This window comes from Hippopotamus amphibius, chromosome 3 (assembly GCF_030028045.1).
Source record: "Hippopotamus amphibius kiboko isolate mHipAmp2 chromosome 3, mHipAmp2.hap2, whole genome shotgun sequence".
Lineage (NCBI taxonomy): Eukaryota > Metazoa > Chordata > Mammalia > Artiodactyla > Hippopotamidae > Hippopotamus > Hippopotamus amphibius.
In genome coordinates, this window is record NC_080188.1 from 180,613,710 (window position 1) to 180,902,067 (window position 288,358).

The 288,358-nt window shown below is 39.7% G+C and overlaps 4 protein-coding genes and 1 long non-coding RNA gene across 13 annotated transcripts; 1 reads left to right on the forward strand and 4 right to left on the reverse strand.

The window, feature by feature from the left end:
• Nucleotides 1-24,007: 24,007 nt before the first annotated feature.
• LOC130848010 (uncharacterized) lies at nucleotides 24,008-25,621 on the reverse strand. The gene is made up of 3 exons (XR_009052509.1): nucleotides 25,496-25,621; nucleotides 24,530-24,618; nucleotides 24,008-24,029 (listed from the first exon to the last, which is right to left on the reverse strand). It is a non-coding gene; the product is annotated as an uncharacterized LOC130848010 (long non-coding RNA).
• A 9,195-nt stretch (nucleotides 25,622-34,816) lies between these two features.
• On the reverse strand, nucleotides 34,817-37,327 carry LOC130850366 (uncharacterized). Its single transcript, XM_057729856.1, has 2 exons — nucleotides 36,374-37,327; nucleotides 34,817-36,256 (listed from the first exon to the last, which is right to left on the reverse strand). The coding sequence occupies exons 1-2, from the start codon at nucleotides 36,770-36,772 to the stop codon at nucleotides 36,158-36,160; spliced, it is 498 nt and encodes a 165-aa protein (XP_057585839.1). The 5' UTR covers nucleotides 36,773-37,327; the 3' UTR covers nucleotides 34,817-36,157.
• An 18-nt stretch (nucleotides 37,328-37,345) lies between these two features.
• C3H1orf115 (chromosome 3 C1orf115 homolog) lies at nucleotides 37,346-47,053 on the reverse strand. The gene is given in 4 exon segments (XM_057729855.1): nucleotides 37,346-37,840; nucleotides 46,521-46,953; nucleotides 46,955-46,989; nucleotides 46,991-47,053. Coding segments are annotated over 4 exon segments (651 nt in total). The 3' UTR covers nucleotides 37,346-37,720.
• Nucleotides 47,054-64,618: 17,565 nt separating this feature from the next.
• On the reverse strand, nucleotides 64,619-198,594 carry MARK1 (microtubule affinity regulating kinase 1). Of its 9 annotated transcripts, none has more exons than XM_057726142.1 (18): nucleotides 198,059-198,594; nucleotides 131,482-131,685; nucleotides 130,166-130,219; nucleotides 112,898-112,946; nucleotides 111,744-111,809; nucleotides 107,954-108,024; nucleotides 103,324-103,380; nucleotides 97,557-97,793; nucleotides 97,350-97,469; nucleotides 85,861-85,960; nucleotides 84,724-84,836; nucleotides 82,016-82,169; nucleotides 81,522-81,715; nucleotides 77,869-77,969; nucleotides 76,422-76,619; nucleotides 75,216-75,467; nucleotides 68,925-68,969; nucleotides 64,619-65,260 (listed from the first exon to the last, which is right to left on the reverse strand). In XM_057726142.1, the coding sequence occupies exons 1-18, from the start codon at nucleotides 198,107-198,109 to the stop codon at nucleotides 64,906-64,908; spliced, it is 2,421 nt and encodes an 806-aa protein (XP_057582125.1). In that variant the 5' UTR covers nucleotides 198,110-198,594; the 3' UTR covers nucleotides 64,619-64,905. The 9 variants fall into 9 exon arrangements, with proteins under 9 accessions (XP_057582125.1, XP_057582127.1, XP_057582126.1 ...); XM_057726144.1 differs by having other exon boundaries at nucleotides 76,422-76,599; nucleotides 77,867-77,969; XM_057726143.1 differs by having other exon boundaries at nucleotides 76,422-76,611; nucleotides 77,867-77,969.
• A 38,670-nt stretch (nucleotides 198,595-237,264) lies between these two features.
• On the forward strand, nucleotides 237,265-238,643 carry LOC130849120 (keratin, type I cytoskeletal 19-like). Its single transcript, XM_057727741.1, has one exon. It carries the CDS (start codon nucleotides 237,313-237,315, stop codon nucleotides 238,513-238,515), a length of 1,203 nt encoding a protein of 400 aa, XP_057583724.1. The 5' UTR covers nucleotides 237,265-237,312; the 3' UTR covers nucleotides 238,516-238,643.
• Nucleotides 238,644-288,358: the final 49,715 nt, after the last annotated feature.

Below are 288,358 nucleotides of genomic sequence, written 5' to 3' on the forward strand. Positions count from 1 at the left end.
TGAGACTTGAAAAAAAAGGAGGGCTTTGGAGAGGGGCCCGTGGAGGGGATTCTGGGCCAAAGGGGCAGCACGTGCAACTCAGACTGAAGGAACAAGAGGATGTGACATGTTTGGACAGCTACTAGCAATCCAGCTTTATTAGAACGTACCTGTGTGTGCAGCCGGTAGTAGGAGTTGAGGCAAGACAGGTGGGTGGGGCCACACCACGGATGCACCTGTCTCGTCTTAATGTGGAGACACCCTGGGATTCAGAACAGCACTGAGGTGTGATCAGACTTGGGTGTTAGAAGGTCAACTTTGGCTGCTCTGAAAAGGAATAACACCAAAAGTGGCTAAATGAGAGCTAATGCCCTAGTTCAGGCTGAAGTAATCCTTTTTTTTTTTTTTTTTTTTCAGGGAAAAACAATAATGGAGATGGAGATGGGAGTACTTCCCTGGCGGGCCAGTGATTAGGACTCTGCGCTTCCACTGCTGGGAGTGTGGGTTTGATACCTGGTCGGGGAACTGCGATCCCACAAGCCTTGTGGCATGGCAAAAAAAAAAAAAGAGAGAGAGATAGACGGAGTTGGGGCTGTGGGTAGGATAGTCAGGAGACAGTTAGCAAGAGGTGGTGACAGATGGACCACTGAGACTGAGGGAGAGAAGGTGTGCACAGTGACTCCCAGCTCCCTGAGTAGCAGGCTGGGTACAGGTGGGAGGTGCCATTCCCTGAGATAAAGAATTCAAGAGAAGAAGTTGATGCGGAGAAAGATGATAAGCTCTGTGGTGAACCATGAGTGTGAGTTATATGTGGGACATCCTGGAAGAACTGGTTACCTGGACAGGTAACTTGACCTTTCTGTGCCTCCATCTCCTCAGCTGGAAAATAATGGCTATAGATCTCTAAGATATCAGCTCGAAATTCTGTATTTCCTAAATCCATGCTGGCTGGCATTGGGTCCAACAGCCAAATCAGTGAGGCACTTTGCCGTGGTGCGCACCAAGCCTCTCTTATCCTCACCCACCTTACCTAGCAGCTAGACTGCCCTGATTGCCATTTCACCGGAGCTCGGGGTCAGGGTGATTTCAGGGGAGCAGGGAAACTCCTTAGCAGTAATGTGTACAATAGCAGCCCTAGCATCTTTATTTCTAGAATTTGTGAGAGGCAATGGGAGGTTGAGGATCTATTAATCTTAGTGATTATTTGCTTTTCTTTTCCCTTTTGATTTGAGAGATTGTCTTGTCTATATTTTTCTTGTTGATTGATGAAACTTTTGTAAATTTAGAAAAATACCCTTTTATCATATGTGACTCAGAATTGTTGACTCTTCTCCCTAATTTGTCAGTTTGGGGGCAACTTCTGCTTAACAAGACATCACTGTCTGCCTAGAGGCTGTGATATATCTAAATAAAACTCAGTTGATTAGAGTACCAACACAGGAAGCAGAGAGAAAAAAAAGAGTCTAAAAGGCAAATATTGCCCTTGCTTAGCCAGGCTTTATCAGGAGTGTGGGTCCCCAGCGGCCAACAGAAGTATTGAGTAGGGCCACTCAGCAGTACCTCTCTCCTGGGGAGATGTACAAATCAGGTTATCAGAATGTGGTGATAATCCACCTTCAACTCACATAGGAAATCTTATGAGTCAAGTAGGCTATGACGTTGTAACCATCTCAAAATCTCAACAGTCTAACAAAGTCAAAGTTTACTTCTCCCTTACAGCCCAGTTCAATGCAGACCAACAACGGAGCCAGTCATTCAAGGACCCAGGCTCCTTCCAGGTTGTTGCTGTCCCCTCCATTCAGTCAGTGAAGGGAGAAAGCGAGCAAGGCTCTTGCCCCGGAGGTTTCATACTGGGCTGGTCCTGGAAGTGCTGCACATCCTTCTACTCACATCCATGAGCCAGAAGCCATTCCCACAGCCACGCGTGTAGAGCGGTATGGAGACTTGAGGGTATGCAGGCTGTTTGGGACAGAAGGAAGTATAGTCCATCTGTTCCCAGCAAGAAGAGGGAATTTGAAACTGATGATGCTAGAGATCTCTACCAGTGCTGGTGCCACACCCACAGCCCCTTTCTGAGAAAAGCCCCCTTGGGGTTATTTCTGTACAAACGTGCTGTTATACTTGCCTTCTGGCTGTGAAACCAGAAGTTAACAATAAAGGAACCAACCATCTATGAAGTGACTTGACCCAAAACCTTATTTAATAAGAAAAATCCATATTGAACAGCAACGAAGTGACCCAATTAGATCTTATGAGAAATTAGAAATGGGCAACACACACCGGAAAAGATGGTCACTGAATGGTTACCAGCCACAATGGTGATTTCTCAGGCTCACTACTATCCACTCTGCTCAAATCCTCCTCCCTCTGCCTCCCCATCTCGCTCTGAGTAGATGACCTGGGCTCCAAACTCACAGAGCAACAGAAGGCATCGGACAGGATTCCCTCAATCCCCAGCCCCTAAGTGTACACACCCTCACGCATCCCATTTGTGCACCCTTCTTCCTCGCCTCCTGTTCGTTGGGTCCCACGTCTCCCCTGCTGTCCGAGGCTCATTCAGCATTTGGTGTATGGGATTCTGCTCCTGCCCTGGGATCTACCGACTCACCAGCCAGCACATCACCACCTTTCTCTCGGGAACCTTCAGCCTCCTCTCACTGACTTAGTTCCTTTCGGCATTTGAACACACTAAGGTATTTTTCATCTTTTAAAAACTTTCCCTGACCTACCCATTCTCCTCCTCTTTACAGTCACACTTTTACATGAGTTGTCTGTAGACACCATCTATAAACACTTTCTCAACCCTCACTTATTACCCCGCACAGTCTGGTTTCCATCCTCATGCCCGGAACTGCTTCTTACCAAGGCTTGGTGCACCCCAAGAACACTTTTCTCTCTTCCCTTAGTTGCACTTAACCCTGGTGATCACTCTCTCTTTTTGATTCCAACTTATAATGTATACATATTATTTCAAACCTACAGGAAAGTTAGAAGGATAATGCAACAAACATCTATACCTCCTTCATCTAAATCTATAAATGGTCAACTTTTGCCACATTTGTTTCTCTTTATTTCTTTCCCCCTCCATCTATGTATGTATATTTCCTGAAACATTTGAAAGTGGGTTTCAGACATCATGACACTCACTTCCAAGTATCTGAGTATCTCCTAAGAATATGACCATGCTCCTAAATAACCACAAAACCATCATCACACCCAAGAAATCTGACATTAATATAATATTATCTAATATACAGTCCATACTCAACTTCCTCCAATTGTTACCAAACTCTTTTAGAGCTATTTCTTAAAATGTAGGATCAATGGATTATTCACTACATTTGGTTGTCAAGTATCTTCAGTTTCCTTTAATCTAGAATACTCACCACCACCACCACCACTTTCTCCTCTCTCTTTCTCTCTGTCCCCCTCTCTCTACCTCTTTCTTTTTTTTGTGGGGGAGGGGGTTGGGGGTGCAGGGGGATAGGGCAGTTGGGGGGGGATGGGGGATAGGGGAATGGGGGGATCGGGGGTGGGAGGGTGGGAGGGATCTACTATGACATTGATATTTTGAAGAGTCTAAATCATTTTCTTGTGAAATGTTCCATACCCTACACTGGTCTGATTGTTTCTTCATGGTTAGATTCAGGAGAAACATTTAGTAAGAAAAATGTCCAGGTGACATTTTGCACTTTTCATTGCATCATATGAGAAGACAGCTAATGTAAGTTAATCCAATTATGAGGATGCTAAGCTTGGTCACATGCTTAAGGTGATGTCCATTGTAATCAGGAAGTAATTTGTGACTTGACATTTTGAGATTATCTGAATTTTGTGTATTACAACAAAACTTCACTCAATTGTTTAGTATCCACTGATGATCCTGGCCTGTAACAATTATTGTGTTGATAGTTATGAAATGGTGGTTTTTACAATACTATCACTGCTACACTTATTACCTGGCTTTTTTATTTTTTTGTAAATAAGAGCTCTCCTCCCCCACATTTATTTCTGGTAGCATTATGGATTCATGGATTATTTTTGAAGTTCCATTAATATTTTGGATGTTCAAATTGCTCAAGTTTGACCAATGGAAGACCTTTCAATAGGGATCCTTGGGCTTCCCTGGTGGCACAGTGGTTAAGACTCTGCCTGCCAGTGCAGGGGACACGGGTTCGAGCCCTGGGCTGGGAAGAGCCCACATGCCACAGAGCGACTAAGCCCCTGCGCCACAACTACTGAGCCTGTGCTCTAGAGCCCTTGAGCCACAACTACTAAAACCCAAGTGCCTAGAGCCTGTGCTCCGCAGCAAGAGAAGCCACCAAGATAAGTCCACGCATCTCAATGAAGAGTAGCCCCCATTCACTGCAACTAGAGAAAGCCTGTGCACAGCAAAGAAGACCCACTGCAGTCAATGAATTAATTAATTAATTAATAAAATAAAGTCCAGTACTTTAAAAAAATATGGATCCTTGACCTCATTAAACTTTGAGCACTTTCTGTCTCCTAGTATAAGAAATTGTAGGCTCACTTTTAACATTCCCTGCCCCAAACCTTGAATTAACTTTTTCTTCAAGGATATCTGATTCCTTTAGAGAGAATGGTATCTAGAAACCAAGATCTGGACTATAGGTGTTCTCATTGCTGTTGGGTTGCTTCTAGGCCCATTCAGTGGGCAGAAATAGGAATTATAAGCCTTATACCACAGGGGAATTTCCTATTTTTCTCCACTCCATATTCTATCCCATTTCTTCCACAATGAAAACTTGGTCCTTGACAACATCATTATGTTCTATAATGCACACGAAAGAGATTTGTTATACAATACCGTTACTAGCAACAAATCTACTAAGTGAATTTTAAGCTTTCCAGCTGACAGAACAAGGAAATATATGTGTGTGTACTAAACCCATGTGTGTACTAAACCCATGTATCTATAGATAGCCATCTGTATCTTTATTAAGCTAAACATGAGTTCATACTGATGTCTCCATCTCTAATCCACTACCTATAGATCGCTCTAGACTCTTCCCCTTGCTGATCTGAAAACTTTTAAACAAATGGTCCCCATATGTTAGCTAGTACATTTCAGAGGTCAGAAATTAATGAATCTGATTTTCCCTTTCAGGAAAACAGTTACAGTTTGGTCCAGATCCGAGTTAACTTACAGGCATTCAGGATCAGGAGGAACGCTAGACACTCCGCAGGGGTACATGTTCTGGCTCCCCTCTTTCCACAGGTGGGATGGTGCTGGGATCCTGAGAAGACCACTAATGGCCCCAGCAAGTGCTGGAGCTGGGTACCTAGTGATGACCGCCTCCTGTGTCCTCAGAGCACCCAACCTGCAATAAACCTACCCTCTCAGAGTTGAATGCTGAGGAGTAAGAAGCTGGACATTCTCTGAATGTCACTATTTAATTTCTATTCATTTTATCCCATAACAGCAGAATAGGGCCTTTGTTTTCCAAGTCTTAACTGCTGTTGAGAAATCAGTGGTAGATTACAGGCTACAGGTATGTTTGGTCTGCACCACAGAACAGATGACTCGTTCCACGTGCACTTGAACCTCTCCCCTCTTCCAGGTTGTTCCCTTAGGAGAGGGAGCATTAAGAGGCTCCTCCCCACCCAGCTTCTAGGCATTATTGCACAACAATATGATGTTGACATTGTTACAACTTAACTTCTTGTTGCCTACACCGCGCGGCCATCGCCATGGTAATGCACTCAAGCCTCAATCCCCAACCTCCAAAGCTTTTTTTTTTTTTTTTGAGTGTTGAGACCTTTCCTGTTTTTCTGTTTCAAATTTACTCTTCCTCAGCTGAGACTATAGAATAAATCCTCCCAGGCTGAGCCTAGAAGTTCTTTAGAGAAGTACCTGCTGTACCGTATTAGTAGCCACCATTCTAGCCAGGTCAGCATCTTGAGCAAGAACCTGAGCACTGACTACCTCTCGGACCCAAAATCTGATAAAAAATTAAAGCAGGAGTACAAAGTATGCTGTCATAGTTGATTCCAACCTTAATGAATAAGAAAGCATTGTTATCACGGTTGCAGAAGAGGATTGCAACTTCTTTTCATGCATATCCAAACATAGACATATTAATATATTAATAGAAATTATTTCATTTAATTCTAATAGCATTTCATTTATCTGATGAGCATAATGGTTTTCTTCTAGACAAATGACTGCAGGGAGAGGAGTGTATATTTGCCTCCTTACCAATAGCCCTGTTTTAATGTTTATCTCAAGAGAGTTTCCAGACTTCAGGTGACACCCTCTCCCAGAGACCAATTTCATCTTCTCTTTAAGTTTGGAGCAGGGTGTTGGTGCTGAGTTTGGCCCTTGCTCGTCTTGGAGTGATGTTAAAACTGGGACCACAGAGTGAGCCACACGCTTCAGTTACATAAAGAGGGGCACACTTAAATATCCCCAAAAGGTGTGGCCCAGCCAGTGAGGAAGAGTTTGAAAAGAATGTAAAATGGAATCAAGCCATACACTGATTGCTTGAACTCAGTAAGTGCTGCATCATCTCGGCTGTGACTGCATACTCATCAGTAGTGAGAACTGGCCATTACTTACCTTGAACCCTGTGGCGTAGGGGAAAAGCCACCCCATTAATAGGACATGAACTTGAAGTTCCTTCTTGGCACAATAGCTGATAAAAGGGATCAACCTGGTAGTCCAGAGATAAGAAAAATCTTCTGGGGTATCTGTAGCTTCCGAACCCCCATCCCACCAAAGTCTTTATTCAGCTCAAAATCTCATCCACATTTGATAGTAACTCCAAAATCCAAAATTACTCAGTGAAATAACAGGCAGATTTAGAGTTAACTACAGAGATAAAATAGAACTGAAAGTTACTATATTAAAGTTAAACATAGGAAAGATCTTTGTATATTTGGTATCGTAAGTATTTGCAGTACTTCAGAGAGCTTAATATATTACAGACTAGTCGGAAATACTAGAGATTGCTATTTAAATTATATAATTGCTTACTTGATTTAGACTTTTTTAATGACTAAATGCCATACCTGAAAAATATCCTAGAATTGTAAACAGTATTGGGAGATTTAAGGGAACCTAAGCATTTCTATATTTATAAGTTTAGTTTATTAGATTACAAGAGCTTTTGAAATGCTTGGGAAGGTCTGCTTGTGAGCCAAACAACTGAAGTACTTAAAAAGAAAAACAGTAAATTGAAGAATTCAATTCTAAGTCTGTAAGGCCAAACATTAATTAAAGGTCCCCTTAAAAATAGTGGTCGTGGACACCACAATGAAGTATCACCTCACACCAGTCAGAATGGCTATCATCAAAAAATCTAGAAACAATAAATGCTGGAGAGGGTGGGGAGAAAAGGGAACCCTCCTGCACTGTTGGTGGGAATGTAAGTTGGTACAGCCACTATGGAAAACAGTTTGGAGGTTCCTTAAAAAACTCAAAATGGAACTATAATATGACCCAGTAATCCCACTACTAGGCATATATCCAGAGAAAACCATAATCCCAAAAGAAACATGTACCATAATGTTCATTGCAGCACTATTTACAATAGCCAGGACATGGAAGCAACCTAAATGCCCATCAACAGATGAATGGATAAAGAAGATGTGGTACATATATACAATGGAATAGTACTCAGCCATAAAAAGGAATGAAATTGAGTTATTTGTAATGAGGTGGATGGACCTAGATTCTGTCATACAGAGCGAAGTAAGCCAGAAAGAGAAAAACAAATACCGTATGCTAACTCGTATATATGGAATCTAAAAAAATGGTACTGATGAACCCAATGACAGGGCAAGAATAAAGATGCAGATGTAGAGAACGGACTTGAGGACACAGGGCTGGAGGGGTGCAAAGGGGAAGCTGGGATGAAGTGAGAGAGTAGCATTGACATATATACACTACCAAATGTAAACTAGATAGCTAGCGGGGAAGTTGCTGCCTAACATAGGGAGATCAACTCGATGATGGGTGATGCCTTAGAGGGCTGGGTTGGGGAGGGTGGGAGGGAGTTGCGGGAGGGAGGGGATATGGGGTCATATGTATAAACACAGCTGAGTCACTTTGGTGTACCTCCAAAACTGGCACAACAGTGTAAAGCAATTATATTCCAATAAAGAGCTTAAAAAAATAGTGATCGTGGGGGAAAAAAGTAAAATAAAAGAAGAAGCTATGTAAAGTGACCATAAAAAGGAGATTTCTGAATTTGAAAATTAAGCAAATAAAATACTAGTTAAAGTAATAATAATGGTAATGATCACAGCACCTTGCATCTTACAGGACTTTACAATTTTTGGAGTAATTTGACATTCCTTGAAATAGGGGCTGACGTTTGAGGGAAAGCTGTAAGTTGCCCCGCAGAGGTGGGAGGAGGGGAGTGGACGACCTGGAGACAGCTGTGTGTCTGTTTATAAAGTCCCCACTGAGTGGAGGGAACAAGGCAAACTCACCATGGCTCAGAATCTTCCTTTTAGCCTTTTAAAGCAGAACGTCTAACTTTTCCGTGTTCAAGAGTTGATTGGACTCAGGCCAGAGACTGATGATGATAACATCTGCTATGTTATCCACTGGCAACGAGAAATAGCTCTGCAGGCCCACAAGCTGGTGCATCAGTGTGATTAATATCTCCTCTTCCTCCCTTTGGGCACGGAACAGAGAGAACAGCCAGCTCATAGTGGTACTTGTGTGTTAGCTGGGCGCCTCCTTCAGGCTGCGAGGAGGAGACACATCCAGATTACATTAGATTTGAGGCGCCTGGCTGGGCGCGGGGGGGGCAGGTCAGGACACCCAGGGAGGTTAAGCCCCAGCTGTCAAACATGAATCCCAGGACTTCCAGAGGCTGAATAAAAAGGAACAAAATTCTGCTATTTGCAGAGGCGTGGAGACTGTCATACAGAGTGAAGTAAGTCGAAAGAGAAAAACAAATATCATATAATATCACTTATATGTGGAATCTAGAAAAATGGTACAGATGAATTTATTTGCAAAGCAGAAATAGAGACGCAGACGTATGGACACCAAGGGAGGAAGTGGGAGTGAGATGAATTGGGACACTGGGATGGACATATATATGCTATTGATACTTTGTATAAAATAGATAACTAATGAGAACCTACTGTATAGCTCAGGGAACTCTATTCAGTGCTCTGTGACCTAAATGGGAAGGAAATCCAAAAAAAGAGGGGCTATATGTATATGTATAGCTGATTCACTTTGCTGTTCAGCAGAAACTAACATAACATTGTAAAGCAACTATACTCCAATAAAAATTAATTAAAAAAAAAAAAAAAGGACTTTAAGAGGCTGATGGCTCAGAAGTCCCAGAGAACGAGTCTGGTGGGGAGAGAGCAGCTGTCATTCCAGCCCTGCTGTGTGCTCAACACTGGTCCTTAGTCTTTAGTAATGATTAAAGAGTCTCAGATCTCAAGGGGCCAAGATCCTGCTAAGGGTACACTTAAGCAAATAATAGGCAATGAGGTTATGAGGGGAAAAGAATTAGAGGCGAGGGGGCTCTTGGAGCCCACTGGACACCAGCGCCCACCGCCAACAGAGACGCCGAGGCCCGACTGATCAGAAACATTTTGCTAAATGAAGAGAGGGTGAGGGAGGAGAGTAACAGAGAACAGGACATTTTGAGGAGCCACATTCAGCACAGGCTGGCAAGTAAAGGGCAAAGGCTGGGTGTAGAGAGAGGGCTGGGATGATAAGCCAGCCCATGTAGTAGAAAACATTATACTGTATGTAAAGGAATGTGGACTTTAACCAGAGGATATAAACGATGAGTAACACCACTTACCAATAAAAGAGAAACTGGGTGGCTGGAAACATGGGAGAGATGGGACTTTTTCACTTGTACACACATTTATACCTTTTGCATTTTGAACAATGAAAATTATTACGTATTCACAATATTCAAAAATAAAAGCATTTTAAAATATAAGCATTTTTAAATTATCCTACTTACAACAAATCTAGCTGGGTATTAGGTCCTGGGTGAGCAAAACCTACCCTATCAGCTTCTAACGTATGAGGTGTTTTCAACGCTTTGTATCCCATCAGAGACACAGCCCACCTGTGGGTAGATTCCCAATGTCCAAGATGGATCAATAAGTATTTATAATATAAGCAAAATGATTGTTATCTTAGAGACATGGGCTTAGAACTTTGAAAGCACAGGTTGGGGTGAGCAACTTACTATGCCTGAAGGCTTGGGGAGTATCCTGTAAATGGCGTTTTGGTGGGAGCTAACGTGTAAACTGGGTTTTGAAGAATGCACAGGAGGTTTAAGAAATAGAAAAGAGAGGAAGAGCACCTCAAGGAGAAATATATCTTTCTGAAAAGGCCTGAAATATTCTTGGAGGAAAATAGTTTGGTATGATGATCAGGGCAGCATGGGAAAATAGTAGGAGGTGAGGCCGTCAGGCAGGATGAGACCAAATTGTGCGGGCTCTGCATGCTGTACTGGGGGGTATGGATTTCTTTCCTAAAATATTCAAATGCACCCTCATGGACACTGGGATTCTGGAAGCTGGTGAATAGGTACCTTTAGGATAGTTTATTTTTTTCCAAATAGCAGGAAAAAAAATAACTTAATGAAAAGAAATTTTTCTATTTCGCATTTTTTCTCCCCAAATTTTGATTGAAATCTCCTAGTTTCAGCTGGTTAGTACAAAAAGCAAACAAAAAACAAACAAAAAAAAAAACCAAAACAGTATAACAAGCAAATATAAATGGAAAACCTCAGAAGCAAGTAAGCTTGTTCTTATTTTCTCCTTGTCAAATATGTTCATAGTTGTGATTTTTATATTTTATATAAAATATTTCTATTACCAAGACTGTTCCTTGTTTATATGTTGGGATTAGCTAATATCAATACTTTTCATCTTTGCCATGGAAATCAAGGCTTCCTCATGGTTTGCAGGCCCAAACTCTCACCCACGGCTTGTTTTCTTTGGCTTATACAATTGGTTTTGGTTTTGGTTTTTTCAATAAGGAAGTTTCTAGCTTGTCTTCTAAAATCAGAATATCTGGTAATGCGTGGTCTATATTCTGCATGACAATAGTCAGCCAGACCTGACTGGAGCCTATTCCCTGTAGGTATCACCGCCCCCCTGTGTAGGCCCCAGTTCCAGCCCTCCCTCAGTTGAACCCCACTCACTCCTCTGAGCCTTTGGCTTTGCCCTGGTCTATGGGGCAATTGCTCCATATTTCCACCAGAGGGCGCTATGATCAGCGTTTAGGAGAGAAGGGCGGGCGGGGAGAAGATGCTGGCAGCTGGTTCCACCGGGCAGTGAAAGGAAGCCCTCCTTTCCTTCCTGGAGAGTAACTCCTAAGGTACGACTTCCCCTGACCCAACTCAGTGAAAAGTCGGGGCCAAGAGCTACTCGCAAGCCAAGTATTTTGAAATAGAAGGTGGAGAAACAAAGCACTCTTTATATTACCCTTGAGACTTGAATAATTCTTTGCACTCAATACAGCTGTCAGAGACAGAATGTTATTTGGTCCTCACAGCAATCCTGTGTCAGAAATATGATACAGTGTCTATCCCTGTACTAGTGAGACACAGAATCCCTTGTCTCGCCTAAGAGCACGCAGCCAGCAAGAAAGAGGCAGGTGCACCACCACCGTTGCTTCCTCACACTTTCCCTTTGGTGGAGGGACAAAGGCCCTGGACAAAGCCAGGGTACTAAGAATATGTGGCTGGGGGAAGGGAGCAAGGAATGGATGGACCAGAGAAAGAAGCTGAGATGTGTTTTCATAGCTAAATTCTTCCCTGTGCGGTGGCCATCCATCAGCTGGGCTTATGTGCCTACCTGTGCATCTTGGACACAGTAGAATCTCAGTTTACATTTGGTGAATACATAGATGATCCAAGGAATTCGCTGGGGCTCTTCCTGTACAGGAAGCGTACTAATATCCCTTTGATGTCAAGGGCAAAGCTGTAGGGTTCTGGGCTAATGATCCTGAGGGCCAGGGACCTTCTCTCCTCTGGCCAACCTCCTCCAATGGCTGTGGCTGCATGTCTTTGCAGCTTTAATGTTGAGGATGTTATCAGTCAAGATGCAGAATCTTGCTTCCCCTCTCAGGTTTCAGTTGCTTTTTCTCTGCATTTGTTTTCTTTGGCTGCTGCAGGGAGATTTGCTTTTCATCTGAGCTGCATGTGCTCTGCTTGGAGTAAAGGATGAAGCTGTAGCAGGATACGGTTGTCTAGAAAGGGAAGAGAATCTCTTTGATTGGGGCTGTCCTTTCCAAAACACAGCCCCTCTACAGTAAACGCCTGTTGCCATGTCTCTCCAACGTCCCTTTCTTCCATTATTCCCCCGAGATAAAAATATGTAAGGTGTCTCCTCACCCACAGTTAGTCACAAAATAACCTCTATTTCCCAGACTACCTTTCATTTTATTTATTTATTTAACCTGTCAATGTCCTGAACACATTTAGTATAATCAGAAAATAATGGCTTAGGTATGATTTACTCTACACTTGAGTTGCAAGCACTGTCATGCTCTTTTTTGAAACTGAGATGCAATTCACATACCATGAAGTTCACCATTCTAAAGTGTACAATTCAGGTTTTAGCAACTTCACCGTATTGTGCAATCTTCACCTCTCTCTCGTTCCAGAACAGTTCCTTCACCACGGAAAGAAACCCCATACCTGTCAGGACTCAGCTCCGACTCCTCCCCCACCATCCCCATCCCTTGACAAGTACTAATCTGCTTCCTGTCTTCATGGATCTGCCTCTTCTGCACATTTCATGTAAACGGAATCATACAGCATGTGGCTTTTTGTGTTTGGGGTCTTTCACTTAGTGTAATGTTCTCAGGGTTCATCCACGTTGCAGCCTGTGTCAGCACTTCATTCCTTCTTTTTTATTTTTTAATTTACTTTATTTTTTTATTTATTGGCTGCACTGGGTCTTCGTTGTTACACGCGGGCTTTCTGTAGTTGCAGAGAGCAGAGGCTACTCTTCATTGCAGTGCACGCACTTCTTATCGCGGTGGCTTCTTTTGTTGTGGAACACGGGCTTTAGGTGCATGGGCTTCAGTAGTAGTGGCACGTGGGCTCAATAATTGTGGCTCGCGGGCTCTAAAGCGCAGGCTCAGTAGTTGTGGTGCAGGGGCTTAGTTGCTCTGCACCATGTGGGATCTTCCCAGCCCAGGGCTCTCACCCGTGTCCCCTGCATTGACAGGCAGATTTTTAACCACTGAGCCACCAGGGAAGCCCCCATTCCTTCTTGTATAAATGTATGTACCACATTTTGTTTATCCATGCATCAGTTTCCACTTTGGGCTGTTATTAATAATACTGCTATGAATATTCCTGCACAAGTTTTGTAAGACCGTTTGCTTTCAATTCACTTGCACGTGTGCTGGGATGGAATTGGGGGGGAGGCGTCATATGGTAACTCTATGTTTGACTTTTTGAAGGACTACTAAACCGTTTTCCACAGTGGCTGTACCGTTTTACATTCCCCACCAGCAATATATGGATTTCCCTCCCACTTTTTCCCAGTTTTCTTGAGATATAATTGACTATAACATTGTATTAGTTTAAGGTGTACAACATAATGATTTATGTGTATATTATTAAATGATTCCTAAAATACCTTTAGTTAACATCTGTCACCTCATGTAGGTACAATTTTCTTTCTTTCTTATGATGAGAACTTTTAAGATCTACTCTCTGCAGCTTTCAAAATACAATACAGTACTCTTAACTATAGTCACCATGCAGTGCATCACATCCCTCGGACTTATTTATCTTATAACTGGAAGTTTGTACTTTTTAACCACCTTTCGTTCTTACCTCTTATCATCCAGTACTGCTTTCATCTTAAGCCAAGCAATTAAGGGATTGTCTAGATCGCGGTCCCCCACCCCTGGGCCGAGAACCTCTACTCGTCCACTGCCTGTTAGGAACCAGGCTGCACATCAGGAGGTGAGTGGCAGGTGGGAGAGCCAGCGAAGCTTCATCTGCTGTTCCCCATCGCTCGCATTACCACCTGACCATCCACATCCTGCCCCCCCCACCCCCGCCACCATCCGTGGAAAAATGGTCTTCCACAGAACCAGACCCTGGTGCCAAAAAAGTTGGGGACCACTGGTAGATGGTCTTCAGTGAACTTACATTGTCAAAGAGGTTAAACAGAGTCGAACGCTAGTTAAAATGGTAAGGACAGATTTTAATCAGTAATAGCTATTGCAATAAGGAAGAGTCCGACATGAACTGAATCCAGCATCAATCTGTACAGAGGTGGCTGGGCATTTTAAGAAGAGAATGAGAGAGTATGGAAGCAAGTGAGTGGGGGCGCAGAAGAGTCATAGAAGTGACAACTACAAAAAGTGAGAAGGGCGCTGTGCGAAAATCATCTGCGCGGCTAACTGGGGCTTATCTTCCCACAGAGGCTGGGAGACAGGGGCCCTGTCTTGAGATGTTGGCTGGAAGAAGCAGTAAATCCTTTCTTTCAGCAGCCTTGAGTTTCTCAGGCAGGTCATGAATGGGGTCTTCTAGGTATTCAGCCTTGAGCTGTTAGAAACTATGTTTTAGTGTTTGCTTCAGTCTTTTTAGGTCAAGGTTGAGGTCTAGTCAAGTCAGAGGAGCCTGGCTAGTGTTTGGTCAAAAAGAAAATGAAGCAATGCGATGGGATCTTTCTCTAGAACTATCCTCTTTTCATGTTCCCCTCAAAGTATACAGTGAAATTTAACACTGATATCATCCACTAATTTATGTTAAAATGGGCTCAATGCATCCTACTATAGAAATTCCATCAACTTAATAGACGGCTCATGTATAGCATGGCTCATTCATTGAGAAGTAGCCAGAGTTGTCTGTCTTCACGGATGTGGAATGGAAACACCGCAAGGAAATCTATATAAGGAGCAGGAACATTGTGGGTGGGGTGTCAATCTGAGACCACCCTAAATGTGTGAAACACAACAGGAAATAAATTTGCCTGAATGATGTGCTGAAACACTTGTAGACGTTAACAGAAGGAATCCTGGCTGATTTTAGATTAAAACTTCTAACAAAGAAGCTTTGGAGAATGAATGTTCTTGGGTGGAGAATGCTGCTTTATAACTAACTCCACAGTTGCTACCATTGAAAGAATCTTTCATGACAAATAGAAAGTCAAATAAACTCTCTCGCTTTGGACAAGAGCCTCTGACAACTTGAAAATGTGTATCTCTCTCTCTCTCTCTCTCTCTCAATCTCTCCCTCTCTCTCTCATTCAGTAATGAGAATGGGGAACTGGTAGATGTAGTAACGTCCTCCCCACCACACCGCATCTCTGTCTTCCCTGCACGAATCTCTTTTACTCTTATTTGCTCACCATCAACTGTTATATTGATACACATGAATTATGACTGAGCATTTGTCATATGCAAGACTCAATAGGGTTACAAAACGAATTTGGAGGTGTTCTTCTCCCTAGAAACGTACAATCAATTGTGTAAAATAAATGTATAAATAAATAAATAAATAAATAAAATACAAGGTGAAACCAGTGAATGCCACGTGGGAGTCTGGAATCTAGTGATTCAAAAGAAGGAGAGAGAGTAGCATTGACATATATACACTACCAAATGTAAAATAGATAGCTATTGGGAAGCTGCTGCATAACACAGGGAGATCAACTCGATGATGGGTGATGACTTAGAGGGGTGGGATAGGGAGGGTGGGAGGGAGTCATGGGAGGGAGGGGATATGGAGATATATGTATAAATACAGCTGGTTCACTTTGTTGTATAGCAAAAACTGGCACAAAAGTGTAAAGCAATTATATTCCAATAAAGAGCTTAAAAAAAAAAAGGAAAAATGACTTCTGGCTTGAATCAAGAGAGAGAATCCTTTCTTGTTGAAAAAAGCCAGAAAAGTACCCTTTAGTGTTTCGTTTTGCTTTGTTTTGTTTTGTTCTCTTGGCTGCTTCATGCAGCTTGCTGGATCTTAGTTTCCCAACTAGAGACCGAACCTGAGGCCCTCAGCAGTGAAAGTGCAGAGTCCTAACCACTGGACCACCAGGGAATTCCCCAAAGTACCCCTTTGAATGGAGAGCTCACCATAGTACCAGTACAGCTGTTAAGAGAAGTTTAAAATGGAAATGCATAGTCAGATTAATCTATTTTGGGGTGATCAGTGCTAGATACCCAGTTAGAGGAAGAGGGAATTTTTACATGTGTCACATCTAGGGCTTGTTTCCTTCCTTTTGCAGCTTGAATAATTCTTTTTTAAAGCCTAAAAGCCCATCATTTGTCCAATTAGTTCTCCTAATTAAAAGTATCATGATGACAAATGCTTGCTCTCATATCCTGCATTTTTCCTAATATAATTACCCTGCTTCTATATATTTCCTTCCAGTTCAAAGTTTTTACAACTTGTTTTAACACTTAAGAACAATGAGGAGGGGCTTCCCCGGTGGTGCAGTGGTTAAGAATCTGCCTGCCAATGAAAGGGACACGGGTTCAGTCCCTGGTCTGGGAAGATCCCACATGCCGCAGAGCAACTAACCCCTTGAGCCACAACTACTGAGCCTGCGCTTTAGAGCCTGAGAGCCACAACTACTGAAGCCCATGCGTGGCAACGAAGAGTAGTCACCACTCCCCGCAACTAGAGGAAGCCCACATGCAACAATGAAGACCCAACACAGCAAATAAATAAATAAATAAAAATTTTAAAAAATTTTAAAGAAAGAAAAAAAAAAAAAAGGAAAAATGAGGAAAGGACCAGCTTCCCAAAATCATATATATTGGAATGTATGTGCCTTAGGACTTTTAAATTCTTTGGGGGAAGAAAAATACTCTATAATAACCTAAATGGGAAAAGAATTTGAAAAAGAATAGATACAGGTATATGTATAACTGAATCACTTTGCTGTATACCTGAAACTAACACAACATTGTTAATCAACCATACTCCAATATAAAATAAAAATAAAAATAAAAATACATGAAATGCAGTTCCTTGTGTAGGTAAATAAGTCACATTTTAAAGCACTCAATAGCCTCATATTAATTAACTCAGAAGTCTTATAGTTTGTATTTAAATGATGTTTTATAATTGTTTTTGTCAAAAAGGTAGTGATCCTTTTGGAAAATAGTTGTCTTCCAAATTAAAATTGTAAAAACATGTATCAAAGACAAGGTTCTAGTTGTCAAATAGAATGTCGTGTACTATTTCCTAATGAAGTCACAGCAAGAGGCAATTTATTTTCAGTAGTGTTTGGCTCATTGCTGCATTATTAATACTTAACAAAGTACCTGCTGAAAACTGAACTATAAAGTTTTAGTGAATGCTAAAAAAAAACAAAAATTCTTTAGAGAAGACCTTATAGATTTTAAGTGTTATAGAGGGAGCCCACAAGCCTAGAGCCTAGAACTTTTCCAGCCAGTTTTTAGGATATTAATGAAAAAAATTCCAAAAACTCACAAGGACTCAGAATTCTGAGAGGCATCAAAATCTCCCCACGCTGGCTCTCTTTATCACAGCCTGGTGGGTGGTGTGTGGGGTAATGGTGATAGAGTGGGTTAATTAGGAGACGATACTACAATAAGGAAACATAGGCTTCATCTTAAAAATAACTTCAAGAAAGGTTCACTATTTTATCTTGGCTTGACATGGTACAGAACCCACTTCCATAATTCATTCATGGAACAAATTATATCTGGTACGTGTTAAGGATCTAATGATAAACAGGTAGAAACGATCTTGCCTTCAAGGTAGCCATGATGAGATCAATGATGTTTCCCAAGTTCTTTTAGACCAAATTGATCTCTCCCTTTTTTGCAATATCTTGAAAAGCCAAGAAAGTAATGACTCAAAGTAGAGTCTCTAGCAGTTGTAACAACAGTCATTATAAAAACAGAAGTTTGGTTTATAGCAATAACAGACTAGAAAACTGAGACACATACAAGAATATTTTTGGCAACATTATTGGTGATAGCCAGAAACAACCCAAATGTCCATCAGCAGTGGAGCAGATAAACAAATTGTGTGAGTGTGGATCAATATCCAGAGTTGCCACAGTACATTATTTTTAAATGTCTAGTTTTCAACACAAAAATTATGAGACTTGCAAAAAAGTGGGAAAGTATGACCCATACACAAGAAAAAAAAGTGGGTGACAGAAATTACCTTTGAAAGTGTTCTAATGTCAGACTGACCAGACAAATACTTCATGGCAGATATTATAAATGTGGTCAAAGAACTAAAAAGATTCTTAAAGAAACGAAGGAAGATATGATGACATTGTCTCATTAAATATAAAGTACCAATAATGAGACAGATTTTTTTTGTTTTTTTTAAAGTATAATTGACCTACAACACTATGCTAGTTCCTGTTACACGTATAGTGATTCAATATTTCAATGTCTAGTTACAATATGTCACCATATATAGATATTAAATAGTTATTGATTATAGTCCCTACACTGTACATTTCATACCCATAACTCATGCATTTTATAACTGGAGGTTTGTACCTCTTAATCCCCCTCACCTATTTCTTTCCTCCTCCCTCTCCCCTTCTTCTCTGGTATCCGCCTGTCTGCTCTCTGTATCTTTCACTCTGTTTCTGTTTTGTTATATTTGTTCATTTGTTTTGTTTTGTTAGATACCACTTATAAGTGAAAGCATGCAGTATTTGTCTTTCTCTGTCTGACATCTCACTTAGCATGATACCCTCTAGGTCCATCATGTTGTCACAAATGGCAAGATTTCATTCCTTTTTATGGATGAGTAATCTTCCACCATGTGTGTGTATATCTATGTATACCACATCTTTATCAATAAACTACTCATGGGCACTTTGGTTGCTTCAATATTTTGGCAACCAAAATATTGTGAATAATGCTTCACTCAACATAGGGGTGTATGTATCTTTTCTAGTTAGTGCTTTTTTTTTTCTTTGGATAAATACCCAGGAGTGGAATTACAGGATCCATAGACATTACTTTTTTTTTTTTTTAAGGAACAAAATGGAAACTCCAGTGTTGAAAATACAATAAAAAAAAAAATGAAAAATTTACTAGAGAGTTCAACAGTAGATTTGAACTGAAGAAAGAATCAGTAAGTTTGAGAACAGATCAATGGAGATCATTCAATCTGCAAAACAGAATAAAAATGAATGAAGAAAAATGAACAGAGCCTCAAAGAAGTGTGGGATACTGTTAACTGTATCAGCATACAAGTAATGAAAATGCCAGAGGGAGAGGAAAGAAAAGAGCAGAAAAAATATTTGAGGAAATAATAGCTGAAAACTTTGCAAATTTGATGAAAAACATCAATATACAAATATAAGAAGCCCAACATACTCCAATTAAGATAAATATAAAGAGATCCACAGCCAAACAAATTATACTCAAAATGTTGAAAGACAAAGAGAAAATCCTGAAAGAACCAAGAGAAAATGATGCATCATATATAATGGAACCACAATATGATTAACTGCTAACTTCTCCTTAAAAACAATGAAGGCAAGGAGACAATGGGATGACATATTCAAAGCGCTGAATGAAAAAAATAATCCTATCAACCATGAATTATATATCCAGAAAAACTGTCCTTCAAAAATCAAAGTGAAATAAAGACATCCTAAGATAATTAGAAACAGATATTCATTGCTAGCAGACTAATCTTAAATGCTAGAAGAAGTTCAGACTGAAAGCAGTGACACCAGACAGTAATTCAAATCCACTCAAAAAAAACAAAAAGTACTGGTAGAGGAAATTATGTAAGTAGTTATTAAAGACAGTATAATTGAGTATTTTTTCTCAGTTCTCTTAACTGATTTAAAAAGCAATTACATAAAACAGTGCATACATAAACATATTTCTGGGACTGTAACATATAAAATGTAATATGTTTGACAATAACAGCACAAAAAGTTGTGTGGGAACAAAACCGCATTGGAATAAGGAAATAACACCAGATGGTAACTTCAATCCAAAGGAACATATGAAGAAAACCAGAGATGATAAATAAGAAGCTGAATATAACAAACCCTCTAAATATACATTGTTCTCCTTTCTTCTCTCACATTTTTAAAAAGGCATAAAATTATATAAAGTAATAATTATAACAATGCTTCATTGGGTTTGTAACATATATAGACATAAGCACAGTAAGAAGAATAGCACAAAAAAGGGGAGGGTAGAGTAGAGCTATATAGAACTAACATTTCTAAACACACTAGAGTTAAGTTAGAATGAATCTGATAGAGATTCTGATAAGCTAAGATACATATTGTAAGCCTTCAGCCAAACACTAAGAAAATAACTAGGATATACACATTTAAAGGAACTACCATGTTACACTGGAAAATATTTATGTAATATAAAAGAATAAAACAGACACTTTATTTATTTATTATTTTTTGGGGGGTACACCAAGGGAACTACCATATGATCCAGTAATCCCATTATTGGGCATATACCATAATCCCAAAAGAAACTTGTACCATAATGTTTATTGCAGCACTATTTACAATAGCCAGGACATGGAAGCAACCGAAATGCCCATCAACAAATGAATGGATAAAGAAGATGTGGCATATATATACAATGGAATATTACTCAGCTATAAAAAGGGATGAGATGGAAAACAGACACTTTAGATTCAAAGATCCAGAAAGCGTTTTTAAATAAAACTGAAAAATACATCTTGCAAATAACAACCCATAAGAGCACAATAACAGCACAGAGGAGTTTGTTGGGAACGAAAGTGCATTGGAATAAGGGAATAATGCTGGTAGTAACTCCATTCCTAAAGAACAAAGGGAGAGAACCAGGATTAGTGTTAGTACAGCGTGTGTAGCTCTACTAATAATCAGGCAATACAGACTTAAAAATATGTTACTAATGATAAAGAGGGGTATCTTATGACAAAAGAATCAAGCCTCAACATATTTGAGTATTGAAATAATAGAATATATGTTCTCCAACCACAGTGCGATGAAATTGGAAAGTCAATACCAGAAAGAAATTTGGGAAATTCACGAATATGTGTAAATTAAACAAAATACTCCTAAGTAACAAATGCTTCAAAGAAAAAATTACAAGAGAAATTAGAAAACACTTTGAGATAAGTGAAAATGAAATCACAACATACCAAAACTTAGGGGATAAAGCTATAGTAGTACTTAGAAGGAACTTATATTTTTTTAAAAAAAGCAGGGTTTCAAATTAATAATCTAAACTTCTACCTTAAGACATTGGAAAAAGAAGAAAAAATAAACTTAAAGAAAGCAGAAGGAAGGGAATAATAACTATTATAGCAGAAACAAATAAAATAGAGGATAGAAAAAACAAAGAAAAGCAATGAAACCAAAAATTCAATTAAAAATAGGCAAAGGATTTGAATAGATATTATACCAAAGAAAATATAAAAATGTCCAGTAAGCACAAGAGAAGATGTCATTAGCCATTAGGGAAGTACAAATCAGAACCACAATGAGATATCACATCACACCCACCATGGTGGCTATAACCAAAAAGATAATAAATGTTGTTGAAAATGTGGAGAAATTGAAACATTCATACATTTTTGCTGGGAATGTAAAATGGTACAGTCACTATGGAAAACAGTTTGGCAACTCCACCAAATGTTATACATGGAGTTGCCATGTGACCCAGCAATTCCACCCACAGGTATACACCCAAGAAAACTGAAAACATATATCCACAGAGAACATGTACACATGCATGCCTAGTGGCATCATTCATAAGCAAAGCATAGATGTTATGACTGCGTTAATTTAACATGAGTTAAGTGGCGCACAGGGTGCTAGATAGTGAGCTGCAGTTCAACAGTGGACCACAAGGGAAACTGACATAGAGAAGTTTATTACTCACAGGTCCTAGAGGACGTACATGCAATGCCTCAAGGGTCCACTCGGGGAGGTGAAGTCAGGGTACAGACAGAGAGAGACACAAGGCCAAGGACACATGCCTCTATTAGGGTCTGAGGGTAGAGTGCTTTGGGGTTCCCAGGCTAAGGTTGGATTGGTTAATTCAAATTTAAGGAGTGGGGTTTTGTTAAATTCCACAATGGTCTTACCTAAGGGGCACATAAGGCATATAGGCTCTGGGAGACAGTGGAGACTGTTGGTCACAAAAGCTGTCGGGAAGTCACATGAGAAACTTACATTTGCTTGTGCTTCCATGGGCTGCTGTCCAGAGCATGTGCTTGCTTGGAGGAGACGGGGGTGGGGTGGGGGTGGGGTGTCAGTTTAAGGTCCCTGGAGCTGCTTGGCCAAACAAAATGGATGCCAAGGCAGCAATTCCATGGAGTAGCTTAACTCTTGACAATGAAACAACCCAAATGCCCATCAATGGTTGAGTGGCTGAACAACATGTGGTATGTTGCTGCAATGTAATATTATTCAGCCACTTAAAGGAACGGAGTACTGACACATGCTGCAACCTGGATGGACCTTGAAAACGTGTTCTTAAGTGAAAGAAGTCAGTCACGAAAGGTCACATCTTCTATGATGTCACGTATATGAAATGTCCAGAATAGGAAAATGCTCAGAAGAAGAAAGATTAGTGGTTGTCTAGGCCTGAGAGGAAATGGGGAATGATTACTAATGGGCACGTGGTTCCTTTTTGAGGTGATGAAAACATTCTAAACTCGATGTTGGTGATTTTGCACAGCCCTAGGAACACAGTAAAATGATTGAATTATGCACTTTTTCTAAAAAATATTTATTTATTTACTTATGTATTTATTTAGTTAGTTGTACCAGGTCTTAGTTGTGGCAGGCAGGCTCCTTAGTTGTGGCTCACAGGCTCCTTAGTTGAGGCAGGCATGTGGTATCTAGTTCCCTGACCAGGGATCAAACCCGGGACCCTTGCACTGGGGGCACGGAGTCTTAGCCACTGGACCACAAGGGAAGCCCCCGAATGATGCGCTTTAAATGAATAAACTCTATGGTATGTGAATGATATCTCAATCAATCTGATTTTTAAAAACACTGTCTTTATATAAAAGGCTTTTTGGCTCAGAGGATACAGCAACAACTTAGGAACAGGGCTCGCATTCTAGTTGGGAACACAGATTCCTTTCATACAAAAATAAATCAAACTGCAGTTCCATATACTAATATAAAAGGAATGACACTCTCAGAGCGATGGGATTTTCAGGTAGGAGAGGTGCCCCAGTTTTAGAAAAAGCTAGAACTTCAGCTGAGCCTGGAAAGGTGAGGAGTCATTCCTAGGAAAGTAGGGAGAAGCCAGGTGTGTGGCCTTGCAGGTGAGTCACATCATGGACCAGGCTAAAAGGATGCAAGCACGAAGGACATCTCAGAAAGTCTGGCTCCAGCTCAGGGTTTCTGAAAAGAAGCAATGGAAATTTTTTAAAGTCCATTTGGTTAGAATGGTATATTTTTGTGCTAATTTGCATTTCTTTTATTATAATGAGGATGTTGCTTATGTTTACTAGTCATTTTATTTGGGAGATGTTTGTATATTTGTGAGGTTTTCTCTTCTTTCCATTGAAATGTGTTCCTTTTTTCTTAATAATTTCACAGAGCTCTTTATAAATTGGTAAATATTCTAATTTATAATACATACATATAGGGCTTTTAAAAAATATTTAAGTCACAATTCTATCTGAATTTTGGATGGAGCTCTGGCATGGTATAGAGATTTATTTTCATTTTTTTAATATAAATAGCAAGTTGTCCCAGCATCATTCATCAAGTGATTCATCCCTTCTACATGGATTGAAAATGCCTTCTTCATCACATAGACAGTAGCTCCACGTAAATGGGTCCCATCTGTCCCCTGGTTTCTCACGCTCCCTGGCGCACCACAGTGTCATGCAATTTGGAAATCACCTTGCAAAGATTTATCTCAAAGAGAAAGCTGGAAACCTCCTACATAAGTGATAGCTGATAGAAGATTATGGTGCATGCCACACCATCACTTCACACGACGCTACGGATGACCTAGAACCATCTGGTAAATGCTCACCACAGTATCTTCGGCTGGTGGAATTACCAATGTCTTTCATTTTCCTCTTACCTTCCGTTCAAGTCTTCTGTGACTAAAATAATTCAGAAGACAAACCATAAGTGTTAATCAAACAAAACCCCTTTCAAGAGTTTAAATCCTTGAAGGTTTAAAAGAACTCGTGCACAGGTATGTCTGGGTCCTGCACCCAGAGTTATGCCATGTTCGGCAGCTGCTGGAGTTGTTTGGGCCAAAGTCCACAAGGTGGGCTCCCCCAGGGAGGTATCTCTTAGATGCCTGAGGCCTCCCATCCTGATGCGTTTAAAGCCCACGTCCTGCATCTGGTACTCCCCTCCCTCCTCCTCCTGAGACAACACCAGGGGAGTCAACCCTTAACTGCATGATGGGGTGGGTAGAAATCGGTGCACATCTTTGCCCCAGGGAGCTGGGAGTCCACACACCCTCCTGTCAGTGAGGGCCAGTTGTTTAGGAAGCCACACACAAGTAGCTCTGCCCTGAGTTTGGGAAAACCAGTATGGAGGCCCACATACCCTCCAGTAGGAAGACAGGTGCTAGGGTGAGGGGGCCGCTCACCGTAAAGACCGCTTGGATGTTCCGCATACGGTATGTGGGAGGGTGCGGAGGGAATGGGACCAAGGCAGAAAAAGTAGCTCAGTCTCCACCTGGAAGGAAAGGGTGACTAGTAAAGTAGGGTTTGGATTTATGGGAACTGAGCAGTCTCCTGCAGGGCTTTGCGCACTCAAGAGGCCTCTCTGTCAGTTTCCTTATTTAAATAATGGGGATAATAATATCTATGTCATTAGGTGACCTGTGATATTAAGCACCCAGCAGAGCCTGGACTTTACTGAAGGCACATGTGTGCCTTCCCTCCACACGGCCCTCCTCACATGCATACACACAAGGCACTCCTGCCCACCCCACCCCCCAGGACCTGGAATGTGCCTTTAAGCAGACCCTGTGCCAGCAGAGCCCAGCAAACCAGCGGGAAGAATGTGTACAGTAAGTCCCTGCCTCCCCCTGGGAGGCCAAGGTCAGGGACTGGGCCAGTCAGGTGACTGCCCAGGCTCCAAGGTAAAAAACAGGGCAGGAAATACCGTGACTGCAGCAGAAAACCCTAGGGCTTGTTTTGTATATTGTATTTCTGGCCCAGCAAAGAGGTATTGTGCAAATTAAACAAATAGCAGTCTTGGCCTTGAGCTCAAAAGACTTTTGGCATTCTTCTCTTTCTCCCCACAGCTGGTGCCTCCCCTGTTGCTGGGGCCAGAAGCCAGGGAACTCTTTGATTCCTTTCTCCCTCACCCCTGCACCCACCCCAGCAAGTCCCGCCACTTCTGTTTTCTAAACCTGCTCCGGTGAGCGCTCTCCTTCCCAAGGCCCCAGCCGCAGGCTCTCTCTGCGAAACATCCCAGCAGCCCCCTCCATCTCCCTGAAGTGTCCACCCAGGCCCACTGCTGCTGGGGGGGGGGAGGGGTGTCTCTACAAACCATGGATCCCACGGCCTCTCCCCCACCCCTACTGAGGACCATCCCCTTCACTTACCTTCGGCGGCTGAGGCCCACGGGGTCTTTGGGTGCCTGCCTCTCACCTGTCCCTGGAACTCCCTCTCCCCCACCCCACGCTGGGTGCTCCAGCCACACTGGCTCCCCTTTCTCAAACACGGCTGAGCCCCTTCCCTCCTGCAGGCTGCCCTGCTTCTGACAGCTTTGTGACGCTTTCTCCCTGCTGAGAACTGCTGCCCCACAGCTGTCCTGTCCTCCGACAGGCCTCCCCGCCCACCCGCTGGAAGCTCAGGGCCCCTTATTTACTTCCTCCCTAGCCGTCATCTTTCCCTTTGGTCTGTCCCCTCCAAGGACGCAAAGGGCAGGCACGCGACCTCGATTACTTGTGTGCCAACCCCTCCCAGTGCCAGACACAGAGTAGGGGCTCAGGTGACGCGTGTTGGATGGCTGAGTGAGGGAATATGTGGAAGAAGGAAGAAATTGGTAAATGAGTGACAGTGGACAGCCAAGCCGCCCTTCTCTGGCTCTCCAAGATGCCTGTGCCGTGGCGGGGTAGGGAGTGGTCCCAAGCAAACACCCACACATCTGACCTCAGGCTCGTTAGAGCCCCAGGAGTTCCCATGGGAACCTGGAACTCAGCATCCCGTGTGCCGGCACCCCCTCTCCGGGCTGTCTGCATTTCCTGTCCTCGTCCCCTCATCAGCAGAGGGTCATTGAACTCCTATTATGCGCCAGGCATCCTTCAAGGCACGGAGGATGCAGCAGGGAAGCAAACAGCCCCTGGTCTCATGGACCTCGCATTCAAGTGGGGAAGGGGAGGGAGATCCCAAAAGAGCGAGCAACTGAGAGAGAAGCAAATGCAGAGTGGGACGGCAAGAAGCAGGGCACTGGGGTGGAGAGTGAGCCCTCAGATGGCCGTGGGGGATGGGGGAGGTCAGGCAAGTTCCTGACATTCTCTGCTTCAGTCTCTTTATCCGTGAAATGGGCTGATGACAGTCCCTCCTCACAGAGCACCGTTAGCACATACATCAGGTCTCCCCCTCACCTATTCAAAACCAGCAGTAGTGCCTCCTGTCCCTAAGAGCCCTGCAGGGTGTCCCCACCACCAGCTCCCTGCCCCCCAGCCCTCACCTCCCTGAACTCATCCCCTGCTACTGCACCCCCAGTTCCTGCTGCTCCTCAGTCAGGTCAGGCAGCACGTGGAACAAACGCCACTCCTTTCCAGATCATACCTCGGGCAGCCCCGTGAGCAGACCCTTGAACTGAAGATCAGGGTCTCACCCCCCCTGCCACTCACACACACATTCCATATGCTCAGAGCAAGGGGCAGCCGAGGGCAGCATCAGGTTCATTTCGAGTGACTTTTCTAGTGCTGTCAGCAATCACACAGGGCGAGCTTCAGGATAGCCTACTTCCTTGTTCCTGGGCCGGGCTATCCAGTGGAGATACCTGGAGCCCACGCACTCTCCACAGATTTTTATTTTATCTTTTATGTTGGCCATAAGCAATAAACAGGGACCAATTTTTGCCCCAGATGCACCACCGAGCTTCCTGTAGAGATTTGTGCTGTTTCTATCCCTTCCTTTCCCCACTGCAACCTCTTACCCGGCACCTACTGTATGCACACACGAGGCTGGGGGCACCGTGGGGGAGGGCAGTGGGGATCACCTGTGCTAACAACTCATTCTAATAGACCGCAGAATAAGATGGGGCCAAGACTTGCTGCTGTGTCCAGAAGAACTGACTCTTTCCAGCCACAGAGCCCAGGGAAGGCTGCACAGAGGGGGAGGCCTTGAGAGAGAAGCAGAACTCACAGTGTAGGCCTGGGAGGGGGCTGACGGAAGGGGGCAAAGGCCTGGGGGTGGCCTCTCCTGGCCAATCCTGGCGGTCCTCACCACGGGGAACCTTGGTCTAGAGGGAGGGCCGGGCGGAGGGTGGGGTGCGGTTGGGGAAACAGAGGTGGTGCCCGAAAAACAACTTGGATGCCGCTGGCTGGCAGGGGCCCCAGGCTGCTGCGGAAGTGCTTCCTATTGTTTCTGTTTCCTCCGTGGGAGGCTGTTCGAGAGGAGGCAGCAGGCCTCTGATTGTCAGTGGCCTTGAGAGCTTCTTAAGAGCTCAAGAGGAAGGCAGAATAGGAAACGGCCCCCTTGAAGAAAGAAAAGCTAAGCAAGGATCAAACAGCAGCACCCACGACTTTGTAAGAAACCGGCGACGAGAAAATTCCCCAGATGCAGAATGCCAGAGCAAAGAGGGACTCGGGCACCATCCTCTTCAACCTCGTTATTTTAAAGAAAAGGATACCCGGCTCCAAGGAGGTGGAGTGACTGGTTCAAGGCCACACAGCCGATTGCTTTCCTGATGCCCTGTACGGCGCTCAGATGACTTCCTGGGGCTGAGAGCAATGGAAGGGAAGACCCAGGTCACTTGTTTCTCTCTCCTGTGTTAGCAGAGGAGGGTGCCCAATTCCCAGCCAGGCAGGACAACCCCTGCCCCAGTGCCCACAAAGATCTCGTGTCACAGGGAGGGCCTCAGCATGGTCCCGGGCGGGGCTGGGCCCCACCCCCACCCTGCCCACCAGCCTCCTTGGCTCTAAGGCCCAGGGTGTCTGCAAGGCCTGGTTCCAGCCCATCAAGCAGGAGAGCAAATGGGGACGGCCACACTCACAGCAGAAGGCGTGTCCTCGGCAAAGGCCTGTGTTTGCCCTGGTGGGTGACTCAGGTGGGGGCCACTGTCTTTCACCCACTCGCTCCCCGTCCTACCCCAGCCACCCCTGCCTGTCGGGAAGCCTTCCCAAGACCAGGTGAGGGGCCCCTCCTAGGGACCCCTGGGTCCCCACGTGCACACGCTCATCGCACCGGATTGTCTGAAACTGTATGATCGACTACAAGTTCCCTCAGGGCCAAACCTTACTTGATCCTAGAAATAACACCACCACCATGACACACATGGAACGCGCTCTATGGGTTTCACTGTGGTGAGGATTAACTCACTCTCTCCTCCGGATAACTCTACAGCATGGGTGGAGTTATCACCCCCATGTGTCAGATGGGCAAACTGTGATTCAGAGGCTGAGCCTCTTGCCCGAGGTCACACAGGCAGGGAGTCGCGGAGTCAGATTTCAGAGCCAGCAGGGTAGACACAGCAGTGTGCCGCCCACATCTGCCTGCTGGGATCCTTGTGTGCAGAGAGCTTTCCAGTGAAGAGCCCTTTCAAGATTGCCTCAGTCCCTGAGAGCAGCCTCAACTAAAGCCACGTGCCCTCCCAGGGCAGCCCATGTCCACGGACTGATCGCCGTGGGGCATCAGGCCCGGCCTTCCCCGGACAAGCCAGGTCAACTCTGAAGGGCTGTTTCGGCATCAGAGCTCTCATGAGGGGGAGAGGGCTTTGCTGGGCCTGCACTGCAGCTCAGCTTCTCCCAGTGCTGGGTCCTGCCCCCCTCTCCTTGGGGGATGATCCCAAGACGCCCCAGGAACCACCCTGAACCTGAATCTCCAACCTGCAATGGTCTGTTTGATACCAGGATCAGAGGGGTAACCATCGTCCAGTTGCCCTCCCGTGGCACGGCCCACCACCCAGCATGGTGCCAGCTGCCCGCTAGAAACTGGCACTCGCCACCCGCCTCTACCAGGATGGACTCACCAGCCACTGCAGTCGCGGGCCTTCCACAACCCATGAAAGGAGTTCAGGGCGGAGGTCGGGAATGAAGCATTCTGTGCTCAGGGAAAAACTGGCAGAATAGGCCCTCAGATAGTTAGATATTTTCAGGAGAAGATTTTATGAGCCCAAATTCTTGCATCTTCTCATATCTAGAAAAGCATTAAGAGCATTAACGAAGACATCTTCTCCTCCTGACTAGTGGTAACCTTCAGGAGACTAGCAGCAAGCCTCTGCCAACATCTGTGCTCAATTTCACGTGTCCTCCTTCCCCCAAATCACGTATATGCTGATATACCCTCCTACCTCTTCAGAGCATTTCCTCAGCGCTCTCTGAGAGGCTGTCTCCCAGGCTATAGTCCTCATTTTGCCCCAAATAAAGCTTAACTCACAACCCTCACGCTGTGCATTTATTTTTCCCCAGTGGACATGGAACGCAGAAAGTGCTCAAAATGTATTTGTGATAAAGAGGATGTGGTATATGCATAGAACGGAATATTATTCAGCCATGAGAAAAAAGGAAGTTCTGTCATTTGCGACAACATGGATGGACTCTGAGGACATCATGCTAAGTGAAAGAAGTCAGACGGAGAAAGTCAGATACTGTATGATCTCACTTATATGTGGAATCTTAGAGAAGCCAACCTTGTAAAAACAGAGAGCAAAATGGTGGTTCCCAGGGGCTGGGGGGCAAGAGAATGGGAGAGATGTTGTTTAAGGGCACAGACTTACAACCAGTAGATAAATAAGTCCTAGACATCTAACACACAGTCTAGTGAATACAGACAACAATATTGTACTGTAATCATCCAACTTGTTGAGACTAGATCTTAATTACTCTCCCCGCCCCGCACAGATAATTATGTGACATGACAGCGGTACTAACTATGGCTATAATGGCAATCATATTCCAATGTATAAATGTATCACATCAACACGCTGTACACCTTAAATGTATACCATGCTGTGTATCAAATATATTTCAATTAAAAATATTTTTTGAATAAACAAGTGAACATAAACGAAGAGAGTCCTTGGGTGATTTAGCAAACGTGCATATTTGGCTTCCAGGTCCTCACTGTTTATCATACGCAGCCCGTAGGTCCCCTGCGTGTTTACGGGGAGGGGGATGGAGACCCCTGCCCACCCCTCTCCAGTGCGCTCTTGTGATTTCCCACCGATGCTCCGGTTGCTTGTTTGTCCTCTGAACATTCTGCGCCCGGGGGAGTGACAGGACTTCTGCATCCCCGTGTTACAGGTGAGGTCAGCCTGCGTGTCTGGAAACAAGGCCACTGTCAAACCAGACCAAGTTCAGGGTGAAAGTGCAGAGTCCTTCCTCACGTCCGGGAGAGACTAGAGGCTGTAAACAAACCCTTTCCTGTTCTTGTCTGTCCTCTGCAGTCCTTGACACTGTCCCTCCTGCTGCTCTTGCACACCTCCCCCTACCCCCATCCCAGCCCAGCTCCCCTGCAGCACCTGGGTTTGTTTTCCCGCAGAGGGAAAGGTGCGGCTCTCATGTGATCAGGACCCTGGAAGCCACTCACAGCGCATAAAGGATCCTTTTAGGGGCAAGAGAGAAAACCACTGACGGTAGACGGGGAGGCAGGCTGTCTCCCCCACTCCCCTCCACTCTGCTGGGTTCCCTCCTTCGCACTCTCCCCGCATCTCTAAGACATTCTTTTCCTTCCCTCCCGCAGGTCAGGACACATGCAGAGCTGAGCTGGGGCCACTGTGGAGGGTGAACATTTAGCATCCTACACGCTTGGTACTGAATACACCCCATGTGTCATCTTCCAAAGAAGCCTCTGAAGTAGATCCTGCTTATTCCACTTTTCAAAGAAAATCAAACTAAATCCTGAAATTCGAAGGAGTTGAGGAAACTTGTCCAGGGTCACAGGGCTGGAGGGTTTGAAGCCAGGCTGTGGTTGCCAGCGCTGTTCCTGTCCTGCAGGGTGGCTTCCTGCTAGCCTTGGGGCTTTGGCATGTGGCCCCAGGACCCTGGGTCGGACAAGGGAGGGCTGGCTCCCTGGGAGAACAGTTACCAGTCAATGGGAATAGGACCTGTGGCTACAGAAATCATGCCAAGCAAGTCTGGCAAAATAAATTCAACTGCACTGACGTGGGCTCACAGCTCCCTTCCCCAGCCCAGCCCCATGTCCCTGCCTCTGTGCCTTGACCCTGACAAAGCAGTAGCTAAGCAATCTCAGCATCTCAAAAATCCAGAGTATGATGGGTGGGTAAGCACCTCGAGTCTTTTTTTTGGAGCGTTTCTAACTACTTGCCTCATCATGTTGGAATCAAGGACGCACATTGGATGTAATTCCATTTAAAGCATCATTCTTCCTCACGGTTGCTGGTGGTGACAGGAGCCTGAGAGGGAAGGGAACGAGAGGCAGCTGAAACTAGCAGAAGAAGTGAAGCTCTGGATCCTGGTTTCAGGCCTCCTGCCCATAGCACTGGAGCGGGATTCCCTACCTTCCCTCGGCCGCGGTTTCCTCATCTGTGAAACCAAGGTAGTAATATCTATCTTGTTGACTTTGTTAATGCAAAGTAGAGGAAATTGAGAATTAAATTGATGTCATGAAGCCACCCAACACAATGCCTTACTGACTGAAAGAAAAACACGAAAAAACAAAAGTCATGAGTTAAGTGTTATTCGGGGACCTTACGGGGGCCTATAGCTCCAGAGAGAGCCTCTCAGCTAGCTCTCAGGAGCTGTTCTGAAGGCCTGTATGGTTAGGCCACTCAGGACAGCTGTTCTCTTGCTCTTTGTACATCCCCACCACCTCCCACTGGACCAGTGCCTGCTTCACCTACATCCCACCTACAGAACTGACCTTCCTACATTCTTGCTCCAGGGCCCAGCTAATGATGGTTCCCAACAGCTTATCAAAGGAGCAGTGGAGGGTGTGCCCCTCTGCTGTTTTCTCTGGTAACCATGGAGCCAATCAGACTTAATTCCTCCTATAACAGCCCCTGCCCCCAGAAGCAAAGGGTATCGCCCCAGGACCTTGCTTCAGACAGTCTCCCAGCCATTAAACCACTGATGTCTCTGTCACTGACTCCTGGTCTCAAGGCTGGGCGAGTACAGGGCTTGTCAGCCTGCAGCCCAACGAGAGGTATAAGGGAGGAGCCAGGAAAAAACGAAGCTAGGTCTCTTGTTATCTAGAATGGTGTCATACTACAAGTGGACTTATCTGAAATTCTTTCATTTAGAGATAACGTTTCAGCCTTAGAACTCCTCGTTTTCCTGTTGCTATTTATGTACGTAATTAAAATTCCAGGTTAAAAACAAACAAAAAATACATGCACTTTTATTTTGCTGGGGAAAACATGCAGCCAAGCATAAAAAGATGACTTCTGACCACAAAGAACAGACGTCTCAAGTTAATGATTTTACTGTTTTTCTATGTCTGAGAAGATGCAAGAATCTTGCATCACTGAAACTTTTCCTTAGATATGCATCTTAACTACTTAGGGCCAGTGTATCCAGAGCCCAGGATGCTTCTTGTCTTTCTCCATCTTGAATTTCCCTCAGGGGTACTGTCGGTGCGGGCGCGACTGCAATGGCTAAGCCTTGTAGAACTGGGATGACAGGCAGCATTTGTTTCTTTACAGCCTCGAATCTAGTAGATGTTTGCTGCATTTTGGTTTCCCTCTCCGATCCTACGTGCAGCAAAGCCATGACTGGGGGAGCAGGTAGAAAGGGGGCTGATCAGAGGAGCAGCTCACTGATTTATGAAAACGAAAACACTGAAAGACAAAGTCAAGTCTGATTTTGTACAGAAAAATCATGGTGATGAAACAAAATGCCTAAACCACTGAGGTGCCCTTTCATCCTCAACTCCATCATCCACAACATAAAGTGTCTCTGCTTCCTAGCTCCGTTCCTGAGGGCATGAAAATACCTAACTCAGGATTCTTTCAATGATTAAGGAAGGTAACAAGCAAAGCGGTTTTCCAATGGGTAAGTACCCCCTGCAAAAAAAAAAAAAAAAAGGAAAAGGAAAGTTATATCACCACTTTCTACTTCGGCAGCAATTCTAAACATCTTCCATAGGAAGCAAGACAAAAACAAAACAAGCGATCTCTCTTCATCTTCAAAGAAGAAAGCTAGTCTGCATGGAAGTGGTTTACTCTGCAGTTACAGGGCAAGCGAAGGGAAATGTGACCTCTCAGCTCTGTGTCTGTCAGTATTACTCTTGCCCTGATTCGTCTGTCTGCTTTGAACCAGATACATTTATTTAGAGTCTTGTCAACAGATTATGCAAGAGGAATCACCTGAGAAACACCTTTAAAAAAGGCAAGCCAGTGCTTGAAGGTGCTGAGATCTGATCCTAATTTCTCTTTTTAGATGGAGCTACAGGGTGCAAGGCACCAGGCACCCCTCGGGCGTTGGCCAAACAGGCCTCTGTTTTTCTTCTCCACTCCTCTCCCCTCTCTGCTTACACTCCTATAGGGCTTGTGTACCCACAGGGACCCAGCACTGAGCCTTCTAAAAAATCAGAAGAGAACTTCTTTCCCTTTGGCTACGATGGAGAGGTTTGGCTCAAAAACAACTTTGCCTCTAAAAAAAAATCCCATGTATTATTAATTTCTCCCCATAAATGGTCAAGGGAATTTGAGATTTTTTTTCACTCAGGAACCACCTGGGCATTTGGCAAAATCACGGAACTTCTCAAATGCAGCCTGTACAAGGATGCTGAGGGCATTCATTTTTTTGTTTTTGTTTTTCTTTAACTTTGTGTATCGTTTGTATTATAAAATAAGTTTACAGGAACATCTATTATAAAGTTTTCACAACATTGTAGGGATGACAGCATCACAAAGTTAAATCCAGTTCGTCTCTGCTCCTGCAGGGGGTGGGGGGACATCACAGGTGCAAAACCTGTCACAGCAGCTGCCTGGATCTAAAACTGCACGGATGGCCTCCCAGCCCCACAAGCACTTTCTGCTGAGGGCACTGCCCAGGAGGACTGCTGGTGGATGTGGTGGGGGGGAGGTCTGAGTTCATGTCCTGCTTCTGGGTGCTTCCTGGTCACAGACACCAGTGGGAGCATCTCTGACAAAGCACAGGTGCTGGGCATAGGGACTGTAGGGGTGATTCCAAAGCACCTACCCGAAGACATCAGGGACCTGGCTTCTGCTTTGTCCTACACCTAAAGGGCGTTTGTCACAGGTGGCCCTGACCCTGCCTGGGCAGATAATCGGACAGCTCTGCCAGAAGCTTCTGTAAGGCTCAGTGAGTGGGCATCCCATGCGTGCCCAGCAGGGGCTGGCACCTGGCTGACCCCAGGTCCCCCACCTTGGAGCCCACTGGTCAATGCAACCTGCAGCAGCTCCTGGGTCCAGCATTTCCCAGCTCAGGCACAGCAACGGCTGCTTCAGAATCTTCTAGGCTGCTTGCGGAAAATGCAACTTCCTGGCCCATAACTAGACTCTCTAAACCCAAATCAGAGGTTCTGGAAATCTTCATTTTTAACACATGCATGAGCTGAGTGAGGCTCCCGCACACAGATGCCTGTTCTCTGGGCTTCTGGACAACGGCCCCCTTTAACACCCAAGCAGAGTCCCCAGTGAGTCAGGGCCCCTGCCCCACCCCTTGGTCTTGGAAAGCAGCGTTGCACTCCTGCTGGGGGCGCCAGGGAGGTGTCCCCCACTGCGTGAGGGGAAGAAAAACTCTTCACGCACGGAAACATTAGACAAATCGGCGCTTTTATTACAGAATAGGGTAAGAAAAGCATACAAAAGAAGCCTCTTGGTCAATCACATAAAGGGAAAGCTCTAAAACTCAATTTTTAGTAGGGTGTGGACGCTGATTTAAAAAAAAAAAAAAAACTAAAGAGAAAGAAAAGGCAAAACAGTAATCGGCAGTGTGGGTGCCCTGTCTCGGGGGAAATGACAGCTCAGCTGAGTGACAGTTTAGAGTAGTTCATCTTCTGTGCACACCAATCTGGCTCCCAGGACCATCCCTGCGAGGTTTTGACTTTTGAAGTTTCTGGGTTAATTCTTAACCAGAGTTCCAAAATGTCAGGGCCAAATGTGCTTGGCCTTATAACGTCTCTAATTTGGGGGTGGGGGGGGGAGCTCTCCCTTGGACAGGCTTCAGCCGCTCTCGTCCCTCCCAGGTCACACTTCTACGTCCCCTGGGAGACTCAATGGGCTTCTCTGGAGCAGGGCAGCAGTACCGGGCCACTGGGAAGGCGTCCTCCAAACCCACACAGGCTCCTTCCTCCTGAATGCTTTTCCTGTGACCAGCAGGCCGCACAGGCCTGACTCTCTTTCCCAGTAAACGATGCTTTGCTTTTCTTCCACTGATGTTTCCTCCTTTCCTCGACTCCCAGCATGGCCAGGCACGCTATAATTATCGTACACGTGTGAAAATGTGCCATTATCAACTCGCATCAGCTGAGCTAAAACAAGACCATTTGTTTTCTCTTTTCCTCACCAACATTAATGATGCAGGCATTGGGTCCAAGTTCATCTTTAACTTGAGCCTTCAGAAGGTGAAGCAGAATCTAGCTTCACGGCTACAACGCTCTCCACTCATTCCTCTTCCTGTCCACCTGTCTGTCTTCCAACCTTCTCTACGTCCCGATGCCACCTGGCTGGGTTTGATGGGTGAAGCGTGAGCAATGAGACCTCCTTTGCCTGGTCCGGGAAACAAGTAGGTGTTGTCACTGTTCCTGCAGACTGGCCCGTGATGACCCTCTTGGACTTCTGGACATTCTGGAGACCAGATCAGGATAGGGGCCTGTTGTGGAGGCTGGCAGCGGGCACCTCCCTGTCTGATCGTCCAGTGGCAGTCCCTAGGTCACCCTCCAGGCCCAGGGCCCCCATCCACCCTAACTTTGAATCCAGCTGAGATGACATCAAACTGGGCAGCACAGGAGAGGAAAGGCTACTCCAAAGGCGGCCATTGTGAGCTCACAGGCCCTGGAGGCTCAGGAAGCACCAGCATCGCCCCTCTGGCCACCCGGCCTCCCCTGGACCCCACCCAGAGCCTAACATTTTCCAAGGCTGATAATATGGACCTGTCTCCTGTGCTTCACTCCTCTCCCCCAGCATCCTCCTCCTGCTTCCTTCCTACCTGGCTCCTGCACTTCCGCTCCTCTCCCCCAGCATCCTTCTCCTGCTTCCTTCCTACCTGGCTCCTGTGTTTCTGCTCCTCTCCCCCAGCATCCTTCTCCTGCTTCCTTCCTACCTGGCTCCTGTGTTTCTGCTCCTCTCCCCCAGCATCCTTCTCCTCCTGCTTCCTTCCTACCTGGCTCCTGTGTTTCTGCTCCTCTCCCCCAGCATCCTTCTCCTCCTGCTTCCTTCCTACCTGGCTCCTGCGCTTCCGCTCCTCTCCCCCAGCATCCTCCTCCTGCTTCCTTCCTACCTGGCTCCTGCGCTTCCGCTCCTCTCCCCCAGCATCTTTCTCCTGCTTCCTTCCTACCTGGCTCCTGCGCTTCCGCTCCTCTCCCCCAGCATCCTTCTCCTGCTTCCTTCCTACCTGGCTCCTGAGCTTCCGCTCCTCTCCTCCAGCATCTTTCTCCTGCTTCCTACCTACCTGGCTCCTGCGCTTCTGCTCCTCTCCTCCAGCATCCTTCTTCCTTCCTATCTGGCTCCTACTTTCCGGTTCTTTCTCTAAATGATATACTTTCATTTCCAGGAATAGCATCTCCCTCTCTCGCCAGACACAGCACACTTCGTCGGCTTGATGTCAAGGACAAGGGGGCTGATGGTACCAGGCAGCTGAGTCAGGAGGCCCGTGACTTCAGCCAGCCATCTGCCTGTAGGCAAGTCTGGCTAGCTCCTTGTGGCTGGGCCAGGCTGGGCTAAACTGGGCTGGACTGGGCCCAGCAGCCTTCAGGAGCACTCCCTCCCTCAAACAACCTGCACCTGAACTTGCCGATTCATCCGCCCTCATTACCACCTGCACATTCATGTCAGAGAAGGTGAAAGTGACAAGCCTTCATCTGCTTGAAACAGTCATGACACACTGCCAACACAGTTTTCAAAGCATCGTAGCCTTCAAAGAGATTTTTCTTCCTTCCTTCTTCTCAAGCCTGTAATTAAACTCCTGGCGGCAAAGGGGTGCAGGAAGGAGATGGGGGGGATGACTTCAGGAACAAACAGTTCCTTGGGTATCCTCAGAACCGAAGCAGCCAAGGGCTGGGAGCCCTGTCAGCCTGCGAGCTTTCCAGAATCCAGCAAATCAGTTCACTCCAGATCAAAATCCCCCACCCCCACCCCCCCCGCCCCCCTCCCTAATCACCATTCTGCTACCCACCCAGAGTGCTGGCTTCTGTCAGGTGTTTGTCTCCGTGTTACCCCTTGCACCCTTCATGGGCAGCTCCACTTTTAGCAAACTAATTCTGGTCCCAAACCTGACCTCAGCCTAATTCTCTGTGGGATCGTCCACCAGGGTCACCTGTGTCCGAGAGACATGGAAAGTCAGCAGATGGATGAGGATGACTCATCCGAAACACTCATCCAATTCAAACAAGACATTTTTTTTTTCTTCCGAGTATTTTGTGTATGCAAGTCTGAGATGCCCCTAGATTCTCGCTGTTCCCAGAACAGAGGCTTCCAAGCATTCCCGTGGCGTCTGCCCAGGCAGCTCCCACTAGCGGACAAACGACACCACGCTGGTGGCCACTCCGAATGGGGCAGAGTAGGCGGCTGCAAATCCCTGCAGGCCAATCACGAGGTAGCGGCATCCTTTGGTGATAACCTTCCCAACGTTCTATTTTTAGGAACAGAAGAGAAAAGCAAAGAGTTAAGCAAGGCAACTTTGTAATCTTTCATGCACAATGGTGCCCACATAAAGAATCATTTCAGCTTGTTTCCCCAGGGCAAATGAGCAAGTTAGCATTTTCCCACCTCTCTGGTGTCCCACACCCAACCCTATCATAAGAACACGCAGGGGCTTAGAACAGACATCAGCACCTTGAAAAGGGCTTTCCAGCCCCACGTTTCCAGATCATTCACAGATCTTCTTGGAAACAGCAGTGAAGCTGACAGTTCTAAAACCAAACCAGTTTTATTGTATTTTTAAAACCAAAGCCCATTCTCCTCTGTTCCAGCTAAGTTACTGGATCCGCTGAAGGCTCAGTTGAGTTCTCCTTCATTTACCTGATTTGAAAGCCCACCCAGTCCTTCCTCTGCCCCCAGGGCACACCCCTGTGCAACCCACATTTGTGTCTTTAAAATCTCCTGCTGCATCCACAGAAGTCTTGGGTTCTTGATAAAGTTCTACACTCCTTAAGGGTAAGAAACTGGGCCTTACTTTCTTGGTATCCACTCTTCCTCCTCCTTCTCTTCAAGGCCTGGTGCTAGACCGAGGACATCCAAGGGATTGAAGCGGAATCACAACAGAAAAATGAAGACCACCACCACCGCGCACGGACACTGATGGTGCTGCTGCCCCTCCCCCCTTCTCTCCCCACCCCCAACTTTTGTCATCCTTCTGCATGATGACGACATTCATGTAGGCAACCTGGACATCATCACACATCTTGCCTCTACACCCTCGATGTTTCCAACTCCAACAACCATTTAAAATCCCTAGTCACAGTCACAAACCTCACTGTGACTTCCAGCACTGCCTGGCCAGCCCTGTCTGTTGGGCTCGTAGGCTGACTGTCTCTCTCTCACAGATACTATTTCTTACCTTTTCCTTTCTCCACAAGCCTCCCTGCCCCCGACGCACACAGACAAACACACAGTGTCCATACCCTCATGAGATGATCCCATTTCATCTCTCACTGACTCAGAAGTCATTAGGGAACCCATTCATCCTCTACCACTGTCTACGCCTGGCCCGGCTTCTCCTCCCACCTTGCTGGTGTCCCAGTGGAGAAAAGGGCCCTCTTTCCCTAAGGCCGTTCCCTTAACACTTGCTGTTGGTACCCTCTCTCACCTTGCTCTTAGCTTTCCCTTCTCCAATATCATCATCCTCTTCCTCCCACTGCATCATTCCTATCAGCCTCCACGTATGCTCAGGTGTCCCCTCGACTCCTATCTTTAGGTCCTGCCCGGGTCTCTGCTCTCCTTCACGGCAAACCAGTGGAAAGAGCCAGCTGTACATGCTGCCTGCACTTCCTCCCTTCTGATGCCCTCTTCCTCTACCCTGACCCATCCAGGACTGCCTGGTCATGGCCATCCGCCACTGCCATGTTGCCTGAGCCAATGAGCATTTTTCTGTCTTCCCCCGACTCTCAGCAGCTTTGGACATACTTCATGAAACAATCATTTGGCCTCTTTGACCCCGTATTCTCTTAGTTTTCCCTCACCTCACATGAAGCCCCTCCACAGCTTTCTCTTTTTAAATAATTTTTAATTGAAATATAGTTGATATACAATGGTTCGGGTGTACAGCAAAGTGATTCAGTTACTCATATACATATATATATACACACACATACACATATATATTCTTTTTCAGATTCTTTTCCATTATAGGTTATGACAAGATATTGAATATAGTTCCCTGTGCTATACAATAGGTCCTTGTTGTTTATCTATGTTATATACAGTAGAGTATATCTATTAATCCCAAATTTCTAATTTATTCCTCCCCCCGCCCTCTTTCCCCTTTGGTAAGTTTGTTTTCTATGCCTGTGAGTTTCTTTCCTCTTTTTTTTTTTAACAAATTTATTTATTTATTTACTGGCTGTGTCGGGTCTTCGTTGCTGCGCACGGGCTTTCTCTAGTTGCAGCGAGCAGGCGCTACTCTTTGTTGAGGTGTGCAGGCTTCTCATTGCTGTGGCTTCTCTTGTTGCGGAGCACGGGCTCTAGGCGCGTGGGCTTCAGTGGTTGCGGCATATGGGCTCAATAGTTGTGACTCATGGGCTCTAGAGCGCAGGCTCAGTAGTTGTGACTCACAGGCTTCTAGAGCGCAGGCTCAGTAGTTGTGGCACAGGGGCTTAGTTGCTCTGCGGCATGTGGGATCTTCCTGGACCAGGGCTTGAACCCGTGTCCCCTGCATTGGCAGGCAGATTCTTGACCACTGCGCCACCTAGGAAGCCCTGTGAGTTTATTTCTGTTTTGTAAATAAGTTCATTTGTATCTTTTTTTAGATTCCACATATAAGTGGCATCATGTGATATTTGTTTCTGACTTACTTCACTTAGTCTGATCATCCGTAGGTCCATTCATGTTGGTGCAAATGGCATGATGTCATTCTTTTTTATGGCCCTCCTCAGCTTTCTTTCCTTTCTACCAAACTTTAAAATGTTGGAGTTCTTCAGTACTGTTCTTTATTTTTTATTTAAAAAAAAATGTATTGGGCTATCATCTCTCCACAGGTGGTCTCATCCATTTCCAGTGACTTTAAGTATTTGCTGTATGCAGATCAATCCCAAATTCCTATCTTTGGCTCAGACTCAAATATTCAACTCTCCACCTGAAGTCTCTGCTTTCTGAGGCCTCACGATCCCTCTGGCACACACTCTTCCTTGCTGCAACAGACAAATCTAACTTGGACTGGCTGCTGGTGTGTTCCTAGAGGCCTTTGACTATCAGGCTTCAACAAGAGGGACACATAAATTTACCCGTGATTATATAGCTGGTAAGAGGCAGAGTTGAAGTTCAATCCCAAAGAAATCTCACCTTAGGGCCTGTGTCCTTAACCCCCACATACAATTTCCTTCTTTAATGAAGGCAGTACGCAGCCTTGCAACTGATTGCTTGTGGCCTGGGCTTAAATTCCAGCCCAACCACTTACTTAACTTTCATTGGCCTCAGTTGCCTCACCTATAAAATGGGAATATTTAGTAACCACCTCATTGGGTAGAGAGGATTAAATGGGTTTACGCAAGGAAAGCAGTTAGAACAGTGCCTGGCACCAATGCAGGCAGCATGAATGCCCCCAGAGCTCAGCTATCTTTATTGGAAAATAACCTTTGCCTCTTTTTATTCTATAGTAATCTAGGTTTGCAGTGGTAATTTTGAAATCTAACATATTTTGTTATCTGTTCAGGAACAGTTCTTAAGACTGTGCTTTTCTATGATTTCTGGCTTATTTCAGCTTTCAGAGACCTCAGGATAACAGAAGGAGGTCGTGCTCAGTACTATACCCCCAGCATCCAGAAAGGGCCTGGGTGTCTCCTTTGGTTGTTCTCAGGCCAAAGGAGGACTTCTGGGAGAGGAAGGTAATTCCGATGGCCTTTTAGACACTGATTCCCAGGACACTGCCTCGTCGACTTCCCAATAAGACATTAGGGTGCGTGTTAGGGGTGGGGCGGGGATGACGTTACTAAGAGCTACATCCCTATAAATGTGTAATAAGATTCAGTGGGAGAATTTTACTTACCTGTTTGAAATCATGACAACAACAAAAACTGTCCTCTGGGAGTAAGTGCAACAGTCCAGAGCATCCTTTATAAGCAAAGCCCCTAGAATCATGGATGACCTGAATTAAACCTGACATTTTGGGTATCTGTACATCCATTTCCCTCAGCCTGCTATTTTTAAAAACTGCTTGTCACTTCATCTTTGCAAATGAGAAAAAAAAGTTACTAAAATAGCTCATTAGCAAGAACATAGTCAAAACCCGGATTTGAGAAATGTGATGCAAAGAAATGTAAAATATTATCATCGACCATTTCTGTGTCATTGGAGAGAGCAGATTTTGAAATCTCTGATCCAACGAGAGCTTTCAACCCAAATAATCTCTCAGCGGGCTGGAGGGACCTGGGGGATCATGGGACAGTGTGGTAGGTTGAATAATGCCCTCCCCCCCAAGATGCCCATGTCCTAATCCCCAGAATCTGTGAATACGTTACCTCATATGGCAAGAGGGACTTTGCAGATGTGACTTAATGAAGAATCCTGTACTGGGGAGACTATCATGGGTTATCCAGGGGGGTCCAATCATTATAAGGGTTCTTTTCATAAGGATGCAAATAAAGACAACCATCCTTACAAAAGGGATGCAGGAGGAGTCAGAGAGATGGCAATGTAGTGACAGAAGAAAAGGGACAGAGAGAAAGAGATCTGCAGGTGCTGTGCCCGGGGCCTTGAAGATGCAGGAGGGGACCTCTGGAAGCTGAAAAGAGCAAAGAAAGGGTTTTCTCCTGGAGCCTTCAGAAAGAACCAGCCTGCAGACTGTAGCTCAGGGAAGATGACTTCTGGACTCCAGAACTGTAGGAGGATAAACCTGTGTTGCCTTAAATCACTGTATTTGTGGTAATCTGTTACAGGGAAACGAATACAGGGAGTGAGGCTTTTCTGGGAGTTCCCGAGTGTTCACCTAACCCCAGAGGTGTCAAGGACCCCCTGCCCCCTCCAGTTTCCAAAAGGGAACCAGCTCTCAACAAAGATCCCTCTCCCCCGAGTATCAAATCTTCAGTTGTGAAACTGGGTCAGGAGCCAGGCACACACACTGAGGTGGGCTGTCAGCTAAGGAAGCTGATCCTTTTTTAATGCGTTGGAGCTCATTAAACAGTAGTCAGAGAAGAAACAGTCATATGGGGCCTCTCTTCCTTCCCTTAGACAACAGCCAACAACAGTTATAGGACCCTCGTCACATGCCAGGTGCGTTCTAAGACCTGGGTGTGGATTAACTCATTTACTCCTTCCCAGAGCCCTAGTATTAGCCCATGTGACAGATGGGAAAACCAAGGCAGAGAGGAGAACAGAGCCCAAGATCGCATAACCAGTAGGAAGCTGAGCACAGCTTGCACACGGCAGTCTGGCTCCAGGGCCCATGTCCTAACCCCCTGCATAGACATGGAGACATTTTTCTTCCTCTTGAGCTCACAGTTATTCCACACCCTGTGTCTGCCCTCTCCAACCCCTCCTAGCTGCCTGATTTAACAACATTTAATAACTTTCCTTACCCGCACCTCTCCCTGTGGCACTCAGAGGTGCCTGGGAAAGGCGACCTCCTCTTTGAAGCTAAGTTTGGGGTTTGGTTCCCTCAGTCCCCTCTCCCCTCCACCCTAACTGCTTCTGAACAGGCTGGGGCCAGGGGAGACTCCTGACTCCCAGGTCTGCTGCTCTCTAGCTGTATGGCCTTCAGCAAAGAGCTTAACTTCCTGAAACTCCAGTTTCCTTCACTGCATAATGGGAGATTCAGGGCTATTGTGCATTGTATGTGCAACAGAGGACCCGGCAGCCTGTAAGAGCACAGCAAACCTACTTCCCCTTCCCCGTACCCAAAAAACAATATTCTTCCAGAAACTCCTGCACCATCTGAACACTCGCATCATTACTTAAAAATCAACTGGGGCCACTGGCCTCCAAGAGTCCCAGGTACCCAGTCTTCTGAGCCCAGAGGTTCCAACCAGAGGCTGCACCCAGCACAGCACTGGGTCCACCCTGCTTGGGGCCACGGGGCAGCAGGTGAGAGGGAGCCTAACCTAGGACAGTTCACAAAAACCAAACACCTTTCTTTACATAGAAGCAGTGGTGCAGTGGTTAAGAATCTGCCTGCCAATGCAGGGCACACAAGTTCGATCCCTGGTTCAGGAAGACTCCACATGCCACGGAGCAACTAAGCCCGTGCACCACAACTACTGAGCCTGTGCTCTAGAGCCCGTGAGCCACAGCTACTGAGCCCATGCACCACAGCTACTGAAGCCTGTGTGCCTACAGCCCATGCTCGACAACAAGAGAAACCACTGCAATGAGAAGCCTGTGCACCGCAACAAAGAGTAGCCCCCGCTCGCCACAACTAGAGGAAGCCCATGTGCAGCAATGAAGACCCAATGTAGCCAAAAACAAATAAATAAATAAAAAATAAAATAAAATAAATAGAAGCAGGAAGGGACTTGTGTGAAGGATCTGAGTGGTTAACAGATAAACAGGAACTTTATATGCCCCTCCTTGAAGGAAAAGCCATTCCTTAACCACATGGAGTTATTTGCAGGTCACTCCTTATTCCAACAGCCCAAGTGCAATAAAATTTCACCTGATTACTAAAGCAGGGAAAGTCACCTCCCCACATTTCTAGCAGAGCCTTGGCTATTCTCATGGATTTTCAACAAAGAGGGGTGAGCTATTTGCTTCCTCCATGTTGGAACCCAGCTGGTCACCTTCTTGGTCACCGTGAAGAAAGTGGAAGTTGAAGTGCAGAAAGGGCACGTCCAGCTCCAACATGGCAGCATCCTCACCTGGCCTCCGAGTCTATGGAACTAGCGTGTAACACTCATTCCACAGCTCTCACCTGCCTCATCTCTGCTAGCACTATGCCCTCTGCCTTGGGTGCCATCCCTTCTCTATCTGGTGAAAGTCTTGCTTTGTTTTTTTGTTTGTTTGTTTGTGTGTGTGTTTGTTTTCAGGTGAGGTGAAATTCACATAATGTAAAAATTAACCAAAACTGCTCCGTGGCATTGAGCACATTCACAATGTTATGCAACCACAACTTCTACCTACTTCCAAAACGTTTTCATCATCTCCAAAGGTAAACCCATACACATTAAGCAGTCACTCTGCATTTCTCCTTTCCTCCAGTCCCTGGCAACCACCCATGTGCCTTCTGTCTCTCTGGATTGACCTATTCTGAATATTTTATATAAATGGAATCATACATACAATATGTGACCTTGTGTGTCTGGCTGCTTTCAACTAGCATCAGGTCTATGCATGTTATAGCATATACTTCATTCCTTTCAATGGCTGAATAATATTGCATTGTGTGTATGTACCATGCGTTTTTACACATTTCTCAATCGACGGACATTTGGGTTGTTGCCACTCTTTGGCTATTGCGAATAATGCTGCTGGGAACATGTTTGTTCCTATCTGTTTGAGTACCTATTTTCAATTCTTTTGGATATATACCTAGGAGTGGAATTGCTGGATCATATGGTAGTTCTGTGTTTAATTTTTTGAGAAACTGACAAATCGTTTTCCACAGCAGCTGCCCCATTTTACATTTCCGCAAGCGACTGACAAGAATTCCCATTTTCCACATCCTCGCCAACACTTGCTATTCTCTGTTTGGTTTTGTTTCTAATAACAGCGATGCTAGTGACTGTGAACTAGTACCGCATCATTCACCTGTGACACTTTGACTCATCCTTGTGTGCCCAGTTCCCATGTCACCAGTGATTTGAGAACCTCCCTGACTTTACAGCCTCATTCCTGAAGATTAACTGCCCAGGCTCTGCCCACGCAGCTCCATGGTGGTGCCCCCTATGCCAGCGTCCCCCTGGGAGGCCGTGGCCTCCTCCAGGGCAGGACTGCGTCGTGTCCATTTCTGTGATTCTAGGGCTCAGCACAACGCCCGGCACACAGTGAGAACCCCCAAAGCATCTTCAGCTCAGCCAGCCTCTGAGCTGAGATTTCCACATGATCAGTTCACCAAGAGGCAAACGATGGCTTTACTTTGTGCTCAGTGGGACCAGGAAGAGGGATGATCCGTCCCAGCATGACTCTAAGTCTGAAAATTCCAATTTCATAGTTTTTATTAATATACTTTACCACGGCCTTGTTTACTGTTCCCGAAGCTGCTGACATACCTTTAAAGAAGATGACAAAGCTAAGTTTCTAGGTGTGGAGACTGGTTGGTTTCAGGCATGGTAAGAGGTCAGCGGAGGACATACTGGATGATATATCAGATGGGACCCTTGCCCTTTGGCCAGGACAGGATGAGTGTTGTGATTTTCTTCTGGGTGGCACTGTCCAGTCCCAGGGACCCGAGGCAGCAGTAGCTTCAAGTGTTTCCAGGCCAAAGCGCCTGGGAACTGCTTTGGGGGGGGTTGATCTCTGAGGAGGAAACTGCCATTGTATCCCATATTCATACTCTCTCTCTGTCTTTGTCTCTCCCCCACCCCCCCCCCCCCAATACAAATGACAGCAGGTTTGCAGGTCCCAGAGTACCCAGCTTGCTGGGAGAAAAATAGATTCAACAAGTGCGTATTTACAGATTGTTGAGCTCCCAGGCCCTGGAAATCACCTTGGGAATATTTCAAGGGAAAACCCAAACAATTCTCAGCTAGTGGGATATCCTGGGGAGGACACTGCCGGAACATAGACAAACTGGGCTGCACCTCCCTACTTTCCAGCTGGGTCATCGTCTACACGTCACCTAACCTCAGTATTCCCATCTGTAAAACTGGGACTCTGATTTCCGTCCTACCAACTAAACAAGAGAGTGGGAAGGCACACCCAGGTCAAGAACCACTTGGGTGAGCGACCTTTGGAAATGTTATTTACCCGCCAGCATCCCAGCATCGGGGTAGGTGTGGAGCAGTGCGCAGGGAAATCTCTGATTTAGTTTCTATCACTCCCCGAAGCTTACTTTTCCTTCACTGTCCAGTTCGGAGTGAGCAGTTTCGGGGCTCTAGGAGCGAATGCCAGGGAGGGGGTGCACGTGGGAGGCAGCGGGGGCGCAGGGCAGCGCGTGGAGGCTGAGACCGTCAGACTGTGGGGACCCGACTCCAGCTCAGCGACAGTGGGGGCGGTGGGATGCCTACCTTGCCGTACTTCTTCAGCTTCCGCCGGTACCTCTTCTTGGGCTTCTCTCCGGGCGCCGGCTCCTCCAGAGGCTCGTAGCGCTCGGGGAGGACCGCGAGGTGCACCCTCCGCGCGCCCCGGGCCGCCGGCCGCCGCGCGCTCGCCCCGCTCTCCGCCGCCTCGGCCCCGCTCTCCAGGTGTTCCAGGATAGCTGCCGCCTCCTCGTCCCCCTCCGTCCGCCCCAAGCCCCGGGCGAGGGGCCTGCAGCGCGGGAGGCTGCTCGCCGCCTTGCTTCGGAGCCTGGCTCCCACCGTCATGATGCCGCGGGCCCTCCGGCTGAGGTCTGTGCGCGAAGACACCAACCTTTGCTCCCCGCCTGCGCCTCCACCCCGCGGCCCGCCCCTGCCCAGTCCGACCCGGCCCAGCCCAGCCCGGACGGGGCAGGAGGGCGGTGGGGAACTTGGGATCGCAGCGCCCCCTGGCGTTGGGGCCCGGGATGGCGGCGGCTCCGCCGGGACGTGGCCTTCGGGTGGTCTGTCTCAGCCGCCAGCATTCCACCCACTGGCCAGAGGGGTGAGGGACACCCCGAAAGATCAACGCAGAATGAACACGCAAAGCATATTCAATCGCACTTGCAACAAAATAAGTGAACCCCAAATACTGAGATTTCTTTTGCCCACGTGCAAACTGGCAGGGACGATGAGAGATGATTCTGGTGGTGGTGATGATGAGAAAGATGGTTACTAGTAAAGATTATATCCCGTGCTGGTGAGGGTATGGTGAGATGATGGTTATAATACAATATTCGTGGGATGCAAACTGGAGACAGACTTTTGGAAAGGCATCAAAAAATCTTTATCAAGAGTTCTGCAAAATGGCCATGCCTTTCTAGGTGTCTATGCTAAGGAAACATTCAGAAAGGCAAAGCAGTGTGTCCACGGTGCTAATCACAGTCTGACGCCAGTGAAGAAGTGAAGCAAACCAATAAGATGGTCAAGTTAAATTATGGTGCAAGCATATGACATCCTTAAAAGTAATCATTAAAATCACCATTTTTAAGAATATCACTCGGGGGGGGAAAAGCATTCTCAGGACACTGTGAATCTCAATGTGTGAGGGATGCCTTACTTTCTTATGTGGGTAAATATCTTAATTCTTGGAAACAGAGTTAAGTATAAACTAATGTGTGATTATTTCATTGATGTTTTAATACTATTAAAATGCATGATATGTTTAAGAATCGTTTGGATATACTGCTATAAGTACATAAAATAGTCATAATTTAACATATTAGAATATAAAAATTAGTTTTGATTAGATTTTACAAAAATGTAAAATCAAGTAATTTATTTAGACATAAGTTTAACATGAAAGGAATACAAAAATAAGTTAATTTACTGTATTTATAAGAATCATATCGTCCTTTACATAGTTGAAGTACTTGAAAAGAAAATCACATATATTAAATTTATAAAAGTCACTTAAAATGTTTAAGACAATTAAATTAAGTGAATGATAAAAACCCCTTATAGTGACTGTTAAGTTTTATTAGGTTTGCAAATAAAATAAAACAATATGGAATTTAAAAGGTTATGGGAAGCCTGACATATGGATTTGTAACTATTAATTTATACACAAAAACAGACCCTAATAGTCCTTTTTCTATGTGCAAAACTGACTTCTGAGAACCCCCCAGACTCCATAATAAATGGAGACAGAGGTGGATTGTCCTTGGGATGGAAAGTATGTTTTTGTCCATACAAAATACAGTTCAAATATCATGACAACATTTAGCTTGCCTGACAAAAGCAAAACCTAGAGCAACTGAAAATCGATCCCCAGATTGTCTCTGTAATCAGTAAACAAGCAGGACTCAAGGAGATGTAATCAGAACCCACCTTCCTGTTGCTCACCACTGTCTTTTTAGAAGTTATTCCGTGTGGAGAGCGCTTCCCTTGCTCCTGCGTGATTACTTAGGCAGTCCCATAATTTTTGTGGTCACACGGTGGTAATCAAAAATCCAGAAGTTGCCAATATATTCTCAATCTATATAATTTTAAATCTTACCGTGTCCAATTCCATGTAATACTCAGCAACTTGAACTTGATTTAAAATTAATCCTCTCTCCTCTCTCAGAAGAATTCCACACCTGCAGGGCTGTGCTTACTAGCAGAAGCAGCAAAAACAGCAGAAGCATGGCTTTCACCCCAATCTGCTTTCAAAACTCTCGGGAGTACATCTGATTATAAGCTAACTCATTAAATTCCCTCCAGTACCCGAAGGACTCTGGAGCGTGCCCATCTCCTAGCCTCTGCTCACAGGGAAGAGAATGGAAGGGCTGAGTGCCAATCCATAGGACTCTTTCCTTCCTGGTAAGAATTAGGAACCTGACTTCCAAAGGAGCAAAAACACTGGAGGGCTAAGATTCATGAAAATGTATCATCAGCTATTGGGTGAAAAATAACTTGCATAAGACAGTTACAGATATTGAATTGAAAACAAAGTTTCCATCTGTAGACATGTAAAAACTTTATGTTTTAATCTTTTGTAATAAATGTGTGAATTTGAAAAGAAAGAAAAAAAGGAGGGGGGATCTGTATGGACCTGAAGTTTTATGAATTAAAGTTGTTTAAAACTATTATTTTTATGACTGAAAGTTGCTTAAAGCTATTAGTTTATTTGTATAGGCTTAGACTCCAGAAGAAACATATCTCTGAAGCTGAAAAGAGCTGAACAGATATAACAGGTTTAATTTTCCAAAGACTGCATCGCAAAGTGAGAGAGGGAGCAGTTTTGAATTCTAGCGAAGTCTCAGTTTTGAGGCAGCCCCCAAAAGGGAGGATGGTCTACCCCCACCTCTTCTCATGTTAAAAAATTTTATTTTTTAAAAGATTATTTTAAATTTGGAGTCTTTGTTCAAAAGGTAGTAAAAACAGATGGCGTAACAAGAAGCGGAAATTTAACATTTGCATTTAAGTTTTTAAGTATTTTCTTAAAACATATATCTGTGGTAGATCTGTGGTGATCCCATTTGTGCAGGTCCCAATAAATGCAAAGTTGGGAATTTCAGGCATAGTACATTTTTATTTCACTTAAGGGGTTGGATTTCTGCACCAAAGATAAAGATCAGAGATTTGAGGTAAATACAATCTAAGCCTGGGACTGCAGTTAAAGGATGTTACAACTGAAATATGCTACAATTGTAAAAATAGGGTCTTCCATAAATTGCTTTTCTTGAAATCTGATGAATTAAAAAATTTTTTTTCTCTTTCCCAGAGAGAGCCAGCTTTCTCCTGTCTTGTGGTTACTGTGAAGAGCTGACCATTTGGAACCCATCCAGAGTCATCTGAACCCAGGCTGGGCTGGGCCACAGCTCAAATTAGACCTAGCTCACCTCCGCTTAGACCAAGCCTTAGACTTCTGGGCCACCACCAGTCAAGGGGCCAAAGTGGTTGATCTTATCAGCATTGTGGCTGGAAGGGGATTGGCGCACAGTGTCAGCATTTGTTCAGCCTGGCTTCAACTCCACCAGGGCCCTGACATCAAGCAAGGGGAAAGTTCGAGAAAGCACACGTGCTTCCCAGAGCTGCCCCTCTGCCGCTTTCTCGGCACAGTTCTGGGGATAAGGGGGCCAAGTGATTTGTTTATTTTTTATCTGGGGCTCTTCTAGATTCCAGTCTAGCTTGCCAGGTGGCATGTAGCTAAAAGCTTGGCTCTTTCGCTCTCACGGGCAGGCGTCACCTCTCAGTGCCAGGCGCGCCCCCTCTTCTGATCCCCGCACCCAGCGACTTGTCCAGGAATGCAGGCTGCACGCCTGGCTGCCCATCCAAGAGAGGCTTGTCGCTCTCTGGAATTCCGTTCACCAAATCTTCCCTGCATCTGCCACCAAGTGCATCACTCTCCATCAGAAGCAGAATCAGAAGTCTCCTGTGGATGAAGCTTTAAAGCGTGATATGTGACATTCAAAATCATCCTTCAACACTATAAATGGAATTGTAGCTTATTTAGTTGGATTTATCCAAAAGCCACTAAAGATTTGGAAAACTACTGAGCTATTTTGCACTGAATATTGATAATAGGAAAATGTATGCCTAGAGAAAAAAAGGTCAGAATTATGACCCTATGAGTTAAAAGAATATTTCTGACAAAACCTAATAAACCTGCATTGATATGTATTCTCCTTTGCCAAGAGTGCATCATTCAAATACACACACACACACACACACACACACACATATATACACACATATATATACACAAAAAATATCACTTTTTTCCCCTGGAGATGGGTTAAGATATCTTAATAACTGGTAATGTGTTTAGAAAATGACAACATGGAAAACTATCTTGGTTTATACATAGTAAAACCAAATAATTATTTAGTTTGATATGACAACACTTAGCATGAATGATATATTGATTAGAAGGGAATGCTGTCATATATAAAAGAGAAAAGAAAAACTTGAAGCTGGTGGAGGGAGGTGTGGGGAAGGAAGATCATTAAAAAGCTCTCATATTAGGATAGAATTTAGTACAATGAAAAGTAAATTGGAGACATGAAACTGTAGATTCTAAATGTATTAAGAGAAATTGAATAGGATGGATTTGTCAGAATGGGTTTGTCTGCATTTGTCCAGAATGCACATGTATAAATCTCACACATATAGCTGTGCACAGTCATTGTAGGTGAAGCAGACAGCACTAAATGATATTCCTATTAAGTACTCAGAAGATTGAACTGTTGAGCTATTTCTACTTATTTTCATGATGCAAAGTAATAAAACTGACTTACCTTTTTGTCAGTGGCTGAATATAGCACAAAGGAAAAAGCAGAAACTAAAATATCAGGAACTCAGAACTGTCAAACTGGAAATGAATGGAAACATTTGGACAGAACTTCACTAACCCTCAGAATGAGGGATTATTTCAGAGTTCTCTAGACGAAAGTAATTTTACTCTATATCCTTTGGTGCACTCTAAGGACAAGAGCAAGTACAAATACAAATTCGAAAATCATTTAGTAGTTTAATAATTACTATTATTACTGGTATCACTATTTTGGATCCTTTTTTTTTTATTGGCAAGTAAAATAAATCAGTAATTCTGTTAGCTTTGTTATAAATCAAGATCTTCAGAGTGACAATTATATGTGTCATTTATGATAAAAGAAAAAAGGCATAATTATAGTTTGAATACAAAATTAAGAATTTAAATATTATGATTGTGAAGTAATATTAGGACTAAATTGAAAATGGCTATGAACTTATTACATATGTTTGTGTATGGATAGATAGATAGATAGATAGATAGATAGATAGATAGATAGATAGATAGATATAGATAGATGATAGATATTTTTTCCATCTCTGTCCACTGAAATAGCCTAAAGCTCACATCATCCTAGTAGCACAAAGTCAGAAAACACCTCTGGTGCTCAGAGTTTGGTCTCTAATATCAGTTTCCACTGAAAGGAAATGGGGCTTAGGAAAAATTGGCTGATTGCATGTCTGGGATGGGGAAGGTGTAAGATGGGCCTGGGATATCTTGTTATCAGAAAGCAAAGATACTTTTAAAAAAGGTGCATTTTAGGCTACATGAGCCTGTTAAAGGACTGCTTTGGCTAACATAACATTTTAGTCAACACACACACACAAATAATGACTACAAATAAGTAAAACAAATTGAGTCAATGAAAAGCCACTGGCTCATCTCTCAGTATTCTAAGAGAAAGAAATATGTACAGTATAAAAAGAATGTGCTTATAAAAGACTTTTTTTTGATTATACACTTTTAAGTATAATTCTATTTATTATTCAGCTTCAGAAAGATCCTGCCATTTGTGACTACAGGAATGAAGCTGAAGGGCATTACGTTAGGTGTAATAAGACAAAGAAAAATGCTGCATGATCTCACTCACATGTGAGTTCTAACAAAAGTCAAATACATAAGAGCAGAGAGTTACCAAGGGCGGGAGGGAGTTGGGGGAGATGGAGAGTTGTGGGTCAAAGGATACAAAATTGCAGTTATGTGGGATGAATAAATTTAGAGATCTAATGTACAGCATGGTGACTATAGTTAATGATGCTGAATTGTACGCTGGGAAATTTGCTAAGAGATTAGATTTCAGGTGCTTTCACCACACACACAAAAAATGTGAAGAGATGGATATGTTAATTAGACTGACTGCAGTAATCATCTATGTGTATATATACATGTATCAAAATATTCTGTATATCTTAAACGTTCATTGTTTTTCTTTTTTTTTTTTAATTTTATTTTAGAACTTATTGAGATACAGTTAACAGACAATAAACTGCATATATTTAGAGTGTACAATTTGGTAACCCAATCTCCCAATTCATTCCCCCTCAACCCTCCCCGCTTTCCCCATTTGGTGTCCATATGTTTGTTCTCTACATCTGTGTCTCTATTTCTGCCTTGCAAACCGGTTGATTTGTACCATTTTTCTATAGTCCGCATATATGTGTTAATACACGATATTTGTTTTTCTCTTTCTGACTCACTTCACTCTGTATGACAGTCTCTAAGTCCATCCATGTCTCTACAAATGTCCCAGTTTCCTTGCTTTTTACAGCTGAGTAATATTCCATTGTATATATGTACCACATCTTTTTTATCCATTCATCTGTTAATGGACATTTAGGTTGCTTCCATGGCCTGGATATTGTAAACAGTGCTGCAATGAACATTGGAGTGCATGTGTCTTTTTGAATTATGGTGTTCTCTGGGTATATGCCCAGTAGTGGGATTGCTGGGTCATATGGTAACTCTATTTTTAGTTTTGCAAGGAACCTCCATACTGTTCTCCATAGTGGCTGTATCAATTTATATTCCCACCAACAGTGCAAGAGCATTCCCTTTTCTCCACACCCTCTCCAGCATTTACTGTTTGTAGATTTTCTGATGATGCATAAAAGGCTATTTTTTTATGTTATTTTAATATCTCTAGGTTTTTGGCCCTGTTAGACTCATACAATATGAAAAGAAAGCAGAATTCATCAAGCTTCAGAAAATTTATGAAAGCATTACATTTTGATATGAGAGATCCAGTGGAATGAAACTGAGGTGCCTTTGTAGCCAGATAGAAAGATATTTAAACAACCTGAGTGAATCAAAAATTCAACTTCAGTGCAAAATTCAGCTGAAGCAGCAAAGGACGTACGTCTCAAATCCGTGAGTAGGCAAAAGAAATAAACATGCTCAGTTAAATCTAGAGAATGTGGGCCACAAGACCAAGCACTTTTCAGGGTCAGTGGGGTGTCTATTGTATAGAGAGGTCTGTAGGGTTTCAACCATTGGGAGTAGTAGGACACAGCACTGCACCCCAGACAGGAGTTTCCTCTGACCTCTAGTGGTTCTCTCTGGTATAACTGGAACTAACAACAATTTCAATGTGTCAAACATCTTGAAAGAAATGATATGGCATTTCTGTGCTTTGGGTTGGGATTTTATCCATTCAATATGGTGCCAGCGATTACCTCACCCTGACCTGAATCTTTGACGGACAAATGCATTATTATTCAAATGCAGCACTGTAGACCAAACTTTTCTAAAGTTGGTTCCACAAAGAGAAATGTAAAAGGGGAGGTTGTTGGTAAAGTTGTTGGAAACACTAGCAGCACACTAAGCTGGGACTCCAGGAACCAGAGTGCAAAACCTTCCTGGGCCAGACTTAACATCACTTAGGACATCTGTGAATTCTGTTTTCTCATCAGAAAAAGGAGGGTGTGATTGAAATGATTTCTCAGCCCACATCTGTCCAGGATATTCTGGGAACACAATGTGTACAAGAGTTTAAAAATCTGAACCAATTTCTCAGTCTGGATTCATTTCTTTTTTTATAACTGCAAGAAAAAAATGTTTATTTAATCTCCTGATCGGAGAAGATATTTTATGGTTAAGAGTGATGAAAGAAATTATAAAGGAAGGACCAGTAATTCAGAAGACAGCATTAAGAGAAATAAAAGATGAACAGCAGGCTGAGAAATACTGGCAACAAATACGAAAAATAATAACAGCAAATTTTACTGTGTCTAACATTTATTAGGGTCCTATAAAGAGCCAGGCATATTCTAAGAGCTCTACATGGTTTCATTTCATGGATTCATTTCTTTCGATAGCCAAGTAAAATTCCTTTAACAAACAGGATCATACTTTTAAAAGGAGCAGGTTAAAGAAAGCATTCATTATTACTCAAGTTTTAGATCCCATTTTGTACTTAACATCTGAAGCAAAAGTATTTGTCCAGCCCCTTCACAAATAGCTAATAAAAAAAATGTCTGTTGCACATCTATTTGGAGGTCATTTAATTTTCAAATAATAATAATAGTAAGAATGCATTTTTCATTTGATGGAGAGAGCAGCTGAAAGAATGCTGTAGGAAAAGTGAAGAGGGGGAATGTCTTTTTAAAGAGAGAACAGAGACCATTCTGATGCTGGTGAAATTGAAATGCCACTGGGGAAGAATCTCCAGCATCATGTTTTCTAGTACTTGCCAGGTATTCCTTCCCCAAATAAGTCCACTCTAAAGGGAGGACAAATGGTGGTTTTAAGATGCAAAGTTACCTGAAAGCATTCAAGTTTGGTATCACTTATCTTGAACCAAAATATTGGAAGAGGCCTACTAAATGAAGCCATAGGCATTGAATTATATATGCTGACTTTAGAAAATAGTTCTTAAGAATATGTGTAAACCTACAGTGAGGACATGACTCCTATGAGCTAGGGCATTTCTGCCCTTTGTTGTTCTTGCTGCTGTTCTTTTTCCTAATTGTGGTAAGATATACACATACAATTAACCATCTTAATCATTCTTAAGTGTAGAGTTCAGTTTTGTTGAGTACATTCACATTGTTGTGCGACCAATTTCCAGAACTCTTTTCATCTTACAAAACTGAAACTCTATACCCATTAAACAACCATCCAGTTCCCCTTCCCCCAGACCCTGGCAACCACAATTTTACATTCTGTCCCCTCTGAAATTGACTATGAGCTACATCACATAAATGGAATCGTACAGTATTTGTCTTTTTGTTACTGGCTTCTTTCACATTAGAGTATACTGCCTATGTTTTCTGCTTTCAGGTCTTACATTTAAGTCTTTAATCAATGTTGAGTTTATTTTTGTATATGGTGTAAGAAAAGTAGTCCAGTTTGATTCTTTTGTATGTAGCTGTACAGTTTTTCCAACACCATTTATGGAAGAGGCTGTCTTTTCCCCATTGTATGCTTCATAAGTCACAGATTGACCATATAAATGTGGGTTTATTTCTGGGCTTTCTATTCTGTTCCATTGATCTATGTGTTTGTTTTTGTCCCAATACCATACTGTTTTGATTACTGTAGATTTGTAACATAGTGTAAAACGAGGGCATATGATACATCCAGTTTTGTTCTTTCTCAAGGTTGTTTTGCCTATTTGGGGTCTTTTGTGTTCCCATACAAATTTTGGGATTATTTGTTCTAGTTGCATGAAAAATACCATTGGTATTTTGATAGGGATTGCACTGAATCTGTAGATTGTCTTGGATAGTATGGTCATTTTAGCACCATTAATTCTTCCAATCCATGAGCATGGTACATCTTTCCATTTGTTTGTGTTGTCTTCAGTTTCTTTCTATAAAGTCTTACAGTTTTTGGTGTGCAAGTCTTTACTTTCTTGCTTAGATTTATTCCTGGGTAATTTTTTCTTTTTGATGCAGTTATGAATGGGATTGTTTCTTAATTTCTCTTTCTGACAGTTTGCTCTTAGTGTATAGAAAAGCAACAGACTTCTATGTTAATTTTGTATCCAGCAACTTTATTGAATTCACTTGTTAGTTATAATAGTTTTTTTGCTGGCATTTTTAGGATTTTCTATATGTAGTATAATGCCATCTGCAAACAGTGATAGTTTTACTTCTTTCCAATTTGGATTCCTTTTACTTACTTGTTTTTCTTGTCTGATTGCTGTGGCTAGGCATTCCAATTCTGTGTTGAACAAATGTGGTGAGGGGGGCTTCTTTGTTTTGTTCCAGATCTTAGTGGAAAAAAATTCAAGTTTTTACTGCTGAGTATGATGTTAACTGTGGGCTTGTCATATATGGCCTTTATTGTGTTGAGGTACATTCCCTCTATGCACACTTTCTGGAGAGTTTTTACCATACATGGATGTTGAATTTTGTCAAAAGCTTTTTCTAGATCTATTGAGATGATCATATGAGTTTTATTGGTCAGTTTGTTAATTGGTGTATCATATTGATTGATTTGTGGATATTGAACCATCCTTGTATCCTTGAGACAAAATTCACTTGATCATGGTGTGTGATCCCTTTAATGTATTGCTGAATTCAGTTTGCTAATATTTTGCTGAGGATTTTTGTATCTATGTTCATCAGTGATGTCTGCCTGTAATTTTCTTTTCTGTGGTGTCTTTGTCTGGTTTTAGTATCGGGGTGATCCTGGCCTTTGTAGAATGAGTTCTGAAAGCATTCCTTCCTCTTCAATATGTTGGAATATTTTGAGAAGGATAGGTGTTTAGCTATTCTTGAAATATTTGGTAGAATTCACCTGTGAAGGCCTCTGGTCCTGGACTTCTGCTTGTTGGGATTTGTTTTTTAACTGATTCATTTTCAACACTGGTAATTGTCTGTTTATATTTTCTATTTCTAGTCTTGGGAGATGGTATGTTTCTAGGAATTTATCCATTTATTCTAGGTTGTCCACTTTATTGGCATATAATTGTTTGTAGTAATCTTAGGATCTTTGTATTTCTGTGGTGTTGGTTTTAACTTTTTTCATTTCTGATTTTATTTATTTGGGCCCTCACTATTTTTCTTGTTGAGCCTGACTAAAGGCTTATTAATTTTTGTCTTTTCAAAGAACCAGCTCTCAGTTTCATTGATCTTTTCTATTGTTTTTGGCCTCTGTTTATTTTTGGTTCTGATTTTTATGCTTTCTTTTCTTCTACTATCTTTGGGATTTTTTGGATCATCTTTTTTTTTTAAGTTCCTTCAGGTGTAAGGTTAGGTTGTTTGAGATTTTTCTTGTTCCCTGAGGTAGTCTTATATTGCTATTAACCCCTCTCTTAGAACTGCTTTTGCTGTGCCCATAGATTTTGGATTTTTGAATTTCCATTTTTATTTGTCTCCAGGTATTTTTTGATTTCCTCTTTGATTTCTTCAGTGACCCATTGATTATTTAGTAGTTGTACTGTTTAGCCTCCACATATTTGTTTAATAGTGCTGTGGTTGGAAAAGATGCTTGATACGATTTCAATTTTTAAAAAAATTATTGAGACTTTTGTGGCCTAGGGAATGTTCCATGTGCACTTGAAAAGAAAGTGTATTCTGCTGCTTTTGGATGGAATGTTCTATATGTATCTTTTAAGCACATATGGTCTAATCTGTCATTTAAGGCCAGTGTTTCCTTATTGATTTTCTGTATGAATGATCTGTTCACTGATGTAAGTGGGTGTTAAAGTTCCCTACTATTATTGTGCTACTGTTAATTTCTCCCTTTATGTTTGTTTATATTTCCTTTATATATTTGGGTGCTCCTTGGTTGGGTGCATATATATTTACAACTGTTATATCTACAACTGTTGTATTGATTCTATTATCATTATGCAATGTCCTTGTTTCTTTTATAGCCTAGGTTTTAAAGTCTATTTTGTCTGATATAAGTATTGCTACCCCAGCTTTCTTTTCATTTTCATTTACATGGAATACCTTTTCCTATTCCCCCTTTAGATAAATACCCAAAGTGGAATTGCTGGATGATAAGGTAGTTCTATTTTTAATTCTTTTGAGGAACTTCCCTACTGTTTTCCATAGTAGCTGCATTGATTTACATTCCCACCAACAGTGCACAAGGGTTCCCGTTTCTCCACATTTTTGCCAGCATATGTTATCTTGTCTTTTTGATAATAGCCATTCTAATCGGTGTTAGATGATATCTCATTGTGGCTTAAATCCCTGTTAGTCATGTTGAGCACCTTTTGGTCTACTTTTTGGCCATTTGTATGTCTTCTTTGGAAAAATGTCTACTCAAATCCCCTGTCCACTTTTAAATTGCATTTTTTTTTAATTAAAATTTTTTTTGCTAATGAGTAGTATGTTTTTTTTAATATATTTTGCATATTAACTCCTTATCAGATATGTAAGTTATAACTATTTCCTCTGATTCTGTAGGTTGCCTTTTCATTTTGTTGATGGTTTCCCTTGCTGTGCAGAAGATTTTTAGTTTGATGTAGTAACCCACTTGTTTCTGTTTACTTTTGGTGTCTTTGCTTTTGGTGGCAAATCAAAAAAAAAAAAAAAAAAAAAAATCATTGCCAAGGCAAAAGTCAAGAAACTTATCACCTAAGTTTTCTTCTAGGAATTTATGTTTCAGGTTTTAAAAGCTGGGGGTGCCAGATGTGAGGTTCAAGTTCTTTGCTGCTCAGGAGTAGCTAGGAGTTGAGTTCCCTCTTGATCGTGAGTCACTGAGCCATGGGGTGGGGTTTATTGTTGGGTTGTGTCTCAGCCTCTACTACCCATTTTGATGGGGGTTTTATTTTTCTTCTCATTTGCCCAATGTATAGAAGTTGCTAGTTTTCAGATTTCTTTCAAAGGAATCATTGCAGATTTAGTTGTAGAATCAGTGTATCCATGGAAGTAGGTGAGTTCAGGATCCTCCCACATCACCATCTTGAAAAAGAACCAGCTTATCTATAGTTCCTAAAATTTTTGGACATATATCAGTCACTATTATAAGAAAAGGAACAGAAGGCTTTATTTCTTTAAACAGGGTAGAGTATAAGATTATTTTTATTGCTATTATAAATTACCTTGTGACTCCTGGATGGAGAAGTAACATTCAAGTGAACAGCTCAACAGATTAAATTTCCAATTGCTATAAATGTCCTTTGCAAAATGAGCCAAGAAAAAAACTGAGCCACCAAGAAACCATCAAAACAGTAAACACCGATCTCTAGAAAAATCTTTTGAGTAACTTAGGAAGTAGTTACATAAGAAGGAAAATGAAAGATAATTATTAGCAATTAGCATGGGTTCAACTAAGGAAACATTATACCAGGTAACCTTTCCCTTCTGTCTTTGTTGTTTGGTTGTTGTTATTATTAATGAGTACCATGGGAAGTATATCTAGATTTAAGCTAAACATTTTGCAAAATCAAAACATAGAAGAGTGAGCTAAATAATACTTTATTACTCATAATTGGTGAAATGAAATACATGCAGATTCATTTCTCCACATACTTGTGCTTTAAGTCCTTTCCAGTGCAGGATGGAACTGTGAGGGATGAGGGTGAAGAGTAGGGGTGTGCTTTGGGACATGGTCTTTCTTGTGCTTTGCGTCTGGCCCTGCAAATGTTTAGGGCAGGCTAGTCTTGTTTCTGCTGAAGCAGCAGCAGCATGACCAGTTTTGGGGGACACCTTAGAGTAGATTCAGCATTATAAGAGCCTTTCAACCCATGATATTTGGGTTCTTGGACTAAGTTTATTATCAGCTAATCCTATGGATAACAATAAACAAATTTCTATTAGAGTTGAAAAATTTGTTCCAAGTGTGTACGGTGATACCAAACTTCAGAATGCCTCATATAAAATAAATAAAGTACTGATGGCATAAAGAAAAAATCATCAACTCAATATAACTCAGGTTCCACCTTAATAAAATTAGCATTTTGAGAATCTATAGTAAACTTTAGTTGGCTTTGTTTATATATAAACAGAGATGAGTTGGACATTATGTTTTAAAATTTTTGATTCCTCACAATAAATAGGTGGAGTTTTCTATTGTTTATCTGCTTTACTATTTCCATGATACCATCTAAGTTAAAATATGACTTACCCAGAGATGATCTGAGACTAGTCTTCCTACCCTTTTGCAAGTTTTTTTTTTTTTTTAAAGATGATCTCTTACATATTATATTCCATATCTACAAAGTTTATTGGGACTTACTTCCATAACATACAGTATGTGGTAAGACACTGAAAAAAGTTGAAATATGTACTGGCTGTAACATCACAAAATTTTTTTCAGATAATTTCTCCTTATCATATACCCTTCTCCTTCACACACCTCTTGCTTTATACTCATGAAAACATAGCGTTCTGTTACATATATAGAAAACGCAATGTTACAGACCAATGATATGAATGAAAAAAATATTTAATTTTTAACCACGCTGGCTTTCAAAAAATTGTATTAAAAATGCTATGTGGACAAGTTTCTATATAAATGTGTGATCTAATTTTTTATAATTCAGTTAGAATATTAATATTTGCATGCTGGAAAACTTTGGAATGGAGGTTAGATATTGTGAATATTACCATATTGGGTGATGCACACTTTGTATTCCTATTAATATTCTTGAGGTCTGTTCTGGAACTTAGTAACTTAGAAATAGTTCTTCTGGATATTGCTTGTTATACTTGTAAAGCAGGATCAATGCAGTATTTAATCTAGGGCTAACTGGTTCCCACTACTGAGGTAAAACTTCTGAGTACTCTACCCACTGACGCATGAATTACGAGGTTTTTCACCATGGGTGGTTTGAACAGGCACTACTTCTGTATGAGGTTTGATGATTGTTCCCGCTAATATTTTCAGGTGGTTCTTTCATTGGTCTCATGTAGTTTCCTCACATGCGTGTGCCATTCTCTGCATATCTCTGGAGCTTTGTTATAGCTCTCTCCCCTCCAGACTTCGGCTGTCTTGGTCTCCCTGGCCTTTCAGCTCTGATTCCTTAACCAGGAGGTTCCACTTGGGTTCCCCTTCCGTGTGCCGCTGCCCAGAAATTCTCTCAAGGCAGACAGCTGGGTCAATCTTAGGGTTCATTTGTTTCCTCTTAGGGATCACTGTCCTCCATTGACTGATATACAATGTCTTGAAAACATTTCATCAAAACAAAAGCATTGTATGAATCTGTTGTTTCATATATTTTGTCTTTTTTTTTTTTTCCTTCTTGTTTTAGGTGGAAGGATAACTCCAGTACTTGTTATCCATGTTAGATGAAAGTGGAAGTCTTCACATGCACGCTGAAAACTTGAATCATATGCCAGGAAGCTCTCCATGCCACCCACTCATCCCTCTTATAGTCCACATCCTACTCATGCCATCTTGTTGATACATCTTTTGGAGTGTCTCTCAAATTTACCCTCCTTTTGATCCTGTGTTAATCACCTCTATCTAGACTATTTCTTACATGCTTTATTGCTAATAGCCTTTGAAAAACCTTTCTCGTTCTATCTAGCCTTCAGTTATCCCACAAATTTCTATTACATATGGATTTTTTTTTTAAACTGTTGTTTTCCCAGAACCTAGAATCTCTTGTATATTGGCACTTGAAAAATTGCTGAATTAATGAATTGCTCTTCTTTTACAACCAATTTAATAGGTATTTCCTGGACTTGAAAAGCCCTAATTGCTCCCCTCTAACCATAGGTCAAGTCCAAGGTGAGAATGCCAAACAATGCTTTACATACTCTTCTATCCATCAACTTAGGTGAACCCTGTCACTCCCTAAAATAAGTGGTTCATTTCTATGTCTTACAGCCAGTACTAACTTAAAAGCCTTTTCTCACATATTCCTTCCATTCTGCCTCTTGAATTTTATTCATCCTCAAATACCTCAAAAGCCCTTCCTTTCTCATGTTCATACAAAAACTCACCCTTCTCTGAATTCTTATAGCATCCATTGTTTGTGCTTGTTTGAGGACTTTCACTGTTTACTATTTGGGTGTGTTTTTTTGGTCTTGGGTGTGTTTATATTTTATCTTCCCAAATGGACCAAAATCTTGGAGAAACAGGAACCCTCTTTTACAATTCCTTTATATATTTTAAGACACAGTAGGTATCTCAACAGATATTTTAAAAATGAAGGCAGAGATCTGGATTAACTGACACATGCTGTAAATCACTTATTTACAGTAAATTGGTGTCTTACTCATCACATGTCATTTTTGTTGCTCACATTGTCGAAAGGTACTATTGGTGAAAATCTCTTCACAATAAGGTATTTCAGGTTTTAAATCAAGTCCTTTCTTAGAGTGTATTATTGGGTCAAGATTCTGGAGCGTATTTCACCTTATTATTTATCAAATTTTTAATTACAAGTTAAATACTGTGCCTCAGTCTCTACAAAATAATTTAATATTAGGGATGTTATATCAAATAATACTTAAACAGAAATGAAGGAAATTCTGGTATCACATAGCCAGTGAACATAAACTGGTATTTATTTATGCAAACATACTATAAAATTTCTCTAAACCTTCCAAAAAGTTATGTTACCATACAAAATGGAAAAATCTAAAGTGAATATTAAGATATCATTTTTAGTTCATAAAAAATATTGAAGTAAAATTCCTTACCACAAACACAGAAGAGTTAAATCAGAGTGAAAAAAAAAAAATGTAAAAAAAAACCCCATCAGTTTCTACCTAGGAAAAGGCATGTCTATTTTTAAAAAAGTGTTTCAATTGATAGGAATTCCAATAAAAAAGATTAAATTTTTCTTGTCATAATGACGTCTTGAAAACCTACATAGCTTTACCCCTTGGCAACTGAATTTAGCACACACAAAATAAACTCCCCATACAGAATACTTCTGCACTAGAAAACAGGTAATTCACATTCTGATAAAGAGCAAAAGACAAGTGCTTTATTATGAGAACTGTTCAAGTAAAATTTCAGTGTGCACCAGTGAAAGAGAATAAAGATTTGCATCAATCTGTTTTGAATGAACACTAGGTTAAAAAAGGGCTACATGATTTTCTTTGTTTTTTCCAAACACCATCCTTTGCTAAGGCAAAAATACACTTCATTTTAGAACAGAACTGTTACAAAAGAAAGCTACATCACAGTACAGTACAGATCACCCTAGTCTGGAAGCCATCACGGAAGGGCACATCACCTACGCTTAGAGCTTTCTAACGTAGGCTAGAATTACAGTATTTATCACAGCTTTATTTTTCTTTAGACTGATAAAACTGGAATACACTTTCTATTTCTTAGGAGTGTGCAGATGGGGCCCATATGTTGATATTACAGTAATTACAACATTAAATAACATTGCACAGTCAACCTCCAAGGCTAATTCAGTAGAAAATAACAAGTATTAAAAATGTACCTTTACTAGTGGTTTTACAGCGCATATGTCACTAATTATCAAAGAAAAGTAGGCAAATGCCCAATTACAAAGCTGCACGTTATAGGCATAATGATATGGAATAAATACAAGAAATCTGCCAAAATGTTAAAAACAAACAGGTCACATGGGAACCAACTCAACAACCACATGAGTGTAAATCAATAATATACTGTTATAAATAGCACGTTTTGCTCCAAAGTCTCTTAAGTGATGACAGAAACTACCGCGTCGGGGGTGGATGAAGAGGCTGGGAGGAGCGTGAGGCAAATGTTCCCAATGCCAGTTAATTCCTGAGGTGGCATTATTTCTTAACTGATGCATTGATCAACACTGTAAAGATGAGTTTGTGCTGTGACAGTCCCAATGTTATTGTACTTCCGCAGTAAATGTTGTGGGATTTGGAAGGCAGCAAACCTAAGTGACATTCTACATTATAATAGCCAGATGAAGTATTGGTTCTTTTTAATTCTGCTGCTACAATTAGCAGTGGGCCAGGAAATACTTTAAAGTTCAAAAGAAATCTGATGTAGGTTTAACTTCTTCCCCAGTACTTCTTAGTTAGCTCAAGGCAAAGCTATTATTATTTTCATGTACTTTATTTTAAAAACTCTAAGTGCCAACACTGTAAACATTTTGTATCTTCTCAACTAAACCTTGCCTGATGACAAGGATAAAAAGCAAAGATAAGCAGGAGTAATTCTGTGTATAATAAAGCTGACCTATTCATCAGCTTCTGGTTTAAATTTAAATATGATTTAAAAATAATTTTTAAAAGTCCATGCTACGATTGTAAAGACTAGTTCTGTGCACTTTAAATTCTGGACACAATTGTCAAAATTGCAATGATGGAGGTAAGAATTTAAAAAACCCACCAAAATGTAAATAACAGAAAGAACATTTTCAACTCAAAGCATCAAGCGTACATTTACGTGCAGAAATCTAGACAACTATACAAGTTTTTAAGCAATCATCTGTTTTATTATACAACTCTATAAACAGAAAATGAACAGAAATACACAATATACTTACCTGTACATGTGAACCTACTTTTTTTAGCTACAGATATTTATTATAGTTCATACTGACTTTAATTTTACAGTTCATAACTATGTATAACCTTATTGCAATAAGGGCAAATTCTACATGGGGAGATTCACGGGCCAATCACATTAGGCATTACCAGTACATTCAAAAACCGTACCTCACATATGGATGTATCTTCCCTGATCCTGTAGATCTGAGTTTCTTTACAGCTTAAGCTCATTTGCTATTTTAGATGCAATGTTCTTAAAGGCAATAGATGTCCCAGATATTCGCTTGAAGCGGACCCCATTGAGGGACAGCCGTGGCAACTTGCAGACTTCCATCTCCCACTGCACGAGGCTATCCTGCCTGGCATCTCCGTGGACACAGAAAAGCAAAAACCTCTCTTTCTGTTCATAATCACAGTTATTTGCATCTAACACTTTCCGGATTTCTCTCATCATGTCATTGGGGTCCATTGAACTAGTGGTCTTCATGCTCCACGTGAACCGCAGGGAACGGGGCTTGGAATCTTTACCCTCCTCCTTGTCTCTCTCTTTTGGTTCCCCTGTTGTGCTTCTGGAATAAGAGGACAGAGGGGAAAAGAAATGAAAACAAAAATTCCGTTCAGCAGAGAAATCCAAACACTCATGAAATCTAAGTGATCATAATCCAGGGCCTGATAAAACTACACAGTTTGCAGACTACCTTCAAGTAGATACAGAGATCTGTATCATCTCGTTGTTACAAAAATCAGATCCCAGGACGCCATCTGTTTTGACTTTTATTAATATCTTCGACTTAAAATAGCATATTTTCTTAAATATATTTGTTTATGGGAAGTAACTTTGCATCCAAAAGTAAAGAACTTAATACTTTTCCTCCATATTTCTCTATTTAAGTTTGAAAATGCAGATCCTCCCATTTTCTGTACATTTATACAAAATGGAGACCATTAGCATGCTACTTATAAACACACATTTTTGAAATATATAGAAAATTTTCCTTTTTTCTAACCTTTTTGGGCAGGAGAAGGACTGGGGACAAGGAGAGTGGTAATGGCTACAGAGGGATTATTTGTACCTGATGATGTTGAGAAAGAATGTGGTACTGCAATGGGGTAGAGACATCAGGCCATACCACATGCAGGAGTGCAGGCATCAGTTCTTCTAATGATTTCAACATTTTGCTAAAGATATCCTTAAAACAGTCTACAAGGCTCCATGACCTACACTCCAACTCCCACCCCCAACTCTTCATCTATTCTTCTCCTCCTTGCTCACGCCCATCAAGACACACTGGCCTCCATACTATTCTCTGAACACATGGGGCATGTTCTTGCCTTAAGGCTTTAACACAGGCTGTTTCCTCTGCCACAAGTGCTTTTCCCTCAGATAGCTGCATGACTAACTCCCTTACTTCTTTCAAATTTCTGCTCACTTTCTCCTTGTTGTCTACACTAACTACTCCTACCCTGGCACGGCCAACGTCCTTACCTTGCTCTATTTTTCCCTCTATAGTATTTATCACATCCTTATATACTATTTAATTCATTTATTTATTATGTTTATTATTTATTGTCTGTCTCCACCACTAGATTGCAAATTCCAAGAGGGCAAGGAGTTTTGTCTGTTTTGTTTGCTGATATATCTCAACCATCTAGAACTGTGCTACGCAAACACTAGATGATTAACACATATTTGTTAAATGAATCAACTTTATTGGATTTTCCTTATTGTAGGTATTCCATAAATATAGCAACAGAAAACCTACTTCAAATAATCAAAAGGTAAAATAGATTATTTATGATTCTGAAGACACTAACTAAATCTGTTGGGCAATTATCCAAACATAGATGTTACAATTTTAACTTGTTAATCTATCTCACTTTTACGTGATATAAAGAAAAAATGATACACTTTGAAATAAGTCTATATTCTACCATATAAATATCTTATATCTGTATATACATTTTGTATCAATATCATATAATGTATATTCATGTATATATTTATATATGTACATTTACATATATGTTTTCCTCCTCAGTCCTAGATATCTGGGCTGACAAAGCTCTGCCAACTGTGCAAGCTTGAGAAAATCAGGAAAGGAGTAAGTACAGAAAATAAATTTCCAAAGACTATTAAATAAGTACGGAGAATATTTATGCCAACGTCTTCTCTATCATGCTCTTTACTGCTCACTGAATCTAAGCCATGGCATCGCAGGCCTCCGGGTGTGCGGATCCAGCCAGAGTCATTCACCAGGACGACACGCACAACGCAGGCTGTGGAATCGGAGTGTAGGGCAGCGAGGCACCCCGGGATTATGTGACTGAACACTCATTTTAAAAACAGAACCCGTGGCTAGGAAACTGAAATTACTTTTCTGAGGTCATAGAGCTAATGAGTTGAAAAGCCAAGAGTAGAAATCAGATATTTTATTCCAAGTCTAGTTTTCCTTCTATTCCATCAAGGAAACCTGGTGACCTTAAGACAACAGGCCCATGCAAGATGTTTTCCTACCTGGTAACGTGAACTGTTAGAAAGTGTCTGGAAATACTGACACCAAGAGTAACATTTATTGAGAAGGTACTAGGTACTAGGAACTGTTTTAAGTGCCTAACAGGTATTAGTCATTTACCCCTCACAACAACCCTAGGACTAGGCAGTCAGAATGAGGAAGCATGGGCACGAAGAGTTACAGTAACTTTCTTAAAGGTATACAGTGAGGTGAGTGGTACAACACAGCTCACACCCTCAGGGGCTGGCTCAAAGCCAGTGCTATTCACCAACAGGCCCAACCATCTCTCTGAAAGGACAGAACCTCACTGTAACCAGTTTGATCCCACCAAGATGCTCCTTACTGCTTCTTCATCTGTAAAGTGGATACTTCTCACTTGGTTGTCATGAGGATTAAATGACCAGCCAGTACCTTATAGACAGTAGGTATTCGATAAGTTTGTTCAAAAGCAAAGCAAAACAAACCAAACAAACCCCCTGAAAAAGAAAACAAAATTCAACAATGACCAAACCAGAGAGTCATGTAGTCACATTAACATGAAAAATGCATGCAGGTTAACTGCAACACAAGCAGCCACTTGCAACCCTACACGCTAATAAATGTCACAGAGGAAAATCAAGCAGAAAGACGAGATGAGATGCAAGAAGGGGGCTCAAGAGTGATGATTAAGTGAGGGAGGGGCTGAAAACAAGGGTCCTCTGCATGTTTACTGAATGGGCAGAAGGAAGTTAAGAATCTTTGCCCTGCCTCCCTGTGACTTCCTACTGTGGTGACTCGGGTACCCAACTCAAAAAAGAAACAGTTCAACTATTATGACTCAACATACACAGCACAGTTTGTAATAAAACAGACTACCCAGGAATGCTCAATAAAGGTTTCCAAAGCTCATTGCATTTTTTATTTCAAATAATTTTAAAAAGGAGAAATTAAATTCAGGCTTGTGTTCAGCCGGTCAAATATAATTCCTGAATGAAGCCGGCCTCTGTCCTACTGACAAACCGCTTGCCAAGGTTCTGAGATTTATACTGGACCTCTTAGTTTGGTGTACACTCAAACTAACTGAATGCCTTTGTTTCTTAAATTTCCCATTTATAAATATGAACACAAGTACTAACATGTCACGAATGTGGTCCCCAGACCAGTGGCATCAGTGCCCCTCCCTGACAATCACAAACCCTGGGGGTGGGGCCCAGCCACCTGTTTCATCAAGCCCTCTGCCTGATCCTGACTGTGCTCAAGTTTGAGACCCATCACCAAAATGAACATACAGCCAGTATTAGATGCCAAGAACCCCACAAAGTACGGCTGGGTGAGAGTTTTGAAATGTGCTCCACTGATGAATATTACTAATATCACATCTTCCTATGTATTTGGTTACCTCCATGTTCTTGTTATTTGACTAAGACTAATTTTATTTACATCATTTTAGTGAGAAAAGGACCAGTACATTTTAATCTATTAACTTTTCCAAGACATGTTTTCTATAGGACAGAAAGGCTCTAAGGCGTACAATTCAAAAGAATGTTTAGAAAACACAAATTTCAAGTTAAGAAAATAAATGCTAGGCAACATTAGGAAAACCCATACCAATATAAAAATTTTAAATACACATACTATCTAGTTATTAGTTCTATCCATGTTTATTAAGTGCTGTAAGTATTTCAAAAGTACGTCTCACACACAGGGACCTAGCAGCGAAGTATTAATAGTGGCTCCTCACCTGGAGGTGTCGGCTCTGCCACTGGCTTCGCCTTCACTTGGATCCCTCAAAACAAAGTGAAGGTTGAGATTTAATGATAAAAGTGAAAAAAATACCAAGAAAACCCACACCTAAAATGATTTTAAAATTAACTTGTCGAGCAAACTTCTAGCATGACAGATTTCTATAACTAGTCAGTCTAATAGCATTTCTTATGTCTTTCATCATAACCACACTTGACTATCATTTATTGAGCGTCTACTGGATATTGTCATAGAGGAGATGCTAGGTGAGGGTTTAGGATTCCCAGCCACGATTTTAAAGTCATAATTTATCTTTTGGTTTAGTTTAGTTCAATCTAAAGTTAAAACTAATAATTATCAACAAGATTCAACTTCATAATGGTTATTAAATATAATGAGTAGTCGCTCAATTTAGAAAAATATAAATTAACCTTGTAGTCAGAAATAAAGCTCAACATGTAAGTATTTCTAAAAATAAATACCAGTTTTTAAATATGCAAGTAACTGACTTCAGAAGTTATGCTAATGATTCATGCACATGATAAAATATTACAGCAAACCAAACAGCCTATTCAAGCAGGAGAGTCTAAAAACATGAATTCAATCTTAAACAGAAACATTGATCTTACCTGGATAGCAACCTGTGAAATAAAACCGGGAAAACTCCACTAATTGTTTTTTTGTTGACTGTGATTAATATTTTTTAAGTCTACCAAAACTTTAACTATTTGTCATTTTCAAAGGTAATTATCTACACAGCAGTATCAAGTTATAAACCAGTTTAAATATATTAAGAGGTAGCTTGTGATCGCAAAACACCATTAAATAGCTGGTGAAAAAAATCACCAACTTGAACCCTTAACATTTTCTTAATGTTTTAACCATTCCAGAAACATTTATATTGTTTACATAAAATGAATGCAAGGAATAAAATCAGTGCCACCTTCCTCCATCCCCCCAATTAATAAAATCCACCAGTACAACAAGCTCTAAAACTTCAATTGCTGGTTACAAATATGAATGTTTTATATGCTTCTTAGGGTCTTTAACTATAGGGCTTTCTTGACAAACATATTATGTAAAAACCATTTTCCTATCTGAATTAATTAAAAAAGGTAATAAGATGTATTCTCACATTCAAATGGGGTTTCTTAAATATCTATTTTTAATAACTGGCATTTTCATTGGTAAGAATAATAAAAGTTCAAGGCCATCTATACAAACCTATTTTTCTTATAGCACACTGAAATAAAGAAAACATTTTTTGAGCAGGCTCGAAGTGGAATGTATATTTTGAGTTACACGTGGATGTACTGATATATACTGATAAGGGCAGTCCACCAACTGGGCAAGAAACACAATAATGCTGTTGATTCCTGCTTCTAAGATAAAATTCCTTTAACAGGAAGGGACATACACCTCCCTGGACTTCTCTATCCTATTTATACTTTGCCTTATGAATCACTGCTAGCAGACGGCTGTGTAAGTGTGAGCATTAGGGATGAAACACCCCTTAGATCCTACTTCCCTTGTTGTCATCGTTGAAATAGCAACTGACCCGCCACATCGTTTCCCATACCCTGTTCCTGTCTTCCTGGAAGCCACTAGGAACACTGACTGGAAGAATTTCTGCATTTGGCAATGGTTTCAGATAGTCCAGTAAGTCAGCTCCAAGCAGCCATGGTGGGAGGCTTCTGGGATAGAGACCGTGCGGCTGGCTGTAACAGCACATGCAGTGTGGCACGGTTCTCCAATATTTAAAACTTAAAAAAAAGCCGAATATCTTATACATGATCAGTTGAACGAAATCAGGTTATTCCCTATATAAGAGCTATGGTTAAAAAATCACGAGGTTTGATACAATCTCTAGTTTATACAGTAGGTATACAGAGCTGATCCAAAGCAAATTGTTCTAAATGCTACTTAAAAGACTTTGGAATTAGTACGTCTACATCCTCCTTTGATAGATTATTCTAGTGTAAATTGCTTTCCTAATTAGAAAGTTCTTTCTTAAGACCAGAAAACAACTCTCTCATGTGGTCATTCTGGCGTCCAGCTTCTTACTGACCAAGGAGAACTACTAACTAGCTTCTCTTTGTGATAATGGTTTTCAAATAGGTGATTAACTCCAAACTATTCTTTTTATCTTTCTTTTCTTAAAGCTTAATAACCCAAATTCCTTTACTTTTTCCCCTATAAAATCCTATTTTTTCAGCTTTTAGGGCCTTCAGTGGCACATCGACTTAGTTGGTCCCCGAGTCTGTGAGGTGTCTTGGCCCCCATGGGGGCATCAGTTATGTGGCCCAATTTCTTCACGCTTTAGGCAGAGTGAAGTGAGGAAGGCAAAGGGAACAGAAAGAAAGGCCGGACTTGAAGCCAGGATGGACTTACGAGGACGAGACAAGTGGGAAGGACGATAATCTGATAACTGAGTTGAGAATATTAAATAATAAGGCACAGAGAGGTTCTCTAGTTTATCTCCAAGCCTCCAACCCCTGAAAGTTCAACACACTGCAAACACAGAAAGATCAGCTGCATGTTCAGTCTGCTAGCTGCTAGAGAGTTCAGCAGGTCCATCCCTGGGACAGAAACCCATGCTTGCTTGACTTCCTGCATTAAGTCATCTGGGGGGTGGAATTAGATGGCCCCATCTCGAGCCACAAAATGCTACCCTATGCACTGCTGCGAACACAGCGTTGTAAAAGACAAAGCTGTTCACAGGGTGACAAGTGACCTCAGAGCGGAATTGAGCGCTCTCTTTCCTAACCATATCCAGAATTAATTAAAATATGTCAAAAATCAAGACATTAAAAAAACCCTATCTAATTTCTGGCAAAGAACAGCAAACAACCGCCTCCCTCCCTTCTTTCCCTACGCTGTCTCCCCACCCAAGCCCTCTACTAAATGACACTGTTCAAAGCATAACAAGGGCATGGTGGAACTTTAGAAACGTCCACACTAGCCCCCTTCACAGACTGGCTCTGGACACTCTTGTTCCCTCAACCTTGCTCTCCTTCAGGATCTGCTTCCTTCAGAGCACTTACGAGAATGTATTATAACCTTGTTTGTTTAGCTTTTAAACCGTCTTCCACACTGTCTGTCCACCCACTTGATAAATGATTTTGCCGAGTGCCATACGACGTGTCAGAGGAGGCTCATCAGCAGGAGATCCAGCACAAGACACAGCAAGCCGACATGCCAGCCACGCACCCCTGTTCTCACGGAGCGCAGCTTCTCCTTGGCAGAGACAGACGACGAACAAGTAAGTAAAGCACACACACTAGTTCAGGTAGTATTACGGAGAAAATAAAGCTATGGAGAAAAATAAAACAGAGAAAGGGAGTATTGGGAGGAAGAGGTGGTGATTTTCAACACGAGGCTGAGGAAGGCCTCACTGAGGAAGTGACAGTCCAGCAAAGACCTGAAGGGGTAGAAGCCAGACGTGTGGGTTTCGGGGGAGTTCGAAATCCCGAACAGGTGTGCCCAGTGTGCTCAGGGACGGTCAGGTGCCCTGTGTGGCTGGCGGGCACCAGCAAGGGGAAGAGTGGGAAAAGATGAGGTCAGAGCAGGAACGGGTGGCCAGACTGTGGAGGCACTGGGACGGCTCTGAATTGTATTCTGAGTGAGATAAAAAGCAAGCTGAGGATTTTAAATCGAGGACTTACATTGTTGGGAACAGAACAGGAGGACGAGGGCAGAAGCTAGGGAACTGGTGAGGAGGTGGAAGATTAACAGTGGTTGAGACTGTGAAGGCAGTGCTGGGAGTGCTGGAAGCAGCTAAATAAATCCTGGAAATGTGAAGGCAGAGCCAACAGAACTGCTCGTGGAACTGATGGGTGGCTTTGGAGAAAGGAGGAGTCAAGGATAATCCAGGCTCAGGGTCTGCGCAATCAGAAGGACAGTGTCGCCATTACCTAAAGCAGTGACGAATGAGGAGGGCCAGGTTTGGGGAAGAGAAGTGGGAGCTGGATTTTGGACAGGTGCTGTTTGAGAGTCTATTACACAACCAGGTGGAGAGGCGGAGTAGATAACTGGATACGAGAGTCTGTCCTTCAGAGGAGCGGCCTGAGCTAAAAACATAAGTTGAGATGGTTAACATGCGATGGAATTTGATGTCACGGGCCTGAATGAGATCACCAAGAGAGTGAGGATAACCGAGGGAGAGAACGTGTCCAAAGACCACGCCGTGGGGCAGGCTAGCATTTAGAGGTCAGAGGGAAGGGCAAGAGGACCTAACAGAACCAGCGAAGGAGGCTGAGAAGGGATAGGGAGCCTGAGAGGGCGGGAGCTTGAGAGGGCGGAAGCCAAGTGAGGAAAAGGTTTCAGCTATGTGGAGTGCTGCGAGACCACCAGCCACTCACAGGAAGGGAGGGGCCGTATCAAGAGCACCCAGTAGAGAGCCCGGCACATAGTAGGTCCTCACATTTGATGAATGCCTCCATGGCACTCCTCATCCTAACCTCCCAACGGTCGATCTCTAAGGCGCTCTCTTGCTCTGACATCCTGTCCTGAGCTCTTGTCCAGTGCTCCTTATCACATTCCCTCTGGAATCTAAACTGTTATTGCAAAGTAAAGAAAGATGTTTTGCACAATGCTTAATGTACAATTAGTAATCAAGTATTAAACTCAAAACCTGTTTTTCTTCACCTTAAAATTAATCCTGGCTTAACCATGAGGAAGTACCAGCTTTCAAAAATGGCTTTAAATTGTCAGCTAAATTCCAACTACTGATAATCTAACTAGCAGCCTGCAGACAGTCAGCCAGCACTACTGTCCCACTGTCACGCTGACTCTGTGGGGGAGCTTTCAGGTCTTTCTCTATCGATGTGTCATGGTAACTGCCCAAATGGTACAAAATCACGGACTAGAAAATGATGTTGCATGAATTATAAATTCAGCTGTGTGATGTTGGGCAAAATAATCCATGAACAGAGTCTATAAACAGCTCCATGAAAAGGTAGGAGACTAAAGACACCACTTCTCTTTTCTACACCCACTCTCTGAAATCCTAGGAACACTAAACACATTGAAAATTAAGTATTTAAATAATATTTTTTGCAGCAAGTGTAATACTTTCTTACCTGTTAACGTCTTATTTACTCAAACAACTGCCTGGTATGGACTCATAACTTCCTCCCTAGTCTGGACCCCCCAGCCCTTGTCTGCACTTTTCTGTATGCTCACGTTTGTTTTACATCAGGGTTGGTGGTAGACAGTCTGCTCCTTTTGGGGCTGTCTGAATCTGGAGGGCACAGATGCTCTCTCTTCATCTTTGAATCCTGCTCAGCACCTAGCACAGGGCTTTGTACATGTGGGACTTTCGTGGGCTTTTAGTAGGACCTGAGAGTAGATCAAGCTTACATCAACCTGCACTGTGTTCAGCAACTTTTACTGAACTTTTTTACTTTTTTAGAAAGGAGTACAATTTCACTATTTTACTGGATTAGGTTACTTACTACACTTGTATTCATTTTGTGTTCACTGTGTTTTGATGTTAAGATTTCATGATGTTACATTACATAAGTAATCTCTGTGACTTCAGTATATAATAGGTTTTTTTTATTAATCAGCTTCCTTATATTTATTTATTTATTTATTATTTTTGGGGGGGTACACCAAGTTCAATCATCTGTTTTTATACACATATCCCCATATTCCCTCCCTCCCTCAACTCCTCCCCCCACCCTCCCCGTCCCATCCTCTAAGGCATCTTCCATCCTCGAGTAGGACTCCCTTTGTTATACAACAACTTCCCACTGGCTATCTATTTAACAGTTGGTACTATATATATGTCTGTGCTATTCTCTTGCTTCATCTCAGCTTCCCCTTTATAATAGGTTTTTAAAAGGAAGAATAAAAGGTAAACTATGTGTGTGTGTGTGTGTGTGTATAAAATTAGTGAGCAATTTATAAGTATTCTTAAATACTATTTGAAGGATAAAGTCACATTTAATTGTTTTTTCTAAACTGAAGCTTTTAAGTAGGGGATACTCTGTTGTAACACATTTTTGATGTCAACTTTTGCTCTTTCTGCTCTATAGAATTTTTAAATTCTCATTTTGTTCTTTTTTTGTCCTTTCTTTTTCTTAAGGGAAAATACTTTGTCTTCCTTTTTTTTTTTTTTTACTTTGTCTTCCTTGATCATTTTCTTCAAGCGTCTGTAAAAGAGCACGTCTAATGAAATGTCATATAACCATTTTGGAAAATCACTGTAAAGATTCAAGAAAAAAACAAATCTCCTTCATTAATTCCTAGAGGAAACAAAACACCACAGGACATTGGTACTGACCTGCGGACGAATTTGGACGTTATTTTGCTTATTATACCAGTGGACGTGCCCCTCCGGGCGTGCGCAAATGCCCCCGGTTCATGGGAGGGGGAGGCGGGCGGCCCGTTGTAGGCAGCGCTGCGGCGCTCGCGGAGCTGCTCCCCGTGGAAAGTGCTGCGGCTGGAGCTGCCCCGGGGGAAGCGGGTTCGGTCGGGGGTGGTGGCGCTAATACTGTGAGCGGACGGGGAAGCAGCAGGCACTCGCTGGGTGGGACTGCTGGGACACATTAAGATGGGTTATTCAGAATAAAGACAGAGAGGGCTTTCACGCAGGCTAAAGACCCGAAGAAAATTACCAGGGCGACTGTTACTCGCCCCATCCTATTGGTTCACGTTGAGAGATGTGAGGCATGGGCTGACTGTATTTACTACATCACGGGAGAGGGATGACATTTCAGATTCAAACCGGATGCCTTTTATAAAAACTTAGTTACTAACAATTAGGAAATGACTGCAACGGGGATACAAAGATAAATGCTCTTCAGAATCAGGGAAGCCAAACAAGGTGCACTGCATGCAGTTTTTTTTTTTTTAATTCTCTTAAACCATTCAGCAATGTGAAACACAGATTTTACTGTTTATCAAAAAGCCTTTGAATTAAAGGCCCATTTCCTACTTATAACTTGGGCCTGAGTGAGAGCAAATGCTGCGGGGAGACCACCAACGTGAGTGACAACTCTACCAAACATGCTCCCAGCGTTCAGAAGTCTCAACACAGAAACACCAGAGAAAGTCATTTAACTTCACAACTGAGAGGGCTCTTTGAGATCATCTGTTTCACTGGTAGGAAAATTAAAAGTTCTTAAGAACAAGTGACTGGCCAGAGCCAAGAAGATTAACCAGGTCTCAACTCCTGGGGTTTTTTTGTTTGTTTGTTTTCAAGCCATAAAAACTCAATTTATCTGAATGATAATTTACTTTATGGATGGATTTAAAGCAAAATCCTTGAAGAAAAGTCCTCAAGAAAATGATTTAAATTATAAGCAACATTTCTGATAACTGCTCGGGGAGGTAGTAAGTTTATGCTGCAATTCAACTTCACCTCTGCCACCAACACTGAATCTTTTCAAAAAGCTTGTAATGTGATGGCTATGTTGTATTTTTGTATGGTTCTGTATTTTTTATAACTCTTAACGACAAACAAAAGGAAATGCAACCAGCATGTTACCCGGGCCTGTACGCTTCGGAGCTGTCTTTGATGGTCGGCAGTGTAACTTTAATAGGATGCCCAGAAGCAGACATGGACTTCTGGTGGCGGGGTCGCGCGGATGGGACGGCAGCAGCCACGGCGGCGCCTGCGGAGGACACGCTGCTCACGGACATCTCGGTAAGGCTTCCCACATGAGACCGTTGAGAAGACCGAGCAATGTGAAAAAGAAGGAAAACTGCAGTTTACTCAAGTTTAAGAACTAGACTCTTAAAAGTCTAAATTGACCAATGCCTTTCATGACTGAAACACCTGAAAGAAATCCGCCTTGCTGGTGTTACTAGTGACTAATGTCAGTGTGTTATTAACAGCAATATTCCTGTTCAAAGTGTGCAGGGTGAAGTAATTTATCACCCCCTTCCACGGAAACGATCTCACACACTCTAGTCCACGTATGCAAATCTGAAAAGTATGACATTATTTTTATGGATAAATGATCAGGACCGGAGACATTTTACACTCTCCAAAAATCACAGTTTGGTGTGAAGTGTTGCTGTGGTTCACTGTCCGTTATTCAATGAGAATTCATAGTGGCAGCAAAAATCCCATCTCTGGAAACATCATTAAAACCCTTTTAGCTCATATCTTTAATCAATAGGTTAAACTGTTACAGATTAAAGGAGCTGCAGATGGGGATTTAGCACAGGAAAAAGAGTAAGTTAGAAATCAATTCCCCACGATCTTTCTAGCCTAAAGGATCTGTGTCCAAGGAAGATTCATTTACCTTTCCGTGCCTTACAATAACATTTACTTTAAATGCCTGAGGAAACAAGTGTAAGAATAGTCTGTCCAGTCTACTGAAATGACTAGGGATGGAACTAAATAGAATTTTATTAGAATAGACTCCCCCATCCTTTTGTAATATACTGATGAGCAGTCCTTACAACTCACGATGAAAAGTTAGATTTTTTAAATAATAAAATATGATTTATCATTATTTAAAATAAAACACTTTGAGAACTGTATGGTCCTCAATGATCCGTTGAAATGGCTGCAATTCTTTAGAGGAAGGCAAAAAAAGCCTTCACTGTTTGGCTATAATGATGACTTGATGGCGGGGTGGGAGGAGGAAGAAGGTAAGAAGGAAGCAGCAGGGGTATAAAAGAACAAGATTCAAATAATGAAGATCAGATTAGGATGCTATCTTAGGTTTTGCTATACAGAATTATTTACTATCAGATTTTATTCAGAAAATCCCAGGTTAAGAGATTTACCTCATTTTCCCTCAATATTTCTCCATCGCTCCATTCTGGTACAGATGAGGAGGTGCCTTAGTAAGAATGGTTGGTTGCAATCTAACTATTTTGTGTTTTCTTTCCTCTTGACCCATTCAGCTGCAGGAGTTTTACCAAGAGCACTAACGCAAAGCAATGACAAAGGTGGCCCTACCTGGCACTGTGACAGTTACCTGCTGTCTTTTCCGTTCTGCAATGCTGTGTATCGATCTGTGGTTCTTTCACAGACATACGTATTCCTTCTTGCCATGCTACCTCCAGGATAAACATTGTTCTTTAAGAAGGAAAAAAAAAACCACATTAAAAACAATCTAATTGTAGTTGTGGAAAGTCAAAGAAATGCATTTAAGCTGCAAATAAGTCTGAAAATATCTGTGGTAGAATTTTAATTTATCAGAATCTTATATTAACAAGCTCTATCTCCCATCTCTCTCTCTCGTAAGAATAAAAGGCAAAGCATAGCAAGCACCTCACAGTTTTCTTAGCTTACTGTCCTACAGCAGTGGTGAAGCCATTGTTTGGGAAAAGCTGGGTTTTGTTCACGCCTCTGTAAGCTGGTGATAGGAAGAAGGCCAGGGAAGTGGCACAGGCAGCTTGAGCGGACTGTGCACAAGAGACAACCCCACACTAAGTATCATCACAAACAGGAAACCTGGGGCCCTGAAGATGGAAGGCCACCCGGAAGCCTGTGCGTGTCCATTCTGCACTAGCTTGGGAAAGCCCCACAGCCACTGGTGATGGTGAGAGACCAAAGCTCCAGGGTGAGAGGCAGGCCCAGCTGAGGCGGCCACAGAGGTGTGTGCAGCGCCACCCTGGGAATATGTCCTCTTTTCAGCTACACAGATATACAGTGTTTTCTTTTAACAAATAAATCCTTAAGTTCTGGACATTTAATTATTCCTCACTCTGCTCTTAGAGACTACTGACGAGGTTTAACTGGAAATTAAAAATTTAGAGGAAATTATTAATAATTGGAGATAAAAACTTTAGAGGAAAAATTCTGGAAATAAATAATAGAAAACAGGGAAAAAATCTGGAAAAGTATAAAACTACCAAGAGATTACTAGAAGTCTGTAAAATTATCCCATGGGCACCAAACGTAGCAATATAAGAATATTCACTTTTGATAATTTCACTGCTTTCACTGAACTGTCACATGAGTAACTTAGTTTTGAACAAATTCCTTGTCAGATCGTGCATCCTTTAGAGACCTCTAATATGTTCTGGCCGTCTTCAGAAACACTGCTTTCCTTCTCAAAGTGTGACAGGTGAACAGTTTCTCCTTCAAAACTGGGCCTTCTGGGTTCGCGAACCCCACAAGCTGCCTTCCTGCCCTTGTCCCTTCCACGCCAGTGACGCTAATACTAGGTGGCTAAGAGAAGAATTTCTCTACCAGAATCTTTTGGTTTGTTTGTTTGTTTGTTTGTTTGAATGGTAAGTGCGTGCGGCATAGTTTGGGTTTAAACCAATGTCTCGGTTTTTATGTCTTCTTTAAATGAATAAATATGCTATGAATACCCACTACGCACGTGATCACTAGTGATTCTGAGGAAGCTAGTGTGTCATATATACTAGGAGAACACAAATATGGGGAAACAACAGTGACCAATGCAAGGCAGCATATAACTAAGAGCTAAATAACGAGGTCCAGCAATCAGAAAAGCTGACAAGATTGTTTTGGAGTATTCAGTCACAGGAGACTCCAGCCAGGATGCAGGACTCAAATGATCTACAGAAATGGGATTTTCATAACGTGAGGGGGTAACTTTAAGCCAGATACAGTATATTCATGAGAAAATAAGACCACACTGAGCTGAATGACAGGTAATCTATCAGAGTGGCAGGAAATAGGAGATGGAATTATTTCCTTCTGTTACATTGGGTGATGACCCTCTGGAAACCATCCTCTAGTTGATGTTTAGAGTAGAGGAAATGATGATTGGTCTGAAAAACTACTTATAAAAAATGTATTAAACCTATTGTAGTTAAATCATTTCCAAACAGATCAGCTGGAACATAAGTGGTTATATCCATTAATTCTTTTTTTTTTATTTTATTTATTTATTTATTATTTTGGGGGGGGGGTACACCAAGTTCAATCATCTGTTTTTATACACATTAATTCTTAAAGTGATTATAATACATCAATTTCATAGACTAGGAGGTGATGATCAAATCATATTTTTTAAATATACGGCTTCCATGAGTGGTATAAAACGGTGGATATTATTAACCCATTTATAATTAAGGTTATGTTGGGCTTTCTCGTACCTTTTTTCATGTTTCCATTTAAAGTGCTTTTATCTTTTCTGTCTCCTTTCCTATTTTCCATAAGCTAAATCAATTTCTCTTCTTCTGCTGGTTTAAAAGTTATACGACTTATTTTTGTTCTTGCATTTCTCGCCTTTGAGTCCCCGCACTCACTTTTGCTCACCACTACAGCCGTCCCTCGGTATCCACTGGGGATGAGCTCCAGGACCCCTGCGGGTTCCATCTGTGGAGGCTCAAGTCCCCTGTAGAGAGCTGCTGCGTACAGTCAGCCCTCGTATCCACAGGTCCTGTGCCTGCAGGTTCAACCAACCGTGGACGAAAATCGAGGGCCGACTGTACTCATTTCTTAAACTTACCTTTATCTTCCCTTCCAAGGCATATACTTTTCCCTTTAATTTCTATCCTTATCCTCACTTCCTGGATATTGTCCAGAATTTTCTTTCTTTTTTTCTTTTTTTTGTGTGTTACCCATACATACTTTAATAAGTTAGCTGATTGCTTTCAATTCCCATATATTTTACAGCAAAACTCTAGATCCTTTTTCCAGTTATAAGACTACCTCTTCAAACAGTACAGTGTTTTCAAATGGGTCACTGTATCACAAGAGTTGAGATACTTCATTCATAAGAATATGCTTATCATACCTTTATGCTTAAATGACAATTTGGTTGGGTATAAAATTCTGGGTTCGATGTGCTTTTCTTTTGATACTTTTAAAAATATACATTTTTTAATCCATTTATCTTCCTGCATTCATTTTACTGTTGAGAAATCTGATGTCAGCTTGCATCGTGTTCCTTTTAAGGTCATCTGCCATCTCATTCTGGGACCTTTAAAGTTTTTCCTCTTTGCTTTTGGTATCCATATATCCCACTTTAATAAGCCCTGGAGTAGGTTTTCCTTCTTGCTTCTGTTTGCCCTTTTGAGTCCTTTTAATATGAAGTTTTCCATCTTTTTAAAATTATTATTTCTCCTTCAAATATTTCTTCCTTTTCATTTTGCCCTCCTTCCTTTCTATACTCCTATTTCCTAAATGCCACTAATTCTACTTCTAACCTTTGTATATTTTAGTTTTCTTTTATATTGTCTCTTTTTTCTTTGCTGCTGCCTTAAAAGGGGGATGTCTCGATCTATTTTCCATCTCTCATTATACAATTTCTAGAGTTTGCTGTTTTAAGTGGATAATGTGAGCTAACTCTATAAAGTAATTATTGTTGTAGTCTGCCTTCATTGAACAGTTTATATGTAAACATAAAATTAAATGCACCAATATAATATACTATCAAGTAAATATTACAAACATGAAAACTGAGGCAGGAAAGTTTAATGTACCATTTTACAGTAAGGTTAAATGCTATTTTAAGAATTCATGTTTTCTGTTCTTAAACTGCATTTATTAGAAGCTTGGTCCCCTTTGTGAGTTCTTTAAATGTATGATTCACTTTAAAATTTTGAAACTTGAAAAAAAAGATAAAACTGAAAAAAAATCTTTAAACAAAAAATTCTGACAACAAATAACTACAGCATATTGCAATATGCCAGAATATTTACTCACACTTGGAATAGTTGAAGACTTTTTCCTTTCTGGCCCTACTAGAGGGCTTGCAGTCATCTCACTTTTCGATCCAACTGTTGTGCTGCCAAGTTTACGAGCCACATCTTTGTCCCACTCCTCTTTCTGTTCACTTTCCACGCTGTTAGCCTGAGGCCTTTTGGTATATGATACGGCAGGGGGTATGGATGGACCAGCTGTAATTTTTAAAAAAGCATAATTAGCTGAAAAGCAACGGACATATTTTCTTCTCATGAACAAAAACCCTGCATTAAAAATATCTTTCTTGCATACTTTACACTCTGAACTAAGATTAAACTGTGATTACAAAAATTAGGTCAGCCCCTGAAAATAGGATATTTATCATTCAATAATATAAGTCTGTGATAACTGGGAATGACACAGAATATAGACATGTGAACTGTATAATGCTTAACAAGAAATGCAAGTTTGGGCAGACTCAGTCTGTCTTTCCACTTATTTGACTTTTCCCCCACCATGATCACTAAAGCGTCGTTGCTTCTGATTTGCTGAGATGCTCCGCTGGACCTTCAGGTGAGCAGGGGACTGCAGAGTGCTGTTGTTTAAGTCGCTGCTGGGCCGTGACCTCTGACACAAGTTTCCACTGGATAACGATTCACCACCTTCGAACTATAAGAAGAAACACCACCAGCATTTTAAAATAAAAAAAGTTCATAGAAACAATATGCACGCTTGATTTTCTAATTTATTCCAAGTCATACAAGGAGTAATCAGAACTAAGAAAATTAAAAAGTTTGGATATAGAACTGCAAGTTGGCAAAAGGAAGCTCCAAAGAGAACTGGATAGAACATCATCCTTCCACAAGTACATGTCACCTTCTGTTGTCTTGTACAAATGGCTTTGGGTCCTTCTGGGTCCAAATAACAGCTACCAATTATTGAGTGGTTATTACACACTAGCCGCCATGCTAAACTCTTTATATATGTTACTTTGTTTAATCATTACAACAAACCTACTGTCTATTAGCCTGCACCTTTCAGATGGAAAAACTGAGGTTAAGAGAGTCAAGAGATATCTTTGGGATTCAAATTCAGATATAGTTGGGATTCAAACTTAGGATGAAATCAAAATTCTAACTTCATACACACACACAGACACATCTTTCGCTTTGTTTTGCTTTCTCCATCACATTTACAGAACAGAATTTGGTTTATTGGCCCTGATCAAGAAACTGCATCTACTCAGAACTAAGCATGGTAAATTGGGGATTGAAACACTATCCTTCTCTCTGTAACACAGAAGTATTTTGTTGCCGAGAAACTTCTGACTGAATCACTGGCATTCCAATGGGAAATCTAAATTCATATGTAAAGTTGCTAATGATACAGAGCAGAGTAATATTGATGATGAAAATTTTTAATAGATAACAGCTAACACAGAGCACACAGTAATCTGCCAGGAACTGTTCTGAAGACTTGAGATGTATTAATTCATATAAACCCTCTCAGTGACCCTAAGAGATAGGTACTATTACCATCCTCATTTTACAGACCAGGAAACAGGCACAGAGAAATATAGTACATTGCCTAAGTCACATAGCTAGTTAGTGGCTGTGCTGGGGTGGGGATTCAAACCCAGTGACCCTGATTCCAAAGTTCAGGCTCTTACTACTTATAGTAGCTTCATTAGTTTATATTCAATGCAATCAATTCAAACTTCATTTTAATTCATGCAAGGGTTGCATGCTTATAAAAAATCAGTGCTGCCTTTATACTTAATAGGAAAATTAAAGATCTCAGGAGTGAAATCTAAAATCTAAGTAGAAACAGTTTGAAGACTTTAGAAATAACCATTTGCGCTATTCCCCACTTTTTAAAATTCTCTTGACTTGGCTTCTTTTGACACCATTTCCTCAGCAATTAGCATCTTTACTGAAGATTCCTCTCCTCCAGTATAACAGCACCTACTTGGTAGGGCTGTTGAGAGAATCAGATGAGTTAATACATGTGAAGTCCTGGCACACTACTATGTGGCCCTCTGATGACGACTCTCAAATCTATTAATGCTATTCAACTCATTCCCTTCAGATCCAGATCTTTATACCCAAATGTCTAGTGAACAGCTCTAACCAAAAGGAACCTCAAATTCAACCACCCTGACCTGAACAAACCTCCCATCTTCCCCCTGAGATTCGCTCTTTTCCTCTCTTGGCAAATATACCTTACAAACCAGTTGCCTATGCTAGAAATCTGAGGATCTCTTACCCCTCATTTCCAATAGGTTATCAAATACTGTTACTTCTACCTCTTATATGTCTTGGCCTGTTGTGGGTGCCTGCCCTTATGTCCCTGAGTATCCTGTACATCCCCCTAATCAGAGCACATGCCACACTGTCCCACACTGAACCGATTCTCTCCCCTCTACGCTGAGGGCTCCTTGAGAGCAGAGACCATCTAATTTTTCTCTTCCAGTACTTAGCATAGTTTCTGGTACAGAGTAGGTTTGATAAATGTCAGCTGAATGTAGTGATTCACTAATAGATACTATCTAATTATAAATAATTTCATCATATTTTACAAAATCCCTCCCACAGGTGTTTAATTTTCAACCAACTGTCAAAGCTCTGGACTGTTCTTGACTCTCAATTTATACCTTTATATTTGCTGTCGCAAAGGATCATCAAAGGCTCAATCACCACTGGCACAGACTGACTGACTTACTCTCTCTCCCTATTATAGATCTCAACTGGCCTTGAGAACTGAATGTATCAAAACACTTGACACTCTACTAGGCAAAACACAATATGTCACCAAACAAACTTTCTCTGGGTTCCCACCTATACATTTTGTTTTAAACGCTGTCACTTTCTTTTGGTTCAGTTACTGTCTTTTCTGCACACCCAGAATAACCATGTTACCTTTGGCAGGGCTGCTGCACTGGGGCTACCCAAGCCGTTCTCAAAGACCTGACTGTGAACGGGGCCTCTCAGAGCTAAGCAAGGCACTATGCCTGCACTTTCAAAACAGAATCACTCAGTATTTGGAAATAAGATTAGTTAACAACTCAGTATCTTGAATTTTGAATTCTAATAAATAAGAATGTTAGGGGTTTTATATTATTTTTGATACCACCTAGAGTATATCTGCTAACATTATATCTATACTCAGCTGTGACTTAGCTCAAGAAATAACTCACGTTAATCTGAAAAGATGAAAAACTTACTTCAGGTGGTTTTCTACCTAGAAGAATATAAGTAGCCATGACTTCATCATATTTCTGATTTATCAAGGCGTCATTTATCTCATCTCGTGCAAAACCCATGGTGATCATGATGTCTAGAAATGAAAAAAAACAACAAAATGCAATTTTTCTGAAAATGGGTTTATTTTAGTAAAGAAACCAACAAAAATGGGCAAGTTTGCCTGTATTAGATATGAAAACTAAGTTCTAAAATTTTAAAGCGTAACTTTAATTATAAAAACTTCTGGATTACTAATATGGAGACACTGTATAGCTACAGATGCTGTACGTCTCCAATTTTTCATGCAGAACTTATCTACATCATGTGTTAGTATGTTCATGGGCTACTCCATTTCTCATTGCCCAGCGCATCCTTGAGCTGAGTTCCTCTGTCCAGCTAGACGGAGTATCTGTCTCTCTGTGACACACACATAATACCTTCTCTCTCTCTCAACACACCCTTAGCCACTCATGGAGTGGATTCTCTCATCTCTTAACAACTTTTGCTTTCTTCCTCGGAAGGCTTGAATTCCATGGTTCTTCTGATCAGATTCCTAACACTCTAGAATGCCCCTTGTTTGCCATTCTGCCCTCAAGCCAGACAGGAGATGACTCAGTTGTGAGTTTCTGACGGCTCTGGGAACGAAGAGAAAGAACCAGGTGGGAGAAGAGCGCTGACTGGTGTGGGAGGACAGACCCTGCTGAGATAGTGGGAAACCAAGGGGAAGCCAGTGTTCCTCCCTCTAACTCAGTGCCTCTGTGTTTTTGGTTAAAATACATGCTATGTTTTGCTGATATTTATCAGTCTGATCAATGCTGATTCTTAAATCAGTCATTTCTCCTGTGAGGAACTGCTGAAAGAAAAGAATGAGGTTTATCTACATTATTTTAATTTTTATATCACTGTTGCCAACAATTGGTTTAGATTATATGAGAACAAAATAAGGAACTTGAATTTTGCAATGTTTAGTATATATCTGGAGAAAGAAAAGATGATAATGCAAGTATTTTTCAAACAGAAATTGCTTCCCATTTGCACTTTAAACATGATTTTGGCAGACTAAAGGACTCTTACTTTTAGCCTAGGGACAGCAGCTCTCCCAATACCTAAGTGCTTACCTATCCTTTTTGCATCATTGAAATCTGGTTCAGGCTCAGCATACGGCTTTAGTTCTTCTTCTTCATGACCAACATTCATCCATCGATCTTTCATTATTTGCTAGGAAATAAACTCTACATTATGTTTTGCCAATCAGAACATTCAACTACTTATATTAGCTCACTTTTAGTAAACGTGAAATTTATTGGTTCAGTCAACAAGAATCATGTGACATTTTCAAACCAAAGTTACTGTTTCTAGTTTGATTAGCAGGCCCACAGGAGGGGTAAGACTTTGGGACATACATATTTTAGGACAACTATAACCCACACGCTCACCAAATGAACTGATTCAAAATATACTGCCTGCTGCCTCTGCTCCTCTAAAAGGAGTACTTTCACATTTGAAAATTTTAACATAAAGACTACTGCTTTTAACCTCTGCTTCATTTTCACATATAAGATTAATGAAGAGACTTCTTTTCCTGGTCTTCTACCAAATATATACCCGTATTTTAAAATCATCACTTACCAAAACATTAGGAAAGAAGAGATCACAGGAAATGGAAATCAGAGTTAGTAATGACAATATGACTCAGAGAATATGGGAAGAGAGAACAGTCAAGATTTAAGCCTAGAATTAGTAATTAGTAAGAATCGGGGTGAAAACAGGCAGCAGTGTGCATTTGCAGAGTCAAATTTAAGCTGAGACTGTGAAACAACAGTCAATCCCGGGCTGCTAAAAGGCTACCCAGAAGGGGAAGCCTATGGGATGCGGAAAGTACTGGCAAACCATATGTCAGATAAAGAGTTACTATCCAGAATATATAAAGAACTCCTACAACTCAGTAACAACAAAAAACCACCCAATTAAAAAAATGGGCAAAGAACTTGAATAGATACTTCTCCAAAGAATATATACAAATAGCCAACAAGAATATGACCTAAGATGCTCAACATCACTAATCATTAGGAAAATCAAAACCACAATGAGATATCACTTCATATCTGTTAGGATGGCCAGTGTTGAAAAAAAACGAAAATAACAAGTGTTGGTGAGAACGTGAAGACACTGGAACCCTTGTGCACTGTTGGTGTGACTGTAACATGGTGCTGCTGCTGTGGTGAACAGTATGGAGGTTCCTCATAATCTAAAAATAGAACTCTCATATGATCCAGCAATCCCACTTCTGGGTACATACCCAAAAGAACCGAATACAGGATCCTGAAGAGAGATTTCATACCCATGTTCACTGCAGCATGATTCGCAATAGACGCAGAAGCAATCTAAATGTCTGATGGATGAATGGATGGATAAAGAAACTGTGGTTTACACACACAATGGAACATTACTCAGCCTTAGAAAAGAACGGAGTTCTGTTACATGCTATAACATAGATGGACCTTGAGGACACTGATAAGGGAAATAAGCCAGTCACAGAAAGACAAATACTACATGATTCTACTTACATAAAGTATCTAAAACAATCTAACTCACAGAAACAGGAAGCAGAATGGTGTTTGCCATGGGCTGGGAGGAGGGGGCAACAGGGAGTTGTGGTTCAATGGTACAGAGCTCCAGTCCTGCAGGATGAGAAAGTTCTAGAGACCTGCTGTGTGACGCTGTGCACAGAGTTAACACAACTGTGTGTAATGTACACTTAAAACTGGAAGGAGAGTAAATTTACGTGTTTTTTTATCACCCACAAACAAAGGCAAACCAATGGGGACTAATTCGGTATTAATTTAGAAAAATTTTCAACTTTTTATTACTACAGGATTCCAGGTTTTCATTCAGGAACATTCTAGGTGCTGATACATTCATATTCTTTATCAAGGTCCTGCAAAGTATATCCTCTATCTCTAAACTTTATTTGCCAATATTCAACTAATTGGAAAAATAATTTTCCATATACAGATTTTTTAAAAAATTATTTATTTATTTACTGGCTGCTTTGGGTACTCGTTGCTGAGCGCCGGCTTTCTGTAGTTGCCGAGAGCGGGGGCTACTCTTCATTGCGGTGCGCGGGCTTCTCTTGTTGCAGAGCATGGGCTCTAGGTGCGCAGGCTTCAGCAGTTGTGGCTCACGGGTTCTAGAGTGCAGGGTCAGTAGTTGTGGTGCACAGCCTTAGTTGCTCCGCGGCATATGGGATCTTCCTGGACCAGGAATCGAACTGTGTCCTCTGCATTGGCAGGCGGATTCTTAACCACTGCGCCACCAGGGAAGTCCCCCATATACAGATCGTTTTGAGGCTAACTCCTTGACTCCTCAGGTACCTTCCCTTCACTTAATGATATTTACCCAAAGTCACTTAGCAAAAGACTTGCGCTCCAGAGCACATCTCTAATAACTGGGGTCTATAAGAATACTGCTGTGTCTGATGAGAGGATTTCCCCAAGGGTCTTGGTCACACGACACTGATGTATTTTAATTAAACTTTGTAGACAGTTCATATATGCTTGAAGTATGATATGTAGACATGTAACTCTTAAAAGATTACCATTAACTTTCTTTTTTCCTAGTTATTATATAGAGATATAGTTGACATGTAAATTATATTGAGATAATAAACTTTTTAAAAAAATCTGTATAGGGAAAATTATTTTTCTAATTAGTCGAATATTGGTAAATAAAGTTTAGAGATAGAGAATACACTTTGCAGGACTTGGAAAAAGAATATTAATGTATCAGCATCTAGAATGTAACTCTTGAAAGATTACCACTAACTTTATTTTTCCTAGTTATTATATTGAGATACAGTTGACACAATTATACTGAGGTATAACTGACATATAACTTGTGTTAGTTTAAGGTGTACAACACGATTTGATATATGTATATATTACAAAATGACTACCACAATAAGTTAACATCCACCACCTCACACAGTTATAATGTTTTTTCTTGTGTTTAGAACTTAAAATCTACTCTTTTAACACTTTTCAAATGTATGAGATACAGTACTGTTAGCTACAGTCATCATGCTATGCATGACATCCCTAGAACTTATTTATCTTATAACTGGAAGTTTGTACTTTTTTGGCCATCTTCCTTCACTTCCTCCATCCCCTGCCTCTGGCAATCACCAAAATTCATTCTGTTTCCCTAAGTTGTTTTCGTTTTGTTTTTTTAGATTCCACATATAAGTGAGATCATATAGTATTTGTCTTTGTCTGACTTATTTCACTTAGCATAATGCCCTCAAGGTCCATCCATGTTGTAGCAAATGGTAGTATTTCCTTCTTGTTTCCATTTCTGGGTATTTAGCCGAAGGAAATGAAATCACTACCTTGAAGAGATACCTGTACTTCCGTGCTCAGTGCAGCATTATTTACAATGGCCAAAATATGGAAGCAACCTAAGTGTCCATTGGCAGACGAGTGGATAAAGAAAATGTGGTATGCACGTGCGCGCGCAACACACACACCAGAATATGATGCAGACATACTTATTTCTCATAAACACTTTGAGCAATGGCAGTTTAGGTACATTATCCAACTAATTTAAATAAAAGTAGACTCACTACAAATTTAAAAAATAACAACGCTGTCATTAAGTCTTTAGTGACCATTCATTAATAAAGTAAAAGTTTCGGCGAGGGTGCACATCAGGAGAAAAAAAAGATTTACAAAGCAAAGCTGTAAATTCCTGCCACATGATTTTCCAAGTCCTTCCTGTTCCTCATCTCCCCCCTCCCAAATAGTATGTCTAGCAGAAGCCTAGACAATAGTCAGGCAGCATTTGTGGAAGTAAAATTTTGTTGCTGGCAGAATTTCCTAGGTTGCAAGATGAATACATAAAAATCCTCAAAGAATATGATGAACCACTTAGGACAGCTACTCAGTACAATTAGTCCTCAGTATCTGCAGGTTTAGCATCCTCAGATTCATCCAACCTTGGGTTCAACCAACCATGGATAGGAACTATTTAGAAAAAAACATTCCAGAAAGTCCCCAAAACCAAAACTTGAATTTGCGACACATTAGCTACAATTTAAACAGTATTTACACTGTATTAGGTGTTATAATAATCTAGAGATGACTTAAAGTATATGGGAGAATGTGCACAGGTTATATACAAATACTACACCATTTTATATAAGGGACTTGAGCATCCACGGAGGTTCCTGGAATCTGTCCCTCTAATCCAGCCCCTCTAGTCCTTGACACCTTCATTTACTCACTTCTGCAGCTGGACTGCACAAATATAGTAACTAAGGGAGGTAAATGGAGGCAGCAGCTCAGATAATGTTTAAAAATGGAAGTCTTTAAAAATGTTTAAAACAAATCTATAACGATGTAAATTAACTAAACATCAATAAAATAAATTTTAAAAACCCCAAATCTATAAGAAATCCCACCTCTCCACACACACTCACACATCGGTACAAACAAAGGAATCTAACTGTCCTTTTATCAATTAGATAAAAGGGAGCTCTCTGAATGTTTGTTATTATTATGATGAATGAGGTTGGGCAAAGAAGAAAACTAACAAACATAAGCTAAACATAAGTACTTCTGATTTTTCAAATGAGCTCAAGTTAAGTCCTTAGTGATGTTCTCAAATTTAAGAGTACAATATGAAGAGTTTGAAAATAATACCTAATGGAATGAATTTATAAATAGGAGAATCCTAAGTAAGTGAGAGTTAGATTCTAGAAGAGTAAGTAAGAGGTAACCCTGCAAGGAGGAGTTGGAAGAGAGGCAAAAGCCTGTGAGGGATCCAGGCAAACAAGAGCAGGGCGTGTGGGGGACGGCATGTCAGTATGACCACATGAGGTGGGTGCTGGAGCGAGATGAGGGTAGAAAATTAATAGCCATCAAATCATGAAGGGTCCTTTCAATCATGTCAAGAGTCTCTGAAGAGTGTGATTGTGGAAAGTCTCTCTGGCCAGCGTGTGGAGAGTGGTTCAACCATGGAGACTTAGGTATCAACTGAGAGGCTTTAGCTGGAACCTAGGAGGGAGAAGATGCCAGTCCACTTTAAAGGCAGGCAGGGGCAATGGGAAAAAAGACATGTTCAATATTTGGCTGGTAAAAATCAACAAAACTCTGTGATTGGAAGTGGGCGGAGAGCTGAAAGAGCTCAGGGGAAATGAAGGTGATGATCAGGCTTCTGGTTTAGACAAGTGAATAGAGGCTGATACCATTTACTGAGACACTAAACTTGGGAAGCGAGGTCGACTAGATGGGGAAAGATGGAGCTCAGGTTTAGACAAACTGAGTGTGAGGTGCTTCAGCTTATCTAAACAGATATGCCCTATCAACACTTATTTATTCTGGATCTCAAGAGAAATCTGGCTAGGGATAGAGATTTAGAAATTAGCCAGCAGATGATGACAGAAGCTGTGCGAATGGTGAGATTCTCCAGAGGAGTGAATCGAGTAAGAATGAATGGAAGAGAACCCAGGGTAGAGCCTTAAAGAACATCAGCATTACCAGCATATGAGGGCTGGAAAGAAGAGTAATCCCGAAAGTAAACGGGGGGGAGGAAAAATCTGCAGAGTGACATGGAAGGCGAGGTGAGAGTTTTTCAAAGAGGAGGCAGTTGTGTCCTGTCAAATAAGGTGATGACTAAAAAAGTAATCTACTGCGCTTAGCAACAGAGAAGGTGAATTTACTAAAGGCGGCTTCACTGGAGTGGTGGAGATGGGAACCAGAGGGCAAATGGAGAGATGAGAAATTGGTGACTGCTGGTGGAGATACTTTTTTAAAAAGTCTGGCCGGAAAGGGAGGAGCAAGAAAGAATACTGAATGGGGACTGGAAGGATGCCTTTTTAAAAAAACTAGAAGCTCTTTAGGCGTGGATAAAGGCTGAGGGAAACGAGTCAGCAGAAGAGGTTTGGGTGGTACAGAAGAGAAAGCTCTACTGAGGGATTAAGGTACTGAGGAGGCACATCATACGTGCTAAATCCAGCACAGGAATGAATGGGTAAGTCCTGCACAAGAGAAAAGACACCTCTCCATGGCAACAGGGAACTAAGGCGATGGGTGGGGTTCAGACAGTACTGTTAAGAGTACGGTGGCAGGAAATGAAGAGTTCATGACTATTGGTTTCTGTTTTCTCAGCGGAGTAGAAGATAAGGATCTTTGCCTGGAATGTTTTCCCCTGTTTTTTCCACTGAAGTTCCTTTTTATCTTTCTCACCGTGTCCACACAAAATCTGGGCTCTTTCTATCACTCTGTTTCATGGTACTCTGATCTGTGCCTACAATTTATGCAACTTGCCATTATGTAAATATATTGTATTTGCCTGTTAATTATCTCTGCTATTAGACCATAAACCCAAAGAATGACCCAGGTCTGATTTGCTCAGTATTGCATATCTAGCACTTAAATGTACCCAGCACTTAAATGCTCAATACATACTTGTATACTGAAGGAATAAAACCTCCTGCCTGTGTTACTCATCTGTCTTTCCTCTGCGTTCCCATGGAACTCTGTTTATTTCCTATTGTGACTGTGACCACATTCTGCCTTTTATCACACCTTGCTGTGTATAGGTCCATCTCCTGCACTATATTTAAAGTCCTTGAGGATAAAGACTGTGCCTTGTACTATCTTTCCCAGCACAAATGCTTGTTTGTTGCTTTTGAACACGGCAGTGTTTTAAAATAAGGCTGGACAGAAGCCTTGGGTAAAATTAAATGTAGAGAAGAGATCAGCCACAAGAAGACAGCTTAGGAAGTCATTAAAATGCCCAGGAGATAGAGAACAGAGAACTGAACTGGACAGGAGGAAACAGAAGAGAGAAAACCCACAGAGGTACAATCTACAGCAGCTGATGACAAAATTCATTTTGAGAATGAGGGAAAGGATGAAATCCAAGAGGGTTCTGAGGATTTTAACTCAGGTGCTGGACAGAACAGAGTAACCATGAATTAAGTAAGAAATACAGGAGCAATTACAGATGTGATAGCTGGAAGACAAACAATTAAAAGCAAAATTAAGATCATCCAAATTTTCTGATGTTTCTCAATTGAATGGTGTGTATCTGGTGCTCATTTCATAATTACCATTATCTGTCCACATCAAGGAAAAATATTTATGTGGACTAAACCCTGAGGCAATCTGTCTTTTATTTGGGGAAATGAGATTTACATAAAACCTGAAAATATCTGAATACATAACAGAATTAACTACTCAGAACTGTGCTATCAGCAGTGAGTGTTAATAAAGGCCAAAAAAGAGTAACTTGCAGTGTGGGCTGGAGTTTTCAGGGAAGGAATCCCAGGGAGTGAGGAGGTAAACTGACTCTCCAAACACAGGCAACATCTGGACCGGTGAACAGCTTGAGGCAGAGGGATGTGAGGCGGGAACACGGAGGCGGCCTCTTGTTTGACTTGGAGCAGAGGTAAATCGCAGTGAAAGAACAGAACAAGTGAGCACCCTTGGCGGATGAATTTAAACTTGATCTGACTGGCGACGGAGAGAAGCTGCGTTTTACTAGCGGGGACGACAAGCGGCATTTTAGCAGCAGCGCCGGGAGAGAAGCAAGCCGAGGGCACACAGGAGGAGCGCCGGCTCTGCCAGTCGTCGCACAAAGTTAGACGTGAGGCCAGGCTGCTCCAGGGGAGGTGGAAAATCAGCGACAGGGAAAGGCCTCCGGGCCGCGCCGAGAGGGAGCACACAGTTTCGCCTTCCGGCCTCACGATTCTCATCGCGGGGCGTCGCCGAGTCTGTCTCCAAAACCAGTTGTTACTTCAAAGCAAAATAAAAATAATTTGAGGAAAAATTTCCTCCGGTCAGAGGAATGGGAGGTAAAGGTGGGACGACAGAAGATCTGCTTAAGGAAACATGGAGCAGAATCAACCTTACTAATTCTAAATCTGAAGGTCTTCCTGAGGAGTAAGGCACAGAGAGCAACAAAACAGGGACAGAGGGAAGAGAAGAGACGTGCGCACGCCGCCGTCCGCAGTGGGGGAACCTCACGCCCCCACGAAACTCCTCCCTGGGAATCGCAGAGTTGACACTCACAGCCAAGGGAGAAGGAAGGGTCCCCAGGAAACGGCGGTGCTAATGACCACAGGGAGTTCCTGGAACCCTCTTGGGGGGGGGGGGGGGGTCCAGGCCGGAGTAAACCACTGGCCAACACACTGCACTAGACCAGCCGAACAAACCAATCCATTTCATATTTCATCTCAGATATCTCAACATGAGAAACGAGAGGTCAAGTAAGATTCCAAACTTGAGGAAAGCGTACCCTAGCCATCACTGCCACTGAACACAAAGGACAATCTGCTGAGAAATTCTAGCAAAATAATGGATTCAGATGCATTATAAAGAGTTAAACAAATTAATAGTGGAAATATACACCTTACACATAATAGGTTCCCATTAAAAAATTAAGGACTTTAGGCTGGTCAGATGAAAATAATTTTTCTTAAATGGTCTTACTCTTTGTAAAGTATACCATATGCTTCCAAATTTGTACTTAGAAATTTTCATTAAAAAATGATTATTATTATTTTTAAATGTTTTTTGCTTTACTGCCACTAGTACTGGGCAGACACAAGCAAGATTTTTAAGATTATTGTAGCAGCAGCTGTAAAAGGTGTTAAAAGTAAAAATAAATACTTTTTGAGGAGGACCAAAGATGAGAGAGAAAGGGCAATAAGGAGGAATTTTGCTTTAGGCTCAAATTTTGTTATCATTTTGAAAGGTTACACAGTCCATCTTGGTTAAGGACTGGAAAAATGAAAGAATATGCAAGGATGGGATAGCAGAAAAAGATTTCAATATATTTCTAAAAAAAATCCAGACACACCAATATTTAAGCAAATAGGAAAAAAAACAGCATACAACATAAAACACAAACCCTTTTAAAATCATATGTGATACTATCCCTCCCTTTATGAGTGCAATTAGGAAGAGCTGACAGCATTCATGTATACAACCTAAAACAATTATGTAACTTTTTAGATCTAGAAACAGCTACGGCCAAGCAAGCAGAATGTGAAATAACTTAAAATGAAGATTCTTTAAATCAAACTTCAGTATTCGCAAATTACACAGTGAAGACTAGAGTTTCATCAACAACTCCTGATACTCAACTAACACCGAAAAAATACATCAAGTTCCATTTCTTAAAATATGCGAATTAACAGGGAAATATTTCCTATCAAAATGTACAAAGCTGACACAAGTCTATAAAGCTGATGAACCAGACTCCTTTAAACAAGCAGTTTAGGGACACAGAGAGCTTACCTATGAAGAAGCACACTTAACCTATTCATTAAAAATACTGAGCACTGTCTCTAATGAAAGACATACAAATTAAAGCAAAATTATGACAAACTCTATTACTATCATAAAGGCATCAAATACCAGAAATTATCCGATCCAATACTGAAACAAGCTGTGCAGAATAGGTACTTTCAAATGCCTTAGGTTACACACAGTCTTTTGACAATGATACCCAGGACATAGCATACTGTTCTGACCTAGTAATTACTGTCTGGAGAATTTATCCACGTGTACATCCCAAAGGGAAAAAGTACCTCACATTATTTTTAGCAAAAAACAACAAAAATAACTCAAATATTCCACAAGCAGAGAATAGTTAAATAAACTTTGATACATAATCCAAGGAGAACATCATACCTATTGACAGGGAAGGAGGTCACTCTCGTGATAAAGCAAAGAGAACACACTAAAAACATTTAAGTTAAAAAAAAAAAAAAAGAATGCGACATAAGAACTGTATAAAAATTTATGCTTACACACTAAAGACTGGTGTTTTGAAAGTAGCTGTTTTTTATACTTTGTAGATTTTTGGTTGTAAAGTTGATAATAAAGTATGAAAATAGAAGTGAAGACTACTATAATTTTCGACATCACTGTTATTTCAAGGGGAGTTTTTTAAGATTTGGTACAAGCAATCTTTTTTTTTTTCCCCAACGGTGTCGGGTTTCTCTGGAAAGTCATTTCTGGGAATTATGAAGCAGACCAGCCTTTGTATGGTGATATGTGCAATATTATGATAATACCTCCAATGTAGACTCACGGTTCCATGGCTGGAAAACTTGGTTTTGACATGGTGGAACAGGAAATTCCAGACTATATTCAAACACATCAAGCTGAGCTTCTGATGAGCAAATGTTTTCATAATAACAACTTGCTTTTACTTTCAAGTCAGAGAATTCTAATACTGATTCTAATGTTGAGGATGAAAGATAAATATTTGGCCACTATAAATTAATCATCGTTAAGACACAAAGTACATGTCATCAATCACTCACAGAGATCTGTAAGCTCTACTCCCCCCAAATAATTTTTGTATGGTCTTTCTGTTCTGCTCATTAGCTGAGCTGATGCCTCAACTCTAGACATTTTATTAGTTGACATTCAGGTAGACGTGGCTCCGATGATAAAAATGGGTCATAAAGCAGGATCAAGAGAGGCTTATGTGCCTATAAAACTTTACAACTTATATGAGTGTCAACAATTTTAACTATCTCACATAATTTTCTATTGTAATGGTTGAAAGTAAGTTTAGAAGAGCGGTAATATGAAAGTGGGCTTTTTTACTGCACAGATTTCTCTATGAAAACATTATAACATATCCTTTGCCTCCAAAGAAAAAAACACAAAAATCACAGGAAGTGACTAATCACACTTAAACAAATAATTCAGTAAAAAAACCTGATAATTGATATAATGATATAAAACGTTTAAAATAATTTCCCAATGGAAGTCACCATCCCTTAACTTCCATAGAAACATACTGTACCTTTTAGTGAAAGGCACTGTGGTAATAAGATTACAAAGCCTGAACTAACCTGAGAGCTCTGTACACAGGCATGGCTCACCTTATAAGGCTGCCTCCTAACTGGCATGGCGTCCGTGCCAGAAAGCCCCATTGCTACACTAAAAAAGTACAGTTTAAATGAGGTTAATTCTCAGAATTTGCTACCCTATCTTTTAAGGCAAATAAATGAAGACAAAAAAGTACTCATGAACAATACATGCTGAATCTCTGAAATTACCTTAGTACAGACTAAAATATTCTTAAAACCAGATGGTCAAAATGCTTAACAAGTTGTTCTGACTGCAGTTCAGAAGGAAAAAAGGTTAGGCGTTTTGGTTATATGAACCTCTGACATTACTGGCTATATAACATACTTACCACTACCTTTTTTTTTTTTTTTACCACTACTTCTGTAACACACTTACCACTACTTTTATAATAGCGTCTGCTATTATAAACAACCTCACATATGTGGAATGTATGTAGGCAACACAACAGTGTGATAAGAAATGAAATCCGTTTCCAATATGTTCTAGTTAAATATCTACAAATTTTCTGTACTGACATTGAGAGGGTTCTATCACAACTTTTGAGTAGTGAAAACATCATGTGACTTTCTCTAGCTCTAAACAAAAGGCAAATGAGATGACTTGGCAATTTTCTGAAAAAACGTGGGGAAAAACTATTGAAATCATGCTCCTCAGTCCCTCGAACACTGTAGTTATTAAACTTTAAACTTGGAGTGGAAAGAATCACTTACTTCCAAGCTGCCTCTCTTGATTGGATTCAGCACTAATAATTTCTTCAGAAGGTTCTCACAGTCGGTGGACATATAGAAGGGAATACGGTACTTCCCTCGTAAGACTCGCTCCCGCAGTTCCTTCCAAAGCGAAAGAAAGCACGTGTCACTGGCTTATGAAATCACTGTGCTCGGGGACAGAACAGTAATATCAAATTTAGCGGATACCTTTAAATTCTGGCCGTCAAAAGGCAAGGAGCCACTGACTAACGTGTAGAGAATGACGCCGAGACTCCACACGTCCACTTCGGGCCCATCGTACTTCTTCCCTTGGAAGAGCTCAGGGGCGGCGTAGGGTGGGCTTCCACAAAATGTGTCCAGCTTGTTCCCGACTGTAAATTCATTACTAAAACCAAAGTCAGCAATTTTAATATTCATATCAGCATCAAGGAGAAGGTTTTCAGCCTAAGAGGAAAATAATAAAAAGGACAATGTAAAGAGCCTACATAAAATAAAACGTTTGTTATAATTGTTTCAGATCTCAAACATCTATTTCTTGTCTCTCATTTTTAAGTGCAACATCAAATTGAGACGCCCAGTTAGAGTACTTCAATGTGTAAATGCTCAGAATCACATCTCTATAAGACTGAAGTTTAACACCATATAGGAAGGCTCCATTTATAAGCATATATGTAACTGTTTAAGAAAGGTTATTTAAAACCAATTTTCTTCCATAGGTCATTTTAAACCTAATTTTTTTTCCGCATAGTAAGAAACATCCTGGAATTGTACCTTAATGTGACCTATCCTAAAGAACGTAAGTCAACGTAACACTAATCCATTCTGGGCTTAAATCAACAATTTTACGCAAATATGCTCTGTGTGAATAGAGTCTCATTGGTTAATGCAAGGCTCAGGCATATATTTAAACTGACTGCCAGTCAGGGGTTCTGTGACTACTGGATTCACTCCTTGTCCTCTCTCCTGCAAAATGCATCCTCAACAAAGTTCTGTTCTTCCAGTAAAAGAAAACAATACAACACAGCCTCCATTAGATCTTATCTGCCTTAAGCCTCCTTTTGCTTTCCTAAAACTAGATTCTCTTTTGGAGGTTTATTATTAGAAAGAAGTGATTTCCCACCATGTTTTGAAATGCCAGTTTTCTAAAATATTCCTAAATCATATTAATTCAGTGAAAGCAATTTAAATGTACTTTTATAAATGCAAGCAATTCAATAAAGGATTTGCTTTTGCACATGTTTTGTTTCAAACTCTGTTACAACTGATAGACTAACAAAGTTATAGCTTAGTTTGTAGATGTGTTTCACCAGGTTACAAAGAGGAGTAAAATTTGACTAATATGAAAATCAGAGTTCTCTATAGTCTATACCACTGGAGGGTCCAACAGTCAGCAGAGCCAGGCACTCTGTCCATCATATAACTCTTCCTTCACCTATCTCCTTCGTCTCCTTTTTTAAGGAATACTGCCTTGGGATATTTGTTTTCATCTTGTTTTAGAAAGTATACATCTAACACCCCAAAATATGCAAAAAAACTGGTATCATTTATGACATAAATATTATAACAGCACATAGATTTGGGAGATTATATTAGACCATAACATTATGGACTGTGTGACAAAACCAGGTTACTGTGATGTTCTGATGTAAGGGCCTGGTCACTGTAAATTTCTGAGGCTGTCTAGGAGCAAGCTAGACTTTTCTCAGTTTCTCTAAATATATCTGGATGGACAGCAAACTACCCAAGGCTGCCTCAGAAAAGGAGAGCTAGAGAGAGTTTTGAGGTTTCTTCCCAAGAGCATACAGAAACTCCCTCCACCAGACTAGGGGGAAAACACAGGGTAATGAATGTGATTTGTTGCAGATATTTCCATATAAGAAATAAGATGACAAATTAGGAGTCAAACACACAGGCAGAGAAATAAATAGCCCTCTTCTTTCTCTTTCTTTGCAGCAGTGATTTCCCTTAAAATAGCTGAGGGAGGAAACTGAGAAACAGAAATATTTGGAGCAGGAGAAAATCTATAAGCTCAGAACAATGGAGCCAAAATACAGAATTAGACTTTCAACAACTGTTTAGGACGGTATATTTAAATATAATGCAAACTAGTGCTAGTAATTGACAGAGGCAATGGGAAAAGAAGTTAAAAAAAAAAGACTCCTAGGTATGGAACATGCAATTTAACTTTGGAAAAATAGAGAAAAAGGGGAAAAACAAAAACTTTTTTAGACAAGGAACTTTCTACCTTCATTAAAAAAAAAAAAAGAATTTGGCCCCAACCATTTGTTTCTTTTTTTAAATTATTTTTTAAATAAAATTATATATATTTAAGGTATAACACATGATAATTTGATATACATACACATACTGAAATGATTACTTAAGTCAAGCTAATTAAAAAATTTCCTCACAGTTACCTGGTTTTTTTGGTAAGTGTGATGGGAACACCTGATATCTATTCTTTTAGCAAACTTACAGTATTCAATATGGTATTATTAACTTTTTGGATTAGACATCAAAAGCTCAGGCAACCAATGCAAACATAAACAAGTGAGACTACATCAAACTAAAAAGCTTCCGCACAGCAAAGGAAACCATCAACAAAATGAAAAGACAACCTATAGAATGGGAGAAAATATTTGCAAACTACATATCTGATAAGGGGTTAATATTCAAAATATGTGAGGAACTCACGTAAGTCAATTCCAAAAAACAAACAAACAAACAAACAAGATTAAAAAATAGGCAAAACACCTAAATAGACATTTTTCCAAAGAAGACATAAAAATGGTCAACAGGTATATGAAAAGTTGTTCAACATCACTAATCATGAGAGAAATGCAAATCAAAACCACAATGAGATATTATCTCACAACTGGATAGCCATTATCAAAAAATAAAAGACCAGTGTCACCAAGAATGTGGGGAAACTGGAACCATCGCATACTGTCTGGAGGACTGTAAACTGGTGTGGCCATTCCACGAAACAATATGGAGGTCCTCAAAAACTGAAAATAGAACTGCCATGTCATCTAGCAATCTCTCTTCTGGGTATACCCAAAGGAAATGAAATCAGTTCCTCTAAGAGGTACCTGCGCTCCCATGCTCACTGCCACAACCATTTCCTGACTATCACACATTTCTTATTCCAAAGTATGCTAGTTTATACTAACCACACTCATTTGATATTCATAAAAACATTTAAAACTTTCCTTATTTCTTTGAACTTTAATGTGAGGATGAGCACTGGCTCTTACATCAGACAAACCTGGATTTGTGCCCTGACCTTGCTTCTGACAGAATGGGGCCTCAGGCATTTTTAGTTCCACATTTACGTATTAAAAGAAGCTAACAGAATCAAATCCCCTAGCCTTTAATGCTAGATAACTTCTCATCCACATTTTCTTCATTGGCTCTGTGAAAATACTGCCTTTTAAGAAAATATTCCTACGATTTATATTAGAGAATGTTTTGCCTATGGTCTCTTCTAGGAGTTTTATGGCGTCATGCCTTACATTTAGGTCTTTAAACCATTTTGAGTTTATTTTTGTATATGGTGTGAAAGAGTGGTCTAATTTCACTGATTTACATGTAGCTGTCAAACTTTCCCAACACCACTTGCTAAAGGGACTTTTCTCCATTGTATATTCTTGCCTCTTTTGTCTTTGTCATAGATTAATTGATCGTAGGCGTGCGGGTTTATTTCTGGGCTCTCTATTTTTATTTTTTATTTTTCTGGCCATGCTGCACAGCTTGTGGGATCTTTGTTCCCCGACCAGGGATCAAACCTGGGCCCTCGGCAGTGAAGGTGTCGAGTCCTAACCACTAGACTGCCAGGGAATTCCCTGGGCTCTCTATTCTGTTCTACTGAACTATATGCACCTGTTTTTATGCCAATACTAAACTGTTTTGATTACTGCAGTTTTGTAGTACTGTCTTAAGTCTGGGAGGGTTATGCCTCCAGCTTTGTTCTCTATCCTCAGGACTGCTTTGGCAATTCTAGGACTTCTGTGGTTCTATATAAGTTTTAGGATTATTTGCTCTAGTTCTGTGTGAAATGTCATGGGTATTTTGATAGAGATTACATGAAATCTGTAGATTGCTTTGGGTAGTGTGGCCATTTTAACAATATTAATTCTTCCAATCCAAGAGCATGGGATAGCTTTCCATTTCTTTGAATCATATTCAATTTCCTTTATCAATGTTTTATAGTTTTCAACAACCTAATCAACAAATGGGCAGAAGACTTAAATAGTCATCTCTCCAAAGAAGACATACAGATGGCCAACAGGGACATGAAAAGATGCTCAACACTGCTAATTAGTAGAGAAATGCAAATAAAAACCACAATGAGGTATCACCTCACATGGGTCAGAATGGGCATCATCAAGAAGTCTACAAATAATAAATGCTGGATATTTTGGTGGGAATGTAAGTTGGCGTAGCCACTATGGAGGAGAGTATGAATAGAGATTCCTTAAAAAACTAAAAATAGAACTACCATCTGAACCAGCAATCTCACTCCTGGGCATATATCCGGAAAAGATGAAAACTCAATTCAAAAAGATCGGCACTATTTACAATAGCTAAGGCATGGCAACAACCCATGTGCCTATCAACAGATGAGGAACAAGAAGATGTGGCTTAGGACTTCCCTGGTGGTGCAGTGGTTAAGAATCCGCCTGCCAATGCAGGGGACACGGGTTCAAGCCCTGGTCTGGGAAGATCCCACATGCCGTGGAGCAAATAAGGCCATGTGCCACAACTACTGAGCCTGCACTCCAGAGCCCTCTAGCCACAACTACTGAGCCCACGTGCCACAACTACTGAAGCCCACGTGCCTAGAGCCTGTGCTCTGCAACAAGAAAAGCCACCACAATGAGAAGCCCGCACACTGCAATAAAGAGTAGCCCCCACTCACGGCAACTAGAGAAAGCCCGCACGTAATAATGAAGACCCAATGCTGCCAATAAATAAATAAATAAATTTATATATTAAAAAAAAAGATGTGGCTTAAGATGTGGTGTGTGGGTGTGTGTGTACACATGCACAGTGGAGTATTACTCAGCCATAAAAAAGAATGAGGGCTTCCCTGGTGGTGCAGTGGTTAAGAATCTGCCTGCCAAAGCAGGGGACACAGGTTTGAGCCCTGCTCCAGGAAGATCCCACACGCCGTGAAGCAACTAAGCCCATGCACCACAACTACTGAGCCTGCACTCTAGAGCCCATGCTCCACAACAAGAGAAGCCACGGCAATAAGAAGCCCGTGTACTGCAATGAAGAGTAGTCCCCGTTCTCCGCAACTGCAGAAAGCCCGTGCAAAGCAATGAAGACCCAATGTAGTCAATAAATTAAAAATAAATTAATTAATCAAAAAAATGTTAAAAAAAAGAATGAAATAATGCCATGTGCAGCAACATGGATGGACTACAGAATATCATACTAAATGAAGTCAGGCAAAGAAAGACAAATATTATATAATACCACATATGTGGAATCTAAAGAATAATACAAATGCATCTATATAAAAAAACAGAAACAGACGCAGAGACACAGAAAACAAACTTATGGTTACCGAAGGAGAAAGGAAGGGAGGAGGGATAAATTATAAGTATGAGATTAACAGACACATACTACTATACATAAACCAGATGAGCAATAAGGATTTACTGTATAGCACAGGGAACTATATTCAATATCTTATAATAACCTACAATGGAAAGTAATCTGACATATACACAATATAAGTGATCACTTCACTATATACCTGAAACTAACATAACACTGTAAACCAACTATACTTCAATTAAAAAAGAAAGAAAACACTGCCTTTTATAAAAAGTTGCTGTGAGAATTAAATAAAAACTAATTTCCTTGTATAGTGCCTGGCACAATTAGGCAATCAAAAAGGTAGCTCTAATAGTATCACATATCTGTTAATAATTAAGTTTTTGTTATAAAACCAATTGCTTACCTTAAGATCACGGTGAACAATGCACTTTTGATGACAATACTGCACAGCAGATACAATCTGAAAAAAATATTTGGATAAAAGATTCAAAATTATTATTATAAAAACATCTCAATTTTTCCCCAGTTATCATTCCAATTTAGAGAAATTACTAACTTGGATTTCAAAGTTACATTTAGTTAAATTCCGCTGTTCCTTTAGTTCAGAAAACCACACAAATCAAAATTATGAAATTTTCATTTTTAAATGTGGACAATGTCGAAAAGCAGTATTCTCTTGCTAAAATACACTAACATACTTGTCAGAGTCCATGAAAATTTTTGTATGGGGGTGTTACATTTCTCTGTTTACATGATCAAATGTATACAATTTGTAGTTTTGGTCAAATGGTTTATTCCACTGTTGGAATAAGAATTCTGGCACACATGAATCAGCATTCCAAGATAGCTGGCTCAAGTTCAAAACACAAAACTCTATTTTAGGAATTATATTACATGTGTTCAAAGCATGTTTTTTCAGGGAGGCCAACTGACTAAGAATTTATCAACAGAGTATTTAGCAATACCCTATTTTTGTCCATATAATATAAAGCAAAGGAAAAATTTTTGAGCCTTAAAAGGAAACCTAATTATCAAAAAAGAGGTAAAAATGAAATTTAATCAAACCTGCCACTAATTCAGTTGGACAAAGCATTCTACCCTTGTAACTAGATTTTGTACGCAGTCTTAATTTTTAACCAATTACACAGGGCTCTTTGGGGATAAGTGCTAAACAGAAAAGAATCCAATGGCTTAAAGGGCCAAAGAGATAAATGAGAAATAGGTTATAAGCAATTCTATGATAGTTATACACTTTGTTACATAAAATACAGAAAAGGAAACACTCTGATAGCAGTCACGTAAGAGTTACTTTGTACATATAAGTATATCTGATGTATGGGACGGCCATTTTAATGCACAGCAGAACATTCAATTCTGTGGATGCAGTGAAATGTAAACGCAGTCTGAATGCTGAATGCTGGTCAGGCATTTACACATGGGGACAGCAGTGAGACTGTTAAAAGTGTAAAGGCGATGTGGCATATGACCATGCTAATAGGATACTGGTTAGAAAAAAAAGAACTTCAAAAGTAGTACAAGTGAAACGGATATTTCAGTACTATAAAATTATTTTAATGTATATTAAAATGGTTCAAAGACAGAGAAGACATGATTTCAAAACAAAGTCAACACACAATGAATAAGATGTAATTCAATTAAATTCATTTTGATTCAACAGTCAGTTTATTGAGTACCTGCTATGTGCAAGAAAATGTGCTGGTTGCTAGGGGAATACAAAAATGTGTCCATGTACCCTACATGCACCCTGCCCTTAAGGAGCTCACAGTCTGATTAGGAGGAAAAAATACATATATGAGTAACTACATACACTACAAGGTAGAATTGTAACAGCAGAGGTACAAAGAAGTGAGGGAATCATAAAAAATAAAGAAGAATCTCAGTTAGTAGGTGATATTTGATCTAAGCCATCCATGAAGGGTAATAACATTTTAAAATGTGGAGGTTGGGGGATGGGAACATGGGTAAGGTGGTGAAATGCACTGATGCTGGAGCAACACAATGTACTTGAAAAATAGGTGGGAAAATGGTAATACTGGGAGTTAAATCTTGATAGACAAGTTGGTAAAAGTCTCTGAATCCCAAACTAAGCAGGTACTACAGAACCATGAAATGTTTTTGAGTTGAACAATTGTGAATGATTATAAACAATTTGAAGTGTGAATCCCCCAAATACAGCAGAATCCTGCAATGAATATATGTGGTATTAGTGTTCTTGAGCAATATGCTGCAAAGTTCTAATATCCAACCTTCACCAAAATAAGTTCATTAGTTAAGAAACCTACATTTATATGTAACTATTAATACATCTTATTGAACATACTATACAGGCTATAGATGTTCATACTATAAGGCTATTTCTGTATCACAGAACTTTGCTGATAATGATATCTTTTTCAAGTCCCCTTCTCTTGGTATGGTGAAGAAGGCATGCTACAGGTAACGATTTGGTTACCAAACATGCATTTCACGTTAGACAGGATGGTTTCTATGAAAGCAGCTTTAAAGGCACTTCTGGAGTAAAAATCTCCTAAGTCTTAAAAACTTAAGAAGGGAAGGATAATTTATAATATTACCACACTTATCTAGTAGGGTACAATTTCTCCCATAAAAGCAGCTCTGGCTTCTGACTCGCTAGCGGCAAGAACCCCCACCCACAAGCCCAAGTTTTACTGCATTATTCTACTGCCAGACCCTCCCATCTCAGAACCTTCTGTACCTCCACAAACAGGATGTAGAAACTTCCCTACGAGCCTTTGTTATGGATCTTGAAAACAGGACTGACAATCAGTCCTGCACTGACCCTAAGACCAGACATATCAATGTTTTGCCATGAGCTACAATTGTGGGGGTTGCTTTGCAATGATTTATCAGTGGGTCAGGAATTCCCAAGCTTTAAGTAGTAGCCTTGATGTTGGAAGGGTTGAATCAACATTATGATTTTCCTGCAGGCCCTCAAATCTTAAGGAATGCAGAGGCACTGTATGGGCAATGGCTGCGAAATTGGTCTTAAACTGTCCTAGCGTCTCTGCTATATTTAATGGTGGGGTCAAGGACATATCCTGACTAATACAGTATATTCCTTTTCAATGTTAATGTTTTAAAACTAATTTTATGAAATACAGTGCAAATAAAAATAAAAGTAAATATACATTTATTAGAATTTTAATTACATCTATAAAGAAAAATAAACTTAGCAAAGATAAACTGAAAAACAAATATAACTTTTTGCCAAATAACTATAAAATTGTGTGTGTGTTTGCTTGGCTTCTAAAAATGTGAGTTGGTTATCTATTTAATTTGGGGGGAACACATAAAGATAGCAAATACATTTAATATTTATAATTTCCACTGTTTTACATTTTAGATAGAATTTATTTGACACTCAACCTCTGATCTGATTTCAAAGTAACACAGAGCCAATTAGTAATTATTTGGATCTTTATGAAAATATCTGTGTCCCAGCCTCCTATCCTACTCCCACCCATCAGTAAAGATGAGTAAGCTCTTTAAAATACAACTTTTCTAATTCCATATAGCACCCAGTACAGTTTTCGACCACCATGTGTTTTTAATAAATACATGAAACCAACTGACTAAAAAGAGTAAGAGTGACTAGTGACAGTCCTTAAAATATATAGTAAAATCCCAATGGAAACATTTATTGTCAAATTGGAATTTTCTTCCTAACTGGCTACTAAAACTAGCGTGACTGAGATGGAAAGAACGATGACATTTAAAGCAATGATTGTTGTTCTCTACTTAAGTAAGCTTGCACTTCCATTCCAGGGTAGAAAAGAATTTAATGATATGTGGCTGAATAGCATTCAGTTTCTCAGTGTTGCTTCCTCATTACCAGTTATCTTTAGATTCAGCTATGTTAAGTCGAATGCTTCTAAGAATCTATCCTAAATATAAGGGCTATGCATATCTTTGGTCTAAAGCATTTTCATATATTGTGTTCCAAAAAGTGATGATTCTGTGAGATATTAATAATAGAGCTTTCACAAAATCAACTCACTCCACGATCAATTTGGAGAATGCTATGTCAAAAAAAAAAAAAAAAAAATGAACAGGTTTTTTCCTCCCCTGTTCTTCAGGACTTCTCCAATTGTTTGTATGTTAACATATATGTAAAAATCTCACAAAGGAAGATTTCATACCAGTATTCAGTGTTTCCCAATCTTACTGATTATAGGATCCCTTTAATTGTAGAATCAAGCTTACAGAAGAGATACTGAACTATTTTTAAATGAATGTTTTAAATTCACTTACGTAAAGTTTGGGATATAGTAAGCTGTCTCTTGAAATTTTACTTCAGTAAATTTTGTGAACAATTTACAATTCATTAATTTGTCATTTCTACAGTTATTTATAAAGTATGCTAATTTTAAACACCTCATTCCTAAAAATTAAAAACAAAATCTTAGATGAACTTAAATTGCTTTTTCTTATTTTATCCTTTCTGTAACAAATCATATTCAAATTGACCTGGAAATATCAATATCTTACCATAATTTTCACACAGGCAAGTCTCCTTCCCTACCTGACTAAATAAAATTGATCACAGTCTTTAAATCTACAAAAATATGAGTTCCAAAACCAAGATATCTTTAATTATTTTTAAAAAATACAAAAACCTCTTTAAACAGTACACATTTATACTGTACACATAAAGCTAACAATACTTGATAATAATTACTGGATAAAGGTTTAAGTTTATTTTTTATCTTACTCTAGTCTATACTTCCAAGACTATCAAAGAATTATTAATAAGAGTCTCACCTATAAACATTTTACTATTTATGATGATCTACAAATAACCAATTGCAACTATCTTAAATTTAAATTCAGGAAAAACAAATTTCTTTTCAGTTTTCCATTCTTAAAAAGTATAAGAAAGCAGGAATTTTCCTTTTTAAAGTACCATGTACTCTGAATTCCGGTTTGTGATACTGTCCATTGTACATCACTAAAAATATCAGCAAAACAAAGTTGAAAACTACTTTCCATACCTGCCTAAATTTTGCACGGGCCTCTTTTTCTTTCATTCTTCCATGGGCAACTAAGTAATCAAATACTTCACCTGAATCAGAAAAGTAAAGCAGGCAGTAAAATATACACAGAGTTTTCAGTTAACAATATATGCAATGTCAAGTTTTTGCCTTGTTTTTAAAGAGGCTTTTGGCCCACACTTTTCTGATAGTTTATATAAATCACAACTATTACATGAATAGAAAAAAAAAGAAAAAAATACATATAAAATTGAATATGGGTAGCAGCTTATGATTCGACAAAACTCTTTTTTTAACAAAAAGTCATAAAAACATAAGAAAACTTTCTTTCTGCTTTCGAGTATTATGTAAAAATACAGTCAACTCTTTATCATCCATTCTAACATAGGGAAGCCACAGCACGGGCAATCAAATCCATCTGGCTTTGCACGTGGGGCCTACACATTACATAAAATAACAGAAGTCATATTATGCTGGCTCACTCTCTCAGTCTTGGTCAAATGCCATCTCTCTACCTCCAGCCACAATGATTTCTTTCTTTTCCCTCTTATACTGGTTATGCTCATTCTCACAACCCTCATCTCATCTGTGCTGGTACTTAACTACCGACACCATCCTTGTGTGCGTCTCCTACTACCCCAGGTGAGCTGCAAACTCCTTGAACGCTGCCATCATGCCCATACTTCACCTGTATCCCCACCCCCATGACAGAACACAGAGTGGATAGACAATATGTATTTGTTGAAATAATTTAAAGATTCTAGAAACTGTAAACATTTTCTAAAAGACCTTTTACTTTATATGTCTAAGTTTTTTCATTTTTCTCTCATCAATAATAATAAAAAAATTTACATTATCAAAAATAAAATATCTCAGTGTAAGGGATAAAATTTTTATATCCTTATAATTTGCACCACATAGATATACATGTATATTAAAAATGCATTAAGTGGCTTAAAGAGTTCTTGTAAAGTACAGCAAAGTGGTTAAAAATTCAGGTTTTCAAATCAGACCATTTTTGGTATGAATCCTGATTTAGCCCTAAGTAGCTACTGGGAGACATTAGGAAGATTCCTTAACGGCGTTAAGACCCCACTTCTCCCTATTACCTATCTCATATGGCTGTTGTGAGGATTAAATTAAACAATGTACGTGCTTAGCACAGTGACTGGCATATAGTAAGCACTCAATAAATTATATATTTGTATCTAGGTATACAGATATATTACATATACATATATGCAATAGCAATCCTAGGACATAAGTAAAATGTTAAAAATCAAATATATAATGATGTATGTCAGATGAAACTAATACATGTACAATGTTAGCATATTATATCAAGCATACTTAGATGATTAAATGGGATGACGAAAACAGAGAAATGAACAGATGCTCTAGTTGACCCATCATAGTAGTTAATTCTAGATATGAGTTTAGGCTGGGAAAGATACATGGCAGGAGTTCAAATATTTGGACTACTCTCAAGTTCTGCCTGGAATGCTCACACCCCAGATGTTTACATGACCCAGTCCTTTACTGATTATATATTATTTGTATATAATCATTTTCAGGGCAGGGACCTGAATGTAATCATTTTCAGGGCAGGGACCTTGTCTTTGCTTGCCCATGTGTTCCTAGCACCTAGAATACCACCTAGTACACAGTAAACATTTAATAAATAATGTCCACATGAACAAAGAAGGAATAAACACACCATTCCAGAGTAGCCCTGACGCCTACTTTTAATAGCCTGCTTTGAATGAAACGTGGTTCAAAATCATAAAGGAGTTCCCTGTCCTTCTAATCACTGAAGATCATTTGCCCCATTAGTGAACCAGAATCAACAAATGTACTCCTGGCAAAGAGGCAGTTATCTGACTCAACGCTTGTTCACGCTAGGTTTCTCGTGTGTATGTCAGATTCAGTCCTAAAATATCTAGAAATTTCAGTGGAAAATATTAAGTGTTTTATTTTCCAGATCACTCTGCCCTTTGTAGATTAAAAAGGCAAGAGGATGATTCTAGATTTACTGCAACAAAACCATGATGGTTTTGTTCCAGGATCACTGACTGGCAAAACTCAAAGAAAATCTAGCACTAGAAATCAGAATTGAATAAGGGACCATCTGGTTTGGGCTGAGCACCAGTCACACCTCTCTACACTACACGACACCCTCTGCCCCTCCCAATGCTACTGAAGGAGAGCAGTGAGGACCCCATGTGCTGTCTATTACTCCAGCCATTGCTCCCCTTCATTAGCACCAATAGAGAGTTGACTGTACTTACCATTAATTGTTAAAGCAGTATGCACATTAACATTAACACAGCCTTGTGGTGGACCTTCATAAAAACAGAACAATGCCCACAGACCTTTAGCCGTCTGTAACTTCTCATATCAAAACATTGTCTAGCCCCACTCTCTAGATTTTAGATCACTAAAAAGAAAAACATCTAACTGAACTAAACACTCAGGGCTTCCATACTGATGAACTGATATATAGCTCAACTAAATGACGGGAAAGTAGAGAAAGGGTTCATCCTGTGATATTTGTAGGTTCATTAATTTTATTAAATTAATATTTTATGCAAATTTGCATGCTATATTAATATTTTTAAAAATCCTATAATAATAAAAAACATTAATGATGCAGGTTTCCCAGTTAAGTAAAAAACCTACAATGAAATATCTTCATGATGAAAAAAAGCTATGCGAAAAGCCAAATCTTTTAAAACTTTCAATCTACATAAAAAACTAAAATAGCAATTAAAATATGTTTACTATTTGTAGTAAAATTTTTTAGAAATCCAAGACAGTATAAAAATACATAGCCTAGATGCTATAGACTAAAATAAATCATCTTTATTCTTGTTACAGAAAATCTGAATCATCATAAAAATTCATACACTTTATTAGCTACAAGGACGCAAAACTAAATTCAACACTAAGTTTTTCTGTTGATTAGCAAAAAAAGTTAATTAGCCAAAGTGGTTTAAATAATTTCCGCTGCCCTCCCTCTTCTTCAATTGCTTAAATTCTCTGAGCCCTTATCACCTTCAAGTATCCTCATTTTACTTATTAAATGATTTACCTCCATAAATTTTAAACCTGTTTCTGAGAAAGTTAAGGCTTATGCCTAAAAGAACAGTGATTCTGACCCAACATATCTCTCATGTGAGGTGAAGTACATGAAAATGATTTTCCATTATATGTAAGTGTTTAAAAACCATTCCTGTTTTTGACACTAAGTATTCTACTAGAAATGTATCTCACTATTTCCCTGTCAACTCAGTCTCCTAACTATAAAATGGACAGATTAATACTTGCTTAAATTGAAGCATTTCATGGACTATCTTGAAAACGTAGGTATATCGAGAATCTGCCCCATGTGAACAATCAGTGAAATAAACATGACCTAGAACATGCTTTTATTATAAACTGTATCAAATACATTCTGAATTTGAGATTTCCTGTTAATAGCCAAGAGCTTCTACTACTACTATTATTATACATATTATAGTATTTAGATAAAAATTGAAACATTCATAGATAACAAGACAAATTTAGTTGAACAATGTCCCTAAGTAATTTTTAAATAAGCCAAAATCCTACTTTTAAATGTAGGATCAACAGCTCTTCAAACCAAACATTGAATTTTCCTTAAGATACCATTTAAAGGCATTTTATGAAACTATAGATTCAATAACAACAAAAAAGACATGAATGTTAATAATTGGTGTTAATAATTCTATACGTCTCCAAGATAACCTTTCATTCCCCTCATCCTTACCCCCACTCGCGTATTCCATGACTAAATAGAGGGTCTTCTCTGTTTCAATAACTTCAAACAATTTTACTGAAAAAAGAAATTAGAGATATAACTCTGTAATTGTGAGCACATACTGGATATGCTTTAAGAAAATTTAAGGTAACACTAAACCAAAGGAAAATATGAGTATTTACTAAAAATTATTAACAAAGTTTAAAATTTCTCTCAAGGGTTATTACTACTATGGAAGAAAACTATTTACCATGAAGTGATTTGGAACCAACTGCTGGGTCAAAAGAGAGTTAAATTTCTGGGATTAAAAATAGCATTTATTTTGTAATTAGAATAAGGTAATAAAAAAGGAAAATCTTAAAAATAATAAAATTTTAATTAAAGCTTAAAAAGATACTATTATTCTAGTGAGCCTATCAAAAAATGTTAAATAATCTTTGGCACAGAAACAAAAAATTTTATAATTATGTGATATTTTAAAACTTTCTGGTTAAAAAGCTACTAAATTATCAGATTAATGTAGTTGAAATTATACACCACAAGTAACTGCATTAGTGTCTCTAATAAACATAAGATTTTTTTAATGTGCAATAAACATGTTTCAAAAATAAACAGATTAAAAAGAATTATTTTTTACTTCTTACAATCCAATGACTTTGCATAATATATGTAATCAATAAACTTATTTGTAAATATGGGGGGGAACAGAACTTAACGGAAATAAATTCACTAAAATTGAAATCAACTCTTTATTTTCTTTAAAATTCAACCTAGTTATTTTGCTTATAAACTATGATCAAGCCCAAGTGCATATTATTAAAATATCTGGAATTATTTTTTATAAATACCTAAATGGCATGCAATCTCTGTTTAGAGAAATTTAGTAAGGCAATACAAAAAATCATTTGTATGCTTTAACTCCAAGTCATATCTATTATTTTAGTGACGAGCAGAAGATAACAAGGTAATAGAAAACTACAATTTGCAGCCTTCAGTTAACTTCTTAATAAACTACTTTTATCCAAAGTATCACTTTCTGAGGTTATTACTCAGGTTATCACTTTTCTTCTTTTTATATAAAACATCCTTAAAATTGTATCCTTTCAAATAGCCTCAAATTAAGAAAAATACTTTATCGTTAATTGTATATATAAATTTCATACCTATGTTAGGGTGATTCAATATCTTCATTATTCGTACTTCTCGAAACAACTGTTAAAGAAAATAAGCAAACATTTCTGTTAAAAAAGAACACTTAAGAAGAGAACCACTCATAACATCTATTTGAAGAAATTTATCTGCTTATAAGACACAGGATTCTGGTCAAGTAAGAGATTTATTTCACAGTCCCAACTCCTAATTTTGCCGAGACTTGGTTTCTAGGACAATTTTAACTAATGAACTCAATGGTTCTGTGTGCGTGTGTCTGTGTGTGAATACACCATATACAATAAAACAAACATTTATTCAAATACTTACTACTAGGAATAAGAGAAAAATATTGTGGGGATGAAACTAAATGATCATTCACATGAATTTTATCCAAAAATAACCCTTCCTTGGGGCATGAGGGGCCTGACTCTTTAGTCACCTCTTCTGGTTGATCAGACTATAAGCAATTATGAATAAAGCTGTATAAACTGTGGCTAAGTTTCTGTACGGACATAAGTTTTCAATGCACTTGGGTAAATACCAAGGAGGATGACTGCTGGATGGTATAGTAGAGTATGTTTAGTTTTATAAGAAACCACCAAACTACCTTCCAAAGTGGCTGTACCGTTTTGTATTCCCACCCGCAACGAGAGTTCCTATTTTTCCACTTCCTTGTCTGCACTTGGTGTTGTCAGTGTTTTGGATTTTCACCATTCTTAATAGGTGTGTAGTGGTATCTGTTGTTTTAACTTGCAACACCTCATGATGTATGGTTGTTCATCATCTTTTTATATGGTTATTTGCCAGCTACATATTTTCTTTGATGAGATCTCTGTTCAGATCATTTGATCATTTCTAAATCAGTTATCTGTTTTCCAAACTCTTTCCAATCCTCAGCAAGGACAGTGGACAGCAGGAAATATGGAATATTCATTAAATCCCATGTAGATTCTATTGACAGCTTGCAACGTCAGAGAACATGTCCTTCCTATGAGCAGCCCTGGAGGCCCTGGACAGCAGGAGCCTGAAGTCACCTACCCTCACTTCCTCTTCAGGAGTCTCAGAGGGGTAAGGGCCTTGGTCTGAGCAGGGTGGCCTCAACTCAGCAGAGGGGAGTGTGGAATCTCACTCCTGTGACTATTCAGAGGGAGGACTGAGGGGACCTCCTACACTAAGACAGAGGGGATGCTGCCCATACCTGGCGTTTCTTGGGATTGGCAGCAGGGGCAGAGGGTCTCCTGTGTTGCTGGTGGGTAGTCCCCTCAGAATGCACTCAGGGTTTTTATCTTGGCTTCTGACACCATCTGGGTCTCCTCACTCTGCTTACCTGATGTCCCCCCTAAAAATAAGGCCCTCACCTCCCTGAGAAACCCAAAGAGGAAGTAAGGGGGCACCTCATAAAGTGAGCTCTGCCCAGGGACTCCTTGGGCTGACAGCAGCAGTAGACTCTGTGGTTTAGATTTTAGAGGATCCGTACTTCTGGTTTCAACCTTTTTTTCTTATTATGGCACATTAGCAGATAAAATTCACACATAACATCAGCAGATAAAATTTACATATTACTGTAAAATCATAACTCACAAATTTGATGATCCTAGGTTTTACTATAAGCAGAATTTTTTTTCTCCAGAAAAACAAGTCAAATATTATGCCTGCCTCTTATTTTTCCATGGCTTTCATAAACCTGTTTTATAAGCACTGAGTAATAAAACTGTCCATTTAAACATTTAAAATATCATTTTATAAGAAATATACCTATTTGTAACTAAGGTAATTTTTTAAAATATTAAACTTTATTATTGAAAAATACTGGATTCTTCAATATACGCAAATCAATGTGATACACCATATTAACAAATTGAAAGATAAAAACCATATGATAAAGCGAGAGAGTAGCACAGACATATATATACTACCAACTGTAAAATAGTCAGTGGGAAGTTGTTGTATAACAAAGGGAGTCCAACTCGAGGATGGAAGGTGCCTTAGAGGACTCGGGCGGGGAGGGCGGGGGGGACTCAAGGGGAGGGGAGTCAAGGAAGGGAGGGAATACGGGGATACGTGTATAAAAACAGTTGATTGAACTTGGTGTACCCCCCCCCCCAAAAAAAAATAAAAAAAATAAAAGAACAGAACTAAAAACAAACAAACAAACAAAAAAAACCATATGATAATCTCAATAGATGCGGAAAAAGCTTTTGACAAAATTCAACATCCATTTATGATAAAAACTCTCCAGAAAATGGACATAGAAGGAAATTACCTCAACATAATAAAAGCCATATATGACAAACCAACAGCCAACATCATCCTAAATGGTGAAAAACTGAAAGCATTCCCTCTAAGGACAGGAACAAGACTGGGGTGTCCACTCTCACCATTATTATTCAACACAGTTTTGGAAGTGTTAGCCACAGCAATCAGGGAAGAAAAAGAAATAAAAGGAATCCAAATTGGAAAAGAAGAAGTAAAATTGTCATTCTTCGCAGATGACATGATATTATACATAGAAAATCCTAAAGACTCTACCAGAAAACTGCTAGCACTGATCGATGAATTTAATAAAGTAGCAGGATACAAAATTAATGCACAGAAATCTCTCGCATTCCTATACACTAACAATGAAAGAACAGAAAAAGAAATTAAGGAAACTCTTCCATTTACCATTTCAACAAAAAGAATAAAATACCTAGGAATAAACCTGCCTAAGGAGACAAAAGACCTGTATGCAGAAAACTATAAGACACTGATGAAAGAAATCAAAGACGATACAAACAGATGGAGGAACATACCATGTTCTTGGATTGGAAGAATCAACATTGTGAAAATGACTATCTTACCCAAAGCAATTTACAGCTTCAACACAATCCCTATCAAATTACCAATGGCATTTTTCACAGAACTAGAGCAAGAAATCTTGTGATTTGTATGGAAATGCAAAAGACCCCAAATAGCCAAAGCAATCTTGAGACGGAAAGACGGAGTTGGTGGAATTAGGCTTCCTGACTTCAAACTATACTACAAGGCCACAGTGATCAAGACAGTACAGTACTGGCACAAAAACAGAAAGGAAGATCAATGGAACAGAATAGAGAACTCAGAGATAAACCCAAGCACATATGGGCAGCTTATCTTTGACAAAGGAGCTAAGAAAATACAATGGAAAAAAGACAGCCTCTTCAATAAGTGGTGCTGGGAAAACTGGACAGCTATATGGAAAAGAATGAAAATAGAACACTTCCTAACACCACACACAAAAATAAACACACAAAAAAACTCTAAATGTAAGACCAGACACTATAAAACTCCTAGAGGAAAACATAGGCAGAACACTCTATGACATACATCAAAGCAAGATCCTTTTTGACCCACCTGGAATAATGGAAATAAAATCAAGAATAAACAAATGGGACCTAATGAAACGTAAAAGCTTTTGCACAGCGAAAGAAACCATAAATAAGACAAGAAGACAACCCTCAGAATGGGAGAAAATACTTGCTAATGAAGCAACGGACAAAGGATTCATCTCCAAAATATACAAGCAGCTCATGCAGCTTAATACCAAAAAAGCAAATAACCCAATCCACAAATGGGCAGAAGACCTAAATAGACATTTCTCCAAAGAAGACATACAGAAGGCCAACAAACACATGAAAAGATGCTCAACGTCACTAATTATTAGAGAAAAGCAGGTCAAAGCCACAATGAGGTATCAGGTAAAAAGGCCATCATCAAAAAATCTAGAGATAATAAATGTTGGAGAGGGTATGGGAAAAAGGGAACTCTTCCTGCACTGTTGGTGGGAATGTAAGCTGGTACAGACATTATGGAAAACTGTTTGGAGGTTCCTTAAAAAACTAAAAACAGAACTACCATATGACCCAGTAATCCCACTACTGGGCATATACCCAGAGAAAACCATGATCCAAAAAGAAACATGTACCGTAATGTTCATTGCAGCGCTATTTACAATAGCCAGGACATGGAAACAACCTAAATGGCCATCAACAGAGGAATGGATAAAGAAGATGTGGCACATATATACAATGGAATAGTACTCAGCCATAAAAAGGAATGAAATTGAACTATATGTCATGAGGTGGATAGACCTAGAGTCTGTCATACAGAGTGAAGTAAGCCAGAAAGAGAAAAACAAATACTGTATGCTAACACATATATATGGAATCTGAAGAAATGGTACTGATGAATCCAGTGACAGGCAAGAGTGGAGATACAGAAGTAGAGAATGGACTTGAGGACATGGGGCTGGGGTGAGGGGCGAAGGGGAAACTGGGACAAGGTGAGAGAGTAGCATAGACATATTTACACTACCAGCTGTAAAAGAGATAGCTAGTGGGAAGTTGCTGTATAACAAAAGGAGATCAACTTGATGATGGGAGATGCCTTGGAGGGCCAGGACGGGCAGGGTGGGGGGGAGTCGCAGGAGGGAGGGGATATGGGGATATATGTGTAGATGCAGCTGATTCACTTTTGTGTACCTCAAAGACTGGTACAAGAGTGTAAAGCAAATATATTCCAATAAAAAGTTTAAAAAAAAAATATTGACTTTTTCCCTGAACTTCTACCCCACACCCCCAAGAATGTATTATAAAAAATAAATACAGATAGTCCCTATTTTGGTTTTGCTGTACTATATAGATTTTAAAGTTTCTGGACCTGTTATTAATATGAGTACAATTATTATAAGTTTCTTTTGCATTCATTAGTATTATCACTATTATGTATTTCTTTTTTAAAAAATTCATTTTATTGAAGTATAGTTGATTAACAACGTTGTGTTAATTTCTGCTATACAAGAAAGTGAATCAGTTATACACATTACATGTTATTTTTATATTCTTTCCCATTATGGTTTATCACAGCATACTGAATGTAGTTCCTTGTGCTGTACAGCAGGACCTTGCTGTTTATCCATTCTATATATAATAATTTACATCTGCTAATCCCAAACTCCCACTCCATTCCTCCCCCAACCCACCATCCCCCATGGCATTAACAGTTCTGTTCTCTATGTCTGTGAGTTGGTTTCTGTTTCATAGATAAGTTCCTTTGTGCCATACTTTAGATTTCAAGTATAAGTGATAATCATATGGTATTTATCTTTCTCTTTCTGACTTACTTCATTTAGCATGATAGTCTCTAGAGCCCACCCATGTTGCTGTAAATGGCATTACTTCACTCCTTTTTATGGTTGAGTAGTACTATTATGTATTTCTAATAGAAAAGTCCCTGATATCAATCCTGTTCTCCTATACTTACATGTAAATGAACTACCTCTGTTTTCTTGAGTGTTGCTTTCCTATTAAAATTTTCTCTGTGAAGTTGTTAGATACGACTATACAGTCACAACTCACAAGCACTACAATGCTGAAGCCTTTGTAACTGGCCTCCATGAAACCAACTGTCACTTGGCACTGCCCCTGCAAAACCTGCTGAGCACACGTGTGCACCCTCGATGCTCACTTTTTGAGGTGCTCCCTACACCACGACACTCCCTCAATTAAGCAGCATGCTTACCAAAGGCGATCTAGATTTCAGGCATGTCTGTCAGTTATAGTTGTTACTGCAAATAGATCATTCAACTAATGTATTAGTTTTCTATTGCTAAATAACAAATTACCACACCCCAGCAACTTCTAAGAGCACGCATTTATTATCTCACAGTTTCTGTGTGTCAGCATTCACTGTGCGTTGTGGTCATGGCTTAACTAGGTCTTCTGCTGGGGGTCTCACAAGGCTGCCATCAGGGTGCTGTCCAGGCTGCACTCTCATCTAGAGGCTCGGCTGGGGAAGAATCCACTTCCAATCTAACCCAGGCTGTGGGCAGAACTCATTTCCTTACAGCTGTAGGGTTGAGGACCCTGGCTTCTTGCTGGCTCTCCTGGAGGCTGCCCCGATCTCCTAGGGACTGCTTGCAGGTCTTGTCAAGTAAGCTTCTCCAACACAGCAGTTTACTTTATCGAGCCAGCAAGGATAATCTCTAGGACAAGTTGGCTAGCAGGACAGTCCTGCATAACATAATGCAACTGTGGGAGTGAACTCCCATCACCTTTTCCTAATTCTACTGGTCAGAAACAAGTTTCCTGCTCACACTCAAGGGGGAGCGATTACACAAAGGTGTGAACACCAGAAGGCGGGGATCATTGGGGGTTGCTTTAAGGTCTGTCCAACAAGATTAAATTTTACATAAACCAATGAACTACAAGTTTGTTGTTTAACAAAACAAACCAAATTGAATACTTTCTAAATACTAGGTAACCACTTGTTAAAGAAATTGCTGTCCTGTTAGGTGTGGGCATGAAGACTGTAAAAGATTAAAAGAAAATCTAGGATTCTGTTCTCAGATCACTTCCAGGGAGTCTTTAAATTCTCCGTTAATTAAAATATAAATCCAATTAGAAATAGTAGCAAATGTGGGTTTACAAGTATGATTTATAAGATAAGCAAAGCCAATCAGTAGACCCAAACTTAGAAAAAAAAAAGTTTTGGACCTAAATGAAAAGACTGGTTGATGAATGCACGTTTATGTGCTCAATTTAAATGTTAAATGCTTCTCTAATTTTTAATAATTCCTCACTTTAACCTCATTTTTCGATTGCCAGTCCTTACTGCCCCATGGAAGAGGGCTTCTGCCCTCCTTTGTAACTGACATAGGTATCTCCAGGAAGGGTACCCATTAAGTTGTAGCATGAGCCTGCCACACTGGCTCCTTCATTCCGTCTTCTTTCTCTTCTGTCTCAAGAGAGAACATGAAATTGCAACAGAGTGAGAACAAAATTGTCACATGGGTAATCTTAATTTACTCTTGTTAATTTTTATGAAATTATTGGCAAATTCAGTAGTTTATTCTTGGAAGCAAACAGGTTGAGACATATCTGATCACTAATTAAAACATACCGGCAGCTCTATATTTGAGAATAAGTAATCTAAAAAATAAAGAAGGAACGGACAGCTGCACATGCTTCAGGCATTCCCCCACAAACACTGCCTTTTGTTTGTTTACTTGACTGAGTAAATGCTGAAGTCATGAATTTAGTCCTTGACTGGAATCTAGAATGGAGCTATTCTGTTCTACCAAGAACAGAGATGAGCTGGGGAACAGGATGAAAACTGTCCTGTGAAAAGTGGGGCACTTAACAAAAACAGTACCTGAACAGAAGGCTGAGCTACTTCCATCTGGACATGATGCCAGAGAAATACCTTCCCTTTCTCATCAGAAAGGAATTTCTTATTCCAGTTAAAACAATAATATACAGCCATTGTGTTCCTATATCTCAAAGATGTGTTGAATACATTGTTCTATCCATAGTTTCTTCTCCTTCAGCAGTTTTTTTTTTCTCTTAATTTTCAATTGAAATACAGTTGATTTACAATGTTGTGTTAGTTTCAGGTGAACAGCAGTGATTTAGTCACACATACACACACACATATATACATATATTTTTTTAGATTCTTTCCCACTATAGGTTATTACAAAATATTGAGTATAGTTCCCTGTGCTATACAGTAGGTCCTTGTTAGTTATCTATTTTATCCTTCAGTAGATTTTGACAAGGAGTGAGGAAAAAACATAAAAACAAGCAACACCATGAATGTGTGTATAAGCTGAGTGTTTGCTGGCTAAAAGTGACAAGCAGTTGTGGAAGAAAAGAAGAGTGGCTGCGGCTGGAAGAAGTGATGAGGGGGTTTTAAGTGGTGTACCAACTCGGGACAATGAAATGCCAGACCCCTACCCCGTCAATCACTCTTCCTCCCTAAGAAACACTTGAACTGTCAACTAGACTGATCATTAACATTCCAAATCTAGAGAACTTGGGCCAATTGAATAGTAGTCAAACGTGGATTCAATAAAGGGCTATGATGTTTCCTCCTCTTCACGACTCCCCATAACCCCTTTGTAAACTCTAATATTCCAGTTGGCTGCACGGAGGAAAGAGACTGAACCAACGTCAGAGTCTTCCGCACCAGCCACTTGACTAAATGGGAGCAGAAAAGGAAGAGACAGTGAGTTCCTTATACATGTATGATCTTTTCACCCAGAACAGACCTTTATCAGCAAGGATGTCAACCTTATCTGTGCTTGCTCTTCCTTAGGAAAGGGGGAGAGAGGTGAGGGGGGAAGGGGAGCTGAACATTTAGACCAAGATAAGAAGTTTACCCTGAGACAGAGAGTTGTAAAAAAAAAAAAAAAAAAAAAAACTCAATTACTGTATGTATCATATGTCCAGGCAGAATTAAGGAAAACAGGTTTGTGACCATATTAAATAGTCCCACACTACTACTTGAGTTCCTGATTTCTAATTTTTAGTCTTATTTTTTTCTTTCTCATTTTGAAACTGTGACATCATGATGTTTCCAGCATACACAAATTTAGCAGAAGGACTTTGAATTCACTAATGCCTTTTGAACTATTTCAACTTTGCTGTCAGCTGAAAATTAAGGCCAGAGTTTGTTAAGATTGTGTGTTGAATCAGAGAAGTAAGTGCTGAGAGAAGGCTTGAGATGGGTCTTCTATGACTAAAAGGCAGGGACTTCACTGTTTGGACTTTGTGACAGCCGTTCTAGTTGTTCAGAGGCCTCTACTGTTTCCTCCTTGGTTCTTGGCTTTGTTCTAGATAAATGAAGTTAGTATACAATCCTCAGTTCAGTCCTTCCTGGTTAGAGCTTAAGGTCAGGATTAGGCAAACTCCATTAGTGTTAATCAATACATATTTCCCTTAACTATTTCTTCTCTCAAACTACTCTGTTCCTTCTTACCTCTTCCATTCCTTCAGCCTATTATTACTTTTTTTTTTGATGGGTGGAAAAATCTGTTATATTTAGAAGTGGTCAAGAAGACGTAGCTGAGATAATTCCAATTCTATCTACTCTCAAAACATCATAGTCAGGGACCAAACGCCCATCATCCTCTCTCTACCATCAGTGAGGTAGACTCATCAGTGTCACAGGACTTCTTCACTGCTTCCTCGATCTTGAAGCAGATGGAGAACAATTCTGTGGCCATGGGAAACTTGACAAAGGCAGTGGTCAAGCTTCTTGCCCCCAGGAGAGCTTATCCAGGTTGTCATCAAAGTCACAGTAAACTGAGCTCATAAAAGGAGGGTGACAATCCTTTGTTCCTTTGAACAAAGCCTTCTTGGTTTTTCAAATATTTTGCTCTCATTTGGGTTTAAGGAAGGGCAGAAGCCTTTCTTTGCCTTCACTGTAAACTGTAAAAATTCTACCTTTATCTTTGACAGCACTTTACTGGCTTATTAATGTGGAATATAAGTGCTGCTGTACCCTGAGGGTGACATTCAGTTCCAAGAGACAATTAGGACCTTGTCTAGACTTTCTCATATGCCAGTCATTGAGGGATTTTATATGATTTGCCTATATTTACAAAAAGCTTATAGATTAAACTCTCAGCTTTTTCATTTCTAGGATCACCATTTTACTTGAGACATCTTATTGGGATATCAAATATTTTATGAAGTTATTGCTAGTACCAGTGTAACAACAGGCTAATTTTTTAAGTTCTTCCCATGAAACAGCAGTTTAGAAAAAGAAACCTGAATATAATTAAATTAGTATATATTAGATAATTTCTAACTAAAAAAAAAAAAAAAAAAGATTGTTTCGGTATTACTTCCAAACTTGACGACTTGTAGTCAATTATTCATTGCAAAATAACAGGCTGTGCTACTCTGCCAAAATTTTATCTTTATATATGAATTATAAGATTCTTATTTCTTATGAACTGGTACCAATTTTATAGTACCAGAATCTTTCCCAAGTCCTTGTACAACTTTGGGCTCAAGTTGGTGCCAAGTAAACAAAATTGTTTGAGATATCAAATCAAATAATTTCAGAGAGAAGACACTAAACATAAAACAGATTAAATTGGAAAATATGTCCAATCTCACTAGATAGAAATCATGGAAATTAAAGCAAGATACAATTTTGCTTCTAAAAGTTTGGCAAAAATTAAGAAACCTGATAAGATAAAGTGCTGACAGGAATGTGAAGCAAAAGTAAATCTCATACAATGCTAGCAGAAGTAGAAATTGGTGCAGCCACTTTGAAGAGCAATTTGACATTATTTAATGCAGCTGAGGATACGCATGCCCTTCAACTGTGCAGTTCTGCTTGGAGATATACCCTTTAATACATCTTCACAAAAGATATACACAATCATAGCCATTGCAGCATTGTCTGAAATATCAAGAACAAAAAGCTACCTAGAAAAAAAAACACTAAAACAGGAACAATCTAAATATAAACCAACAGAGAAATGAACTGTAGTAGATATCTATGAATAAGAGAATGGGTAAATTGTGGCTTATTTGTACAATGGCATATAACAATAGTGAAAATAAATGAACTATATAGACTAACATGAATAAAACTGTAAGACAATGCTAAATGAAAAAAGCAAGTTGTAGAACAGAAAGTTTAAAAATAAATAATATATATAGTATTTTATGTACAGATACACATGTGAAAAAAATTTTTTTTAAATAAATGGGGGCTTCCTAGGTGGTGCAGTGGTTAAGAATCTGCCTGCGAATGCAGGGGACTCAGGTTCGACCCCTGCCCCAGGAAGATACCACATGCCGCAGAGCAACTAAGCCAATGCGCCACAACTACTGAGCCTACGCTCTAGAGCCCGTGAGCCACAACCACTGAAGCCCACAGGCCTACAGCCCGTGCTCCCCAACAAGAGAGGCCACAGCAATGAGAAGCCCGCGCACTGCAACAAAGAGTAGCCCCCGCTCGCCGCAACTAGAGAAAGCCCGTGTGCAGCAACGAAGACCTAACACAGCCAATAAATAAATAAATTTATTAAATAAATAAATGGGAACAAGAAAGACTAAATTCAGAATAGTATTTATTTCTAGGTAGAAAAAGATAGGAATAGAACCAAGAAATGACACACATGACTTCAACTGTATCTATAAAAGTTTATCTTGTAAAAAAAAAGATTAGAAATGAAACATTTTAGTCCAATAAATAAATATCATGAGAAAGCAACTTTTTCTTAAATGGGAATAATGTTTTGAATTCTCCATCTAAAAATTAAAAATAGACTCGTGTACTGTATCAACAAACAGCCCAACTTAGAAAAAATAGAACTACGACTCAAAATAATTAAATGCGAATACAATTTTTAAAACAGACAGTCTAAAATTCACAGGTGATTTAAAGATTTATAGCTTCCTCCATTTCTAAGAGAAAATTCTTCCATATCTATTTCAGAAAACATTATATAGTTTCTGGAGAATATAGAAATAGATGTATGCTTCACAGCCAAAAAAGACCAAGCAAGTAAAACAGGTCTTCAGAGTCAGAGGCAGAATACAAGCATCAAAAGTAAAATCCAGGGACTTCCCTGGTGGTCCAGTGGTTAAGAATCCGTGTTTCCACTGTAGGGGGCGCAGGTTCGATCCCTGGTCAGGGAACTAAGGTCCCTCATGACGTGGCACAGCAAAAAGAAACCAAACAACACAACCTAAACAGTACGACTCAAACCAAAACAAATAAAAACTAAAGCGGTTGTTTATGAGTGCTTAATTTTAAGAAGGGCAGTGGGATTTAACACTGTGGTGGAGACAGGAAAGGTTTCCCTGAAGAAACGACTCTAAGGCTGAAATGTGAGAAATGTAGGCTTATGCACAGGGTGGGGTGAAAACCTGCAAAGCCCTGGTGGCTGGAATACAGAGTATGAATAGGAGCAGATGAAAGAAAGTCAGTGAAGTTGGAGGAGTAGGGGATGAGGACAGCAGGGAGAAGCTGGGGAGAACTGGTGGATCATGATGTGGAAGAAAGCAGGGGCTGTACACCATGTTAATGAATTTGATTTCTAGACTGCAAAAAAAAGGAATGCCACCTAAAAGTTTAAACAGAAGGATGACAATCAGACATATTTTGCATCCCTGATGACTTTTTAAACTCTGTGTGTGCACATGTGTGTGTGCATACATGCATGGGTGGGGGTGTGTGTGTGTGTAGGGATGCAAAGCGCAGAAAGATGGGTTAGAAGGCTACTGGGGTAGTCCAAGTGAGAGATAATAATAGTGTTGTCTAGAGGATTGCGATGGAAAAAGACAAAAGCAAACATTCTCAAAAGATATGTAAGAAATAAAATCAGCACAGCTCAAGGTGAGATTAGATGGTGAGAAGGAAGGAGAGGGAGGAGTCAAGGACAGGTTTGAGGCTTCTGGCTTGTACAACTTGGGGACAGTGTCATCCACTGAGAGCGGACACTGGAAAAGCACCAGGCGGGCAACCTACCAAGCAGGTGGGGTGGAGGTCGTGAACTCAGTTTTGGACATAAGAAGTCTGGGCTATCTTTGAGGGATTACAAACAAACACAGGGAGGTCTGAGTTGAAGATACACATTTATGAGTCTGCCTACAGGTGATACTTTAAACCAGAGTTACTTTTTAAGACAGCCTAGGAAGAGAATATGGAAAGAGAAGTCCTAAGGCCAAGCCTTGTGAAACTCCAACATTGAGTGGCCCACAAAAAGGACAATGACTCTATTTAAAGGAAACAGAAAAGGAGGGGCCAAAAATGCAGAGGAAAACATAAGAGAAATATAACCTTCTTTCAATAAATATTTGTTAGATTAATAATTAATTAATGAACACATGTATTGGGCTCCATGACATGTAACTTGAACCATAAGACAATTTCCATTTCTAGTTTTACTTTTCTTTTTAAACTTTTTACTTCTACTAAATTAAAAAAAATCCTAAGTCACAATCATAGATTGACTGAGGGAAGGAACAAAGCATTAGGTGATGTGTCAGAGACATTCAGGTTAATTACTGGCTCCAGCCTCACAAAAGCATTTCTCCAAGGAGACTACGCACAGCTCTCGGACAAATTCTAGGCTGCTGATCTAACCACACTAAAAGGTTAGAAGACTGGAAGTTTCAATTTGAGGGGTAATAGCAAATGGGTTCTTAATATACTCTTTGGACATGCTTGCTCTGGAAGGTCTTCTTCATATACGGATGTAACATTTGTATGTTACACTTGCCCAATAATATGTTATTGAACGCTTTGTCCAATAACTAATGAGGGTTAAAACAGGGTTTAGAAATGCCAGATTTTTGGTCAGCGAACTGCTCAAAATACAGTTTGGTCTTTTCAGAAAATCTGGTAATCTTATCTTCAACATTTAAACTGTTGACATTTTAGCTAGACCTTAACATTATTGGTATCTTTTAAAAGAAACCTGTTTGAACACCTTCCCTCAAATCCATTGTATTTCAGTGTGAAAGATATACTTCCCACCAGTTCTTCACCCTGTATGCTAGAGAGACATCTTTCAATAGCCAGTAGATTTTATGATAGTCCCTGTTTTCAGTATTCCTTTAAAACCAAATCAAGATCAGGGGTTATGTTACTGACCACAAATGTCACGGAGAATGAAGGAATGAGTGACTGGGTATTAGGTATAATCTTATTTATTCACAAAGCAGTATCATTCCTTGCAGTATATATACAAAAAAAATTCAGTAATGACTCAAAGACAACTTTTGCAGTCTACAAAATGCTAACTAAATGCTAACTCTTATCACTTAGGTTTTCACTGACCCACAAAAGAACTGCTCAAGACTTTTCCTTCAAATGATAGACACAACATAAAAATAGCTGTATGGAAGAAGTACTCAGCACATAAGTGATTTTGTACAGGTACAAAGTGAAATATGCTATCAAGCATGCATATGTGAGAGAAACAGTTATTTCAACTTATGTCCAACAGAGAGCTTTGTTAAAGAATATTGCCAAGGAGCTCCTGCTTTCTCCTTGATCAAAAATATTTGTCAATAATTATACGACTGCTTTCCTAAGTTTGGTTTCTTGATAATTTGCTAAAAGAAATGTAATTCTGAACTGCTTCCATGGTTCTCCTCTGCTCTACCTTTAGTGACCAAATTCATCAACATGATAAATATTATTTTGCAGATGTCCTGGAAAGTTTAACTAGCTTCCCAGAGACATCTCAGGGCTTCATCTGAAAATTCACTAAAATATAATGGCTTAAGCAACCATTTGGCAATGTTTTACACAACAGGGAACACATGAGACACTAGCAGTAAATGGATCATTCACTTAAGTCTAATTTCCAGATGTCAATTACTGAAACTTTTTTACACTTGCCCTGCTTGTGCAAACTCACTGCCACAAGGATTTCCATTCTTTATAACTGGGATGTAGCACTCCTCTTTATTATTTAATGAGTTGTAGTAGTCTTGTTTCTGTTTTCATTACAGGTTTTACTATTCAGCAAATCACTTCTGAACCTCTGAGCTATTTTTGTGAATTTGAAATATAATGCAATACAATAAAACAATAGAAAATGCAAATTAATAAACACACAGAAGAGAGATAAACTGCACCCTGGTGACTGTGAGCTGAGAAAAGCTAACACAAACTTTGTAACCTGTGTATAAACTAATATGTTCAAGTTTCAAACTTAGAGTTTCAGAGAAAATGATAACTAATCTTACATTTCAAGCATGTGAACTATGAATAAAATTGCTTCATCGTTTTGCTTTTCCTCCAACAGTTACAGGATGCTTAAAAGATCCCAGGAATCACCAGTATAGTTCCTAGACCCCACTCTAAGAAAACACCAACATACAAGGTGGGAGTCATGCTCCAAAGGGGAAGAAGTAAATGTAGCATCTATGTCAAATAGTTCTTAAACTATGAAAGCTTATTAAATTGGATTCCATTAATTTAAGATATATAATATAGGGACTTCCCTGGTGGTCCAGCGGTTAAGACTCTGTGCTCCCAATGCAGGGGGCCCCAGTTTGATCCCTCATCAGGGAACTAGGTCCAACTAGATTTCGCAACTAAGAAGAAAAGATCCCGCATGCCACAACTAAAGATCCCACACACCACAACGAGGATCCTGTGTGCCACAACTAAGACCCAGCGCAGCCAAAAGAAAAAAAAAATATATATATATATATACACACGTAATACAAATAATATGAGCATATTATGTGAACAAACTTGAAATCAAAGATGCTTAACAATTCCAAAGACCAAACTGTTTTTAAGAACTTTATATTTTAGAAGTTTGAAACAGCTGGGGTATCAAATTTAGATTACTTTTTATCTATCACTGATGTTGGCAAAGGAAAGTAATATTTCCTATAAATATGTTATACACAAAAGACAGTAAAGGAGGGGAACTAGCTTAAATAATCAAATCAAGTCCAGAACAAGATTTAACCGAACACTTGGGTTGAGATGAGATTAAAATGAATCCTTATTGCAAGCATATGTGCTGTCATTATCTGCCTCTTAAGCATGCCTAAGACATAGAGAGCCATTTTGCTATTTTTTACCTATAGGACTTTACTGTCATGCTAAGGGAAAAAAATGATTGTTTTTAACTCCATTTTTTATATTTTTACATTTTAGATATGACTGACTGGGAGATGCTCCCAGCATTCAATGGGTAGGGTTCTACAATGAACGAAAACTAAGCAAGCATTGATCTGTTTTTTTCAAACCTTTTAACAAAAAGCAAATCTATGAACATAAATGAAAATTATTTTGAAAACAACAAAAAACACACAGTGGACTGGGTACGTTTAGTAAATTTCAATCATTCCTTTGCTTTTATTTTCACAGATTAAAGAAAACAAAATTGCCGTCATTCTTTATATGCCTGCTAGGAAAAGCAACACTTTATCAGCAAGATTAGCAGGATTTATAGTAGAAATTTATAATAGAAATTACATCAACAAGTATATTTTTATCTGAATTTCAGTCCACCTTCACATTTGCATGTCTGCATGTTTCAACAGGTGTGATTTTGATTCTACAAACTTCTCTGGACCTGCCTAGGAAAGACAGAGTGAGGGTCCCTTTACATTGCATCCAACTAGTACAGCAGGCCTGGACTAGCCTTAAATGTCACTTAAAATCACTTAATTTACCAGAGTAACCCACAGATTAATGCAGGAAAAGTGAAAAGGGTAGGTGGGTCATGGACAGGGCCACTGGGCAGTTATGCAGTCTGTGCACTTTAAAAGGATTCCCGGGGGGGGGGCAAAATTTGCCCCAATGTGGCTCTAGTCCAGGAAAAAAAATGCATCTTTGGATAATTTGTCTGCCCAGAGAGGATGCCTTTTTATAATCCATACAACTAAATCAAGATTAGCTGAAAGATGGGTGCTGAAGTTTCTCCCAAAAAACATCCAATAAGGTATATTATCTCACACCGACAGACAAAAAAGAATCTGGCAAACCTTTTGGATTCTCACAGATGAGAAGTACCAATGCTATGAAAAGTTACACTGGTTGCCTAATTTAAAAGGAATCTCAGTAAGCACAAAGACAGATCTCTAAGCAGAAATATATAAAATAAACTGAGTTATCTGGCACTGAGACAAGTGGAAAGTCTTAATATCACAAACTCAAATTTTTAATTTAATGTTAGAATTGGAGCAGGTGTAGCTAGACACACCATACTAAAATTTTCTTATAAAATTCTGTTTTAGAAATCCAAAGTTATTTATATCATGCTTACATATGTGACCATGATCCCATTATATTCTAATAAAAATCATAATGTACTTTATATATATTATATATATGTATTATATAGTGAGCTATATAGAAACAACATACATGGCATACATGTTAAAATATTTGCTTTGTTTTCAAAGTACTAAAATGTGTATCTGAGAAAGTTTTCCCACGTAATTAATGAAGCAACATGAAACAGCTTTGCCAGGTTAACCAGGTCAATTCCCATCCTAACAGCATTTTTTGGTCCCTCTGCTGTTTTATATTTTCACCTTTTGAAGAAATGTTCATATTTTTTACTGTAAGTTAGCTGGAAGACTAGTTTTTGTGAAAGAAGGAAGAAAAGCAGTGAAGCATTAAAAGGAAACCCACCTATGGACAACAGTATCTCATAAAAGTTGATTTTTAATGAAGCAGAATGCCAACTACTTCAAAATATTTGATATGAAAAGTTTTATTCTACTGAATTAAAAGACATAAGTACCTTTGATATGGTACATGCATTTGAGAAGTAGATATTTTTCAAACACTTGATAAATATTATTTAATTATTATTAAGTGTAAATATTATGTTTTATATCATCTTTTCTTCATATATTGATGAAATGCAGTATCGTACCTAACAGGAAATTTAGAATAACTGACTTTACAGAGTAACATATATTAATTAATAAACTTGCATTCTATTACTTACTATTAAAATAATTAAATACCTTTTGTAGACTGGTAGGATTTAGCTGAGTTTTGTCTATTATTTTCACAGCAACCTAAAAAAGAGAATCATTAAACTATATTTGAGAATATATATCTTAATGAATAAAATTTATAAAGAAAACATCTTTTGTTTCATTCCTAACTTGATATAATTTAATTAGATTTGGTGTTCACCTAATTGGATGACAAAGCTCTGATAACTAGGCAGCCTTAGAATATATTCTATTGACTCAAGTCTTTAACCTATTTGATTCTGAGTCAATGAAATTACACCTTTGTTAAAATTCTTCCAAGTTTCCCCTTTTAAAGTAAAAATCAACTGTATCTTAATCTTTTACTCATGATCTTGATAAGTTAAAATTATCAGAGGGGAAAGTCTTATAAACTTTTAGTAAGTTAAGTATTATGTGGGTAGAGACACCCAAACTTACTTACAGCAAACTAACAAAACAGATTTAAATGTCCTCTAAGTCTCTGTCTAATACAGCATGAGTCCCAACAGCTCCTGGGGTCAAAATGGACAGATACGACTAAATTTAACTGTAAGTGATTATAATATTATCTACAGAACAAAATGGAAACTTAACAAAAACATTTTATGACAGATTTTTCATAATGTCCTAATTGGATCCAGTAAATATTATGCAATATAGAATGTTAGGTGTTTATTTTTCGTCTTTAATATATAAATTAAATATATTATTTTAAAAACATCAATTTTGCTATATAAATACACCTAATTTGAAACATATGGGATTTTAGAAACCTGATTCTCTTATTATCTGATAAAAACATCTGTATAACACTCACTCAATGTGGTCTCTAAATAGATAAAAATTAGCAGGTGACTTTCTACACATTTATACCTAATTTACCTCAGTCAGCAATTTTTAAATTTATTTTTTATTGAGGTAACAGTGGCTTATGACATTATATAAGTTTCCCATGTACAACCTCATATTTCTATTCCTGTATAGCCTACAGCTTAAGCAGTAATTAATAAGAAGTTATCCTAGCCCTCTTCCTGTGGCTGGGTAGCAAGGGTAACCAGAAATGTTTACAGAAACCATATAATGAAAGACAGAAGTCTGAGAAAACCTCATCTGCAGCACAGCTGATTTATAAGAGATGCTAAGACGTAGGGACAATTCTTCTGTGTCACGTATAATTCTATCTATGTACATTCCACTCACACATATCCCAGTGTTTACCATATTGCAACTGTCACTTATGCCCAGAATCAGCTATAGGAAAGCTTTTTAACAAGACTCTGGAGAGGTCAAAGTAAATATTAAAAGGCAGCATGAAAACTTACCTCTCTACCAGTAAGAACATGTCTTGCCAATTTCACTTTGGCAAAATTTCCCTTCCCTATTGTTTTTTGTAAACGGTAATTTCCAATATGAGGCTGTTCATCTGTTGCTGACGTAATGGAGTTTCTACACCGAGGGATGTTCTGTCTGCTACTTGATTTGGTTGGCTGGATATGGGGTTCAGTATATCCATCCACAGATGTATTCTAAGAGAAAGGTTACAAGATTTCATGGTTAATTAAACTATACTTAAAGGACAGCTAAAAAAAAAAACTACAAACAACTTTCATTAATAATTCATCTCCAAAGAAAATAGATTGTACTACACGATTTTAAAGTTTGAGCATTCTGTTTACAATTTCTACTTGACCTTAGCTCCCTTTGCCAGGGGGAATATAACTAACTAAAATGAAATATTCTGTATAGCTTTAGGTATATGCTTTTGATTAAAAAAATATAAATGGTTAGATAGCCAGGAGCCCCCCAGACCATTGCTCCTCTAAGGGTGTTACCCCTGTAGGTTGAGATGACAACACAACCCAAGATTGCTTCATTAAAACGGCAGAACGTCTTCAGTGCCAAGACAAACAACCTCATGAGCACAGCTCTATTTCTCTAAACCAGCCCAACTGCTTGTCCTGTTCAGTCTTTCACTTGCTGGGCAAAGCAGCTTCCCACTACAGGTGCACCTCTAATCAATTCCTGCTCAGCCCCCTCACCCAGCTCACCATGCCCAAGCAGGAGCTATCCACAGCCCTGCCCAGATCCATGACCTAATATCCACTGCATTTGTCCTCGGTGCCCTTCTCAAGGCAGACGTCACTTTGTCTCCCAGTCTCACGCTAGTCCACAAATCACAGTGAGTAGCTGAATCTGTTCTCCTGCGGGCTCAGCACCTCAAGTTCCAGGTAAAGCTGCCTAAGGAACTCTGTTCCCCCACAGCTCTGATGGTTCCTGCTCTTGTCTAGTTTTGTCTGCATTCTGACATAAATAAAATTTCTAGCATTTTTTGTGAAAACACAGAATCATGCATGGTAAACATAACATCTTTATCTAACTGGCATCTTAAAAATAGCTGAATATGAATAGGAAAAAATAGCAAAAACAAAAAGGGGGATAGTTTTTATTTGCAGAATAACTAATTCAGACTTATGTTGTCCTCTCTACACCACCGAAAGCTTTTCTGAAAAACACTGATCAGAAATTTCTTAAAGGCAATTTTGAAGACGACTCCATTTACTAATCCCATGCAAAGCATGACTCAAGGTCATTTTTCTATTTGTTATTACTTTCTGATTTTTCTTTTTTAACTCAGCTCAGGATTAAAGGATTTTCTGTGTCTTACACACACTCGCAGCCTGTGGCCTCATTCTGAGTTAGTGTCCCTCTGGTGTATTTTCACAGCAAACTGTACTTTCATGTATCTCAGCATCCATTCCACTGCACTGTCATTATACATTCACTTCTCTGTCTCTGCCACCCTACCACAAGCAAGCTGTGGGCAGGGATGTTTTCTTTTCACTTTTATCTACTCACCACATTGCAGAGCGCCAGGTACATAGGAAAGATTCAATAAATCAATAGTTCCCAAAGTGCTGTCCCTGGACCAGCGCTCACAGCATCATCTGGGAACATGTCATACATGCAAATTCTCTGACCTGCTGCAGACCTACTGAATAAGAAACTATGGGGGTGGAACCCAGCAATCAGTGTTTAAACAAGTCCTCCAGGTGATTCTGCTGCAGGCCAAAGTTTGAAAACTACTGCACTAAATAATATGAGAAGGTGGTAAATACAAAGTTATTCACTGACTTTCGGAGACTTTTCTATTATCCGAGCATAAGCAAGAGATTTTAATTATAATCAATTTCTAATATTAACACACTGCTATAATACTTCCTACAAATAGTACTTCTCTACCTGAACTTGTTCTGAAGGAAATGTGGACTTGTCCATCCTTCAAGATTTAATTCTATCTCCTCTTCCACAAAGCTTTATATGTCTTTTCACAAAGCAGAATTGACTACCCATCTCTTCTGTTGCTATCTTTTTATCTAGTAAAAACTTCTGTTACTGTACCTGTCCATGGTCTGTTTTCACTGTCAGACCTAAAGCTCCTTAAGCCCTAGAAGTTAATATGGTGTTGGGCACAAAAAACCCCACTAAATACATACTCACTAAGTTGAAGAAATTTAGGGTCCTTGTGCTCCTGACACCTATACTCAGAATGACTTCTGACAAGTGATTCCTTGCTCTCCAGATCTTTGATGCGTATAAAAGCAGGATGAGTTAAAACATCTGAGCTGTAACCCAGCTCCCAATGCTGGTTGCAGAGTATATCCTGACCATAAACCAAACTATGGTAGACTGAATTATTAGCTCCACATTTTCACACCCTTTGCCATGTAACTTTCCAGTGTTCTCCCACTGAGGGCAGGGCACAGTTTCTCACTCTTTGGGCAACCAGTCATAGGATTTGCTTTGGCCAACAGAACGAGTGCAGAGTGATAGTATATGCCAGTCCCACGTTAGTCATCAACAGGCCTTGCTGTGTTTCAACTTACTCTCTTAAACTTCTGCCATCACCATGAGGACTTGCCCAGGCTGATACCAGAAGGAAGGTGAGCAATACATAGAGCAGAGCCACTCCCAGCTGAGGTCGGATTAAATAAACTGATTCCCCAGATGACCCCCTGCTTCATGAGAAATAGTGTATGCTTGTTAGTTTAAGCCACTGACTACTGGGATGATTTGTTACATAGCAATACAACAGCTGATACACAAAAGCTATCACTATTTTCTAATTAAGAGGTAAACATAAAGGAACAATGACTAATTAGGAGATTCTTGCCAGACATGTTCAAATTCTAGCTAGCTGCAAACAACAAAAGAGAGGGCTATATAATCAATTCCCTAAGGAGGAACTCTTGATAAAGGGACAGCATCCTTGACTGTTCGGTATTCCCAGCAAGTATGGTGAAACGGAGAGGTCAGCAAACTTTTCTGTTAAAAGTTTAGGCTTTGCAGGCTCTATACTTTCTCTGTTGGATACTCATTTTTTAAGAACTTTTCTTAGCTCAGGGCCACATAAAAACACACTGAAAGGGTGGATTTGGCCTATAGGATGCAGCTGGCTGAGCCCTACTGTACCACATCATGTTTTGGAATGTAGGACTAAACTGTTTCTGGCTAATCCTACCAACAGAGTAGGAGATTCTAGGAAAAATATGGGTATGGCTGTGTCTATAACTTGGGAGAGCAGAGGAGGGGACAGAGGACTCTTACAAAAATACTATTCCTTCTTACCCCACCCCAAGAATCGGAAAGGGTAGTATAGTCTCCAAAATTCTTTTAAAAAATAAGCTCTCCTAACTTTCAACATGAAGTATGACCATTTTACAACCCATTCAACTTACACAGAATGCATTTATATGAGTCTTAAATTAGAAATTAACATAAAATATATAGCACATGTTTTGTATTATATAGTTCTAATTATAAAACACCCACCCAAACAAATATTCCTCCCCTCAAACCCTCATCTTTCCTTAGGATTGCCACAGCACCACTCAGGAGCAGAATCTTTCCTTGAAGAAACTTTCTGAAGAATAATTGGGGATAACTGATCTTACTCCATCCTGATCAACAGATTAACTTTCAAATAGGAAACCTGGGAAAAACGTTTAATACAGCACGGGCTGAATTCTTTGTGAGTTTAATTAAGAACTATCTCAGCCCTAAGGCTGACAGAGAGAAGAAATTATGTGAGGTTAATTATATAACATCTGTAAGTTTTAGTCCCCCATCTTTAGCTGAAAATACAAATTCAGATCTTATTTTCTTTCAAATTGTCTATTCAATCCAGTAGACACTGAATTCCTTCATTTTTCTGCAGCAGTGGCAACATGACCCTAAAGCTGGCCCTGAGTACATAGCATATTCAAAGTAATTATGGGTAATAGTTTCATTAGTTCTTCAAGGCTGCATCCCATGGACTATCAGACTTCAGTTCCTGAATAATAACAGAATTGTCCCTGCTTTCAATAGCAACCGAAATGAAATTTTTCTACTCACTAGCTATGCATCCTTGGGCAAGTTGTTTAACCTCTATGTGCTGTTTCCTTATCTATAAAAGGGAACTAATAATAAAGCCTACCTCATAGTTGTTCTGAGGATTAGATAAAATAATTTCCGTAAAGGTGCTTAGAATAGTACAAAATAAGAACCATGCAAGTGTCTGTTAATTAAAACTACACTAACAAAGAAAGAAACAAAAATAACCCTTCTCCTACACCAGGAAACCAATCCCAAATTTCTGCCATTTCCCTGAGTGCCTGTTGCCTGCAACCACTTCTGGTACCAGCTGCCTTATCAGTCAGGTTTCTTGTCTGTAAGCAACAGAAATCAACTGAGGCTAAGTCCAAAAAAAAAAAAAAAAAGGAATTTTTTGAAGTCTACTGGTAGCTTGAAAATATCTTGAAGGATGAAACCTGTATTCCAGTTAAAGAAGACAAGACTATGCAAATAGCCAAAATAAAAGAACTATACTTGGTAATATGGGGTAAAAAGGAAGTAAACTGAGGTGATGTGACGAGAGTGACTAGGGAGGGAGTTGGGGTGGGTGCAACTTTAGACAGAATGGATGGAATAAATGATGCTTGAGTTGGACCTAAAAGATGACAAGGATCTAGATAAACAGGGGAAGAGCATTCTGGGCAGTGAAATGAATAAATAGAAAAATCCCAAGGTGAGATCATACTTTGTAAATTCAAAGAAGAAAAAGTACCTATAAAAATGGTACATTAAATGGGATATCTTTTTCAAAGGCCTACATGTTAGAAAAGCCAGTTGTCCAACTGAATGCTCCGGGAATTCAAACTGTTTAAGTTACGGATATAAAGCCCTGTACATTGACCATACAGAGTCAGGTTTAAAAGGCAAGAGAAGGCGCAGCTTGGCTAACTAATAGGTAATAAATGAACAAACAAATGTATGAATAAGTCAAATAACAAATAAATGATAAAGAAAGAATACATTAACGTAAGCCACGTCTCTTATCTCACAACCTAACTTTATCCTAGGTAGTTCTTCTCTTTTGCCTGAAGCAAATAACTTTTTAAATCAAAAGAAAATATGGCTGTGATTAAAATTTCTGCTGTCACTTTTTTTGCTAAATGAGAATGGTAATATCTTAGTTACCCAGAGGGAAAATGGTAATAAAAGCTATCAATTACTGAAGGGTTAGTGTGTGCTAGGAGCTGTATTAGATGCTTTACATGCATTACCTCTTTTAATTTTCATAGCAGTTCTGTCAAGCATACCATGATGACCTGTTTTACAGAGAGGGAAAACAGTGGCTCAGAGAGGTTACGTACCATTAGACTCTGACCCTTCTAGTGTTAATGCCAGGTTCTGCCCAAACATCGATTAAAGTGCGTATGTGTGTATGTTGGGGTGGGTTGTGATCTTTATGGAACTTAGATCTCCGTGTGCTTTTCTCTGGATAAAAAATTTCAAAAACCAAAAAACCCCCAAAAACCTATTAAATATATTTTATGGTATTCCTAACACTGCTAGTATAATAGTCATCTAGAAAGTTACCAACTCCCAGGAATTATATTGGCCACACCAGTAACATATCAAAAAGAAAACTGGCATTCATTTTACTTAAACTACATAATAGGTAGAGTTAGCCAAACAGCTGGAATTCGGAGGAAATGGAGATGGTTATCCCATTTCTTAAAAACTGGGATGGTTTATGCTCTAAGTGCAAGTGAAAGGAAAACTTTTTATTTTGGCTACAACTTTTTAATTGACTAAACTTTTCTGACTTTGTTGTTAAAACCAGAAAGTAGCCTGGGGACTATAAAATTCAGGGCAATTGAATGCTGCTTATAAAATCGAAGAAAAACAGGCTTCTTAGAAGTCAATCAGCATCTAAACTTCTACAATTTGCTCACTGCATTCATGCTATAGGTATATATACCTTGAAATTAGGTCCCAATTTTAATTGCTACACTCAGATCCTCCCACAAGGATGTATTACACTTAGGTATTTTCCTAGGCAAGGAAGATGTTCTTCCACATGTTGCCTCACCTGCTTGGATAAGGTTTATTTCTTTTTATTATTTTCACTATCCATCAATTATTGTCAAATCAGATATTAAAAAGCACAAGTACTACATCTCCCCAGACACAGAATTAGCAACAGGAAGCAAGCCCTCTCCCACAAGGCACTCACAATGGACTTCGGAAATCTTGAGTTAACAGAAAGTCATCAAAGTAACTCCAAAGCCTCTCACTTCATCTTATTTTTTGAACTCTGTCTCCCATCTCATTATTCAGTGATTCGTTTACTCACTCATTCAATCAACAAAATTTTACTTAGACCTACTATATGCAAGACACTATCCTACATGCCAGAGAATCGAAAGAAATCTAAATATAAAAAGTCCCTGTCCTCATAAAGTTTACATTTTAGCAGAGGGAGGTAAAAGGAAGAGGGAAGGGTAGTAAGTATGCAAACCAATGAAGAGATAAAATGCCAGCTAGTGGTTCGTGGTATAAAAAGAGAAATCAGGGAGGTAAGGAACTGGAAAGTAAGGGTGATCATAGGTGGTCTCAGATGAGGTGACATTTGAGAAGAGGCCTGAATGAACTGACTTGAATCTAGGAATCACAGAGCTCTGGTTTACCTTTCCCTTTGAAACATCTAAGTTGAAAAATAAAATTACATTTATATGCTGTCTCTTCCCATGTGTATGCGTACACACAAACACTCTCCCCCAAAACCTACTGATCTTGATGCCTTGAACATTTTTTAAGTTGAGGGTACCTATTCTTTAACCATGAAGAAGGAGCAAACATGTACCAGAGGATGAGAAAGGCTATTAATTTTCAAAATGGATTTGGATTTTCTCCTTTCTCAATGTTCTCTGGCCACACTTGAAAAGGTGATACTGACTGAGGGGGGTACTAAAAAGAGAAAGAAAACAAACTCTCTCCAAGTTATTGAACAGTGAATAGATATAGCTCATTACTCTCAGCTGTGGTTAGTATCACGGTTTTATTTTTATAAAACCATATCAATTTATTAAAGCTTACTCTAATATCAAAATAAATCACAATCTTTTATAACAGTCACTGAATCTGCTGGGTGACTGAATATTCAAATGGTCCTGAGAAGTCATATCACGTATGAGACCTGAAGTTAGGGATGCCACAGCTCACATCCCAGGACTCCAGAACATGCTGCTTTGCACACCACAGCTACTCTTTGGTCAGCTGATATTAGCACCATTACAGGCCATGGCAATTTAGAAACAATAACCAAATTCCTATTTCTCAGTTGTTTTTTTTTTTTTTTTTAAGTAGGGAAGGTATGCATCCAATAATGGATGAATAGTTTGTATCTGACTAATCTATCAGCAGATAAAAATACAATCTCTAGACAAAATATTAAAAATAATTGTTTGGTGGCTCCAGAGAGCCACAAAAAGCAGGCAAAAACTGGAGGGAGATTGATCTTTGTAAAAAGGGAACCAAACTGGATGAAATTTTTAGTTTTACAGTTTCTACCTGGGGGGCAAACTCTGGTCCACCTAACTCCTGGTGACTGAAATTCAAGCACAAAGCAATAGTCCTACTGGCTAAAGGAGTCAGAGGATGGAGCTGGGGGCTAAAAAAAAAATTGGAGAGTGAAAAAGGAAACTCTGGCAAAAATAAAGTCACAAAGAACAAAACTCTGCAATCCCTGTATAAACTACAGGTCCTTTGCTGAGCCCTAAACCAAATGTAAGCAAGAGAAACTCCAAGGAACACGTCAGAAGGAGACAGCTATAAGGTTAAGGAAATAAAGATTTGGCTGCTGACCAACATAGGGAAGGCTAAATTTTTTTTTTAAAGCTCTTTATTGGAATATAATTGCTTTACACTGTTGTGCCAGCCTTTGAGGTACACCAAAGTGAACCAGCTGTACTTATACATATATCCCCATATCCCCTCCCTCCTGCGACTCTCTCCCACCCTCCCCATCCAGGCCCTCCAAGTCATCGCCCATCATCAAGTTTCTCTCCCTATGTTATGCAGCAACTTCCCACTAGCTATCTATTTTACACTTGGTAGTGTATATATGTCAATGCTACTCTCTCACTTCGTCCCAACTTCCCCTTTGCACCCCCCAACCCCGTGTCCTCAAGTCCGTTCTTTACATCTGCATCTTTATTCTTGCCCTGCCACTGGGTTCATCAGTACCATTTTTTTAGATTCCATATATATGAATTAGAGAAGGCTAAATTTGAAGTCTGAGTCAAGCCAAATTAACTTCCTGCCAAATCAACAATTTTCAGAGGAAGATAACTAAATCCAGAGTCTCTGTATAGTATTATCAACAATGTCCACTATATAATCAAAACTCACTAGATACATGATGGAACAAAAGTATGAGTCTGTCAAGAGAAACAGCAGTCGACAGAAATAGACACCAAGGTATTCTAGAAGTTGGACTCAACAGGCAACAATGTTAAGGCAGTTATGATAAATATGTTTCTAAAAGTAAAGGAAAATTTGATTAGAGAAAATAGATGTGAAGTATCAGCAGAGAAATGGAAACTATAGTAAAGAATCAAATGGAAATTCCATAACTGAATAGTACAATACCTAAAAAGAACAATTTATTGGGTCAATGAACTTGAAGACAGATGAATAAAAATTAGACAATCTGAAGAACTGAGAAGATGAAACAAAAATGAAGAGAGACCCTATGATCTGTGGATCAATACTAACATGTGTAAATGGGGTACCAGAGAAAGAATAAGAAGGAAACGAGGGAGAAAATTTTACTTGATGTAATAATGGTCATATAATTCCCCCAAACTATGAACTCCAAGCCAGATAAATTCAAAGAAAACCAAAAGTATGTACATCACAGTCAAACTGCTAAAAACCATGTATAGAGGGTGAAAAAAAATCTTTAAAGGAATCAGGGAGGGCTTCCTTAGTGGCATAGTGGTGAAGAATCCACCTGCCAATGCAGGAGACATGGGTTCAAGCCCTGGTCTGGGAAGATCCCACATGCCACAGAGCAACTAAGCCCATGTGCCACAACTACTAAGCCTGTGCCCTAGAGCCCATGAGACACAACTATTGAGCCCGCATGCCACAACTACTGAAGCCCACATCTAGGGCCCATGCACTGCAACAAGAGAAGCCATCGCAATGAGAAGCCCATGCACCACAACAAAGAGTAGCCCCCACTTGCCGCAACTAGAGAAAGCCTGCACGCAGCAACAAAGACCTGATGCAACCAAAATAAATAAATAAATAATAAAATAAAATTTAAAAAAAAAGGAAACAGGGAAAAACATCACAATACAAAGGAATGACAATACAAATGGTAGTTCACTTCTTATTTGAAACAATGGCGGTCAGGTGACAATGGAAGATTTTTGATGTGCTGCAGAAAAACAAATGCAACCCCAAATCCTTTACCCAGTGAAAATATTCTTTAAAAAAAGAAGACAACTATTGTAAACCAACTATACTTCAATAAAAATGTAATAAAACAAACAAAAAATGAAGACAAAATAAAGACATTTTTAGATGAACAACTGAAAGAATTTGTTGCCAGAGACACATGCTATACGAAATGCTAAGGATAATTTTTGCAGCTAAAAGGAAGTGACCACAGATGTTAACCTGAATCTACAGAAAGGGAAAAAGAGCTCTGGAAATGATAAATATGTGGGTGAATATAAAACAGTACATATTTTTCATCTCTTAATTTCTTAAAAGAAATACAACTATATAAAGCAAAAAAGTGTAACCATATTGTAGAGTTTATAACATAAGCAGATGTAATATATGTGAAAACAAAAGCACAAAGCTCAGGGGAATTAAAAGATTCTTACATTTTATGTGAACTGGTACAATATTACCCTACATAGACTGCAGTAATGTGTGGGTTCATTCCGTAATCTCTAGAGCAACCACTTGGGGAAAATTGCACTGAAAAAGATACAAAGGCATAGGTAAGTCAACAGAGGAATTAAAATGGAATACTAAAAAAATATCTGATTAACTCAAAAGCAGACAAGAAAGAAAGAAAGAAGAGAGAAACACCACCAATGATAAAAAACAGATGGGACAAAAAGAAAAGCAAAAGAGCAAAATTAAAGACTTAGCAAACATCAATAATTATGTTTAGTGTAAATAAAAACTTCAAAGAAGGGATTAAATGAATTTTAAATTAAAAGATGTACTTTCAATATGGACATACAGATAGACTGAAAGTAAAATTATGGAAAAAGACATACTAATGCAAATGGTTAACAAAAGAGAGCTAGAGAAGCTATAATAATATAAGACAAAATAGACTTCAATACAAGGAGCACTAACAAAATAAAGATACGTGGGGTGGGGGGGTTGGGGTGAGATGAATTGGGAGATTGGGATTGCCATATATACATTACTAATAAGAAAAAAAAATCAAATTGTACACTTTAAATACATGCAGTTTATTGTATGTCAATTATATCTCAATAAAAGTTCTTATTAAAAAAATAAAGATAAACACTTCATAATGACACAAGGGTTAACTCACGAGGAAGACATAACAATCCTAAATATGTATGTGTCTAAGAGCTGAGTTTCAGTAAACAAAAACTAACAGAAAAGGGAAAAAATACACAAGTTCACAACTACGACTGGAGATTTTAACAACACTCTCTTGAGTAAAGTTTAAAGAACTTTACTCAAAAAACAGTAAGGGTAAGGAAGATCAGAACACACTATTCATTTAAGGTAGGATACAGATTTCTTGAAGCACACAATTCACAGACTCCAGGAACCCTTCTCCAGATCTTTAAGCTCTACATATCAAATTACCTTACTGGAAAACTGCACGCAGATACTGACAACTTTGGGTTGTCAAAGAACAACTTAAAGAACAGCTACATGTAGTACAAAAGCATGACTGAAGATGTCATTAATAATGATTAATGCCTATTTCATAAGGAACCAGGCAATAAATGAATTTAGTTGTCAGAAAAATTCTCTCAAATGGTATGCTTCCTTTATTATGTTACCATATGATGTCTCCCTTCTTCCCCAATTTCAGTATTTCAAGGTAAAATTTCTTTTTAAATAGCACAATGGCGAGTTACTTCAGTGAAAATAGAAGCTTTATGAATGTCAAAAAGTTACACAGCAAAAAAAGAATAGTTATTGAAAATGGAAGCCTTGTGCATTCTCTTCATTTGTGTTCCTACAGTACTTGATAGGCATACCTTGGAGATTTTACAAGTTCAATTGAGAATATTGCAATGAAGCGAGTCAGTGTCCCCTGAGCCTTCAGCAAGTCGTAATCTTTTTGCTAGTGGAGGGTTTGAAATATTTCAAGAATTATCAAAATATGACACAGAGACAGTATGTGAATGGATGCTGTTGGATAAATGATGCCATTAGCCTTGCTTGACTCAGAGTTGCTACAAACCTTCAATTTGTTTAAAAAAAAAAAAGCATTATCTGTGAAGCACAATAAAGCGAAGTGCAATAAAAGAGATGTGACTGTATATTCTTTTATATAACAATTAATACTTTAAAATACAATTGCCTTGGGCTTCCTAGGTAGCGCAGTGGTTGAGAATCCGCCTGCCAATGCAGGGGACAAACGTTCAAGCCCTGTCCCAGGAAGATCCCATGTGCCGTGGAGCAACTAAGCCCATGCGCCACAACTATTGAGCCTGCGCTCTAGAGCCTGTGAGCCACAACTATTGAGCCCATGTGCCGTAACTACTGAAGCCCATGCACCTAGAGCCCGTGCTCCACAACAAGAGGCCACAGCAACGAGAAGCCAGTGCACCACAACAGAGTAGTCCCCGCTCACCACAACTAGAGAAAGCTCATGTGCAGCAATGAAGACCCAACACAGCCAATAAATTAATTAATTAATTAATTTTAAAAAATACAATTGCCTTTTCTTTGGAAACTATCTCCTACTAAACTGTGAGCTTCAAAGTCACCAAGCACTGTATCTTTTACGTTTCTTTATCATTCAAATAGTCGGTGTTCCATGAATAGACCCACTAAATATGTTATCTTTTCTTATGTGTCCCACCTAAATTACAAATTTAAAAAATCAATTTTATCTTATAAAAGCTTATTGCAATAAGCTGCCAATACATCTGACAAGATAGTCATGTATCAATTCTAGAAAGAGAAACCACAAAAAATGAAGTCCAACAAAGAAGACAGAAAAGTTTTTTAAAATAAATTACCACCAAAACCTTCCAACAGCTACCAAGCTATGCACTGAGTGAATCAAAGGGGCAAAGTTGCACAGTGCGGTAATCCTGCCTGTTCATAACGAGTAACTGCATAATTTTACAAACTTTCATATTTTAAGTGGTCTTTGATCTGATGTTTTTAGGAACCAGAACTGGGTTTGATTTTAATACCTAAAAAGTATGATACTAATGAAGAAATGTGGCCAATATAGTTTACAGGCCACCCTGTTTTACTGTGCTCTGCTTTACCATGCTTTGCAGATACTGCATTTTTTTTTAAATTTAAGGTTTGCGGCAGTCTTGCATTGAGCAAGTCTACTGGCACCATTTTTTCCAACAGTAATTGCTCATATCGTGTCTCTACGTCAGACTTTGGTAGTTCTAGAAACATTTCAAACTTTTTCATTATTATCATATTGCTTATAGTGACCTGTGACAGCTATCTTTGATTTACTGCCTCAAGAAAATTACGACTCACTGAAGATTCAGATGAGGGTTAGCATATTTCAGCAATAATGTACTTTTTAAATAAGGTATTTTTTTTTTAAGACATAATGCCATTGCTGCTTAACAGACTCCAGTGCAGTGTAAACATAACTTTCTATACACTGGGAAACCAAAATCTTCATGTGACTCACTTTATTGCCATGCTTGCTTTACTGCAGTGGTCTGGAACCGAACCTGCAACATCTCTGGGGTCTGCCTGTACTCTACAGAGATCCAAGAAACCTAAAGAAAATCTTCACCAATATCACTCAACGACACAGTAAAGAATTATCATTACAGTTATTTAGGTATATGACCTAAGAAGGCAAAGTTAACTCTAGAGAAGAAAAATATTACAACATATCACTTCAATTTGAAAAACATGGAGTAGCTCTGAGCAATAAGCCATAAAAACACAAAGAAGACAAGAACATTACAGTAGTGCTGGATACACCAGCAATGCTCTTCATGAAAAAAAAAAAGCAGTGGAAAGATTTATTTGTATCACCTTTTCACTGCTGACCTGAATATAAACCTAGAAAATGCAAGTAAATTAATAAAATATCTTTCGGAAGTCCTACTTGAGTTCAACAAAGTCACAAGAGAGGAAACATCCTTAATAATAATTACATTCTGAAAGAATCATTGGGTGAACTCTTAACTCACCTTTCATAGTCAGCTTAGACATTACCTCCCAGGGAAAGCCACACATCATATCTGCTTCTATTTCCCTCCTTGCCTAAGCTGGGTTCCACACCCATTTTTGGTCTTTCTATGGTTATTTCTAGCAAAGTATTATCCTAAATTTTAAAATGAATTTTTACTAAAATGATACATGCACATGGGCAAAAATGTCAACTAACTCTAAAAGGCTACTAACAAAAAATATCAGTCCCCTGTACCACCCTTTAAGATGCCAAGCCTGCTCACCAGAGCTTTTTCCTTTTGCTTTTTCTTCTAAAATTGGCTTAAATGTTTCTAAACAAAATGCTTTCATTGCTAATTCTTAATTCATCAGTCTTAGACATTCTCTCAATTTCCTACCACCGTCAAATAGGATTAAGATCTTTTTGCCTCCCCACCCCCATCTTCCTAACGTAACGTAAATATGATTAAATTTTCATTTAAAAAGTATTGTGTTTACATGATTATGACTTGTAAATATTTATTCACTGGAAACCAAGTAGTATATTATGATGCTTCTATTAAACTTTCTTTCTGTTAGTTTCATTGTGGAATAAATAACACAATGAAATTCACCAAATTTAAGTATATGAGTTGTGACAAACATATAAAGTATGAAACACAACATCAATTAACATGAAAAGAGACTTCCCTGGTGGCGTAGTGGTTAAGAACCCACCTGCCAATGCAGGGGACACGGGTTCCGTCCCTGGTCTGGGAAGATTCCACATGCCTCGGAGCAACTAAGCCCATGTGCCACAACTACTGACTTCTCATGCTGCAACTACTGAAGCCTGTGTGCCTAGAGCCTGTGCTGTGCAAGAAGAGAAGCCACCAGAATGAGAAACCCACGCACTGCAATGAGTAGCCCCCGCTCACAACTGGAGAAAGCCCGTGCACAGCAATGAAGATCCAATGTAGTCAGAAAAACAAAACAAAACAAACAAACAAACAAAAACATGAAAAAAAATGCAAAAAAATTTCATCACGCCAAAAAGTTCCCTGTGCCCCTTTGCTATCAGTGCTCTCCTTTCATTGATCTGCTTTCTGATACTATTGCCTTTTCTAAAATGCTAGATAGATAACGCCATATAGAGTTTAACCTGTTATAATGAACATATTTGGACTTCTTTCTGCATTTTGTTTTGTTTTTACTTTGTTTTTTCTTTATTTTTCCCTATAGTCAGTGAATTTTCTTTGTTTCTTTTTTTCTCCTCCAGTGATTTGGAATCTCCACCTCCTGTGCCTATTCTACTGGTGGTTATTTTTTTTTTTTTAATTTAGGAGTAAAAGTCAAGTTGCAATGGGCCGGGGAAAAGTGGAATGTGAGGAAATGGAGGCTGCTAGGGCAAATAACAAACCTGAGAAGTCTCACTGTGAATTAGAGGCAGGAGTGTGACAGCTGGGGAAGAAACAGGGGTGTGGAATTGAAGGAGGTTATTGTTCATTTGCTTGTTTTAAGATGGAGACCAGAGCATGTTTAAAACCCAAGGGAAGGATCCAGTGCAGAGTGAGATGCTGACAAGACAGGAGAGGGAAAAGATAAGTGAAGTTCCTGGGAAGGTGGACAGTAAGAAGTTTCAGGGCACAGATGGAGAGACTGCCCTTATGCAGGAAGAAAGACATCTCTTCTATAACAAGTAGAAAGGAAGGGAAATTAGATCTAGATGTAGAAAGGTGCATACATTTAATGGTAGGAAGGAGTGAGTTCCTATCTAATGATGCTTACTCTCTCTGGGTGGTTGAAGGTAAGGTCACCTGCTAAGGGTGAAGAGAGGCCATAGAGGTTTGTGGAGAGTAAAAAAGATTTGAAATCTATTTATAAAAAGGAAAAACAAGTTAACCAAAGAAATCTGGTAGGGCTGCGGAGCAGTACTGACAGACTAGTTGAGATCAGTGACCATGAATTCATTATGGCTCTAATCTGTCCAGTTATGTCATTTTTTTCCCAACAATACTCAAATTCCCACAGACAGATTACTGAGGAAGCAGATAAATGAGTTCGTCCCGGCCTGGAGTTTGTCAAACAGGTATCACCAAAGAGAAAGCAGCAAGGCAAGTTAGGTTATTGACAAGTTATTGAGATGATGGATCATAAAATCTAAGCTCAACAATGAAGGAAAAGAAGACCAAAAAAGACTGATGGATAGGGAGTAGAGGCCAATATAATGGAGGGCCCAATGAGATCAGAGTGTACTACAGCAAGACTATCTAAGAAAGCCACTAGATGGCCAAGTACCTGTAGTCAGAAATCCAGGCAATTAGGCTGATGATAACTGAAAGGACAATTACCAGATGCTACCAGTACAGAATGTTTTTGTTAGAATCACCAAGAACTGTTCTGCATATTTTCAGATTGGTTTAACATGTGCCTGTTCTATTTTTTTAATGCTTTAAAGAACTGCATTAAACTTCATAACCACATTATTAGAGATTATTTTTAATTATCTGTAATTTTCACTGGTTACATTTTTCATAGTAGTTTCTTACATCCCTGCATTTCTTTTCCTTAGGTTCACTTTTTCCAGTTTGTGAATTTTTTTCAGATAGATGTGTAGGTCATACACTTTCTAAATCATTGCAGCTAATTTTTCTTTATTTTAACGTCAATAAACAATAATTCAGTTGGAAATAGAATAGGGCGCAAAGAAACATTTTCCCACTTACTCCTGGATTTGTACCAGAAGGTTGAATTTTTTAGAATCACGACTTACTGATAACCAAAAAATCATTACAATTAAATGGTGACCCATGAGTGACAAAATAAAAGTGAAAAAAAATTGACAAAAGTTTGTCTAAGGAATAAATTCAAAGGAGAATTAGTGAGATGTCAATGTCAGCATTTTTATATGAGCAAAAATAATAGATTGCTCAACAAGTGGTACTGTATCAACTAGAAAAAAAGTTGGAAGTCCAGGAGTGATGCATTACTCCTTACACTGAAATAAAATCCCAATGGATTAAGGATGTAAATATAAACAAACAATCCCCAAGAAAACAAACAAACAACAACAAAACACCCAAAATCAAACCAAACCAAAAAAAGACAAAGAAGCTGCAAAAGTGAGCACTAAAAAAAAAAATGACAAGCTAGCAACTGTTTTTATGATCTCAGCATGGCAAATGCCTTCCTAAGTACGACACACAATAGAAGCCACAAAAATTTGTTAAATTTGACATCATAAAACTTTTAAAAACACAGTAAAGTTTTTAAAAAGTCTCCTTAAAAGATATTCTGTGTTCATGTACTAGAAGAATTAATATTGTTAAAATGCCCATACTACCTAAAGCAATCTACAGATTCAATGCAATCCCTATCAAAATCTCAAAAACATTTTTCACAGAACTAGTACAAAATATTCTAAAATTTATTTGGAACCACAGAAGACTCCAAATAGCCAAAGCAAGCCTAAGGAAAATGAACAAAGTTGGAGGTATCCCACTCTGATTTCAAACTGTATTATAAAGCCATAGTAATCAAAACAGCTTGGTACTGGCAGAAAAACAGATACATAGCTCAGTGTAGCAGAATAAAGCCCAGAAATAAACCTACACATATATGGATAATTAATTTATGACCAAGGAACAAAGAACATGTTAACAGATAAAGGACAGTCTCTTCAATTAATGGTGCTGGGAAAACTGGACAGCCACATACAAAAACAACAACAACAACAAAATTTAAAAAACACAGAAACTAGGCTGCTATCATACTCCATACACAAAAATCAATTCTAAATGGATTAAAGACTTGAATGTAAGACTTGAAACCATAATACTCCTAGAAGAAAACACAGGCAATATGTACTTTGACACTGGCCTTAGCAACATCTTTTTAGATATGTCTCCTCAGGCAAAGAAAACAAAAGCAAAAATAAATGAGGACTACATCAAACTAAAAGCTTCTGCACAGCAAAGGAAATCACCAACAAAACAAAAAGACAACCTAATGAGTGGGAGAAGACATTTGCAAACAATATATCCGATAAGGGGTTAATATACAAAGAACTCATATAACTCAACAACAATAACAATAAACAAACAACCCAATAAAAAATGGGCAGAGGAGCTGAACAATTTTCCAAAGAAGATAGACAGATTGCCAACAGGCACTTGAAAAGATGTTCAACACCACTAACTATTAGGAAAATGCTAATCAACACAATGAGCTATCACCTCACGTCTGTTAGAATGGCTGTTATCAAAAAGGCAAGACATAACAAGTGTTAGTGAAGACGTGGACAAAAAGGAACCCTCGTGCATTGTTGGTGGGAATGTAAATTGATGTAGCTACTATGGAAAACATATGGAGGTCCTCAAAAAATTAAAAACAGTACTACTATATGATCCAGCAATTCCACTTCTGGGAATATATCCAATGGAAACAAAAACAACTCAAAAAGATATCTGCACTCCCATGTTTAGAGCAGGATAATTTATAATAGCCAAGACATGGAAATACCCTAAGTGTCCACCAGTAGATGAATGGATAAAGAAACTGTGGTACACATATACACATGGGGATAGTATTCAGCAATAAAAAAGAACGAAATCTTGCCATTTGCAACAACATGGATGAACCCTGAGAGTACCATGCTAAGTGAAGTAAATCAGAGAAAAGACAAATACAGTATGATTTCACTCATATGTGAAATATAAAACATAAACAAAATAAGTGAATATAAAAAATAAGTAAACACAACCAAACACACAGATACAGAGAACAGAGTAGTAGTTACAAGAGGGGAAGAATGGGGAGGAGGGGGGCAAAGTGGGTAAAAGGGATAAACTGTATTGTGATAGATGGAAACTAAATTTTTGGTGGTGAGCACATGTACAGTATACAGAAGTAGATATATAACACTGTACACATGAAACATATAATGTTATAAGCCAAAATTAAATTAATCTAAAATTAAAAAAAAAAAACCCTCTCCTTAAATCAAAGTAAAAGGAGAAATAATAAATCGATAAAAAATACTTGTAACATGTGGCAGGCAAATGGTTCATTTTTTTAATACTAAAACCTTCGGCAAATTGTTAAAAACACACACACACACAATGAGAAAATGAGAATAAGCAAAGGATAGGTACAAATAGTTCACAGAAAAGGGTAAACACATCACTTCCAAATGTATTTTTCCCATGACAGTCAATCATAACAAGTCAAATCAAATTTGTTAAGCTACAATGAAATACTATTTTTCATTTATCAAATTAGCAAAGATTAGAGCTTTACAGCATTAGCTGCTAAAACTATAGTAGAAATAGACACACTCATATAGCATAGATCAGAGTGAAAACTAATATAAATTCTATATAAAGAAGTTTGGTAACATCTATCAAAGAAGTTTCTACAATTATTAGACTAGAAATTTTGCTCCTAGTAATTTATTCTACAGACATAATCAGAAATGAGTCAAAAAGATCAATGCATACAAAGAAATATATTGCAGTACTTTCTGTAATAGCAAAAGATAAGAATAGCATCAATGTTCATCAGTAGAGAACTGGTCATGTATGTACGGTAGGTATGCTTTTTGTAAGTGTGTGTGTGCCTGTGTACAACTAACCCCATGCTTTGATGAGCAGAGAATATCCCCAGGAGATTATACAAGAGACCTAAGTGTACGTAGTTCTCAGCTGGGAGAGGAATTAGGGTATTGGGAAACAGGAATAGAGGGAACACTTTCTTTTTCTGTGTCTTTTTAAATATCTGGAATGTTGTTCTATTACACAGGTACATTTATTAACTCTTCGATACAATGAAACAAATGATTTTTTAAAGTTTATCTAAGAGAATGGGCAAGGAACAAGGGAACCAGCATTTACTGAATGTCCACTATGTACCATATGTTAACTGGTTGAATAATTTACCCAAATTCAATCCCATAATAAGTTGCATTATTGGGATTCCAACTCAGGTGTAATAAACTGTAAATATAGTTGGAGACGTTTTTAAAAATTAAAAGGTGAAGTAGAGCTTTGGGGGGCAAATGGTAGGTGACAGCACATTTGTATAACTCCTTCTGTGTAACCCACGAACATTAATAAAGTAGGAAAGAAACAAGTTATAGTATAATAATAATGTAGTCACAACCCCATTCCTCAAACTTCAAATTAAATAAAAAATGGTAAGTGAATAGTTTCGGAGCGGCCTTACTAACAACCCCCACCTAGGAGGGTTGATGACCAGATGCTTAGGCAGACCACAGGATACATGCCAGGTGGGCTAGTTGATACCTGAAAAGAACCATGTGGTAGGGATCATCTTAATTTTCTCCAACTCAACTTCCCAACTGTAAATCTACTCGTTCTGGAAAGAAAGATCAAAATTAAAGGAGTATTCCCTATGGGCTAGATGTAACACTAAAACTCTTAAAATTCAGTGAAACTGTTCTAAGAAAATACACCTTACATGGGGTTGCCTGATCCCGTCTGCCTCAACCTCCAGCACAATCTCAATCCCCTCACCACTCACCACTTTCCTCAAGCTGCTAAGAACTGCAAAGAGGCTATGAACCCGTGTGTACTTAAACCCAGCCATCAGCTCAAGTTCTACTTCCATTAAATGGGGAGATAAGTCAAGGAGAATCCACCTACATTGTTCTTGAGCAAACAGCAAGTCTAGATAAAATTGCCCATTCAAAGGATAAACTATAAGTAAAAGATGCCCACACTGTAATTATACTTAGACACTGGACAGTGGAGAAGGGGGGAACCATGAAGAAATCATGAAGAATCACTCTAGGAAACAGGAAAGGAAAAAAACAAACAAAAACAGTTTATCTAGACCTTCTCTATAACGTATATATACAACATATATATATATATATATATACTATACAGCATATATATATATAATAAATTTGCTTGTATGTGCAAAAGAACACTAGGATAAATTGAAAACTAACGAAAGTGGTTACCTATGGGGGAGGGAGGGAAGGAGAATGAGAGGGAGGGAAGTCAGACTTCACTGAATTTACCTCGTTACACAGCTTCAATGTACAAACCATGTAAAAGTTTCAAATATTTAACAAAATCAAAACTAAAAGTAAAAAGTCATCTTAATATATGTAAAACAAAATAAAACAAATGAACTTAACTATATATCAAATTGGTAAAACAACCAAAGAGAAAAAATGATTTTAAGTGACTTTAGAACTGTTTTTTACTGTATTTCCTTAAGTGGAATAATGGTTTTACACAAAGAATTGTTAAATATCATTCAGTAGTCTGATTAATAGTAATACTATCTGGAGACTACATATTTTATATAAGTATATGTACATATATATTAAGAGAAAGCAAATAAGTAATTATGTATTCATGTTATTAAAAACTTCAGTATAAAAACAAAGCAAAACCATGTAATATTAAACTTGAAGAACTCATGCTTTTTTACTTTAACAAAATGCCTACTTCCTGACTCTGGCCACAAAAAAGGCCTAGAAACACAGACAACCGAGTTACAATGGCATCCTCATTAGAAAAATAGCTGATTCCAGGTCTGGGGGACAGGAGATTTACAAGATAAACCTGGGACATCTTGGGCCAGAACCAAGAAAGCTAGCAATTATTAATGAAGTTGCGTCAAAAGGACATCGGAGCCAGCCTGATAGGGCTCCCAGTGTCTATTAAACAGCAGAGCTGGGATTGAAACCCAGGGAGTGCGGCTCCAGGAGTCATGTTCTTAACCACTATTCTAGACCACCTCTCAAACAAGAAAAATTACGTTAAGAGGGGAGGGAAGAAAAAGATGAAAACCAGTGACCAGAACAGAGGAAAAATATCTTACTCAACTCACAAGCATCTCTTGAACGAGTTGATCCCTCCTTCCTCCCTTAAATGCTTTCATTACTTGGCTTTCACATATTTCTCCTGCCTGACCGTACCTTTTCAGACCTTGTTGTTTCCCTCCCTTCTCCCCCACTTCCTAATACTGAAGGGCTCCAGGAATTCAGACCTTGGTATTCCTGTCTTCTCTGTCCACGCTGTACTAACTCCCTTGGTAATCCCATCCAGCCTCATAGCTTTAAATAACATGTATATGCAGACAACTCCAAAATTTCTCTCTCCATTCATCTCTCCCAAATTCCAGACTGTCACTTCGACACGTCTGTTGATATCCCAAGCTCAGCATGTCCCAAATTGGTCTCCATCCCCAATTCCTGCAAAACCTGCCCCAACACAACCTCCTCCATCTCAGAGGAGACAAATCCATCCATCCAGGTGCTCAGACCCCAAACCCTAGGGTCATCCTTAATTCAGACCCTTCCAACCCTCCCTCCTTCTCTCTCTCTCTCATCCTACATTCAACCTGTCCGGAAATCCTATTGGTTCTACCTTAAAATATATCCAGAATCCAGCTACTCTCACCATCCCCACTGCTATCACTCAAGTCTGAGCTACCTGGATTCTTGCATTAGCCTCCTAACACGTCACTCTGAGTAAAAATCCAAGCCCTTATAACGGCCCAACAAATTCTGGCCCCCTATTACCTCTCTGACTTCATTTGCTACCACTCCCCTTTTGCACTCACCTTGCTCCAGCCACGGTGGGCTCACAGCTGTTCTTCAAGCATGGCTGGCCACTTGTACAACAGGACCTTTGATCTAGCTATTCCCTTTGCCTGGAACATTCTTCTCTCAGACACCTGTTTGGCCAACTCCCTCAGCAAGCCAAATCTTTCCCCAAATCTCACCATCTCAGTGAGGTTTACTCTGACCTATTTAATACCACATTCCCCCTTGCTCTACTTATTTATTAGTATACTAGCTTTCTCTTCCCTCTCTCACTCTGATAAGAACAGAGGTATTTGTCTATTCTGTTTACTGTTGTACCTAAAGTGCCTGAGAATGTGCAAACATCAAGAAGCACTAAAAATGGTTCAAATAAAATAATTTAACAAAACTAAATACATCTATCGTATTATTGGAGCGTAAGTGGGTTATTTAAAATTAACCATTCAAAAGAAAGACTGTTACACTGGGGGAGGGGTACACCTAAATTCACCTATGTGCTGCCTATAAGAGACACTTCTAAAACAAATGGAGAAAAAGTTAAAAGTAGCAGAATGTACCAAAACATAAGTAAATACAGTGTGGAGAAAGCAGGAGTCATGTGGTAATTAAGAAGATAAGCTTTGAAACCAGAAAAACCTAGGATCAAAGTGTCTACACCACTTAACAGCTCTGTGACCTTTGGGAAGTTACTTCTGTGAGCCTCAGTTTACTCATCTGTAAGATGGTCATACTGCCTATATCTCAAAGGGTTTTTAATGACAATTACATAAAACAAAGCATTTAACACAGTGTCTGGCACATAATCAATACTGGAACATACTGTAAGGACTGTTCTTGTCATTTACCAAAATGGAACAAATATCTTTCAATATTTCTGATATCAAAAATATAGTCTTTGTAAGAGTTGTTTTAAAATAGGAGAAACACCACAGTAGCAATTCCAGCTTTCAGATATCTAGTCAGGTTTCTGAAGAGGTCTAAAAAAGCCTTTAATGTTAAAAGGCTTACCATACAACCAGAGCCTCTCTTAACTGTCCTTCCTTCCCTCTCAGGTAAAACACAAATATTTATTATGCCCTTAAGTACTTACTCTATGAGCCAGCAACCTTACTCTACTCGAAGAACTGAGCCTACAAATAAACTCCATACGTGAGAAATGTGAAGTGACATTTATAAGACAGATTTACTCACTGCAACATAATATTTATAATAAAAAAAGGTCACAAACAACTTAAATAGCCATCATTAGGAAACTTGGTTAAATATATCCATATAGTAGAGTACTAAACAATTTTTTTAAAGAAGATCTTTATGTTGTGATATGAAATAATCTCCAAGATATACTCTTAAAAAATCAAGGGAAAGACTGAGTATCACAGGGCTGCCAATTGTGTAAAGGTTGGTGGGAGGAGGTCTATATTTGCTTATATATATGCATAAAATATCTCTGCGAAAAAGCTTATAATGAGGGCCTAGATTAGGAAAAGGTATACTTTTTTGAACTCGTAAAAATTTTCACCTATTTGAATGTATCACTTGTCATCAAAAATATTTAAATAAAGTAAAAAGACTGTTGAGTAGTTAGTTTCTGCCAGTGACAAGCAAGGTAAATTCTGCCTGAATTTATTCACCAAATGTTAACTGAATACCTCCTACATGTTGATGTTTTTATCTTCAATTTTATGATCTGACATCAAAAGCAAAGGCAACAGTAATAAAGCAAAAATAAACAAGTGGAACAACATCAAACTAAAAACCATATTTACTGAGCACAGTGTATTTACACCAGTCACGTTACCTCCTTTTTCAAAATAAAATAAAATAAAATAAAATAAAATAAAATAAAATAAAATAAAATAAACCCCAGCAAGGGTTTGCTCTTAGTAATGTGCTTAATCAATAACAGTTTCAAGTGCAACTAGTTTGGTCTATAGATGGAGATCCAAACTAGAAAATTCTAGAGGTTAGAGCTATGATGAAATGGTGTGCTCGATACCACCCATTAACAGATCAATCAAGAATAAACAGCTTATATTTATGTCTTAAATGGTGTTTCTCTCATCTGGCTGCTCCTCCTTCATTTTGTCCTAACTCTACTATGACCAGAATACATTGGCACCTACTTGTAATTCCTGAAGACAGGAATAATGTTACCACCAGTCCAATAATAACAGCAGCCATCGTTTATTCAATGCTGACAATGTTCTGTGATGACTGCTTTATTTAGACATGATTTTATTTAATACTCAGGGTAAACTTGAGAAGCTGATAACATTACCCACTTTACAGGTGAGAAACCAAAAACTTAGCAAGCAAAACAAACTGCCAGTGGCCACACACCAAGAGAATGGCAGTCCTAGGCGTCAAGGCCAGGTCTGACTTACTCTAAAGCCTATTCTCTTCACTAGAATTCTAAGTTACCTTCCCAAACCCTACTCCTATCCCAACATGAACTGTGTCTGAAAACAGCAAAAGCAGTGCTTCTGGACCCCTTTTGGAGGTGCGCGCTTACAGAGAACATGTGTCCTTATCAACTCTCATTCATCTGCAGGGCAGGCTCCGCTGCTGCCCGAGGTCTATGGCTGTCCAGCCTTGCCAATAGCTAAAAACAAGATGGAGAGAGGAAGAGATCAAAGATGTGACAAGAGTTCTTAAGGATATGGACAAGGAAAAATCCCATTTGTATTGCTCACTGGCCACTATGACCTGCGCAGTTTCCTCTGGTGGAGTCCACGGCCAGAGCTTTTTGGCTGGGGAGGCCTTTGCCTCCACCCACTCCCAGTATACTCTGTTGCTCCAAATGCCCCTGTTTCCAGTAGACACAAGACCAAGGTCTCACCAAGTAGCCAACCTTCACACAATAACGCAAGTAAAAGCATACTTTCATCTTTCAGCATTTCCTTCTATACCTCCAACACCCTGAGGACAATATCAACAAATTGAGATTATGGACCAGTTTACCAAAGCAAGTGTCGAAGTAGTACTCTCTCCACATTACCACCAGGATATTGGTGGCTCCCAGAATAACCTCACTGTTGTGGCACCATCTGAAATCGGTTGTTAGCTAATCAAAGACATTCACTGGCTCCAAGTGATGGCCACTGCTAAGAAAACTGACCATCTGTTTTACAGCTTAAATGCTCAGTTAGAAAGAAATGGGAAAGTATCTGAGGAATGTGACTAAAATATAGGAATTTAATTTCCCCCTTAAATTCTAATCATTTTTCACATCTATTATTCCATTCTCAATGCAAGAACTGCAGCAAACAATGCCTTACTGAGGTATAAAACCAAAATGGTACACACTTGGAATTTTATATCCTTTTTCATAAAATAGGTAGCTGTGTACTGGCCTAAATTATAATATAAGCAGACTTTTCCTCCCTCAAAAAAAAACAGAAAGAGAAAAAAAGAGAAAAGGTAATCTTGTAAAGAAGAGGATGAGAATAAAGAAAGAGGATATTTTGGAGGATTCCCCCTTTAATATTTGAATAAACTGTCTTAAAGATGAAAAAATAGTATCACTTCAGGAATAAGACAAAATCTGTATACCTCAACATCACATTGTTTAGTTTAACAAATATTAATTGAGGACCTATAATTGCTGAAGGAAGATGATTATAAGACATGCCCTAAATATTAAAAGTTAGTGGGAAAAACTAATACAAACAGTTTTGATATGATACAGTAATTATTAATAGGTATATACACAGGGTGCTATTTTTCTGTCTGCTACAGCTGTTTCCCAACATTAAACAGTTATTCTCTGCCCACCTAAGTTGTAATTCAATAAATCTTCTTTCACCCATCTTGTACCACATGGGACCTAGTTGGAAAATATATATAGGAAACAATTTGCATATACATCTTGTCTTTCACCTTTCCAGCAATTAGCACTATAATTAAATAATTAACTGTACATCTCCGGGGGCGGGGGGGGGGGGTTGGGCAGAAAAGGTGCTGATTTGTTTGTCTCTCACCAAGCAAAACACTTCGTACAAGATACCTGGCCTACAACAGGCTCTCATCCAAAAACGTAAGACCTGTGACTGGGCTTCCCCAGTGCGGTCTCAAATCCTCATGAGATTACACACAGCCTTCAGTTAAACAGTTGTCTCAACTCTCAGCCACAAAAAAGAAATTACAAGCCAAAGAATCATAAAACAAAAACTCCAAAGTATCTGTATTAAATGAACACCACAGAGAACAGAGAGAAATTAAATCCACAGGCTATTTAAAAGCCATTTAATGCAATAGTTTCTACTTTGTGCCTCACCAAACTAATGTTTTTAATGAATAAGCATGTAATCCATTTTAACTTGGCAACCCTTCTCTTTTCTACTGCTATCCTCAAACAGAAGTGCTGATTTACAGCGAAATGGCCAAAAGGAAGACAGCACATGAAGGAGGAGAGCATTTGGTCTGGATAAATAGGATTATCAGGTTTTTTTTGTTTTGTTTTGTTTTTTATAAATTTATTTATTTATTTTATTTATTTATTGGCTGCACTGGGTCTTCGTTGCTGCACACAGGCTTTCTCTAGCTGCTGCGAGAGCAGGGGCTACTCTTCATTGTGGTGCACGGGTGCCTCATTGTAGTGGCTTCTCTTGTTGTGGAGCTTGGGCCCTAGGCACGTGGGCTTCAATAGTTGCAGCACATGGGCTCAATAGTTGTGGCTCACGGGCTCTAGAGCACAGGCTCAAAAGTTGTGGCGCACGGGCTTAGTTGCTTGGTGGCATGTGGAATCTTCCCAGAGCAGGGCTCGAACCCGTGTCCTCTGTGTCGGCAGGCAGATTCTTAACCACTGTGCCACCCAGGAAGTCCGAATTATCAGTTTTTAAAGCAAAAAACGGCTGGGTTCAAATACAACACTTCCATTGAGAACACGATCTGTTTATTGATTTCTACAGACCCCAGCACAGTGATTAAAAGAAGTGGGTCTGCAGGTGGGCTGCCTGCCTTGGATCCTGGCATTACAATTTAATAGCTATGCAACCTTGGGCGAGTTACTTAACCTGGGAAACAGAGTGATAATAGGACCTACTTCCTACCTGCACTGCAGGCCTTCTCTCGCCACCATGTCTAAGAGCCTCTGGCCACTTTCTCTCCATTCTTTAACTCTTCTTTATTATCTTCATGTCACTTACTACGATGTAAAACTATTATTTTAAAAGTTACTTGTTTTCATATGACCTCCCCTGTAAGAGTAAAAATATATCCCTGGCACCTAGAAGCAGTGCCCGACACACACAAGTAGGAACTTGATAAATATTTGTTGAGTAAATGGATGAATAATACACAACACAGGGAGAGGTACTTTGTAAGCATTCAATAAATGATAGCCATTATTATCCAGGTAATTAATTCAGGTAAATATTGATAGTCCAGGCTTCTGTGTTAGATCTTTAAATAATTTTCCTCATTGTCTTTACAGGTTTTATTTACTACTCACCAACATCAAGAATTACATTAATTTACAGCTTGAAAGGGTTTTTTCTTCCACTGCTAGGAGGTGCTGTTAGGATAATTTCATTAAGTTCACCTCAGACATGTATTGAGCATTACGCTAGGAACCACATTCTGCAGATACAGCAATGAAAGACAGTCCCAGTCAGCCAAGAGATCTGTGTCTGAGATTCCTGCCTGACTCTGGCCAAGTTACCGACTTAAATGCCGCATGAGGGGGGATGAGGATTTGTGCAGAATGTAATTGGATTGGGGGAGGTGGGAGTTTGTAAAGGTCCTGACCATTTAGTGGAAATCTCACATGATTCTATGTGGAACTTCAAATTCCTCAACTTATTATGGCTAAAATTCTACCTTAGCTACTGTTTTTGTTGATGATAACATCACCAAGAGACAAACTAGGTTACTGCCTAGGTTCTCAAGCAAGCAAGGCAGGTGTCTCTGAAATATTCCCCAGTAGACGGACGTTTACACAGGTCCTCAGCAGGCTAAGGACAGCATCTTTGTGTGTATGTTAATGTATATACACTGTTAGTATAAGATTGCCAAATGTTCTCTCTTAAAAGGACCATTCTTTATTCTGAGGCTGTGTCCTTCTACTCATTTGGTGTTAAGCTGCCCTTGCTTTGAAGTACTTATGTTGATAACTCATGGTGAGTTTCCCCCCACTTACTTGACAAACAAAAAGGTTCTTATTTTTGTTTATTTTAAAAATTTTTTATGAGTGAAATTCTGAAATCTAGAACATTGAGAAGTGAACAGAACACAATTATCAGCTGCCTGTCCAAACTCCAAATGCTGAATACTGGATCTGTTCTTCACTAACACACTCTCTTCACTCACCCAAGCCCAACTTTTTTAACCATTTGTCTATAACCACTGTCTATACTATTTGAACAGACCTAAATTATAACTCAGACAATATTAACCCAATTTTCCTCTTCACGTATGTGTTTGAGAATGGAATGTATGGACCTTCCCAGAAAATGCTTAAATCTTATTGTGCACTGATAAACACTATAATCAAACTATATGACTTTGTGACTTTTTTACTTTTCATGTATCCTTAATTACATCTTGTCTTAGAGATGTTGGAAGCATTTAGAGCACTGATTTGATGCAATTAGCTCTTGTCTCCAGAATACACAAATAATCTTGCACTGGAATATTCAAAGCTTTCTTCAACCTCAAAACCTCTAATCCACTGATCCTTCCCCATTCACCACCATTCATCCCTGTCATATCTTCATGTGTCTCCTTATCAGAAGATACGCCATGATCCTTTACTATAACTGCCCCTTTACAAAATTCCTTAACTCCTCTGCTTCCCAGTCCCTCTTTTACATTTGCTTGGCAAACCCTCATCACTGTGAAAACCAATCATGCTCCAGCTTCACAGCTGCTCAACCTCGTTAGAGACAAATCCCAAATGAAGACTCAACACCACCTGACAATCCTTTATACTTTGAGAACACTCACTTCACCCTTTAAAACTTTCATTTCATGCTTTCTCCTCCCTCCTCTTGTATCTCCACTTGCCAAATAACGTTTTGCTTTAGAGTTCATTAATAACACAAAAACAATTATAGAGCCACTCAGTGTTTTACCCACATCAAAACTACAGCCTATCCACAACCTTCATCGAATATCTCTGGTGTTATCAAAAGCCCAAATCATCTCCCCTGAGATGGATCCCATTCAGTCTCACCTTTTCAAAGGTTTTGTTCCTGTACTTATTCTTGCTCACCTGAATCATCAATTACTCCCTCTCAAATGGACTTTGTCCAATAACATATAATCATACCCTTGTATGTCATTTTATGTTATTTTTTTATTTGTAAGCAAATTTTTATTTTTTTTTAATTTTTTACTGGAATATAGTTGCTTTACACTGTTGTGTTAGTTTCTACTGTACAGCAAAGTTAATCAGCTATACATATACTTACATCCCCTGTTTTCTGGATTTCCTTCCCATTTAGGTCACTGCAGGGCACTGGGTAGAGGTTCCCTGTGCCATACAGTAGGTTCTCATTAGTTATCTATTTTGCACATAGTATCAATAGTGTATATATGTCAATCCCCACCTCCCAATTCATCCCACCCCCTTCTTTCCCCCCTTGGTGTCCATGTCTATGCCTCTATTTCTGCTTTGCCAATAAGATCATCAGTACCATTTTTCTAAATTCCACATATATATGTTAATATATGGTATTTGTTTTTCTGACTTGCTTCACTCCCTATGCAGATTCTAGGTCCATCCATATCTCTACAAATGACCTAATTTCGTTCCTTTTTTGTATCTTATTTTAAAAGCGAGAACTGTCCCATGACCATATGTCCCCTTCCAACTCCGTTTCCCCACACATAAACAGTTATCAAAAGAAGCTTTTGTGGTTGTTTGTAAACTACTGTTGTCACTTCTCAATCTTGGCTACAATCCACTCCAACCAGATCTGTCTCCACCATTCCACTGGGACTAGTCTTCTCAAAGTCACCAGTCACCTCTATGTCAAAAAACCCAACAGTTGCATCTGACAGCTGCCCACTCTTCATTCTCTTGCCTTCTGCAACACAACACTCTCCAGATTTTCCACCTAACCTACTAACAGTTACTTCAGTGCCCTTTGCTCCTCTTCTCATGTACCATGGCCCTATCTTAAACATATTTTGTTCACCATTTCAAAGAACAAGCTTTCGGTGTTACTGAAGTCTCTCATTTTTGTTTTTCTATTTCCTTACTGTCTGTTCTAATTTTCATTATTTCCTTCCTTCTACTTTCCTTATGTTCAACTTGTTAAATTTAAGTTGCAAAACTGACCTGAACTTAGTTCTTTTTTCTAATTAATTCTTAGTCCCTTGTTTTCTAATATGTGTACTCAGAGTAACAAATTTTCATCTTAATTGTACTTTAGCTGAAATATTCTACATATGTTCAAAAAGGGTATATTCTGTTTTGAGTATACATTGTATACATGGGCACTGAATGTAACTTATTTTGCTTGTTCAAATTTTATTTACTTACTAATTTTTTTAAAGCTAAAGATGAAACAAGTAAAAACTGTCAATTTCTTTAAAGTGATCAATTTTTTGTTTTATGTATTTGGGGGTCATGTTATATACTTAGACTCAGTAATATGGTTAAGATTATAGGATACAATTATTAGTAATATAATATTAATATATTAATAATATAGTACATAATATTAAAGTATATTATAGTAAAGTAGTAATATACCTGTGTGAATAATATCTTTGATTACTTAGGGTAAAGACCTACTTTACCTCTAATAATGCCCTTTATCTTGTTGGTTTGATATTAATATTAATATGCCAGGTTTTTAATTATCTTTTTCAATATTTCATTCTCATTAAGCTTTAGTCACTTTTAAATTGCTGGAGTTAGGTTTTATTAGTTTTTATGCAAGGTGGGAAACCCTTTCTTTAAACTGAGGAGTTTAATCCTTTTATATTTAATTCTGTGATTATTATACCAAAATTTTTTTTCTTTTTTTCCTTCTACTGGATTTGGTTTATTTTAATTTCCTTCCACTACAAGCTGGTATACATTCTATTTCTTCTATTTAAAATTTTAAATGCACAATATGCCTTAAATTTTTTAATAATCCATTTTACATCCTCCTTCCCAGTAAACCAAGGCCTCAGAAGTTTTCACTCCAATGTTTCCCCTGCTATTGTTCACGTTATTCTTATCTAGTATTTTTGTTCAGTTTTTTCTAACATCCTAAAAATAAGCAATTACTCTGTTTTTGTTATAGTCCGTGTTTGTATTTATCAATTTGAAATTCTTTGCTTATTATAATTTCTTGCACCCAATTCCTTTTTTCTAGATTCTATTGTCTTCTTCCTGAACAATATTTTTCAGTAGTTCAAGTTAGGAATATGTTGGTAGAAAAATCTCAGTCTTTGTCTGAAAATACCTTTATTTTATCCATACTCTTAAGGGATTGTTTAATTAAGAAGAGAATTTGAGGCTTATAGTTATTCTCTCTCACATTACATAAAGATATTATCCCAACTTTAATATATTTATTATCGCTAACGAGAACTTTTCTGTTCACCCAACTGTTGTTACTTGGGAAACCATGTTTTCTCTTGAACTGCTATTCAGATTTTCTTTCTATTTTGGGTTAGCAATTCCACTAGGTATGGATTTCTCTATTTATTCTGCTAGGGATTCAGTGAGCACCAATCTAAAGACATGTATCTCCTCAATTCTGGATAACTCTCAACCATCATCTTCTCAAATATAGCCTCTCAAAGATTTCTTTTACTGTCTCCTTCTAGAATGTCTACTAAAGATATGGTGTACTTTTTCATTCTATGCTCCATATTTCTTAATCGCTCTTTGATATTCTCAAAGTCTATTTCTTTATGATTCATTCTAAATCATTTCTTCAGATCTATATACTAGTCCATCAGCTATATACTAGTTCTTCAGATCTATATACCAGTCCATCAGCTGCTTTTTTAAACTGAAGTATAGCTGATTTATAATGTTATAATAGTTCCAGGTATACAGCATAGTGATTCAGTGTTTTTGCAGATTACACTCCATTAAAGGTTACTACAAGATAATAGCTATAAATTCCCACACTACACAATACATTCTTGTTGCTTATCTATGGTATACATGGTAGCTTGTATCTCAGAATCCCATACCCCTAATTTGCTCCTCCCTCCTTCCTTCTCCCTTCCAGTAACCACTAGCTTGTTTTCTGTATCTGAGTCTGTTTCTGTTTTCCTATATACATGTGTTTGTATCATTTTTTTAGACTTCATATATAAGTGACACCACACAGCATTTGTCTTTCTCTCTCTGACTTATTTCACTAACCATAATATTCTCTAGGTCCATCCACACTGCTGCAAATAGCAGAATTTCCTTCTTTTTAAAAGCTGAGTAATATTCCATTATGCAAAAACATGCCACATTTTCTTTATCCATTCATCTCTTTTTGGACACAGGTTACTTTCACATCTTGGCTACTGTAAATAGTGCTGCTATGAACACTGGGGCACATGTATCTTTTTTAATTAGTTTTCATTTTTTTCTGGATATATATACAAGAGCGGAATTCAGGGGTTATGTTGTAGTTCTATTTTTAGTTTTTTGAGGAACCTCCATACTGTTTTCCATAGTGGCTGCACCAATTTACATTCCCACCAACAGTGTGCAAGGGTTCCCTTTTCTCCACATCCTCTCCAACATTTAATATTTGCTGGCATTCTGATGATAGCCACTCTGAGAGGTGTGAGGTGAGGTGATAACTCATTTGTTTTGTCTGCATTTCCCTAATAATTAGCGATGTTGAGCATCTTTTCATGTGCCTATTAGCCATCTGTATTCTTCTTTGGAAAAATGTCTATTCAGGTCTTCAGCCCATTTTTTAATTGGGTTGCTTTCTTGATATTGAGTTGTATCAGCTGTTTATATATTTTAGATTTTAACCCCCTGTCAGTCATATGAAGTGCAAATATTTTCTCCCATTCAATAGGTTGTCCTTTTTGTTGATGGTTTCCTTTGCTGTGCAAAAACTTTTAAGTTTAATTAGGCCCCATTTTTTGGGGGGTTGTTTTCTTTTTTTTTGCCTTAGGAAACAAATATTTTACAAAAAATATTGCTACAATTTCTGTCAAAGAGTGTTGTGCCTATGTTCTCTTCTAGGAGTGTTATGGTTTCAGGTCTTACAGTTACATCTTTAATCCATTTTGAGCTTATTTTTATACAGGGTGGGAGGCAAGGTTCTGATCCCATTCTTTTACATGTAGCTGTCCAGTTTTCTCAGCACCACTTACTGAAGAGACTCCATTTTCTTCACTGCATATTTTTGCCTCCTTTGTCATAGATTAACTGTCATAGATCAATATATGTGCATGGGCTTATTTCTGGGGGCTCTATGCTGTTCCATTGATCGCTGTGTCTGGTTTGGTGCCAGTATTACGCTGTTTTGATTACTGTAGCTTTATAATATAGTTTGAAGTTTGGGAGGGTGATACCTCCAACTTTGTTCTTTTTTCTCAAGATTGCAATTCAAGGTCTTTTGTGCTTCCATATGAATTTTAGGATTATCTGTTCTAGTTCTGTGAAAAATATCATGGATATTTTGATAGGGACTGCATTAAGTGTGTAGATTACTGTGGGTAGTATGGCCATTTTACCAATATTAATTCTTCTAATCCAAGAGCACAGCATATCTTTCCATTTCTTTGTATCATCTTTAATTACCTTCATCAATGTTTTATACTTTCCAGAGTATAGGTATAGGTCTTTCACCTCCTTGGTTAAATTTACTCCTAGGTATTTTATTCTTTTTGATGCAATTTTAAACAGGATTTTTTTTTTTTTACTTTCTCTTTCTGATAGTTCATTATTAATGTATAGGAAAGCAGCACATTTCTGTATATCAATATTGTATTCCACAACTTTGCTGAATTCAGTTACGAGTTAGTTTTTGGGTAGAGACTTTAGACTTTCTATCTATAGCATCATGTCATCCACAAATAGTGAGTTTTACTTCTTTCCTTACAACTTGGATTTGTTTCATTTCTTTTTCTTGTCTGACTGCTGTAGCTAGAACTTCCAATACTATTTAAATAGAAGTGGCAAGAGTGAGCATCCTTGTCTTGTTCCTGAATTTAGAGGAAAGGCTTTTAGCTTTTCACTGTCAAGTATGTTAGCTGTGGGTTTGTCATAAATGGACTTAATTATGTTGAGATATATTCCCTCTATACCCACTTTGATGAGAGTTTTTTTTAATCATGAATGAATGCTGAATTTTGTCAAACGCTTTTTCTGCATCTATTGGGAGGATCATGTGGTTTTTATCCTTCCTTTTGTTAATGGTGTATCACACTGATGATCTGCAAATGTTGAACCATCCTTACATCCCTGGAATAAATCCAACTTGATCATGGTGTATGATCCTTTTTTACACACTACTGGATTTTGTTTACGAATATTATGTTGAAGATTTTCACACCTATGTTCATCAAAGATATTGGCCTATAATTTTCTTTCTTTTTTTATAGTGTCTTTGTGTGGTTTTGGTATCAGGTAATGGTGGCCTCATAAAATGAATTTAGGAGTGTTCCCTCCTCTTCAACATTTTGGAAGAGTTTGAGAAGGACTGGTATTAATTCTTCTTTATATGTTTGATAGAATTACCCAGTAAAGCCAAACAGTAATGGACTTTTGTTTGCTGGGAGTTTTTAACTTACAAATTCAATTTCACTACTAGTGACTCTTCGAATTGTCTGTTTCTTCTTGATTCAGTCTTGGCAGGCTGTATGTTTCTAGAAGCATATCCATTTCTTCGAGGTTGTCCAGTTTGTTGGCATATAACTATTCATAGTATTCTCTTATGATTTTTTGTATCTTTGTGGTATCAGTTGTTACTTTTTCTCTTTCATTTTTTATTGTGTTTACTTGGGTCCTTTCTCTTTCATTCTTGATGAGCCTGGCTGAAGGTTTATCAATTTTGTTTATCTTTTCAAAAAACCAACTCTTGGTTTCATAGATCTTTCCTGGCTTTTTTTTTTCTCTCTACCTTACTTATTTCCTCTCTGATCTTTATTATTGCCTCCCTTCTGCTGACTCTGGACCTTGTTTATTCTGTTTTTTCTAATTCCTTTAGGTAGTAGGTTAGATTGTTTATTTGAGATTTTTTCTTATTTCTTGATGAAGCCCTGTATCTTCTATAAATTTTCCTCTTAGAATTGCTTTTGCTGCATCCCTCAGATTTTGGAGGACTGTTTTTTCATTTGCATTTGTCTTGAGGTATTTTCTGATTTCCTCCTTGATTTCTTCATTGACCAATTGATTTTTTAGTAGCCTGTTGTTCAGTCTCCACGTGTTTGTGCTTTTCCCATTTTTCTTTCTGTAACTGATTTCCAGTTTTATACTGTTGTGGTCAGAAAAAAATGCTTGATCTAACTTCTATCCTCTTAAATTTGTTGAGATTTGTTTTGTGGCCTAGTATGTGATCTACCCTAGAGAACAGCCATGTGCACTTGAAAAGAACTTGTATTCTGCTGTTTTGGGATGTTATATCCTGTAGATATATTAAGTCCAACTGGTCCACTGTGTCATTTAAGATCACTATTTCCTTACTGATTTTCTGCCTGGATGAACTGTCCATTGATGTAAGTGGGGTATTAAAGTCCCCCACTATTATTGTCAGTTTCTCCTTTTATGTCTGTTAGTATTTGCTTCATATTTTTATGCACTTATATTTATATGCATTAAATATTTATATATTAAATGTTCAGACTTCCTAGGTGGCACAGTGGTTAAGAATCTGCCTGCCAATGCAGGGGAAACGGGTTCAAGCCCTGCCCCAGGAAGATACCACATGCCACAGAGCAACTAAGCCCATGTGCCACAACTATTGAGCCTGTGCTCTAAAGCCCATGAGCCACAACTATTGAGCCCATGTGCCGCAACTACTGAAGCCCATGTGCCTAGAGCCCGTGCTCCACAACAAGAGAAGTCACCATGAGGAGCCCACGCACCACAATGAAAAGCAGCCCTTGCTCTCTGCAACTACAGAAAGCCCGTGTGCAGCAGTGAAGATCCAACATGGCCAATAAGAAAATAAATCCAATAAATAAATAAATTTATTAAAATATATATATTTATATATTAAATATTTATATACTTAGGTGCTTCTGAACTGGGTGCATATATGTTAATAAGTGTAATATCCTCCTCTTGTATTGATTCCTTTCTCATTATGTATGTCCTTCTTTGTCTTTTGTTATAGCCTTGTTTCAAAGTCTATTTTGTCTGATATCGGCATTGCTACCTCTGCTTTTTTGTCATTTCTGTATGCATGATGTAACTTTTTCCATCCCCACATTTTCGGTCTGTATGTGTCTTTGGCCTGAAGTGGGTCTCTTGTAGGCAGCATACTGAAGGTTCTTGTTTTTTCATTCAATCAGCCACCTTATGTCTTCTGTTTGGACCATTTAGTCCACTGACATTTAAAGCAATTAATAATAAGTGTGTGCTAATTGTCATTTTCTTTTTACTTGTTTTCCAGTTGTTTTTGTAGTTTTTATCTGTCCATTTATTATTCTTTTTGTCTCTTCTCTTGTAACTTGATGATTCTCTTTAGTAGTATGCTTGTGTTCCTTTCTCCTATACATATGAGGATGCTGGAATCACATTTCATAACGCTTACACTGGATCCAAAAGCCCTGAGGACTGTCATGCTGCCAGCTTGTGCTTACCTTCCTGGCTTTAATTTCTCTTCACTCCTGCCTCCTTTAAAGCTCAGTTATGCATTAAATACATTTTAAAAATTATATTTAAGCCAATCTATGTTTTTGTGGCAAAAAGGAAGGAGCCATGTCAATTGCTTCTACCACAGTATTGGTACTCCCCTCCTTTTTTCTAGCTACACATTTTCTCTAAGTGAATTTACTGTCATGTGACTTTCAACATTAGCTATACCACACAACTCCTAAACCTTTATCTCTCCAACTGTGACCCTTCCTTGAATTTTAGACATATTTTCTGACAACTTCTATCCAGAATATATATTTTTAAGAACTCCTAGAAATCAAGAACAAAAAGACAACTGACCCAATTTTTCAACTAGGCAAAAGGCTTGTACATACACATCACAAAAGAATATATACAAATGCCCAATAAGAACACTTAAAAAGTACATATCATTATTAGTCAGTAATGGAATGCAAATTGAAAATCACAAGGAGATTCCACTAAATATGCACCCAGAATGCCTAAAATAAAAAAGACTAAGACTGATGACCCCAAATACTGGTGAAAAACAGAACTCTCATACACTGCTGTTAGGAGTGTAAAATGGTACAGCCACTTTGAAAAATATTTTGTCAGTTTCTTAAAAAGTTAAAAATATGCCTCTGCTACAACCCAACAATTTCACTCCTATGTGTTTCCCCAAAAGAAATAAAAATATAAGTTTAAAAAAGAATTGTACAAGAATGTTTGTAACAGCTTTGTTTTTAATAGCCCCAAACTGGACACAACCCAAATGTTTATCAACAGGCGAATGCATGAACAAATTTTGGTATATTCACATAAAAGAATACTATTCTGCAATAAAAATGTATTACTTGTTGATATATGCACAACATGATGAATCGCACAGACAACTGAAAGAATTAAGGAAAATGCACTGCTTGATCCACTTATATGAAGTTCTGGAAGAGGCAAACTTAATCTATAGTAATAGAAATAAAGAAGGGAGTGTGCCGATTAGAAAAAGGCCAAAGTGAAATTTCTGGGATAATGGAAATGTTCTTTATCTTCATTGGGTTGGTATATACTTTTATCAAAACTCATTGAACTGTACCCCAAAAATCTGTGCATTTCTCTATATGTAAATATTACCTTAATTTAAACAACTACCCATCATCCTTTTACTTAACTGTAACGTAAATGCCTGGTTTTCACATGATCATGATGCTTATTTACTAAGGAGAGCTAAAACATACCACAAAGTTGAATACTGATACATATGCCCCATTGTTCTAAGTATACATGTACTAAAATAGCTAAATTCTTCATTTTCATTACAGGTAATCCAAAAGCTGGCCAGTTTTGTATTGGGACCAGAAAAACAGGACTCTGTAAGAGGTCTAAGGCTGTCGTCAAGCTGCTCTGCCACTAGAACTCAAGACAACTCACTGGTGCTTGAAGCATCTGTGGCAGAGAGAAATCAGCAACAGACCCTTTGGCAGGCCCCTTTATGTGAATCGCAGTGTAGACTTTCAAGATTTTGAAGCAAAACTATGCCACCCTCTGCAGATAACTATTCCATTTTGGAGAAACAGCTTCTGGCTTGATATTGGGCCCCAGGAGAGACTGAATAGTTGATCATTCAACATAAGCCTCCCATTATGACCTGGGTATTGTCTGACTCATCAAGCCAAAAAGCTGGGCATGTTCAGCAACATTCCACTATCAGATGGAAATGGTGTGTATGAGATACTGCAGATACTGAAGGCACAAGCTGCATCCAAGTGGCTGAGGTGCCCCTGGCCCATACTCCAGGTGCACTGCTTACTCTGTATATTTACTCTAAATCCGCACCTATGGCCTCATGGGGCACTTCCTACGACCAACTGATAGAGGAAGAAAAAAATTCAAGCCTAGTTTACACCCGTTTCTGCACAAAAGTGGACAGCTGTAGCACTACAGCCCCACTCTGTGGTGGCACTGAAGGAAGAGCAGCAAAAAGAAAACTTCCCATGGGTGGAACTTTAAGCGTTGCACCTGGCTGTTTATTTTGCCTAGAAAGAGTGAGTGTTGGATTATGGATCCACAGAGATTCACAGACTGGTGCTAGTGGTTCGGCTGAATGATCAAGGACTTGGGAGGAACATGATTTGAAAATTAATGACAAGGAAGAAGTATGCTAATAGATCTCCCTGAATGAGCACAGCATGTGGAGATAGTTGTCCCATGTGAAAGCTCACCAAGGATGACTCATGCAATAGATATCAGCCAGCCTCTTTCTCTAGCCACCCATCTTCCTAGCAACACGAACTAACACTTCACCAAGGCTAATCTGCCTACTGAATAGAATAATACTGAGGTCCCCAAGTGATACCACAATTCCCAGGAGGAGGTGGATGAGGTCAGCTTGGTAGCAGGTTGATTACACAGGACTACTTTCATTACAGAAGGGGCAGTGCTTTGCTCTCACTGGAATATTTGCTATAGATATGAATTTGCCTTCCTTGTCCAAAATGCTTATGCCAAAACCTCCATGGGTAGGCTTACAGAATATATTTTTTGCCATCATGGTATTCCACACAGCACTGCTTCTAAGCAAGGAACTGATTTTACAGCAAATGAAGCATGGCAATGGGCTCATGCTTGAAGAATTCACCGGTCTTACTATGTTTCCCAACACTCTGAAGCAGCTGGCTTGATAAGCCAGTGGAATAGCCTTTTTAAAATTCTGTTATGATGCCAGGTGGGTGACAACACGACACAGAGCTAGGGTAACATCTTCCAGGATGCAATATGTACTCTGAATCAGTGACTAATATATGGTGCTATTTCCTTCAGAGCTGGGGTTCACAGGCCCAGGAATCAAGAGATAGAAATGGGAGGAGCTCCTCTCACTACTGTCCTTAGTGATCCACCTGTGAATTTTTTCTTTCTAGGCTCTGCAACTTTGGGTTCTGCTACCAAAGCAGTCTTAGTACCTAAGGGAGGAATGCTTCCACCAGATGTCATAGCAATGATCCCTTAAATTGCAAGTTGAGATCGCTTCATGGCAGTGAATCAATAAGCAAAGAAGGGGGTTATTATACTACCTAGGGTGACTGATCCTGACTATCAAGGGGAAACTGGGTTGTTATTACATAATAGCTTAAAGAGGAGTATATCTAAATGCAGAAGATCCTCTGGGGCACCTCTTATTACTCCCACGTCCTGAGATAAGTCAATGGAAAATTACAATAACCCAATACAGGCAAGACTTCTGATGGGCCAGACTCTTCAGAAATGAAGGCCTGGGTTACCTCACCATGCAAGGAATTATAATCAACTGAAGTATTTACTGAGGGCAAAGGGAATATGGAATTAGTAGTAGAAGAAGGTAATTATAGATACCATCTATCACCACATGACTAGTTGCAGAAACAAGGACTGCAATGTCTATGAACAGTGCTTCCTTATTCTGCTATAAATATATTTGCATATATACCCACCAATTACTTTTTCCTTTTTATTCCCCTTCCCTATTTCCCTATCTCCCAATATTAAAGTGTTAACATTAGCTAGCTTTTATGTTAATACTGAAGTTACAGGGTATAAAAGAAGAGGGTGACTCTGAAGAGAAGTGAATATCACCCAAAGAGGGATAAACGGACTTCATATCTATCTTCTTTTAAGCTGAGCATTAGCATACTTTTGGTCTACCTAGGACAGTTGCATCATATTAGGCAAAAGCATAATTTGCTATTATCTTTATCCAGAAGGTAAGTATGGTTAAGATTAACGTGGCCATATCCCATACTTAAAAGGGCTGGCCAAGGTGACATGCGACAGGCTGTGGTGACTTCTGGTATGTGAACTTAGCCAAGCTGGAACTACATTTCCCAGAATTCCCTTCCCTCTATGGCCCTGGGTTAGTACTGGCACACGTATTTGCTCTGAAGGGTCAGTGCTGGGCCAGACACGGCTGCAGCTCACACCTGACACAGATGAACTGTTGGCATGTCTTGTGGGCGTGGAGCAGCAGCCAGGCTTTCACAGCTCCTTCAGCTCCCACGGGATCACCTGCTTCAGGTGCTCTGAATCCTGGTCCGGGTGACTGTGCACTGCTACATTGAAGAGCATCAGCTTACCCTGCATGTCACCCACCTTAGAGGTTGGAAAGCAGTGAGAGAGAGACACGAGTTCCAGTTTGTCCTCAGAGACTCCAATGTGTCTTGTTCTCCCGTCACATTTATCTTTCCTTCCTGACTGGACGGCCCTGAGGATTTCAGCCTCTTAATACTAAACTCCAAAGCGGCAACCATATAAAGAACACTTAGCCAGTTCCCACAATTACGTAACTTGAATCCCATAGCAAAAGCCTTAATCTATATCGCTCATAGGATTCTGCTTCCCTGGCTGAACTCAGATGTCATAACATAAGTAAAATTGCAATGTTCTTACTTTTAAAAGGCAGTTGAACATGGAACTGTATTTCTAATTTAACTCACTATTATGTAAACTTCACTACGGTGAAACTAATTCCTCTGAAAAGAAAAATACCTATCAAGCATTATTTTTAGAAAGATGAAGAGAAGGAAGACAAATACAGAATTAGAAGAACGTTTCAGAACTCCACCAAAATCCTGCTCATGAAACCATTATTTATCATTTCTAAGGGGTAAAAATATAAGCATCACGATTCAAAAAGACAACAGAAGACATTATATTCCAGCATACACGATGGCACTATTAAAATTATCCTCAATTTGTAAATGCCTGACTTAAAATCTGCCTTTAAAATTTGGGTTCAGTAAAATCAATGCAGTCTCAAGAGAGGTTTCATTAGCATGTTTAAAGCAGTAATTGATATGAGTATATTTGTACTCAGTCTGAAGAATGAATGTATTGACATGAGAAAATGGTAAGCACTGGGGAAAAGGAAAGCCCAAAGAACATGAGTTTAGCTGTGTATCTTCAACACTGTTGGTAGAAGAAAAAATGTCTCTTGATGAGCAACTGTGAATCTTCGTGTCACCTTGGTTTTGTTTCTTTGGTATGAATACTGAACACCTAACTATTGCCAACTGTGTAATGTGTATCTAATAACTTAAAACTGACAATCTATCCAACCATGCATGTATTTTACAGATAAGGAACCATGACTAACATTACACACCTTATAAATGACTAAGCTGGGAATAAACCAATCCCAGGGATGTCTTGTCTACAAAATTTATGCTCTGAAGCATTACATGTATCACAGATATGTCCACTGCCATTGAGAACATCAATGTCACCACTCATCTATCCTTCTCTGTGCCCTGCTCTGACTCCTTGTTTACCAAGCCACCTGTGGACAATCTGGATTCCCATTTAGCTTTCTTACACTTAACAGAAGCATTTCAGTAAGCCAGAAAGTCATACTTAACACTATAAACTTAATACAAGTTTTATACTAAAATTTAACACAATTATTACCTTTTTGATATAAAAAGGAATAAATCCATGACTTAAAATACAGAAATTCTTAACAATTAAAGCCATGCATAGCCCTAAGGTAAGCACTTAAAACTCTGGCATATTCACTTCCTTTATCTAACTGTAATAATAATAATAATAATAATAATAATAATAATAATAATAATAGCAGCAACAGCTAACAGTTACATAGCATATGAGGTGCCAGGCACTGTTCTAAGGGCATTATATGTGCTCAATAATTTAAACCTCACAACAACCCTATAAGATAGGCACTACTGTTATTCCATTTTTCAGATAAAGAATCTGAAACATAAAGAAATTAAGTGGCTTCCCAAGGTCACAGAGCTAGTAAATGGTAGAACTTGGATTTGAACTCACACAGTCTAACTTTAGAGCATGCACCCTTAAGCAAGAAGTGATGCCACTTCTGTATCTGAGCTGGGGTATACAAAAGGTGATTATCCCTCTTCAGGAGGTGGACAGGGAGTGGTTGAGCCTGTGTTTTATTTCTAGAGACACTCCTCCCTAAGATACTCCCCTCCACCCCAAGACACTCCCCTGGGAGGGCTTTCACTGCAGCTTGCCAAAAGACATTACAGGCTAACACAACTGAGTCCCCAAGGGATACAAGAAAACATCTGCCTAAATTATATCTAAAAATATGGTATTATATTGTTTCAGAAAATTCCTAGTTCTTTCACTCTCCCACAAGTATAAAAACCTTACAGCAAACTCATGCCAGAAATTACAATGGATGTTTGTTCTTTAAATCATTAAATTTGATTTAACACTCTAGTAGTCAAAGCTTTAGTCTTTGACTAAAGACTATATCCAGTTTAGATATATTCAGTAAATCTAACAAATTCCAGTAATTATTCCTAAATATAAGCTAATAATCATATCAACCTAAATATCAATACACTTCCTGAAAAAAATTTTTAACGTACAGTACAATTTTACCTGATGACTTTAACTTAGGAAGATGAATATGAGGGGTAGGGGGTATCTCTCTCCGAAACATCTCAGAAGTTCATTTTAAAAATGACCAGGATTTAAAGGCAAATATCATACCTACATAGCACCACTGCAGATTCTTAAAGCACTTCAACATTTTCTGGAGAATGAGTGACTCGATTGTATATATTTACTGAATGCCCATCAAGTAGCTACCATGTGTACAGGACTGTGCCAAAGGACTTTTGGAGAGGGATGTATTTTACTGATATATTCTTGCTGTTCAATGAGACACAGCAAGCAATTCTGAAAGCCAACTATACCAGCACTATTCCTTGACCGATACGGGAATCGGTAGCACGGTTCTCACTCTCAAGGAGTTTGCAACAGCATATGTGGGACATGCTTAAGAAAATTACAGCACAGCGTGAAAGAACTGTCACAAAGGGCTCCCGCTGTGCAATCAACTGCTTGATAAATACTAGTCCTGGCAGAACAGAGAGCAGAGTCTCCTCCTTGGTATAATCTTCTCTTTCCTCCCTTGGTTCCTCCCCAACCTGGAGAGAAAGGGAAGGTAGAAGAAAAAGGTGGAAGTATTCAACCAAACTGGTACCAACCTTTTCCATTCAAGGCTTTCCTCCTTAGCATGCTTTTTGACCACTAGTGGTTAAGAATTTACCAGAAAATCAAATCCCCAGGTTTAAACAAGGGGCCACCAATACCAAATTGATTCCCCTCTAGTTTTTGGTATTTAAGCAGTAAACAGAATCTAGAGTGGCCAGAAGGACCAATGGCATGATTTAGTAGTGTTATTCAGTCAACAAATAACTTCTAGAGTGAAAAGGAAATTACCAAAATGAGGTGTACCAATACGTATCAGAAGAAAAGGTAAATGACTTACCCAAGATAACTAGCTAGTGACTCATTAGCAGCTAAACAATCTTCCCCCTTAGGTCAACTGTATTCACCGCTGTTAAAAAAATATCACAAAGACAGGATGCCATGCAAGTATGATGAGTTACCAACCTCAGCATTTGCTAAATCCTTGTCTAAGCCCCTTTATATCACCCTATTCTTCTACCCTAAGTCTGGAGAGGCTCTACTTTCCAGCTTACTAATTTTTTAAGGCTACTATGGGCTTCTCTAACCTTATCCTCAATACATACTACCACAGCGAAATGTGTATGGGATTTCATTATGAAATGTGAATCTTTTCTTAATTGGTGTCAAAGAAATAATTATTCTGATACTTATTAAAACAGTAGAAAGGGCTTACTCAAGATTCTTGCACAGGGATATTACAATATGGGAGAGAGTTCAACTCTGAATACAGCAAAGACATCTGGGGATTTACAGCCAAGGAGGACAGGGAGGGAGTCAGTGGAAGGAAAATTACTAAGAGGAAACATCAAGGGTAGGGGGATTCTCGCTAAACTGGCCTAACAAGATTCTTGCTGAAAGCAGGTCAAGAACCTAGACATCAAAGGTAGAGGATGAGGAACTTGATTAGATATCCAGGGCGGTCAGATAGCAAGGATGGGGGATTTGCACTCAACTGACAGAGCTGAATTCTTTGCTGAGACTGGACTGTGCAGGTTCTGCGAGGACAGGACAGATGGTAAGGCCAAGGTCAAAGCCTAGTTGAAAAGAAGGCTCAGAGGAGCCCAACTGAAGTTTAATCAAGGAGAAAGTCTCTGTCACCAGCACTGGCATCTCCCCTTTGCCAAACCCTTCTCCCAATATGCCAAATAAAGTTTTCATAAGTACCATACTGAAAGCTCTTTCATGGGCCATAAGAAATTAGGCCATGGAATTTAAAGTCTGGAATGTTTCTAAAACATGCCAGCATACCCAGAATACAAATCTAACCATGCTGAGCCTTTACTTAAATTACCCAAGGGCCGCCACTGCCTCCAGGAGCACTTCTTGCTGAGCTGCACATGCAGGGCCATGCCCATTCTTCTGCCTGGTCCTCTCACTAAATGCTACCCTTCCCAGGGCTACTGTTTCCCTCCTCCCGACTCCACATGCACTCCCGCTCTGTGCACAATGCTCCTTAGGCCCCATATTCTCTTCCTCCCACCAACTCAATTTTCTACGGAGCCATTTGGCAAAGACTACTTATACGTCAAGTCTTAGTTCAAAGGCTATGAACTTTTCTTGAGCACTCCCTTCCTTCTTTCTTCTGTGTTCTGATCACTCAGATGACAAGCAGCTGTAACTTTCTATTGCACTTGTTTGTCTCTATGTCTATCTCCCTCTGCAGGCTCTGAGTCCCTCCAGAGCAGAGAGCAGGTTTCACTTGCCTTTGTATCCCTATCGTCTCCAACTGAGATGAAACAAATAGAAAAGGAAATAAAAGCAAACCTTCTTTTTGAAATTGTGAAAGCAGCACTGTTGATCCCCAAAGGAAAGGTAGTCATGCTTTAAAGATTCAAAATAAACCTGTTACTATATCCCTTACAGGTACTTCATTAAGACTTTGGACTGTTTCTCAGCTTCTGACTTGTTTACAACCTGAACTAAACTGATACACTGATCAAAACACTATTAAATAGTACTTTCTCAGAAGGAAGATTCAGCCTACAATCAAAGGCACTGTATGGTGAACTCCTTAGTTTTGCTGGCACCCTCCCCATCAAACAGAGTCCACCACATAAAGCTGGGAGATGGAAGAGAGGAACACGAAACTCCTCACTATCCCCTTCTTCCATCTTACACTTGTAAATGCCACATACGTACCTTATTACTGCCCAGCAAGACAACGCCATTATTTTCACTGCTGTCATCACCTACCAAAAGGATTGATTCATTTCTCCTATCCCACTTTCTTTGATAACCATCAAAATATAAGTCCTTTTTCATTTTAATCAAAAGATGAGACTTATTACAATGTAACCATCAACATCATCATCACTCAGTGTTTTACAAAGCCTAGTCGGTGGATATCAGTATCAGAATCACCTGGGCCCTATCCTAGAAAACTGAGTAAGAACATGAAGTGGGAGGGAGCAATGGTTAGGGAATATGAATTTGAAATGATCTCCCTAGCTGGTCTGTAAACTCACCATATCTGAGAAAAAATAACCTTGATTTATCAAAATGCCGAATGTCAAAAAATGTTCCAAATATTGTAATAGTAACATAGGATATACATAAGAAATTTTGAAGTAATCACTGACCTCACAGTATTTTCAACTGAGTTAGGAAGATAAAATTTACACACAGAGGAACTGTAGAACAACATTAACCTCTATAATATGGAATCGTCTTCAAACTTTAGATCAAGTGCCCAATCTTTAAAATCTTTAAGTATGGACCACGTTAGGAATACTGACATAAATTATACATGTATTACTTTACTAACAGATTATGTACATTAAAAAACATAACATAAAAAAGGTGAAACTTCTTAGAAATATACTAAATCTGTAGTAGAGCAAACTTCATAGTAATTAATAAGACATTACTAATATTATACAATATAAATGTCCCTCGATTATTTTAAATCCTGGTTTAACAACTGGTGATAAAGAGATTTGAAGGACTGATTATAAGTTAAATTTATGTCAATACTTGATTTCAATGACTGTCATGGATTAAAAAAAAAGTACCTCACTCAAATAAAAGTAGTGCATCTCTGGTTACATTTATTTATTTATGATGTCTGTATTTCAATCCATCCACCAATTATGTGAAAAATTTTTATAAAAGTAATGTTAGGAGACACCTTCCTGATGAAAATTTGCTGTTCTTAAAAAGTAACTTTTAATAACTGTAACAAATGGCTTCCAAAATCTAAGATTTTTGATCTGCAAGATTTATAAACAGGTTAGAAAACTGTCCCCATTTAAAGCATGCAGATGTGAGAATTTCAGAAATGACACATAGTTTAAGATAATAAAAGTATATAAGTATAAAAAATTCTAAACACCCATTTTCAAAAAGTTTACTCCAGCCTTTCTGGTAGTACAGTAGGCAAGATATTATAAAGAGTCCTCCAAGATAAAACACTCTAACTGATGAGCTTGAAGGGCATAAGAAACATCTAAGGAAAAAACAAAACAAATAAACAAATATAAAAAACAAACTCCATCTAAAAGGTACCACAGAAACCAGCATTGCCCTAGGGTCAAATACTAAGCCCACAGGAGGTAGGAGACCAACCTCCTATGGAGGTTGGACCCACTACAAGGTGGGAGAGCTGAACCTGCAACATCCTCATTAAGCCAGGATTCCTATAGGAGACAAGTGTCCCAGATCAGCAGGGGTTCCCATTAGGGGCAATCACAAACCCTCTGTAGAGGAAATCATCCTCAATTTGGTCTCCCAAGTTTCACACAGATAAAAAAAATCAGGCAAATATAATTTCTTCAGCAAAGATCAGCAACTATAGAGAAAAAAAAAACAAGTCACAGTGAACAAGTAGACACAAACAAGAGAGCTAAATCCCCTGGGACTTCAGATAATGGCATTTCCAGATACAGAATGTAAATAACTACATATTAAATGTCTAAGGAATGAAGAGTGAATCACAAAAGTAAGCAAAGACCAAGAAAATATCAAAAAAGCCAGGTTGATCTAAGAGAAAACTTCAGAACTTTTAGAGATAAAAAACAGAATTAACAAAACTAAGAATTCAACAGATGGGGACAGAATTGTGGAGCATGCATCCAACACTCTGGCTTTTCAGGGAATTGCCCAAGGGACTGGTTTCTTGTCCAGCTCTACTCAGGGTGCTGATGGGAATTGGCATATGTTAGATGCCTAGTGGCTGCTGAGAACAAAAAAAAAGCTGTTCGGTCAGTGTGCTACTGCTTCAAAGAACCATGGTACAGGAGACAGACACCAGAGGGAGCAAGAGATTACAAGCTGCCCCCCTAAAAAAAAGAAACCTAAAATTCCCCTAATCAGGAATCTACCCAGACAAGCGAAAAAGACACAACTACAGAAAAGGTATGAGAGCCCTGTGCATCTCCAGCTGAACGGAATACTGAAAATCTTTCCATGTATGAAGCCTGTACAAAAAGATTAGAAGAGATGGCCATTTTTTTTTTAATGTGTGGATACCAACACAATGTTACAAGGAACATAAAAGAAAACAAAAACAAGACAAAACAAATGACCATGACCTAATCAAGGAAAGCAAATATGTCTCCAGAAATCAAGCCTAAAAAAACAGGATTATACACATTATCTGACAAGGAGTTCAAAATAACTGACATAAAGATGCTCAATGACCTTATGAAAATGATGCATGACCAAAATCAGAATTTCAACAAAGAGACAGAAAAAAGAACCAAACAGAAATTTTGCAGCTGAGAGATCAAGCAGAATAAAGAATCAGCAAACTCAAACACAGGTTGTTTGTAATTATCTAGTCGAAGAACAAAAAGAATAAATAACGAAAAAGGAGTAAAGAAAGCCTAAACTACTTATGGAATACCTATGGTATTTATGTGGACTAATATTCATGTTACGGGAGTTTTAGAAGATTAGAGAAAAAGGACAGAAAGTTTATTTAAAGGGAAAAAAAAGGCTGAAAAATTCCCAAACATGGAGAAGGAAATGGATATCCAGACTTAAGAAACTCAAGAGAATTTAAATAGGATGAACCCCAAACAGGATGAACCCACAGATGTCCACACCAAGACACACTGTAATCGAATTCTCAAAAGTCAAAGACAGAGAGAATTTTGAAAGCAGCAAAAAGGGATTTGTCACATACAAAGGGACACCCACAAACCTAGCAGCAGATTTCTCAGTAAATAATTTACAGACCAGGAAAAAAATGCAATAATACATTCAAACTGGTGAAAAAAAAACAAAAAACAAAAACAAACAAAACCTGCCAACCAAGAAACTGTCCTTCAAAATGAAGGAAAGAAAAAATTTCAAAAATAAACAAGAGCTGAGGAAGTTTATCACCATTAGACCTGCCTTACAAGAGATGCTAAAGACAGTCATTCAAACTGAAACAAAAAAAACACTAAACAGCAACAGGAAAGCATATGAAAGTATAAAGTCTGCTGGTAAAGGGAAATACAGAGACAAGTAAAAAATACTATAATACTGTAACAATGGGGCATAAATCACTTTAATTCTGATACATTAGTTAAAAAACAAAGACATTTTAAAAATTGTAACTATGAACATACTTAATGGACACAATACAAAAAGATGTAATTTGTGCAATCTATACTATAACATATTCAGGAGGAAGAAATACAACTGCAAAATTTTTGTATGAAATTGAAGGTAAGTTGTTATCAGTTTAAAGTAGATTGCTATAACTATAAAATTATTTTAGGTGAGCCCCATGGTAACCACAAAGAAAATGCCTACAGAAGATATACACACAGACACAGACACATACACACAAAAGCATTACAGTACACACCAAAAAAATCAAAACACATAAAAAGACAGCAAAAGATGCTGAGACAAAAAACCTAAAAGACAGAAAACAATTAACAAAATAGCAAAAGTAAATCCTACCCTATCAATAACTACTTTACATTTAAATAGATTAAACTCCATGATCAAGACATAGCTTTGGCTGAAAGGATAAAAAAAAAAAGACCAAAAAATGAAAATCCCCAATAGATGCTGTCTAAAAGAGACTCACTTTAGATTTAAGGACACACAGATGCTGAAAGTGAAAGCATGGAAGAAGATATTCATGCAAATGGTAACCAAAAGAGAGCAGAGGTGGCCATATTTACATCAGACAAAATAGACTTTAAGTCAAAAACTGTCTCAAGAGACAAAGAAGGACCTTATATAACGATAAAAGGGTCAATTCACCAAGAAGATATAACAATTATAAATACTTAGAAACCCAACATCAGAACACTTTAAAATACACAAAGCAAACACTGACAGAAATGAGGAGAGAGAGACAGCAACACAATAACATTAGATTTTACCACCTCACTTTCAATAATGGATAGAACCCCAACAGAAGATGAAAAAGGAAATGGAGGAGTTGAACAACACTATAGACTAAATGAATCTAACAGAAATATACAGAACATTTCACTGAACAGCAGCAGACTCATAGTCTTCTCGAAAGCACATGGAAAAGTCTCCAGCTGACAAAACAAATTTAAGAATACTAAAATCATACAAAATATCTTATCCAAATTGATGGTATAAAATTAAAAATCAATAATAGGAAGAAAAACTGGAAAATTCACATGTATGTAGAAATTAACACATTCCTGAACAACCAACGGATCAACAAGGAAATTACAAACATATCTTCAGACAAATGAAAACACAATACATGAAAATGTATGGGGATGCAGCAAAAGCAGTACTAAGAGTTGTTTATACCAATACATGCCTACGTTAAAATACATATATATATATATATATAGAGAGAGAGAGAGAGAGAGGGACAGAGACAGAGAGAGAGAGATACATGGGATTAGCCAAAAAGTTCATTCAGGTTTTTCCATACAGTCTTATGGAAAAACTCGAATGAACTTTTTGGCCAATGTACTATATTTCAAATAACCTAACTCTACACCTCAAAGTAACTAAATAAAGAAGAAAATCCTAAGCCCAAAGCTAGCAGAAAAATATTATAATTAAAAGTATAGCAGAAATCAACTCGATGAGGGGTGATGCCTTAGAGGGCCAGGACAGGGAGAGTGGGAGGGAGTTGAGGAAGGGAGGGGATATGGGGATATATGTATAAATACAACTGATTCACTTTGGTGTACCTCACAAGCTGGTACAAGAATGTAAAGCAATTATATTCCAATAAAGAGCTTTAAAAAAAAAGTATAGCAGAACTAAATGAATAGAAACTAGAAAAAGTCAACAAAATTAAGAGTTGGTTTTATGGAAATTAACAAATGACTTTTTTTAGCTAGGCTAACTAAAAAAAAGAGAAGACTCAAATAAACAAAATCATAGATGAAAAGGAGACCATTCAACTGATGCCACAGAAATATAAAGGACCCTAAAAGACTGCTAATGCACAATTAATTACATGCCAACAAAAATCTAGAGGAAATGGAGAAATCCCTACAAACACAACCCACCAAGACTGAACCATAAAGAAACAGAAAATCTGGGGAGATGTGTAACTAGTAAGGAGGTAGAAGTAGTAATCAAAGACTGTCCATCCAACAAAAAAAAACCCAGTACCAGATGGCTTTACTGGTGAATTCCATCAAACATTTAAAGAAGAATTAACACCAGTCCTTCTCAATCTCTTCCAAAAATTGAGGAGAGGGGAACACTTCCTAATTCAATGCATGAGGCCAGCATTACACTAATACCAAAGCCAAAAAAGACAACACAATTAAAGAAAACTAAAGGCCAATAACCCTGATGAATATAAATGCAAAAACCCTAGATAACATATTAGGAAACCAAACTTAAAACATATTAAAGGATCACACACTATGACCAAGTTGACTTTATCACAAAGACACAAAGATGTAATACACATAATAATAAATAATAAATGTAATACACCACTCTAATAAAACTAAGGATAAAAATCACATGATCAACTCTACCATGCAGAAAAGGCATTTGACAAAATTCAAGGCCCTTTCATGATAAAAACTCTCAACTCTCTAGGAATAGGAAAATTACCTCAACATAATAAAAGCCACTTATGAAAAGCCCACAGCTAACATCATACTCACTGGAAGTCTTTCCTCTAAGATCAGGGATAAGGTTAAGTATACCCACTCTTGCCTCTTATATTCAACACAGTATACTCATCCCTCGGTATCCACAAGGGATAGGTTCCAGTACCCCCCTCTCCCCACGGATACCAAAATCTACAAATGCACAAGTTCCTTATATAAAATGGAAGAGTACTTGTATATAACCTACACACATCCTTCCATATACTTAAATCATCTCTAAATTATTATTAACATAATACAATGTAAGTAAAATTTATGTAAATAGTTCTTAGTGCACAGCAAATTCAAATTTTGCTTTATGGAACTTCCTATAATTTTATTTTTCGAATATTTTTTTAGCTGCAATTGGTTGAACCCATAAATGCTGAACCTGCAGATATAGAGGGCAAACTGCACTGAAAGTCCTAGCCAAAGCAATTAGGCAACAAAAATAAAGGACAACCAATTGGAAAGGAAAAAAATGAAAGTATCTCTCTTTGCATATGACACGATCTTATATGTAGAAAGCTCTACAAGTTACACACACACACACAAACTGAACTATAAACAAATTCATAAAAGTTTCAGTACGAAATTGAGAAACATCAGATATGCTTCTATACAGTAACAACAAATGATGCAAAAATAAAATTAAGAAAACAATCCCATTTATAATAGCACCAAAAACAATAAAATAGGAATAAACTTAACCAAGGAGGCAAAATACTTTCATGCTGAAAACTACAAAACATTGTTAAAAGAAATTAAAGAAGACACAAATAAATGGAAAGATCTCCTATGTTCATAGACTGGAAGATTTAATATTGATAAAATGCTCATACTACCTGAAGAAATCTACAGATTCAATACAATCCCTATCAAAACCCCAATGGCATTTTTTACAGAAACAGAAAAAATAATCCTAAAATCCACTGTGAACCATAAGGACCCTAAATAGACAAAGCAAGCTTAAGAAAGAACAAAGCTGAAGGTCTTACACTTTGACTTCAAAACATATTACAAACCTACAAGTAATAAAATAGTATGGTACTGACATACAGACAAACATAAACCAATGGAACAAAACTGAGAGACCCAAAATAAACCTATCTATATACAGTCAAATGATCTTTTACAAGAGTGTCAAGAATACATAAGGGGAAAAAGTCTGTTTCAACAAGTGGTGCTGGAAAAACTGGACATCCACATGTTAAAAAAAGGAAAATGGTCCTTTCTCTTATATAATACACAAAATTCAGCTCAAAATGGATTAAAGACTTAAATGTAAAGCCTGAAACTATAAAACTCCTAAAAGAAAACACAGAGGGAAAGTTTCATTACACTGATCTTAGCAATGATTTCATGGATATGACACCAAAAGCACAGGCACCAAGGCAAAAATAAGAAGGTGGGACTACATCATACTAAAAAGCTTCTGCACAGCAAAGGAAACTATTGACAGAGTGAAAAGACAACCTATGGAATGAAAGGAAAGATTTGCAAACCATATATCTAAAAAAGGGTTAACATCCAAAATATGTAAGGAACTCCTACAATTCAACAGCAAAAACAAAAAACAAAAAACAGACTTTTTTAAATGGGCAAAGGATTTGAATAGATATTTCTCCAAAGATATATAAACAGCAAACAGATATGAAAAGATGCTCAACATCATTAATCATCAGGGAACTGCCTATCAAAACCACAACAAGGGATCATTTCACATCTGTTAGAATGTGTTATCAAAAAACAAAACAAGAAAATAACAAATGTTTACAAGGATATGGAGAAATCAGAACCCTTGAGCACTGTTAATGGTAATGTAAAATGGTGCAGCCACTACGGAAAACTGTAGAGTTTCCTCAAAAAGTTAAAAACAGAACTACCCTATGACCCAGCAATCCCACTTCTAGGTATTTATTCAAAAGAATTGAAATCAGGATCTCAAGGAGATAGCTGCACTCCCAGGTTCACTGCAGCATTATTCACAATAGCCATAACATGAAAATAACCCAAATGTCTATCAATAGCTACATGGATAAAGAAAATGTGTGATATACATTCAACAGAGTATTTTTCTACCATAAAAAAGAAGGAAATTCTGTCACATGCTAGAACATGGATGAACCTTGAGGACAATATTCTAAACGAAATTAGCCAGTCAAAGAATGATTAATACTGCATGAGCTCAGTTGGGCCAAAATGGCAAAATAGAAAGACCACCTCCCCTTAAGCACACATCAAGATCACAATGACCTGCAGAGCAACCATCAATGAAAAAGACCAGAACCCAGCAGAAAAAATCTTCTACAACTAAAGACATAAAAAAGGAAACACAGTGAGACAGGTAGGAGGGGCAGACTCACAATATAGTCAAGTCCCATATTCCCAGATGCGTGCCCCACAAACTGGAGAATATTTTCATTTCAGAGGTTCTCTCACAGGAGTTAGAGTTCTGTGCCCCACAGCAAGCTCCCTAGCCCCAGGGTCTTACACCAGGAAGACGATCCCCCAGAGGATTTCACTCTGAAGGCCAGAGGGGCATAATTTCAGGAGCCCCACAGGACTGGGGGAAATAGAGACTTCACCATTAAAGGGCACACACAAAATCTCACATTGAGCTCAAGGACCCAGGGCAAAAGCAGTAACTTGATAGATGCCTGGACCGTACCTACCTGATCTTGGAAAGTCTCCTAGAGAGGCGGGGGGTGGGGGGTGGGGGGGGGTGGCTACAGCTCACACCAGGAACCCCTTCTACCTCATGAATGCTTGTGCTGGCAGGTGCCACTGTGAGATCCTACCTCTAATTCATTAGCACTCAGACCTGTGCTCATGCCCTCCCCCTCCCCATCCCTGAAAAAAACAGCCTGTAGGAGCAGTGCTGGGACACCTCAGGCCAAGCAACTAATTGGGTGGGGACACAGCTTCACCTTTCAGCAGAGAGCCTGCCTAAAGACCTCCTGAGCCCACAGCACCTCTAGACATACCTCAAGACATGGCCCTGCCCACCAGAGGGCCCAGGACTCAGAACCACCCACCAGTGGACAGGCATCAGCTCCAGAATCCCCTACCCCCATGCCCCCTGCCTTCCAGGAACCCTGCTCTAGCCTTTGGAGCAGCCTCACCAACCCAGGGGCAGACACCAGATGCAAGAAAACCACAATCCAATAGCCTGCAGGCCCAGGCTGCCCAAAGCAGGCCAGACCCTGCCCCTAGACCAGCTGGACCCCTACCCTGCCTACTAGCAGGCCAACACAAACTTCAGGATACCCTACACCCCATATCCATTTCTGTCAGGAAAGAGCCCCCCAACCAGTGACCTGATACCAGCTCTGGGATCCCTAGGCAACCAGACTCCAGGACCCAGTGCTGTCTGCAAGCAGTCCGGCACTAATCATAGGACCTGGCTTCACCCACCAGTGGGAAGGCAACAGCACTGGAGTCTCCTGGATCCTGACTCTGCCCACCAGTGAGACAGCATAAGCCCCGAGGAGCCTAGGGGTTCTGCAAACAGCCACTTCATGACCCAGTACCACTAACGAGTGGCCAGCAGCCTCTGCACAAGGAAGGGTCTGGCAAACCAGCAGACTGGGAACCAGCCAAGCCTATCAGACTGCCCACAAAGCCCACCACAACAGAAGGACCCATGCAGCCCTCATAAGCGAACTCCTAGAGCATGCTGCTTGGGTGATGAGAGGGACTGCATTCCTGGGATGCATAGGCAGTCTCCTACAAAAGGCCACTTCTCCAAGGTTGGGAAACATAATCAACCTACCAGATATGAAAAATAAAAACAGCAACTTAGGCAACATTTGGTGACAGAGGAATAAGATAAAATCTCAGACAAAGGAACAAGATAAAACCTCAGACAAAGGAACAAGATAAAATCTGAAAAGGAGAACTCAGTGAATTGGAGAGAAGCAATCTACTCAAGAAGGTGTTCAGGGTAGTGATCATAAAGATGATCAAAGAACTCGAGAGAAGAATGGATGCACAGAGCAAGAACTTAGAAATTTTTAACAAAGAGTTAGAAAATATAAAGAACAACCAAACAGAGATGAAGAATATAAGAACTGAAATGAAAAATACACGAGAAACAATCAACAGTAAACTAAATGACACAGAGGAACAGATCAGCAAGCTGTAAAACAAAGTTGAATTCACTGATGCTGAAGAGGAAAAAGAAAAAAAGAAAAAGAAAAAGAAATGAGGACAGTTTAAGAAACCTCTGGGACAATATCAAGCACACTAATACAGGGGGCCCAGAAGGAGGAGAAAGAGAGAAAGAGGAAGAGAACATATTTGAAAACATCACAGCTGAAAACTTTCAGACATCCAAGTCCAGTAGGCACAGAGAGTCCCATACAGGATTAAACCAAAAAGGAACACACAAAGACACACTGTAATTAAAATGACAAACATTAAAGACAAATAATATTAAAAGTAACAAAGGAAAAGCAACAAACAATATACAAGGGAACTCCCATAAGGCTATCAGCTGACTTTTCAGCAAAATCCTGCAGACCAGAAGGGAGTGGCACTTTATATTTAAAGTAATGAAAGAGAAAGATCTACAATCAAAAATACTCTACCCAGCAAGGCTCCTGTGCAGATTTGATGGAGAGATTAAAAGCTTTAAAGATAGGCAAAAGCTAAAATAGTTCAGCACTACCAAAATACCTTTACAACAAATATTAAAGGACTTCTCTAGGCAAAGAAATAAAAGGCCAGAACTAGAAACATGAAATTACAAAATGAAAAAGCTCATCAGTAGAGGTAAATATAAAGAAAAGGTAGGAAATCATCCACACACAAAGCTAATAGGAAGTTTAAAAGACAAAAGCAGTAAAATTATCTATATACACAATAAACAGTTAAAGGATACATACAACAATTAGATGGAAAATATGATATCAAAAACAGTAACTGTGACAGGAGGAGAATACCAATGCAAGGTTTTTAGAATGCATTTGAAATTAAGATACCAGCAAATTAAAACAATCACATATATACAGATTGCTAGATAACTACCTCATGGTAACCAAAAACCAAAAATCTGTAATAGATACAGACACAAAAAAAGAAAAAGGACATCAAACAAAAAATTAAAGATAGTCATCAAATCATAAGAGAACAAAAAGAAAAAAATCTATAAAAACAACCCAAAACAAGTAACAAAAGGGCAATAAGAACATACATATCAATAATTACCTTAAATTTAAATGGACTACATGCTCCAATCAAAAGACACAGACTGGCTGAATAGAAACAAACAAAAGACTCATATGTATGCTGTCTACAAGAGACTAACCTCAGCTATAAAGACACACACAGACTGAAAATGAGGGGATGGAAAAAGGTATTCCACGCAAATGGGAATCTCAAAGTCATAGTAACAACGCTTATATCAGACAAAACAGTCTTTAAAATAAAGACTGTTACAAGAAAAAAGAAGGGCATTACATGATGGTTAAGGGATCAATTCAAGAAGATATAACAATCTGTATACATCCAACATAGGAGAACTTAAATACATAAAGCAAGTATTAATGCACATAAAGTGAGAAAAAGACAGTAATAGTAGGGGACTTTAAAACCCTACTTACATCAATGGACAGATCATCCAGACAGAAAATCAATAAAGAAACCCTGGCCTTAAATGACACACTAGATCAGATGGACTTGACTGATACATAGAGAGGATTCCACCCAAAAGCATCAGAATACACTTTCTAAAAACAGTGGATACATGTATAAGCAAAACTGATTCACTGCTGTGCAGCAGAAACACAACTTTATCAACTACAATAAAAAAATTTTTTTAAAAAACACAAAAACAAAACCAACTTAGCACCACGATGAATGGAACTGTGTCATTATTCAAAAACTTAAACGCAGAATTTTTTTAATATTTGTAATTGCTTTTACTGAAAGTATATTAGGGAATAAATATGTAAATTTTTAATATTCTTGCAAAAAAAAAGGGCATGTGTTCTTTTCAAGTGCACATGGAACATTCTCCAGGAGAGATCACATGCTAGACTACAAAACAAGCCTCAATAAGTTTAAGAAAACTGAAATCCTATCAAGCATCTTTTCGGGCCACAACATTATGAGACTAGAAGTCAACTACAAGAAAAAAACTGCAAAAAACACAAACACGTGGAGGCTAAACAATATGCTACTATACAACCAATGGATCACTGAAGAAATGAAAAAATACCTAGAAACAAAAGAAAATGAAACAACCTAAATCCTACTGGGTCCAGCAAAAGCAGTCCTAAAAGCAAAGTTAACAGTGATCCAAGCATCTCAGGAAACAATAAAAATCTCAAATAATTAACCTAACCTTACACCCAAAGCAACTAGAGAAAGAACAAACAAAGCCCAAAGTTAGCAGAAAGAAAGAAATCATAAAGATCAGAGCAGGATAAATGAAATAGAGACAAAGAAAACAATAGAAAAAATCAATGAAACCAAAAGCTGCTTCTTTGAAAAGATAAACAAAATTGATAAACCTCTAGCCAGACTCATCAAGAAAGAAAAGGGAGAGGACACAAATCAATAAAATTAGAAATGAAAAAGAAGTTACAACTGCCACAACAGAAATACAAAGGACCATAAGAGACTACTACAGGCAACTGTATGTCCACAAAATGGACAACCTAGAAGAAATGGACAAATTCTTAGAAAGGTACAACCTTCCAAGACTGAACCAGGAAGAAATAGAAAATATGAGCAGACCAATCAGAAGTACTGACATTGAAACTGTGATTAAAAAACTTCCAACATAGTGGAACATTATCAGGAAAAAGATTCAGTAATCAACAGTGCTCCTTACAGTGAGATGCTTACTGAAGAGCTGAAGCCTAAACTTCAGGTTAAACACACAGGACTGTTCCCCAAGGGTGTTGTGATCTTGCATGACAATGCACGTCTGCACACTTCTGCCCACACTGTCGACACTCTGCAAAAACTTCGTTTTGAGGTGTTGGGGCATCCTCCCTATAGTGCTGACCTTGCTCTATCAGACTTTCACCTGTTTGGTCCCCTGAGGGCAGCCCTATGGGGAGGAAGATTCACTTCTGATGAAGAAAAGATAGTGGTGCATTTGTGGCTCACAGCTCAGCCTAAAATACTTTTTAATGAGGGAACACGAAAGCTTGTTGACAGATGGACAAAGCGTACAGAAAAGCAAGGAGATTATGTCAAAAAATGAGGTAGTTGTCTTTTCTAAAAGTTAAGTAAAATAAATTCTACAGTCAAAAAAAAAAAAAAAAATTCCAACAAACAAAAGTCCAGGACCAGATGACCTTGCAAGTGAATTTTATCAAACATTTAGAGAAGAGTTAATGCCTATCCTTTTGAAACTCTTTCAAAAAACTGCTGAGGAAGAAACACTCCCAAACTCATTCTACAAGGCCACCATCACCCTGATACCAAAACCAGACAAAGATGCACCCCCCCCCCCAAAAAAAAGATACACGCCACTATCACTGATGAACATAACACAAAAATCCTCAACAAAATGTGAGCAAAGTGAATCCAACAATATGTTAAAAGGATCATATATACGATTAAGTGGGATTTATCCCAGGGATGCAAGGATTCTTCAATATATATAAATCAATCAGTGTGATACACCACATTAACCAAATGAAGAATAAAAACCATTAGATCATCTCAACAGACACAGAAAAAGCTTCTGACAGAATTCAACACCCATTTATGATAAATACTCTCCAGAAAGTGGACACAAAGGGAAACTACCTCAACATAATTAAGGCCATTTACGACAATCAACAGCCAACGTTCTCAACAGTGAAAAGCTGAAAGCATTTCCTCCAACATCAGGAACAAGACAAGAATGTCCACTCTTTTATTCAACATAGTTTTGGAAGTCCTAAGCACGGCAATCAAAGAAGAAAAAGAAATAAAAGGAAGCCAAATTAGAAAAGAAAAAGTAAAACTGTTACTGTTTGCAGATGACATAATACCAAACATAGAAAATCCTAAAGATGCCACCACAAAACTACTAGAGCTCATCAATAAATTCAGTAAAACTGTAGGATACAAAATTAATACACAAAAATCTCTTGCATTGCTATACACTAACAACAAAAAATCAGAAAGAGAAATTAAGGAAACAATCCCATTCACTATCACATCAAAAAGAATACTATACCTAGGACTAAACCTACATAAGGAGGCAAAAGACCTGTACTCTGAAAGCTGTAAGATGCTGATGAAAGAAACTGAAGATGACACAAACAGATGGAAAGATATACCATGTTCTCGGATTGGAAAGAGTCAATATTGTCAAAATGACTATACTACCCAAGACAATCTACAGATTCAATGCAATCCCTATCAAATTACCAATGGCATTTTTCATAGAACTAGAACAAATAATTTTAAAATGTGTATGGAAACACAAAAGACCCTGAAGCCAAAGCAATCCTGCAAAAGAAAAACGGAGCTGGAGGAAATCAGGTTCCCTGACTTCAGACTCTAATACAAAGCTACAGTAATCACAACAGTATGGTACCGGCACAAAAACACATATATGGATCAATGGAACAGGATAGAAAGCCCAGAAATAAACCAACGCACCTATGTCAATTAACTGGTGATAAAGGAGGCAAGAATATACAATGGAGAAAAGATAGTCTCTTTAATACATAGTGCTGGGAAAACTGGACAGCTAAATGTAAAAGAATGAAATTAGAACATTCTCTAACACCATACAGAAAAATAAACTCAAAATGGATTAAAGACCTAAATGTAAGGCAGGATACTTACTATAAAGTTCTTAGAAGCACACATAGAACACTCTTTGACATAAATCACAGCATATCTTTGTGGATCCACCTGCTACAGTAATGAAAATAAAAACAAAAATAAACAAATAGGGCCTAAACTAAACTTAAAAGCTTTTGCACAGCTAAGGAAACCATAAACAAAAAGACAACCCACAGAATGGGAAAAAATATTTGCAAATGAAGTGACCGACAAGGGATTAATCTCCAAAATATACAAACAGCTCATGCAGTTCTATAGCAAAAAAAAAACAAACAACCCACTCAAAAAATGGACAGAAGATCTAAATAGACATTTGTGCAAAGAAGACATAAAGATGGTCAAAAAGCACATGAAAAGATGCTCAACATCACTAAATATTAGAGAAATGCAAATAAAAACTACAATGAGGTATGACTTCACACTGATCAGAATAGCCATCATCAAAAAGTCTACAAACAATAAATGCTGGAGAGGGTGTGGAGAAAAGGGAACCCTCCTACACTGTTGGTGGGAATGTAAATAGGTACAACCACTATGGAGAATGGTATGGAGTTTCCTTAAAAAACTAAAAGTAGAATTATCATGTCATCCAGAAATCCCACTGCTGGGCATATATCAGGAGAAAACCATAATTTGAAAAGATACATGCACCCCAATGTTCACTGCAGCACTATTTACAATAGCCAAGACATGGAGGTAACCTAAATGTCCATCAACAGATGAATGGATAAAGAAAATGTGGCATATATACACAATGGAATATTACTCAGCAATAAAAAAGAATGAAATAATGCCATTTGCAGCAACATGGATGGACCTAGAGAATATCATACCAAATGAAGTCAAATACAGAAAGACAAGTAGCATATGATATCACTTATAAGTGGAATCTAAAAAAATGATGCAAGTGAACTTATTTACAAAACAGAAGTAGATTCACAAACACAGAAAACAAACTTACGGTTATTAAAGGGGAAAAGGGGAAGGGAGAAATAAATTAGGAGTCTGGGAATAACAGATATACACTACTATACGTAAAATAGATAAACAACAAGGACCCAATGCATAGCACAGGGAACTATATGCAATATCTTACAATAACCTATAATGTAAAAGAATCTGAAAAAAGAATGAAAAAAAAAAACTGTATAACTGAATCACTGTGGTGTAGACCTGAAACTAACACAACAGTGTAAATCATCTATACTTCAATTAAAAAGAAAAAAAAAGAAGTTAAGGCATATGGAAGAATTAAGGTTCAATAAAATCTAACCAGAGTACCTAAATAAAATTCTAGAGACCAGAAGTAATGCAATGCTCAAAAAGATAACTGTTGGTAAGTATCCAGAACTAATAAAAAAAATATGAATTCAAAGACATGAGAAGCAAAGAAGAAGAAAAAAAATCCATACTTAAATACACTGTAGTGAAAATATAACACCTAAGAAAAAGAATCTTAAAAAGAGACAAATAGAAAAGACACCTACCTATTGGCAGATGACCTCTGAACAGAAACAATGGAAATAAGTAGACAATGGAATATCAACTTAGAATTGGAGACTGAGCAAGGCTATCTTTTAAGAAAATGGGTAAAATATATTTGTCATATTTAAAAAAGAAAGTTTATGACTAACAATCCTTCACCAAAAGAACTTCAAAGACGTCTGTCAAGAAAAGGGAAAATGACCTCCAAAGGAAAGTCTGAGATGGAAAAGGGAATGGTAAAAAAAAAAATAATAATAATTTAAAATAAGTGGCTGATTCTAACCAACCTAAGCTTTAAAAAAAAAAAAAGCAGTAGCATTAATAATAGCATTGAGGTCAGAAGGAAAATGACAGAATGCAAAGACATTTCTTTCTCACAATGGACTGTCCTGCATACCCACTGTGGGGGAATGATGGTATGGACTGTACACACCCAGATGTATATGTATGTATACAATGCTGGCTGCAATCATTTCCGAAGTCTTCTTAGAAACATGAGCCATGCCATAGAGGATTTGTAAGTTTGTGACAAGGCGAAAAGAACAGGGCAGACAGAAAAAAGAGCAAAGGTTCAGGAGCGAGAGGAGCGTGGCACACCCTGTTCTTCATTGAATAAAGTATCTCATATTATCGTGCATGTTCTTTTAAAATCTCTGAGACAAAAACAAAACAAACCAAAGCCTCAAGAAGCAATAGCATGAGCTGAGCAACAGTGGAAGACATCAGAGATTGCTATGACCTTGGGCAGGTCACTTCACTCTCTGAAGACTCTGCAGTATGTAATATCTACCCTTCCCAGTGTCACTAATATATTTTGATGACAAATGAAAAAATTCAAAATAGGAATATTCCAGGACTGATCTCATATATTACTACTAGTCATTGTGCTGGCACTGGCGATACAGAACAAAGGAGACAAAGTAAATCAGCAATTCAAAGGCAATGTGTTAAGTCCTGTGACATGTGAGGTAAGCACAGGGTACTGAGGAAACCCAACAGGAGTGGCAAAAGCATGCATCCCTCTTGCCTTTTCACATTAACAATACTTCCCATTAGGCAAACTACTACTGTCCACCTTAGTACCTGTTAACAGTCGTTGCAGGGAACTGCAGATCTATGAAAAGAATCACCATCGAGAGTTCAGTTAAAACTTATTTTAACACTTTCAATAACAAAAGTCAATTTTAAAACATCCCAAGAAGGAATCAAATCAATTTCCTTCATACTGATCAAAATGTCACCACAGAAAGCTAGTCGGGACACTCTGGATCCATAAAAATTAGCAAAGTTAGAGGTTTTTCTAAAACATGAAAAAAAAATTCTTCCTTCGCTTAAAAGTACATAAGAGTAATGATAATATATTCTCTATATCCATGCTGGAATTTTCCAAGTATAATCTAACAGAAGGAAAAAAAATTAAAGAAATATTTCAAATACCCATTTTCTTTCTGGACTTACTCTTTGCAACCTAAAATCAAACATATTTTGCATAAATTAATTCTATGATTTACAACATATGTTTTCTACTACACTACGAAGTATTCATTGCCTCCAAAGCCAATCATCGGTTGTTGTGTTTTATTTAGTCATTTGAGGCCTATTAACAATGTACATACAAATCCTTCACCTAAGAAAATACTCCTGAAAAAATACACACAGAATGTTCTCAAAGAAAAGCAATTTTCTCCCTCTACTATACACAGTAGTAGTAAAGAGGAGAATATTTACTACTAGCATTACAGTGTTGTAACATTCTTCTTCTGAATTGTTTTTTATATATTAATATTTTACTTATATACCCTCAATATATATTAGTGACATGGGGATGGCTAGATATTACATATTCCCAAGGATACCAAATCCACGTATGACTAACATGTTTATAACTGCAAAGGACAAAATTCAAAGATTCTTTAATTACCTTATTTGCTTAAATTATTTCTAGCTTAATAAAATGTTTTTAGTTACGTCCTTAATATTCCAAAAGGCTTACAAGTGTTTAACAGTCACACAAATGTAAATTTTCACAACCATTTTTTAAAATATGTCAACTTAACTGAAAACAACTACAAACAAATGTTCATACTGATTACCATACTGGCCTTAATATATTAGCTGACAAGCAGATTTGTTCCTTTATTTCACTGATGAAAGGTAAGCAAGAATGGGTAATGACATTTACTACCAACCAGAGAACAGAGAGAGACACAAATGGTGATTTAATAGCCTTCACTGGTGATCCCTTTGATAAACACCTATAGCACCTATAAACCAATTTAGCCCTATTTACACACAGCTTTCTACTGTACACTATTTCTTTGGGACTATATTTACCTTTCTTCTTATGTTCCTTGAGGGGAGAGGCCTTGTCTTAAATACTGCTTCTGTATCCCTTCCAGCTCAAAAGACAAAACTGAGTTCATACTTACCGATAAATTAACAGCCCTAGTATAATAGGCACTTTACATGGCAATTAGGAGAAAATCAGGATGTGGGCAATGGAAGCTAAACGGAGGTACAGTTATGCACAATGCAACCAACAAGGGACAACATCATAAAAGTGACTTCGAAATAACATGTTTCGAAACAGAGCAAATGAGTTTACATAGGACAGTCATTTTCACAAGGTACAGCAAAATTCAGCACACGGTTACTGCTCAGCTGAAACCCCCCCTCCCTTTTTTTTTTTTTTTTAAGTCTTACATGTGATGCTGCATTGTGTACTATTCCCTGATGCATATTCTATAATGCTATCTCATGTCTGTACGAAGCACCTCATTCATACAACTGTGGAAAGAGCTATACTATTCAAAATCCAAAAGAAAATAAAAACAACGTATTTTTCCACCTTTCCTAGGTTAAAAACACACAGAGTGTTTTGCTAGTAAAAACAGGTCATCATCTGTCTTACTTTTCATTCATACTGAATGACAGGGTTTTTGTAAGATTTTCTGTTAGAAAAATTCTGTACCACCTTGGCTTTAAAATCAACTTTAACCCAATTTTGCATCTTTTTCTGTCACCTTCTTCAATCTCTCAAAGTTATGTATCAATTATATTTTTAAAAACAGGAGGTTTTTAAAAACAGTTATGATGTAAATTAAGTTATAATTTATGGTATCAGCAGCCTTACAGTATATCTTTACCATCTGAAATGTACCACACTAAACAGGACAAAAGCATTCTCTGAAATCTCTTCCTGGGTCTTTATAATAGTCTCTTACCAAAATTTCTTCTCCCTTCATATAAGTATATCAAGTTTCTGGGCTCCCCTACTCTCCAAGATTAAATAATCTGTTTATACCTCCCTCCAACGCTTCCGGGGTGAGTTTGTATCTCCTCTCTCTCATCTTTTGTCCAAGAACGCCAAAGCCCTTCATTATTTTTATTTTACCAACCCTATAAAGGCAGTGGTACACCAAGAGCTGGAGAGCCAAGGAGTTAACTAGACAATTGGACAGCCGACCAAAACTTAGTAACCCTCTAAGGGGTACTCAAAACCAGTCAGAAAAATCAGCCAAGGCCCTCTTTACAGGTCATGAGGGCTTAAAAAAAAAAAATTTTTTTTTAAAACCCTTTCCCACAAAGGAACTCGCGCACACTCACACACACACAATTGTACTTTTCAAAACGTGGAAATACAACTGATCTGGTTCTTTCGGGTTTTCAAGAGTTTAAACACCAGGGACATCTGCATCTAGATAAAAACTCCTGAGGGCAATTTGATCAAAGACACAGAAAATCCTTCCTTCAAAGAAATGCACCTTGTGACACTCCAAAGAGAAGGAGAGGTATTTAAAGTAAAACCTGCCCTGAATTATTACCACTGACTTGAGAAACAGAAGCAACGCCTTTGGCTTCATTCGGCTTTTAAATATTTGGCTGTAACCCTGCGGCCACAGAAGCTGGTGGTGAAATTCTTCTACTCATCTCTAAGGAAGAGTATCACACAGCCGTATAAACTCAGACACACCAACACACACATCCATCTCTACTCTCATTCTCGTCCCTTCCATTCCCGACCATCCCCCTCTGGTGCCCAAAACCCAAATGTGGACCCAGTGTTACAAAAAGCAAAGTCATGGGGCAATGCAGCGGGGTGGGGGTGCAAAGGACCGAAAGAGCCAGAAAAGCGAGGGGGAACGAGGCAGTCGGCTTGCCTTGTCTGTGATCATAAAGCAAACATTCGGGTGGGGATACAGAATGCCGGGTGGAAATAAAGCCACCCGGGATGCCCACTCTGCCGTCTCCCTGTGCCTCTCTGCCCTCCATCACCCCATCCTCTCCCGGAGGACCACCTCCGCGGGGAGGGCGCCACTTATGGTGCCCCCACCCTCACCCTTCAGGGGAAAGCAGCGACACAGGGCTGGAAGAGAGGATGGGGGCTGAGCCGCGGCGAGGGTCACGCCGGGCGCCAGGGGGAGACCCTGCGGCGGGCGGCCGCTCTGGGGACCCGGGGCGGCCCACGCGGAAGGTGAAGCGGGGCCGGGGCAGCGTCTGGCCCCGCCGCTCCCGGGGAGGCTCAGGCTACTCACGTTCTCCGTGTCCCGCTCGTTCACCGTCGGCAATGGCGTCCGGGCCGACATTTTGTGCGGGCGGCGGGGTCGGGCCGGGGTCTCGCGGGCCGGGCCGGGCTGCGGGCCCCGGGGCCGAGCGGCAGGGGCTGCGGCCGCGGGTGCGAGGCCGGGGCCGGGGCCGGGCCGGGCCGGGGCGAGCGGCTCCCGCAGGCCGCGGGCGGTCCAACAAGCGGCCCCGGCGGGGGAGCGAGGGGGAGAGGACGCCAAGGAAGGGGAGGGGGAGCCGCTTCCCGCGGCGCCGCCGCCGGGGGACGCGGGCCGAGGCGAGGGAGGGCTCCGGGCGAGGGCGGTTGCCCGGCGCGGGCCGGGCGGCGAGGCCGGCGGGATGCGGCGCCGAGGCTGGGAGGCGGGGCGGGAGCCGGGGGGCGGCGTCCGGGCCCCGCTAGGCTCTCCCGGCCATGGCCGAAGGTGAAGCGGCGCCGCAAATCACTGCCTGACTCGTCCCGCCGAGCGCGGCCGGGAGCCGGGAGCCGCGGCCCTGACAGCGCCGCCCGCGCCGCGCCCCGCGCCCGGCGCCCCGCCTCAGGTGAGCGGCGCCGCCCGGCCGAGCCGCAGCCACGCGCCCGGGGCCCAGCGCGGCGGCGCCCCCGCTCCCGGCGCCCCGCGCCCCCGGCGCGCCGTCCCGGCTCGGTCCGCGCGGTCCCCGCCGCCGCCGCCGCCGCCGCGCCTGAGCCGGGAGGAGCGGCCCGAGCCGGCTGCGCGAGGAGCGGCGGGCGCGGCACGCTGAGCCCAGAGGCACTTGGCGGCCGCCGCCGGGTGGGCGGGCGCCAGCCGAGGGGGCCTCTCCATTCATTCCCTCATTAGGGATGCGGGGCCGCCTCCTCCTCCTCCTCCTCCTCCCGCGCTCCCTCGCCCGCCTGTCCCCGTGTTTATTTTTGTTTCTCGCCCCACCCGCGGAGTACGGTCGCCTCCGAGCTTCTGGTGGTTTTTATTTTGATTCGTGTTTGGGTTTTGCCGGGGGGAGGTGAGAGAACGCTCATGCAGTGGAGTGGTCCTTTTTTGTCCGTTTCATGGGGTAAGAATGGATGCGATCCTACCCTGGATCCGACACCGCCTAACTCCCATCGCGGGACTTTTCCCATTCTTAAATTCATCCCCTTTCCCCCCGTTTCCCAGCTTTCTCAATTTCTCTCTTCCCCTGAGCCCTCTCTCGGTCCCCCTCCCCCAGGAGCCGTTGGGTTCAGGGTCACCCTAATAGTCGGGCAGAGGGCACAAAAGCCCCCAGAAGAGTCAGCAGCCTCGGAGGCGCTTCTGCAGAACCCTGTGCGAGGGGCTCCGGCCAGGCGGCTCGCCAAGGCGCCCGGGACGGGGCGGGTTCTTTGGGAACCCGGCCGGCGGAAGAGGTCGCCCGGCGCCCACCGCAGCACCCCCGGAGTGGCTGAGACCCGGGAGTCACGATGTCTACACTGGCTGATCGTCACTTCCTGGGACGCAAGGAAGTGTCACTTAGGCGAGCTTGTTTAGGGAGGGAGGAGATCTGTGTCTGATATTGGCCCTGTCCTACCTCCTCCAGGTGGCTTCCTCACCCTTCCACCCACCTGCCCCTTCTTGCATCCTGCAGACATCCCTCTGCCTTGCGTTTCCCAGGGCCCATTAGCCCCCAAAAAGCAACTCTGCTTCTTCCTAATTTGAGAGCTTACGTTTTGCACACTCAGGCTCTAGAACAAAAACCTTAACCATCTCCCTATTCCTCGTCTTTCCAGTATGTCTTTTTCACTTTCTTTCTTGACTGGTCAGTAAGATAAAAGGAGCAATAGAAGGGGATAAATCCAATTTTTGAGCTACTTCCTTAAGCCTGCAATGGGGATCTTAAGATGATCGGAAATTCCTCCTTTCTCCTGAAGTTCATCCATTTGAAGGAGGAATCCCCGCACCAGATGGTTTTTTATCCTGATTCATTAAAGGTTGTTTCTGAAAACTTAACACTTGACCCTTAAAACATGTTCCAAAAGACCTAAAAATATCAGATACAAAGATCCTCTGAGAAAAAAATTCTCACCCAGCATATATATTCACTTCTAGAACACCATCTATTTATTTCTTTAGCATTTTATTTGTAGACACTTCCCGATTTCACAAAGCAAGTAAAAAAAATCACAAGATCCCTTTGCTCATCACTATTCCTCAAACAGAATTCAGGCTTCAGAACTGCAAGGCTGCATACTAAAATACGGTGTGCAATCCAGGATGCCAAGCTTCTACATTCCCTCTGCAGAAATCCTGAATCACCAAGATGTACTGAAGTTGCCAGGATAGAGGCTTGTACTTTTCTGATCACCCACAGCCACTGGTGCCAATCAACGGTGAAGCCAATCAAAAGTACCTTGTATTGCAAGAGTACCCCTATTAGCATGAGAGGAAATAAGCGTCTGTGAAAGGGTGTTCAACCCCATAGGAATGTGAATTATTCCTTCAACTGGTAGCTTGGATGTTGCTTTTCAGTGCCCACTCACATATGTCTTTATCCTTGCGGTGACCCAGACAGGCATGTTTCTTCCCATTTTACAAAACTCCACTCAGCTTATTCGAGATCACAGATGCACCAGGTTAATAGTGTACAGAAAAAAGATAACTGGAATATATGAAACTGTTCAATATTGCAGTGGTCACAAGATCAACTGATTTCCACCCCCAGCCACCACCAGGTAAGGTCATCATACCTCTGAGATATGATGGCTAATTAGAGACAGAGCTCAAAGGAGAGCACAGGATTCTGGTACAGTGGCTTCAGAGATTTTGAAGTTATGTAATGAAGTAATGAAGACATTAAAAGTCTTCGGTAAATCCCTTAGCTATATTTGCTACGCTGTACTCACATATTGGAACTTACTGAATATTACATAATAATAGTAAGCAATACTTATTTTTTAAATCAATTCATAAAGATGTTTTTATAAAAGTGGAGCTACATTCAAAGAGAGCTGTTATTGAATGGATAAGTCAAATCCATAATTGTTAACAAAAGAGACTAGAAACAATTCTATCCAAAAAAAAATGGCATTCAAACAATCCTATTCATACCCACAATTTTAGGCTTGGTGTATAAATTTCACTTTGCTTGGGTTAGAAAAAAGTCGTTGTGTCTTTTAAAAGGAATTATTGAGTGTGTGCCCCTGTGTGAGTTGTCCTGTCCTTAAAATGGCATAAGGCAATTTTGTGATTGAATGAAAAGTGTTTAGCCATAGTCCTTAATAGTGGGTAAGCAAAATTTTTTGTGTCACTATATTTATAGTGCCAGTGACTATGAAGAAATGACAAAAGGAATATTTTAAGGCTTTGAGTAATTTTCTTTAGGATTATTAACTAAATGGGGCATGTTTCATTTAGAGGTTTCTAACGTGTAAGTTGTTATGGTAATAAAGGTTTCAGAAAAAAATGGAAGTAATGCAAAAATGAAGGAAAAATAAAGATCTACAAGGTGCTAAACCCACACTGAAATGTGCTAAATGAGCACTGGCTCCCAGCAGCTCTGTGGAGCAGAGTTCTCCAGAACTACACTGTTGTATATAGTAGGCACTAACTACATGTGGCTGTTGGGCTCTTAACAAGTCATCAGTGTGAATGAGGAACTGAATTTTTCATTTGATGTCATTTTAAATAAGTTTAAAACTGACATTTGATTCAGTTATTGGAAAATTTTTAATTATGTTGGGAAAAACAGGCACATGAATCTATCTTTTCAACTATAAATATTCTGAAATCTAAATACAGATTTAGATAAATTTGGAAAATTTATCATCTGAATTGAAATGTGCTGTATATATAAAATGCACACCAATTTTTAAAGACAGTAGAGAAAAAAGGGTGTAAGTTATCACTTTAATAAATTTTATATTGATTACATTTTGAAATGCTAATATTTTGACATGAGTTACATAAAATATATTATTAAAATTAACTTCAACTATTTCTTTTTACTTTTTCAAATATGAATACTGAGAAACATAAATTTACATGTGACTTAAATCATATTGGACAGCACTTCTCCATAAAGTAAAAATTGAGAATAAAAAGATTTAATTGCTAAAGAATCAAAGGCCTTGATTAGAAGCTATTAATAATTTGCTCTTTGACTGAACAAACATTTATTAAGTACCACTCTACCACATGCTAAGCACTGTTCTGCTCAAAGAAAATATTCTTCACCTAATAGTTACCAGAAGTTAGCATTATAATATTTTTTTACAGCACTAAATAAAAAACATGGTGAATTCATATAAATGTTAACAGAAAGCAGTCGTTAATAAACAATTTATCAAATGTGACAGATTCAGCAGAATTCATAATAAACTCAGGAAATTGTGCATTTCTTATCATGTGCTTTAAATGTATCCACTGTCCGATACACTTGGCCAGTCAGTCAATAATTGTTTGTTGAGGGCATACTTTGTTTCAGTACTATACAAAGCTATCTCCAGTCTCTCATTTAACCCACACAAGGAAACTACAAGATGGGCAGTTCTGTAAGGTAACAAAGAGTTGTCCCAGCTAAAGAGAAACATGGTTAATGGCCATCAGGAAAGGAACAATAAGTTCCTTTCATAAAATAAACTGGATTCTGATTGTTCTCTATGGTTAAAAAGGTAAATTTTTATTGTGTGTCAGCAATCATCACTTAAAATGGTGAATCACTGAAATGAAAAAGGGCCTCAAGAGAAAAGATATATTTTATCTTAAAAACTATACAAGCCTTGTTATTTAGGTTGGGTCTTTGGACGTCACAAAGACAATCTCTGTCTAAGTGACATTTAATCTCCTTCCATTTCCCACAAGGACTCCAGGCTCAGCAACGTCTCACTGTTTGGAATGCCTCACACGCGCCATATTGCTTTACTCCTTTGTGCCTTGGTGTCATCTGTCTTGTCTTTCTGGAATGTCCTCCGCTCCTTTCTGCCTGATGTACTCGAAGTTGATCTTTAAAAACCTTCTCTTGAATGGCTTCCTTGACACCCCTACACCTCTCCACACCCACAGAGTTAAGTAATTACCCCCTCTGCACTCTCTCTACCTTACCCAGTCTTCTGCTGTTTTTTCCCTTTGAACCATGTACCTGGCTGGCCCCCCACTCAATTATGAGCTGGGTCAAGGAAGGGAATATGTCCTGTTTAACTCCTTTTGCCCAAGGCCTAGCAACAGTGCCAAGCAATTAGTAGATACTCAATGTCCTAAGTGACTTTTATTGACGTGTCCCGTGTTACACATTTTCCTGTACTTCCACATTCTTTTGGATTTCTAAGAAGCATTACATGAGAATTGAAAAGATGTTATAGGAGAATCATTCAAGTTTACAACCAGGGACTACAGGAGTAGATAAGAGTCCACACAGTGCACAAAATATCTTCCTAAATAAATGTTATTGACTACGTGGCAAAAAGACTGTTCTGTCTCCTACAGAGTAGGCTTAACACAGTGCTGCTAATTTTACTATTTTGTGATTTTACTGTAATCATTTTTATCCATGCAGAGGAGTTGCTGATCACTGATATTTCAATAAAACAGTCTTTTAAATGCATATCTGCATAAAGCAAGGTATACTGACAGTAATATTTATTCAGAAGGAAGCACTTAAAGGTAGGTTGAAAAATTAAAAGTGGAATAATGTGATGATGGAGTGCTGAAAGCAATAAAGCTGGCAGATCAACTCCAGGGAGAAGTCATCAGCAATCAGGTGGTCCTCCCTAACCCAAAACAGCAGACTGAGCATCACAGCAGCACTTGGGAATGCAAATTGGAACAGCAAAATGAAGGACGAGACACAGCAAAATGACTATTGGTGAGTGATGCACTGGTCTTCAGCAACACTGAAAAAATACAGATGAAAATCAGCATTAATAGCATCATCTTCAAATAAGGGGACATTGGTTATGTATAGACTCATACAGGTGTGGATATAGCCACGTTACTGTACCTTTCAAACTATAGTTTTGTAATGTCATGTAGGAAGCAAAACAATCCTTTGAAAGTCTTATGGTAGCCACCCAAAAGTAAGAGTTTGGTTATCTTTCACTTAGCGTTTGCAGCTACAAATTGAACATAATGTAATTCAACATCCCTTTAAACAACATTGTAATTTGATTATCTGACTTCATGGACAATATACTGGATGAATGGTTCCTTCAAATTTTGACACTTATTTTCTTAGTATAAATATATCAGTTTTGTAGTTTCTTTCCATAAGCTGAATTTATTCAATCCCTTCAAATTGTGCTATGTTAAATGTTACATTACTTACATTTTGATGATTTTCTTTCCTTCCTATGTAAATATGGACACTATTTGTTACTTTGCTTTTCATTCATTCATTCATTTAAAAATATTGAGCCCTGCTAATGCCACGCACTATATTAAGCGCTTCAGAAAGAGCAGTAGATAAAATAGACAAAATTCCCCGCCCACATGAAGTTAACATTTGGATAGGCACTTTCAGTGTCTAGACAGTTCAAAAGCAGAGGCTCCCATAAAACAAATAACATTTTATAAAACTATGCGTTGGTTATTTTGCTCTCTTAACAAACATAAGCACCCAAGTCTAATTTATTTTTTTAAGGGATAAATTGCAGTAGTTAGATCTTTTCTTCAATCCAAAGGTAATTACTTTCTCTCTTGATATTTTGGCCTTTCTCCAGTAAGCTTTTGTATAAACGGCTTCAACTGGTTCCACAAGTAGCTTGGATACTTTAAAATCATAATAAAGATGCCTTCCTGACCAGGTGGCTTGTATTTGATCTACATTTTGTAATATTATCCAAGCTCTATTATCTTGACACCAATACACTTAAAACCACATTTCGTCATTATGAACTGCTTTATCTTCAATCACTGGTGGTTTTTTCCCTATTTCTATTAGTCCCAGATAAACTGTCCATATTTTAGTAGTTCTGCCAGAATCACATGATAAATAGGAATCATGTTAGCAGTACTTTTTTATTTTTTTAGGTAAAGAAACAGTTTTGGAAAGCTCCTCTCAGTCTTATAAAAATTAAGCCCCCCGGGGACTTCCCTAGGTCCAGTGGTTAAGACCCCATGCTCCCAGTGCAGGGGGCACAGGTTCAATCCCAGATCGGGGAACTAAGATCCCACATGCTTCATGGTACGGCCACACAAAAACAAAAACAAAACTCAAGATTAAGCCCCCATGACTCACTTTAATGGTATACTGCATTTTTTCCTGTGTTTCTTTTACAATAATGATGTGTAGGGAGGCACTGTGAGTGTTCTTTCCAGTACTGTATCTCCAGCGCCTAGAACAGTGCCTAGAATATGGGGGTTACTCAATTAACATTGACTGGAGGAATGAATCATAGGTTTGATAATCTCTCTGAATTTGAACACGTGTTTTCAGATCCTAGATTTCTTTTAGACAACCTTAGTATATTGCCACTCATAAGTGAAGGACCCAGTTTAGGTTTCCCTTAATCTTTCCAAACTGGCTCTCCACAGTCACCCCTTGGGCCCTTGCCATCCATTACTTAATAGTTCAATTGCCAAGTCTCCCAGATTAACTTTTTCCGCTATCTGCCAGTATTTTCTTTTCTTTAGTTCTAAAACAAGTGTCCAAGTTCCTAAAGTTAGAAATGCCTCTTTTTAAAGATTTTTCTTATGTGGACCATATTTTTAAAGTCTTTATTTAATTTGTTATAGTATTGCTTCTGTTTTATGTTTTGGTTGTTTGGCCATGAGGCATGTGGGATCTTAGCTCCCTGACCAAGGATCAGACCCACACCCCCTGCATTGGAAAACGAAGTCTTAACCACTGGACCACCAGGGAAGTCCCTAGAAATGCCTCTTTTTAAAAGCATTAGAATCATGGAATATGCATCTCAGAAGACTACCATGGCTAGAATCCAGGTTTACGTATATGTGAAAAAAATGTATTTCCTTTGTGATATTTTTAGCTGTTCTTGTTGCTGCCTGCTTGTCTCATATCAAACCTTAATGCCCCCTTAACACTAAGCCACAAATCGATTGCATACTATTGAACACCTACTCTGTGCTCAGTGCTATGTACGCTAAGAGGAGTTATGCCCAAAGTCTGACACTGACATGTCACAATTAATTTTGACATAAATACAGCAAGACTTACATAGCACAAGTTGAGCTGAACCTTCCGAATGGTCACTCTGAAGAAGTACATAGTTATGTGATGTCACACATTAGGAACCCCTCTTTTATTTATTTATTTGTTTTAAAGATCTTTGTTTTTCATGTGGACCACTGCTAAAGTCTTTATTGAATTTGTTACAATACTGCTTCTGTTTTACATTTTGGTTTTTTGGCCAAGAGGCATGTGGGATCTTAGCTTCCCAACCAGGGATCCAACCCACACCTCCTGCATTGGAAGGCGAAGTCTTAACCACTGCAACTCCAAGGAAGTCCCAGGAACTCCTCTTTTGTAATTGCCTCTGGAACCTGTGATGCGGGCTATTGTTTATTCTCAGCGGTGGAGAGCCATTGCCGTTTGAGGGTTCATTTTCATGAAGAGTCAGGACAAACTCTGTTGCTTACTATGGATGATTAAATTGGATAATCTCACATTTGATCAAACGCTAGAAATATAGTAGTCGCAACAATATTTTTCTGTATTCTTCAAGCTGAATCATGTTTTAAAGAAGCATTTAAAACACTGAAAGATGACAGCCTCTTTGGAATAAGCATAAAACCTTAAAAAATCACTATTTTAAGAGATGTTCTCATTGTTTTATAATCACTTCTACATCTGGTCACATGGCTTATGAAGTTAAGGAATGTGAAATCTTGATAGAATGACACAAGAAGTTAAATAACAAAATGCAGTGTTAATTTATGTATCCAAAGGGTATTAGAGGCAAACAAAGGTAAAGAAGAGTCTTCATATAGGAGTATCAATACACATCATCATCATCTTCATTAAGAACCAATGTTTACAGGTGGCCAACGGGTATATGAAAAGATACTCAACACTACTCAGGGAAATGCATAACATGAATGGACCTTAAGGGCAGTATGCTAAGTGAGATAAGTCAGACAGAGAAAGACAAATACCATATGATCTCACTTATATGTAGAATCTTAAAAAAAAAAAAAAGTTCATAAATACAGAGAACAGATTGGTTGTTGCCAGAGGCAGAAGGTGATGGAGGGCAAAGTAGATAGAGTCAAAATTACAAACTTCCAGTTAAAAAATAAATAAGTTGTGGGGAAGTAATGTACAGCATGGTGACTGTGGTTAATAATACTATAATAATAATATGATAATCGCATATTTAAACGTTGCTAAAAGAGTAGATCTTCAAAAAATTTTGTACCTCTGTATGGTGATAGATGTTAACTAGACATTGTGGTGACCATTTCTCAATGTCTACAAATACCATAACATTGTGGTATATACTTGAAACTATTATTATATGTCAATGATCCCTCAATAAAAGTAAGATAAGCCAAAGTTATTGTTCATTTTCTAAACTCATGTTTGTTTGCATTATATTTTGTAATCCACACTAAAGAACTGATAAGTACACATAAATTCTTAGTTCATCCCCCAAAGAAGAAGCCAAGTCTCTAGAGGTGAAATGACTGCTTGGTAGCATATATTTCACTACAGACTGATCTGGAAATCTTTTCACTAGAGACTGATCTGGAAATCTGGCTCTTCCAGCCCCAAACCCAGGCTTCTTTTCATTCATTTCTGGGTCTCTTGCATGTACACCTGGGCATCTACCTAAGGATCTCTGACATCCACATCCATCTCCCTCATTTCTCTTCCATTCTTCTCACCCTAAAAACAGTTGTCAGCCTTCTGAATATGAGAACATCAGTGCAACTGAGACACGGAGGTGAGGGTTAAGCACAGAAATATATGTGAATAGCTGAACTTAGCTTCTTAAATATAAAGTAAAATCAGGTCTGGCCCTAGAGGCAGGATCCAGGCCAAACTGTATGATGCAGCTTGTTTGATGTTCTTATATGGATGAAATCAGATTAGAATTAAAACCAAGAGCAAACTAGAATTAGGAAAGGAATAATGAAAAGATGTAACTTACAGCTGGAGAGTATGTGTTAGTGTGTGAGGGGGCGGAAATGTGAAGAGGACACCTCTGTGTAGAGATGGAGAGAGGAGTTGCCTGAGTGATGGTTGGGAGAGAGCTTATGGACTAAATATATTGTTAAAGGCATTAGATGTATTTAAAAAATTTTTTATTTTATATTGGAGTATAGTTGATTTACAATGTTGTGTTAGTTTCAGATGTACAGCAAAGTGACTCAGTTATACATATATGTATATCCATTCTTTTCCAGATTCTTTTCCCACGTAGGTTATTGTAGAATATTGAGTAGAGTTCCCTGTGCTATATAATAGGTCCTTGCTGATTATCTTGTTGATTTATCTATTTTATGTGCAGCACTGTGTATATGTTAATCCCAAACTCTTAATTTATCCTTCCCCCACCTTCCTCCTTTGGTAACCATGAGTTTGTTTTCGAAGTCTGTGAGATCTTTACTTTTGGTGGGAGAAAGTCAAACCGCTTAAGCAACTATCAAGCTAGAAATGACTCTAAGTGCATTCAGTCGATGCACACTTAAGAATAGACAGGCTCCCACACGGTAAAGGTATTGGATGTGAAATCCCACCTAGATTCCACTTAGTTAAAGTGGGTAGATGTTGGAGAAAATGCCTGAAGGTGGTGCCCTGAGGAAAGGGTGGGCAGGGAAGGCCGACCCTCAGAAGATTTAGGAACCATCCGGTCCTCTTTGTCAATTGGACAAAAAGAAATAACCTACCAGAAATGGGGATGACAGTACCTTTCCTGCAGGCACGGCTGGCTTTGTGGGCACACAACCAGTGCAATCACAAGGCCCTACTCATAAGGACCTGGGCTTGATTTAATGCTTTGCTTCCACTGTCTTGAAACTCTGAATAAGTTCTAAGTGAGGGGAACTGCCTGGGCCCACAATTTCTGCAGCCAGTCCTTCTTGCAAAGTTGTTTTGAGGATTAAGTGAATGAATACACCTAAGATGCATAAGATAGTTCTAAACACCATGACTACCTCCCGGTAATGTTATTTATTATTTCCTTTCCATCTTCTTCTCCTTCTTCTCCTCCTTCTCCTTCTTCTTCTTTTAATGGAATGAAAGATTCTTTAAATTTTACAGTGCTTTACATTATTATTATTACTATTACTGTTATTAGCTATGCTCCCAGAATACTGGGAAAGGAGGCAATGATCTCAGTCCAGCAAGCTTCACTAGACTTATAACCACCTGCCCAAGAGGATAAGCAGTTAGTGAAAGACTAGGTGTGTCCTAAATGCCAGTGTCAGACTTAATGATCATCTGTCTAGCTCAGGAGAGTAAATGTGGGCCATTTCTATTAAGCAGCCGCAGCAGCAACAAAAACAACCAGCCATCAGGAAGTGAGAGCTCCCATAGTGTGTCTTGTACTAGAACCACAAAAACCCAGAAGGCTCTTATTGTTCAATAACCTACCGAGCGCCCTGCAGGTCCCGTGTATCACTCTGTTTAATCTCCACAGCAGCCCTATGGGACTTGCCCAGAGTCTCACACACACAGTTAGGGACTATGTCATACTCCACCACACCCTGATACCACCGGAGGGAATTGTCCCTGCTCTCCAGGAGCTCACAGTTGAGTCCGTTAGACCAGGCCCCCTTCTGACCACATCTCCCCTCACCCTGATCCACCACCAGGATCTGAACACACGCACATACACCCCACAAAATCAAAAGCATCTATAAAGGGAAATAACTGCTAGAAAGATAGTATAGAAGGCATCTGTCAGGACCACAAGGAAACAACTAAGTGGGTCAGAGTGACATGGGGTAATTAGAAATGTCTTTCTGGGAGCAGCACTTTAAGCTTCATTTTAAAAGACAAAAAGGACCAACACAAGAGAAGTGATTCAGGCATTCTCTGAAGAGAAAGTAATGGGCAAAAGCATGGAGGCAAGAGTGAGCACGCTGTGGACAGGAGACGACGAGTAGATTTGTTTGACTGCCACAGAGTTTGCAGCAGTCCAGAAAAAACCATTCATGTGCAAAAATATGTAAGGACTCAACTCTGGGTGCTTAGATGTGAAAGTTGGTCTTTCCCTGAATAGAAGCATGGGCTTCAACTGAGACGGCTTTAAAATAATGCTGGGAACCATCGCTTGCTTTTTTTCATTCCTTAACAGTTTTCTCCCAGTGGGACCATTCAATTCTCCTTGTCTCTGGGCTTGCTCTGAATTCTAACGGCACTCACTCTCTTGGGTCTGTTAGACCCAAAGAAAGAAAAATCACAAAACTTTCTCTTTCCTCAGGGATGTATGCAATACAATTTCAGTTTAAAGTTGAAATGTGTTATTGTGTGTTTTCTGACATTCTTTCCCCAAATAAAGACCACAACTATTTGTATTGAGAGGATATTTTGCAGTTCGACATGTGGAAACTCATTTCGGTACGATGCGTTAATGCATTACTGAAGAAATGTTTGCTTTGCTCTGCTGCCTGTTATTTTTATAGACCATTTCTTTGTGATAGCAAGAGTTTTAACAATAAACAATACACGAACGCAGCCCTGACCCCCCAGAATCTCCTCTGGGGAGGAAGTGGGGTCTGGATGTTAAGCCGTACCAGATGGACAGAATGATTGGAACTTCGGGTCTGAGTCCTGGGTTTTAGCATGCCTCACTTATGTCTGTTTTCTGGGCCTCAGTTTCTCTACCTGTTAAATGGAGATAGCCATTTTCACTTCACAGTACATGCTTACAAAATATATTCAAAGCCCTATGGAGGTACAAATATAAATAATTACATATATATATAAACATAGGCTCAAAAGTACTCCCTCCCTCCTACTTATGGTAAAAATACAAAACCTCCGTGATGTCACGTGCCCAGAATAGAGCATTGATCATCCAGCTCAGCCCTCTCAGATGACGCTGAAAAGCATTTTCACGTCGCTGTGGCCTAGCTCTGAGGGAGGTGTTCATAGCTCTGGTCTTTGCATCACTCTGCTGGGTTTCTGAACACGTGCCTATTGCTCTAGAACAGCACTTTGCAAACTAACTATGCTGAGGGACCAGGTGCCCCCACTCACCCTTTCAAGTCTGTCCCCAACTCACACTTTTGTAAAACTACATTTTATTCATAGAAATACTAAAATTTTAAAATTAGACATGCAGAATAAAAGCTTAAATATATTATTAGATTCCATAGACATAAAGGTACCCTGTCAAATCCTGTATGTTTCGGAACACTCTCAACGTGTACTTAGCTTGCTGCTGTGAGACGATGAACAACTCCAGGTGCAGCCCTGGTGTGGGGAGCGACCCTGCTTTGAGTAGCATTGCACTGAAGCACTCACCTGAGAACTAAAATGTGGCCTGCTGTATCAGTAAGCAAAGGATGTTGCAGCCATCAAGCCATCCCATTACAGCCACCCGGACGGTGAGCCCTGAGGGAACTCAGGATGGAGATGAACGGGCGGCCACTGCCAAGCTCATCTAGCAGTCAGCCGCCGCAGCCACCCCTAAAGGTGCATCTAAGGAGACCCAGGAGGCGAAAACACAAGATCCTGGCCCCAAATAACTGAAGAGCATATCAAAGGAATGAATTCAGTGAGCCCACCCTGTTGCATCTTCCCATGCATGGAGAAGCACTAAATTCCTTAACTTGACACATCTGGTTTTCTTTTACTAACAGTAACCCTTTGCTGTTCCAACTACCTGGTCGTTTGTTGCCAAAACTTCTGTATATCCTGCCATCCCCCCTTGCCTCTTCAGAACAGTTTTCTCAGCGTTATTTGAGAAAATGCTGTGCCCCGGGCTTGAAGTCCTCAGAAAGTCCATCAACTTTTACGTTGTGCATTTTTTTTTCCGTCGACACTCCCCAAACTCTCTTTCCAGCACTCTCTCCTGTGCCCTCCCAGAATCTCTTCTTAATGCTGAAGTATGACTACGCACGGAGGAGTTTGCAGTTAGTGCTGGGAGCTGTAGCATCTTCTCAGCTTTTTTCTCCATTTCAAGTCCAGAGATGCATCTGAGTCGTTCCTTAATCACTGGGAAAAGGCATAGCCTTCTTGGAAAGAAAGCTAAATAGCCCAGGCTTGTCCAAACAACTCCAAAGTTGCACACCACTCCTGGGCTATCTCGAGGATTCCTGAGACGTGCCGTGACCGTGCTTAGTCACAGTCTAATGCTACATCCTTCACGTCCCAATTCCCGACCCAGAGCCGGTGAGACCCAAGTGAGTCAGGCGCTGTAGAAGGCCTCTTCCTTCCCACCCTTTGCTTTTGTGACTTCTGCCACCTCTGTCAGTGACCTTGTCTCCTCAAAAAAGAAAATAAAAATGTTTCCAAGCAGCCATCCTTATTCTTCATTTTTCTCTAATGACTGCATTCCTGTGATATCAGATAACCAGAAAAAAAAAAAAAAAAAAAAAGAACAGCCAATGGGTATCAGTCTTTGTGACTGTAAGACGAAAAGGAAATAAATTCCGGGAACTTCAAGCCCTCCCTGCCATGACATCAGGACGGGAAGTTGCCCACTCTTGACTCTTGCTTCTGGTAGAGCTGTGATTAAATTAAGGATTGTTTATCTGGAGTCTGAGAAAGAGGGAGATCCAAAAACTCCACAAACAGATATGGGAAAGTATGTGCGTATGTGACTTTTTCTGTAAAATGGGGTCTTTGTGTTAATCAGATTTTCAAAAGAGTTGCATTAAAAAAGTTAAAACCTCTAACTTAAGCAATCCTAAATGGTTTTCTGTAGTATTATGTAATATTTCCTCTTCATTTAGACACTGTATTTTTCAAATTACAAGTTGTGATCTGTACTGTGAATCACTATGGACCTTAAAAAATGAATTAGAATAGGATGAAATAATCACCACTAGTAATCATCACCTGCCTCACTGATAGTCGGGGTCTATACTACCTCATGATGCCTTTATCATGTGCGTGTACGGGGAAATGTGCAATATATTTCTTACATGGTGTGGCCAAAAAGGGTTGAAAGCCTCTGGTGTAGAGATTTAGTTCTCAGACTTGAGTGTATACGAGAATTACCTGGGCAGTGAATTAAAATGCATATTCCCAGGTGCCTTCCACACAGAAACTTTTTATTAAAAGTCTGCCAGTGGGCAAGCACCTCAGGTGACTTTGGTCAAGGTAGGTGATGAGCTTAAGCTACCTATTTATTACGAGGCTGATATGAGTTGATTGGAACTTCCTTAATTAGGATGCTTTGTTCTACAGTTAGGTTGTTTGAAAGAAACGTCATTGTGCATATAGAACCGTTGGATCATTTCAGGCGTGTTCTAGACATCTGCCTCCATCAGCGCACTCCAGTTAGACAAGATCACAGTTAGACAAGGTCACAGTTAGACAAGGCTCCACCTCCTTTCTGCTGCAGCACCTGGGGGTGCGAGGGGAAAGCAGCCTCCTGCCTGCTCCCCTCTGTCAAAGCTTCCCGGGAACTTCTCAGCAGGAAGATGAGAAGTTGGCCACTCCGTTGACCAGTCAGTACACGTTAAATAAATCACTTTCAAGATCTATGAGTAATTCTCAGAACTTCAAGTGAAGTGGAAATCAAGTATGGTTTACACGGGTTTAGAGATGAAAAAATAACACGTGGGAGAACTCACTCACACCCTCTGGGTGACTTATCTGCATGCTTCAGTTGTTACCTCTATGCTTCCGACTCACTAGATGCCAAGGCCACTCATTTCTGATCTCCCTAAAGGAAATTTAAATACATTTCTACTTAAATGCCATAATTTCAAATGGACTCAGAACCAAATTTTGCATCTTTGTTCCTCAGGATGGCTTCTCTTTCAGACTTTCCATTTTGTTTCAGTATCCCATACCAAGACCTTGGGTTGCTCTGTACCTTATCCCTACTTACACATCACACATAATACACAACATTTGTATTAAAAATATGTGTGTGCTCCTCTACTGCCCCTACTGAATTCAAGTGCCCAGAGGGCAGGCACTGTGATTCATTCTTTTACAAATGCACCATCAGCATAAAATAAGTCCATCCGCCCTTTCCTCAGACACAGAGCATGGAGGGCATCTGCAGAAGGCCTCAGATATCCTGGAGCACTTGCGCCTCCTCTTTCTTGCTGCTTGTTTGGGTTATCAAGTAAAGCTCCAGTTCCCCAGTGACTGCAACAATTAAATGCTCCTTAATACTTGAGACTTATTTTAGATGTCAAAATTTGCAATTTTTGTATTCCCGTTAAGGAATATGTGCCTCCTTCCAAAAGACATATTTTAAAGGACTATCTCCAACCTGCATGGAAGGACTCCCCCTTCCTGCAACAAATGGCGATTCTGGTGGGGCCTCTTCTGTGCTACAACTGACATCCTGACCACTCAGGTTACTTGGGGACCAGCTCACCCCCTGATGGACCAGACCCAGTGGCCAAAACTGGGACCCTTTTGTCCCTGATCTCCTCCTGACACGGATAACTGGCCAGAGTGCCCTGACAGGTAAGAACAAGAGACTTTATTGACCTCTTTCCCCTCCTGTCTCTCTTTCCTCTATAACCCCTCCTATCCTACCCTTTTGTTCTTCTGTCCTGGTCCTGGGCGCAGGAGCCTGGTTGAAGGGCCTCAGCCTGATCTGAGTGTTGGAACTCGAATTCTGATTCTGGTCTGGTATCTGGTTTCTGGTAGGGCCGAGTTCCCGTCCTTCCTTCCTGGAAGCCCAGGGAAAGTCCCGTAATGTCTGGGTGTTTGCAGGTGGCAAGAGACGTCTGTAAGTCCACCCCTTTTGTCCCCTCTCCTTCGCCTCTTACCTGGCCTCCTATCCTCCCTTTGAAATCTTTGATGACCTGAGATATTTCCATTTACTCTATTAGTACTTGGATCTGAAGTTCTGTGTCTCTGTAGGAGGTTTTCTGAGAGACTGCAATCTTGTATTTAAGGGAGTGTCTGATTAGGACAGCCAGGCCTATGTGTATTTTATACTTTGTGTTCTGTGTTGTGATTTGTGATGGCCATTCTGCCTTGTGAAATGGGATAACATTGTGCGGCCACCATTTTGTTTAGACTCCAGAGAAAGTTGGTCTAGGTAAAACTCTTGAAAATTCCAAACCTGGTTCTTTTGCATACACAGTTAGCAAAAGCAAGCTTGATCAAATGTCTTTTCAGGATCTTGACTCTGAGGGAACAAGTCCTACTAGGAGAACTTGATTTTCTCTCCCTGTGCATTGAGACCAGGCTCTCAGGAACACTTATCTAGACCACCTCTAATTCCTAAGATTGAGGGGAAAATGGGAAAAAGCCTTTAAAAATTTACTTACTCCAACTATTATTTATAAACTAGTGAATTGTATATTGTGATATCTGATTCACAACTAAGTTTAAAAAATGAAGTTACATCTCTTGTTGTGTCTGTCTGGATATATGTATGTCTTGGTATGTGTCTTTGTCTTTGGATAATATTGCTGAGGTTAATTTGTAAATGAGCTCTATTTAATTGGCTTAAAGAAAAGTAAATGCTTACAAATCAAACAATTCTAAATACAGGAGAAATTAAGCTAAATGAATTTCAGGTTCATGTGGACTGGGAAATATTCAATATTAAATTAGTACCTGGTATGAATGTTTAAATTTATTGATCTAATTAATATCGACATCTTTATAGTCATCAACATTAAGTATAATACTTTTATTGTACCTAGGTTTAATAGAAGTTAAATAAGATCTTGTTATATCTGTTACAAATTTGTCAGCAAGGAAAGTCACTTGATATAAAAAAAACTTTTAAAGAAGGAAAATGTAAATGAGATAAGAGCTTTTAGATAAACTCTATTAAGAATAATCATGCTTTAGAAATGTCTATCTAAAATAGTCTCTCCAGATTCTGGTAACTTGACATTCTAAAACTGTGCTAAATTAAGTGATGAAAACTTATTGAGTAGCTAAGTCATTCCCAAATAAGATAAGATACTAAAACATTAATTACTAAACACTGGCTACCTCTTACAGAGAAACTAAAGATAATTTGGACTATTAATAGATGTGTTTGGTGCCATGTTCTCTAAAGTAAGCAAATGTTTTTCAAAATTATTGCTGGTATTTATGTTCACCAACCTACAAAATGCTGACATAAAGGACATTTTATGGTTACTTAAGGAATATAGGATGTGTGTTTTCACTAAAGAAGGCATGAGGAATGGAATCATATTTTATTAAGGGAAAAGGAAGTAGGTATGACTTACAGGTGGCTATTTCTGAATGGGAAAATAAAGTAATGGTTTTAGAAAGTGAGAAAAAGTTTTATGGAATGTAGACCCCGAGAAAAGATCTTTGTGCATGGTCAGGACTGACTAAAGTTAAAATAAATTTAATTGAGTAAATGAATTTTAAAACTAAGCAGGTGCAAAACTTGAATTTGGCTTTTCTCTTTCTTTTTTTTTTTTTTTTTTTTTTTTTTTTTTAATTATTATTTTATTTTATTTTTTTTGGGGGGTACACCAGGTTCAATCAACTGTTTTTATACACATATCCCCATATTCCCTCCCTTCCTTGACGCCCCCCCCTCGATTCCCCCCCACCCTCCCTGCCCCAGTCCTCTAAGGCATCTTCCATCCTCGAGTTGGACTCCCTTTGTTATACAACAACTTCCCACTGACTATTTTACAGTTGGTAGTATATATATGTCTGTACTACTCTCCCGCTTCTTCTCAGTTTCCCCTTCACCCCCCGCCCCCTCCCATACCTCGAGTTCTCCAGTCCATTCCCTGTATCTGCTTCCCTGTTCTTGTCACTGAGTCCAACAGTACCATTTTTAGATTCCGTATGTGTGAGTTAGCATACAATATTTGTCCTTCTCTTTCTGACTTACTTCACTCTGTATGACAGATTGTAGTTCTATCCACCTCATGACATATAGCTCCATCTCATCCCTTTTTATAGCTGAGTAATATTCCATTGTATATATATGCCACATCTTCTGTATCCATTCATTTGTTGATGGGCATTTAGGTTGCTTCCATGTCCTGGCTATTGTAAAGAGTGCTGCAATAAACATTATGGTACAAGTTTCTTTTGGGATTATGGTTTTCTTTGGGTATATGCCCAGGAGTGGGATGACTGGATCATATGGTAGTTCTATTTGTAGTTTTTTAAGGAACCTCCAAATTGTTTTCCATAGTGGCTGTACCAACTTACAGTCCCACCAACAGTGCAGGAGAGTTCCCTTTTCTCCACACCCTCTCCAACATTTGTTGTTTCCAGACTTTGTGATGATGGCCATTCTGATTGGTGTGAGGTGATACCTCATTGTGGCTTTGACTTGCATTTCTCTCATGATGAGTGATGTTGAGCATCTTTTCATGTGTGTGTTGGCCATCTGTATGTCTTCTTTGGAGAAATGTCTATTTAGGTCTTCTGCCCATTTGTGGATTGGGTTATTTGCTTTTTTGGTATGAAGCTGCATGAGCTGCTTGTATATTTTGGAGGTTAATCCTTTGTCCGTTGTTTCATAGGCAATTATTTTTTCCCATTCTGAGGGTTGCCTTTTAGTCTTGTTTATGGTTTCTTTTGCTGTGCAAAAGCTTTTAAGTTTCATGAGGTCCCATTCGTTTATTCTTGATTTTATTTCCATGATTCTAGGAGGTGGGTCAAAAAGGATGTTGCTTTGATGTATGTCAAAGAGTGTTCTGCCTATGTTTTCCTCTAGGAGTTTGATAGTGTCTGGCCTTATATGTAGGTCTTTAATCCATTTGGAGTTTATTTTTGTGTATGGTGTTAGGAAGTGTTCTAATTTCATTCTTTTACATGTTGCTGTCCAATTTTCCCAGCACCACTTATTGAAGAGGCTGTCTTTTTTCCATTGTATACTCGTGCCTCCTTTGTCAAAGATAAGGTGCCCATATGTGTTTGGGCTTACTTCTGAGTTCTCTATTCTGTTCCATTGATCGTCCTTTCTATTTTTGTGCCAGTACCATACTGTCTTGATCACTATGGCCTTGTAGTATAGTTTGAAGTCAGGAAGCCTGATTCCACCAACTCCATTTTTCCTTCTCAAGATTGCTTTGGCTATTCGGGGTCTTTTGCGTTTCCATACAAATCGTAAGATTTCTTGCTCTAGTTCTGTGAAAAATGCCATTGGTAATCTGATCGGGATTGCATTAAATCTGTAAATTGCTTTGGGTAGTACAGTCATTTTCACGATGTTGATTCTTCCAATCCAGGAACATGGTATATCCCTCCATCTGTTTATGTCATCTTTGATTTCTTTCATCAATGTCTTAAAGTTTTCTGCATACAGATCTTTTGCCTCCTTAGGCAGGTTTATTCCTAGGTATTTTATTCTTTTGGTTGCAATGGTGAATGGGAGAGTTTCCTTAATTTCTCTTTCTGCTCTTCCGTTGTTAGTGTATAGGAATGCAAGAGATTTCTGTGCATTAATTTTGTATCCTGCTACTTTACTAAACTCATCAATGAGTGCTAGCAGTTTTCTGGTAGAGTCTTTAGGGTTTTCTATATATAGTATCATGTCATCTGCAAAGAGTGATAATTTTACTTCTTCTTTTCCAATTTGGATTCCTTTAATTTCTTTTTCTTCTCTGATTGCTGTGGCTAACACTTCCAAAACTATGTTGAATAACAGTGGTGAGAGTGGACACCCTTGTCTTGTTCCTGTTCTTAGAGGGAATTCTTCCAGTTTTTCTCCATTGAGAACAATGTTGGCTTTTGGTTTGTCATATATGGCTTTTATTATGTTGAGGTAATTTCCTTCTATGCCCATTTTCTGGAGAGCTTTTATCATAAATGGATGTTGAACTTTGTCAAAAGCTTTTTCTGCATCTATTGAAATGATCATATGGTTTTTATCCTTCAATTTGTTGATATGATGTATCACGCTGATTGATTTGCGTATATTGAAGAATCCTTGCATCCCAGGGATAAACCCCACTTGATCGTGGTGTATGATTTTTTTAATGTGCTGTTGCAGTCTGTTAGCTAGTATTTTGTTGAGGATTTTTGCATCTATATTCATCAGTGATATTGGTCTGTAGTTTTCTTTTTTTGTGACATCTTTGCCTGGTTTTGGTATCAGGGTGATGGTAGCCTCATAGAATGAGTTTGGGAGTGCTCCGCCTTCTGCAATATTTTGGAAGAGTTTGAGAAGGATAGGTGTTAACTCTTCTCGAAATGTTTGATAGAATTCGCCTGTGAATCCATCTGGTCCTGGGCTTTTGTGTGTTGGGAGATTTTTAATCACTGCCTCAATTTCTGTACTTGTGATTGGTCTGTTCATGGTTTCTATTTCTTCCTGGTTCAGTCTTGGAAGATTGTATTTTTCTAAGAATGTATCCATTTCTTCCAGGTTATCCAATTGATTGGCATATAGTTGCTTGTAGTAGTCTCTCATGATGTTTTGTATTTCTGAGGTGTCCGTTGTGATTTCTCCTTTTTCATTTCTAATTCTGTTGATTTGCATCTTCTCCCTTTTTTTCTTGATGAGTCTGGCTAATCCACAGAGCAGGAAAAAGATAAAAAAATAAAAAGACTAGAAGACAGCCTCAGAGACCTCAGTGATAACCTTAAACGTACCAACATTCGAATTATAGGCATCCCAGAAGAAGAAGAAAACAAGAAAGGGTCTGTGAAAATATTTGAAGAGGTTCTAGTGGAAAACTTCCCCAACATGGGAAAGGAAATAATGAACCAAGTCCAAGAAGCACAGAGAGTCCCATACAGAATAAACCCAAGGAGAAATACACCAAGACACATATTAATCAAACTAACGACAATTCAACACAAAGAAAAAATATTAAAAGCAGCAAGAGAAAAGCAACAAACAACATATAAGGGAAAACCCATCAGGATAACAGCTGACCTTTCTACAGAAACTCTGCAGGCCAGAAGGGAATGGCAGGATATCCTGAAAGTCCTGAAAGAGAGAAACCTACAGCCAAGAATACTCTACCCAGCAAGAATCTCATTCAGATTTGAGGGAGAAATCAAAAGCTTTCCAGACAAGCAAAAGTTAAGAGAATTCAGCACCACCAAACCAGCCTTACAACAAGTGCTAAAGGAACTTCTCTAAGTAGGAAACACAAGAAAAGGAAAACACCTACAAATACAAACCCAAAACAATTAAGAAAATGGTAATTGGAACACACATGTCAATAATCACCTTAAATGTAAATGGATTAAATGCTCCAACCAAAAGACACAGACTGGCTGAATGGATCCAAAAACAAGACCCTTCTATATGCTGCCTACAAGAAACCCACTTCAGACCAAGGGATACATATAGACTGAAAGTGAAGGGATGGAAAAAGATATTCCATGCAAATGGAAGTCAAAAGAAAGCAGGAGTAGCAATACTCATATCAGACAAATTAGACTTGAAAGTAAAGACTATTAAAAGAGACAAGGAAGGGCACTACATAATGATCAAGGGATCCATCCAAGAAGAACATATCACAATGGTAAATATCTATGCCCCCAATATAGGAGCACCTCAATACATAAGGCAAATGCTAACAGCTATAAAAGGGGACATCGACAGGAACACAATAATAGTGGGAGACTTGAACACCCCACTTACATCAATGGACAGATCATCCAAACAGAAAATAAATAAAGACACACAAGCTTTAAATGACACATTAGACCATCTCGACTTCATTGATATTTATAGGACATTCCATCCAAAAACGACAGACTACACGTTCTTCTCAAGTGCACACGGAACATTTTCCAGGATAGATCACATCTTGGGTCACAAATCAAACCTCAGCAAATTCAAGAACATTGAAATCATATCAAGCATCTTCTCAGACCACAACGCCATGAGACTAGATATCAATTACAGGAAAAAAACTGCAAAAAATACAAACACATGGAGGCTAAACAATTCACTCTTAAACAACCAAGGAATCACTAAAGAAATCAAAGAGGAAATCAAAAAGTATCTAGAAACAAATGACAACGAAAACACAACAACCCAAAACCTATGGGATGCAGCAAAAGCAGTTCTAAGAGGGAAGTTTATAGCAATACAGTCCTACCTTAAGAAACAAGAAAATGATCGAATAAACAACCTAACCTTACACCTCAAACAACTAGAGAAAGAAGAACAAAGAAACCCTAAAGTGAGCAGAAGGAAAGAAATCGTAAAGATCAGAGCAGAAATAAATGAAAAAGAAAGGAAAGAAACCATAAGAAAAATAAATAAAACTAAAAGCTGGTTCTTTGAGAAGATTAACAAAATTGATAAACCATTAGCCAGACTTTTCTCTTTCTTAAAAGGACAAGATTTCTTAAAATGTTGAACTGACTTTGATAACAGATTTCAAGTTTCTTTACCTTTCAAATGATCTGTTCTTCATTTGCCTTTAAAATCTTTATTGTTATTTTGGCTAAGTGAATAACTATTATTTCACTGTGACCTGTGATCCTATCTGACTGAGTGTTCTAAACGTTTTTTGATATTTTTTTGACAAAACTTCCTAAAACAAATTCTAATGAAGTTCTTTTGATCTCTAGATAACTTTGGGATGCTTCAAAGGGCCCCCAAAACATCCCAGAGAGAGACATAAACTAATTAGCATCATTGGTATGCTAAATTACATGGGAAGTATTGTCAAATGAGTAATAAATCTTCTTAGGTTTTATTGTATGGCAAATGTTACTAATATATATATTCTAGAAATTATATGGAGTTCCTAAAATTCTGACATGTCCTGGTAAAATGCTATCAGTCATAATTCTAGTAAAATTAAATTGAATTATTAAAAGGACACTCTAAGTTTGTCTTCGAAGCTTATCTCAGTAATCTATCTTTGGATGAAGATCACATGACCCATGACCTACAACCAGGGGATTATGCAAACTGGAAAAGACATAATTTAAAGGACTATCTCCAACCTGGATGGAAGGAGACTTCTCCGAACTGGGGGCCCCACCCAGGTGGAGGATGGTAACTTCAGGCTGAGTGCAAGATTCCTAGAGCATCACCCTGTTACCCTACCACCAACCAATCAGAAGAAAGTCACACTCTTGCAACTCTCACCCCAAATTTTGCCTTCCTTTTCAGGACGCAGTGATGACCACCCCGTTTGGCCTGTCTATTTCATCTCCGACAGGGTCCAACAGTTTCAGGCCAAATTGTTGTTACTGTGAGGGTGAATGCTGGTTTTGGGCACAGAACACTTCAATACAGACCAGGTAGAGAGAGACTTCTTCTCTGATGCAGGACTATGCCCACTCTCAACAGGAAGTCATTACAGAAGAAAGAGACCTCCACTCCAATTCCCAAGAAGTATCTTGAATATGAAGTCTCTCTGGGGGGAGATGTTAGGGAAACACTGACTGAAGCCACTCACCCTGGCCAGGCAGAGAGTAACAATTTGCAAGAGTTATTTTACGACAGGAAATCCTGGTAAGGGACATGGAACTAACAAGCCACCACCAACCAGAAGAATATGTGAAAGGTCAAAAGGAGACGCCAGTCCACATATCCTACCCAGCTCCCAGAATTCTCCTCACTGGAGTCCATCTTGGCTGAGAGATGCACACACTACTGGAAAGGACCCTAAATCAGGCCAGAGATAACCCGGAACCTGATCCCATCACCATTAAAACCTGAGACTGTGAGCCACGTGGCAGAGCAGTTCTCCTGGGTTCCCTTACTGTCCTGCTCTCTGCCTGGGCACCCCTTCCCAATAAAGTCTCTTGCTTTGTCAGCACGTGTGTCTCCTCAGATAATTCATTTCCGAGTGTTAGACAAGAGCCCAGTCTCAGGCCCTGGAAGGAGTCCCCCTTCCTGCAACACTACTGTGCATAAAATATATAAACAATGAAGACCCATTGCATAGCACAGGGAAACGATATTCAATATCTTGTAATAACCTATAATGGAAAAGAATCTGAAAAAGAATATATATATATATATATATATATATGTATAACTGAATCACTTTGCTATACACATAAAGCTACCACAACATCATAATTTAACTATATGTCAATTTTTTAAAAAATGGGCTGAATGACATAGGAAAAAAATATTTGCCTGGGATGGAGCTGAGGTGTATAGGACTTCAATTTAAGTTATTGGGTAACGAGGTAACACCATTTGAAAGTACTTAAATTTAAGTACCTTAAATCATTCTTGCAAGACATTTTTGGATGTCTTGATATCTGGGACTACTTCTCTGGTGTATCAATCAGTCAACAGGCTGAAGAATAATATGTCAATCAATTACATGCCAGGTCAGGTTCTAGTACACTATTTCAAGGCATAATTCTTGACTTCAGGCATCTTAAAATCAAGTAGAAAGAATTGTCTCTGAAATCAGAAACAAATCAGAGGGTACTGATACTGTATAACTGGCTATAAATTTCAGAGATGGTTATAAACTTATAAGATTAATATGTGCACGAATGACTGAAAGAAGGCTGCATGGAGGTGGGCCTGAGCTTGAGCTTTGAAGGATGAAAAGGGTTTAGAAAGATAGAAGGGAGACAGGAGAAGACAGTTGAGGGAAACCACAAAGAGTAAACAAGGTAAGCCTGATGGAAGATGAGTAAGAAAATCAGCCTGTCTGGGGATAGGAGTTTATATTTGGAAATGGCAGTTACCCTAGTTTGTATATTTATATCAGCCTGGAACACTGAAGTCCTGGAATGATGAAAGGACGTGGAACTTAATCGAAGAGGCAATAGAGAACAAACGCTTTTCTAGGAAGTGATGGGAAGAATATGGGCGTGAGTATCTGTCATTAGTGCATCTGATGATTGGGGAGGATGAGGAGGATGGGGAGGTGAGGGGATGGGATTTTTCCATAATCTATATGTGAGATAGTGAGAGGCTGGATGGCCGTAGAGGGAGATGAGTGGAGGATAACAAAACTGAAGGAATCTGAGTTGTTGAAAAGACTTAATTCAATCCACAAGTATCCATTGAATGCCTGCTGAGGGCAAGAGCTTCTGCAATGCCCTGAGAAATTAATGGCAAACAAGACAGGCATGGCCCTGGTCTCCCAGAGTTTGCCTCCTCCTGAGGGAGGCAAACAATTCAAGAAGCAGGCAATTACAGTGTAGCATTGCAGGGATTCTCCTGGGAAAGTGGGGAATAATCTCCATGGGCACAAACAGAATGACTCCCAACCCTAATGGGCCAAGGGCAGGGGCAGAAAGGCAGGGAAGACATCTATATAACATACATCTGATATAGGAGAATAGAAAGAATGAAAGGTATTCCAGGCAAAGGAACTCATGCACTAAAGTGGAAAATAATGTCACGTACAATACATGCAGAAAACAAACATAGATTAGAAGCCCCTCTCAATCTTCAAATCATTCCTCCTTGATAAATGACAGAATCCTGGATTTAGGTCCTCTTTTTGAACTTGAAGATAACAGAGACTGATAAGATTTGTATCCCTGTCTTTTCTCTGGAAATATATGTTCTTGAAATAGAGCAGGAAGGAGTCGAGATCTTTGCTCCAGGCAGCTGCTGACTGAAACAAGAGCAGGATACACTTCAAAATATTTTTAGAGGCAAACAAGGCTTTGGAGAGCAATCACGCCTGGTTTTTATACCTACAGTGATGCCCCATCCTATGCTAAAGGCTAGATACCAAAATCGTCTCTGTAGTTACAAAGACCCACTTGCAAGGGCAAAGGGGAGCATGGAGGCACCAGCTTGTGCATTCACGATGTGAATGGTGGGGCAGGTAAAGTATATGAAATAAGCTTAGGGACCGCTCGAATTAATGATGGCCTCATTCTTTAATAAAGAGAATATTCAGGAAGAGACACAGATTTCAGGGGGAAAGCACTAAGTTCCGTTGTTAACGCAGTAAGTCTGAGGTGCTATGGGACATCCAGCTGGAGATGTGCAATTTGCGGGTGAATCCAGATCTCAGAGAATAAGTCAAGCCACCCCGTAATGAATACATTCTTTAAAAAGAAAAGATCTGAAGTGAATATGGGAAAAGTTAACATCTGTTAAACTTTATTAATGGAGATATAGGAGTTCGAATCACCCACAGAACCATTTTCTTGAGCTAAAATTTTTGCAGAATTATCTTTTTATTAAATAAATATTCCAAATATAAAGAAATGTTAGAGAATCATTTAGGAAACACACCTGTCAATCATCTGCCACCCTGAGCCTTTAAATCAATTTACCCAGAAACCACAAAGGCCGGCAGACCAAAAAGCCACTCATCCTCTTCTCTCCCACCTCTTGTCCGATCTTCTCTTCCTCATGCCCTTCCTCCTTTTTCCCCTTCCTATTTTGTTGTGCCCTTTCCCCTATCTTACCTTTCCTTTTTTCCCAATCACTATTCATCACCTCTGTCTGGTACAGACCTTGCCAAGAAGCTCCCTTCCCCTTCAACAGGATTATGTCCACCACAGCCTCCTCTATATCACCCCAGCTTTCTACAGCTCATGATAAGGACTGAGAAAAGGATGGCGACTGATCTCTGCAGAACTCCAGATGCATCCTCCTTTCCACCTAAAGAGGCTCCAGCCTCTAAGAACCAACCATCCTCCCAAAAGAAAACACTGCACCCAGACCAACCAAGTATTGTCCTGTCACTCTCCTGCGTGTTCTTCCCACTGAGCTTGCTCTTACACTTCTGCTCACCTCCTGATTTCCTTCTTAGCTTCAAACCCACATCGAAGTCATTCATTGTGGTCATAAGAGATCAAACATTATTGTCAATGTCAAATCCCTCAACATCTAAAACTCTGGGTTATATATTCCTATATATATTCCCCTTTGGCCAGGAAGAGTGTGACCTAGCAACTCAATTTAGACGTCTACATTTAAAAAAAATTTTTTTTAACTGAAGTATAGTTAATTTACAATGTTGTGTTAGTTTCAGGTGTGCAGTAAGGTGATTCAGTTACACATATAAATGTATATATATTTTTTCAGATTCTTTTCCATTATAGGTTATTACAAGATATTACGTACAGGTCCCTGTTCTGTACAGTAGTTTCTTGTTGTTTATCTATTTTTATATTGTAGCGTGTACATGTTAATCCCAAACTCCTAATTTATCTCCCCCCACAACCCCATCGGCCTGCCCATACGCCTCACTGCTGCCACACAGCTTGGAGTATCAGTGGCATATGTGTCCTGGGTCATTTAATCCTCAGAAAGGACATAGCCTGGGATACAAAAAGGGTAGGATAGACCCCGGCATGTACACCCACTCTACAATTTCCTCGTAGATTTAACATTCCCAGTTTTATAGTACCTCTCCCAAGAGGTATTCATTTCTCACATCATAAACAGTTATAAAACATGCAAGCAGCCATATTTTTTTCCTAATGAAATTAATTTTTATGCTTTCCCTGAGGCTTTATGATGAATTCAGTGAGAATAAATGAGAATTCAAGTATAAACAGAGGAATTGTAGGTGGTCCAACTGCATATTTAGGATGGGGTGAGTGGTTGGGTTTATGTAAGTAGGGTGGATACTGATAGAGAGATAGATAGATAGATAGATAGATAGATAGATAGATAGATAGATAGATGGATGGATGATAGATAGATGATATAGAAAGATAATAATTTCTTGAGCATTGACTCTGTACCAGGTACTGTGCTATTGATAAATCTACTTCGCACATTATCCCATGAGATAAATATGCTATTATTTTCTCTTTTTTTAAAGATGAAGAACTTGGTAAGAATAGATCCTTAATGATTTGCTCAAGATCAACATCTGGAAAATCACAGTGTCAGAACTTGATGCCACTCTGGTTCCAGAGCCCATGTTCTTAATCCTTAATGCTTAAATGTTCTTCTGGATATAAAGAAGAATTTCAGGTCTACCAAACTCTTTCCTTATTTTTACTTTATTATCACTATAGTACCTGAGAATATCTGAAAAGTTCTTTCTCAAGGATGTTGCATAGGAAATTTGGGCACTGGAAAGAACTGTAAATAAGTGATCTCTTTTATCTCTTCCAACTGTAGGGTTATCCTAAAAACTCACTTCATAAGGAGACCAAGTTTCATTAGTATTTACCTTGAAAACCGAGAGAAAGATAGATATAATCCCTCTGGGATTATTTTTTCGGCATTAAGTAGTTAGAATTGTAGGAGTATGTAAAGCATGTGAAAAAATGATGTAGCAAAACTGGTATATATACAAGACTGTTTTAATTATATACCTTTCCATCCACCCCAACTTCCATAAGCACGTTTACCCAGCTAATTTGTCCTTCTCCTTCAAAATCTCTGCTCAATGACCACCTTCTCCAGGAATCCCTCTCTGACCTCTCCCACCCAGCAGGCCCTCATCTGCATCCATTTGATGCATGCTTTTGTCATAGGATTGACAACACTGTCCTGTCATCGTGGATTTTCTTGATAGTCTCTCCTGCTGAACTGCGTGTCTCTTAGGGGTTGTGACCATGTCATCTTTGTATAGGAGTTTCTAGCCTAGTGTGTGGCACAAAAGAAGACACGTAGTGTATGCAAATAATGAACTAATAAATAACATGAGACAGAGCCTAGAGGTCTGAGGAAATGACCCTGATCTTGCTGAGAGAGTTACTGGCTGAAACAAGCTCACACGTGTCCAAAGTGTGAACAGCAATGGCCCGTGCAAGAGCCCAGCGCAAGCAGAGAAATCCCCAGTTTGTAAACCCTCAAGGTTTGCCGGGTAGAAGACCTCAGAGAGCAGTTGTTCTCACCCATCACTGCAAACACACACAAAATGTCACCAGATTCCCAGGGCCCAGTCTTGTTGACAAGCACCACAAAGAGCACTTCCTCTCTGAGCCTTTTCACCTACCTAAGAGGTCCAGGGACAGAAAAGGTCAAGAAAGGAACATACATGGCCTTGCTTTTCTCTGTGCTCTTATAAATGGTTTTCTGGCTACATGTATTTTCTATCATGAGATTTTAGTCCAAGGTCATTGGAGGGACATTGTTGGATGCAGAACTCAGGTTTCCTACCCCCAGACAGTTCTCTTCCCACCAGCTGATTCTTTTTTGTTTTTAGCTGTTTATTGGAATATAATTGTTCTATACTGCTGTGCCAGTTTTTTCTGTATACCAAAGTGAATCACCACCAGCTGATTCTAACATGCTTCAAAATGAGCTCCAGCCTCACTTCCTGCAAGAAGCATCTGATGACCTGCTACACAATCACATGAAAATGCCCTCCTCTGTGCTCTCAGTGCAAAGTGCAGACTTCTATAGTAGCACTTATTACCCTGGTCAGAAGAGGGACTGATTGACCGATCTGGTTTCCTCTCCCAGGCTGGGAGCTGTGGAAGGCCAGGACCCCGTATCTGATGCCAAGCGCTGTGCTGCACAAACAGATCTTGCATCACTTCTCTCCCTGTTCCTTCCTGGGGTGGGGTGGGGGGGTGATGGGGGAAGTAAATAGCCTCTGAGGCTCCTCCCTGTTCTAATGGTCTGTGTTTTTGGTGAGGTCCACGTTTGCATGTCCCACTGTTGCAGGCAGCAGAAAGATTTTCATGTCATGTTCCCATGTTAAGATAAAGACTAATGAGGAAGATAGCCTGGATAAACTCCAAGAGCTCTTCCAGTTCCTAAAATCTAAAATGTCATTTGATGCCACCTTGCTTTCTCTCTCCTGCACCAAACCCTGCTCACATCCCAACCCTCACGAGAGAACTCAGGGCTGCCCTCAGCTGCACAGCCATCTGAAGGCTGATGTTATAAACGATCCCTGGGACCTGCTAACAGCTGGGAGGGCTGAACTGCTGTCGATTCCAAGACGAGGCCAGCTGCTATCCTGGGATGAAGGATCACAGGCAAAAGATGCTGAAACAATTGTTATACATTTTACCGGCAGAGGCTTTCGACAGACTGGAATCGAAATGATAATTGGAGAAGACATCTCAGAGGTCACTAGTGAATAGGAAAAAGCTCTCTGACTTTCTATAATAGCAGTCTCTGCCTGAGCGGGATAATAATCCTGAGGAGGGTGGCTTGAAAGATGAATTCATGTGGGGAGAAAGTCTGGGAAGACCTCTAAATAGCAGCTTATAGCTTTTCAGAAACAGTGCTGTAATGAGAGTGAAGTATTTCTCTTTAAAAGGCTTTGCTACCCCATTAAGGTAGCCAAATAGTGGCACCCCTGTTTTATCAAGAAATAAACCTCCTAAATGAACAAAAACCCCAAGTCATTAGGAGGTATTTTCAGAAATGAACATATGTTTCTTAGCGGAGTAGAGAGGCTGGGGAAGGTAGCTTCTCCTTCGTGGATGCAAATGACCTTAAAGGCACTGTTAAATAATAAATGTCCATTAACTAGTCTTGAAATAATTGCATTTAAGCCAATTTTATGATCCTAAAGAACCACATTTGACATCATAGTGCAGCCAGATAAAAGTGCTCTACATTGCAGATAGCCAATAACTGAAGCAGTTTTGTGAGAAGGATTAACTTTCAGGGCATCGGAAGACCCCAAGTGTCCCCAAAATATGGTGTCACCAGCTTGTGGCATCAATCGCCTCTTCCACCATCAAGAGAACTAGAAACCAGATCATAAACGTGGGAAAGTTATTCAAAACATCACTCTTAAAAGGCAGTTATGTGACTCGACAGAGACTTTATCTAGCCTCCACTACAAATGCGGGTTTTTCCAATTAGCTATTCATCCCCTTAGAAGGTAGAGGAAATCTGCTAATATTTATTGACCCCCTAGAGTATTGAGGAAGTGAGCTGTAGAAATACAGGATATCATTTTGTCATTGGTAGGTCTATTAGCAACTTCTCTTTACTTACAAAGTTTATCATCATTATGACCTGAGTTTTTACGTACATATCCAAGTGTTCTAATGCAGTGATGGTGCTAAGGAGGAAAAACTAGACAGAGAAGCAACTCACTTTTCTCCTTCATGCCTAGACTCCAAGTCAAGACAGACAAAAAAAGAGAAGGAGAGAAAGGGTGGGGGCAGGGGGAAAGAGAAGAGAAAGAGGGAGAGATTCTTCTCAAAATAAAAATTTCTAATTTACATTCTTGGTAAACTCTTTTACATTCACTAAGAGAGTTTTTATGCTTCTTAGGAGAAAAAAATCTTTAGGAAGAAACCTAGTATGTCATGACACTATAGATAGTTCTGCAAAGAGTTCAAAGTGAAGAATCTATGGCAGGTATAAGTTCAGACAAGAACACAATTGTAAATACATCAGTTGCCTTGGTGATAGCCTCCGTGGCTATGGAGTATCTGATGCTAGGTGATGCTCTACATTAGTGGACTAGCAGTAGGGCAAATGTGATCTGTGTGATCCTGTTATGCCATGTGAGATAAATGTACACTGTATGCAAAGAGTACTCATGTTTTGAAAGAAACTCTGCTCCTTGCTTTCATGAGGTTGGCCTTCCCACTTTGGTGAGTAATTCTGAATCTTCTGATACAGTTAGGGAAGGTGCGATGATAAACCAGGGGTCCAGCCAAGAAAATCTGTCGGTAGCTTTTCCTTTCATATTTTCCAGCTGCCTCCATCCCAGGCCTATACACTTATGGGAGTCCAGAACACTATTGACTCTCAGAGTTGACCTTTAGTATTGACTAATTTTAAGGCAGGGCCTCCCCAAAATGACAGTGAAACACTGATACACGAGTAACTTGTCCAGCATTACTTGAAAGGCAGCATCAATGAGTGGGATTCAGACTATGTCAGAGCCTGAGTTGATGAAGGAAAAGAACGAGAGTGTCTCCCTCCTCCAATCCCCAGGGATGTGCCTCTACCATCTCCCTACTGTGTGGTGTGTAAAGAGAAGGGAGGGAGCAGGCTGCCTAGAAGTACTGCTCCTTCCAAATGGGTGGAAGTCCGCACAATGGCGTTAGGCTGTGTTGGAAGTAGCTAAAATGGTTGTGACCACTCAATAGGTCAATGGACCCTTTTTATTTTTATGTATTTATTTTTCTTCAGATATTTATTGGAGTAAAATTGCTTTACGATGTTGTGTTAGTTTCTGCTGTACAACAAAGTGAATCAGCTTATTTATACATATGTCCCTGTATCCCCTCCCTCTTGAGCCTCCCTCCCACCTTCCCAACCCCACCTCTCTAAGTCATCACCAGGCATCGAGCTGATCTCCCTGTGCTATGCAGCAGTTTCCCACTAGCCATCCATTTTACATCTGGTAGTGTATATATGTCAATGCTACTCTCTCACTTCATCCCAGCTTCCCCTTCCCACCCTGTGTCCTCAAGTGCATTCTCCACAGCAGACCCTTTTCAAACAGCACAATTTGAGAAGTCTGTGAGGTACCCTTGTTTTTCTTTCTGTGAACTATGGCCGATGGTTTGGTTGAAATCCGCATGGTCCTGGTTGCCAGGCAGGGAGACAGCCTTGGACTGTTGACTCCTAGTCTGTTTCCCACATCTGCGGGACAAGAAGCTCTGAGTATGATTCTTCAATTTAACTAGGGAAATTTTTCAAAATACCCTTTTCACTGCATAGTTTCTAATTCAGTGTACTTTGAAAATTAAGGGGACTATGATAACCACCCCAGGTTATCACCCAGGAAGACATCCTCAGTCTTGAGTAAGAAGTGATCCAGGACAGAGCCAACCAGGACAGAGATGAGGACTAGCAGTTACTTACCTTCATGTATCTCAGTCTTCAAATCTGTAAAATGGAGATAATTATGCTATCTGTCTCATGGGGTGACTATGAGCATTGAGTGAACAAATCAATGTAAGGCACATAACACAGCCCCTGACACCTGCATATTCTTGATAAATGTTAGTTGTTATTGCCTTTGTCTTGATCTGACCCTGCCTAGAAGTTGGAGAACGCAGCAAGGCTGTTTGAATTGGACCTTCCTGGAAAGGGGCTGGGGAAAGTACAAAAACAAATTCCAACCCCTTTAAAAGCCCAGAGAAGAGCTGGATATTCTCCTATGGTCGATCTTTGAGGATTAGTATTTTATTAATTTATTCAAAATGGTCAACTTATGCCTTAGAGGACTGGGGCAGGGAGGGTGGGGGGGACTCGAGGGGGGGAGTCAAGGAAGGGAGGGAATACGGGGATATGTGTATAAAAACAGATGATTGAACCTGGTGTACCCCCAAAAAAATAAAAAATAAAAAATAAATGGTCAACTTAAAGCAGGATCCTTTAATATCCATAATTTCTCAGTTTATGTCATCCAAAAAAAAAAAAAAAAATCAGCATTTGCTCAAAGAGAAAAAGAAAAAAGGAAAACATCCTCCCTGTAATTCAGATTTTACTTGGAAGCCCCTGCTTTCATGAACATTCTTAATAAAAAGTGAAAAATTCTCAGCATTAATATTTGAATTCTAACTTAGATCTCAGGTCAGGGCAGTGTATTGGCTCTATATTTTTGTATAACAAGTAACCACAACCTTAGTGGCTTAAAACAACACTCATCTTTTATCTCATGGTTGAATTCTCGTGATCTGTCAATTCAGACACAGCTTGTCTGGGTCCTCTGTTTCCGAATCTCTCACTCTGAGATTGATTGAGATCCCTGCCAGAATGGAGGTTTATTTGAAAGCTCTACTGGGAAAGGATCTGCTTCCAAGCCCACGCGGCTGTTGATAGGATTCAGTTGATTGTTAGCTCAGGCCAAGGCCACTCTCCCCATAACTTGCCATTTAAGCCTCTTTAATATGGAAGCTTTCTTCATGAAAGCCAGCAAGGCAAAGATTCTGCTAGAAAGACAGAAGTCACTGTCATATGTAAGCTAGTCATAGAAGTAACATCCTATCACCTTTGCTGTTCTCTGCTGGTTAGAAGTAAGTCACAAGTCGCACCCACACTCAAGGGGAAGGGATTACACAAGAAGATGAATACCAGGAAGAGGAGTCATTGAGGTCTCTCTTAGAGTTGACCTGCCACAGAATCGCTCCCCAAACTAAGTTCCCTGAAACACTATTGTGTCTCAAGACATTAACTAATGCTCTAAAAAACAAACTAAATAGAACCAATGCTAATCATCATTTTTCGCCTGGGTGTTCTTAGGAAAAGAGATGCAAAATATGCTTGTATATAATGACCCCACATATTATCTTCCATACTCAAGAAGACTTTCCTTGAAAGATTAATACTTGATATAGGAATGTAAAATGTTCACCCTCTATGTTGATGCAAAGCTGAAACCCCATTGGTTTCAGGTTGATCCGTGTCATTTATTCAATGCTGCTATACTTTATGTATCTTGTTTTACACTTTCAACATTAATTAATATTTAATGTTTCTTATATATTAAATATTTATATTACACAAACTCATGCTCCACAGATCCATGCTGAAGGGAAGGATGCTTTCAAATAAAAAGCAGAGTCTTGAGATTCTCAAACTCTGCCACAATCAAATAATCAAAAGTTAGAACACATCAAAATGAAGGTTACACTTTACTTTCTAAAAATGCCTGGAAGCAAGCTATCTAAAGTGAAACAGTGAGTTATTCTGGAATAATCTAAGTTAAGAATACCAAAATTTTGCAAAACATGCAATTTCTCTTTCTATAACACCTGTGCACAACATGGAATTTTTGCAATAAAAGGAAAATATAGATTCAGTGCTGCACTTCCCATTTGGATTTTTTTAATAAATTTATTTATTTATTTATTGACCGCATTGGGTCTTCATTGCTGTGTATGGGCTTTCTCTAGTTGTGATGAGTGGGGGTTACTTTTCGTTGTGATGGGCTGCCTTCTCATTGTGGCAGCTTCTCGTTGCAGAGCACAGGCTCTAGGTTTATGGGCTTCTGTAGTTGTGGCACATGGGCTCAGTAGTTGTGACTCATGGGCTTTAGAGTTCAGGCTCAGTAGTTGTGGTGCACGGGTTTAGTTGCTCCATGGCATGGGGGATCTTCCCAGACCAGGGCTCAAACCCATGTCCCCTGCATTGGTAGGCAGATTCTTTTTTTTTTTTTTTTTAAGCTCTTTATTGGAATATAATTGCTTTACGCGTTTGTACTAGCTTTTGAGGTACACCAAAGTGAATCAGCTGTATTTATACATATATCCCCATATGCCCTCCCTCCTGTGACTCCCTCCCACCCTCCCTGTCCTGGCCCTCTAAGGCATCACCCATCATCGAGTTGATCTCCCTTTGTTATACAGCAACTTCCCACTAGCTATCCATTTTACACTTGGTAGTGTATATATGTCTATGCTACTCTCTCACTTCGTCCCAGCTTCCCCCTCACCCCCCACCCCCCCAACCCCGTGTCCTCCAGTCCATTCTCTGCATCTGCATCCTTATTCTTGCCCTGTCACTGGGTTCATCAGGAGCTTTTTTTTTTTTAAGATTCCATATATATGAGTTAGCATACTGTATTTGTTTTTCTCTTTCTGGTTTACTTCACTCTGTATGACAGACTCTAGGTCTACCCACCTCATTACATATAGCTTCATTTCATTCCTTTTTATGGCTGAGTAATATTCCATTGTATATGTGTGCCACATCTTCTTTATCCCTTCATCTGTTGATGGGCATTTAGGTTGCTTCCATGTCCTGGCTATTGTAAATAGTGCTGCAATAAACATTATGGTACATGTTTCTTTTTTGGATCATGGTTTTCTCTGGGTATATGCCCAGTAGGGGGATTACTGGATCATATGGTAGTTCTATTTTTAGTTTTTTCAGGAACCTCCAAATTGTTTTCCATAGTGGCTGTACCAACTTGCATTCCCACCAACAGTGCAGGAGAGTTCCCTTTTCTCCGCACCCTCTCCAACATTTATTGTTTCTAGATTTTGTGATGATGGCCATTCTGACTGGTGTGAGGTGATACCTCACTGTGGCTTTGACTTGCATTTCTCTAATGATTAGTGATGTTGAGCATCTTTTCATGTGTTTGTTGGCCATCTGTATGTCTTCTTTGGAGAAATGTCTATTTAGGTCTTCTGCCCATTTGTGGATTGGGTTATTTGCTTTTTTGATATTAAGCTGCATGAGCTGGCAGGCAGATTCTTAACCACTGCACCACCAGGGAAATCCCCACATTTGGATTTTGATTCAACAATATTATTCTTACAATTAAGGCAATTTATGAAAAAGCAACGATAAAAACACAAAAACATTATTTTCATTGAAAAAGCTTGTAGTTTTAATGTCACATTTTATACTGACATGTAAAATAAGATTTTGTTTCCTTTTAATGTATTCCATTTTTCTAATTTTGTTGTGACAATTTTATGAAAGCAACAAAAATATTTAAATCTTAAATATTCTTTCCCTTGTTATCCCTTCTAAAGAATAGTCTATGTTTTATGTTCAGTTCCTTGTACCTTTGTAAAAAGGTGGGAGAAACTATGAGAAGGGCAATGAATTCATGGAAAAAGATCACAAAAAAAGAATGACACAGATTTGGAGACAGAGAGAGGTCATCAGAACCTTTGAAAGACAGAGAAGAGAGCTAGAGGCAGCATCTGTAAATATTGTAGCTTTTGTATAGAGAAGGGTGAGCAGAAACTTTCCAGTTTTTCTCTGTGCTTTGCTGCATAATCCCTTCTTTTGATCTTCCCTCAAGATAATCTTCAATAGTAATCATGATTAGTCTTTAAGACTTTCAAGCCAGATTTGTGTTCCGTTTAGCTGTATCACTGTGCTGAGGTGGCCTTCCAGTGGGCACATAAAAGTGACCTGTCTTCACAGCATCCTCTGTGTTTGCCCTGTGCCATCATAGACAGTGGTCCCGAATTCCATAACTGAAAACCCACTCAGCAGGGCATTACTGTGCAAGGTAGACCTTACCGAAGATTTCATGGTGGAGACCAAGGAGATGGTCATGGATAACTTCATTACAAGATGCCCCTGGGACATTGCTCCCTAAGACTGTCTTCTTGTCCCTGTTTATCCATCTGCTTTTTCCTCCTTCCCCCACTAATATACCCCTTTAGTCCTTTAGCTTTTCCAGACCTGCCTAACTATACCCTACATGGCAAACAAAATACCCTCCTTAGAAGTCCATGTGGGACTATGTATAAATGTTTTTCACTGCGCATAAACTTAAACACTGATCAAATTTTAATCATTTATTATAGCAATTGTTTTATTAGTCATTTTTATGATACGAATATAAACCAAGTCTCCATTACACCTCTTGATCTATCAATACATTCTAATTTGGGGTTTTGATGTCTCAGGGGTTTTGGAAATTTTACAGTATGATGTACAGCAGGAAGCAGCGTCCTAAAATCCAAGTTAGACAGGTGGGTCTGGGCAAGGTTGGGTAAGGTTGTTTGTTCAGAAGGATAAGTCCCCTGTGGAGGGAGAGGCTGAAAGTTCATTCATTCACGAAGCATTAGTTGTACACTTACCATGAGTCAGATATGGAGCTGGGGCTATCCTAGCAACCAAGGTGGACGTGGTTGCTGTCCTCAAGAAGTCTATGGTCTAGTGAGAGAGATGACTAATTAAACAAGCGACTCAAATATTATGTGCTAAGTGGCAGGGGAAGTACAGCATGAAATGGGACAGAATGTCAGAATCCTCTAGCCATTTATCCACGACAAATAGGAAAAGGATGGGAAGGGGAGAGAGACGGTCTGCTGAGCTAGTGCAGAGCTGAGGAAATAGAGAAAGCTTGGGCAGCTTGAGGAGTGTCAAGCAAATGGGCTCATTTTGGCTGTGACATGGGCTATGATTGGCGCAGGATGGGTAGAGTCCAAAAAAGAGTGAAGAGGAAAGTTCCCTGTATCCTCAGGTCTCTAACCCTCTGCAGTGAATTCCATTTCCTTCTTTTTCCCTTGTGCTCAGCTGAAACCTGAGCTGTGAGCTACGATTGTACTTTGCACCCCTTTCTCCCTGGAGGAACCCAGGGTTTCTGAGTCAGAGGTATGCACCCCTGTAGTCACCCGTCACATCTGACACTAACTCTCTAAAGCTGGGTCACGCAATCAAGCTATGGTTTAACTTTTTGTTCCTCACCCTAATCACCTGCCTGTCAGAAAATAAAGGAGAGTTTAACAAAATACATGTATTTTCTTGATACAAAAGAAATGAATTTCACCTTAAGAATTTTTCTGAGAATATCTTGACCCACCTTCAGAATGATAGCAAAATGCTGGTATATTACAAATTGGGTTTGAAATTCTTTTTCTTTATCTGAATAGTATGCGTTTTGGAGGTGAAAATAATTAAACACAGAATTGGTTGAACCACCAGGAATAGCCACATCCTAGGGTTATGTAAGAAAATATCTGGCCAGACTCCTCCTGCCGACCGCAGCCACTCCGACCGGTGTCGCCCGCGTCCTCCTTCGCCATGACTTCCTACAGCTATCGCCAGTCGTTGGCCACCTCGTCCTTCGGGGGTCTGGGCGGCGGCTCCGTGCGCTTTGGGGCGGGAGGCACCTTCCGCGCGCCCAGCATCCATGGGGGCTCGGGCGGCCGCGGCGTGTCGGTGTCCTCCGCCTGCTTCGTGTCCTCGTCCTCCTCCAGGGGCTACGGCGGCGGCTATGGGGGCGCCCTGGGCAGCTCCGACGGGCTGCTGGCGGGCAACGAGAAGCTCACCATGCAGAACCTCAACGACCGCCTGGCCTCCTACCTGGAGAAGGTGCGCGCCCTGGAGGAGGCCAACGGCGACCTGGAGGTGAAGATCCGCGACTGGTACCAGAAGCAGGGGCCCGGGCCCGCCCGCGACTACAGCCGCTACTTCAAGACCATCGAGGACCTGCGGGACCAGATTCTTGGTGCCACCATTGAGAACTCCAAGATAGTCCTTCAGATCGACAATGCCCGTCTGGCGGCAGACGACTTCCGAACCAAGTTTGAGACGGAGCAGGCCTTGCACTTGAGCGTGGAGGCCGACATCAACGGCCTGCGCAGGGTGTTGGATGAGCTGACCCTGGCCAGGACCGACCTGGAGATGCAGATTGAGGGCCTGAAGGAGGAGCTGGCCTACCTGAAGAAGAACCATGAGGAGGAAATCAGTGTCTTGAAGGGCCAGGTGGGTGGCCAGGTCAGTGTGGAGGTGGATTCCGCTCCGGGCATCGACCTAGCCAAGATCCTGAGCGACATGAGAAGCCAGTATGAGGTCATGGCTGAGAAGAACCGGAAGGATGCTGAGGCTTGGTTCACCAGCCAGACCGAGGAGCTGAACAGGGAGGTCGCTGGCCACACGGAGCAGCTGCAGATCAGCAAGACGGAGGTCACTGACCTGCGGCGCACCCTCCAGGGTCTGGAGATTGAGCTGCAGTCTCAACTCAGCATGAAAGCCGCCCTGGAAGGCACACTGGCAGAAACGGAGGCTCGCTTCGGAGCCCAGCTGGCCCAGATCCAGGCGCTGATCAGCAGTATTGAAGCCCAGCTGAGCGACGTGCGTGCCGACACCGAGCGGCAGAACCAGGAGTACCAGCACCTCATGGACATCAAGTCCCGGCTGGAGCAGGAGATTGCCACCTACCGAAACCTGCTGGAGAGCCAGGACGCCTATTACAACAATCTGTCCACCCCGAAGGCCCTCTGAGTCCTGCAGCCTCCTGGCCTTCCTGCTCTGATGCAGAGGGATTCTCCTGGGTAGGGGCGTGGGAGGGGAGGGGCCCTTACCCCTGGCTCTCCTGCCGATCTGCCAATAAAACTTTATGGCCCAAGGGAAAAAAAGAAAAAAAAAAAAAAAGAAAATATCTGGCCAGAGTGCCCACTGTCTAGGAAACACGCAAAAAAACCACTACAGATTCCTGTGATAAGGGAAGATGTAAAGGGCATTATTATAACCTAGACCCGCGGCATCGGGTTAAACGGTGAGCAGGTGAGTAAGGCTTATTGGGGAGGTGTTGGTTCACATCAGGGAGCTGTTTCTCTTTGCCCTTTGTCCGTTTTCCCCTATTGCCTGATTATTACTATTCACCCAGAATTTCTGGGACCGTGTGCTCAGTTACCACACCAATGTAGTAATTAGGTAAAAAGACTCTGAAATAAAAGCATTCCAGACATAGGAGGCTGGAGTTTGAAGGAAAGGAGGTTGCCCTCTTTTTTTTTAAATTTATTTCATTGAAATTTAGCTTGTTTACAACTTTGTATTAGTTTCAAGTGTCCAACAAAGTGATTCAGTTATACATATACATACTCTTTTTCATATTCTTTTCCATTATGGTTTATTACAGGATATTGAATATAGTTCCCTGCGCTGTACAGTATTCATTCTATATATACTAGTTTGCATCAGCTAATCCCAAACTGCCACTCCCACCTCCCTCCCCCTTGGCAACCACATGTCTGTTCTCTATGTCTGTGAATCTATTTCTATTTTGTAGGTAAGTTCACTTGTGTCATATTTTAGATTGTACATATAAGTGATATCCTATGGTATTTGTCTTTCTCTTTCTTTCTTCACTTAGTATGATAATCTCTAGGTCCATCCATGTTGCTGCAAATGGCATTATTTCATTCTTTTTTATGACCAAGTAGTATTCCATTGTATATATATACCTCATCTTCTTTATTCATTCATCTGTCAATGGACACTTAGATTGCTTCCATGTCTTGGCTAAAGACACAAGGGTGCATGTATCTTTTCGAGTTATAGTTTTGAAGGATCTTTTTCTTGATCACGGTAGCCTTCTCTGTCTCAAGCCTCTTCTCATTGCCATGTCTTCCCCACTGGCTTATTGGCCCATTTGGCAAGGAAGATCTCCCCCAAACAACAGACAACTAGATGGTAACCTATATGGTTCCTAAATACTCCAGCACTCCCCACCTCAACCCACGAGTTAATGTCCAGAGCAGACAGAGTGCTGCTAACCAGAAAAGACCATCAGAAAGAAAGAGAGGCAGAGACCAAAAGATACAAACCTAGCAGACTTGGACAGGGATGCCCACATGAGTATATGACTGTAAATGCACTGTCTTGGATGGAATTTGTCCTAAACTTCTCAACAGATGTTTTAAAACTTGGTATCTAAATGAAGGATGACAATAAACATTTAGGGTAGTGAACTTGAATCAAATGATGCTTTTTTTCTTCTCATGCATCTTGTGGTCACACTGAGAACAGACAACTCTGAGTGTTGAATAGGAAAATTAGGCTTAGTTATCTGCAGCAGTTATCTTTTTCATCCATTGTTCACTTATACCACAAAATATATAGAACCCCTACTATATGCCATACACTTTAGAAACAAAATATAAATGAGGTCAGTCTAATGAGAGAGTCAGCAAGTACAATACAATGATTTGAGTACAATATAAGCTTCACAAAATGCTGGGACCATATTTGTCATTCAGAATTCCATCCCTAATACTTAATGCAACACCTGACATATAATAGGTATGTGTTAAATGTGTGTATGTGTCAAATGCACAGCATAGCATGGAAGCAGGACACATGAGCAGACAGGGTTGGAGGGTGAGGAATGTCCAGCTGAGCTTGGAGACCATATCTAGAGTGGCACCATTCTGCTTGATGGTGTGAGTTTATGCAGCAGTGATCAGCTGCTTGATTATAAATGGAATCATTGGATAATTTGGATGGTTAAAAAAATAAGTTCCAGAAGGCAAAATATACAGAAGCAGAAAGTTTGCAAAGGGCCCTCCTGGACAGCGGTTGAAGCATAAAGTCTAGAATGGACAGGGAAGGAATGAAGCTCAAAGAGAATGAAAATAGAGTGGTCAAAGAACCAGAAGCCTCTTGAGGTTTAAAGAGCAGAGAATAGGGTTTAAAATGAGGAAACAGGACAAATGGGGGGTATGTATACATTGTATAAAGATGGGAAACGGAGCCGTGAAGGATAATGTCGGTTTCCAGCGGAGATGCTGAAGAAGCCCAGCAACCATCTAAGTAGAGAAGATCAAAGCAACATGTAATGCTTGGGCGGTGGTTGGCTCCCCTTTGTTGTGTGGGACAATGGCAGTGGTGGCAGTGGAGGGGAAGAGCCTGAGGCCAAAGATGTCATGGGAGCCCTGGCAGGGAAGTCAGTAAGTGACCGACATCAGTGAGGGAGCGCTCAGACGGAACGAGCCTGGGGGTGAGTCTTAGCCAGGGTTTTCCCAGAAAGCGGAGCCCAAGTTGAGCTTGCCTGTAGTTAGTTGATTTTGGAAGCAATCCTAGGAAACAGGAGTGGGAGAATGGGGACGGTGAGGAAGAGAGGGATGGAAACCAACGCAAATGTACACTTTTGAGTGAGCACCACTGTGGGTGAAGGGGGCTCAATCCTGCCTTCAGAAGCTTCCGAGAAGCCATATAGAATGAACCTCAGGATTTATCCATTGGCATCTTCTCCCCTTCGTCAAGGGTTACCCTGGGGCTTATACTTCCCATCGGTGAGACAGCACTAGTGTGAGTGCCAAGAAGGTTTTCTCAGGTGTCCTATGCTAAAGCCTCTGAGAAGCCCCAGGTGGAAATTGAAAGATAACAAAATGCAGCTGAAGCAATATGCCATCAGGTTCACACCTGCCTGGAGCCGATTGGCACATCTGTGCTGGCGTAAAAAGTGGGAAGAGAGAATGTGAGCTGGAACACAAGAGGTGCCTGTTGCAGGGGGTAAAAGAGGCATTGTCTGTGAGCAGTAAGTGGGAACAAGTAGAAAGCCAGTGCAGGCCTAGGCACCAAGGACGCTGCAGATGGATGGCATTAGTGGCCCTAGTTTGGTAGTTTTGGCCCTGGATGCCAAAGGAATGTGAATGAAAAGTCATCTTTTCCCTGAGCTAGACTCGGCCCTGAGGAAGGGACCCAAATGGGAAGATCCACCTTCATCTGGGCTTCCAGATGTGTACTAGGACCAAGTTGGTGTAACCAGATCTAGAATCTAATCAAGGCATGGCTGATTGCGAAAGCAAGCTGTCACCTAATCAATGATATCATGATTGCTATCAGAAGTCTACTCTGAATGTGGAAATGTGTGAGATTGTCTATCTATCTATCTATCTATCTATCTATCTATCTATATCTATCTATCTATCATCTATCTATCTATCTATCAATCTATTATCTATCTATCTAATCTATCTATCTATCTATCTATCTATCTATCTATCTATCTATCTATCTATGTATCTATGTATCTATCTCTCTACCTACCTACCTATGCATATCTATGTATATACGTGTGTGTGTTTGAGATTTTCCTGGGGAGAGAATAGAATGGGAAAAGAGGAAGGCATTAAACTGAGCCTCAGAAAGCTCCAACTTACAAAGATATAATTTATCTGATCCACTTGGCAGTTTTCTTCCTCAAGGTAAATTAACAAGTTAGCATTCTGATTTAGATAGAACTCTCTTGAGAGTTTGTTTAGCCAGTGAAGCTCCTCTGAGTCTGAACATCTCTGAGCTTACTAATAAATGAATTCTATGAAACTCCACAGCAGAGGGTCATACCTGAGAACTGAGTGACCACACCAAGGAGCTAGTGCCCTGTGAGTATCTAGCTCACCTCCTTCTCTGACACTTTAAAATTAATGTTCTGATGTCAACACATGATGTCTGTGACATATCTTTGTACAGAAGTAAAATTATGTCTGTGTGGCATTAGTTTACTATTACTGCCTAACAAATTAGCACAAAACTTAAAACAATACACACTATCTCGGAGTCCCTGTGGGCATGGCTCGCCTAGTTCTGATACTTCAGACTCTTTCACAGACTATAATCAAGGTGTCATCTGGGAGCTGGTCATCTGATGCTGTTAAGAATCTGTTTCCCAGCTCCCAGCGTTGTCGGCAGAATGGAGGCCATTGTGGGCTGTTGGACTGAGGGTCTCAGTTTCTTGCTGGCTGTTCCTTCAGTTCCGTGCCACGTGGGCCTCTTCAACATGGCAGCTGCATCATCAAACCAGCAGAGAATCTGCTAGGGAAATTACCATCTTTTGAAACTTGATCATGGAAGGGACATCCATCATCTTCGCCATATTCTATTGGTTAGAAGAGAGTCACTAGGCAAGCCCACATTCAGCAGAACGGGACTTGCACAAAGGTGTGCATACCAGGAGGCAGGGATCCTTGGGGACCATCTTAGCACCTACCTAGAATGCTGTGTACCATCGTAATGGGGACTGTGGCTCATTTAGGGTACAAACTAGGCTGCTATAACAAAGAGGTTCTTATAAGGTGGCTTAAAATATAGAAATTTAGCGCACTCTCTCTCTCATAACAGACCAGAGGTCAGCAACCAGTCCAAGGTCGAGAGCTGGCTGTGCCTCTCCAGGAACCAAGGAACCAGGTTCCTTGTATCCTGTTGCTCAGCCCTTCCCCAGGATGCTGTTCTAGTCCTGGGGTCAAAAAGGATTTACACTTCATCTTCATTCTAATTCCTGGGAATGAAAAAGAGGGGGTAAGGACTGAATCAAATTTATTTTAAGGATGTGATGCAGCAGAGAAGTTGCACAGGTCACTCCTACTCACATCTCATTGGTGGGAACTGGGGCACATGCTGTATATAACTACTAGGAGGCTGAGAAATGTAGTTTTTTGTTGGTCAGCCACGTGCCTGTGAAAACTTGAGAGGGAAGTTCCTGTTAAAGGAAGTAAAGAGAATGGACATTGGGGAGGAATAAACAGTCTCCACCAAAGTGGCCAAGAATGAACAGAGGGGTGAACCTTTACTTTGTTACTTTCAGGTCATGCAGCAGATGTTTATTTATCCCAACTCTGACTTTCTCTTTGGAGCTGTGATGGTTACCTAGAAAATTCTGTCTGTGGGCAGACATAGCTACCAATGCCAGATAAGCAATTTCCTGCTTCACTAAAATACTAATCCCAGTCCAAATGAGGGTCAGTTCAAATGTGATGTTTTCCCAGAGTAGAAAGAAAAATTAAGTGCACTAAAGATTACTTCAACCTTCTATGGCTGTATTTTGTTATTAAAATATCTAAATGCTAAAATACAAACATATAACAAATTCAAATTATTGGACAATTACTAACAAAGAGAAGGATTCTTACCTTTTTATACATCTCATCATCATAGTCCTTTAAATCAAGAGGGCTCCTAGTACATTTCATTTATTGTAAAGGATTAATTTATTTAAAAAGAAAAACTCTGTATTCCCCTATTGACATGAAACAAACTGGTGCCTGATAAGTTCTAATAAAAATATCAACACTAATTAGTTTCTTTTTTAAACCATTTGCCTTGGTTTTTTTGAATTTTTATTAATTTTTATTTTTTGGATTCTTTGGGTCTTCATAGCTGCAAGCGGGCTTTCTTTAGTTGCTTTGAAGGGGGGCTACTCTTTGTTGCAGTGCTTGGGCTTCTCATTGCAGAGGTTTCTCTTGTTGTGGAGCATGACCTTCTAGGCACATAGGCTTCAGTAGTTGCAGCATGCAGGCTCAGTAGTTGTGGCACATGGGCTTAGTTGCTCCAAGGCATGTGGGATCTTCCTGGACCAGGGCTTGAACCCATGTCCCCTGCATTGGCAGGAGGATTCTTAACCACTGAGCCACCAGGGAAGTCCAGCACTGATTAGTTTTGATTGCCATATTGTCCATGTCATTTCTAGACACTGGTAGTGGACAATTTCCAGCTGACTGTCAAGTATTTCTGAATTTTCCTCAGTTTTAAAACTTTCCTATATTGTATTATTTGACAGTGCCAATTTAGGTAATTCTATGGCTAGTGAATTCCCATTGATTTATCCATCTTGAAAACTGTTAGGAGAACCACTGGCTATGTCCTGAGGGGCAGATAGGGTCCACTAGAAAGTTGGAAGAAGACCCAGAGCTGAATTTTCAAAACCTCTCAACCTTTTTCTTCAAATAATTACCTTAGTCTGACGGCATTTTGCCAGAAGTATTAAGAAATTCAGATGTATCCTTGGTCTTTCACCCAGTTATTGACAATTTACAGCTACATTTCAGATTTTTTAAAGAAAAATATGGTTAGAATGGTACAGCCCTTTTACTTTTCCACCTTCTAGCATAAGGACTCTTAATTGGATTCCATGGAAGTGATTAGGGAGTTTCTTGACACTCTTGAAATTATATATAAAATTTGTGTCCATATGCAAAGACTCTTAAGAGGGTCTTTGCCACTAAAAATTTAAGAATACACATGAAAAGATGCTCAACATCACTAATCATGAGAGAAATGCAAGTCAAAGCCACAATGAGGTATCACCTCACACCGGTCAGAAGGACTATCATCAAAACATCTAGAAACAATAAATGTTGGAGAAGGTGTGGAGAAATGGGAATTCGCCTGCACTGTTGGTGGGAATGTAAGTTGGTCCAGCCACTATGAAAAACAGTCTGGAGGTTCCTTAAAAAACTAAAAATAGAACTACCATATGGTCCAGCAATCCCACTCTTGGGCATATACCCAGAGAAAACCATGATCCAAAAAAGAAACATGTACCATAATGTTTATTGCAGCACTATTTACAATAGCCAGGACATGGAAGCAACCTAAATGCCCATCAACAGATGAAGGGATAAAGAAGATGTGGCACATATGTACAATGGAATATTACTCAGCCATAAAAGGGAATGAAATGGAGCTATATGTAATGAGGTGGGTAGACCTAGAGTCTGTCATACAGAGTGAAGTAAACCAGAAAGAGAAAAACAAATACAGTATGCTAACTCATATATACGGAATCGAAAAAAAAAAAAAAGCTCCTGATGAACCCAGTGACAGGGCAAGAATAAGGATGCAGATGCAGAGAATGGACTGGAGGACACGGGGTTGGGGGGGTGGGGGGCGAGGGGGAAGCTGGGACGAAGTGAGAGAGTAGCATAGACATATATACACTACCAAGTGTAAAATGGATAGCTAGTGAGAAGTTGCTGTATAACAAAGGGAGATCAACTCGATAATGGGTGATGCCTTAGAGGGCCAGGACAGGGAGGGTGGGAGGGAGTCACAGGAGGGAGGGCATATGGGGATATGTGTATAAATACAGCTGATTCACTTTGGTGTACCTCAAAAGCTGGTACAAGAGTGTAAAGCAATTATATTCCAATAAAGAGCTTAAGAAAAAAAAGGGAAAATTCCTGTATTTGGAAAAAAAAAAAGTAAAACAACAAGGTACTGCTGGTAACTCAAATAAAAAATTTGTTGTATATTACTAGAAAATGCTGTTTCCACAAAAATGTATTTTGTAAACTCATAAATCCCATTTCTTAAGTGCTCAAAAAAAAAAAAAGTACTGGGGATGTAATGTACAACATGATAAATATAATTAACACAGCTGTGTGTTATACATGAAAGTGGTTAACAGAGTAAATCCTGGGAGTTTAAATAACACACACATACACACACACAAAAGGTTAAGAGCAATTATTCCAGTGGTTGGATGACACAGTAGTAAAATAAAACTTAAAAATAATAGAAATAACAACTGTCAATTATTGAACAATTCCTACCTGTCAGGTATTATGCTAAATTCTTTACATAAAGCATATCGTCTCGTCCTCACAACAACCTTATGAAGGATGTCATAATCTCCCCATTTATAAGGTCATAATAGGAAGAGAGAGAAAGCCTGGAATGGTTTGGGGGCAACACATGAATAAGAATTCGGACTGCACAGTTGGATGAGAGGGGAGTAATATTATAAGGCAGTGCTTAAGTTAGTAGAAAACAGAAGCTCATGCAGTTTGACTGTCACATGGCTTATAAATGGGAGAAGCCAGATTTGAACTCAAGGTGGTCTCACTCCAAAGCCTGCACCTCCTATTTCTCTGTCTTAACTCCTGCCGTGTGAACAGGAGTAGGTGGAATCTGCCGTATGCTGATGTGCAATATCTACACCAAGTGATCATTTAAAAAAGGGCAAAGGGTTGGGTTTATTTGTTTAGGTTTAGGGTTGGGGTTTTATTTGTCATTTGTTCACCCATCCACTCATTCATCTATGTCTTGAATAGTTACTGAGTACCTCATGGGTGCTAATCACAGTGCTAAATGCTAGGACCTCAAGATCAAAAGCCATGTCCCTCTTCTCAAGGGGCCTTACAAGTTAGTGGTGACATGGGCTTGCTAACCCTCCATGGCCGTACAATGTGAAGGAACTAAAATTAATTCAAGAACAAGCTACGATAAGGACATAGGAAAAGAGATACTTAAGTCTTCCTGGAGGAGCCAGAGATGATTTAAAAGGTAAGAAACCCTTGAAATGAAAATTGAAAAGAGAGTAGTTTTTAGGACGATAAGCAGAGGAAAGTGCAGAGGAGAGAGAAGGAGGGGGGAGAAACGAGAAAATGCAGCATGTTTGGTGAGCTTCACATGGCTTGACATTACAAAAGCATGAAGAGTGAGGAGGATGCAGAGGTGGGTTGAGGCACAATTATAAGGCTGACAATAAGATCTGACTATGAAGACCCTTGGATGCCAGGCTACGTAGAGGATGAGGCGCCACTGACATCATCTGGGCAGCAGAGTGACATGGTTCCATCTTTGTGTTAGAAGGTTCACTCAGACAGCACTGGGGAGGAAGGACTGAGAGGGGCTGAGACCAGAGCCCGTATACCTTCTAGGAAGCTATGGAACTATGCGGGTAACCAGATGATGTCATTCTGAACTAGAACAGAGGCAGTGGGGATGGATGCAAGAGACAATGGAGTGTAGATTCAGTAAGCCTGGATGGTTGATGGGATATGGAGGGCAAGGGTGAGGGAAAAGACTAAGCTGACTCCCACGGGTGTGACTTATACAACCAGTAGATGATGGTGGTGACAGCCACAGGTTGGGAACACAGCAAGAGGAACGGGTTTGGTAAGAGTTGTCTTCAAGACTTATTGAGTATGAGGAATCTGTGACGCATCCCAGGGGAGACTTCAAAAGGCAATTCTCTCCTGTGCCACAGAAGGCCTGAATCTCAGGCTGCCTCAGCCTCATGGTATAGGGCATAAGCATCTTTATCGCGGTGGGCTCAGGGAGAAAGGTCATCCCCTGTATTCTGTGTCCATCTTTGCCAACTTGGCCACCAGAGCAAGTCTGCTTTTGCTCTGAGTCCCAGGATCTCCTGAGAATTAGCTCTTTCAAGATCTGATTACATCTAACCGTTTTTATTCACAGTGGCTCAAAACCACTCTGCGGAACCCAGGAGAACCTCATCTCTTTCCCCTAATCACCGTGTATAATCCCTTCTCTCTTCCTTCATCCAGGATGCTAAGATCCTTATGTATATGGGCAAGAAAGCGCACACATCCGTATCAGGTTTAAGATGAGGAGATATCCACACACCCGGACTCCATTCAGGGACTCCCGTCGCTGCTATCCATATGTGTGAAATAAAGTCTAGGATGAGAGTGAGGATGCTGACAATGATGAGCTCTATGTGGTGGGATGATAGGTGGTTTTTATGTCTTTTTTACGCACCTCGATTTTAAATGTTTGCTACTGATGTCATAACAAAACTTTGCAAAGATGTAGCATTTGTAATCTTCCACCCATTCATTTTACTGCCCGTGCCTGAGACTGTCTCTGTGGTAATGCACGGAGCCTGCCCCTGGACGCCACCAATGGATCATCGTGCCCATCCCAGTTTTCATCTCTGCTCAGCCCCTGCCCTGTGATCCGCTGGAAATCACACGTCCGGTAAAAGGCAGAACCCGTGGAAAAGAGAACTGATTGCTGTGAGCATGAACCGCATTGTCGGGAGTGTGAAAAGGGAATTGTAGCAGGCTGTAATCAGAGGAGAAAGGGAGCTCAGTTCCTCATCTGCTGTGACATCATCGCCCATCAAATGGAAACCATGGTAATGAGTTAATAATGAGAAACGGTAGTCGTCTGAATGCTGCAACTCAGAGGAAGGTAGAACAATAGGAAGGTAGCTGGAAGGAACATGCAGGACAAGTGTGAAACCCTGGATCCTGGTGTAATGGAAACTGGGCCCCGGGGGGACGTGACCTCGGGTGCAGTGGTGCCACTGCCCAGGGCATTACTCACCTGGTGCCCGTCAGGTGACACCCTGGCCTGAATAGGAATGTTGCCTGACGCCATAGAAACGCCGTCCTCTGCTTCAGTACTCATCCATGGGGAAGTTAAAAATCATAAACCGTGGCATTTATGCCGCCCCCATACACACCTTCAGACTTCAGAAATGTCTCCTTGCAGAGGGCTCATTGGCCTGCCGGCACTGCACCCTTCACGGAATTCATTTTTCTTGTTTCACAGCAAATAGCAGCAGCAGCACTGTTTCTGAACTGGGACTGTGTCTACAGAAAGACCTCACAGGAGGGCCAGGGCTGCCTTTAGCCCAGTGTCACAGGGCTCTGGAGGGTGGTGAGAGCCCTGGGAAGTGAGCAGCTCTTCAGTGACCTGACTTCTGGAACTCGCCTGGGCTGTCTCCAGCTTCCTAGAGCCTCTCTGACAGGGGTTTGCTTCCTCAGGACCATGATTTAAAACTTTTATTGAAGTAGAGTAGATTTACAATGTTATGTTAATTTCTGCTGTACAGCACATTGACTCAGTTATACATGTGTATATCTTTGTTTTTCATATTCTTTTCCATGGTGGTTTTTCACAGGATATGGAATATAGTTCCCTGTGCTGTACAGTATAAACTATTCTCTATATAATAGTTTGTATCTGCTAATGCCAAACTCCCAATCCTTCCTTCCCCCACCCCTCTCCCGCCTTGGCAACCGCAAGTCTGTTCTCTACGTCTGTGAGAATGCTTTGTAGATAAGTTTGTTTATGTCATAGTTTAGATTCCACATATAAGTGATATCCTATGGTTTTTGTCTTTCTCTGTCTAACTTACTTCACTTAGTGTGATCATCTCTAGGACCATCCATGTTGCTGCAGATGGCTTTTTTTCATTCTTTTTTATGGCTGAGTAGTATTCCTCAGCGCCATTTTTACTTCTAGGTGAGTGCCTGGATTTGCAGAGCACCAGGAAAGTCTCTCCAGTTCTTTAAACACTTCAACCATGAATTAACTCAGGCCTAAAATTCCATAACTAGCATCATTGTTGTCCTTTGATCATAGTTAAAATTCAAATCACCCTACAAATAGGGGACAGATGGGCAAGTGGAGACAGTAATGACCTTCTGGTCTAACTCCAGGTCCTGCAGGTTGTACCTCTTACATGAAGTTCTCCAGATTTCTTTTTTTTTAAGAACTTTTATTGAGATATAATTGACATACAATAAACTGCATGTATTTAAAGCGTACAATTTGATATGTTGTTTCTTATTAGTAATGTATATATGGCAATCCCAACCTGCCAGTTCATCCCACCCCAACACCTCCCCACCCCTGCCCTGCTTTCCCAACTTGGTGTCCATATTTTTGTTCTCTACATCTGTGTCTCCATGTCTGCCTTGCAAACCAGTTGATCTGTCCCATTTTTCTAGATTCCGCATATATACGTTAATATATGATATTTGTTTTTCTCCTTCTGACTTACTTCACTGTGTATGACAGTCTGTAGGTCCATCCATGTCTCTACAAATGTCCCAGTTTTGTTCCTTTTTACAGCTGAGTAATATTCATTGTACATATGTACCACATCTTCTTTATCCATTCATCTGTTGATGGACATTTAGGTTGCTTCCGTGACCTGGCTATTGTAAATAGTGCTGCAATGAACATTGGGGTACATGTGTCTTTTTGAATTATGGTTTTCTCTGGGTATATGTCCAGTAGTGGGATTGCTGGGTCGTATCCTCCAGATTTCTTAGCCATCATGGTCTTCCCCACTTCTCAATTCCTACAGGATCTATCTTTGCCCACGAAGCACCCTAATGCCTACTGACACACCATTTGGGGCTGTTTTTTGGTGCAAAGATTCTCAAGTCAGGGCAAGTTTGCCTTCCAGGGGCTATTTGGCAACATCTGGAGACATTTTGGATTGCTATAACCCGGGAGAGTGATACCATCATCTAGGGGGTAGATGATGCTAGGGATGCTGCATCCTACAGCATCCTACAACACCCAGGATGGCCCCTACAGCTGTGATCTATCCAGCCCAGTATGTCAACAGTACAGTACCAAGGTCCAGAGACCTGTATCAGTTATCTACAGTGCAGCGTGAATGACTTTAAGAGATTCTCCGTGAGAGCAGTTTGAATGGGTGGAGACTGAACTATCTGGATATTAATGGAGGTGGAGGGTGGTAAGAGTGGGTGGAGAGAATTCAAATTGAAAGTCCAGGGGAAATTTCACCTTCCCTGGGGTTGTTGCTGAAGAATTTGAGAATTCAGTTTTTCCTTCTAGTGTAGTTAGTTAGTTAATCAGAGTATACATCAAAATCCCCTGGGGAGCTTTTTCAAAATAAAGATGTTTATGCTGCATCCTTGAATTATGTTTAGAGCTGGGTCTGGATGTGTGTGTTTAAGGACTCCTTGGGATATGCACCCCTGGTTTCAAGCCAGTGTGCTAAAGACCATTAGCCAGTATGGCCACTGTTCTAGACTTTCTTTCCCAAACATGGAGTTTCTACTTTGAAGGAACTAACCATTTTAAAGAAGAATTTGAGGGTTTGGTTTTTGTTTTTGTTTGTTTTGTTTGTTTGTTTCGCTTTGTTCTGTATTGCCTCCCATCAACACTGGAATTGACTCTTTTTTTAAATTGAGGTGTAATTGACATAAAATTCTTTCAATTTCCAGTGTACAGCACAATGAGTGATGTTTGTATACATTGTGAAATGATCACCACAATAAGTCTAGTTAGTACCTGTCACTGTACATAGTTGCAAAAAATATTTTTTTATTATGATGAGGACTTTTAATATTTACTCTCTTAGTAACATTCACACATGCCATACAGTATTATTAACTGTGGTCCCCATGCTGTGCATTATATGCCCATGATTTATTTATTTTATAAATGGAAGTTTGTAACTTTTGTCCCCCTTCACCCATCTCACCCCCTCCCAACCCTCTCCCCTCTGGCAACCATCAATCTTTTCTCTGTATCTATGAGCTTGTTTTTTGTTTGTTTTGTTTTTTAGATTCCAAATGGCCTAATAATTCCTAAGGAATCTTAATGTACTATTAATGAAATTTAAAAGGCTAACTTATAAAATGTTGGTTATTATAAAATAAAATCTGACAGGGATGAAGTTGTCATTTATAAAATATCAATTTTCATGTATGTATGATAAATGTATGGCTAAAAAGAAATATTAAGGGCACGCTCTAATTTTTTAAGCTGCGCATGTAATTTTCAAAATTGAATTAATAAAATCACAAAATTTTACCTCAACAAAAAAGAACTAACTGTGACTTTTTCTGGTTAATGGCCCCTGAAAATGCAGATAGAAAGGTCCCTTCCAACTGGGTTTAATCTACTGTCTTGAGAGGTAACAACCCCCCAGGACCATCTCCACTGTTTCTATTACCAGACCCTGGAGCAGAGGTGGTGTTACCTTCCAAATCCTGAAGGCTGGACGTGCATGAGAGGGAAAGCAGCTACCTTGAGCTCTTGGTAGATTTTTCATTATTAGGGGAATCAGGATTTCAAAACAACTCCTCTGTCTTTTAAAAACTGTATTTTTTAAAAACTTGCTCACTCATTCTGTCAGTCAGTCAATAGCTGTATTTGAGATTACTTGTCCATAATATTTTATACCATGTGTACTTGAGGTGGTGATTATTATATAAATAGCTTCCTTGGGGAGCTTACAATCTATTAGGGCACAGGACAAAACACAAACCATGTAAGTATGAAAACCAAACAGAATGAAAGAGAAAATACTTTGGACTCTGTCCAAGTCATTCACTTCCTTTTGGTCCCAATTTCCTTGTCTGTATTATAAGGAGGTTGGATTAAACAGCCTTCAAAACCCCTACCAGCCTTCCAATTCTCTAAATCGGTCCTGCTGTAAGTGTGTAATCTGAGTACCTGTGTCCTCAGCGATGGAGCCAGAGTCACAAAAGGATGTCATGTAAGGGAATTAAACCTGCTTCAGGGAGACCACCTCCAAGGCTCACCTGTAGATGTCAACCTCTGTCAGCCCTCTAACCAAATGACTTGCCCCTGGTGGTTCCTGAGTCAGTCATGTCATGGACAGGATATAGTCCTGCAACCTTAGGTGGGGTTTGGACTTAATCGGCTCTGCTGCTTTGGGCCTGTTGGCTACCGTATATGGTAAGTGCCTGCATGCCTATCCAATCCTGGTTTGCCTGCCTAACCCAGTACTAGCTCAGCCTGGATGTCTTGGCTTGGCTTTTGCTTTGTTTTCTTCCATTTTTTCATTCAACAAGTACTTACTGGTATGTGCTCATATCAGGCACTGTCCTTGGCATTTGCATGCAGATGTAAACAAAAGAAACTCAGGCCCTGCCCCCAAATGCCCATAGCCCAGCTCTACCTGGCCCTGGGCTTCGAGCCCTGCCCAAAGCCATCGTGTTGAATGGGGTCCTGATACCATTTTAGTCTCTGTCACTCCCTGTTGCTCAGACCCCCAGCTGCCGTCTGGGATCCTGCAGCGAAGGAAATGAACGTCTAGAGACAGATGGCCTGGGCTCTGGCTGCTCACCTCATCTGTGAGTTGGCTCTCTGCTGATAATAATACCTGTCCACATCTCATACAAGTCTGCCCTTCTCTTTTCTGGATCCTCTGTGCGGGCCTCTGCATCTCCGTGTGGCCGGCTGACCTCTCTTCTCTCTGGCTCTGTCTGGTCTTGACTTCCTCCACCAGCTCCCCATGCTGTTCTTGAGGTGCCAGCTTTGGCCAGTTCCACCTGAGTAATGACGGAATGGAAGATTTGTCACCCTCAGTGTCCTGGTCATAATTGGGAACATTTCTATTCAACATGCTCATAAAGCATCTTGCTTGAGACATGTCACAATGAAAAATAGGAATCCCTTAAACAGATGATGGTTGTACGCTTAATACAGTAGTGGAGTGTTCATGGCATTGAAGTGATTAGCTAAGAGAGTTTCCCACCAGACACTTACATCTAGAGTCATATTTTGCAAAAACTGAGTAATGGAAATTGTTCTGCCAAGACTCATCAGTTTGCTCTTTCTCTGCAGTCGCATTGCCAGTGTAATGACGATGCTGGTGACAGCCAAAGCCAGCTTTCCTTGGAAACATCACTCCAAAGGTTCCTGTTCTCTATTTCTCTGCATTCCCTTCCCCCACACTACTCCATCCCAGTAGGAGTTTACTGTGCAGCGCATCTGTGCTTCTCTTTGGCTGAGGCTGGGACTTTGCTCTGGAACCTGTAAGATTGTCTTGCAAACATACGAGCAGATCCTCCCTCTCCAGCCTCTCTGTGCTCAGCATCCCCTACAGCAATGAGCAGGAAGGCAATGCAAGCCAGGCCACGTGGTGGACATGTTTACCCAGAGTCAGCTGCCCAGACACCACCCTAACCCACCAAACACAGTCAGCTAAAGGTCAGGCTCAGTTTTCTTTAAGAAAGGAGACTTTGAAGTTGCTGCTTCCCAGCCCAAGGAATTCCAAAGGAAAGATGCAATGGAAATTGTTGAGATCAATGCAGTGGACTATAAATAATGTTTTAAAGGCATTGAGCACATTGTCACCTGCTCTCCCCTCATGTCTTTCAATCCCCCATGGTCCTGCCCCCTCTCAGATGGGTAGAAGCTCAAGTTATGGGCTGATTACCCTATGTTTCCTTCTTCACCATTGAAGGTTACTCCAAAGATAGAAGGAACAATTGCAGGGTCTTTACATGACCACCTCTCTCAAGCTCCGAAAGTATATTGTAAATTCCAAGTCATCCCCAGGCATCCCAAAGAGTGAGGAAAGGAAGCCGTAACTGTGGCTAAATAGTCATTAGCGAATCATGCCTCTTTCTCCCTCATAGACAAACCAGATAAACTTCCTCTGCCTATTACACATAAATAACGAGGAAGTGCTTTGAGATCACAGATCAGTGGGAAGTAACACTTCCTGAGCCCTCCCAGGGGCTGAGGCTTCTTCGGGCACTTGACATAGATCAGGCACTTTGCCTACATGACCTGTTAATCCTTCTCGCACCTGCCTTGTGAATTAGATATTATCCCCAATTTTGAAATGAGGAAATTGCATTTCAAAGAGCTGAAGAATTTGCTCCAGCTTCCTCAATTGGTAAACTGAGCTGCACTTCTAACCCAGAAACTTGTGACTTCAAAGGCTAATAACTAAAATAGTTGAATTCACTCTGAAATCTGGGTATGTACATTTGTAGATTCATTTATTCAATATATGATTCTTGAGCACCTACAATGTGCCAGATGTTTGTGATAAATTAATGAGCAGATTAAGCAAAACTTCCAGGCCTCATAGAGTTTACGCTCTAGTGAGGGGGGTACAGAGAGAAGAGATTTCATACTTCTCTTTGCCTGAAATTCCAAAATGGGTACTGCTAGACAAAACATGAACAGACAGTATGAAAAATGCTGCATGAAGGTTGCAATACCCCTAAATGGAGCTGAGTTGATTGCAATGATCAAAGCCAGGAAATTCTACTGTTAAGATAAGAAATCGTATAAGTAATGGATTTTCATTTCTGAAGGCATTTGTTGAAATTCATATCACTCAGCTATGGGATGTTGTGCATACCTAAAAACTTATTAAAAGGATTAGGCGTCTGTGTGTCGATGAATTTTTTTTTGGCAATAACATTCAAAGGTCTACATTTCTATACCCGTTTCATAGATAAGGAAACTAGCTCTCCAGGGGATGAATTGCTCCGAGCCATTCGAATATAATTCTTATAACAGCAAAATGCAGTCCTGAGTGGAAAATAAAACAACCAATTTAATAGCAAAAGTGTGAGAAATGTAGTAAATGGTACAGGACGTGATTTTAACCTTCTATGCTTCAAGCAATAGGGATTAGCATCAGTGACATCTATGTGAAGATCCTATAAAAGTCAGACTCGCCCTCTGAAAGCTGTGACTTCCCCAGTAGAAAAGACACTTCTTTTTTGTTTGTTCTAATTCAAGTATAGTTGATTTACAATATCATAATAATTTCAGATGTACAGCATAGTGATTCAATATTTTTATAGGCCATACTCCATTTAGGACACTTCTGATGATAAGATTCCTAGATGATGGGTCACCTATTGTTTCTCCATCGCTCAGCATAGAAAAGACAGACAACTCAGCATCCAGATTATGAAGTTGTGGCTACACATGTGGATGAAATGAAGAACTGACCACATTACCTGGACCACATAGCTTTACTTTACCAAGGTTCCGCGTAGCTTACCAGGGTTCCAAAAGTGTTAGGTGAATGTTTCGATGATCACTTCACTTTGAGATGCTGAGGTGAGTGTTTATAGACAAGTGGTACCGAATGTGATTCAAATCCTGTCTCTTGCATTTACCAGCTGTGTGATTTTGGATAAATGACTTAATATCTGTGTGTCTCCATCTCCCCATCTGTAAAGGAGGAGTAACAATGGTACCTATCTCATAGGGTCATTTAAGGGTTCACTGAGTTAAGACATGAAAGCACTGAGTTGATTCATGTCTGGCAGTGGAGTCATCACTCCATCATGAGAGATGTTATTCTTTAGGATGGTGTGTCTACATGCATGGATGGCCAAACATTCTCAAACAGCCCATTTGCTGTAACAGCATTTGAGATTTCTTTTCTTCAATGATGGTTAAAGCCAGGTTGAAACAACTTCCTGCCACGTGTGAAAGATGATGGCATGGCTGACAAAGCTTCTTGGTCTCTCAACACCAAAATCAGAAGTAAACGACCATACAGTCCATCAGGTTGCCAAGCATACCGTCATCCACTTAAATGATTGAATATTGAATTTACCTTGGCCAGTCTGATTGCCCTGTCTAGACTTGATCTAAGAGTGGCTGACATCCCATCGTGGTGCAAACCCACGAATGATGATGCTTCCAAGGGGCCAAAAGGACTAAATATTAATGAGAGAAACTCAATATCAACATGAAAACAACTGGTAAAAACCCTTTCTATTAATAGGTGGGGGTAAGTTTAATGCCAAACTTTGAGTTAAGAAAGAACATTACACCAGATTGTCATAATTCAGAATTTCCATTTGGAAGGAAAGCAATGATACAAAATATTTAATTCCTCAAGGGAGATGATTATCTCTGGCATCCTTCTGAGTGATTTGTCAAAATGAAACACAAACCAAAAGACGAATCCAGTGAGACTTCCTAGTTGTTATAAATGGGGCAAGTTACAAATTGTGAGGCTGGCTGGTGCTTTTTACATGTACTTGGACTAGAGTGCCAGTGTCTTCAGGGTAAAGAAGGAAATTGATTGCTGTTGGAGAAGGAATATCTATTTCTTTTATGTCATGGTCTGGGTTGATTAATTAATGACGTTGATGTTTCCCTGCTGCAAAGAGGTAAAAAAAAAAAAATCTCTTGAGCACCTTCACCCAGGGTATTTAGCTGTTGAACAAAAGCTTTACTTGACTCTGAGAAAGAGCTGCTCTTTCCAGCTAGAAATCCATGTGGGCAGTAAGTTGACCAAGATGCTTTCTTATAGCCTTAAAATAAAACATATACATGTGACTGCCCCACTGCCTACATGGAGGAAAGGAGAGCAGATTTTCCCTGCTCAGATCACCAGTGAAAGAGTTTCTCTATGAGGTTTTGCTACTCAGTATCTTATTGGAAGACTGGCAAAGTGGGCTAAATGTCCGGAGGTAGAATGGAGCAGACAATAAAAGGTTATATACCTTCTACTATGGAAATTAAAAATTTTGAAAATTAACCTCAATTTCAGCAAAACATACTTTTCTTATGCAGCAGAATATTTCAAGTGAAAATATTTTGGGGCCCGTATCTCTGCAAAATATCCTCAGCTAGCACCTCCAATTTGCTAAGAGAAAGCCTAGTTTTAAAATGTATGTAAAACTTCCTAGATTTCTGTCCTTTTTTTTTTCCCCCTTTGGTGTATGTTTTATCCTCATTTTACTTGAAGTCTAAAGAAATTTAAACACTCCTTGTGGGCTTTGGATCCATTTAATCAAAAAACATCTACAGAATTTATTGCATTCCTGATGATCCCATTTGACTATAGCTTGTTTTTTGTTTTGTTTTGTTTTGTTTTGTTTTTAATTCAGGGAGGGACTTCTCTGGTGCTGCAGTGGTTGAGAATCCACCTGCCAATGCAGGGGACACAGGCTTGAGCCCTGGTCCAGGAAGATCCCACGTGCCATGGAGCAACTGAGCCCGTGCACCACCACCACTGAGCCTGCGCTCTGGGGCCCGCAAGCCACAGCTACTGAGCCCACACCTAGAGCCCATGCTCCGCAACAAGAGAAGCCATTGCACTAAGAAGCCCACAGACTGCAACAAAGAGTAGCCCCCACAGAGTAACCCCCCACTTGCCGCAACTAGAGAGAGCCCAAGCGCAGCAACCAAGAGGCAATGCAGGAAAAAAAAAATACAGGGAGACTGGGTATAAAAATTACTATGATTGCTACTATTACTAATACTCCTAGTAGGAAAAACTTATTTTTTTAGCCAGATATACTTTCCAGGAGTAAAATTTTCACCCTAGGAAGCAACTGCGTATTGCTTTGAGTGGTATGATCTTACCATAAGGCGTGAATGGAGTTCGTTGCTCCCAGTTCAGTAGTAAATGGAACTGGGAGAAGAATGGCAGAACTAGGGCTGGGAAAACCATCTGAGAGAGCAGGAGTATAAAAACAGACCGTGGGGCAAAAGGACACAAAGAGTAGAAGTAAATAAAGGAAGGATGCAAGATGCACAGATGTTGGAGTAAAGGAAGATGCAAGATGCACAGGTGTTGGAGAGCTGCCCCTGCTCCAAGGGCTTTGCACAATGCAGAGTTGGGGATATGTACCAACATTATAGATACGTGTTCTGAACCTAACTCTGGAGACCCAGGGGCTGAGCATGGTTGAAGTAAGGCATAGACTGATCAGCACTGTCTCAAGAAGTATTGGCTTGTCACCAGGACGATGGGTCAAGTCAGTTGGTTTGGCCAAATAATCAGTTAATTTGGTATAAAAATGTCAGAGTGGTTGTTTGAAATTCATAAATCAATCTACTCAAAGTGAAAGAAATGGTAATCTGCATAAAATGTTATAAACAGGTTTTAGGTCCAGTAATCCCAATAAAAGAGCTGTAAAATTTATTTGAAAAACAGTAAAGCATATACAAATGTCAGATTATTATTACTATGCCATAATTTTCGTACTTCCATTATTGGATTCATTTATGTTAGTATCACATTTCCAGTTTGGGCAAGAAAGCCTAAATTACTGCGTTCTAAAAAATGCACATTCCAGTACACACACTGATTTTTTTTTTTCCAGCATACAAATAAAAGTGTATTAATTGCCCTTATTGGCAGTCTTGGGTTTCTTAGGACCTTTTATCTGCAGCCAAACTAATTGGGCTTGAATCCATTCTGACAACATTTTAATTATTCACTAGTTAATACTCTTTAAAAGAAACTTCAACTCTAAAATGTCACTAAGAGCATGTACTGAGTTGTTCAATCCCATATAATAACTTCATACAACATTCATTTCAACTTAAATTTTTTCTGAGATCTTTATCAATGTGTCTAACATTTTTATATTCGGAAAATAACGTTAAAATTCTAATAACTGTGAGTTACATCCTTTGCATGATAAGCATGCACATTCTCCAAACAACTTGTATTTTCATATAGTCTGAGACTACCTGATATCAGTTTTTAAGAATCAACTGAGAAATTAGCAAAAAGTCTAGTTCCTATTATGCATAGACCTGTACCATGGGGCATATAAAGATGTGGTAAATGTATACTCAGTTGGTGCTCTGTTCATATCCCCGTGGAACTTTTTACTGCAACCACTAAACATAGGGAAACAATTGGAAACAAACAAGCAATAAATACAAATGGTGCTAGACCATAATGGAATATGTATCTGTCTTGGGTTGGGCCCCCGTGATGAGGATAATGAAACCAGAAGTGATTTGGGGAGTGGGGAAGTAGGACTTGAAGAGAAGTCCCATAAGAGGGTAACTTCGGCTCAGTTTTACAGGGAGCTTTGAAGACAGAGTACAGGTCAGGGGTAAGGGAGCTGGGGGATTTATACCTCCCCCCATCAGTCATAGATTATGGGGTACTCTGAGTGGGGGTGATGGGGAGGGGATATGGGTAAGTTTCCAGGCATTTCCTGCTACCTTACTGGCAGGCAAAGCAGGTTGTAGCTGCTTGGGGGTGGCCTTCCAACGGGGCAGGCATTGGCTGTTGGAAGTAGAAGCATACCAGTGTGTCATCAGTGTGAAGAGTGTGCCTGGAAATGGCCAAGTGTGCTAATGGGCTATGAGGGGAGCACTGACAGCATCTGACCGCCTCTATTATGGTAGCACTGAGCTGCATGGGATTAATTGCCAAATTAATTGTGTAGGCAGTGATTGCTGTAATAGATCAGAGAAAGAAGAGATCCCCTAGTCATAGAAGCATTGGTTCAGCTACCTTTATATAAATTTTATAGGGACAGGTCTGCCCAGTTCATTGTCACCTGTGACTGGGTAAGTCCCTCTACTGGGATTCTGTATTAGGAAGTCACTTGCAGAGATAGAAAGCATGCTCTACAATAATACATTATCAGTAAAAATGTAATATTTTGATATCCTTCTGTTTTACTGCTTGTATATCTTATTAGTTCAGGACTTAGGTGGGGAAATGAGGTGTTATTTATTGGCCCTCCTCAAACCTCAAAAATAATGATAGTTAACATTTATCAGGTGCTAATTACGCACCAGGAACAACTCTAAGCACTTTGCAGAAATGGTCTTATTGCATCTTTGCAATAGTTTAATGACATAGGTCCTGTTCACACTTTTTGATTATAAAAAGTGAGATACAGAGAGGTTCATTATCTTGCCAAAGGTCCCACTGCTTTAAGTAATGGGGCCAGGATTTAAACACAAAGAAAATCTAGTTACAAAGTTTATACCCTTAACCATTAGGTTAAAGACAACTGAACTGAGAGCCAGGTGAATTGCCAAGGGATATTTGTAGCAAGAGGATGGGTGACCATATCATAGAAACCATGAGATAGACTTAGCAAAGGGTATGGTGAAAAGTCAGAAGGTACAGGATTAGTGAGAGCTGAGGTGGGCTGAGATAGCAATTGAAAGACCCTGGGTCTTAACCCGGCCAAGAGAGCAAACCAGAAGTTCACCAGCCACAGCTCAGTAGACACTAGTATAAAGAGACTCAGAGACCTTGCCAGATCAGAAACCCTTCACTTGGGAAGTCTGAGAGGTGAGTTACAAAGACAATCAAAAGAGGCCAGCTTCCCCTCTTCCAATGCCACAGGATCACATATGGACTCACCAACCCCAATAAACTCAGATTTCATATTGATTGTTTTACGATGCATTTTAGGTATAATCATTTAGCCTGCTTGGGATTTGCAGGGCTTTTTAAGTCTGTGGATTGATGTCTTCCATCAGTTTTGGAAAATTCTCAGCCATTGTCTCTTCAAATAATGATTTTTTTTTTTAAACTCTCATCCTCTCTCTCTTCTTTTGGGACTCCAGTTAAAGGGTTCTAAGCTTTCCTCCACATAAATATTACTGTTTTTCCTTAAATTCATTACTAATTATTTTTTGTTATTATAGTATTGAAAGGGTTTTTCTTCCATAATATCTTCTAGAGGGTTGTGCTTGTGTATCTGAAAGTTGTTTGTTTTTATGCTAATTTTGTACCCTGCCAGCTTACTGAATTCTCTCATTGTTTGCAGTAGTTTTTCAGTTGATTTTCCTAGGTCTTCATATCATCTGGAAATGGTAATAGTTGTACCTCTTCCTTTCCAATTTCATACTTCTGATTTTCCCCTCTTTGCTAATTGAATTGGCCAGTACCTATATACAGTATGAAATAATAATAATGATAATGGACATTCTTGTCTTGTTTCTGATTTTAATGGAAATAATCTCAGCTTTTTGACTGAGATAGCTTTTTAAATCATTTTAAGGAAGCAGCTACGAGTTCAAAAGTCAACCATCAGCTTGGAAATTGATGCTTACAGTTTTCTGGGATTCTCAAGGACCAGTATTGGAACATTATCAGGAAAAAGGTTCAACAATCAACAGTGCTCATTACAGTGAGATGCTTATTTGAAGAGCTGAAGCCTAACCTTCAGATTAAATGCACAAGACTGCTATCCAAAGGCGTTGTGATCTTGCATGACAATGCACGTCTGCACACTCCTGCCCACACTGTCCACACTCTGCAAAAACTTCATTTTGAGGTGTTAAAGCATCCTCCCTATAGTTCTGATTTTGCTCCATCAAACATTCACCTGTTTGGTCCCCTAAAAGCAGCTCTATGAGGACGAAGTTTCACTTCTGATGAAGAAGTGAAGACAGCGGTGCATTTGTGGCTCACAGCTCAGCCTAAAACATTTTTGAATGAGGGAATACGAAAGCTTGTTGACAGATGGACAAAGTGTATTGGAAAGCAAGGAGATTATGTCGAAAAATGATGTATTTGTCTTTTCTAAAAGTTAATTAAAATAAATTCTACAACCAGAGTGTAGATAATTTTTAACTCACCCTCATATCTTGTCCTAGTGAGTTTATTTTTTAAATCAAGAATGACTGTTGAATTTGTCAAATGCTTTTTTCAGCACCTATGGAGAGGATCAATAATTTCTCTAACAACTATTAATTTGCTAAATTATATTAATAGATTTCCTAATCCTGAACAATTCTTGCCTTCCTAAACTAAATCTTACTTGGCCATGATATGAGTAATTTAATATTCTTCAGATTCTATTCTCAAATATTTTATTTAAGATTACTGCATTGAAATTTATAGATGGGATTTATCTGCAGTTATACTTGTTTCTTAGAATGTAGAGGTTTTGTTTTTTTCCCAAGGCTATAGAACTGTTAAAAACTATTGGAATTATCTGCTTTTTAATGGTTTTATCAAATTCACTTGTAACACTATCTGGTCCTGTTGCTTATGTAAGGGGTGTAGCTCTTTGATGCTTTTCTCCATTTCTTCTACAAAAATCAGATTGTTTAGATTTTCAAACTCTTCTGGAACCATTTATGGTAAATTTGGAAAGTTTCTAGAAAGTTATTAATTTTTATCTAGGTTTCCAAATTCATTTGCATATATCTCAGTCTTCTTCAATGGTTCTTTTAATGTGGTTATTTCTCCTTTATCACTTTAAATTTTGTGTATCTGTGCTTTCTCCACATGTTTCTTAGAAGTTCCTTGGAAGGGTTTTTTTCTAAGAGGGGGGAACTAACTTTTCAATGTTGAATGTCTTGTGCTAAATTTTCTTGGAACATGGAATTCTTAACCAATGCTCAAGAACAAAGCCAGGTATAAATAGCAACTTAGTTTATAATAAAAGTGATCTTTAAATCACTGGGGAAAATAGACAATTTGTCAAATTATGTTGAGTGAAATAACTATTGATATATTTGAAAAAGTCCTCATATCTAACACCACTCACTGAAATAAACTCCAGATGAATTTAAAGTTATTCTTAAAATGCATATCAGAAGAAAACATTGTAGAATATTTCTCCAGCTTTGAGATGAGGAAATAATGTCTACATAAGGCCAAAAAGGCCATAATGGAAAATAGTGGTAGATTGGTCCAATTAAAAATTTTAATACAGACACCATAAAATTGTTTAAAAGACACCATATGTAAAACTGTTACATGACAGGGAGAAAATATTGCTACATGTTTAAAGGACCAATAATTAATATCTAGTGTATGTTGAATCCCTACAAATTAATAAGGAAATGCCAAATAGACTATTTAAAAGGAGGCAAAAGATATTTTTAAAATTTACAGAAGAAAAATTATAAGCAATAAAATATATTCAAATTTGCTATCATCTGAAACATACAAATTAAAATAACAGTGTACCAAGTTTGCCTATCAGATTGTTAAAAATTATTGTAAAATAATTGAAAGTACCAAATGTTTGACCAGGAATTGATGCATAATATAAAACATAGGGGGGAGTGAACCTGAAAGAACAATTTAAGAAAATTCATTTACTCTTTGATTCAGCAATTTCCCCATCCTAAAAACATACTTAGATATGTTCACAAAGATGTTCATTATTGGTTATATAGGCATGTGGTGATACAATATATATTGTATCCATAATATGAAATACTGACAAGTCATTAGAAGGAGGTAGAGAGAGCTACATACAGTGACGCACAAAGCTATACAAAACCTATTGTTAGGTGAAAAAGCAAGCTGAAGAATGGTCTGTCTATATATTATGATCACATGTGTAGAACAAACAACAAGCAAGACCATGTGTATACAGTGTGTGTGTGTGTGTGTGTGTGTGTGTGTGCACGAGTGCATTTTTTTAAAGACCAGAAGGATAGTCACCAAAATGTTGACATTTCCCCTCTAGGTAATGAACCAGATTGAGAAGTATGAAGACATTCACATTTCCATCCTTTTATTTTTTTGTATTTTATGTTATATTATATTACCATAAGAATGTATTTAAATATCAGTAGTATCATTTTTTAAATTTATTTATTTATTTGGTTGTTTGTTTTTGGCTGTGTTGGGTCTTTGTTACTGCTCTCGGACTTTCTCCAGTTGCTGTTAGTGGGGGCTACTCTTCGTTGCGGTGCACGGGCTTATTGCAGTGGCTGCTCTTGTTGCGGAGCATGGGCTCTAGGTGAGCAGGCTTCAGTAGCTGCAGCACGAGGGCTTCAATAGTTGTGGCACACGGTCTTAGTTGCTCCGCGGCATGTGGGATCTTCCTGGACCAGGGCTCGAACCTGTGTCCCCTGCATTGGCAGGCGGATTCTTAACCACTGCTCCACCAGGGAAGTCCAGTAATATCATTTTTAAAGGCAGTAAATGTTATTTTAAAAATACATGGTATGGACCTGCCTATTTGTATATAGGGGGCAAATAGAGGGGTGGGGGTGATGAGGAACAATAACCTATGACCCATTTTCAGTCAATCAGGAGACACTTCCGTATTTCAGTGAAATACTTGGTAGTACAAAACAGATCCTTCGATAAAAAGATCAAATATTTAAATCCTTTCTGTCTCTTTTTCACACACATATACACATAAATTCACATATTAATTTATTCCCTAGGTGTTTGTCGAGCACGGACCTACTTCTAATTCTGTTTCAAGTGTGATGACACTTTCTCATCACCCTGTACAGGTAAAAATATGCATTTTCTCAAACTTTCTGGGTCACCATGCCAGCTTGTAGGACTGCACTGGTGTGCTGCTGTCAGTAAGGATGGATGGCTTTAGGCAATCTCAGGCAAGCAGTTTTTCTCCACCCCACGTCCACCTCAGGATCCAACTGTTTAGATGGAGCTGAAGGAAGCAGGGTTAGGGCAAGGGAAAGGTTAGGGGTATCTATGCAACGGTGTGTGTAGTTGTAATATTGTGATTTATAATAAGAAATGTATCTTTGGTCTTTGTACCCAATTTTGGCACAGAGCTCTTAAAACCCTTGGAATTTCCTAAGTGATGAGAATGCAAAGATCTTTTATTACATTAATGAGGTGAATCTAGGACTGTACCTAAGGATGGAAGCTGATTGACAGCACAACCATCCACGTGATTAGAGGGTTGGAACTTTCAGTACTACCCCCCCAAGTGGGGAGGGAAGAGGGGCTGGAGGGCAAATCAATCACCAATGGCCAATAATTTAATCAATCATGCCTACATAATAAAGCTTCCTTAAAACCCCTAAAGGGCAGGGTTTGGAGAGCTTCCAGGTTGATGAACACCTGAAATTTGAGGACAGAGGCAAAGGGAAGGGCATGGAAGTGCCACATCCTTTCCCCATGCCTTGCCCTAGGCATCTCTTCCATCTAGCTGTACCTGAGTTATATCCTTTTATAATAAACTGGTGACCTAGTCAGTAAAATGTTTCTCTGAGGGGGATCATGGAACCTCCAATCTGTAGCCCGTGGATATGAACACAGGTGACAGCCTGGACGTACAGCTAGCATCTGAAGTGGGGGTTGGGAGACACTCTTGTAGGACTGAGCCTCTAAACTGTGGGATCGGACACTATCTCCAGAACTGAGTTGAGCTGTAGGACAACCAGCTGGTGTCTGAGCATTGCTTTGTGGAAACCCCTTCACTGGAATTGGGGGGGTGTAGTATCAGAGTAGCACAGCCATCCCATTTTAGCTGTAGAAAAGAACTAGCCAGATAAATGTTTACACGTTTCTTTTTTGTGGAGGGTAGGTAGTAGATTATCACAAGAAGGAAATGGGACATGGGACCAACAGAATCATCCCAAAGTATAGCTTCTATAGAGAGGGCAGTGGAGGTGACAGTAAAAAAGGAGGCAAAGACAGAATGATTCAAGAAAAGCAGGATCTGGGAAAACACCAGAGAAGGTGGGTCAGTTGCCCCTACTCAAAGGAAGGAAAATAGTTTAAGGAAAATCTGGGCATGTGATCCTGAGAAAAGAATAAAGTACCTTAAGGCTCAAGGGTCAGGATATGACAAAGATTTCTCAGGTCTAACACAAAGAAAAAGATTATAATGTGCCCCACTACCCTTCCCATACGTAACTACAAATAAAAGCAGGAATAATGCAAAAACTCAGTAAAATATAGGAATTATCCAAGTTTTTAAAAAACATTTTGTCTCACGTTTGCTGGTCCACCAAGCATGTTGGTAGGCTGTCTATTGGGTCATCTGTATGAATGAATTTCAACTCTGAGGCTTGAGCTTGGTATCAACCTGAGAAAACTTCCGTCCTCAGACACAAGAGGACTGAGAGAGTCTGCTTCACTGGCCTGAGCTTAAAACAAGTGAACTTATTCTCACAGGGCAACAGAACAACGTGGGACACCGAAAGTGGGGGTGGGATGGGTATGGGGGTAGGACGGAAGAATGGCCACGGCGAGATGAGAAGAACCGTTTGTGAGGATTATCTCACAAGTGGAAATACAAGGCAGCAAAGGCTCAGTCTGATGCTGTGTGAAAGATGCTTTCGATTGCCTCCTTCTAATTGTGAAAGAGAGGGATAAGTCATCACTAGGGGTGTTGGAGGTGTCATCTGGTTCTAAAATCTGTGCTTCACATCTCCATCACTTACCTTTAATTGCTTTTTTTTGCAGGTCTTCAGGCTTGGAGAGCAATGATCATATAAGCAAAAGGAAACATAAGCTCAAGAAGTCACCTCTCTGTGTTAGTAAGCCCAGGGTCATAATTTTACCATGCAACCTTCCAACAGTTGCTGTCCTACCCTTAGAGCCTCTGCCCAGCATGAATTGGGGGCACTGGACTGGCCCGCCCTCACGTAGTGCAGCACATACTGTGGCACTGCCTACCACTTCCTCATGCCTATACAGGCCGCTTATCAGATGTAGAGTCTCGAAATTGTTTCCACTGTACTGGGCTCCCAGTATTCTGACCCCCAACTTGTCCCTCTTTTATAATAACGGTCCATCTTTTCAGATGACAGCATCCTAGGAAGTAGTAGCCTTCTAGTACTTATAGTTTGACTCTAGGCTTGAAAACCATTGAAATCAAATTAAAACACATCTTCATGATGGTAAATTCATTAACGTCAATAATCAAACTCACTGTTAGCTGGTATACGTAACTTCAAAAAGTTATTCTCAGGACTTAACAATTCATGACTGGCACACAACGTTCTGTGTTTTGATTGGCTCAACCAATGAGGGCTTTCAGCTCTGAAGCAAATTCTCTGCATCGAGACAGCTTCATTTGCTAACCACGAAAAGATCATTCCATTCATAAGTGGCTTGTATTAATACACTTGCTCCTTACTTTTGTACAGTGGTTCCTATATTGCTTGAACTACAGGGAAGGAAACCATTCTGGTCTTCTTTTCATTCAACTACATAGCATAAGAAAAAGAAGATTCTGTTAATACTGTATCTTGAAGGTCAAAATTTCAAGGCAGTCCTTATCAGAGATGTAGTTGCAAAATAACCTGCCCCTGGCACTCTGACTAGAGGCAGAATAAATTAACCCAATTCTAGCAAGTGAGGTAAAGGAGGGCAAAAACTGTAGCTGGCTTAACAGAATTATTTCCATTCACTGATTTTGTATTTTTTTTTCATCTTTCTTGGAGTATAATTGCTTTACACTGTTGTGTTAGTTTCTGCTGTACAAAAAAGGGGAATCCGCTGTATTTATACATATATTCCCATTTCCCCTTCCTCTTGAGCCTCCCTCCCACCCTCTCTATCCCACCCCTCTAGATGGTCACAAAGCACCGAGCTGACCTCCCGGTGCTATGCAGCAGCTTCCCACTAGCTCTCTATTTTACATTTGGTAGTTTATAAATGTCAATGCTAGTTTCTCACTTCGTCCCAGCCTCCCCCTTCCCCCAAGTCCTCAAGTCCATTCTCCAAGTCTGCGTCTCTATTCCTGCCCTGCCACTAGGTTCATCAGTACCATTTTTCTAAATTCCGTACATGTGCGTTAGAATACGGTATTTGTTTTTCTCTTTCTGACTTACTTCATTCTGTATGACAGACTCTAGGTCCAACCACCTCACTACAAGTAACTCAATTTCATTTCTTTTTATGGCTAGCATTCCATTGTATATATGTGCCACATCTTCTTTATTCATTCTTTAGAAGAGGTTCGGTATTTTTCTGTGGTATTGGATGTGCAAGTGTAACAAGCTCCTCTCTGCTTCCACCTTGATTTGACTTTTTCATATACATGCCCGATAGTCTCAAAGAAGTTATAACATTGGGTTGGCCAAAAAGTTCGTTCAGGTTTTTCCATAAGCTGTTACGAAAAACCAGAATGAACTTTTTGGCCAACCCAGTACATCCACATGAAGTGAACCATACAATAATGGGCTCAAGCGATGGATGGTAAAGTGGGCCTGACCAGGGAAATCTGGGTTGGAAACTTAATGAGACATACTGTACAGGATAACCTTGAAGTTCAGAAGCTATAGATGGTCCCTTCTATGGACATACAAATACTGAACATCCTAACGTTGTATTTTAATTTATTTAGGGGACGCAGATGATTGAGTTATTTATATACTTCAGTTCATAGCACATAATCATCAGTGATCTGTGCAAAGCCTTTTCCCTTTATGTTTTATTTCATTCATTCAGTAAATATTTATGAAGTACATGCTATGTGAAAGGTACTATTCTAGGCAGCAGAGCTACAACAATGAACAAAACAAAGATCCTTGCTCTTGTGGTGTTTACTTTCTAGCAGGGTTAGACAGACAATAAATAATAAAATAAGCAAGTAAATTACACAGTATGATAGAAAGTGACGCATGCTATGGAAAACTTGATAAAGTACTTCCCAAATAAGATGCAAACAAATGTAAATTCTGAGATCAGAGAGCCAGAGAGCCAGGAAACATACCTTTCAACCAGAACCACAGAATTGGCTACATAAAAAAGTGGTTCATTCCTAAAACCTAGGGCAGAAGTACATAACAAAGAACAAGTGAAGACAAAGGTAGAAACTTGGCAAGACATGTTCTGTTTCAGCAATTCTTAGAGTTCCAAAATATTTTAACAGTATACACCCAACCCAACTCTCAGATAATCTTAGAAGGGTATTGCTCAGTCACTGACTACAGTTACCCTTGGATAATCTTAGGAGGGCATTGCTTAATCACGGACTATGGTTACTGCTTTTATACCATGATGTAATTTTTTTCTGTTCAAATGAAAGCCAGACAGCTTTAACCAAAGATCTTAAGCTTACATTCCAGACCACTCTGCCGAACATGAAAAAGACCCCTTTCAACAATTGTTAAATGCAATGTTGACAGAAATGCAAACTGGAAAGCCTTTTTTTCGTGGTCTCTACTCCGTAGTAAGGTGCCCCCCACACTCCCAGTGTGCCTAGTAACCAACACTCATTCGATGGTCCTATCTGTCTCCCTCACTACCTGTGAGCCCCTTGAAAACAGGAACTGTGTTTTATTTATCTTTGATGATTTGGACTCTAGCTCAGTGCTGGCATATAATTATCAGTTTTAAAATATTGAAAGAATGAATAAATGAATGCTCCGTAATGGTGCTGGGCTCATATTCATAGTGACGACTTATATACCTGAGGGGTTGCTGAAGAGTTGGACTTTCTTGCTAAAAATAGAAATTTACAAATAACTTATCTGCCCTCTGCATATCATATCTTTAAATCTCTGGTTTTCAAAGGTGATTTTTTTCATAGTATGCTCTCTAGAGTCCATGCCTCTCTTGTCTTTCCTGCTCAACTGCAAACAGGAAAGAGCTTCAACCTCAATGTCTAAGCCTACCTGGTTACTGACTCAATCCTGGCTGATACTGGCATCCCATTTTCAGCAGTGTGTTTGTGTGTTGAGATGGGATGAAATGGAAGTGAGGTGAGGGTGTAAAGGGAAGATGTGAAATTAGTGTGGCCGTATCAGATGTGACTGGGGCAAGCTAAGCTTATCTGTCAACCAAGATATTGTCTGCTTGGTTCATACCACTGAACTTCTACTAAGAGTCTATGGGGAATGCCATGGTATTCCATGCACATCTTCCCTTCAGGAATTGCCCTTAACCAGAGGGAACTGCCTTACTCAAGATTACAGCCCTCCCTTGGGAATCTGTATCCAAGGTGCTGATCAATGTGGGAGCAAAAGACCTGGCCCCTTGACTGGTTTGGGGCATCTCTGAATGGCCATTCAAGTGTCAGAGTTCCCAGTGGGATTGGATGAGACCTTTATTACAGTGGTATCACAACTTCACTTCTCTTTGTGATGAAGCCTGCTTCCCTCACATGCTTACAGGTGTTGTTCCCAAGAGCATCCCCGCAAAACTTCCTGCATGCAAATCTCTACCTCCATTTGTTTTCTTGGAAACTTGTCCCTTGAAAGAGTACTACCTGCACTCCAGAACCCCATCTGTTGTCAAGAGCTTGCCTCAAAATTTAGCTAGCTCTGCTGATGATCAGAATTCTTGTGAAGACCTTACCTGTCCCTTCCCATAAATACTTACTCACCATGCCTTTAGCAGATGGACCAATAGACCATTTGAAAATATAAGACCACCACCTGTAAGTTTTTGAAGATGTCATTTGCCTATTAATTCCACCACCGTGCCCCATTTAGTAACAAAACTGACCCATCAAGCCCTTTGAACACTGTTGTATGCCAGTTGGGGTTTTATTAGCATTCTGGATTAACACAAACTATAACTGAATTTATAGTCATTTTCCCTTTACATTGCCCACATATACGTTCCTTTTCTGAGTCCACAAATATGGTAACATCCAACTTTCTCTACTGCATTGCACTGACATGCGTTCACATACAAGATAATATTTTGATATAACCCAATGTCTCTACCCTCCTTGCCATAGAGGATCCTCCACCCCAAAAGATCTAGAAAGTTCTCACTCTGTCATTTAGGATGTGAAGTAGGTGTTTTTGTCATAGATAAATGTAGAAGAATAAGAGATCTAAGACATTCAAGTTTTTACATAAACAAATTGTGCTTGGTAAGTAAGTAAAATGTCAGGTTAAGTCTTCTGACTTAAATCCAATTTGGGGCCTTATGAGACAGGATCATAAGGATAAATGTACAATAATATTTGTCACCATATTGTTTTACGTTATATAACACTTAAAAACAAAGGAAAAAACCTAAAGGGGACTGGTTCCTCCATAGAAGATTGGATAAATAAATTATGGTACATCCACAAAAGTGTGCAGCCATAAAAATATGACATAAAAGTACATGTTATTAATATGGAAAGAGGTTCAGATCATGGAAACCAGGTTACTGAACAACATTAAAGATACAATCCATTTATGTAAAATATATTGGGCATGGACACATACCGAGATAACTAGAAAGATCATGGAGTTTACCAATTATTTATTCTTAGTGGTAGATTTAGAGTGACATATTTTTCAGAATTGCTTGAATTTTTATGATATGTATTCAAGAAGAACAAAATTATTTAACTTTGCACTTTTCCTCCCAACAATTCTCCCAGCTCCTTTTTACATCCTCTCAAAAGAAGAGGAAAATTTATGTTCATAGCAACCAAACGATGGAAGCAACCCAACTGTCCATCAATGGATGAATGGATAAACAAAAACGTGGTTTGTATATGTAGGGGAATATAACTAAGGCTTAAAAGAGAAGGACATTCTGACACATGCTACAACGTGCATGAACCGCGAAGATATCATGCTAAGTGAAATAGGCCAGTCACAAAGGACCAAATACTGTATGATTCCACTTATTTGTGGTACTTAGAGTGGTCAAATTCAGAGAGACAGAAAGTAGATTAGTGGTAACCAGGACCTGGGGTAAGAGAAATAGAAAGTTATGGTTTCATGAGTACAGAGCTTCAGGTTTGCAAGAAGAAAAGAGTTCTGGAGATGGATGGTGGTGATAGTTGCACAACCATGTGAATTTACTCAATGTAACTGACCTGTACACTTAAAACTGGTTCAGAAGGTAATTTTTATGTTATGTGTATTTGACCACAATTTAAAAAATAATTAAAAATTTTTAACCAGAAAGAAGAGGATCTGAGTTTTTCCATTTACATCTCTCTGAAGTATCCAAAGATGTTTAGGGCTCCATATTTCTGGGAAATGGAGGAGAAAGGATGGTAACCTGACTTTTGGTGCTTCAGGGAGGAAGTATTCCATGGCATTCTTCTCAGTTCCCAAAGGAGACAGGAACAATGGTAGGCTTGTTAAGTATGCAAGAGCAGAGAAATACTGTCTTATAAATCTTGCACTTTGAATTAACATAGGATGATAATCAAATCCAACACATTTAGAACTACTCTGAGATTTTCTTGATGTTGGTGATGTCTTTGGGGTTACCCCCAATGGGTCAGGTCTCACATTTAAGAAGACAGATGGAAAAATGGAGAATAAATAGCACCCATTGTGGCAAAAGAACAGGATACACACACTGGACTTAAATATTAGAAAAATGTAATATTTCTGGTGGTGCAGTGGTTGAGAATCCACCTGCCAATGCAGGGGACATGGGTTTAATTCCTGGTCCAGGAAGATCCCACATGCCGCAGAGCAACTAAGCTGGTGTGCACAACTGCTGAGCCTGTGCCTTAGAGCCTGTGCACCACAACTACTGAGCCTGTGCCACAACTACTGAAGCCCATGCACCTAGAGCCCGTGCTCCACAAGAGAAGCCACTGCAATGAGAAGCCCCGTCTTGCCACACCGCGAGAAGCCTTCATGCAGCAACAAAGACCCAACACAGCCAAAAAACTAATTAATTAATTAAAAAATTATTTCTTGATTTCAAGTTCCAGGATCCTGACAGGAAGCCCTGGCAGCACTGGAGGTGGCAAAAACTAAGCCTGATTCTCTAGCAAGGAACTGCACTTGCCCAGCAGAGCTCAGCTAACTGAAACACTGGCTTCTCTGACCCCTGCTTTTGCAAAGAGTCATCCTAATGACCTTTCTAAGTCTTCTTTTCTTCTGCTGCTTCCAAAGCAAAAATCTATCCTGACCCTCAAGAACAATTGCAACCTGCTGACCTGGAATGATTCTGGCTTCCCTCACTGGTTGTTGCTTCTTGTTGCCTGGACCAGGGGAGAGAGTGATCAATTTGCCTTCCTTTAGTGCTTTCAATGTGATAGGCACACCATCCTGGGATATCACGAGTCTTCACAGCAGAGAAGATCGGAATTGTCAGTGCAGAGTTTTCAGAGTTAAATGTGCTATTTTTATAAGAAAGGATGTCATTTGGTCAAGATCAGGTGGTGTCGAAAGGCAAGAAGTTTGAAGTCTGAGAAGTCAAAAGTGTCTTTTGTTTTTTGAATTCTAAGTAGGGGTGAGAGCACACTGAAGAGGGATTTGGAGCTGGGTCACACTGGAAAGCCTCTGCCATAATGTCATCATATTTTGATAATCCTAAAAGATACATGCACCCCAATGTTCACAGCAGCACTGTTTACAGTAGGCAAGACATGGAAGCAACCTAAATGTCCATCAGCTGATGAATGGATAAAGAAGATGTGATATTTTTTTTTAAAAATGTAGTATATATACACAATGGAATACTACTCAGCCATAAAAAAGAATGAAATAATACCATTTACAACAACATGGATGGACCTAGAGATTATCATACTAAGTAAAGTAAATCAGACAGAGAAAGACAAATACCATATGATACCCCCAGTTATATGTAGAATCTGAAATATGACACGAGTGAACTTATGAAATAGAAATAGACTCACAGACAGAGAAAAAAAACTTATGGTTACCAAAGGGGAAAGGGAGGGAGGGATAAATTAAGAGTTTGGGATTAACAGATACTACTATATATAAAATAAATAAACAACAAGGCCCTACTGTATAGTACAGGGAACTATATTCAATATCTTGTAATAATCTATAATAGAAAAGAATCTGAAAAGAATATATATATATATATATATATATATTTGAGTCACTTGGCTGTACACCTGAAACTAACACAACATTGTAAATCAATTATACTGCAATAAAAAAAATTTTTTTAATAATATTTAGAAGCGTTTGAGAGAATTCTGGCTGGTCTGTAAAATTCAGCTAACATGTTCTCACTACAGAGCTTAGGCTTTGCTAACAAGGAGACCAGATATTTAAGAGCCACAATCAAAGAAACTGTAATTTGCTTGTTAAATTAAACTTAAATTGCTATATAAGTTACTTACCGAGAACTGCCAAGTGGAGAAAATTTATGAAATGATGTAAATCTACTAAATTTTTGTCTTATTCACTTAATTCTAAGTTTTTGATAGCCTTTCCATAAATTATTGACTCAGTCTCTGCTTCAGATTCTAGCACTGACTCATGCCTTGTGCAAGAATCAGGCAGTTAGTTTAGTTGATACTTTACTTAATTCTGTTTTTCATAAAAATATAAACTGTAACTTGTCTTTCCCAAATCAAAGAGATTCTCCGCTACACCTGACTGAGGAATAGTTCTCTTATTTAAAAATATATATATACGTATATACATTCATACATACATATATATAGTTTGGGAATGTTTTATCGCAACTGATTGCCAATACTGTCTATTGTTAACTGTTTCTATCATTGTCTTTTTATTTAATTTTATTTTATTTTATTTTATTTTCAGATACAAGTTCCCTTGTCTGGAATTTGCTTGTTAAATTAAATTGCTATATAAGTTACTTATCGAGAATTGCCAAGTGGAGAAAATTCCAGACAAGAGCAGTTAGTTCCATTTTAAATAGGTTCACATATCCCTTGAGAAGAAGGCCTGCTGAAGCCAGGCACTGTTGGAGAGGTCAAAGGTGAGGTTTCTTGTCCTTGCTTGAGGCATATCCCCAGACAGGCAAACAGCAACAACCATGCCAGGCAGGGGGTGATAAAGGTCAAAGGCACAGTGGAGAAAGAGATCACAACCACTGCACAGACTCAAAAAAGGCTTAAGGCAGGAAGTGACATTGGAACTAAGTCCTCAAGGATGGGATGGGATTTCAGCAAGCAGAGATGGGAAGCAGGGCATTCCAGACTGCGAAGAAGTAGAAGCAAAAGAGAGGAGGCAGAAGCCAGGGTGTGTACAGGAACAGCTAATAGTTCAGTCTGACCAGAATGCAGACGACGTGTTGGGAACCGGCGACAGAAATGGCAGGAAGGACAAATTTCCTATCAACAGGTTATGAAGAGACTGAGGACTCTCAACTGAAGTGATCTCAGGAAGGGAACACTGAAATACGAAAATCAATCGATTGCTTCATACCAGGTATACAAAAAGTTGGGATAGGAAAAAGATGATTGGTAACCTGGAGTCAGAAATGAGCTCCATTCCAATCACTGAACAGAGGAAGATGGTTCCTCACGTGAATGCAAGGATCTGTTGACCTGAGATGCGTGCCTCTATCATAGAGCAGAGGCCCAGCTACAAATGCCCTCTGATCATAAAACTGCTGCCATTTGTTTACCTCCATGCTCACTAAGCAATCTTACCATGTCATTTTTGCAGTGTTTATTCATTTCCTGTAAAGTAAAGCCCAGATTCTACAGTAAGGCATAGGAGGTCATGCATGCAGATCCAAACTCTGCCTATCTTATTCATTTCTACTTCTCTTTAATATCTACCCATAGTAAACCACTTACAGAGATGAAGGAAACAATCTTAGAATTGACCTGGGTTCTGGGTTTCAGGTGGGATGGATTTGATTTGAGAGCTACAGAGAAAAGGACAAAGGAAGTGACAAAAACAGCACTAGAAGTAAAGTCAGAATCTTAATCCAACCACATGTCCATCTACAAGGCTAGGCAGAGAGACAGAGCCAAACATGAAAACTAGAATTACCCAGGCAGACAAGCTTATTTAACATCATGGGTAGGAGGCAGAGCCTGGAGAAATTCCAAAGTCCTGGAACATTGCCCCAGGGACTCCTTCACATGAGATATCTAAAGTTTGGGGATTGGACTTCCCTGGTGGCGCAGTGGTTAAGAATCCACCTGCCAATGCAGGGGACATGGGTTTGATCCCTGGTCCAGGAAGATCCCACATGACGCAGAGCAGCTAAGCCCGTGCACCACAACTACTGAGCCCGTGTACCATAACTACTGAAGCCCATGTCTAGAGCCCATGCTCTGCAATAAGAGAAGCCACCACAACGAGAAGCCCACGCACCACAACAAAAAGTAGCCCCTGCTCTCCACAACTAGAGAAAGCCTGCATGCAGTAACAAAGACTCAATGCAGCCAATACATACATACATACATACATACATAAAATTTTAAAAAATAAGTTTGAGGATCATAATATATCAGAATTGCTCATAGGGCTGTTGTGAGACTCCAGTGAGTTAATGTGTGTAGCATCATCTATGGATGGAGAGGAAATGCTTAATGGAAAGGAATTAATTCTTAGAAAGCCTTTCCAAGAATCTTTACTCTTGTAATTCCTTCTCTCTGTCATGCATGTCTTCTCCCCTCACCTGTTTATCAAACTACACTTTTACCCCTCCAGACAGACTTAAAAACTAATGTTCTCCTTGAATTCTTGCCCTATTCTACCTGCCAAAACGAAATGTTTCCTCCTCTGAGTTCACAAAGCACTTTGTGTATAATCTTACAGCCAGAGACCATCGTTTCCAAGCTAGAAACTGGTCGTCTATTTTGACATGTATGGGGAACAGAGTATTTTAAATGGATACTGTTTAGGAAAATCAAGTTCATAAGCTCACCATATTTATAGCATTCCATCATGTTATACAGTATTTTGATTTCATGTCTTTCCGACTCAGTTCTTCGCTTCTGAAGATCAGGTTGTCTCTTATCTACCTTTGTAGCTCTTTCCACATTAGAGACATGTTCAAGAGATGACAGCTTCTCAGCCAACAAACATTTATGGAACAAATGATCCATCAGTTTTTTAAGAGGGATGGAAACATATTATCCTAATTTGTGTTTCATACTATACCTAGTCTACAAAAGAAAACTCTTTCTGACTAAAAATAATCATTCTTTTGAAATCTGTTTTATCATACAGGTGTTTTAAGCAGATTTTTCCTTCTTTCTCCAAGGGTTTGATGCTCTCCCATTAATTAATTTTTTTTTCCTTGACAGGGATCAAAGTTTACCCTTGTTATCAACCCAGGTTCTAAAAGAACTGTCAACCTCTGCTCACCAGCAAAGTTACCTTTCAAGGGGTAAAACTGAGATGAATTGGCCAAATCACTTAAGATGAGCACAGGTCATAGACCTAGAAATGGATCTCAGTGTGAGCTGCAAATACAAATAGAAAAGAGAGAGAGAGAGAGAAACAAAGTCAGTTTTGACAGCAGGATGAAAGTGAGAAGCAGGATACAGTTAAATGAGAGAACCTGCCTGAGGGACATGGTTCAGAAATGAATGTGATGGCCCCAATTTTGTATGGAAAGCCTCCTTTTGAGAGATATTTATGTTTGTCAAGGGGAGAGGAGCTCTGAAGCGCTCTACAACCAGCCCAGCGAACCAGAATCATCCTTAGGCTGTTCCCCTCTTTGCGGAACCGTCAGAATGTAGCGAGCAGTACATTGATAATTATTGCTCTGCTGTTTGTATAGTTGGAGACCAGTTTGGGCTGTTTTCCTCTTGAGGGGTTCAAGATATCAGGGCCCAAATCCCAGGACAGCACTGTATTAGTTAGAATCCCAGTTCAGCTGCTGGAACAAAGGGCAAAATAACACTGGTTAAAATAAAATAGAGGCTTACTTGTCTTTCTGGAACAGTCTGAGTGTGAGCAGCTCCGCGTGGACATGGAGGTCCCATGGTGGCAGGAACCCAGGCTATTTCTATTTGTACTGTTCTTCCTCCTCAACACACAGCATCTATCTCATGGTCTCAGGTGACTGCTCTAGCTCCCTGCACTGAATTCACCTATCACCTGCAGGAAGATGAGAAGGAAAAGGCGGAGTGTATGCTCCTTTCATTTTAAGGGCAAAACTCAGAAGTTGCACACATCACTGTGACTGACATCCCATTGGTCAGAAACCAGTCACGTGCTCTGCTCACCTACAAGGGATGCTGGGAAATGTAGTCTTCAGCTGAGTGACCACAGATAGTGAGAACAGTCAACAAGAGGACTTGGTCTCTGTCACAGAGGCATTTGGGCTCTCTGCTGGGTTCCTGGTGTATCTAATAGTGCTCTGTCCCACCCAGAGCTAAAAGCACTTTACAGAGTGAGGAGAGAGGCCAGAACAGAGAGGAGCTCTGCCCTATTTAGGGCTGAACATTTCCTAAAGTGTGTACCATGGACCAGAAATAAAGAGAATTTAATAACTTTGGTGAAAGCTTGGACTAAACGAAGTAAAAAAAGATTGTTTCACCACAGTTTCTTAAGAATGTAAAGTGCAATTAAACTATATACCTCTTCAAGAGGGATACCATCTGACCTCAGAATCATTTTTTATGCAGTCTATAATTTGCTCAAGACCATCTCATGGGAATGGTGTCCCACAGAATACAGTTGGATAGATACTACCCTGATTACTTAACCAGAGTCCCCTTTCCTGCCCTCTCATTCTCTGAGGTCCGAGCCTTCTTTCTTCACTTTCCAACGTTTACTGTCAGAACAGCATACCTGATGCCACACTGTTCTGTCTCACGCCCAGCAGCTCTGCTTCATTCTCTGCCCAACTCACTCTCGCCCTCCTCACCCATCTCACTCCCTCCTCCACCACCTCCTTTGAATTCTCAGAATTTCCTGGACCAAGAATGACTTTTTTCACGCCCCTGTGTGAATTTTCTCACTGGCTGTCAGCCCTCTTCCCAAGCTCCTGCCCACTCTTGTCCACCATCCTAAGGTGGAACACAGAAATACAGACATGGGTCTACAGTGCAATTATTGTAGTATTTCTGGCTGAGGTCTGTACCTAAAAAGTGACCAATCAATTTGGAGGTGGGGGGAAGGCAAAGACAGTCAAACTTCTTGTTTTAATTAAAAAAAAATGGTTTGATTGTTGTCATTTCCACTTCTTTTTCTTTTAATGCAGCATCATCAAATCAATAACATTAATTAATCACTTACTGGAACATAGTGATAGTCATTGAGGGAAATAAAAGATTTATAAGATAAGGTGTCTAGTCTCCAGGATATTGTGGTCTAGGTAAGGATGGGAGAAAATGGAAAGATCTCATAGTGAATCTTGAGTTTCCACAAGAGGTCAGCTCCATTTGATCATGCTATAATGAAGGCCACCAACACACAATTTCTGCTCCCACGATGGAGCTTTCAATCCATATTTTAGTATCTGCTTGTAAATAACAAGGATCACCAAGCACTTGAGGAAAATATTCAACATAAAAGAGAAAAACTGGGACTTCCCCAGTGGTGCAGAGGTTAAGAATCTGCCTGACAATACAGGGGACACATGTTTGATTCCTGGCCCAGGAAGGTCTGTGGTTACCATATGTGGGATTCATATGTGTTGACATAACTATATCTCCTTGTTTAAAACTTGTAGTCATTTAAGTTCAAACACATTCTAAAAGATCTACATTTTTTACTTCCCTCTCCCACATTTTGTGTTTTTAATGTCATAGTTTGTCTCTGTGTTTATCCTTCACTGTTTATTGTAGCTATATTGCTTTTACAATTTGTTGTATTTTAATCATCATACTAGCTTATTTAAGCTGTTGATCTTTAGCCTTTACTATATGTTTGCCTTTACTAGTGGAACTTTTCCTTTCCTTTATCTTCTTACTTCTTGATTAAGCCTTTCTTTTCCACTTAGAGAAGACTGTTTAACACTTTTAGGGTAAATTTAGTATTAATAAACTCTTATCTGGGAAGTTCTTTTTTTGCTCCTTAAATTCTAAATGATAATCTTGATGAGTAGAGTATCCTAGGTTGCAGGTTCTCCCCTTTCATCACTCTGAATATATCCTGCCACTCCCTTCTAGCCTGCAAATTTTCTGTGGAAAAATTAGCTGATAGCCTTCTGGGTATTCCCTTGTATACGACTCCTTGTTTTTCTCTTGCTGCCTTCAGCAATTCTCTTTCAATTCTCTTCAGCAATTCAAAATTCTCTCTTTATCTTTCACTTTTGCCATTTTAATTATGAAATGTCTTGGTGTGGGTCTCTTTGGGTTCATCTTATTTGGGACACTCTGTGCTTCCTGGATATCTCTTTCCTTCTTTAGCTTTGGTAAGTTTTCAGCCACAATTTCATCAAATACATTTTTTTACCTTCTCTCTCTCTTCTCTTTCTGTGCCCCCTATAATACAAATGTCTGTACACTTGATGTTGTTTCAGAGATCCCTTAAACCACTCTCATTTTTTTAATTTATTTTTCTCTCTGCTCTTCACATTGAGTGATTTCCATTATTTTATCTTCCTTGTCACTTATGCGTTCTTCTGTGTCACCTAGTCTGCTGTTCATTCTTCCTAGTGTGTTTTTCATTTCAGATATTATAGTCTTCAGTTCTGACTGGATTTTAAAGAAATATTTTCTAGTTCCTTGTTAAAATTCTCACTGTGTTCATGTATTCTTTCCCCTAATTCTGTTAGCATTCGTCTTACTAATGTTTTGAATTCTTTGGTAAATTGTTTATTTCTGCTTCATTAGTTGTTTCTTCAGGGATTTTATTTTGCTTTTTAAATTGAGACAAATTTCTCTGTCTTCTCATTTGCTTAACTTTCTCTGTCTCTTGAAATCAGGTGAAAGAGCTCCCTATTATGGTCTTGAAGGAGTATCCTTATGTGGGTATGTCCCTATAAAATCTGTGTGTGCCCAGTGGCTTTGGTGGGAGAGCTGGATTTGTTGTGAACACAATCAGGCTTTTCCTCAGGGTGTGCTGGCAGCTACCATCATAGTAGGAGGTGGGGCTGGAAATGGAGGGGCCATTGCCAGAGCCAGGTGTCCTCATTGGCCTATGCTCATTGGCCATCATTGCCCTGCTGAGAGTGGGGTCAGATCGCAAGTTGCTAGAGCAGAAACCCTGGGGATCCAAGCCTGCTCAGTTCCCTTCAAATGTGAGCTCTCCCCACTCCCAGCACTGGCACCCTTGCCCCAGACAGGAGCAGCACTAGAGCAAGAGAGGCTGGCATGGACACTCAGTGAGTGCTTGGGCATGGGCTGTGGTGGCCAGGTCGTCATCAGAAATCCAGATCGCCTTTGATGCGCTGACCACGTAAGTGCCAGCAATGGCTGCCCCTGTCCTGCTCAGACACCACTTTGGTTTTGAGCTGCCTCAGCATCTCAGCCTCAGCATCTCACAGCCAAGCTCTTTCTTCATTCATGGCAGCCCCTGTTCCAGTGTGGAGCTGTGACATCAGGCAAACAGGGCTGGAGCCTTCACTTGGCTCACTCTGGGGCACATTCAGGAAACCAGACAGCCACTCAGGCTTTCTCAGTCCACATTCTCTGTGTTGCTTTAGGAGCCAGCATGTGTGTCTCCTCGTGAGCAGAGTTCAGGATTCTAAGCCCTCCTGTTAGTCCCACTGGCCTTCCAACCACCCAAGGGGGTTTATCTGCTGGACCCCAGGGTTGGGGCACCCAATATGTGGCTGAACAGCTCACTCCCCAAGGAAGATCTCCATCCGTATAATACCCCTCCTCTTCAGAGACCCCTCCCAGGGGCACATGTCCCAACCTGACTGCTTTTCTGCCCTTCTTATTCAATTCTAAATGGATGTTTCTTGCAGCCTTGGTTGAACAGGAGTCTTTTTGTCTGTCTCCAGTTAGTTCACACTGAGAATTGTTCCACATGTAGCTGTATTTTTGATGTGTTCATGGTGAGAGGGGAGTTCCACGTCTTCCTGTTCCACCATCTTGATCCAAGTCTTGTCAAAGGCTTTTGAAAAGTAAAAGGTGAGCCTAACTTTTAAAAAAAACCCAATAGGAGGGTTGTATGATATAAATCAAAGAAATCTCCCATAAAATAATCAGAAAAGAGAAAAAGGTGGAAAATAACAGAGAAAAGAAACCTAACAAGTCACAGAGAGAGAAAAGTGGTAAAATTTCATGCTTCGTATATTTTACCACATTAAAAAAATACAAAGAAAAAAAAAGAAAATGGAAAAATGTCTTCAAATGTCTAAAAGCATATGGTTGTCAAAATAATATTCTATCCTTCAAGAATGAGTGTAGAATAAAGACTTTTTTTTAGTCAGAAAAAGGTTTAAAAACTTTATGTCCCCTGAATCCTCTCTTGTAAGCTTCTGGAAAGTGTGCTCTAGAAAGACAAGGGAGTATTCTAAGGAACAGAGGAATAGAAACCATGAAATAAGGATGCCAACATGTGAAAGGGGAAGGAGGGAAGTCAAAAATGATTTTGAAGGCAATTCTCTGGAGAATACTGGAAAATAAGGCGGATTGAAACAGGGGAGTAGAGGGTTCTAGGACAGAGGTCTCCAGAAAAAATATGTCAAATATGCTTGACAGTTTGTAAAACGTTACTGATAGGCCCATAAGAAATAATAAAACATGATGACATTTATTGAGCAAACTGCATAAATCATCTCCTACAATTCTTACAGCAACTCCATCAATCTAATATATTTCCCTCTAAAGAAGCAGGTGGGAAAATCAGGCCAGATACCTGGAAAACCAAGGAAATGAATAGGAAGAGGCATTTAAAAGCAGGAAGCCAAAAGATTGTGCAAGGAAAGAAATGTAATTAGAGTACACAATTGACTACTGATAAAATCTTACATGGTCGTAATAATGTAAATATAATTGACTTGATAAGAAATGGTGATGTCACTTTCTTCAGAGGCTAAGGAATGGGGAAGGTGAAATTTGAAGTAATTAGGTAACAGATCTTTATCCTCACCTGCTGTAAAAGGAAGTTAATGTATAATGTCTAACACTGTTCAATCAAGAAATAGTGATAAAAGCCCAATGCTTAGAAATATGGAAGTAAATACCAGAAGAACCATATGAGAGAACCAAAAACCTCTGGGTGGGGGGAGGGGGTCAAGGAAGGGTGGGCAGGGGACTAAGTTTTCTCATTTTACTTTATTTTTTTAACATTTATTTATTTGGTTGCTCTGGGTGTTAGTTGTGGCAGGCAGGCTCCTTAGTTGCGGCAGGTGGGCTCCTTAGTTATGGCATGCAAACTCTTAGTTGTGGCATGCAAACTCTTAGTTGTGGCATGCATGTGGGATCTAGTTCCCTGACCAGGGATCAAATCCAGGCCCCCTGCATTGGGAGTGTGGAGTCTTAACCACTGCACCACCAGGGAAGTCCCTGAAGTTTCTCATTTTAAACGTTTTACACATACTGTACTTTTCACTATGTATTTTGATTCAAATAGTGAAACTGCTTTGTTCTAGGCTTCGTGTCTCTGAGGATGAGGAAGAGCTCAGGCACAGTCATGATTCTATGCCCCAGGGTGAGGGCAGCTTGTGGAGGAAGGCAGAGCAGGGGAGGTGAGAGGCTAACTTTTCCTCAGAGGGGCCTATGGACTGAAGGGGGACACAATTCTTAGAAAGCCAGACCCTCTGGAAAGGAATAACTCTCTGAAAACCTCTTGTGGGTCCTGCCGAAACTAAAGTCATTTTCCTCTTATAACGCTGTCCTAACACCTGCATCTCCCTTGTCATAGCATTTGTCGACGTGTTATTGCTGTGAAGATATCTGTCTCCTTTATCAGAATATAGGCTCCTCAGTGTCAGGAACCATATCTGTCTCATTCATTGCTGTGGGCCCAATGTTCACCACCATGCCTAACAGATAGGAAACGCCCAACAATTGTTTGTTGAATAAATCAGTGCTATTCAAAACCCTACGAATTCCACAGGATAGTCTGTTCACCAAGAAGCACAATTCTTCTATTAAGAGGAACCTAAATCTTTGAAACCATCATTCTGCTTTCCAGTTCATGATGATGGAGACTAGCCACACATATTTATTTCCTAAGAACTCACTGAAGTAAAATCCTGGAAGTACAGAAAGGCATAAACATATAACGGGGAAAAGAAAGATGTGAAAAAATGGACAGATGACAAATTCAACTAGTTTCTAGAAGGTGGAAAAGAGATGAGAGAGATGAAAGAGGAGAAAAACAGAACTGAAAACATAACGTGCAAGCGTTTCAAAGAGGGGGGAGCCAAGCTTGCTGGTTGACAGACCCCTGGGGAGCATCTGGATACGGGGCCAGCCTGTCTGTGAAAGTCAGAGAGGGAAGGAAAATTGTACACAGGGGAATAAATGGACAGCCAGTATTTATAACTAGGCATAATGCCACACCACAAAGGAAAGTTCTGGAGTGGGAGTTGGCATTTGGGACAGCTGTGGCGTCTACGGCTCAAAAGCGAAAATCTTTCCTATGTATCCTAAAGTAAAGCCTTCCAGTCTTTACACCCTGCCCCACTGTACCCAGAGCTCCAAATCAGAATCCTCGTAATATCAGGAGAGCCATATACCCACTAATCAGTTCTGGCCCTCCTTTCTTAAGTAGAAAGGAACAGCAGAGATTTTATTTAGTTTTATCTCAGGCTATATACTATGAAGAAGCAGCATGGATGCAGCTAGCCAAAATGAGCACATATGAAAACAGACCTTGGAGATCGTTCTTTCCTGTCCCTAAATTGTCTGTGCTAACAGCAACAGCAACAACCACAACAATCTATCTAATATATTCATAAAGATTTGAAAAGATATTATGCAAAGTCTATAAAATAATCAAACAATATGAAACAGGAAAGAATATGAAAATTTTTCTCCATATAAGAACTACAGGCTGTTTGGTGGAGCTAATGGTGAACTCTGGAAGGGCTCACACCAGTGAGCTCTTCTCAGAACCCCTGCTGTCATTGCCCCTGTCTCCTTGGTGAGCCACAGCTGCCCCCAACCTCTGCAGGCAACCCTCCAACACCAGCAGGCTGCGCAAGCCCTTGTCGGCCAAGGGGCGAGGCCCCAGCGAACCCCAACGGGCCATTCCCCTCTGAAATCAGAAAATAAGGTGTGTCTTGCCTTCAGAGGGCCTGAGTAGGCGCTGGCCTGAAGTCTCCAGGTGCTGTCTTCTTTGGCCATCTTCTCCTCCTGTCCTGTCTGCAGCCATCCTCCTCCACCTCTTCCCGTACACGAGAAAAAGATGGCGGCGAAGTAGAGAGACGTGGAGTGCATCCCTCTCCACAGATGCATTGGGAATGCACGGAAGGACACAGTCATTCCCACAGAGAACCAGCTGAACACCAGCAGACGGCCTCGGACACCGGAAAGGGCTGTGGAGAACCTGACATAGCCGACTGAATATTCGTCTAATCCAATACTTGGACATTAGTCTGAGGCTTGGACAGTCTTCTATAAACACCTCTATCACCAGGACAAGCAACCCCAAAAGCTTGGACAACCATGAGGAAACAAAGAAACACCATGCAGGCAAAGGAGCAGGAAAAAAACCCACAAGACCAAATAAATGAGGAGGAAATAGGAAAAATGCCTGAAAAAGAATTTAGAGTAATGATAGTAAAAATGATACAAAATCTCGATAACAAATTAGAGAAAGTACAAGAAACAGTTCATAAGAACTCAGAAAAACAAACAGCAATGGATAACAAAATAACTGAAATTAAAAATACTCTAGATGCTCTAACCAGCAGAATGACTGAGGCAGAAGAACGAATAAGTGAGTTGGAAGATAGAATGGAAGAAATAAACGCCACAGAGCAGGAAAAAGATAAAAAAATAAAAAGACTAGAAGACAGCCTCAGAGACCTCAGTGATAACCTTAAACGTACCAACATTCGAATTATAGGCATCCCAGAAGAAGAAGAAAACAAGAAAGGGTCTGTGAAAATATTTGAAGAGGTTCTAGTGGAAAACTTCCCCAACATGGGAAAGGAAATAATTCACCAAGTCCAAGAAGCACAGAGAGTCCCATACAGAATAAACCCAAGGAGAAATACACCGAGACACATATTAATCAAACTAACGACAATTCAACACAAAGAAAAAATATTAAAAGCAGCAAGAGAAAAGCAACAAATAACATATAAGGGAAAACCCATCAGGATAACAGCTGACCTTTCTACAGAAACTCTGCAGGCCAGAAGGGAATGGCAGGATATACTGAAAGTCCTGAAAGAGAGAAACCTACAGCCAAGAATACTTTACCCAGCAAGAATCTCATTCCGATTTGAGGGAGAAATCAAAAGCTTTCCAGACAAGCAAAAGTTAAGAGAATTCAGCACCACCAAACCAGCCTTACAACAAGTGCTAAAGGAACTTCTCTAAGTAGGAAACACAAGAAAAGGAAAACACCTACAAATACAAACCCAAAACAATTAAGACAATGGTAATTGGAACACACATGTCAATAATCACTTTAAATGTAAATGGATTAAATGCTCCAACCAAAAGACACAGACTGGCTGAATGGATACAAAAACAAGACCCTTCTATATGCTGCCTACAAGAAACCCACTTCAGACCAAGGGATACATATAGACTGAAAGTGAAGGGATGGAAAAAGATATTCCATGCAAATGGAAGTCAAAAGAAAGCTGGAGTAGCAATACTCATATCAGACAAATTAGACTTGAAAGTAAAGACTATTAAAAGAGACAAGGAAGGGCACTACATAATGATCAAGGGATCCATCCAAGAAGAACATATCACAATGGTAAATATCTATGCCCCCAATATAGGAGCACCTCAATACATAAGGCAAATGCTAACAGCTATAAAAGGGGACATCGACAGTAACACAATTATAGTGGGAGACTTGAACACCCCACTTACATCAATGGACAGATCATCCAAACAGAAAATAAATAAAGACACACAAGCTTTAAATGATACATTAGACCATCTCGACTTAATTGATATTTATAGGACATTCCATCCAAAAACGACAGACTACACTTTCTTCTCAAGTGCACATGGAACATTTTCCAGGATAGATCACATCTTGGGTCACAAATCAAACCTCAGCAAATTCAAGAAAATTGAAATCATATCAAGCATTTTCTCAGACCACAACGCCATGAGACTAGATATCAATTACAGGAAAAAAACTGCAAAAAATACAAACACATGGAGGCTAAACAATTCACTATTAAACAACCAAGGAATCACTACAGAAATCAAAGAGGAAATCAAAAAGTATCTAGAAACAAATGACAACGAAAACACAACAACCCAAAACCTATGGGACGCAGCAAAAGCAGTTCTAAGAGGGAAGTTTATAGCAATACAGTCCTACCTTAAGAAACAAGAAAATGATCGAATAAACAACCTAACCTTACACCTAAAACAACTAGAGAAAGAAGAACAAAGAAACCCCAAAGTGAGCAGAAGGAAAGAAATCGTAAAGATCAGAGCAGAAATAAATGAAAAAGAAAGGAAAGAAACCATAAGAAAAATAAATAAAACTAAAAGCTGGTTCTTTGAGAAGATTAACCAAATTGATAAACCATTAGCCAGACTCATCAAGAAAAAAAGGGAGAAGATGCAAATCAACAGAATTAGAAATGAAAAAGGAGAAGTCACAACGGACACCTCAGAAATACAAAACATCATGAGAGACTACTACAAGCAACTATATGCCAATAAATTGGATAACCTGGAAGAAATGGATACATTCTTAGAAAAATACAATCTTCCAAGACTGAACCAGGAAGAAATAGAAACCATGAACAGACCAATCACAAGTACAGAAATTGAGGCAGTGATTAAAAATCTCCCAACACACAAAAGCCCAGGACCAGATGGATTCACAGGCGAATTCTATCAAACATTTCGAGAAGAGTTAACACCTATCCTTCTCAAACTCTTCCAAAATATTGCAGAAGGCGGAGCACTCCCAAACTCATTCTATGAGGCTACCATCACCCTGATACCAAAACCAGGCAAAGATGTCACAAAAAAAGAAAACTACAGACCAATATCACTGATGAATATAGATGCAAAAATCCTCAACAAAATACTAGCTAACAGACTGCAACAGCACATTAAAAAAATCATACACCACGATCAAGTGGGGTTTATCCCTGGGATGCAAGGATTCTTCAATATACGCAAATCAATCAACGTGATACATCATATCAACAAATTGAAGG

Coding starts and splice junctions, on each gene's coding strand:
- LOC130850366 (XM_057729856.1), bottom strand. CDS start 36,772: ATGCTATTCCTGGAAATGAAAGTATATCATTTAGAGAAAGAACCGGAA. Junction 36,257..36,373: donor AGCAGAAACACAGGAGCCAG/GTAGGAAGGAAG, acceptor CACAGGAGCCAG/GTAGGAAGGAAGCAGGAGAA.
- MARK1 (XM_057726142.1), bottom strand. CDS start 198,109: ATGTCGGCCCGGACGCCATTGCCGACGGTGAACGAGCGGGACACGGAG. Junction 97,794..103,323: donor TTGTTCACCGTGATCTTAAG/GTAAGCAATTGG, acceptor TTTTCCTCTTAG/GCTGAAAACCTTCTCCTTGA. Junction 97,470..97,556: donor TTGACGGCCAGAATTTAAAG/GTATCCGCTAAA, acceptor TCGCTTTGGAAG/GAACTGCGGGAGCGAGTCTT.
- LOC130849120 (XM_057727741.1), top strand. CDS start 237,313: ATGACTTCCTACAGCTATCGCCAGTCGTTGGCCACCTCGTCCTTCGGG.